Below are 288,358 nucleotides of genomic sequence, written 5' to 3'. Positions count from 1 at the left end.
TGCTCAACTTGGATAGAAATCTCACTGGTCATCTCTCTTCCACATTTCTCCAAGCACAGTGACATGCGATGTGAAAATTACCCCATGTTGTGGGAAAAAAATACTCTCTAGGCCCTTAAAAATAATAATCCATTGTGGTATTAATACTTGAAATTTCAGATAATTTTTCTGAAGAAAGTACAGAGTCTTAGACTCCCACTCTTAACTGTTGTTTACAGCATGAAAAATTGTAGGGCTCAACTCACCCAATGTACTAAATTCACCCAATGTATAAAAAAAGCTCAAAAGGCAAATTCTGGTAACACCCAGCAGTGGAACTGAAGCTGGTAAACAGCCATTTATGGTCAGGTAGTTAGTAACTAAAGTGTTTTTTGCAATTACTAATTATAGCTTTTAGTTGTTAGCCCACTGGTTGTTAACTGTGCTTAGGCAATATGCTATCTGACTCCCACTAGGTTCCTATAGATGACATCTCCCTGGAGCCTGGGTCACCATGATGACTGATGTTTGAGCTGTTTTTCAGGAATTAGGACCCCTTGTCCACTTCAGGCCAGCTGAGACTACCAACCTATCAACTGGGCCTGCACAAATGCTCAAGTGACCTTCTTGACATCAAGAGGCTAAAAACTCCAGCCTCAGATGCCGCCATTTTGGGAACATACTTCCTATGAAGAGGCATGAAGCTTGACTACCCTTGCTCAGATCATCAATTACCTGACTTCTCCTCACCTCCAATCATCTATTCCCACACTTCAGACCACCTTGCCCCCTACCCCCTAGATATCCCTGAGCCCCCATTTTCCAGGAGGTAGATCTGAGATAGATTCTCACACCTCTTCGCTTGGCTGCCTTGTGATTAAATCCTTCCTCTCTGCAAACTCGTCATCTCCGTGATTGTCTTAATCGTGTGGCAGGCAAAACAAACCTGGTTCAGGAACAAAACTCTTACCAAATCCTATTCTTGACATTCTAATCCCTCTGGTTCCAAGAGACCACACACACTTTGAGTTATGTCACCAGGACTTGGTTAATGGTTTCGAGTGTTTTGATGTTATTCTACACAAAGCATATTGAGGTCAGTAATGATTACTCGGTGCTTTTACTTCTGTTGTGAGGGTATAATCCAGGAGAATGAAGGAGGTTTTGTCTTAAATTTACTTGCTTCATCAGAGAAAGTCTTATTGCCTTTTTTAACAAGTTTATTTCCTTCACTGATATATACAAATGTGTAAAAAAGGATTCAGAGTTCAAAAATAAAAATTACAGTGGTCTCAAAACCTACCCAAAGTGGGTGGACCCTTTCCAGACTAAGGGTTATGGGTCTGCTACATAAAATGCACAGCAACAGCAGAAGTGTCAGCTAACATCTTCTGGAGAGGGTGAGATGTCCTCCAAAACCCCAGTCTTCCCTGGAAGACACCCCTAATGACAGCATAATATTTTCAGGCAGGACTATATTTAAACACCATGTAAAGTAAATTCTCTTGCCACCTAGAACATATTTCTCCCTTCAAATACTATAAGCAATATTGAGGCCAACCTGAAAAACTTGTCACAATAATGGAATATAATTGCAGTATGGAAACACCTCTTATATGTTATAGGAAAATGCACCCAGAAAGGTCCAACCTGGAAAATCACGGATATTCCCCAAAACTGGCAGCCTTGCTCGTGAGACAGTGAGCTTCCTCTACCCCACAGCATCCAACCCAAAAGCAGGGGCCTCTGGGGTGGAGCGATGGGCAGGTGACTGCAAGTAAGCACAAGTTTCAAGCAAAGTGCTGCAGCTGAGGAGCACAAGCAGAACCCGAGAAAGTCAGAGCTGGGGCCGGATGTTTGAAACCAGTGAAACAGGGTAGGAAATCCTTCCCACCCTCATTTACCTCTGTGCTGTGTGCTGACCCTTCATCTGCAGGAACCCTGGTGGGAGGCAAGTGGAGATGAGGGCAAGTGCAAAAACACTGAACAGAAGACACTGCTTTTGCCTGTGTAGGGGAGGAAGAACTATTCCTCTGCCCTTCTAGATCCTTCTGGCTAGTCTAAGAATTCAATTGACATGACACAGAATAACAGGAGTAAAACAAAGTTTAATAATGTGTATTCACGGGAGAGACTCTGGAAAACTGAGTAAATCCCCCAAATGGCCGAAGCCATCTCCTTCAATACCATCTTCAGCTAAAGACAAAAGAGGGTATTGGGTGTAGTGGTTTGGGGCTTCCAAGGGGAGGAAGGCAATTCACATGGAGATGGAAAAGCAAATGTTTGGTAAACAGATGTTTGCATGCCTTGCAGAGACAATGGGACAGGAGAGGACTCTGCTCTCCAGGCCCTGCCCAATCTCCTCACCACACTTAGCCCGTATTTGTAGAGATCTCTGGTGATGGCTGTTCCTGTTTCAGGCATTTACCTAAAGTCTTCTAGGCAGTTAAGGGGGAGGTAAAAGAAAAGCTTCCTGAGTCTTCTATTTCTTAAAAATAGTCAACCTAAAATAATCAACATCCCAAAGAGGCATATTTTGGGGTGGCATACTCTTTCTTTGGGATTCAATGAATGGCTTCCTGAAGTACGTGATTTTGTGGTCCTTTACAGGGGCTTTGAAGTAATGAACTATTTTGATCATTTTGTCAGAAGATGCCTTTATTTCACCCTTATGATTTGAACTTTTATTGAAGTATATGTGCAGAAAAGTACACATAGAATACAGAGCATGAATTTCCACACTGAACACATGCATCTAACCAGCACCTCCACATCCCCCTTGGCCCCTTTCTAGACTCTAACTCCTCTCCCAAGGGTAATCACTATCCCGAATGGTTAGTTTGGCCTGTTTTTAAACTGGATCTGAGGGGAATTATACATGTGTCCTCTTTTGGGTATGGTCTCTTTCCTCAATGTTATGTTTATTAGATTCATCTATATTGTGCATGTGGTCGTAATTGTAGTTGTGAAGTTTCATCCATTTATTCATCCCTTTTACTGTTGGTGGATAGCTGGGTCATTGCAAGTTTTGGCTACTACTAACAGTGTTGCCATGAACATTTTTGTGTAAGTATTTTGGTGACACATATATGCATTTCTGATGGGAGTGGGATTGCTATCTCTTTGAAAAAGCATATGTTACATTTCATTAAATATTGCCAAATAGTTTTCTGAACCGGTTGTACTAATTTATACTCCTCTGGGAAGGAGGACACAGGGTAGAGAAAGATGAGGAAGGCAACTGCTATTTTCTTCATTAGAAATCTTACTATATTTTATCCGTTGGTTTAGGCATGGTAGCATATCCCAGGGGGAAAAAGGTGATCTAAACAATAAACTAAAGAAGTTTATTTCTTTCTCATGTAAAAGAAGTCCACAGGCAGGCTGGTGTGCTGGCCCCACGAAATCATCAGACGCTCCTTCTCTATTTCTATTGCACCATCCTAGTTAGTGGCTTTCATGTCATGGTCAACTGATAGTCCAGGATGGCTCTGGGAGTGCCCGACATTAGTTCCAAAGTGTAGGAAGAAGGGAAGAAGGACAAACAAGTCCTGTTATTTGCTGAGGCAGTCTTTAGACCATTTTTATTGGGGAATTCATTTTTTTATTGATTTATAAGATACACATGCACATACACACATATAGTATTAACCCTGTCTGTCATACATGTGAGAAATATATTTTCTAACTAATCATTTGCCTTTTAACTTTTGTTAGTTCAGAAATTAGAAGTGTTTACAGTAAAATCTGATAGTATTTCATTTAGAGTTTTTGCCTTTTGTGTCATTCTTAGGCCTTTCCACTCAAGATTGTAAAATATTCATCTAAATTTTTTCCAACTGGCTTTATAAGATCATATATATTGTTATTTTAAAATTCAAATCCATTTGGAATCAATTTGTTTTTATGTGTGAGAAAGTATGCAAATATTTTCCTAATAGTTAACAATTTCGACTAATGTCACCAATCAACAAATTTATTCATTCCCCACCTTCAGCATGTGAAAAAGTCATATACATGTTTTATCTGCATGTATTTTTTAAATTTTATTGAGGTCATATTGGCTTATAGCATTGTGTAAATTTTAAGTATGTATTATTATGTTTCAGTTGCTCTATAGATTGCACCATGTTCACCACCAATAGTCTAATTTTTACCTGTCACCATACATATGTGCCCCTTTATCCCTTTCGCCCTCCCCCTGCCCCCTATTCTTCTGGTAACCACTAATCATTTCTCCTTATCTATGTGTTTATCTTCCATATGAGTGAAATCATACAGTATTTGTCTTTCTCTGACTTATTTCACTTAGCATATTACTCTCAAAATCCTTCCATGTTGTTGAAAATGGCACAATTCTGTCTTTTCTATGGCTGACTAGTATTCCAGTGTGTGTTACGTATATATATATATAACACATCTTCTTTATCCATTCATCTATTGATAGGCGCTTGGATTGCTTCCACATCTTAGCTATTGTGAATAATGCTGCAATGAACATAGGGGTGCATAAATCTCTTTGAATTGTTGATTTCATGTTCTTTGGATAAATACCCAATAGTGGGATAGCTGGATCATATGGTATGTCTCTCTCTTTTTTTTTTTTTGAGGAAGATTGGCCCAGAGCTAACATCTGTCACCAATCTTCCTCTTTTTCTTTTTCTTTTCCCCAAAGCCCCAGCACATAGTTGTATGTTGTAGTTGTAGGTTCTTCTAGTTCCTCTATGTGGGACATCGCCTCAGCATGGCTTGATGAGCAGTGAGTAGATCCACACCCAGGAGCTGAACTGGTGAACCCCGGGCCACCAAAGCGGAGCATGCGAACTTAACCGCTATGCTACTGGGCTGGCCCCACATATGGTATTTCTAATTTTTAATTTTTTGAGAAATCTCCATACTGTTTTCCATAGTGGCTGCACCAGTTTGCATTCCCACCAGCAGTGTATGAGAGTTCCCTTTTCCCCACATCCTCTCCAAAACTTGTTATTTCTTGTCTTGTTAATTATAGCCATTCAGACAGGCACAAGGTGATATCTCATTGTAGTTTTGATTTGCATTTCCCTAATGATTAGTGATGTTGAACATCTTCTCATGTGCCTGTTGGCCATGTGTATATCTTGTTTAGAAAAATGTCTGTTCATATCCTCTGCCCATTTTATGATTGGGTTGTTCAATTTTTTGTTGTTGAGATGTATGAGTTCTATATATATTTTGGAAATTAACTCCTTGTTGGATATATGATTTGCAGGTATTTTCTCCCAGTTAGTGGGTTGTGTTTTCATTTTGTTGGTTTCCTTGCTGTGCAGAAGCTCTTTAGTCTAATGTATCTGATGTGTTTCCTAGAGATACTCACACTGTCCATTCTCGCATCTTTATAACAAGTATCAGTGTCTCTCAGGAGGTTCCTCCTCAGTTTCCTGCTTTAAAAAACCTCCAGGCCTTCCTCACAGTTATCACGTTGTTGTTATTTTTACAGAAAAACTTTAGAAAATTTTTCACAGTGGCCGGAGCTTAAGCGCCCGCACTTAATCTCTGGTTAAGTGTGCGCGCTCTGCTTTGGCGGCCTGGGGCTCACAGGTTCGGATCCCGGGTGCACACGACGCACTGCTTATCAAGCCATGCTGTGGCGGCGTCCCATATAAAGTAGAGGAAGATGTGCACGGATGTTAGCCCAGGACCAGTCTTCTTCAGCAAAAAAGAGGAGGATTGGCATTGGATGTTAGCTCAGAGCTGGTCTTCCTCAAAAAAAATAAAAAGGAGAGAGTGACTTCAGCATCATGGCGGAGTGAGCTTTCCCGTGAATTCTTCCCCCACAAGATACAACAAAAGTAACAGCCACAGAACAACAACGGAATCCCAGACAGCGAAAAGCTAGAGCGGAGGGATCCACACTGCCGCACATCTGAGAGTGGAACGTGCTGGGCCCCCGGAGGAAGTGGGGAGAGGTAAGGAGAACTCCGCTCCCTCCCCATCAGATCAGCGATCCGGTCCGCGCGGGTCCCAGAGAGGGGGGAGGGGCGGCCCTCGGCGGGAAACTGTAGCTCTTCCGACTCTCTCAGCCAGTGGGAAACTCCCGCACAGAGGGCTCAGAGGAGCCACAGGGCTACCATCAACATCTGAGCAACCCAGAGAGCGGATAAAGAGGGGCAAACGAGAAGCCTCCCATGTCAGGGACCCAGAGGGCAAAAGAGAGAGCTCCCCCCTCCCCGCAACCCGGAGTCTGCAGCTCGACCAGATCTAGCGGTCCGAGGCAGACCTGAATAAACTGGACTGGACCCGTGGATCGCAGTGGGGAAAAAAACAAAACAAAACAAAACAAAACTGCAGATCGCAGCAGAAAAACTGGGGCAGAGCGCAGGGGGCTTAGACTACACAGCCCTTTACCACCAGACAGTGGCGGCAGGTGGAAATTGCAACCAGAGACTTCCAGGATGAGGAAAATCAAAACCAACACAGGAACCACAATGCAAAAATATATGAAATCACCAGACCAGAAACAAAATGACAAGCACCCAGAAATCAACCCCGAAGACACAGAAATCCATAAACTAAATGACAGAGATTTCAAAATAGCTATCATAAAAACACTCAACGAAATACGAGACAACACAGACAAACAATTAAATGAGATTAGGAGTTTCTTCACAAAAGAGATTGAAATCATAAAGAAAAACCTATCAGTGCTGATGGAGATGAAGAACACAATGGAGGAGATAAAGGAGAATCTGGAATCTTTAAAGAACAGAGCTGACAATATGGAGGAAAGAATTAGTACTTTAGAGGATAGGAATACAGATATACTCCAGATGGAAGAAGAGAGAGAACTAAGACTAAAAAGAAATGAAGAAAGACTCCGAGAAACATCGGACTCTATTAGAAAATGTAACATAAGAATTATAGGTATTCCTGAGGGAGAGGAGAGGGAAAGAGGAACAGAGAGCCTATTCAAGGAAATAATAGCTGAAAATTTCCCAAATCTGGGGAAGGAGCAGGAAATACCAGTAAGCAAAGCCAACAGGACGCCTATATATATTAACAGACAAAGGCCTTCACCACGACACCTAGTGGTAAGGCTAGCCAGGGTCAACGACAAAGAAACAATATTAAGGGCAGCTAGACAAAAACAAAAAATAACGTACAAAGGAACTCCCATCAGGCTCTCAGCGGATTTCTCAACAGAAACTTTTCAGGCTAGAAGACACTGGAATGATATATTCAAAATATTAAAAGACAAAAACTTTCAGCCAAGAATACTCTATCCAGCAAAAATATCCTTCAAATATGATGGAGAAATAGTAACTCTCCCAGATAAACAAAAGCTAAGGGAGTTCATGGCCACGAGACCGCCACTACAAGAAATACTCAAGAAGGCCCTCAGGCCTGAAAACAAGAAGAGAAAGGGAACACAAAGCTTGGAGTAAGGAGAAAAGTAGGTAGACAAAATCAGAGAAATAGTAGATCTTTACCGGAATAGGTTAGCAACCACTTAAATACTAAACTCAAAGATCAAAGGAAGAAATTCACCAAAAATAAATTTAACCTCATCACTGTAAACACACAGCCACAACACAAGATAGAATAAGGTATAACAAGAGCAACTTAGAAGGGGAAGAGGAAAGTGACTGAATTGACTTAGTATAAGGAAATAGGAGGCTATCAGATAATGGACTATCTCATACAGAAGATTTTTCGCCCAAACCTCAAGGTAACCACTAAACAAATAATCAAATTAAAACCACATATGATAAACAAAGAGAAAACTAGAAGAATCATAAGACAGAACAACCAAACTGAATTGGCAGTCCAAAACAAATGGGACAAGAAACAAAGGAAATGCAAAAGAACCAGAAAATAAGTGACAAAACAGCAACATTCAACCCTCATATTTCAATAATCACCCTAAATGTAAATGGATTGAACTCTCCAATCAAAAGATACAGAGTGGCAGGATGGATTAAAAAGCAAGACCCAACAATATGCTGCCTTCAGGAAACACATCTTAGCACTAAAGACAAGCACAGGCTCAGAGTGAAAAGATGGAAGACAATACTCCAAGCTAATGGCAAACAAAAGAAAGCAGGTGTTGCCATACTCATATCAGACAAAGTAGACTTCAAGATAAAACAGGTTAAGAAAGACAAAGAAGGGAAATATATAATGATAAAAGGGACACTCCATCAAGAAGACATATCACTTATAAATATATATGCACCCAACATAGGAGCACCAATGTACATAAAACAACTATTAACAAACCTAAAAGGAGAAATCAACAACAACACAATAATAGTAGGGGATCTTAACACCCCACTTACAGCAATGGATAGATCATCCAGACAAAAAGTTAATAAAGAAATATTAGACTTAAATGAAAAACTGGACGAGATGGACCTAGTAGACATATACAGAGCACTCCACCCAAAACCAGCTGACTACACATTCTTCTCAAGCGCGCATGGAACATTCTCTAGGATAGACCATATGTTGGGAAACAAAGCAAGCCTCAATAAATTTAAGAAGATTGAAATCATAACAAGCATCTTTTCAGACCATAAGGCTATGAAACTGGAAATGAACCAGGAAAAAAAAACTGGGAAAGTGACAAAAATGTGGAGATTAAACAACATGCTACTGAACAACCAATGGATCATTGATGAAATTAAAGGAGAAATCAAAAACTATCTGGAAACAAACGAAAATGATAACATGCCATATCAAACCATATGGGACGCAGCAAAAGCGGTCCTGAGAGGGAAACTCATAGCGATACAAGCCCACCTTAACAAACAAGAAAAAGCCCTAATAGGCAACCTTAAATTACACCTAACAGAACTAGAAAAAGAAGAACAAACAAAGCCCAAAGCCAGCAGAAGGAGAGAAATAATAAAAATCAGAGCAGAAATAAATGATATTGAGACCAAAAAAACAGTAGAAAGGATTAATGAAACAAAGAGTTGGTTCTTCGAGAAGATAAACAAAATAGACAAACCCTTAGCCAGGCTAACTAAGAAAAAAAGAGAAAAGGCTCAAGTAAATAAAATTAGAAATGAAAGAGGAGAAATTACAACGGATACCATGGAAATACAGAGGATTATAAGAGAATACTATGAGAAATTATATGCCAACAAATTGGACAATCTAGAAGAAATGGATAAATTCTTAGACTTATACAACCTCCCAAAATTGAACCAAGAAGAAATGGAGAATCTGAATAGACCAATCACAAGTAAAGAGATTGAAACAGTAATCAAAAACTTCCCAAAAAATAAAAGTCCAGGACCAGATGGCTTCTCCAGTGAATTTTACCAAACATTCAAAGAAGATTTAATACCCATCCTCCTCAAACTATTCCAAAAAATAGAGGAAGATGGAACACTTCCTGAATCATTCTATGAGGCCAACATCACCCTGATACCAAAACCAGACAAAGACAATACAAAGAAAGAAAATTACAGGCCAATATCGCTGATGAACATTGATGCAAAAATCCTCAACAAAATATTGGCAAACCGAATACAACAATATATTAAAAAGATCATACACCATGATCAAGTGGGATTTATACCAGAGACGCAGGGATGGTTCAACATCCGCAAATCAATCAACGTGATACATCACATCAACAAAACAAAGAATAAAAACCACATGATTGTCTCAATAGATGCAGAGAAGGCATTTGACAAGATACAACATCCATTTATGATAAAAACTCTCAATAAAATGGGAATAGAAGGAAAGTACCTCAACATAATAAAGGCCATATATGACAAACCCACAGCTAACATCATACTCAACGGGGAAAGACTGAAAGCCATTCCTCTGAGAACAGGAACGAGGCAGGGCTGCCCACTCTCACCACTCCTGTTCAACATAGTACTGGAGGTTTTGGCCAGAGCAATTAGGCAAGAAAAAGGAATAAAAGGAATCCAAATAGGTAACGAAGAAGTGAAACTCTCACTATTTGCAGACGACATGATTGTATATATAGAAAACCCTAAAGAATCTGTTGGAAAACTGTTAGAAACAATCAACAACTACAGCAAAGTTGCAGGGTACAAAATCAATCTACAAAAATCAGTTGCATTTCTATATGCTAATAATGAACTAACAGAAAGAGAGCTCAAAAAGATAATACCATTTACAATTGCATCAAAAAGAATAAAATACCTAGGAATAAATCTTACCAAGGAGGTGAAGGACCTATACAATGAGAACTACAAGACATTATTGAGGGAAATCTACGATGACATAAAGAAATGGAAAGATATCCCATGCACGTGGATTGGAAGAATAAACATAGTTAAAATGTCTATATTACCTAAAGCAATCTACAGATTCAATGCAATCCCAATCAGAATCCCAATGACATTCTTCACAGAAATAGAAAAAAGAATACTAAAATTTATATGGGGCAACAAAAGACCCCGAATAGCTAAAGAAATCCTAAAGAAAAAGAACAAAGCAGGAGGCATCACAATTCCTGACTTCAAAACATACTACAAAGCAATAGTAATCAAAACAGCATGGTACTGGTACAAAAACAGACACACAGATCAATGGAACAGAATTGAAAGCCCAGAAATAAAAGCACACATATACGGACAGCTAATTTTTGACAAAGGTGCTAAGGACATGCAATGGAGAAAGGAAAGTCTCTTCAATAAATGGTGTTGGGAAAACTGGACAGCCACATGCAAAAGAATGAAAGTGGACCATGTGCTATCGCCATTCACAAAAATTAACTCAAAATGGATCAAAGACCTGAAGGTGAGACCTGAAACTATAAAACTCATAGAAGAAAATATAGGCAACACACTATTTGACATTGGGTTTAAAGGAATCTTTTCGGATGACATGCCTACCCAGACTAGGGAAACTAAAGAAAAAATAAACAAGTGGGACTTTATCAGACTAAAGAGCTTTTATAAGACAAATGAAACCAGAATCAAGATGAACAAACAACCAACCAGCTGGGAGAGAATATTTGCAAAACATACATCTGACAAGGGGTTGATCTCCATAATATATAAAGAACTCACACAATTGAACAACAAAAAAACAAACAACCCGATCAAAAAATGGGCAGAGGAAATGAACAGACACTTCTCCAAGGAAGATATACAGATGGCCAATAGGCACATGAAAAGATGCTCAACATCACTAATCATCAGGGAAATGCAAATCAAAACAACACTAAGATAGCACCTCACGCCCGTTAGAATGGCTATAATCACCAAGACAAAAAACAACAAATGTTGGAGAGGATGTGGAGAAACAGGAACCCTCATACACAGCTGGTGGGAATGCAAATTGGTGCAGCCTCTATGGAAAACGGTATGGAGATTCCTCAAAGAATTAAAAATAGAGATGCCCTATGATCCAGCCATCCCACTACTGGGAATCTATCCAACGCACCTGAAATCAACAATCCAAAGAGGCTTATGCACCCCTATGTTCATTGCAGCATTATTCACCATAGCCAAGAAGTGGAAGCAACCTAAGTGTCCCTCGACTGACGATTGGATTAAGAAAATGTGGTATATATATACAATGGAATACTACTCAGCCATAAAAAAAGACAAAATCGTCCCATTTGCAACAACATGGATGGGCCTGGAGCGTATTGTGTTAAGTGAAATAAGCCAGAAAGAGAAAGACAAACACTGTATGATCTCACTCATATGTGGAATATAAACCAACACATGGACAGAGAAAACTGGACTGTGGTTACCCGGGAAGTGGGGGTGGGGGGTGGGCACAAGGGGTGAAGGGAGTCATATATGGGGTGTTGGACAAACAAAAATGTACAACCCAAAATTTCACAATGTTAGAAACCATTAAAATATCAATAAAAAAAATAAAAATAAAAAGGAAAAGAAAAGAAAATTTTTGACAAGTAAAATAACGTTTATAACAGTGGCTTATGGGAATGGAGTCTTGTGGTTCGTGGAATGCTCTTCTCCTATCATGGAGCTGGGTAAACTGTAAGCAACTGGAAAAGGTATTTTCCCCAAATACAAATGATGACATCAGTTCTGAAACCAGAACACTGGGCCTCGAAGCATTACTGAGGTAAAGGAGCTGAACCTTAGATTCACACGTGCAGCCGGGATTTGGAGAGGGGCTGGAGAGGTCTCAGGTAGGTAGCCCCACTGGGCTTCGGCAGAATCTAATGCAAATTGTCTCTGGGAGAAAATGTCCTCCAATTTATTCACCCAACATGCCCACAGATTAAAATTAAACAAATAGTGGTTCACAAACAAAGATCACCAAACCCACAAGGAAACAAGCCATTTTGAGGGAGAAAGTCACCCAAATGATAAGTAACAGATTTAGGCCCAAAAGACATCAGACATTAGAATGATCAGATACAGACTATAAAATGACTATTTAAATAAATTAATTAGGAAATTACAAAAATAGGGGCCAGTCCACTGGCATAGCGGTTAAGAGCGCGCACTCTGCTTCAGTGGCCCAGGGTTCCCAGGTTCAGATCCTGGGCATGCACAGATGCACCACTTGTCAAGCCATGCTGTGGCAGCATCCCTATAAAGTAGAGGAAGATGGGCACAGATGTTAGCCCAGGGCCAATCTCCCTCAGCAAAAAGAGGAGGATTGGCATCGGATATTAGCTCAGGGCTAATCTTCCTCACTAAACCAAACCAAACAAAACAAAAAAAATGGAAGTCACAAAAATAAATATGCAACAAGAGGCTACAAAAATGACCAGGCAGATTTTTTAGTTTACTTTTATTTATCTTAAATACGCATATAGAAAATTCACTATTGTTGACGCAAAGTGCTATGAGGATTGACAAATGCACAGTCATGTAACTGTCACCACAATCAAGATACAAATGCTTCCCTCATCCCCCTAAAGTTCTCCCCAAATCCTCTCTTGCCATGTGGTTGAAGTCACATTCTTTCCTCACCTCCAACCCCTGGCTATCACTGATTTCCCTCACTATAATTAAAGCTGTTTCCAGGTTGTCATATGGATGGAATCAGGCAGTAAGCAGCATTTTGAGTATGGCTTCTTTCACTTAGCATAACGCATAAGATTCAGCCATGCCGTTGCGTATGTCAATGGGCTGTTCCTTCTTTTTTTTTTTTTTATTTTTTTGTGAGGAAGATCAGCCCTGAGCTCACATCTGTGCCAATCCTCCTCTTTTTGCTGAGGAAGACCGGCTCTGAGCTAACATCTATTGCCAATCCTCTTCCTTTTTTTTTTTTTTTCCCCAAAGCCCCAGTAGATAGTTGTATGTCATTGTTGCACATCCTTCTAGTTGCTGTATGTGGGACGTGGCCTCAGCATGGCCGGAAAAGCGGTGCATTGGTGCACGCCCGGGATCTGAACCCGGGCTGCCAGTAGCAGAGTGCGCGCCCTTAACCGTTAAGCCACGGGGTCGGCCCTGGGCTGTTCCTTCTTATTGCTGAGCAGTATTCCATTGTATGTGGTACCATACATTTATCTATGCTATTGGTTACAGTATGTTTATCCATTCACCAGCTAGACATTTGGATTGTATCCAGTTTTTGGTGAATATGTAAAAACGGCTATAAACATTTCAGTACAGATTTTTATATGAAAATAAGTTTTTCTTTCTTTTGGGCAACAATTGGCAATATGGTAAATGTATATTTAACTTTAGAAGGAACTGCCAAATTGCTTTCCAGACTGTATTACCTTGCATTCCCACCAGCAACGTATGAGTTCCGGTGGCTCCACATCCTCACCAGCATTTAACATTCAGTTGTTCTGTTGTTTGTTGTGAGGCTTTCTAATAGATGTGTAGTGATACCTCATTGTAGTATTAATTTCCCTAATAATTAATGATGTTGATCATATTTTCATGTGCTTATTTAACATCCACATATTTTCTTTGATGTTTTCAAGTATTTTGTCCATTTAAAAAATTGAGTTGTTCTATCCTTGAGTTTTGAGTTCTTCATATATTCTGGATATAAGATCCTTCTTCGATACGTGATTTGCAAATATTTTCTCCCACTCTTGACTACTTTTTAATTGTCTTAAAAAATACTTTAATTGAGCTGACTTTAAATTCATTAGCTCTGTCTTCTGCCATATCTCCTCTGCTGTCAATCCCATTCAGTGAGTTCATAATCTCATTATATGTTGTTTTAGAATATCCACTGATTTTTTTATACATTCAATTTGTTGCAATGCTACATCTTTTCATTCATTATGTCTACCCCTTCCTCTAGCTCCTTCTACTTATTAATGACAGTTATGTCAAGGTCTGCCCATTCCAGTCTCTGAACCATTTGTGGGTCTGTTTCTACAGACTGTTTTTTTCTTTTGATTATCAGTGACATTTTCCTGATTTTTGGCACATCTAGCCATTTTTGTGTTAAATATTGTGTAAGTAAGAAATGTAGAAGCTCCCCAGATAATACTCTCTTAGATCAAAGAGGATTACCCCATTCTTATTTCAGGAAAATAATATAGGGACTGTGCACTTCAATCAGAGATTGAGTCGTGTTGGGGCTGAGTTGCAGGTTTATCACTAAAGCATAACTTACATACAGTAAAACGTGTATTTTAATTGTGTGGTTTAATGAGTTGTGATAAATATACACCTGTCTCCAACAACCCAAGAGATAAACTATGTCCAAATCCCTCAAAATGTTCCCACTTGAATTTCATCAAAAATTTTTTTGCATATGCTGAGATGATTTTTCTTCCTTATTTTGTTAATGTTGTGAATTACATCAATTGCTTCTCAAATATTCATTAAAATTTGCATTCTGGGGTTAAATCCCACTTGGTTATGATGTATTATCATTTTTATATGTTAATATTTGCTAATTATGATATGTCAATTCTTTGTGTAGGATTTTTGCGTCTATATTCATGAATCGACCTATAATTTTATTTTCTTGTAACATCTTTGTCAGGTTTTAGTATCAGGGCTGTGCTGGCCTTACAAAATGAGCTGGGAAGTGTTTTTCACTCCTCTATTTTCTTAGTTTGCATAGGATTGGTATTGTTTGAATAAATTCTTTCATAGAATTCTCATCAGTGAATTTTCCTTTGTGGTGAGGTGAATTTAATATATGTAATAGATATAGAGCCATATATTTTATCTTGTGTGAGATTCATCTAAGTGTGCATTTCATCTAAGTTGTAAAATATATTAGCATAAATCTGTTTGTAACATTCTCCTATTTTCCTTTGTTTTTATTGATGTTCTAATAGTTTATAACATTGTGAAATTTTTGGTTGTACATTTTTGTTTGTCCATCACCATATACATATCTTCCTCCACCCCTTGTACCCACCCTCTACCCCCATTGTCCCTGGTAACCACAATACAGTTTTCTCTGTCCATATGTTGATTTATATTCCACATATAAGTGAGATCATATGGTGTTTGTCTTTCTCTTTCTGGCTTATTTCACTTAACATAATACCCTCCAGGTGCATCCATGTTGTTGCAAATGGGACGATTTTGTCTTTTTTTATGGCTGAGTAGTATTCCATTGTATATATATACCACATCTTCTTGATCCAATCATCAGTCGAGGGACACTTGGGTTGCTTCCACTTCTTGGCTATAGTGAATAATGCTGCAATGAACATAGGGGTGCATAAGCCTCTTTGGATTGTTGATTTCAGGTTCGTTGGATAGATTCCCAGCAGTGAGATAGCTGGATCATAGGGTATTTCTATTTTTAATTTTTTGAGGAATCTCCATACCGTTTTGCATAGAGGCTGCACCAGTTTGCATTCCCACCAGCTGTGTATGAGGGTTCCTGTTTCTCCACATCCTCTCCAACATTTGTTGTTTTTTGTCTTGGTGATTATAGCCATTCTAACGGGTGTGAGGTGATAGCTTAGTGTTGTTTTGATTTGCATTTCCCTGATGATTAGTGATGTTGAACATCTTTTCATGTGCCTATTGGCCATCTGTATATCTTCTTTGGAGAAGTGTCTGTTCATTTCCTCTGCCCATTTTTTGACTGGGTTGTTTTTTTGTTGTTCAGTTGTGTGAGTTCTTTATATATTATGGCGATTAACCCCTTGTCAGATACATGTTTTGCAAATATTCTCTCCCAGTTGGTGGGTTGTCTGTTCATCTTGATTCTGGTTTCATTTGTCTTGCAGAAGATCTTTAATCTGATAAAGTCCCACTTGCTTATTTTTTCTTTAGTTTCCCTAGTCTGAGTGGGCGTGGCATCCAAAAAGTTTCCTTTATGACCAATGTCAAATAGTGTGTTGCCTATATTTTCTTCTATGAGTTTTATAGTTTCAGGTCTCACCTTCAGGTCTTTGATCCATTTTGAGTTAATTTTTGTGAACGGCGATAGCAGATGGTCCACTTTCATTCTTTTGCATGTGGCTGTCCAGTTTTCCCAACACCATTTATTGAAGAGACTTTCCTTTCTCCATTGCATGTTCTTAGCTCCTTTGTCAAAAATTAGCTGTCTGTATATGTGTAGTTTTATTTCTGGGCTTTCAATTCTGTCCCATTGATCTGTGTGTCTGTTTTTGTACCAGTACCATGCTGTTTTGATTACTGTTGCTTTGTAGTATGTTTTGAAGTCAGGGATTGTGATGCCTCCAGCTTTGTTCTTTTTTCTTAGGATTGCTTTAGCTATTCGGGGTCTTTTGTTGCCCCATATGACTTTTATATTCTTTTTTCTATTTCCGTGAAGAATGTCACTGAGGGGTTGGCCTGGTGGTGCAAGTGGTTAAGTGCGCACACTCCACTGCGGTAGCCCAGTGTTCACCAGTTCGGATCCCAGGTGCACACCCACACACTGCTTGTCGAGCCATGCTGTGACAGCGTCCCATATAAAGTAGAAGAAGATGGGCATGGATGTTAGCTCAGGGCCAATCTTCCTCAGCAAAAAAAAAAAAAAAAAGAGGATGATTGGCATCAGATGTTAGCTCAGGGCTGATCTTCCTTACAAAAAAAAAAAAAAAGAATGTCACTGAGATTCTGATTGGAATTGCATTGAATCTGTAGATTGTTTTAGGTAATATGGACATTTTAACTATGTTTATTCTTCCAATCCATGTGCATGGGATGTCTATCCATTTCTTTATGTCATCATCGATTTCTTTCAATAATGTCTTGCAGTTTTCCTTGTATAGGTCTTTCACCTCTTTGGTAAGATTTATTCCTAGATATTTTATTCTTTTTGATGCAATTGTAAATGGTATTATCTTTTTGAGTTCTCTTTCTGTTAGTTCGTTATTAGCATACAGAGATGCAACTGATTTTTGTAGATTGATTTTGTACCCTGTGACTTTGCTGTAGTTGTTGATTATTTCTAACAGTTTTCCAATGGATTCTTTAGGGTTTTCTATATAAAAAATCATGTCGTCTGCAAAAAGTGAGAGTTTCAGTTCTTCGTTGTCTATTTGGATTCCTTTTATTCCTTTTTCTTGCCTAATTGCTCTGGCTAAAACCTCCAGTACTATGTTGAATAAGACTGGTGAGAGTGGGCAGACTTGTCTCGTTCCTGTTCTCAGAGGAATGGCTTTCAGCCTTTCCCTGTTGAGTATGATGTTGGCTGTGGGTTTGTCATAAATAGCCTTTATTATGTTGAGGTACTTTCCTTCTATACCCATTTTGTTAATAGTTTTTATCATAAATGGATGTTGTATCTTGTCAAATGCCTTCTCTGCATCTATTGAGATGACCATGTGGTTTTTATTCTTTGTTTTGTTGATGTGGTGTATCACGTTGATTGACTTGTGGATGTTGAACCATCCCTGTGTCCCTGGTATAAATCCCACTTGATCATGGTGTATGATCCTTTTAATGTATTGCTATATTCGGTTTGCCAATATTTTGTTGAGGATTTTTGCATCTATATTCATCAGCGATATTGGCCTGTAATTTTCCTTCTTTGTGTTGTCTTTGTCTGGCTTTGGTATTAGGGTGATTTTGGCCTCGTAGAATGAGTTAGGAAGTGTTCTATCTTCCTCTATTTTTTGGAATAGTTTGAGAAGGGTGGGTATTAAATCTTCTTTGAATGTTTGGTAAAATTCACCAGAGAAGCCATCTGATCCTGGACTTTTATTTTTTGGGAAGTTTTTGATTACTGTTTCAATCTCTTTACTTGTGATTGGTCTATTCACATTCTCTATTTCTGCTTGGTTCAGTTTTGGGAGGTTGTATGTGTCCAAGAATTTATCCATTTCTTCTGGATTGTCCAGTTCATTGGCATATAATTTCTCATAGTATTCTCTTATAATCCTTTGTATTTCCATGGTATCCATTGTAATTTCTCCTCTTTCATTTCTAATTTTATTTTTTTGAGCCTTTTGTCTTTTTTCTTAGTAAGTCTGGCTAAGGGTTTGTCAATTTTGTTTATCTTCTCAAAGAACCAACTCTTTGTTTCATTGATCCTTTCTACTGTTTTTTGGTCTCAATTCCATTTATTTCTGCTCTGATTTTTATTATTTCTCTCCTTCTGCTGACTTTGGGCTTTGTTTCTTCTTTTTCTAATTCCGTTAGGTGTAATTTAAGCTTTCTTATTTGGGCTTTTTCTTTGTTAAGGTGGGCTTGTATTGCTATGAGTTTCCCTCTCAGGACCGCTTTTGCTTCATCCCATATGATTTGGCATGGCATATTTTCATTTTTGTTTGTTTCCAGATATTTTTTGATTTCTCCTTTAATTTCATCAATGATCCATTGGTTTAGTAGCATGTTGTTTAATCTCCACATCTTTGTCACTTTCCCAGTTTTTTTCTCATAACTGATTTCCAGTTTCATAGCATTATAGTCTGAAAAGATGCTTGTTATGATTTCAATCTTCTTATATTTATCGAGGCTTGCTTTGTTTCCCAGCATATGGTCTATCCTTGAGAATGTTCCATGTGTGCTTGAGAAGAATGTGTAGTCAGCTGTTTTTGGATGGAGTGCTCTGTATATGTCTACTAGGTCCATCTCATCCAGTTTTTCATTTAAGTCCTGTTTCTTTATTGACTTTTTGTCTGGATGATCTATCCATTGGTGTAAGTGGGGTATTAAGATCCCCTACTATTATTGTGTTGTTGTTAATGTCTCCTTTTAGGTTTGTTAATAGTTGCTTTATGTACTTTGGTGCTCCTATGTTGGGTGCATACATATTTATAATTGATATGTCTTCTTGGTGGAGTGTCCCTTTTATCATTATATATTGCCCTTCTTTGTCTCTCTTAACCTGTTTTATCTTGAAGTCTACTTTATCTGACATGAGTATGGCAACACCTGCTTTCTTTTGTTCGCTATTAGCTTGGAGTATTGTCTTCCATCCTTTCACTCTGAGCCTGTGCTTGTCTTTAGAGCTGAGATGTTTCCCAAAGGCAGCAGATTGTTCCTGCCACTCTGTATGTTTTGATTGGAGAGTTCAATCCATTACATTTAGAGTAATCATTGATATATGAGGGCTTAATGTTGCTGTTTTGTCACTTATTTTCCAGTTCTTTTGCATTTCCTTTGTTTCTTGTCCCATTTGTTTTGGACTGCCAATTCAGTTTGGTTTTCTGTCTTATGACTCTTTTTTTTTTTTTTAAAGATTTTATTTATTTATTTTATTTCCCCCCAAAGCCCCAGTAGATAGTTGTATGTCATAGCTGCACATCCTTCTAGTTGCTGTATGTGGGATGTGGCCTCAGCATGGCTGGAGAAGCGGTGCATCGGTGCGCGCCCGGGATCTGAACCCAGGTCGCCAGCAGTGGAGCACGCTCACTTAACCGCTAAGCCACGGGGCCAGCCCTATCTTATGACTCTTCTAGTTTTCTGTTTGTTTATCATATATGATTTTGTTTTGATTATTTGTTTAGTGGTTACCTCGAGGTTTGTATAAGAAATCTTGTGTATGAGATAGTCTATTATCTGTTGGCCTCTTATTTCCTTATACCAAGTCAATTCAATCTCTTTCCTCTTCCCCTTCTAAGTCATTCTTGTTACAACTTATTCTATCTCATGTTGTGGGTATGCGTTTACAGTGATGAGGTTATATTTATTTTTGGTGATTTCCTTCCTTTGATCTTTGATTTTGGTATTTAAGTGATTGCTAACCTATTCCAGTAAAGATCTACTATTTTTCTGATTTTGTCTCCGTATTTTTCTCCTTGCTCCAAGCTTTGTATTCCCTTTCTCTTCTTTTTTTCAGGCCTGAGGGCCTTCTTGAGTATTTCTTGTAGTGGGGGGGTCTCATGGCCATGAACTCCCTTAGCTTTTGTTTATCTGGGAAAGTTACTATTTCTCCATCATATTTGAAGGATATTTTTTCTGGACAGAGTATTCTTGGCTGAAAGTTTTTGTCTTTCAGTATTTTGAATATATCATTCCGGTCTCTGCTAGCCTGTAAAGTTTCTGTTGAGAAATCTGCTGAGAGCCTGATGGGAGTTCCTTTGTACATTATTTTTTGTTTTTGTCTAGCTGCCCTTAATATTGTTTCTTTGTCATTGACTTTAGCCAGTCTTACTACTATAGGCTGTGGAGTGGGCCTTTGCGTGTTGACGTATTTAGGTGACGTATTGGCTTCACTTACTGGTATTTCCTGCTCCTTCCACAGATTTGGGAAGTTCTCAGCTATTATTTCCTTGAATAGGCTCTCTGTTCCTCTTTCCCTGTCTACTCCCTCAGGAATACCTATAATTCTTACGTTACATTTCCTAATAGAGTCAGATATTTCTCGGAGACTTTCTCCATTTCTTTTTAGTCTTAGTTCTCTCTCCTCCTCCATCTGGAGCATATCTGTATTCCTGTCCTCTATAACACTAATTCTTTCCTCCATATTGTCAGCTCTGTTCTTTAAAGATTCCAGATTCCCGTTTATCTCCTCCATTATGTTCTTCATCTCCATCAGCACTGATTGGTTTTTCTTTATCATTTCAATCTCTTTTGTGAAGATACTCCTAATCTCATTTAATTGTTTGTATTATCTTGTATTTTGTTTAGTTTTTTTATGATAGCTATTTTGAAATTTCTGTCATTTAGGTTATGGATTTCTGTGCCTTCAGGGTTGGTTTCTGGGTGCTTGTCATTTTCCTTCTGGTCTGGTGATTTCATGTACCTTTGCATTGTGGTTCCTGTATTTACTTTGTTTTTCCTCATCCTGGAAATATCTGGTTGCAGTTTCCACCTGCCACCACCACGTGGGGGTTAAGGGCTGTGTAATTTGAGCCCCCTGTGCTCTGCCCCAGCTTCTCCCTGCTATGGGCCTGGCCGCTCTGTCTTGTCTGGTCAGCTGAGCTGCAGTGTCGGGCATGCCGGGGGGGGGGGGGCTCTCTCTTTTGCCCGCTGGGTCCCTGGAGTGGGGGGCTTCTTGCTCGCCCCTCGTTATCCGCTCTCCTGGGGTGCTCAGATGTTGATGGCACCCCTGCAGCAGTTCTGAGTCCTCTGTGTGGGAGTTTCCCACTGGCTGAGAGAGCCTGAAGAGCTACGGTTTTCCCACAGAGGGCCGCTCCTCCTCACTCTCTGGGAGCTGCACAGACCCGGATCACTATCTGACGGGGAGGGAGAGGATTTCTCTTTACCTCTCCCCACTTCCTCCAGGGGCCCCAGCATGTCCACTCTCAGATGTGCAGTAGTGTGGATCTTTCTGATCTTCCTTTTTGCTGTGTAGCAGTCCGTTGTTTGTCTGTGACTGTTCCTTTTGTTGTCTCTTACCGGGGGAAGAGTTTACGGGAAAGCTCACTCTGCCACGATGCTGACGTCACCCTCTCCTATTTTCCTTTTAATATCTATAGCATCTGTAATGATAACTCCTCTTTCATTCCTGCCAGGAATAATTTGACTTTTCTGTTCTCTTGATTGGTCTAGCTGGGGTTTATCCGTTTTATATTTTCAAAGAACCAATTATATTTTTGTTAACTTTCTCTATTTTTTGTTTTCTATGTTACTGATTTCCACTTTTATCTTCATTATTTCCTACTTTCTACTTTGGATTTAATTTGCTCTTTTTCAAGCTCTGTAAGGCAGAAGCTTAAATCACTGATATCAGACTTTCCTTCTAGCATTTAAAGCTATAAATTTCCCCTTTACGCACAGCTTCAGCTACATCTCTTGAAGTTTGGTGTGTTGTCTTCCTTATCATTTAGTTCAAATTATTTCTTTAATTCCCCTTTGATTTCTTATTTTATGTGTCACTTAGAAGTGTATTGCCAGGGCTGGCCCTGTGGCCTAGTGGTTAAGCTCGGCGTGCTCCACTTTGGTGGCCCGTGTTCGGTTCCTGGGTGTGGACCTACACCCTGCACCATTCATTGGCAGCCATGCTGTGGCAGCAACCCACATATAAAACAGAGGAAGACTGGCACAGATGTTAGCTCAGGGTAAATCTTCCCCAGCAAAAAAAAAAAAAGTATTGCCTAGTTTTCAAATATTTGGGCATTTCCTAGAGGGCTTACCATTATTTTTATTTTAATTCTATTGTTACTAGAGAGCATATCCTATGATTTTTATCTATGGAGACCTGATTTATGGCTTCACATATGGTGTACATTAGTGAATGTTCCATGTCACTTGAAAAAAATGTGCATTCTGCAGATTTTATATGTAGAGGTCTATAAACATCAATTAGCTCAGCTTCATTCATAAAATTTCCCAAATACTTTATATCCTTCTGGATTTTTTGTGTGCACTTGTTCTATTAGTAAGAGAAGGGAGCAAAAAATGTCCAATTATGATTGTGCATTTTTCTATTTTTCCCTTTAGCTCTATCCACTTTTAAACAGCATTATTGAGGTGTAATTCACCCATTATAAGAGTTCCATTCAATGACTTGGCAGTAAATTGGTAGTTATGCACCATCACCACAACCCAGCTTAATCACTCCCACAAATTCCCCCACTCCCATTTGCAGTCAGTCCCTCCTTCCACCCCCAGCCTAAGACAATCACAGATCTGCATCTTTTATTTGCCTTTTCTGGACATTTTCATATAAATAGAATATCTAGTCTTTTGTGTCTGGTTCCTTTCTTGCCACAACTATGTTTTAGCACCTTTTTATTGCTGAAAAGTATTTTATTGTATGGATATGCCACATTTCCTTTATCCATTGACAAGCTGTTTTGAGTTGTTCCCAGGAGTTGGCTGTTATGAATAATTCTGCTAGGAACTCACATACTCTGCAAGGTTGGGATGCTGTCTTATAGGATGCACTATATGCTCTGAGCCTGCAACCAACAGATGCTGTTTCTCCCATAGCTGTAATGCACAGGGTCTGATCTTGAAAATAAAAACTACTCTAAGTAAAACAGAGGGAACCTAACATGTGAAGTGGGTTACACAAGTGATAGGAGAGATGAGAAGCCAAAGAGGGTGGTGAGGCATCCCAGATGACAGCAGAAGCAGCGTTCATCACCATGACGAGGCTGCAGGGATAAGAGGAGGAGGTAGTGTTACTGGAGCCCAGAGTCCAGGGTCACCCAGTGGCGCGGCAACCATGGTAGGCCTATATAGGAAGAGCTGGGGCCACAGCCGGGACACAGCCATTGCTGGAGACATTATCTGGGGCACGGATGGGAAGAAATACTCTGGTTTTCACTAATCTCACACCCTCCAATCTCCCACTAATACCTTCCACTAACAAAACTCATCTAGAAGCACCTGACACAGGAGGCTGGAATACATCCTGTGGGCCACACTGCCCCTGCCAGAGAGCAGAGCAGGCAGGGGTAGCAGAAGGAACGGATCTGAGGACCAAGCAGGCCTAGGATCAGCACAGTCCCTCCATTCTGTCATTCAGCATCCTTTCTTCTCACCCTTCTATGATACACATATGTGACACTTCTGCCTATTATGAATCAACTAATCACAGAATGACACCCTCTCCCCCAATAAGAGCAAGACAAAGTTCTATAAGTCACTGTGCACATCTCAAGCCTAGGATCTCTAGGCACAATGTGACTTTTCTTGATCTCATGATCTATGATCTAAATTATAAAACAAAACCTCACCAATGCTCCATATCAAAAGAAAAATAGGAAAAATTTGTTGAAACATAACAGAAATACACATAGCAGTTATGCTCATCTCTGTACTTGCCATAAAACTCTGGTTGATTTTTTTTTCCATAACTTTCTTCTGCCACCTGTTCCATGTTATGCTTGCCATTAGCCAGCTATTAGGGGGTCAAGGTTCTCTACCTGGTGGGGAAACCCAAATCTTCATTACTGAAGAATCTGAATTTCTGGTAGTTCTATTTGTATTGAAGTGCTTTAGTCTCTCACTAAAATTTACTCTCAAACATGGAAACAGCAGAAGGCTCAGCATGTCTGGTGGTTCCATATATAGTCCACCTGGCCCAGCTGGGCAGCAGCAATCCCTTGATTCCACGGATTAAAAACTCCAGCAGTAATAGTAACCTCCTCCTCTGACTACTGATTCACTGGCACAAGAAGCTCAAAACAGTTCTAACTTCCAGTGTCAAGGAACTATTGCTGTGCTATTTGGTAGAAGCCTTCTTTCCTTGAGAATTAAGACCTCTCACCCAGAGGGACCCAAGCTTGCAGGCATGGAGAGCAGAAACTGTGAAGGAATTATTACTCACTTTTCCATTCACCACCCTCTTTGGCTTCTCACCTCTCCCATCACCTGTGTAACCAAGTTCCCATGTTAAATTCCCTCTGTTTTACTTAGAGTAGTTGTTGTTTTCAAGGTTGGACCCTGACTGGTAAACCAGCCAACAGTGTTCTCATATGATACTTCAGAATAATAGAGACCTCCTCATATGGGCTGCATAGGAAATTGGGGGTCAAAGGCATCCCCCACAGAGATACTTTGCTAACCCTGATCCTAACTTTAATTTTGAACACAACCCCCTATGCACTTAATGTCTGCTCTTGGATTCACAATCTAAAGACCACTGTCCATGAGTCTCCCTTTCTCTAATGAAAACAGTCAGTTTTCTGTAATTCTGAACATTACAATCATTCAAGAAAGCATATTGATATTGTCAAGCAAGACCAAGAGAGGCATTACTAACAACTCTAAACAGAGGTAGGTATAACTTGCATAACAGTTTCAATAAAGACAAGTCTCTTGTGTTGGCAACACATTTAAGAAATAGTGCAAATCTCTAAATTTCACCAACAATCAAAAATGCTTTTGGCATTTTCAAGACACAAGTCTTAAAAATTTTAACTTAATTAAAGGTTGGTACATTTAAAAGCAAGATAATATCTTTCACATTGCAAAGTTTCTTATACATTAAATAATTAAGCTTATTTTTTACAAATAAAATAACTCAATTTCTAAAGTCTCATCTTTATGAGATCTCTGAATCAAACTGTCAAAAATCCTAATTCTCCTAGCAAAGTCTCTGTATGTAACCTTACAGAATTACACAGCCGTTTAAAAATAAAGTGGGTTTTTTCTTCTAATTATCTGCAAAGGACTTTAGGAAAATATTAAAAGCTTGGCCCAGAAAACAGATAACAATGTCTTATCATATTAACGTAAAATACAGATAGTTTCTTGGCTGTATTATATTTAATATATGTATAACTAAACTTGTACAGAAATCCTACTGAAAAAACAGGAAGATAAATTTTGGGGGCCTTTTATTTTTACTGACTCCATTTTTCATATATTTAGAATGATGAGCAATACGATTCAGAGCTTCTCTTTTGCTCACTCAGTCATGTTAACTTGCATTCTTGCCTTTACATATTTAACATAAACAACAATTCTGCATATAAACTGGTGACTCAGAGGAAGGAAGCTAGAGACTTTATTTAAAAATCCAAGCTCCTATTACTGAAGACAGAGCACGATAGGAGTTCTGCAACTCATTTACTTGTGCCAAAAAAGTACCTGGTAATACGATTTAAACTGTTTTTTAAATAATAAGTCAATCATTTGATCTAGTTTACATTCTATTGTTGTGGGACAAGGTAAATGATATTCTGTGTAGAAATCAACAAATGCCATTCTATGTACATGACATATATCATGTTCATGGTTATATTCATTTCACATATGCTATGAAAATACATAAATTTCATCTTATGTAGCCATATTCAGGAATATAAGCCCTATATACCTCTGAAAGAATATCCTTCTTACTCTGCTGTTGTGATTACTGAACATATACATATACAGATAAATATCTTTAAAGCTTCACATGCTTATCATTTAGAATATATAATCTTTTCTTTAAAAATACAGTATCACAGTGGGAAACTGAATTTCTTTTGAACATTATTTCGATGGAAATATTTTTCCATGTTCTTTTAAGTCATGATTTTTCTCCTCAATATGAATAACCTGATTTACAACGAGACGACTACCTGCTCTACTGTCTCTGCCACATTCACTGCATACACAGGCTTACTCTCCCAGCTGGCACTCTGATGTTTAAGAAAGTATAACTTCCTTCCAAAGACTCTCCTATACTCACAGCATTCATAGCATTTCTATAAATGAGTTTTATGATACAGAAAGTGTGATTATTTTCTTAAACGTTTCTCACATTCACCGTATTTCTAGGGTTTCTGTTCTATGTGAGTCCTCTGATGTATCATGAGGTGTGACTTCTGGGAGAAAGCTTTCCCACATGCACTGCATCCATACGGCTTCTCTCCTGTGTGAGTTCTCTGATGTATAATGAGCTGTGACTTCCAAATGAATGCTTTTCCACATTCATTACATCCATAGGGTTTTTCTCCTGAATGAGTTTTCTGATGTCTAATGAGGAGTGCCTTTCCGCTGAAGGCTTTCCCACATTCACTGCATCCATATGGTTTCTCTCCTGAATGAATTCTCTGATGCTTATTGAGACTTGACTTCTCTCTGAAGGCTTTCCCACATTCACTGCATTTATTGGGTTTTTCATCTATATGGGTTCTCTTATGAGTAATAAGTTGTGACTTCCCACTAAAGGCTTTCCCACATTCACCACATCCATAGGGTTTCTCTCCTGTATGACTTCGCTGATGAATAATGAGCTGTGATGTCTGAGAGAAGACTTTGTTACAGTTGCTGCATTCATAGGGTTTCTCTCCTGTATGAGTTCTCTTATGTGTAACGAGATGTGACTTTCGAGAGAAGGCCTTCCCACATTCACATCCATAAAGTTTTTCTCCTGTGTGAATTGTCTGATGTGTAACAAGATGTGACTTCTGGGAAAAGGCTTTGTCACATTCACTGCATTTAAAGGGTTTCTCTCCTGTATGTGTTCTCTGATGTACAATGAGCCGAGACTTCTTGCTGATGACTTTTCCACATTCATTACCTTCATAGCATTTTAATCCAACACAAGTTTTTTCATGTTTGGTATAGAGAAATGATTTCTCACATCCATTTAATTTACCAGGTTTCCTCCTTCCATAATTTCCACTCTGAGTAAATAAATCTAATGAATATTTCAAATGTTTTCCATTTGACACAGACTTATTGGGTTTTTGCTTTAAAGGTGCAAAGTTCATGCCTGATTGAACTATTTTTCCACTTGCATTACTTTCATGGGCTTGTTCCAAACTTTTAAGCCTGTCTTGGATTTCTTGGTGCCAAGCTTTGTAATCATCCATTTTCCAGTATTCTAGAGAGGAGAACAATAAACATATTTTGTGAATCCTTCAATAAGTGTGAACCAGATGAACTAGAACTTATGAACTAGAACTGTAGAAATAATCATGCACAACTATAAGCTTTTGTTTGGGAATTAAAATTAAGCAAAGTGCTCTCATGGGAATGGAGGTAGAAAACCAATAATACATAAGGAAAAGAAAAAAAAGCTTTGACTAAATAGGCTGTTAGAGGCCAAGATATAATAATATGTTCTAGGCAAAGGTAAGGTTTCATTTGAACACAATTAACTCTAAGACAAGGCAACAAAAAGTTGCACTAGATGGCAGGGAATGACGACATCAAAGCTACTCCTTTGTTTACAGGGATAGAAGGAGTAAACTATCATAAAAGAAATCAAGGAAAGAATAGAAAAATGACTGAGGGCATCCAATAGTAATCTAAGGCAGTTAACAATGGAAGGGAAAGGAAATAGGAGGGAATTAGAAAAGTGAGAGGAAAAAAATCACAATGAATCTGTGTACATGAAAAAATAAAAAGAACCTATTGGCAAGATAAGGTTTGGGGTGTTGGGAGGGCACATGAATGTACAAGGTCCTACATGAAAAAGACAAGGTTAAACTCCTCAGTACAGATAAGAGGAGCATATCTCACTCTAAAATCAAAGCAAAGAAGGAGAGATTATCCTAATATGGATAACTGATATATATGATATGATATTTGGGTATCCAAGAAGCTCACTTCGATGGTCCTGAGTCACTTCCAAAGGTTTAGGACTTCAAGATTCTCTAAACAACATTGCAAAGGTACCCACCCTTCACTAACTTCATTGTCCATTGCAAACTGGCATTTAAATTCCATCATCTCACATATGACAGGTTGTCACTCACTCACTTGAAAAGTTCTGACCTGGGATATCTTCATCTATTATCCATGGCTGCTCTTGCTCCAATTTGAAGATCACATCTGGTTTGATAACTTGAAACCCTGTACATGGAAAATCAGAGGACTTGAGCCCAATTTCTTGGGCTTCAAGCTTCTAAAGAATAAATGAATGTTTCGGAGGCTGCTTCAGGGGCTGCATGACTAGGGCTTTCATTTGGGATGTGAGTATACAAACACTCTGAAGACAAAAAAGAATTTTTGAATTCTTAAACTAAAGCCCTAAATCATAAAATGCTTCAAAGGTCCCAGTTTTTAGCAAATGAATAGGAAAAGACAATTGACTGGGCAGAGGCTGAGTCCACATAGGAACATGTCCTTACCCAGTGACACGAGGCTGCTAAAGTTCTCCAACATCACACTTCTGTACAAAGTCTTTTGAGCAGAGTCCAGTAGCTGCCACTCCTCCCCGGTGAAGTCCACAGCCACGTCCTCAAACGACACGGATCCCTGAGAGAGCATGTTCATATTACATCTGGAAAATATTTATTGGAGAATAAAGATATAAAGAAACACTGTAGTAGGAACCACTGGTTGTCTTCAAAATAGCCGTTTTCTCCTCCTTTCTTGCTAACTCCACTTACATTAGGAGTGAAAGTGTGCGCAGTTCCCACTAACCAATCATAATGGTTCTCAGCCAGTCTTGACAGGCCTATTTCCCTCTGTCCTTCTCTCTCATACATCTAGAGTGAGCCACATGATTCTGTTCTGGCAGTGGGATGGAAGAAGAAGTGCGCAAGGGCAATTTGGGGGAAGCTTTTGCTCTTCTGATACAAGAGACAGATACTGATAGTGCCTTCTGTCCCCCCTTTCTGCTGTAACAGAGATGGCATACTTGGAGCTGCAGTCGCCATCTTGATCCAGGAGGCAATACGTGTAGTACAGAAAACCAACTTGTGAAGTACAGCAGAAAGAAACACTAGAAGTATCCTTGATCTTTTATGACACAGTGAAGCGCTGTGCCAGCCCAGGACTGTTTACCTCCAGGTGTCTCATAGGAGAAAATTAAATGGCCTTATTACTAAAGCTACTATTATTTAGGTTTTCTATTACATGTAAATGACAGCATTCTTAATTGATATATTTCTTTTGACCATTCTTATCAGGATTCATTATACAGGCTCTGTATCATATACCCAGTCTTGCATCACAGTTTATTTGAGAAACAAAAATCTTTTAAAAATCCTACTATATTTTAAGTGCTTTAAATAAGATAAAATGATCTATAATGTGTGTATTGATCAACAAATGTGTTAGGTACTGCTGTAGGTGCTGTCAGTATAAAGATGAATAAAACATATCCTGCCCTCAGAGAGCTTTCCATTTTGGACAGCAAGTCAAATGTATACAAAGGCTATGATAGAAGAATATAGGTGGTATAATTAAAACTACAGTGAGTTATCATTTACACCCACTAGATTGCCAAAAATTAAAAACGACAATATCAAGAGTTGGTAAGAATGTGGATGAACGGAAACAAGCACACTGCTGGTGAAAGTGTGGACTGATACAGCCTCTGTAAAACAATTTGGCGTTATCTTATAAAGGGAAACATTCACAGTTGCTATGACCCAGCAGTTCCATTCTCTAAGTTTATACCTTAGAGCAGGGTCTGCAAACTATAGCCCGTGGCCAAGTCCAGCCCAGCACTTATTTTTTAAAATAAAGTTTATTGAAAGATGGCCTACACCCATCTGTTTATGTACTATCTAGGACCGTTCTCACACTGCAGCAGCAGAGCTGAGGAGGTGCCATAGGGAACTTACGGCCTAAAAAGCCTAAAGCATTCCATCAGGCTTACAGAAAGTTTGCTGGGCCTGCCTTAGGGACTTTCTCACACATGTGTACTAGGTGAAAAATATAAGCCTTTTCAGAGCATCAATGTTTAAAACAGCTCAAAAATCTATTGACAAGAAAATAAATAGTGATGGAGTCAAACAACGAATTAGACAGTAGTCAAAATGCATGAATAATAGCTCCAGATAAGAATATAGATGAACAGCTGGTGGGAATGCAAATTGGTGCAGCCTCTTTGGAAAACGGTATGGAGATTCCTCAAAGAATTAAAAATAGAGATGCCCTATGATCCAGCCATCCCACTACTGGGAATCTATCCAACGCACCTGAAATCAACAATCCAAAGAGGCTTATGCACCCCTATGTTCATTGCAGCATTATTCACCATAGCCAAGAAGTGGAAGCAACCTAAGTGTCCCTCGACTGACGACTGGATTAAGAAAATGTGGTATATATATACAATGGAATACTACTCAGCCATAAAAAAAGACAAAATCGTCCCATTTGCAACAACATGGATGGGCCTGGTGCGTATTATGTTAAGTGAAATAAGCCAGAAAGAGAAAGACAAACACTGTATGATCTCACTCATATGTGGAATATAAACCAACACATGGACAGAGAAAACTGGACTGTGGTTACCCGGGAAGTGGGGGTGGGGGGTGGGCACAAGGGGTGAAGGGAGTCATATATGGGGTGTTGGACAAACAAAAATGTACAACCCAAAATTTCACAATGTTAGAAACCATTAAAATATCAATAAAAATCAAAAAAAAAAAAAGAATATAGATGAAACTTAATGGCATACTTGTAAAAGCATTTCTGACTCTGAGAATTTATAATCATGGATCTTCCTTGACACACATTTGTGGTTCCAATGTATCCTACCTGCAAGATCCAGGAACTTCTAAGCTAAGAAATTAACAACCAAGTGGTCCCTGACCAGTAATTCCTCTGTTGGGTTACTTAGTAGAAGCAAAACAAATTATTTATGAAGGGACACACTCTCAACCCAGGCCGCCCAAGACTGTGACAGACAAACATGAAATCTTACTCCAAAATTTAAACACGAGCACAAGCAAGAGTCAGCAGAAATAATAAAAGGTAGAATTTAACTCCTAAAAACATGAAAAAACGGAATATTGGACATAAACTATAAAAACGGATGTTAAAACCCCCAAAGTTACAATAAAAGGAGTCAAAACATGAGAAAAACATGACAATATTTAAAAGGCCAGCAGATTTAGAAAACAGCAGCAACAACAACAAAAGAGAAATGGCAGAAATGAGAACATATTGACTAAAACTAAAAAAGTCCCTGGAGGGGGTTGAAGGGCCACACAGATAGATGAGTGAGACAGACCAGAACATACGAGAACGTGGCACAGAGGCTGAAAACATGAACTAGAAGGTACTGGGCACAGAGACAAAATGAAACAGTGCAATATTCATCTAAAAAGGAGTTCCCCAAGGAAGGAATAGAGAGAATGAGAAAGAGGAAATAGTCCAAGATAAAACAGCTGAGAAGTTATGAAAGACGTGAATTTCAGGAATCATAATATTTCTCCAAAAGGATAAATAGTGATAATTACAATAATAATGATGATGATGAAAAATTTGGATACATCATTGTGAAACTGCAGAATACCAAAGGCAAAGAAAGATATCCTTCAGGAAGTTAAAGAGAAAGATATATTACCTATATAGTAATGACAATTAAACTGACAGATTTCTTTTTTTTTACCTTTTTTCTAGTTTTTTTCCTTTATTGTGAAATTTTTGTTGTACATTATTGTTTAAACTGACAGATTTCTTAACAGCAATAATAGAAAACATAAGACAGTGAAATCGTTTCCTTAAAGCACTGAGAGAAAATGACTCTCAACCTAGAATTTCATACCTAACCAAAGTATCATTTAAGAATGAGGACAGAATAGGACCTCCACTTTCCATTAAGATGTAGGAAGATGCAAAAGGCCCTTGCTCCTGCGAACCTGTGTAATGATTATACTTTTCTATAGGGCCAGCAAAGACTTACGGATACAAGGAAGTTTTGATGAAGTCAATTTCAGAGAGAAGGAAGCCTTCACAGGTTAGCAGAGAACTACAGTGGATTCTATACATAGGGGCAGGTGCTTGTTCTGGATATGGGCAGTCAGAGAGGCAGGTGCCATAAGCCAGAGGAACGTAACAGGAACAAGAAGAAATTAACCAAGTTTTAGACAAGGGTGAGGACTGATGGGAAGAACTGGAGTCTGGAAGAGTCCCTAACACAGAAATAAACTGCTCAGCCCAACAATTTTTCACTCCATTTCACTGGAATTTTGCCAAGAAAGTGCATAAGGAAAAAGAGTGGTGTTTCAGGGGTCCCCAAGACCACCCACACATTCAGTAATTCACTAGAAGGACTCACAAACTTGGCATAGTTGTAGTTATGTCTAAGATATATTATAGCAACCCAGAGAGGATACATAGCGAGATCAGAAAGGGAAAAAGATGCAGATGCAGGCAGGGTCTGGAGGAATCCATGCACGGTATTCCTAAGCTCGCTCCCTCCTATGAGGGGTCACACAGAGCACACTCTACCCCAGCAACGAAAATGCAGCAAATTCGTGTGATGTTTCTGCCCAGGAAAGACATTAGAGATGCGGCACCCAAGACTTTTAATGGAAGGAGTAAAATCAGCACCCTCTGCCTCACAACTACCAAAAGGAAAGTGGGTGTTCTATAAATCAAACTGTCTATACAGTCTGGGCACAGGGACACACCTTTACCAATCAGGGAACTTTTCATAGCAGTGGAGGGAACTCTCCACAAGCCGAGTTTCCAGATACCTACCTTGCAAGTAGGCCTTTCTAAAGATAGCAGCCTCAGGCCCATCATGTTAACTCCTTTTTGGCACAGGTGGAAAGCAGAGAAAAACTGCACAGTCCTGCACACTTTTACAATGCTTGGATTCCAGGAGTCTTCCAGCGTTGAATATCTAGGTGAACCAAAATTAACTGAACTGCAGTCCAACCCCCTCTCAGCTCAAATACTGAAAAGATCAAAAGGCAGTGTTAAGTGGAGGAAGCTAGGGTTGGGCTAATTCTAGGTGAATCTAATCTAATTTAAACTGTGAACTAACTGTAATTCAACTCAACTCTAGAAAAAAACTGAATGATAAACCTCCATCCTAATTTCTATTTTTTTTCAAATAACTTTATTTATTTATTTTTCCCCCCAAAGCTCCAGTAGATAGTTTTATGTCATAGCTGTACATCCTTCTAGTTGCTGTATGTGGGACGCGGCCTCAGTGTGGCCGGAGAAGCGGTGCGTCGGTGTGCACCTGGGATCCGAACCCGGGCCGCCAGCAGCGGAGCGCGCGCACTTAACCGCTAAGCCACAGGGCCGGCCCTCCATCCTAATTTCTAAAGGAAAGAGTTTGTATGCTCTGGAAAACGAGCAAAACTAAAATTTGTACTTTAGTTTCTACTGTTTTTTATTTGCAATGTCTAGATTGCAAAAAAACATAGATATATACAAAGAAGTAAAAAAATGTGACTAATAATTAAGGCCACAAAAAGTAAAACTAGCCAACAGAAGCAGAACCACAGATGGCCAAGCTACTTGAATTAACAGAGGAGGATTCTAAAATAACAATTATAAACATATTAAAGAATTTAGAGAGGGGCCAGTCCCGTGGCATAGTGGTTAAGTGTGTGTACTCCACTGCTGGTGGCCCGAGTTTGGATGCCGGGCATGCAACGATGCACCACTTGTCGGGCCATGTTGTGGTGGCGTCCCATATAAAAAAAGTGGAGGAAAATGGGCACGGATGTTAGCCCAGGGCCAGTCTTCCTCAGCAAAAAGAGGAGGATTGGCATGGATGTTAGCTCAGGGCTGGTCTTCCTCACAAAAAAAAAAAAAGAATTTAGAGAAAACATAGACATTATGGGTGAAGGGATGGAATATTTCAGGAGAGAAAAAGAAATTAATTTTTTTTAAAAAGAACCAAATGGAGGGCCGGCCCCGTGGCATAGTGGTTAAGTGTGCGCGCTCTGCTGCTGGCGGTCTGGGTTCGGATCCCGGGCGCGCGCCAACGCACCGCTTCTCGGCCATGCTGAGGCTGCGTCCCACATACAGCAACTAGAAGGTTGTGCAACTATGACATACAACTATCTACTGGGGCTTTGGGGGAAAAATAAATAAATAACGTTATAAAAAAAAAAAAGAACCAAATGGAAACTCTAGACCGAAAAATATAATAGCTGATATAAAATACTTATGGAATGGACTTCACAGATTTGACATTATAAAGGAAAGGATTCATGAACTTGAAAATTGGTTAACAAAAACTATACAAACTAAAGCACAAAAAATTGGAAAAAAATTTACAGAGTATCAATGACCTGTAGGATAATATCAAAAAGTCTTACACACTGGTAATTGGAAGGTCAAAAGAGAAGAAAGAAAATAGAGCAGAAAAAAATATTTGAGCAAATAACAGCTGAAAACATTCCAAATTTGATGAAAAACACCATCCCACAGACCCAGGAAGTTCAGGATACCCCAAGCAGGATACACATAAAGAAAACCACACCAAGGCCCATCAGAGTCAAACTGCTGAAAACCAACGATAAAGAGAAAATCTTAAAATCAGCCAAAGAATAACAGACACATTACATTCCCGGCATCAACAGTAAGAGCGAGAACTGACCTCTCACCATTTCACAATGCAAGCCAGCATACAACCGTCTGAGATGCCTAAGGCGCTCAAATGAACAAACAAACAATCCTAGAATTCTATTCCAGGAAAAATAGCCTTCAAAGGGCAGCTGCATGGAGATGTATCAGCATGTATCCACCAACACTGAAAGACTCACCAAGAAGGGTGAGACCCCCACACCTGTGCACCAACATTGAAAGACTCACCAAGGAGGGTGAGCCCCCCAAGTCATGGTGAGAAGGAGTGGGGAAGCCCAGGAGTGCTTCACCTATGTGCCTGAGGACTCAGGTGTCGAAAGCAGGAGGGAAAGCTGCATGGAGGTTCACGGGCATATGCCCTCCAGCACCCAAGAACGTGGAGCACCACACAACCAATCCCAAAGAAGAAAGGAAAGAGAAACAGGGAACAAATAGGACAAATGGAAGACAAATGGCAAGACGGTAGGCTTGAACCCAAATGTATCTTACTTTTAACATTTAACATTATTTAAAATGTTAATGGATTAAATAAACACTCCAAATAAAAGACAGATTATCAGAATGGAAAAAAGTTAGACCTGGGCCGGCCCGGTGGCTTAGCGGTTAAGTGCTCGCGCTCCGCTGCTGGCGGCCGGGATTCGGATCCCGGACACGCACCAACGCACCGCTTCTCCGGCCATGCTGAGGCCGCGTCCCACATACAGCAACTAGAAGGATGTGCAACTATGACATACAACTATCTACTGGGGTGAAAGGGAAGAAAAAAAAGGAGGAGGATTGGCAATAGACATTAGCTCAGAGCCGGTCTTCCTCAGCAAAAAGAGGAGGATTAGCATGGATGTTAGCTCAGGGCTGATTTCCCTCACCAAAAAAAAAAAAAAAAAAAAAAAAAAAAGTAAGACCTAACTATAGGATACTTACAAGAGACATACTTAATTATAAAGGTACAAATACGTTAAAAGTAAAATGAAGGAAAAGACAGTATCACACAGACATTAACCATAAGGAAACCAGTGTAACTATATTAGTGTTAAACAAAGTAGGCTTCAAGACAAGGGGTACTGCTAGAGATAAAGGAGGACATGCCATAATTACAAAAGGGCCAATTCATCAAGAAAACATAATAATCCTAAATATGCATACATTTAATAATAGAGTTCAAAATATATGAAGCAAAAATTGACAAAAATAAATGGGTACAGAGTTTCAGTTTTACAAGGTGAAAAAAGTTATGGAGGTAGATGGTGGTGACGGTTGCACAACATTATCAATATATTTAATATCACTGAATTGTACACTTAAAAATACTTAAGATGGTAAATTTTATGTTATGTGTTTTTTATCACAATAAAAATGGAAAAAAGATTATCACTAATAATTTAAAAAATGTAAATTAAAACAACAAAGAGATGTCATTTTTCATCTACCAGATTGGCAAGGATAAAATGTTAAGACTCAGTGCTGGTGAGGCTATGGGGAAGAGTCAGCAAAACACTGTCGATAGGATGCAATTTAGAGCAATTTGGTAATCTCTATCAATATGTATACTTGTGTGGCCTTTGACCCAGAAATTCCATTTCTAAGAATTTATTGTACATAAACTCTTGCACAAATCCTCAACAAAAAGGTTGACAGAAATAAAAGGAGAAATAGACAAACCTATATTTAGAACTGGAGGTTTTCACACGCCTCTCTCAATAACTGAGCAAGTAGACAAAAATCAGTAAGGATATAGAAGAAGTGAACATACTATCAACTAACTTAACCTAATTGACATTAATTGAACATTCCACCCAGCAACATATTCTTTTTGATGCACATGGATTATTCCCTGAGATGCACCATATGCTGGACCATAAAACAAGTCCCAAAGGACTGATGTCATAAGCAGATGTTCTCTGATCATGACAGAATAAAATTAGAACTTAATAACAAAAAGATATCTAGGAAAGTCCTCACCTCAACTATCTGGAAATTAAGCAACACACTTCTACATAATACAGGGGTCAAAGAAGAAATCACAATGAAAATATTTTGGACTTAACTATAATGAAAGCAAGATAGACCAAAAAACCCACAGTACTGGGGCAGAGTGGTGAAGAGGAAAACCAACAGCTTAAGACAGATCTCGGGCAGTCCATTTTAGACATGCCCCAGTCATGTACACATGGCTCCTTTCTTACAAGATATGCACGGGCACACAGTCAGTTCACGGGTTAAACATGATCTGTACCATGCTGACTACTAATCTAACTATAAGAGATGACTCCAGTTAGATCAATCAATTTGACATGTGAAGTAGCTAAACTTGTGAATGACTTTTGAGAATGATTAGATATGTAATGTGATCCAGACTTGCAATTAGTGGTGTGCTGATAAATCAATTTTCTGGCAAAACAGAGCCCTAATATGTAGCATTTGCTAATATCTGTGTTGTAAATATTCCCACCATGGCTGATTTCAAACTATGCAAGTTTAACAACTGGTTTGCAAAATTCCTCAGTATTTAACTATCGGCTCTAGCAAATTGGTATGAGCTGGCTCCAATACGCTACTGATAATTATTTTAAAAAACGGTTTTAAGCCAAACACAAGACCTGCTTTTTACATCCTACCTCAGTTATCACCCCTAGAAAAATCAGTATTTTGATTTTGAAACAAATAATGCAAACAACACAAAAGTCCCAGGTCTCTTTTCTTCAACCATTACATTGATCCATTAAAAGGATCAACTAGAGTTATTATTAAAACTTGAATGGAAAAAAAAGCTCAATACATTGGCCAAATAGCAGAATGGATCTAGTAGAAGAGGACATTTGCAGTCTGAATTACCAAACTTAGAAACTGCAAGAATGAAAATGAAAAGAAAAAGAAGTCAAATATATTAAAGAAAAGCTTTTAAACTTGGAGGATAAATCCAGAAGACAATATCCATCAAGTAAGTATTCCAGAACTAGAGAAAATGAATAATAAAGGGGAGGAAATAGTCAGTGAAATAAAAGAAGAAAGTTCCCCAAAGTTGAAGGCAGACAAGAGCCTTCCCACTGAAAGCAATAAAGGCTGTGAATAAAAATTTTATATGCAGACACATCAATGTGAAATTACAGAGCATCAAGGATACAGAGAGACATACAAATCAACCCCACAATGGATACCATTTCACCCGAACTAGGACGGCTACGACCAAGCAGACAACAACAAGCGCTGGTAAGGAATCGGAACCCTTATATGCCGCTGGTGGGATTGTAAATTGAGCAGCCACTTTAGAAAAACAGTTTATCAGTTTTTCAAAATGTTATATATGGTTACCACATGAACCAGCAATTCCATTCTTAGGTATATACCCAAGAGGATAGAAAACATATACACAAACATTCATAGCAGCATTATCCAGAATAGCCAAAATGTGGAAATAACCCAAATGTCTAGCAACTGATGAACTGATAAACAAAATGTGGTATAGTCATAAAGCGTAGTATTATTCCACAATAAAAAAGAATAACGTATTGACATATACCCCAACTTGAAAACAAGCTACATGAAAGAAACCAGTCACAAAAGACCACGTATTCTATGATTCCATTTATGTGAAACAGGTAGAATGGGCAAATCCATAGGAACGTAAAGCATATTTGTGGTTGCCTCGAGCTTGAGGGCAGGGAGTGAGGAGGGAGAAATAGGGAGTACCTGCTAATGAACACAGGCTTTCTTTTAAGGAGGATGAAAATATTCTAAAATTAGATTGTGGCTGCACAATTAGATGGTTGCAGAACCCTCTAAATCTACTAAAAAACAATAAATTGTTCACTTTACATGGGTGAATTGTATGGAAACACAACTGAAGAATAAATAAATACACTACTCACCCGGGACTTGGTCATTTTCTGCTGCTCTTGGGAAATGGCCACAACTCTAGGCTCTGCTCTATCCTGTGAATCTTCTGGACTCTGTCTGGAGGCTCAGGTTAGGGCCTCCGGTCAGGACTTTTCACCAGGGTGAATCCTTGGTCCTGGGACCTCCTCCTCTTCATCTCAAATCAGCCAGTTACTTCATGGAAACTGGAGTCTGTCAAGTCAGTGGCAAATTCTCCTTAGCTGAGGAATACTCTTTGACATCTAAATCTCCCTCTTGCTGAAAACTCATCTTCATTTAAAGCCCAGACTGGGTTTTCTATAGACTCTAAACAGAGCTAACAAGTACCCAAAATACTGGAGTATGCAAAAAGAACCCCACAGCATGAACCCCAGCATTTAACGCACGCACCCTGCAAAAACACCAAATACCCCTGTTAATTCCGCGATCATCTGTGAGATGCACTTAATAGCTCCTCTGTAAATATCTCCTCAAGACTCCTTGCTATAAAACAACTACGTGCTGGGGACTAAATGTGTTTCAGGCAAAGAACATGAGATACGGAATAAAACAAATAAGGTTCAATCTGAGCTTATCTTCTTGCTGGCCAAGTGATTTTAAGCAAGGAGCCTGGTGGTTTTTGTTTTGTTTTGTTTTTAAATGGTGATGGAAACACAGACCACGTAGGATGCTTATAAGGACTGAAGGAGATACGGAAATGAAAGTGACTACTAAAGACTCTTAAAATAAGTGGAAAATGGAATGAATAAGAGAAGGGTTTCTGGAGCCTGAATGTGTATATGGAAATCTTGCCTTTGCCACTGGAGTCCCCATCACCTCTTTAACCTGAAGGGACCCACACCCCCTTCTTTCTGTGCTTGGATCAGAGCAGGGCCCTCTAGCCTGGCCTGGCATTATGTGGGAGCAAGAGAAAAGGGGCAAAATCCAAACCCAGAACTGCATGTGCGGGAAGGGAGCGGATGAGTGCGGTGTAATGGTCTGAGAAAGGCCTGCCACTGAATTCCAGAACTCTCATCTCACACAAGCTTCCACAGCACAGCACTCCGGAAGGTCTGAAGACTCTCCACCTGATTTTCTTGGTGACAAGGGTGGGTGACTGGAAAACTGGGTATTACTCCACCATCCTCTCTGAAAGAGAGACAGAGCATGTGTGTGAGACACAGAGCAAACAGGAAACAAGGATATCACTTCACCATTAAATAAAGGCGAAGAGAAGAGGAAAGTGAATCCACCAGTTCATTAAATGAATAATTCAGCAGTTTTTCCTCAAAATACAACAGTTCACTTTAACCTCATGATGTTCTTGAGAGTTCTAAATTAGTTAATACATGTAAAAAGCTTGGAACTGTGACTGGCTTATAAACATTTAGTAAATGCTAGTTAGTGCTCTTATTATTATATGATATGATTACAGAGAAATGAGAAAATACATGTACATTAAATAAAGAAACAATTGTTATCCATAATCCCACTACTTCAAAGGCACCTCTCTCGCAGAGTGGTAGAAACTATGCTGACATTATTACAAAAGTGTGATCTTACAGTCTTTTTAAATTTTTTAACTGGCTTCTGTGCTATATAGTGAACATATTTTCAGACCAATAAATATATCCATAGACCTGTTATTATATCATATCATAGGCCACCCAATCAGTTCTCAGTCACTAACCCCCAAATGACCCCTAACTCCTCACCCCATACCCCCACCACCCATTACCTCTATGGGTCCCCCAATCATCACCTCCCACAGGGTCTCCCTAAACATGACCGCAGAGGTCTTCAAAGATTCATGCCCAGGTCCCCGCAGTCACTTTCTCCATAGTCCACTCACTGGCCCCCAGACCAACCAACACCTGGTATCCAGGCGTGCCTAGTCTCCAATCACTGACCCTGAGGCCACTCAGTCATTATTCTCAAAGACCTCCCAATCAATTCTACAGCTCCCTAATCAACCACTTTCGAAGATGCTTTCATCTCTCACTCCACCAGTCACACCCCCAACAAGCCCTGCAATTCCCAATCACTCAGACCCAGTGGGCCCATCACTAACTCTCACACAATCCCACCATTCATACCAACTACTCCCGTCACTGACTCAAAATTATGAACCCCCACAGGCTTCCTAATGACTCATCCTATTGTCCCCATAAACTGTCTCCTCAATTATCCATATCTACTATGTCCCCAGTCAGTCATTCTCATAGCCCCCAATTACGGCCACACGCCTACCAATCTCTGACCTCCATCCACAGGCTACCAGATCCTTCACCCCATCGTTCCCCAATCACTTACTCTTCCAATGACTGATACCCAGGCCTCCTCAATCACTCAGCCAGATAAAGCTCCCCAATAAATTATCCCTAATAGTCCTCAATTCCTCACCCATCAGGCATCCTAATCACTGGTCTCAATTCCCCAGTCACCACATAACCTGATGTTGTACACTCACTTCCTCCATGAGCCTATAATGACTGACACACACAGCACTGCCCCACCCCCTACCCCCATAGGCCTCCCAAGCCACTCATCTCTAAGGTACAGAATAAAATTTCTCCCTCCAACAATGAAATCCACAGTCTCTCCATTCACAGAACCCTCACAAGCCCCAGCAATCCCCACACCATAAAAAACCCCAGTCATTCACCCCACAAACATTAAACTTCACGGTCCTTCCAAACAGCAAATTCCAGTTGCCCTCCACTGACCCCAGGAGGCACCCAATTTCTGCTCTCCACAGATTCCCCAACCACTGCCAGCCTGAAGGCATCGAAGTCCAGGGCTCTGAGCTCCAAATCACCAACACCTTTAGACCAACTCAGGCCCACTGGCCCCATCATTCACTCCTCGCAGGTACCTTTACAGCACTAATGCTGTGCGACCCCCATCACCGATCCCGGGAGCTGTCCCATCACTGTCTGCCGACACCTGATTACAGACCCACAGACCCGGAACGCCGGCCCTAACAGGTCCACACGCACGCATCCCCCAGCACCTGCAGGCACTGAGACCCACTCCGCACTACCCAGTTCCCCCGTCATTCGTCCCCACAGGCCCCCAATTAAACCCCACTCCACACTGCCCAGTCTCCCCAGTCATTCATCCACACAGGCCCCCCACTACGCACCTCACCAACACCGCATCCTGACCCCACAGACCCCGTTCGCACTCGGCCCGATCCAGCCGTCACGCTCCAATCCGTAACATTCGCGGTCCGACACTCGGTGACCCGGCACAGGCCGAATCACCCAGTCCCCGGGGTCCTCAGCCAAGATCACACTCTGACTCTCACTGACCACCGCGCTCTGCCCACCGCCCCGGACCCCACTGACCCCAACGCCGCCCCACTGGCCGCCCGCCGGCCTTCCTGGGACCCGGCTCGGGCGCGCCGGGGACACCGCGGGACACCGGCGGACACGGAGGCCGCCCCCGCGCCGAAGCACACACCCTCACCCCGCAGCCCACAGCGCCGAGACTGACGCGGTCAAGCCGCGGAAGTGTCCGCGCAGAACTACATCTCCCAGAGTCCCGCTCGCTCGGGAACTACACCTCCCAGAGTCTCGCTCTCTCTGGAACTGCATCTCCCAGAGGGCTCTTCGGCGCGCCTCGCCGTAAACTCCGGGAGTCTCTTCGCGTGGCGGGCCGGCCGCGGGGAGGGTGTCTGCCCGTGTGTGCCCGCGGAAGTCCTGCGGCAGAGCTGACCTGCAGCCCAGAAAGTGACGGCAGTGAGCGGTACCCAGGGTAAACACAACCTCTTAAATGTGATTATTGATGCAAGAAATTTAGATCCCAGCGTGCGAAATGGAGTCCCCCACTACCTTAAAAAAAAAGAATGGACATGAATTAGGCATTAAATTGAGCAAATTGAGAGAAAAGAAAATTTTCCTCTGGGAAGTAGGAGGAATAAATTCAACACATAAAAGCAGAAGTTAATAAATCAAAAATGAAAATGACTAAAGCTGATCCATAAATTTAGTTCTTTGAAAATTTATATAGATAAAGCATTACAAATCCAAGTCAAGTAAAGGGTGGAGAGCGCGCAGATACGCAAAACTGAGAATGAGAAAATGGAGGTGACTACATAAAAATAAGATTGGAAACACAACACTTTGCCTGATTCAATAATAATAAGTTTGAAATTAGCATGAAATGAATTCTTTTCAAGGAATATTTAGATAACCATAGTTAAGTTAAAAGATAGAAAGCCTGGGGATGGCCTGGAGGCATAGTGGTTAGGTTGCCGCTTCGGTGGCCCCGGGTTCCCTGGTTCCAATGGTAGGTGCCGACCTACTCACCACTCATCAAGCCATGTTGAGGTGGTGTCCCAGATAGAAGAGCTACAACTCTACAACTATCTTCTGGGGCTTTGGGGAGAAAAAAGAAAAAGAGGAAGATTGGCAACAGGTGTTAGTGCAGGACCAATCTTCCTAAAAAAAAAAAAAAATAGAAAACCTTACAAAACAATAACCGTTGATCAAATGGAAAACTTTTTCAGACATATCCTTCCAAAAGCACCAGGTTCACACATTTTAACTGCTGAATTTTTTTTAATCTTTAAAGAGTAGGTAATTCTACCAATAAACTGTTGCAGTGAATGTAGAAAGGAGGAGTCTCCTGCCTCATATTGAAAAGCCAGGATAACCTGGATCTATCTGACAAAGGTAGCATTAAAAAACCCCCAAAGCCAAAAAAACCACTATGGGAGATCAAGATTTGGCTGCCCTGAAATATCTCTCTTTACCTTGATTATTTTCTCTGACAGACATTTGACCTCCCCCACTAATTGCCTAAAGAATTTGACATAGAAGATCTGTTCTAGGAAGGAGTTCTATCTGATGGCTGTAATATAATGTAAAATAGATGTTACAATAGGAAAGGCACCAACAAGCCCATCTTATCAAAAATTCTGTCTCTGGCCACATTCTCTGGATGGCCCTGCAAGGAGTTGCCAGACAAACATTTACATTTATAAGGGAAATCTCCATTTGTAAAGGTATCTCCCTCTCTGTATTAGGAAGAGGGGGGACAACCTCATTTCTAGAAACTTATCAATGTGGAAGGTGAGGCCTTAAATCTGCATAATAACCTTACTCTTGTTTACAGTGCTTTAGTGGTAATCTCCTGTAACTGACTCCCCCCACCCCCAACATCCTCCTTTGTCTTTAGCTGAACGTGGTATTTAAGACGAGAATTGCTGCTATTGTGTTGAGAAACGCAGTGTCCCTGGTTTCTCCCATGTATACATGTTATTAAACTTGGTATTATTTTCTCCTGCTAACCTGTCTTGTTAATTATTTGGCCAGCCATAAGAACCTTAAGGGAAAGGGCAGAGGGGGATTCTCCCTCTTCCCCCACACCACCTATAGAGATTTATGGAGAAATAAGAGAAAATATTAACAAATTGAATTGGAATAGCCATTTAAAATACACCATGGCTAAATGGGGTCCTCTCTAGAGATTCAAGAATTCTTCAAAATTAAGAAAACTATTAATAAATTTACCATGTTTCTGTATCAAGGGGGAAAACCATATGATCATCTCCATAGATGGTTAAATAGGCATTTGATAAATTTTAATGTCCATCTAGATTTTTAAACTCTTTAAATTAGAATGCTTATATATTAGCTTAACATGATAAAAATAAATAAATGGAACATTCTCATTCAATCACGAGCATGCCTATTACAATCAGGAACCAGACACTATTGCTACTATTTGTTTTTCTATTTAATTTGTAAACATTTTTAAATCCACAGAAGTACTGAGAATAATGTACAGACACTCCAGTATCTGTCACCTCCAAATTATTAAACATTATATTTGTTCATATTTGCTTTTTAAATATTTTAATAAAAGAAATAAAACCTTATGTTATCAGCTATTTATTAGCCCAGACATCTGTCCCACTTATCAGTTCCCTTCCCTTTAGCCATCCCTCCCCCTCCCAAGGAGAGATGGCGCTAATTAATCTTCAGTGTCCTTCCATTCAATGTATCTATAGCTTTACTACTTACAGGCTATATGTAATGATGTTGTCTTAGTCCGTTCTGGCTGCTATAACAAAATACCATAGATTGGGTGGATATAAACAACAGAAATTTATTTCTAACAGTTCTGGAGGTTGGAAGTCGAAGAATAAGGCACCAGCAGATTCCGTGTCTGGTGAGGTCCCTATTCCAAGTTCACAGATGCTGTCTTCCTGTGTCCTCACAGGGCAGAAGGGGAAGGGAGCTCTCGGAGGCCTCTTTTATAAGGGCGGGAATCCCATTCATGAGGGCTCCATCCTCAAGACCTGATCACCTCCCAAAGGCTCCCCTCCAAATCCCATCACACTGGTGATTAGGTTTCAGTATATGAATTTTGAGAGGGCACAACATTCAGTCTATAGCAGATGTTTTCTGTTTTAATTTACATGAATGAGAGGTAAGATGTGGCATTATTTCGATTACTGTTTAAAACTCAACATTAGGTTTTGAGAATCGTCTATATGGATGAATATAGACACAGTTCATGCATTTTAAGCACAATGTAGTGTTCCACTTTATGAATACACCATAATGTATGCTCTGATTGCTGGATATTTAGTGCTTTTTGTTTGTTTTTAGTTTTTGTTTTGGTTTCTTTTTACCATGTCCCAGCCCAGTCAGCCTAGGGACTTGTCCCTCACCAGGGACAAATCTGTAATTCAACAAAGTTCATTTATTGACTCATTGCAATGAGAGAGGCTAAACACCTGACAAAGTGTGAGTCCTCTCTCCACACAAAGGAAGAGATTAGGGCTGGCCCCGTGGCTTAGCGGTTAAGTGCGCACGCTCTGCTGCTGGCGGCCCGGGTTCGGATCCCGGGGGCACACTGAGGCACTGCTTCTCCGGCCATGCTGAGGCTGCGTCCCACATACAGCAACTAGAAGGATGTGCAACTATGACATACAACTATCTACTGGGGCTTTGGGGGAAAAATAAATAATAAAATTATTAAAAAAAAAAAGGAAGAGATTAATACTTACAGGATTTAGGCAAAGGTGAATTAAGTGAAGCAGTGTTTTGCTAACACAACAAGGCTGTGTGTAAGGGCACAACGTCAGGTCTGGAATGTCGGGTTTCCGAGGAAACGACAAAGTTAAGGTGCCATGGAAGGCTGTGTCCAGACCACCCCTTATCTGAAGCTCTGCCCCTGGGCTGGAAATGAGGTTGCTTCTCTGGGTCAAAGTGATTTAGGTCCTCCGGCAAGAGTGGGGTGTTTCATTCTTGCTGATCCACTTTCAACAGCAGAGCTTATGATCTTAGAGAGAACGTCTTCTCAGTGAGGGAGCAAGCAGCAGCCACTCCAAGAGGGCTCCGTGGGAACATTTCTGGCTTGTCCTCGGGAGAAAGTTTCTTGTTAACTTCGCAGCTGGCTTAATTTATGTCTGTCCTTCCAGCCCAATGAAGGGCAGAGTTTTACTTTCTCCATCCAAAGTAATTTTCATTTTTGCAACTTATTCAAACACTGCTTCAAGGAACATTCTTATACATACTTCCTTGTATTCATGTGGGAGTGTTTCTTTGGGGGCTTGAGTAAACTCCTGGGTTGTAAACTCCTCTGCCAAGTGATTATACCAAGTTACACTATGACCAGCAATGGAGGAGAGCTCCTGTTAGTCCACTTTTCACACATTCTGTGAAGAGCTTTTGCCTATCTTTCTATTGGGTTATTTGACTTTTGCTCATAGATTTACAGGAAGTCTTATTTAATATATTCTACATACTAATTCTGTGTAATTATTGTAAGTTCCTTCTGATTGGTTGCTAGTCTTTCCATATTGTTTGTGGTGGTTTTTTGTTGTACAGAAGATTTAAGTTTTGATACAGTTAAATTTATCAATCACTTTTTACTGTGAATTGTACTTTTTCTGACTTGCTTGGGAAATTCTACTCAAGAGTGTTCGATAGAAGCAGTGCTACCGGGCTGATCTGAACCCTTCCTGCCTGGAAAGGCTGTATCTTAGAACGACATGTACTGTAAGCTTTTAGTACAAACACTTTGTCAGGTTAAGGAAGTTTCCTTCTACTCCTAGTTTGAAAAGAATTTTCTTTCCTTTTCATTTTTTAATATTGAATATTAAAATTTTTAGAATGCTATTTTCTGCATCTATTGAGAAGATCATATAATTAATGTCTATTTTTAGATTTGTTGATTTGGTGAATTACATTAAAAGATTTTCTAATGTTCAATTATCTATGTATTTCTGGGATAAACCCAAATGATCAAATGTGAGTATATAAAAATATGTCTATTGTGGACATATATAAATGCATATTTATAGATACATGTATATTGCTTAACTCTTGTTGCCATTTTATTGAGGATTTTTGACTCTATAGCCATGAGTAAGACCAACTTGTAATATTCTTTTTTTTATGGCTCTTGTTTAGTTTATTTTTTTAATTAATAGATCATTTTTTTTAGAGCAGTGTTTACAGAAAAATTGATTTGAAATTTCAGAGAGTTCCTTTATCCTCCCTCCCCTGATCCCCCATTCCCGCCCCCCCCCCCCGTTTCCCCTATATTTACATCTTATATTACCGTGGTGCATTGTTACAACTGATGCACTAATTTGTTGTTAGTGCCATCAGGTCGACTCCGACTCCTAGCGCCCCTGTGGACAGCAAAGCGGAACTCTGCCTGGTCTTTTGCACCATCCTCTCACCTTCCAGCAGATACAGACAGTGCTCCGCTGCTATTCACAGGGGCTGCACGGCCAATGCACTAATATTGATACATTATCATTAACTACAGTCCATAGCTTACCTTGGGGCTCACTTTTTGTATTCTCCATTCCATGAGTTTCAGCAAAGATGCCTCCACAATTACAGTGTCACACTGATTAGTTTCACTGCCCTAAAAATCCCCTACGCTCCACCCTCCTGCTCCCTCCCAGCTCCTAGCAGCCAGTCATCTTTTTACTGTCCCCATCACTTTGTCTTTTCTAGAGTGTCACATGGCTGGAATCATATGGTATGTAGCTTTTTCAGATTGGCTCTTTTCACTTAGCAATATGCCTTCAAGGTTCCTCCACGTCTTTTTATAGCTTGGTAGCTCATTTTTTTACGTCCGAATAATATTCCTTTATATGGTTGTACCACAGTTTGTTAATACATTTACCAATTAAAGGACAACTTGGTTGCTTCCAAGTTTCAGTAATCATGAATAAAGCTGCTATAAATATTCATTTGTAGGTTTTCAGGGTGACATATTTATTTGGATGAATACCAAGGAGCATGATTGGTGGATTACATGGTAAGAGCAGGTTTAGTTTTATTAAAAAACTGCCAGGGCCAGACCCGGTGGCCTAGTGGTTAAGTTCAGCATGCTCCACCTCGGCAGCCCAAGTTCAGTTCCCGGTGCAGACCTACCCCGCTCTGTTAGTGGCCATGCTGTGCTGGCAGCCCACATACTAAACAACAGAGGAAGATTAGCATGGATGTTAGCTCAGGGCAAATCTTCCTCAGGAAAAAAAAAAAACCTGCCAAAGTGTCTTCTGAAGTGGCTGAACCATTTTGCACTCCCACCAGCAACAAGTGAGAGTTCCTGTTGCTCCACATCCTCGCCAGCATTTGGTGTTGTCAGTGTTTTGGATTTTAGTCATTCTAATAGGTGTGTGGTGGTATCTCATTGTTGTTTTAATTTGCATTTCCTTAGTAACATATGATGTTGAGCACTTTTCATGTGCTTTTTTGCCATCTCTATATCATCTGCTCAGATCTCTTGCCCGTTTTTAAATTGGGTTATTAGGGTTCCCCAGAGAAACAGAACCAATAGGATATATCTATATCTCTCTCTATATATATATATTTTTGTTTGTTATTGAGTCATTTGACAAAATTGAAATACGGACAATACATGAAAATAATGGGATTGTATCACTATTAAAAGTTGATAACTATATTGGGGTTATGTAAAAAATATCCTTTTCTTAGGAAATACACTTAGGAACATTTCTTAGAAAAAACACTTAGGAAATCAAGTGTTTGGGGTAAAGGTCCATTTATGCAATTCTCAATTAACATCACACATACATACATACACACATGGGGGAGAGAGGCAGCAAGAAGGAGAGAACATGCAAATAATAAAGCAAATTGGGGCAAATTGTTTACAAGAGGTGAATCTGGGTAAAGGATATTCAGGTGTTCTATGTTCTATTCTTAGTCTTGCAACTTTTCTATAAGTTTGAAATTATTTCCAAATAAAATGGGTTTTTTCCTAAAAAAGAAATAAAATTGGTCAAAACAAATGCATATCATTGAGAAATATCAGAACACTGGGGACAAAAACAAAATCTACTAGGTTTCCAAGGAGAAAAAGGTCACATACAAGGGCTTAGAAATCAGAAAGGCTTCACACTGAAAGCAAACAGATAATGGGACAGTGCATTCAGACTTCTCGGAAAATCTTACATAATCACGTCAACATTGAATATTGCCCTAACCCAAGTTACAATATGACTATTTTGGAAGCATGAGGAGATGGGAAAAGGGTGCACTTATGGAAGTAAAGAGCCCAATCATCAACTCCTCAAACAAGAAATCAATAGATAGTGCCTCAAATCATAGAAGCAAGATGGATGGGGCGAGGGGGAGAAAGCTGCATTTTCCCCAAAACAAACATGGTAAAAGAATTTCCTTTGTAAACTACACGCATGTATCTTAGCTTGGGCTGCTGTAACAAAATACCATAGACTGAGTGGTTTAAACAACAAAATTTATTTCTCACAGTTCTGGAGGCTGGGGGTCTGCGATCAGGGTGCCAGCAGGGCAGGTTCTGGTGACGACTCTCTTCCTGGCTTGCAGACGACCGCCTTCTCACTGTGTCCGAACATCGCTGAGAGAACTCAAGCTCTTCAGTGTTTCTTCTTAATAAGGGCCCAAATCCCATCATGGGGGCCCCGCCCTTGTGACCTCATCTAAACCTAATTACCTCCCAAAGGCCCCATCTCTGATACCATCACACTGGGGGTTAGGGCTTCAACATATGAATTTTGGGGGGACATAAACATTTATGTTTGATAAAAATAACTTAAAGCAGCAGTGATAATTCTTATCTTGTTTTATTTTTTTAAAGGAATTTTAAATAGATTAGGGGCCAGCCCCATGGCTTAGTGGTTAAGTGCGTGCGTTCTGCTACTGGCGGCCTGGGTTCGGATCCTGGGCGTGCACCGACCCACCACTTGTCTGGCCATGCTGAGGCGGCGTCCCACATACAGCAACTAGAAGGATGTGCAACTATGACATACAACTATCTACTGGGGCCTTGGGGAGAAAAAGGGAAAAAAATAAATAAATAGATTAGGTTTCATCATTAAGTATATTTGATGAATACCAAACACCAACAGCAGATTTAGGGAGCTCCTTTCTATTCTTAGGATATTTTTTTCTAAAGAAAGAATTGGAATTGAATTTTACCATTCTTATCTTTAAATCTGTTAATGTGAATGTGTTAATTAATAGTAATAGATTGTCCAAAGTTAACCCACTGTTTCAATCCTAGGGTAAACTTCCTTGTCACTGTTGTTTTAATATATTGGCAGATTTAGTTTGCCAAAGTTATTTTGGATTTCTTTATCAATGTTCAAAGTGAGTTTGATCTCTCTAAATATTTTGTGATAGAAGTATTCATTTGATCTAAATTTTCAGATGTTTAGTTGAGTTGTTATAGTTTCATCTAATAATTTTTCAAAACTCTGTCTTTTATTAGATATTGTTTATTGCTTATTTTTTCTCAATCAAGCTTTTTGAGAGCTTCATCATTTAATCAGCCTTTTCAAAGAATCTATTAATAATTTTGTTGATAATCTCTATTATATTTTTTCTATATCAGTAATTTCTTCTCTTTCCTTTCCATTTAGCTAATTTAATTAATGTGCTGTTCTGAAATATTTCAAAGTCTGTGTTTATTTCAATATTTCAATGCCCATTATGGTAGCTCCAGCCTTTCCTTCACAACTAGCTCTGTCTCCACTTCCTCTTCAGGAGCCAGAATAGCACCTTATGCACCTGTGGGAAGCACTGCCCACCTGCTCCCCACCTGATCCAGGCTGTTTGGCTCACTCCCTGGCCGTGGCCCCTCCTTCTGGGGTCAAGTGTAAATGAGTTCAGTTGTTCCAACTGTGCCTTTCTATTAAGCATCTTTGTTTTCTCATAATTATGTAACATCAAGGATAATTATTTCATTGTTAACAAAATGATTGTTTTTCAAATTGTAAAAAAACCCATGATCATGGTATGTATATCATGTAGAAAATAGGCACATATAAAAAAGAAATTGCCTTTAATCACACTCCTCTGAGACAAGCAGTTTAAATCATGATACGTTCACTGTAGTCGCAGTTGGCTAACCACCCTCCAAATGATACAAAAACCAGTAGTTACTTTTTAAGTCAGGTTTATTGAGATGTAATTTACACGAGGTAAAATTCACTCTTTTTATATCAAGTTGTGTACGTTTTGACAAACGTGTATTTGTGTACCCACCACCACAATAAAAAGCACTAGCTTTTAACATTATTTGAAACTTCTAATTATATTTACCAAAGCTTTGGAAAATGCACCCACATAATTGCCTATGGGGATGGACCAAATGACAGCAAACTACTCACTGTCCTAAAACAGGAGCATTAACGGGGAGCAAACAAGTAACAGAAGAGGTGATCCCAAAGGAAGGGGTGTGCTGGGACCAGGCTCACACTCCCAGAGGATAAAAGGAACAGAGAAAACTAGAAAGAACAATAGATGTTCAGGTGTGAGGGTCTGATTGCAGAGCCTCAATGGAGGAGACCACTAAGGGCTGAAGCAGGAAGGGAGAGATGCCCAGGGAATGGGCCTCGGGTGGGATTCGAAAGGCAGGACAGGTTCAGATGAGAAGAGACTAGGTTTCCAAGAAGGAGCACTGGAGACTGACTGAGCAAGAGAATACTGTCAACAGTAACTTGGAAAAACTGCTGCCAACTGTGGCTGACGCTGGAGAGCCAGGCAGCAGCCTAGGACAGTGTAGCCATTCTGGCTGCTGTAACAAAACACCACAGACAGCGTGGCTTATGAACAGCAGAAATTTATTGCTCACAGTTCTGGAGGCTGGAAGTCCAAGCCCAGAGCGCCAGCACTGTCGTGTCCTGGTGAGAGCCCCTCTAGGCTGCAGATGGCTGCCTTCGCGTATCCTCATGTGGCGGAAGGGACAAGCTTGCTCTCTTGGGTGTTTTCAAAGGGCACTAATCCCAATCATGAGGGTGCTGTCCTCATGAACTAATCACCTCCAAAGGCCGACCTCCTAACACCTTCACCTTGGGGGTCAGGATTTCAACAGATGAATTTGGGGGGACACAAACATTCAGACCTCAGTAGGAATCAAGTTGGAAGAAGCTATTAAAAGTTGGGAGTAGGGGCCAGCCTGGTGGTGTAGCGGTTAAGTGTGTGCGCTCTGCTTCGGAGGCCCGGGGTTCGCAGGTTCGGATCCCGGGCGTGCACCGACGCACCGCTTGTCAAGCCATGCTGTGGTGGCATCTGATATAAAGTAGAGGAAGATGGGCACGGATGTTAGCCCAGGGCCAGTCTTCATCAGCAAAAGGAGGAGGACTGGGATGGATGTTAGCTCCGGGCAGATCTTCCTCACACACACAAAAAAACGTTGGGAGTGGAGTGCCAGCCCTGATGGCCTAGTGGTTAAGTTCGGCACACTCTGTTTCGGTGGCCCAGGTTCGGTTCCCAGGCACGGAACCACACCACTTGCCTGTCAGTGGCCATGCTGTGACGGCAGCTCACATACAAGATAGAGGAAGATTGGCAACAGATGTTAGCTCAGGGCAAATTTTCCTCAGCAAACAAAAAGTTGGGAGTGGAGACATGATTCTGAGGTGCAATTGAAAGATTCCTGTGGTGGAAGTGAACTAGATGGGGGGATATAGCGGAGTCCAGTCTTGCACTGGGACTCAAAGATCCACTTCCTGGCTCCCCACTGACATCTGTGTACCACCTTGGTTTCCCATCTACCCAACAGGATTCAACCAATGCTCCTAGAAGGCCCTTCCAGCTCTCCATTCAGGAGTGGGGACAATCAGCAGCAGCAGGAAGACTCACTGATAACACTTACTGAGCCCGCACTGTACACGCGGCATTCTGAGTACCTCACACTCATCTCTGCATTCAGTCCTCAGGATAAGCACATGCAGCAGGTGCTATACTGAGGGGCTGAGAAGAGTGCCTGAGGTTGTGTGCTTAGTGACCTAGCCAGGACCTGACCCAGGCAAAGCATGCCATCGGAACCAGCACACCCCACCCTCCCTCGACTGCAGGCTACGGCAGCTGTGCAGACGAGAATCATTAGAGGGGCAGGAAGCGGAATGGACGTGCAGTTGAACACGACGTACTGAAACAAGGCAGGATTTGGTTCCAGACTATACGTCAGGAAATGAGGGTTAGGAAGAGGACAGAGGTTTCTAGAATGGGAGACTGGAGGAATGTTGGTTCTAGTGACGAAATTAAGACAGAGGATTTGGGGCCGGCCTGCTGGCATTAGGTGCAAGTGGTTAAGTGCGCGTGCTCCACTTCAGTGGCCCGGGGTTTGCAGGTTCGGATCCTGGGCATGGACCAACTCACGGCTTGTCAAGCCATGCTGTGGTGGTGTCCCATATAAAGTAGAGGAAGATGGGAATGGATGTTAGCCCAGGGCCAGTCTTCCTCAGCAAAAAAAAGAGGAGGATTGGCATCGGATGTTAGCTCAGGGCTAATCTTCCTCATACACACACAAAAAAGACAGAAGGATTTGCAACTTACAAAGGGATGTTATGGTGAAACAGAGATCATTTATTTCAGAATTATAAGGTCTATGTATTCAAAAAATTAAAAATAGAATGACCATACGTTCCAGCAATTCCACTGGGTATACACCCAAAAGAATTAGAAGCAGGGTCTCAGAGACATTTGCACACCCATGTTCAAAGCAGCATTCTTCATAACAGCTAAAACGTGGAAGCAACCAAAGTGTCCATGGATGGAGGAATGGATAAACAAAACGTGGTCTCTCCATACAATGGCATATTATTCAGCCTTAAAAACGAAGAACATTCTGACATGTGCTGCAACATGGATGAACCTTGAGGACATTAGGCTAAGTGAAAAAAGCCAGCCCCCAAAAGACAAATAGTGTATGAGTTCACGTATATGAGGTACTTAGTGTAGTTAAACTCAGAGACAGAAAGTAGAATGGTGAGTGCCAGGGGCTGGGGGAAGGGAGATGATGGGGAGTTGGTGTTTAATGGAGACAGAGTTTCAGTTTCACAAGATGAAAAGTTGTGGAGATGGATGGTGGTGATGGTTGCACAGTATTACGAATGTATTTAATACCGCTGAATCGTTCACTTAAAAATGGTTAAGATGGTAAATTTTATGTTACATGTATGTTAGGACAATAAAAAAAATGGAAAAAAAAGAAGCCTATATACTATTTGTTTGTTTGTTTTTTAATTTTATCCTTCTAGTTGCTGTATGTGGGACACGGCCTCAGCATGGCCGGAGAAGCGGTGCGTCGGTGCGCGCCCAGGATCCGAACCCGGGCCACCAGCAGCGGAGCGCACGCACTTAACAGCTAAGCCACGGGGCCGGCCCTACTATTTGTTTTTTACTTTGGTCTCGTGAAGAACCTTGGAAATAGCTAAGGCAGGTGTCATACCTACTTTGGTCAAAACTCTCTTGATTGCAAGAGAGAGAATGCAACTAAAGCAGAAAAGAAAAGTAATTAGGAAACAAACAGAAAATCCAAGGGTGGAGATAACCTGAGGGACAAGTGATCTGCACCTCAAGTGACATCATCGGGACTTTTTCCACCTGTTCATTCTCTGCTTCCTTCCAAGTTGTGGATCCTCCATTTTAGCTGAAGATAAGGGTCTCCCTGCAAGCAGGAAGGATGAACAAGAGGAGCTCCACCTTCTAGTTTTCAAACCCAGGGGGAGGCCACTTCTCCCCAGCGTCCATTTACGCCATCTTGGTAAATACCCTTCTTGAGTGTCACGCCCCAAACCTGGGCACTCACTGGGGCCACAGAGAGGACACGGCTTTGACCAAGTTGGTCAGAGTCGCACTTGCTGTAAGGAGGGTGGGCCATGACCCCAGCCCCCAGGAGCAGGATAAATGGACTGGACGGACACCATAAGACCACCACAACCCCATTTTGATTTTACAGATTGGGAAATTGGAGCTCAAAACAGCTTAATTTGTCAAAAACCACAGAGTAGCAAAATGGCTGATAATGCGAATGAGGTACGCCTTTTGTGCTCCTGATCTTTTCAGACCCTCAGTCTTTCTGGCTTTAGTTGAGCTACTTGAAGAAATTGGCTGTTTTAAACAGGAATGAATACAGCATAATTAACAGTCGTATGATAAAGAGGCTTCATTTCTAGGGAGACCGAGGGGTTCAAGCCCACTCTGCCACCTGGTGGTAGTGTGACCCTGGGTTACCAAAAAGTAGCTTAGAGTGAGTGATGAGCTAAACACTAAATGAGTCGACAGTAAAAAAATATGTAAAGCACTAAACAGAGAGCTCAACCAGCACAAGTACCCCCAGAGGTGCCACTGCGTTAACAAACGCCCATTAGATTCCTCATTCCTTCCGTCAGAAAGCCTCTCGACAAGGCAGAAGCCTGCAAGGTATCACCCGTACTCAGGATTAATCAAAGCAGGGACCCGCTTGTACTGAAGCTGGTGGGTAGAAGGCAGGAAGCCCAGGACACGGGTGTCCCCTAGGCAGAGCCCTGGACATGGGGACGTGGAATCCAGGCCTGGCAGCACCAGCGACTGTGTGATCTTTGGCAGGACGCTGCCCATCTGTTTAGTGGGGATTTGGATTAGGTGAAATCTGATGGAGTTTCCAACGTTAACGTCTATGGTGCTGTGCTGCCCAGACCCTCCTCTTCAGACTGCACAGGGCAGATGTGGGTAAACCTCACACACTATGCCTCATCGCTGCTTTCCTTGCAAGTTATGCTCTTGGTACAGCTATGCTCTGAGATTCCTACTCTCGTGAGCCTCAGAGGATCAGGCGAGCCCCAGCCTGGTGTGTAAACAAGCAGGCCCTTTTCCCTCGAGAGGACCCCAGCCCCCAGCCGGGTGAGCGAAGGGCTGGACAGAGAGCTGACTCTTAGCAGCAACTGAACTGAGAGGAGCTCTTCTCTTCATGTTTATGATGTGTTGGAAACTGGTGAGAGTTCAGATTGAGTGTGGACACTGAGGTGGAATGGAAGCTCGAGTTCATTGCTCCAATGATCACACACACACAGGTTAACTCCTCAAACAGTTTACTCAGTCACCATGTGGGTACAGAGATTTTCTTTCAAACAGAGCAGAGAGGGAAGTGTCAGCAACCGGCTTGAGCTAACACAGCTGCCCTTGACCTCCACGTGCACCAGTCAGTGGAAACAGACTCGAGCCACTCCCGGAGGCCGCTGGGCACAGAGAGCAGCAGGCTGACCCTTCTCACTAGCCCTTTACCCCTCCTCCTCCGAGAACCACAGCCGGTCCCGGATCTGACGTCGCCACTTGGCACGTTCTGCTTATACAGACAGGTTATACACAGTGGGTGTGTAACTGGCGTAGGCCCGCAGAGCTGCCGGGGCCACCAAGGCTGGGGATGAACCCACACTGCTGTGGGGACGGCGGCAGCGGGAGCAGGCCAGGGCTTCAGGGCTCCGGGCACAGGACCACTCTCTCACAAGCACGGAAGCTAACCTGCTTCCCCACCTTGTGTGAGTGTGAGCTTTTCCATAAACAATCTAATAATGGGAATGCGTTCAAACAGAATCTCAAATTACAAATGTCACCTCTGTGTGCTTCTCTTCCTGTCGTCTGACCAGCGACTGCTTCCATAGCTACGTTCTCTTTGTTGGGCACCTTTAATGACTTAGGTTTTAGATAAGTGTGGCATCCCTTGGTTTATTTAATCTTAACATTCTGAAAGTAACAGTCTCAATGACAAGATGTCAAGACTACCTGGATACAATGGGTAATAGCTGTGATCCAAGTTGCAAAGACTCCACAAAGAAAATAAAGAATTATCAGAGAGCATCACCAAATCCACAGATTTAGCCTCAGAACAAATCGACTACTTATCAAGGGACATGAATTGATGTGGCGAGAGGGTGTGTGGTGCTGGGAGGACACTTTGCAGTGTAGAGGAAAGTGTAGACATAACCTAGCCACAGTGCCTTCTTTTGCGCTGGTTATGAGATGTTACATTGCCTGCTTCTGGGCTGCAGACAGACATCATGAGATAAACAAAATTTTCTAAGATAATGAGAGTGAGAAGGGCTTTATTTCACTCTGCCAAATAAAGGGGGTCACGGAGAGGGCTGATGGCGGAATCCATTTTACTCTGCTATAGATCACATAGTACTATTACAGAGAAACCACTGCAGGTAGCTGTCACGATGCTGTATTCCAATTACGATCAAATCTCAAAATACGTACTGCATTCACCAGCTAATTCCTTAAAGACAGGAGCAGAGTGATACACAAGTTTATTAACACAGATGGCACTGCGAATGGTGCCTCCTGGAGTTACACAAAACTGAAAACCTGCATGAAGAGCTCCTTCAAAATGCAGATTGAAGTGCAAGTCCAAGGGGAAGAGAAAATACCGCTGTGTAGCCTGATAGCAATTATTTCCCTTCAACTGAGGTTTGCCAGGAGAGAATGACTGGGCGAGAGAGGATAAAGAAAGGTGACATTCTTTAGAGAGATACTTGACAAACAGCAGGGGATGGCGCTGTCAACACTGGCCTCTCTGGTAGCCCATTTCAACCTAACTTATTCTGCTTCATGAGATTCTAAGTGAAGCAACTCTGGTTTAATCTCAGAAAAGCAGATTTTCTTTCTGGCCTGGTGTTTGGGATGGGAAGTGGTGTGGAGCCTTTGAAAAGATTCTCTGTAGTAATTTTGACTACTGAAATGGAAAACCTTGTTTATGGGTTACAGACTACATGAATTATACATAATAAAAACAGAATATGCAATGAGGATATTTTAATTGCAAAGCACAATTTTTTAAAATGAGAGTACTGGGAGGTATGGTACATCATTCCTTTCTTTCTTCACTCAGTAGTGGGTTATCTTCTTTCTTGTCTGTACATATTTAACATAAATAACAATGCTTTCTTGTAAGTTGTTTGGCTAACCCAGAGGTAGCGTAAGACTTCATAAAAATTTCAGTTTCTGTTACTGAAGACGGGTTTAGTAATAACTGCAAGACCACTTGCATATGGAGCAGATGGTAACAATCTCCAGAGCCATTTACATTCGCAGCAAAACAAAACAAAAAACACAAAGAACTTTGTTACTTGTCATAATTTCTACTGAACTGTTAAAACACAAAGAGAAGATATTGATATTTAGTGTAGGAAGTCTCGACAGATGTCAGTCTATGCCCTAAGGGCACATGTACCCGTAACTGATGCTCACAATTTTGTTAAACGCTCATCATTCAACACATGGTACAGAAAACAATTGGTAAACTCAAAATATTAACTCAAGGACATTTAATAAAGGGACTATTTACAGACGTGTTCAGAATTAAGGAAACCGACCAGGCTTGGTGAAGCACCCAGAGTAGTTACCATCCTCACGTCAGGGAGAGGGAACGTCGTTAACTGGAAGCTGAGGGTCAATGGCCATGACGAGGGTGGCCCAGCGGGAGCTGCCGTCAGCCAGGAGCACAGACGCTGCCAACAGCACGGCCCGGAAGGAGGAAGGGAGTGGTGATAAACACTCCCGCCTCTCTCCTCCCGCCCCCTCATCTCTTACCAGCACCTCCCACGTTCAAACCTAAGCAGAAACCCCCCGTGAAGCCGTCCTGGGGGCCACCCTTGAGGGAGCAGAGGAAGGAGGAACAGAGGTCTGGAGAAGCAGAGGATAATCAGCACATACACAGACCCACGACACGTACAATTCCAGTCGTGCAGCTGCTACGGGTACAAGCCACCTGGAGCCCTGAGGAGACAGGGCTCTGATTCGGACGACGCAGTCTTCCAGCTGTTTTTCAAGATTCATACTTAAGTGCTATGGTTGTCATACACTTTACTCTTAAATAGATCATAACCAAAATACGTTATCATACCTTGGCTTTAAGCAGTCGTTACCTTTATAGATTTTAAAATGAGAAAAGAAACCTTTTCTATTTACCCACACATTCACCATTTCCAGAACTCATTTCCTCCTGCAGATCCAGATTCCACGTAGTATTATTTTCCTGCTGCCCAAAAACTTCCTTTAATGTTTCCTGAAAGCAGGTCTACAGGTGATAAGTTCTCCTTGATTTTGTTTTTCTGAAAAAACTTTTTGCTTTCATTTTTGAACTATGTTTTTGATGGGTAACAGAACTCTTGGTTGCAGAGGTTTTGTGTTTTTCTTTCAGGAATTTAAAGATGTGGCTCCGTCGTCTTCTAGCCTGCACAGCTTCCACCCAGGAGCCTGAGCCATCCTTGCTCTATGACCGTGTTCTCTTTTCTTCTCGAGGTGCTTTATCACTGGTTTTCATCAACTGAACTATGATGTCCATTGGCATGATTTTCTTTACATTTCTTCTGTTTTAGGTTCTTTGAGCTTCTTGAATATGTGGAGTTATACTTTTCAGCATATGTGGAAAATTTTCAGCCATTATTTATTCAAATACTTGCTTCTGCCCTTTCTCTCTCCTCTCCTTCTGGAACTCCAGTTACACGTGGATGACACCACTGTAACAGATTTCCTCGTCTCTTCTTTTTCCCCAGTCTTTTTTGCTCTGTGTATATCACTTGGATAGTTTTTATTCTTACTCTTCAAGTTCACTGATTTTTTTTCCTATGTCTAACCTGTTCTTAATTCTATCTAGATTTTTTTTAAATGTTCAAATACTGTGGGGTTTTTTTTTGTGTGTGTGTGAGGAAGATTAGCCCTCAGCTAATATCCGTGTTCATCTTCCTCTACTTTATATGTGGGACGCCTGCCACAGCATGGCTTGACAAGCAGTATGTCGGTCTGCACCCAGGATCTGAACCTGCGAACCCCGGGCTGCCGAATCGGAGCGCACGAACTTAATTGCTATGCCATTGGCCGTCCCCTCAGATACTGTGTTTTTCATCCTGAGAGGTTCCATTTGGGCTTTTCAAAATATACCTTCCACTCAGACTTCATCAAATTCATGTTTTCCTCTACTTCATATTTATAATAGCTATCTGAACATCTTTGTCTACTAATTCTAACCACTTCAGTCTTTTCTAGATCTCTTTCTATTGATTGATTTTTCTCCTGGTTACAAGTCATATTTTCCTGCTTCTTTGCCTGCCAGATGTTTCTGGATGCCAGACACTGTGGGTCCAGCATGGCTTTTAATCCAGGGTTAATTACCCTCACTAGTAAGACCATACTCTTCTGGGAATTCTACCTGATGCCCCGTGTGCTAAGTTGTTTCCACTCTGGCTGGTGGGAACATGAACTGTTGTTCCCAGCCCTGCACTGAGTTCCAGGAATCGTTCAGCCTCCTGCTCCCCAGCGCTACTTTTCCTGGTCTCAGGAAGTTTCCTTCACACACATGCAAATCAGGACTCAGCTCAAGAGGACTCCCTGTAGATTCTGAAGCCCTCGGTCTGGGCAGCTCCTTCCTCTCCAGGACTTTCCCTGCACATTCTAGCTACTGTGGCCTCCCCAAATGCCAAATCAGCAATTCTCTTCAATTCAGCAAGACCCCGGTTGTTCCCTTCCCTGAAGTGCAGCCTGGAAATGGCTGGACAATCGTAGGGCTCAACTCACTCTATCCACCTTCTTCCAGGGATCAAAACCTGTGCTTGTTATCTGTCTAAAAACCATTATTTCATATATATTGTAGTTTCTAGCTGATTAAGGCAGGAGAGTTAATCTGGTCCTTTTTATACCACCACGGCAGAAAGCAGAAGTCTTCACATTTAAAACACATCTACCATTTAAAAACCTTTATAAAAATTTATATACAATGAACACAATTTCTTTATAAATGTATAGGATCATGCTTATGAAATTCTTGAAATTACTAGTACTCCTCAGTGAAATCTCTAATATACAGCATTCATGTTTTCTTTGTGTACATACTCTCTAGTACACTGTCATCCTTTCTCTATGAAATCTTTCATCACATTATGAGAACAGTTTTCCTCTGCTTAGGTCTTCTAAATATTTAATGAACTGTCACTTTTTACTAAAAGGTTCTGTGCTACTACAATATTGATAAGACTTCCATATTGATGAGTCATCCACGTGTCATAAGTTGCGTCTTCTGGGAGAAAGCTTTCCTATACGGTCTACTTTTTAAAAAGCTCTTTCCTTTCTGAATTCTGTCTAGGGAAACTTGCCTCCACAATGACAATTTTTTCAACAGTCACTGCACAGGGTTTCTCTCCTGTGTGTCAGGGCAGGAAGGCATGGCAGCTGACAGCAGGCTTCCCATACCTGCTGCACTTGCATGGCTTCTACACTGCGTGATTTCTCTGATGGATCGCAAGCTGTGACTTCCTGTTAAACGTGGTCCCACATTCAGGGCATCCATAGTATTTATCTCCTGTGTGGATTCTCTGATGCCTCATAAGGTGTGACTTTCTAGTGAAAGACTTCCCACATTCCCCACATTTATAGGGTCTCTCTCCCGTGTGAATCCTCTGATGTATAATGAGCTGTGCCTTCTCAAAGAAAGCTTTGGCACAATCACTGCATCCGTAGGTTTTCTCTCCTGTATGATTCCTCTGATGCTTAATGAGCTGCACTTTCTGAACAAAGGCTTTCCCACACTCACTGCATTCATAGGGCTTCTCCCCTGTATGAATTCTCTGATGCCTAAGAAGCTGTGGCTTCCAGGCAAAAGCTTTCCTACATTCACTACATTCAAAGGGTTTTTCTCCAGTATGGGTTCTCTGATGATGAATGAGGCTTGACTTCTCACTGAAGGTCTTCCCACATTCACTGCATTCATAGGGTTTCTCCCCTGTGTGTGTCCTCTGATGGGATATCAGGCTTGACTTCTGGGTGAAGGCTTTCCCACATTCACTGCATTCATAAGGTTTCTCTCCAGTGTGAGTTCTTTGATGTGTTAGGAGCTGTGACTTCCCAAAGAAGGTTTTCCCACATTCAACACATCCATAGGGTTTCTCTCCTAAATGGATTTTCTGATGTCTAATTAGCTCCGACTTCTTAAAGAAGGCTTCTTCACAATCACTGCATTGATAGTTCTTCTCTCCTGTATGAGTTATTTGATGTTTAATAAGTTGTGGTTTTCTGATGAAGGCTTCACCACACTCATTGCATTCATAGGGTTTCTCTCCTGTGTGAATCCTCTGATGCCTAATGAGGAGTGAGTTCCTGCTGAAGGCTTTTTTACACTCACTACACGCATAAGGTTTCTTCCCCGTGTGAGTCCTCTGATGAGTGACAAGCTGCGACTTCCAGAAGAAGGCTTTTCCACAATCACCACATTCATAGGGTTTCTCTCCTGTGTGCATTCTCTGATGTGTAATGAGCTTTAATTTCTGAGAGAAAGCTTTCCCGCAGTCACTGCAGCCATAGGGTTTCTCTATCGTGTGAGTTATCTGGTGTCTTTTAAGCTGTGACTTCCTGCTGAAGGCTTTCTCACATTCGCTGCATCCGTAGGGCTTCTCTCCTGTGTGAATTCTCTGATGTAAAATGAGCAGTGACTTCCTACTGAAAGCTTTTTGACACTCACCACACCCATATGGCTTTTCTCCTGAATGAGTCCTTTGGTGAATAGTGAGCAAGGACTTCTGGGAGAAGGCTTTCCCACATTCACTGCATCCATAGGGCTTCTCCCCCGTGTGAGTTCTCTGATGTATAATGAGCTGTGACTTCTTGTTAAAAACTTTGCCACATTCCATGCATAAACAGACTCCTGTTTGTGTTATCTGGTTTGTAATGAGCCACGACTCCTTACTGCTGGCTTTTCTACATTTGTTGTAATCACAGTATTTTATTCCACTGTGGGGTCTATCTGGTTTGATATAGACTAATAATTTCTTATTGAGCTCATCACGTTTCTTTCTTCCACAGTTATTTTTTGGAATAAGAAAATCAAAAGGATGTTTCAAACTTTTTTCACCTGTGCCACATTTATGGAGTCTCATTCCTAAATGAACAAAGTTAGTGCTTGAATGAAATATTTTCCCAAAAACATCATATTCATGGCCTCTCTCCATACTTTTAAGTTTGTCTTGATTATCTTGGTGCCACATTTTGAGATTATTATCTAGCCAGACTTCTTCTAAAAAGGAAAAAATGAACTATACTGTGTAAATCCCTCAATGATTATGCTTATTGAATAAAATTTCTGAAATGGAGCCTAGGATCTCAGTCAAAAAAATCTCCCAAATACAATGTCTACTTATTGGGCATTGAAAATTTTAACAGAAATGAAAACAGATTTTAAAATTACAAATGTAGATAAACATGAACTTTTAAATAAGGAAAGATGAAATATACTCAAGGAACAGTGATGGTCTTCTCCATAAAAGAGACTGGAGCAATTTCCAATCAAATACTGGGGTGACTGATTACTTATTAACAACAATCTAGTGGTTATCTACTACGTGTCCAGAGTCTGATCTAGCCTGATCTCTAGATCAGAGAAGAAGACACGCAGGTGCCCCACCATCAGAGGGCTTACAGTGCAGTGAAGACAGAGACTAACCAGCACACAAAGGAACAAGACCAGCACACTGCTGAGCGCTATCAAGGAAGAAGCACCAACTAGGATGCAGAGTAAATGCAGGATATCAACCTGCCATCTGAAAGATGAGAAACATTAGTTTTCGGTACTATCATTACATTTAAAAAACATCTCATTCAAGATCATCACCTGAAGCACTGAAATCAGTAACTTCCCCATCATTAGAGCTACTTTTTGGAATTACCTGAGGGTTCTCCAGAGCTCAGCATCAACTTGACATTTTAACTGAATTTAGAATCTATATGTAATGCTATCAATGGACATTATTCCAAACCACAAGAATTCTTTGTATAACGTTAGGACAGATTTTTTTCTTACCCTGTAAGTACATTTGTTTGTGATTTCCACAATATGACCATTTATGGATATTTTACAATGATCTTTTAAAGGTGTGTTCACTTTATGATGATACTCTTTACTAGCAATTGTGGGGTAATACTCCTGAGAAGTTCTCTGCAAGATGAAAGATTTGGCAAGATCTCAAATTTAAGGCAACTATTCCTTTTCTGCAGGATAATTTTTTTGGGGGAAAAAAAGCCTCATCTAATTCTCAGACATATCAGAATTTCAGAGGAAGAACTGCCAGAGCTGCTGATACAGAGGAAGATGAAAGGATTCAGTGTGTTGAACTACGTGAGTGGAGAGGACCGTTCTATTCATTGAGATGAAAATGACTGTGGAGAGAAGTGTGGAGATTAAATGCCAGAGTCATATGTAGACATAAAAGATTTGAGACTCACCCAAAGAGTTTACAAAAAATTGTTTCACGAAATGTGAGAGTAAATAAAATAAATATTTTAAATTAAAATCAATTCAAGAAATAAGATTAAGATATATATCCAAATTAATATCTTAAATGATATAAAACAATATTGAAGTAGTTTAACTGTATCAAAGTCTTTAAGAAAAAAAAAAATCATGATTTTGGAGAACAAGTGGACCATCCTTCACGGTGTATCTTAGGCAGGGGACAGGTGTATTGGAGAACAAGTGGACCACCCTTCACGGTCTATCTCAGGCAGGGGACAGATGCATTGGGAACAAGTGGACCGTCCTTCACGGTGTATCTCAAGCAGGGGACAGGTGCATTGGGAACAAGTGGACCATCCTTCACAGTGTATCTCAGGCAGGGGACAGGTGCTTTGGGAACAAGTGGACCATCCTTCACAGTGTATCTCAGGCAGGGGACAGGAGCATTGGGAACAAGTGGACTGTCCTTCATGGTGTATCTTAGGCAGGGGACAGGTGCATTGGGAACAAGTGGACCATCCTTCACGGTGTGTCTTAGGTAGGGCCAGGTGTATCCCCACCTCTCTGTTCCTGTTACACTCTAGTCTGTTCTGCCCTCATTTCACTCTCTTTTTCAAACTGATATTTCTACTTGCAGTCTTGCTCCCTCCCAATTCTAGTCTCCAGACAGGAGCCAGGAATCTAGAAAATGTTATCAGGCCTTTTTACCCCCTTGCTTAAAAACCCTTTGATAAATTCACACTTCACCGTGGCTTGCATGCCCTAGCCTGCCTTCTCGACTCCCTCTCTCAACACTCTTGCTCACTGCCCTCAGCCACACTGGATTCCCTACCCTTCCTTTCATCCCAAAGGCCTTTCTGCTGACGACCTTTGTGCCTGCTGTTCTTTCTATGTGACATGCTATTCCCAGCTTCCAGCATGCCTAGCTCATTTAAAGCTAAACATCATCTTAGGGCACACTAACAAATACCCTGTTCTTCATGGTACCTACCAAACAGGTAACCATCCGACTTCTGTCTCTCCCACTAGAATGGAAGCCCGAGGGCAGGGAACAGGCTTATATTTTTCACTGAGGAACCTCCACTACATGGCACCTAACCAGCCCTCAATCCCTGTAGGATAAATACTGTTCACTTATCACTTAACTTCTAAAGCAGTCCCTTTCTGTATCACTAACCTTGATAATTAACTTTGCAATTTAACACAAATGTTTCAAGTTCAAATACTGAATTATTGAATATTTTATAGTTTTATATTTTCTTCTACATTTGAAATTCTCTGGTCCTGCAAGGTTATTTCATGACTCTTATTCTCTCTCATTCCACATAATAGCAGTGGTTCTAAACTAATGGTTCTAAACTAAAACAGCTCTTCCAGACTACAGCTACCCAGAGCTCAAAATCCATGTGAATGGTGCCTAGACATCTATAATCTGAAATATTTCCCAAGGAAAGCTGACACACTTGCTTAAATGAAAAGCTTTGTACTAAAGAAATATTTGATAAATAAGAAAGATCCTGCATTACCTGGGCCCATACAACCAATTAATGAAATATTTAATAATTACACACCATAAATTTCATAAAGAACAAGCAAAATAAGTTACCTGCCATCTTTCTATGTGGGGAAGAACCTTAAGACCTAACCAGTTAAGGAATTCCCGATATTGTCTGATCAGGCCTGGGTTCCTACAGAACAATGCCAACTGGGGAGAGATCTCAGAAAAGGCTGAGTGAAGGAACATTCACTGGAGGTGGAAAAAGAGCTCAAACTGAAGAGAGGGACAGTGTCTACACAGGGAAAGCATACTATAACCAAAGGCTCATGTGCAGAGAAAAACCTACGACAGACCTGAAGAAGAAACTAGTTCAAGTGGAATTAACCACGACCTTGGGCACAGGAAAAAAGTGGGTAGATAAGATGTTGCCATACCATGAGGTTCTTCAATGTAAATGGAGTTAAAATATCACAGAGCAGGTGGCAGGGGTCTTACACCCGGCAGACTATCTGATGGGATAAATGAGAAGCCTGAGAGGCACCACAAGGATGCACTGGAGACTGAATGCAAAGTTCTCAGTCTGCACAGAGGCAGGGAAGAGACAGAACCTCTCACCTGTAAGGTATTTGATTTTTATTCTCTATCCATGGATTCACCTTCTATTCTCTGTAGGTTTAAAACAGAAATCTGACAAATTAGAGGGAGGAAAAAAATAAATTAAAGGAAACTCAAAAGTAATCAGTGTCACCTAAAATGAGCAAAATTTATGAATTCTTAAAGAGGAGGAAAGAAGCCTACCTCTCCAGGTTGGACTGGGGCAGGAGAAACAGAAAAGGAGACTGAGGAAGCTAAGAAGAACCACCTTATCCAAGAAAGCAAGGTCCTAAATGACTGGCCATCAACCTGTGCCATCGTAGAGGCAAGAGCGGGCGTATTTCACCATCAGCTCCACACAGAGGGGATGCACCCTGACACGGGGAACAGGACCCAGAGTACAGTAAAAATCACAACGAGCTCATGTCACCAGTCTTGAGGGGACTCTAAAGATTTAGGAACTTTAAACACAGTTTTATAAATAACATTTCAAAAGTGCCAACCCACCGTCAGAAACCTGAGATTTAACTTTCCCCGTGTGCCTCACTCCTGATCACTTCTCACCTGGAAAGTTCTGACTTAGGGTTTCTTCACCCATTATCCATGGCCCTTTTTGCTCCAGCTTCAAAACTGCATCAGGTTTGAAAATTTGATAACCTGTTAATTGAAAATACAGAGGACTTGGACCCAGTTGCTTAGGCTGAGGGACTCTTAAACATGAAGCATATTTTACTACAAAGGCTATAAAACAAAGCAAGTGAATAAAAGTCTTTCAATTGGGTATAGAAATCAAAGAATCTTTGACATCTGAAACTTAAATCTAAAATCGGTCAACATCTTAGAGGCCCTCAGTTACCGGCACACTCTGTTACATAAGAACGTCCTTACCCAAGAACACCAGGTTGCGGTAGTTCTCCCGCATCACGTCTCTGTACAGGTTCTTTTGAGCAGGGTCTAGTAGCTGCCACTCCTCCAACGTGAAGTCCACAGCCACGTCCTCAAACGATATCTAGAAAAGCACAACCCTGTTAAGTTTGAGCTGGTTCTCATTGTGGAATACACACTCTTCTCTGGAGTGGTAGGTGGCCTCGAAGTCGGCCCAATGCTCTCTAACTCCTGGTGTTCACGCTTTCGTGTAGTCCTCCCCTCTTAAATCAGGCTGGGCTTACTGACTCACTTCCCCTGAACAGAATGGGGCAGAGGTGAGGGGTGTCACTTTTTTTTTTTTTTTAATTTTATTTATTTATTTTTCCCCCAAAGCCCCAGTAGATAGTTGCATGTCATAGTTGCACATCCTTCTAGTTGCTGTATGTGGGACGCAGCCTCAGCATGGCCGGACAAGCGGTGCGACGGTGCACGCCCGGGATCCGAACCCGGGCCGCCAGCAGCGGAGCGTGCGCACTTAACCGCTAAGCCACGGGGCCAGCCCAAGGGGGGGGGGGAGTGTCACTTTTAAGAGTAGGTTATAAAAGGCTGGGACTTCCCTCTTGGGAACCCTTCACGCAAAAGGCAAAAGAACTAGCTGCTGTGCTGGGAGGCAGCCCTGTGGAGACGCCCATGAGGCAAGGCACTGAGGCCTGCCAACCCCCACGTGAGTGAGGGCGGAAAGGGACCACCTCCCCACTGCACCCTGAGGTGACCACGGCCTTCTCAACATCTTTTTTTTTTTTTGGTGAGGAAGATCAGCCCTGAGCTAACATCCATGCCAATCTTCCTCTTTTTGCTGAGGAAGATCGGCTCTGAGCTAGCATCTATTGCCAATCCTCCTCCTTTTTTCCCCTTTTTCTCCCCAAAGCCCCAGTAGATAGTTGTATGTCATAGTTGCACATCCTGCTAGTTGCTGTATGTGGGACGCGGCCTCAGCATGGCCGGAGAAGTAGTGCGTTGGTGCGCGCCCGGGATCTGAGCCCGGGCCGCCAGTAGCGGAGCGCGCGCACTTAACTGCTAAGCCATGGGGCCAGCCCCTCAACATCTTGATTACGGGGTCGTGTGAGACCCTGAATCAGAACCACATGGGCAAGCAGCTGGCAGATTCCTAACCCACAAAAACTGTGAGATAAACGTTTGTGTTTTCAGCCACTGAGGTTTGGGGTAATTTGTTATATAGCAATGGATAACTAATATAATATCCTAATCTTGCATTACACTTTGAGAGAGAAACAAAAACGTTATTAAAATATTTATCATTATGAATTCATTCATCTATCCACCCATCTATCCACTGAATAAGAAATTGGAATTAGAGAAGGAAGTGCCCCTGGTATTTGGGAACAATTCTTAGCTGAGCAGGGTAAGACCTTCGGCATGCCCGGCCTCTACCTGCTAAATGACAGCAATATTTCTCAGTCACTGTCAAAACCAAAACCACATCACCTCCCTCCGGGGTGGTTCTGCTCCCAAGTTGGGACAACTAGCTAGCTCTAGAACACAGATATTGAGCAATTAAGGTTCTCGGAACTGTAACAGATCCCAGAAATACAAAGATGAGTAGAAAAAAATCATGTTCTCAAATACTTTTCAGTCTTTCCAGGCCAGAGGCAATAAGGTGTTACAGAGGCCACAAAACAAGTGCGTACAGGGTCCAGGGGCAAAAGGCAAAGGAACCAGAGCCCCAAAAACGATTTGGAGAACAATATGCTGCAGGACGCACGCTGCCTGATTTCAAGACTTCCTACAAGGCACGGTATTCAAGACAAAGTGGCATTAGTGAAAAGATAAATACGTAGGTGAATGGAACAGAATAGAGAGCCTAGAAATAGACCCCTACAAATATGCTCAGGTGATTTTTGACAAAAGTACAAAAGCAATTCCTTGGAGAAAGGAGTCTTTTCAACAAATGATGCTGGAACAAGTGTATACCCATAAGCAAAAAATAAACCTCAACACATACCTCATACCTTGCTTAAAAATTAACCTGAAATGGATCACAGACCTAAATGTAAAACATAAAACTATAAAGCTTCTAGGAGAAAACCTGCATGAACCTGGGTTTGGCAATGAGTTTTCAGATAAAACCGAACACGTGATCAATTTAAGAAAAAAATTAATAAATTGGACTTTTTCAAAATTAAAATTTTTTTCAGGGTGAGGGAACATTAAGAGAAAGAAAAGACAAGGCACACACTATGAGAAAATATTTGCAAATCTGAGAAAGCACCTGTATCCAGAATATATAAAGAACTCTTAAAACTCAACAATAAGAAGATAAACCACACCATTAAAAAATGGGCAAAAGATCTTAATACACATTTCACCAAAGAAGATGTATAGATGGAAAATGAACGTGTGAAAAGATGTTCAGCAGTATTTGTCAACAGGGAAATGGAATTAAACTTATAATGATACACTATTACATACCTACAAGAATGGCTAAAATTAAAAAGAAAAACTGACAAAGAGGATGCAGAGCAACAGCAACTCTCATTCATTGATGGTGGGAATGCAAAACGGTACGTGACTTTGGAAGACAAATTTGGCAGCTTCTCATAAAGCGGAACATAGACCTACCTATGACCCAGCAATCCCACTCCTGGATATTTACCTAAGTAAACTGAGAACTTACGCTTACCTGAGAAATTATGCTCAAATCTATATGCAGATGAACACAACTGCTAAAAACTGGAAGCAGCCAAGGTGTCCTTCAAAAGTGAATGGATAAGCAAACGGGTGCGTCTCTACAATGGGATAGTACCCAGTGATAACCACTCAGCAACAAAAACAACAAACTGACACGAACAACATGGACGCACCTCGAAGATATGAGAGAGAGAAGCCAGGATCGAAAGGTCATATGCTTATAACTCCCTTGTATGACATTCTGGGAAAGGCAAAGCTGTAGTGACAGAGAATAGGTCAGCCGTCAGGGGTTAGGGACGAGGGAAGGCGAGACTCAGGGAGCTTGTTTGGAGATGGAACTGTTCCGAGTCCTGCCTGTGATGTTAATCACATGAATTTACACACGTCTTAAAACCCATACAAGGGGGGCTGGCCCCGTGGTGTAGCGGTTAAGTGCGTGCATTCCGCTGCTGGTGGCCCGGGTTCGGATCCCGGGCATCGCACCGATGCACCACTTGTCAGGCCATGCTGTGGTGGCGTCCCATATAAAATGCAGGAAGATAGGCACAGATGTTGGCCCAGGGCCAGTCTTCCTCAGCAAAAAAAGAGGAGGATTGGCATGGATGTTAGCTCAGGGCTGATCTTCCTCAAAAAAATAAAATAAAATAAAATCCATATGAGGAGTCCAGCTCCTAGTTAACAAGGATTTTTCAGACCCAACCACAGGTAATCACAAAGGCTGTACCTGGCAGGCCTCACGGGGGAAGCCGCCCTCCCCACAGACTTGGTGCATGGCCTGTGCACCGGAGGCTCCGAAGGACTATTATTCTGGCCCCAATTACTGAATGTGCCGTTGGTATTGACATATTGTCTATGAACACCCCTGTGAGCCTTTGCCCCCAAGCCCTGACGGGAACTGCCACAATCAGGGCCATTATAGAGGGGCATATAGAAGACTGTGCACCTACGTGCCTCATGGGCCACAGCTAATACCACAGACAAGCCTCAGACTGGCATAAAAAACGAGCCCCTCTGTAGGGATGAGGCACTTGGATAAAATTAGTTCTGCTCCTAATAAGCTTGTTGTTACCCATGTGAATGCTCACCAAAAAGGCCCCTCTGCTGACCAAGGAAACAAAGTCAGCCGAGCACGCCTGTCAGCTACACATGGAGACCAGAACTGCCTCCACCCAGAGCAAGCAGCTATGCAACTGGACACCTCTTGCGTCCACGAGAGGATGGTCCGTGGAGATCAGATACTGTCCTAGATTGGGCCTACGCACATGTGCTGCCACTGTCATCAGAAGATGCTGAAACAGCCTGGGAAAGCTGTCTGGCCTTCTAGACACTGGCCACGGCTAAAATTACTGCCCAGGGACAGGTTCCCCTGCCAAGAGGCCAGGACGTTCTTGACAGGTGGATTTCACTGGGCTTCTTGTCCTGTCCAGATGGTTTTGCTGCACCATGACTGCAGCTGACACTTTCTTGGGGTTTGGCATAGCCATCTCCGGGGTTCCACCAACTCGGGCCACAGAGTCCAGGCCTCCAAGACCACACTTGCTTCCTGTTCAGGTTTCCTGAATTCACTGCATCTGGTAACAGCCCCAGGTTTGCCATAGGGCTGAGAGAGTGTTTTAATGGGCAGTTAAGGACAGACTTAAGTGGCCGATGGGAGGGGTCAAGATAACCCAGCCTGGATTACACAGCTCAGAAGAGCAGCCTGAGGCCCCCTGCAGCAGTTCCCCAAAAGGCACTTCTCACTGGGGTCCCAGTGAGAAGACACACTGTCTTCAATTATATGTCCTCCTTTTACAGTCACTGAACCTCAGCTCCACGGGGGACACTATGAGAGCCTTCCATCCCCTAGGACTCCTTCCTGAAGACTCAATGAATGGGAGATTACATAAAGCCATTTTAAAATCTTTTGAAAATTCAGGAGTTTTTGCTAACCAATTCTTAAACATGATGTGTTTTTCTGGTTGTTATATAAAAATATCTGTCCCTCTTGCATACAATCTTTCCAGACAAAGGGTCTGGATGAAAACAGATGATTTTTTTTTAAAGTTTTGATTACTAAATGGGACAAACTGATAACAACAGAAAAAGAAAAGAAAACCCAGCACCTTGGGAGGATGGGGGAGGGGGAGACATTAATGATCTTTGTTCTTCAGACCTGCTCCTGAAGCTTTCCCCTCCTCCTGGAAAAAACCAAAAAGCAGAAGAAACAACCCCAGCTCTGCTGCCTTTCCAGGCTCCTGTGATCGCTCTGGATTTAGACTGACTGCTGAGCCAACAAAGCACCTTCCCCACAGGCCGACTCTGGGACAGCAGAGGGACTTCCCGACGGGCCACCAAGGGACAGCAGAGGGACTTCCCCACGGGCCAACTGCAGGACAGTAGAGGGGCCTCCTGACAGGCCCACCAAGGGACAGCAGAGGAACTTCCCAATAGGCCGACTCTGGGACAGCAGAGGAACCTTCCCGACGGGCCCACCGCAGGACAGCAGAGGGGCCTCCTGACGGGCCCACCGAGGGACAGCAGAGGGGCCTCCCGACGGGCCCACCGAGGGACAGCAGAGGATGGCCTCAGCTCCTACACTTTCCAGGCAGAAGATCCCAGATGTTGTCCCCATCTAAGAAAGTGTGGACTAATAAGCTGAGGTCGTGAACAAAAAATGGTTTGGAACTAACTGGCCAGGCAGTCCCTCTACAACCAAGGACGAAACTAAATTACTCAGACTGGATTAAAACACCGGGGCAACAGGGCCACAATGGAAAGCCATGCTGGGGCCCTGTTAACCCAATTGCCTGATTCAAGTCTGCCTGGGTGCCCTAACTCTGTCAGTTCTTTGTTTCTAGGAGGACCGCACATGCCCTCTGGGACTGCACTTCTGATGTGTGTACCCCAACAACCATCGTGACACTGTCTCACCCTGGAAGGCGTCGAGGCCAGTTTCCACTTACTGGCCAGAGCTGTGCTGTGCCTAATCGACGCCTTGTGCCAGGCCAAAAAGATTCATATAGAAACCTGAGAAGCCTCCTAATGGGCTGAGGAATCTTTTCCTGACTTGGAAACTGTCGAGACCACATTCAGTCCTGCAGGCAGGCCTGATCACCCCGCGTGGAGTGGTCTCATCAGGGCCCTGTCCGCTGCTGCCTCAGATTAATTACCTGGCTCCTGTCACAGCCCCTCAAGTCTGACCTGTTCGAGTCCATGATGGGGTAGCCTGCTCCTCGCAAAGGTCTTGAAAGATAAGGGGTGGAGTTGAGGAGTCTGGCTCCTGGTTAGCTGCCCTCCCCACACTGGACCTGGGACACCTGTGCCCCGCAGGCTCTGAAGAAGCTGCAGTCAAGGACTCGGGCCCCCTGGCCAGTCCTGATCTTGCGCACCCCAGGTCTCTTTATCTGAGGCCTTTGGCAGAGAGCTTTCTCAGATGCCTCTGCCAAGACCTCCTTACGGGGGGCAGAAGGGAACCCTGAAGACACTTTCCCCACTCTGACTCAGAACCCAGTACTCCTGGCCCTTCCCCCCATCCTGACCCCAGGGACCATACAACTGCCAGAGCCTCATTCCTCGTGTTCCCTGGGCAGTGAACAACCCCCACGTCCATGCTGATCTACCTGACCCTTGACCAGTATGCTCCTCCATGGGGAACCGCAACAGGGGTCGGCATTCTTGATGGTACCATTGCAGCAAACAATTCAGGCTCCACTGTGACTTTCACTTTGGCTGTTGCTTTAATCAGCTACTCTGACACCTGGCAGCTCAGCTCTCTCAGCTCAGCTGAGCTCGACATAGCACTTGACATCAAAAAAGGGGAAGTCAATGTTGCCGCATACCAGTTTAAACAATAAAATTTTTAAAAGAAAGGAAAGAACAGAGGGAGGGAAGGAGAGAAGAGAGGTTAGCTGGGTGGATAGGAATTGCTCTGAAAGGTGCAGTCCTTTTCTTCAGCCAAGATAGTAAGGAAATAGAGCTTAGGACTAGAAGTAATAGGAACAAAAGGCAGATACCCTCATGCCCAGCTTTTGCCAACAGAAGCAAAAACATTCCACCTAAAATGCACCAAAATTCCAACTGACAGGATGGTTATGGGGGCCATTTGAAGGTTTTGTAATGATCAATCCAGGCCCACTTGTCCCCATCCTAACTAACTGTGTGTTCTGAGTTCTCCCTTAGCTTACACCGAGGAATTTGGTAAGCAGCAGCTCGAGGAAATATGTTCATTTATTGCAGGGCTTATGTATTACAGTGTTGCTATTTAGGACTTTGTCCACTATATCATCTACATAAATAGCTATCAAAATGTTTTCTTGATATGCAGTTGTCAGGAAATGTTTGCTTTGCCTGAGCAACTGGTCTGCTTTCTGACAGAGGAACCCCTGTGACTATTCCTGTTTCCCTTTCTGATACGTGTTCTGGGGACACCTGGGGAAGCTCACAGCTCCTCTCCAACAGTGAAGGAGGACCTCATTTCTTATCTCTCTGGCTTCCACTTTAAGGCTCTTGCATGATTCTATAATACACTCGGTGCTTCTTTTGACATCCTTCCCAAGTTTCTATTTTCTCTGATTATGACTTAAATGTATTTAGACCTTTCCTGTTGGTTGCAGGCATTCTCTAAGCCTTGTCACATCCACGGAAGAAAACTGCTGGAGGGTAAACAAATAACTCACCTGTGAGGTGATCATTTTCTGCTGCTCTTGGGAAATCTGTTCTGTGACTTCCCTCTGTCCTGAGGCTCTGGACAAAGGCCTCTGGCCAACGCTCTTTAAACTGAGAAGGCACCCCCAGTCCTGAGGCCTCTTCTTCCTTATCTCCCACGAGTTATCTTGTTCCCGAGAGCCACAGCCTGGAGATGCAGTGGGAATTGTATTTTAGATGATGTAACTAATTTGGGAACTTAAATCTTGGTTCTCTTCTGGGAACTTAGACGAGTTGTTTGCTAGACTCAAATCAGGCCTAGCGGGTGAGAAGCAGGATGGAATGTCAGCTGCGGGCACGTCTCCGTTGAGCCTGACTCTATCTGGGCCAGCTCTGCTCCCACAGTGCACTCTGCAGCCCTGGTCCCCACCTGTAACTGCCAGACTGAAGCCACTCGCCTCACTGGTTCAACCACACACTCCCAGGGGAGCACCACCACACCACACTGCTCTGCAGACACATCACCAAAGACTGGAAATACAGTCCTGGCTCACTCACTCTGCAGCAACATTTCCTGGGGGCACTTAAATGAAATTACTTGCTATAGAGTAAAATGCAACTCATTTCTATGCAGGATGGTTAAGAGAAAAACGCTTTTAGATCAAGATGGTCAAGTAGCCTGGGGTGCTGGCTCTCTACTCCAAAACGAGCCCTGGAGCAAGAGGAAAGCACAGATCAGAGGAACTACAGAAACAGCACCAAGAAGAGGAGCAGACGCTGGGGGAGACTAAGGCTGTGGTGAAGCTGAGTGCTCGCAGGCGGGTTTGCCACGAGCAGGGCGGCCACAGCCTAGAGCTTACGGCAGGAGAAGAGAGGCCCAAGGAAACCTTTCATGTTGCTTCTTCCTCAGCTCAGGTTGGGAGGAATACTGCCCGCCCCTCCCCTCAGAATCAGCAGGAACAGCCCAGGCCACGGGTTCCCAAGGGGAAACCGAGGCAGATCTAAATCTCTGCTGAGTTAAGGAATCACGGACATGGCAAGGACTGCCTTTGGGCATTTACTCACCTCCCACCTCCCCTCTGCACCCCAAGGACACTGCTGCACAGCCTGCTTCCTTCTGAGGGCCTCTGATCCCTGACCGGAGGAGCTGCTTGGAGGGGTGGTGGGACAGGGGGCTGTCCCAGTGGGTCTGTCCGTAAGGGCCACACTGTTGGCCCTGGGGCCCCTTCCCTCCCCTTTGCTTCAAAGTCCTGGCCTCAGCCCTCCCCGGATGCAAATTACCAGAGTGTGCAGGATAGTATCCAACACCTTTAGGTGAATATGAGCTCAGAGGCCCGCAGGGCAAATGCAAATTAAAAATAAGAAAAAAACATTAATTCTCTCTCAGGCAAAAAGGGGAAAGAGACTCCCCTGACCCCTATTCAAAGAGCATTTACTTTAGAAAACCTATAACTGTAAATTATTTCTCTGCCCTTTGAGATGTATATAAATCTTTTCTAAAGCTAAATAAGCCTTGTCCAGTTTAACAACCCAAGAATGTCCTTCTTAAGGACCTGGGAGCGCTTTGAAATCACCAGAAGACGTGCCCCCTTCTCCCAGTCTGTGGGAGGGCAGAGCCCAACCAGCCAGCCTTGGGCACCTGGCTCCAAGTTGTAAAACCACCTCTGTCATAAAGATATGAGGAGTCTATTTTTCCTTTGGACAAAGGCAATCAGACACCACAGATGGCCACCCTGATCTCCAGGTCAATTCAGGATGAACCAAGTGTGACACGTGATCATTTGTCCTGAGACCACGTGTGTAATGGGTTGCGTCTGCCTGGCTATAGAGCAGGGTGAGATTTCTTCCTGTCTTTACGATCTCTTTAGCGGATCGCCTGCAATGCTCATCACATTCCGGCTTAATTTTATTCAATAATAAAACTATTTTTCTTTCTCTTCTGCTTTTGCAGAGAGGTTTTCTGGGTTGGCAGATTTTGATTTTAGTTATTTCCCCAACAAGCCATATAACCAGATAACTGAGTACAACCACTATTTTAAAAACTTCTTAAAGGATCACAAAATGCATAGCAGATACAGTCAGGCAGAATTACTAGACGAGATGGACCAAGATTTAAGATAAGCAAAAAATAAACAAAAAATACTACGTCCTGATGCATACAAATACACTTTAAATTTCTTCATAGCTCATGATCAGGTCACTTACATTCAGTTGGATATGGAATCAGAGCAAAGGACTTCACAGGCACGGGGTCACACCGGGGTGTTATTTCCTTCATAAGAATACACCTGAAAAGAAATGTCTAAAAAACACAGTACCCAGTAAACATGGGGACCGGAGGGACAAATTCCACCTTTCATAGCAACCCCGCCAATCGAGATTTGTCTGTTGCTTGTGGTCTCCCCCTGTGGTCCGGGCACGGTTGCTGAGCACCTCCTAAGTTCCTGGTGCTCCGGGCTGTCTCCACATGCTGATAGGCTATTAGGAAGACCAAAAATGGTGGACAGGTCAGTGGGCACCATTCCAGAACATAAAGTGAGCAAGGAGAGAATGTGATACCTGTGAAGACTTAGAGCAAGAGCTCTCTGTTTGGAGGCTCTGTTCTATCAAACAACGGGGGAGAGTGCGGTGCCTTCAATGTCCCGCTGGATACAGAGAAAGACAGATGGAAGTCTCCAGTCATCTCCCACAAATGAGGGAACACAGCTATACCTGGGTGTCAGCAAACTGCCAGGTTCTGCCCCAGGGCAGCTAATAAGAGTGCAGCCAGGACAGCAGCTCCTTGAAGGCAGTTACTACCCACCCCAGAGTTGGGTCCAGTCTGAAAACAGACCACACAAGCCTGCTCTCATTAGCACACGCTCAGCAGCCCTGCACTGCTCAGTCAGCAAAGCCCATGCCTTGTGCAGACGGCAAGCAGGAAGCAGGAAGGAAACACCTGAACACTGCTTAGCCTTGACCTGACCATGTGGTCAGCTCCTGCCATCAACTCCTGAGGGCCTTAACTGTCTCCCTCTCTGTCATAAAAAGAATCGAGAGAGAGCCAGCCTGGAAGGCCTAGTGGTTAAGGTTCGGCATGCTTCGCTTCGGCGGCCAGGGTTTGTTTCCCACTGGCGGCGGCTCACATAGAAGAACTAGAAGGACTTACAACTAGAATATACAACTATGCACTGGGGCTTTGGGGAGGAAAAAAAAAAAAGGAAAAAAGAGGAAGACTGGCAACAGATGTTAGCTCAGGGCGAATCCTTCCCTACCAAAAAACAAAAAAATGTGAAGTGAGAGAAGACTCAGGCCAGGGAGGGGAGACTGGTCACAATATCAACAAGGTAATGAGGATCTTGTGGGGCAGTCAAGAACCAAGTCTGGGGGCTGGCCCTGTGGCCTGGTGGTTAAGTTTGGCATGTTCTGCTTTGGCGGCCTGGGTTTGTGAGTTCAGATCCTGGGCGCAGACCTACACCACTCGTCAGCCATGCTGTGGTGGCAACCCACATACAAAATAGAGGAAGACTGGCACAGACATTAGCTCAGGACTAATCTTCCGCAAGCAAAAAAAAAAGAGAAAGATTGGCAGCAGATGTTACCTCAGGGTGAATCTTCCTTAGCAAAAAAAAAAAAAGAAACCCACAGTCTTGAAAGATAGGCTGGATTTTGAATTTTGACACAAAATAGTGGTAGAGGGCAAAGCAAGGGCATCCAGGGCAGGAATAATTCCTAGGAGTGGGAAGGGAGACAAGTGACACAGTTCTGCTACTTAGGGGTGCAGACATAAACGTCAGATTCCCCAAGTGAAAGTGGACTCTTTTTAGTCCAGTGTGAAGAGTTGCTGGGGAGGAAAAATTTCTCTTCTACCCTTCTAGGCTCTTCTGGCTGGTCTAAGAATTAAATTGACATGAGACAAGCTAACAAGAGAAAAACAAACAGAAATTTAATAATATGCATACCTCCCATATACATGGGAGAGGCCCAAGAAAACTGAGTCACTCCCAGAAACAGCCAAAACCACCACCTTAAATACCATCTTCAGCTAAAGACAAAGATGTTGAGGGTGCGAGGAGTCAGTTACAGGAGGTTTTCAGGCAAAGCACAGTAAACAAGGCTATGGTTGTTATGCAGACTTAAGACTCTGCCTTCGGGGCCGGCCCTGTGGCATAGCAGTTAAGTGCACACGCTCCGCTACTGGCTGGGTTCAGATCCCAGGTGCGCACTGATGCACTGCTTGTCAGGCCATGCTGTGGCGGTGTCCCATATAAAGTGGAGGAAGATGGGCACAGATGTTATCCCAAGGCCAGTCTTCCTCAGCAAAAAGAGGAGGACTGGCAACAGATGTTAGCTCAGGGCTGATCTTCCTCACACACACACAAAAAAAAAGACTCTGCCTTCTCTGTTGATAAGCGTCTCTAGAGACTGAGTCAGCCCCTCTTCCAGGTACTGAGAGGGAGACATCCTTACACGGGAAGAGTTCCCCTATAAATGTCAATATCTCTTACACAAGGGTAACTTCTATTCAGTTTTCAGAGCTCCTCCCATGTCTGCTGTTTCTTAAAATAACCAGCCTAAAATAATCCTTATGCCAAAGAAACATATTTTGGGGTGACAAATTCTGCTCCCCTGAGTGCAGGGCTTGAGGGCAGATCTCTCAAGAAAAAACGTCCTGGGAGAACAGAAAGCAACATCCCAAGGAAAAGCACCTCTTCCTGAGATGCCCGGGGAGCTCTTCCAGGCTCCTGGGCACAGGAAGGGGTCTCAGAGTCTAGGAAGCCCTGAGAGGACCCTGCTTGAAAAGAGACCCCAGAGTCATCGCTCTCCAACCCTGGGGTCCCTGAGATCAAGGCCCACTGGCCCTGGATGCTTCTGTTTAGTTTGGACCCCTTCCGGGTTGATGCAAAGGAGATCTTCTCCAGCTGTCTCCTCTGGAAAAGGGAATGTGCAAACCGTCGCAACATCCACAGCAGTCGCCCTGGCTTCCTCCTTCAGGATCCCAACACACTCCCGAACTCTGCTCTCACATTCACATCAAGTCTCACACACACACATGTATACATTCACACACTCACACCGTTGTGTACTGGTTTAATATGACTTCAAATCCACTTGTTTATGACTTCAGTTGTTTTTATCCACTCATTTATGACAAAGACAAAAAAAAAGTTGTTTTGATGTAAGAACGAAGTAAGTTGTATCAGGATGTCATCATCTCATCTGTTGTTGTTGATGAGAACTCAGCAGCCCAGCTGCTGAGGGGCCCCACTGGGGCTGGTCAGTAGGAACACATGGAGAAGCAACTATGACAAGGGGACATCCAGACTACAGACACTGAGAGTTACTGAGATTATTGGAGAGTTTCGGTCTGGGCCAGGCACTCGCTGCTGAGCTAAACAAACTCTCCGAAGACCTTGGGGCATTAGCTCCTGTGGTAGGGGCGACTCCCTCATTGGTAGCGGTGACAAACCTCACAGGGGCCCCATGAAGGAGAGCAGCCTGCCCACCAACACTGGCGCCATTGTTCCCTAACAACATGCTCTAGCAACGGGGACTTTTCACATCCGTTTTGTGCTGGCAGCTGGACATCAGCGCTCTGGTGGTCAAGCCAACGCTCCCAAGTGCCTCCTTGAACTAAATTTGGACTTTATTCCTTTCATCTCCCCTTGCCTGGAACAACAATGTGATTAACCTATCACTGGTTTGGATTATGTTGTTATTTCTTTATTGGCTTACTGAGAGACATTACCTCGTATGCTATCGGCTTGTGAAATTACTATAAATCCCACAGTGAACTTGTGTTAAATGAACTATGGCAAAGACAGTTTCAGTCTCTGAGCATAATTTTGCCCAAAAAAAACACACACATACATACACACATAAATACACATACACACATATACATTCACACACTCACAAATAAAACACACACACACTCACCATCTCATTTATTGGCTGGAAAGCAGCAATTTGCTGAAAGCCTCTTACCACAGGCCCTGTTCTGGGCACATGGGAGGAACCATCAAACACGAAAGACAGGGTCTCTGCCCTCTAGGAAATACCTTCTAGGATGGCAAACAGATAAACAAGTAAATAAAATAATTTCAGACTGTGAGAGTGCTCAGAAGAAATTTTCAATGTGACAGAGGAAGGCGTGGACGAAGGATACCCCTTCAGCACAGCGAGAGAAGGCCTCTTGGAGATGACTTTAACTGAGCCCTGATGAGGAGGAGCCCACTGTGGCACTGCGGGAAGACCATGCCCACCAAGGAGCATCAGACACAACTGGCTGGAGCTGGAGAGAGCGGCCGGTGGTGCAGGGAGAGAGGAGGGCAACGAGGTTTAGCAAGGGGGAGGACCTTACAGCCAACAGGCCACTGAGAACCTCTAAACAAAGAAACAGTCAAGCAAAAGGAGGTGTCACTGACCAATGAAGCACCTGCTGGGTGAGAGTGGCCCAAGAAACAAGAGAATGTGGTTATTTGACAGAAGTCACTGTGTGAGAGTCCTGCCTGAGCCAACGCATGACCAACACCCATCACACCCGCCCAGACCCACAAACACCACCCTCACAGGCCCCGCAGTCACCAACACTGGCCCCAAAGACGGCCTCAACACACAGAAACCCCCACAGACCTCGAATGACCAAACCCCACCCCAGGTACCAACCCTCAGGACCCACAAGGCCCCCAATCACCCACAATGACCACCTGAGAATCCTCCAGCCCCTAGATCAGTGAACACAACAGGCCCCTCACAAACTCCAGACAACACACCCACTGAGCCCCATATACCCCGCTATTACTTACCCCACGTGCCCATCACCCCCCAGGACCCTGATTATTGATTTCACAGGCCATCCCTCCAGCACCTTCATTCACACACGCTGTGGATCGCCAATGACTCCTTTAGCAAAGCCCCCAGTAACCAGCCCCAAGTGACAAACCATCCACAGGAGGGCATGAATCAACGACACCCGAAGTCTCTCCACAGCTTGGCCCCTGACCACTCACAGGACCCTTATTCCTGGCCACACCAGGCTGTCCCCCACTCAGCCCCAGGCACCAGCCAGGTATACCCACAGGCCCCTTCACTGATTACCGCCCCACAGCCCCTAATCACTGGTGCCCACAGGTTCCTAAACACTGAAGCCAAGAAACCCCATCACTGGCCCCACCAAACGCCCATTCACTAATCTCCACAGAGTCTACTCATTGACTAGAAACTGAGTCAGTGAAACCTCAAACACTGAGCCCCAAAGGACCTCCACAGACCTCCAATCACTCCCCCACTACAGCACCCATTCACTCACCTTAACAGGTGCCCTAATAACTGTTCTCTCAGAGCCCCTCAGGCTTGCTATCTCCCATCACCACCAGCCACCTAAATTAGCCCCCACCACTAAACCCCAAGGGATCCCCAATCCCTTATCACACAGGGCCCCCAATCATTGCCTTCACGATACCCCATTCTCTGCTCCACCCAATGCTCACCCACCACTCACTGACTGCCCCACAGGCACTCTAGCTCTGCATGAACACCAATACTCCCAACCCCTCCAATGACTCCAATGACTACCCCCACTGTCCACTCGCAACTCCCAACAGGCCACCCATCAACTTGTATCCAGACCCCCTGTCACTGACACAGAGCGCCCCAATCTCTGATGCAACAATTACAAGATCCCCAAACACAGGCCTAGACCACTCACCAGCATAGGCCACCCAACACTCTCCCCTCCACCGAAAAGCTACCATTGAACTGTCAAATAAAAAACAAATGCAGTCTTAGTAAGGAAATATTTTATTCCAAAAAATTATTACTGCAGGAGTATGCGTGCACTGCAAGGGGGAGAACACTGGCCCTAGGAGGTGCACGCATCTTTGCAAGGCAAAGAGTTTTCTGCTTTCTAATACACAAAAAAACCAGGTGTGGTGCAGCAGGATGAAGGGCGGGGGATCAGACAGCAGATGGGAGAACATTTCACCCAGGCCTGCCCGTTCTCAGGAGCGGCTAATGCCGTTCAAGCAGAGGGCAGACAGAAGCTCAGGAAGCTGGGAAAGGAGAGAAACAACCCAAGTCTAGTTAACAAGCAACTTTGTTCCCACTGCTCAGAGGGAGGGACATTTCAGCTAATCATTGAAGAGGCAAAGAACTAGAATTTGGAGGGTCAAGTCTGGCCTTGTCATAGGTCAACCAGCGTGCACGTGTGAATCTTATCTAATTACATGGGGAAGGGCATTCTCTGCAGTCAGCTGTTTCCCAGGAGCACAGGGCTCAGGTAAAACCCAATACTGTCACGACCAACAGGCCTTTCTGTCCATGAAATCCTCAGTCCGACAATTCTGAGCCCTCTAAACGCCCCCAAAGCGTTCACTCATTTTCACTGGCCCCAATCGCCAACCCAAAGGCATCCAAATCATTGATCACCAAAGTCCTAATCATTCCTACAAACTCTCGACCTGTATCCCCAATGACACACACTCCCCCCACCACTCTCCCATCACTCCAGAGGGCAGCCTCAGGGGCTCCCTCACTCCCAATTCCTGCTGCCTGGCCCCCACAACTGCCAATCCCACAAGTCTAGACTCCCCCAAAAGCCCCTTCCAACGATTCACCCCAGAGGCCCCCATCACCCAGTTAATTCCCTCCACTGGCTTCACAACCACTCGTCCTCTCCCTAGCCCCAAGTTACTGATTTTCACAGACACTCCAATATCTTGACCCTCTGGTGTCCCCAAATTAATCAGCTCCACGATGTCCCTCACAGTCCCCTCACCAACCACCACCACGGGGGGCCTAGCCCGACCCCCAAATCTCCCTCCCGACGCCTACACTCACTGCCCCCAACACTCATTCCTACAGACCCCCAGTTCCCTAAACGCTGCCCTCCCGATCTCGCTCGCTCCCTCCCTCCTCCACGCCGCCTCCGCGACCCCTCCCCCGAAGTCCCCCACCCCACGGCCCTCTTCCCCACAGCCCCCTCCCCCGCAGCCCCCCACCCTGACGAGCCCCTTCCCAGCGCCGCCCCCACGGCCCCACCCCCACCTGACCGCAAGCGGCGCATGCGCTGCGGGGCGTCCTCCCGGGCCTTCTTGGCACCCGGCTCCGGAGCCGGTTCGTGGGCGAGCCGGGGTCGCCGCGAGGCGGTCCAAGTCGGGGTCACCGCAGGACCCGGGCGGACACAAAGACTGCCCCCGCCGCTCAGCGTCGCCGTCCCGCCCTCGCCCCCGCCCCGCACACCCTTACCTCGCCGACCCCAGCGCCGAAACTGACGCCGTCCGGCTTCGCAAGAACTCGCAGAACTACATTTCCCAGAGTTCCGCTCGCTCGGGAACTACATCTCCCAGAGGGCTCTGCGGCGCACCTCCCAGTATCGACAGGTTTGTGGTTTCGGGTTATAAAGCCCCTCTGCGCCTGCCTGGGGTGCCTGGTTCACACGTCTGGGGTGGAGCCGGCGCTGCCGGCCCTAAATGTGTTTTTGAGTGAATGTAGATGTGTCACCTGGAGGAGACTTCTGTATCCTTTCCATTTTTGATTATAGATGAAAGTAATTTATGAAATGAAAATAAATGGTATAGCTAAGTTTTAGTGCATCCAATCCAACAGTACTAACCAAAAGAATGAAAATAAATGAAATGAGGAATTTAAGGAGAAATAAAATGATTATGAAAAGAGAAGAAATTAATGACTATAAAAGCAGAAATTAGGGAATTAAAATAGAAAAAAACAACTTGATAAATCCAGTTTTTTAAATAAAATATAAAATCATACTAGAAATTTTTATCAAAAAATGAGGAAAAACAGCAAAACCCATTGGTAATCAAAAATGAAATCGCCATAAAGAACAAATTAAAATATTTGTGAGAGATTATTTTGCTCAATTCTGTGTAATAATTCTATGTAACATGTTGTGGAGATTAATAAAAGAAGCCTTAACTAAACTGGGTCAGAAAGGCCTGCGGGGGGGGGGGGGGGAGCGCTCACCCCCAGTACACATCCTGGGTGACACGAAACAGCAAGAGAGGACACTTGAATCTCCCACAGGAAGTACAACTACTTTACTGCTGAAGGAAGATTTCTCTCCCCACCTGGCAACTGCCCAGCCAATGAGAAATGCCACAGCTCAGCCAATAAGAAGCCTTTGCTGCCTTGAACTGTTACTCTCCCAGTGGACTCTCATCTAGAACAGCCCCTCCTGCTCCCTTTTTTTCTGTATAAAGGCAGCTCCCCTCCTTTGTTGGTTGGGTTTGCCTGTGGTTTGCCATAGTAACTCCAGCGGGGGTCAGATTGGTGCCGTGAGGTCCCAGGTTCTTGGTCCACAGACGCAAAAGAATTTGAAAGTGGACACACAGCAGAAGTTTTAGCAGGGGAAGATTTATGAGCAAAATGAAAGTACACCCCCAAGGGGAGGGGCGGACAGGCTCGAGGGATCAACTGCACCAAAGTTGTGGTCAGTGGCTTTGGAAGGGCGGGTCTCTGGGGAGGAGTGAGGGTCCTGGGACGTGTGCCAATAGGGCATTGTCTCCACCTCCATGTCGGGAGGGGGAGACTTTTCCCTTACATAGGCATCTCCGGAACTACCATAGCGATGATCCCCATAGGGGTTGTCAAAACCACAATGCAAATGAGGGTATAATGAGGTGTGGGGCTACTTTTCTGTGGGCGCGGGGGTGGGGGGGGAAGGGGGGGCAGCGCATATCGAAAGAGCCACTGCCGGGTAATCAGGCCGTTGCACGTGGTGGAGTGACCTTGCTCCCAGCTCATATCTAGCTTCCTTCCTAGTATGCACATCCTTCCATTTCTTTGTGTCTTCTTTAATTTCTTTCAACAATGTTTTATAGTTTTCAGTGTACAGATCTTTCACCTCTTTGGTTAAGTTTATTCCTAGGTATTTTATTCTTTTTGTTGCAATTGTAAATGGGATGGTATTCTTAATTTCTCTTTCTTCTACTTCGTTGTTAGTGTACAGAAATGCAACTGATTTTTGTATGTTGATTTTGTATCCTGCAACTTTACCATATTCGTTTATTACTTCTAAAAGTTTTCTGGTGGATTCTTTAGGGTTTTCTATATATAAAATCATGTCATCTGCAAATAGTGACAGTTTCACTTCTTCCTTTCCAATTTGGATCCCTTTTATTTCTTTCTCTTGCCTGATTGATCTGGCTAGGACTTCCAATACTATGTTAAATAGGAGTGGTGACAGTGGGCATCCTTGTCTGGTTCCTGTTCTTAGAGGGATAGCTTTCAGTTTTTCACCATTGAAGATGATATTAGCTGTGGGTTTCTCATATATGGTCTTTCTTATGTTGAGGTACTTTCCTTCTATACCCATTTTATTCAGAGTTTTTATCATAAATGGATGCTGTAGCTTGTCAAATGCTTTCTCTGCATCTATTGAGATGATCATGTGATTTTTGTTCTTCACTTTATTAATGTGGTGTATTACGTTGATTGATTTGCGAATGTTAAACCATCCCTGCATACCTGGAATAAATCCCACTTGATCATGGTGTATAATCTTTTTAACGTATTGTTGTATGCGATTTGCTAGTATTTTGTTGAGGATTTTCACATCGATGTTTGTCAGTGATATTGGCCTGTAATTTTCTTTTTTTGTGTGTTGTCCTTGTCTGGTTTTGGTATCAGGGTAATGTCAGCTTCGTAGAATGAGTTAGGGAGCTCCCCCCCTCCTCAATTTTTTGGAAGAGTTTGAGAAGGATAGGTATTAAGTCTTCTTTGAATGTTTGGTAGAATTCACCAGGGAAGCCGTCTGGTCCTGGACTTTTATTTTTGGGGAGGTTTTTACACTGAAAACTATAAAACATTTCTGAAAGAAATTGAAGAAGACACAAAGAAATGGAAAGATATTCTGTGCTCTTGGATTGGAAGAATTAACATAGTTAAGATGTCCATACTTCCTAAAGCCATCTATAGATTCAATGCAATCCCTATCAAAGTTCCAACAACATTTTTCACAGAAATAGAACAAAGAATCCTAAAATTTATATGGAACAACAAAAGACCCTGAATAGCTAAAGGAATCCTGAGAAAAAAGAATAAACCTGGAGGTATCACACTCCCTGATTTCAAAATATACTACAAAGCTATAGTAACCAAAACAGCATGGTACTGGCACAAAAACAGACACACAGATCAATGGAATAGAATCGAAAGCCCAGAAATAAACCCACACATCTATGGACAGCTAATCTTTGACAAAAGAGCCAAGAACATACAATGAGGAAAAGAAAGTCTCTTCAACAAATGGTGTTGGGAAAACTGGATAGCCACATGCAAAAAAATGAAAGTAGACCCTTACCTTATACCATACACAAAAATTAACTCCAAATGGATTAAAGACTTGAATGTAAGACCTGAAACTATGAAACTTCTAGAAGAAAACATAGGCAGTACGCTCTTCGACATCAGTCTTAGCAACATCTTTTCAAACACCACATCTGACCGGGCAAGAGAAACAATAGAAAAAATAAATAAATGGGACTACATCAAACTAAAAAGCTTCTGCACAGCAAAGGAAACCATCAACAAAACGAAAAGACAACCTAACAATTGGGAGAAGATATTTGCAAACCATACATCTGATAAGGGCTTAATGTCCAAAATATATAAAGAACTCATGCATCTCAACAACAACAAAACTAACAACCCAATTAAAAAATGGGCAAAAGACCTGAACAGACATTTCTCCAAAGAAGATATACAGATGGCCAACAGACACATGAAAAGATGTTCAAAATCACTAACTATCAGGGAAATGCAAATCAAAACTACAATGAGATATCACCTCACGCCCGTCAGAATGGCTATAATTAACAAGACAGGAAACAACATGTGTTGGAGAGGATGTGGAGAGAAGGGAACTCTCATACACTGCTGGTGGGAGTGCAAACTGGTGCAGCCACTATGGAAAACAGTATGGAGATTCCTCAAAAAAGCAAGGATAGAACTACCATATGATCCAGCTATTCCACTGTTGGATATTTATCCAAAGAACTTGAAAACACCAATTTGCAAAGGTACATGCACCCCTGTGTTCATTGCAGCATTATTCACAATAGCCAAGACTTGGAAGCAACTTAAGGGCCCATCAAGGGACGAATGGATAAAGAAGATGTGGTATATATACACAATGGAATACTACTCAGCCATAAGAAACGATGAAATCCAGCCATTTGTGACAACGTGGATGGACATTGAGGGTATAATGCAAAGTGAAATAAGTCAGAGGGAGAAGGTCAAATACCGTATGATTTCCTTCATTAAGTAGTAGATAATGACAACAATAAACAAACACATAGGGACAGAGATTGGATTGGTGGTTACCAGAGGGGAAGGGGGGAGGGAGAAGGGTGAAAGGGATAATTTGGCACATGTGTGTGGTGATGGGTTGTAATTAGTATTTTGGTGGTGAACATGATGTAATCTATGCAGAAATAGAAGTACAATGATGTACACCTGAAATTTTTACAATGTTATAAACCAATGTTACTGCAATAAACAAAAAATTAAAAAAAAAAATAGTATGCACGTCCTGAATTGCAATTCTTTTGGCCATTCTGAAATAAACTCGTTTTAAGGAACCTAATGAAGTACATGATTTAAAGGAATAGTTAGGTAATTAACTTAAGAAAATAATATCCATTTAGACCTAGTTGTTAAAAATGTTAGCTCCATGCCCCTATGTTTTAATTGGTGAATCCTCCGCACTATTGCAGAACATAATTTTTACCAAGTAATTTACAGAAAAATCTAGACAGAAGAGAGCTTCTTAAAACAAAGGCAGCAAAATACTTATTCCATAATCAGAAAAAGGTAAAGTAAAAAAAAAAACTATAAAGCAATCTCAGTTATGATATTTATGCAAAAATCCTGAAAAAATAGCAAATGGAATCAAGCAATACATTTAAAAATACCTATCATAACCAAGTAGAATTTATTGTAGGACTTTATAAATGACTAATGTAATTCACCTTATTGATGCATTAGAAGGAAATACGCATCATTTCAATGGAGACTGAAAAATCATTAAACAAAATTCAACCTAGAATGTGTATTTTAAGAAAACTTATACAGCAGTGTTGAGATACTACCTTAATATGTAAAAGTAAATTTCATAAATGGATAACACAATGAAAAGTATTAAAACTGAGGATGAAGGAGTTAAAATTTCCCTGGATTAGGGTGAAACTGTGCCTTACACCCACAAGGTCATAGTGGGAAACAAAATAATCCAAGTTTCTGAGCTTGCCTTGCAGAACAGCAGGAGGACTGCTGATAAGAGAGGAGTTTCCCAAAAGCCCCCCTGCCTGGCTAAGCATCTTGCAGGACCATTGAGAAGCTAAAATGACTGATTGTAAACTTTAGACGTCACAGACTGAAAATCCACCACATGCAACACACAGAACAGACAGTCACGCCTGTTCAGAGGACTCTTAGAACTTCAGCCTCAAAGGCCACATGCTGCCTTCCCCTACCTAAAACTCCAAATAAAAACCCTTGCTTGTAGCTTTTTGTAGAGTTCAGGTTTACAGCGTTAGCTGCCCATTCTCCTTGCTCAGTGCTTTGCAATAAAATTCGTACTTTCTTCCAATACACTCCGTGTCAGAGACTGGCTTGCTGCACGACGGGTGAGTGAACTCACTTCAGGTTCGATATCAATATTACCGTTAGAAATTGTAAAACTATCACCAGTATTACTTGCTTAAATTAAAGATATTTTCTAATTACACAAAAGTATAGAGAATGATATCATAAACAGTCAAATGATCAAATATTCATATTCAGTAATATTTGATTCAGATCCTTCTTTAATCAAAAAATAAAGGATTGCATGGACCGGCCCCATGGCTTAGCGGTTAAGTGTGTGCGCTCCGCTGCTGGCGGCCCGAGTTCGGATCCCGGGCACGCACTGACGCACCACTTCTCTGGCCATGCTGAGGCCGCGTCCCACATACAGCAACTAGAAGGATGTGCAGCTATGACATACAACTATCTACTGGGGCTTTGGGGGAAAAAATAAATAAATAAAAATAAAAAAATAAAGCATTGCATATTCAGTTGTTGTTCTTTGAGCCTTTTCATCTCTTTCCTCTCCTCTACCACTCCCCTGGAGAAATGGCTATAATGAATGTGCTGTGTATCCTTCCATTCAATGTATTTATAGTTTTACTGCATACAGACTGTACTTACCATATGTGTCATATACATTTTTTATGTCTTAACTTACATGAATGCTATTGTTAACAACAGATGTAACATTAAATCTCCAGGTTGTTGATCCTGTTCTCAAGTAAAAAGCCTTGTAATTCTTAAAAAACTGGAAAACTGTACCAGCTGGAGGCCTCACAGTAAAGATTCCTAAGAAATTTTCAGAAGCAGATGACTGCATGAAGTGGACAGCTTCTACCCAAGACCAACGGAATAAGATGACCTGGGCTTCAGATTGTGACACTTAGCTCTTTATTTCATCCTCTTTACCAGTTAAGGTTTAGATTGCTTACAGACACTAGTTACATCTTATCTATGATACTCTATGGAGTCCCTATTCTTTTTTTTTCTCCCCCCCCAAAAGGCCCCAGTAGATAGTTGTATGTCATAGTTGTACATCTTTCTATTTGCCGTATGTGGGACTCGGCCTCAGCATGGCTGGAGAAGCGGTGCATCCGTGCACACCCGGGATCCGAACCCGGGCCGCCAGTAGCAGAGCTCACGCACTTAACCGCTAAGCCACGGGGCCGGCCGAGAGTCCCTATTCTTAATAACGTTCTTTGCAGCTCAGTCACTCTTTGGCATGAGTTCAACACCTGGTTACAATTTACTGATGATTTGACTTAAACTGACTGTTAAGTTTGTCCTCAACTTGTTCCCAATTGCCTTTGGTACTAATTTCTTGAGATAAATCAGTCAATTTCCTAAGTAAGTTGGATCAACTACTAAGTACATTTTTAAATGACAAAGAAGTGTGTTTTTTTTTTTTTTAAGTAGGCAATTTAGTTAATACTTCCATATCTGGTTCTTCACACTCTTCAGAATGGGGATGGGACCTGTTCTCTTGGTCTGATTTGGGTAAAGTTGGCTGTTGGCTTAGAAGTCTCTGATGTGTAATGAAGTCTTAATGGTATGTGAAGGCTTTATTACACTCATGAAGTTCATAGGATCTTTCTTCAATATCAATTCTCTGATGTTTAAGAAGGCTTGAGAAATAACTAAAATCTGCCCTTATTACTAATAGTTAGAAGCTTTATATCTAGTATATATGTATCTAGTATTTAATAAGAAATGAGTGACAATTAAAAGCCTTTCCACATTCATTGCATTCAGAGAGATTTTCCACATTATGAGTTATCTCATGTTGAGCAACGTTTGTGCCGTACATGAGCGAATTATCTTCATAGGGTTTGATTCCAGCATGAATTTTCTGATGTTGGTTTAGATCTGTGTTATAGCTAAATTATGTTTCACATTTAGATGTTCATAAGGTTTCTCTCCAGTGAGAATTCTCAGATATAGACCAAGGTTTGTGTATTGGCTGAAAGAAGGGATTTCTCACTGGGTGCTGAACATGTCTTCTGATTTCCCTTCTGCTTCATATACTGGCTTTTACATTCCTAATTCTCTCTGAAACTGGAACGCTTAAGACCATAGCTTAAAAGTTGTTCCATTATTTTGTCTTGGGATGAGTTATCTATGCAAATATCCCAGACTCCTAGTCTGAAGCATAAAAGAACAAAAAACTCCCACTTTGATTTCCTATTTTGTAAGAAAGGAGACTTCTATGCTGAAAGTCGGGTTATTAAACTTCAAATGATGCTAATGGGATGTGAATGGCACGGACAGCTCTCAACTATGGATTTGCAATCTAAAAATCAGACAATAATACTGAAAAATAACACTGAAAATTGGGAGATTTTTAGGAAAGTGAGAAAGGATATTAGAGAAAAAGGTAAATCAGTGATTCTCACATTCTGGCAAGCATCATATTCACCTAGCAAGTTTATTAAAAATACAAATGTCCAAGTCTCAGCCTCTGGGTAAAGAAAAATGTTTTAACAACCTAGTTAGGTGATCTCAATGAATCCTAAACTTTGAAAACCACTGGATAAAATAAAGGGAAATACAGATCTTCCTCAACTTATGATGGAGTTAAATCCCAATAAATCCATCATAAGTTGAAAATATAGTCAAAAATGCATTTAATACACCTAGCCTAGCCTAACTTCAACGGGCTCGGAACACTTACATTAGCCTACAGTTGGGCAAAATCATCTAACATATAGTCTATTTTATAATAAAGTGTTGAAAATCTCATGTAATTTACTGAATAATGTACTGAAAGTGAGAAACAGAGTGGTTGTGTGGGTACAGAACGATTGTAAGTGTATCAGTTGTTTACCCTCGTGATCACGCGGCTGACTGGGAGCTGTGGGTGGCTGCTGCTGCCCAGCGTCATGAGAGAGTATCGTACTACCTATCACTAGCCCAGGAAAAGATCAAAATTCAAAGTTCCGAGTACAGTTTTTACTGAAAGCATATCACTTTCGCACCACTGTAAAGACAAAAAATCCGTTAAGTGGAACCGTTGTAAGTAGGGGACCATCTGTAATAATATAGGAATACTGTGAAGTTGAGGAATTGTAGAAGTCAATTCGGAAGCATATTCTTCACTGTATATCTGCAATCATGTAGTTAAGTGGTGAACTCTCCCGCTAGTCTCTAGTCCCTCCAATTTCCAAAACATTCTGTATCTGTTTTAAGACTTATCTTAACATAAATTTATATCACTGGTGCTAACCAAAAACCTTCCAGGGCTTCCCAGACCTCTTCCCTGCAACCATACACACTTCATAATGACAAGAATAACAGTAAATGTAATAATAGTGTTAACTTGAAAAGCCTCAAAACGAGTTTATTCAGGAATAGCCAAAAGCATTGCAATTTGGGATACGCCATACTGTGGTAAACCATAGGCAAATCCAACCAACAAAAGAGGGAAGGTGCTTTATAGAGAAAAGGGAGGAGCAGGGAGGGACTGTTCTAAAGGAAAGTCCATGGGGGGGAAGTAACAGGGCAGGGCAGCAACAGCTTCTCATTGGCTGAGCTGTGGCATTTCTCCTTGGTTGGGTATTGCCCAGTGGGGAGAGAAATCTTCCTTCCTGAAGGAAGTAGAGTAGTTTTACTTCCTGTCCAAGAGGCAAGTGTCCTCTCTTCCTGTTTGCTGTAACTGGCGGTGTGTGATGGGGTGTGAGAGCTCTCCCTACAGGCCTTCTGGACTCCAGTTGAGTTAAGGCTTCTTTCGTTAATTTCCACAATAGATAACATTTACTCAGCATTTTAATTTAAACCCAGTTCCACAAAGATATTTAGTAGTATATCAAAAATTCAAATCTAGATGGTTTTAATACAAAATTGTGACTTGTAAAAGAAAAATACAATATAGGCCTATATAGACTTAGAGTCTATGTGAAATTTCAAGCTCAACTTTTTATAATGAAAAATAAAGAAAAATGTTTCTAGCTGAAAAAAAATTGAGGTCACTCTAACTCTATGTACCTGATTGAACTCTGAAAATCATTATTGGTATAAATACTACTTTTCATCAAGTCAAATACATTTCCTTATTAAATATAGGTACTGACTCTACCCAGGGTATGTTTTATAGTGGTTTTGTCTAGTTCTGTTTAAAAGCTGGCTTTACAACAATAGGCTGATTTTTCTGCAAGTCTTTAAACCTTTAAGACGCCCTTAGGCAGTCTTACCCACGTTTTACTGCCTTACGTGTTGCAGTGGGTGCTCTGGTGTACGACACAGAACCTCCTTTGGGACTGAGGCACTCATTTCTCCAGATGCCACTTGTGGTGCCTTCTAAGAGGCCATAAATGAGGCCCTCTCAAGAAATTGCCCTCAGCTGAGGGGAGCTGACTCACCCAAGTTTAGCCTTCTCCGTGGGGTCAAAAACGGGTCAAGATAGTCCCCACTCCTTTGCCTCAGTTTTGGACATCTCTGAAGGGCCAGCTTCAGCGATCCTTGTGGAATTTGCTGAGGCCTCCGTTGTAAATGCATCATTTCTCAGCTTTTCCCTCTGTCTAGTTCTGCTTCCTCATTCCCTTAGTGGTTGTTCCTGAGAGCACTCCCTAATAAACCATCTGCTCACAAATCTCCATTACAAAGTCTGTTTCCTCCAAAACTCAACCTACTGCATGTGTATACTTCTTGTCCCAGCTAGCTTATAAGTCTTTGTTAGAGAAATAAATACGTCTCATCCTTTGTTGAATCCCTTAGTATTAATGTCCTAGGCTTATATAGTAGATGTTCCACAAAAACACAGAAAGAGAATGGAAGATCAAGGAAGGTGAGACTGAGAAGATACTATTATGAAATAGACAATTTCAAAAACAGAGAAATAATTTTTCTAGGCATATTCCATGTAAATCAACCAACCAACCCAATATCTAATGAAAACCCACTATTTCCAAAGCTGGGAACAAAAATAAATAAGAGCACTTTCTTACTGGAAGCTTAGAATTTAAGTAGAAAAAAATAAATACAGGCAAACATAAAACAAAGAATGGTATGTGATATGAAGGCCACAGGGATAATTACATGATTCAAATTACAAGTCATACCACAGTCAGTAAATATAGTGAGATCCAAATTCACTGGAATACACAAGAATGAATTTTGGAGGCCCTGAGATATGACCTGATCATTGAAAAATGTGTTACAGTGCCTCCTCATGCTGTGACTTTCCCATTAAACAGGATTAATTCATGTACCAGGAGAGTCAGTAATTCTAAAATTAGGCCCGAGAAATTTTGATTTTGCCTTCCCTACGTCAATTCCCTTTCTTCTGATAATTTATCTCAATTTTATTTAAGAAACAACCCTTCTCCTATGCTTAGTCTATGTGGTTTTAGTGAAGCTTCAGACAATGAACTATTGGTTTTATGGAATGGACCAAGGCCTGGACAATCAGTCGTTGTGACCCTGGTTCAATGATGGGCATCTGACCCTGTGAAAGTCAGTCCCTACATATTTGCCAGAACTATTATGAAAGAAATGTGAATTTTCCTTTGCTACTTCACGAGGAAAGTGTGACTGAAAATGAGGCCAACTGGAATGAATAGAGAAAAGGAGAGAGTAGTCTAATGGTGATGGAAGCCCCGGGTCCAGTAATTCCTGAAGCCTACTGCATGACCTCTTCAGTTATAAAACGAAGTAAATTTCCTCTATTAGTTTAAGCTAGTTTGAGCTATATTTCTGGCATTTGCCTTCAAAAGAGTCTTAACACAAATTCACTGCATTAATTATGTATGGTGTTTCCAGCATCAATTTCCACGCCAATATTTAAGGAAAAAAAAAACTTAAGCAAATCACTGAAAAATACAGAAAAAAGAGGTAACCATATATATTTATTCATTGTTGCAACTCCACTTCCTTTAATGCATGCAGATGTCCCCAATACTGCCTCTAATTTTGTATGAACAGAATGGTTATCTCTGTATTATATTCTGTCACATCTTACACATTGAAATGTCCTCATTGGCCTCTACTTGTCTATATACTGTCATTAATCATTCTTACAGGTGTCTATTTCTTTCACACACTTTTCCAGAACCTCTTTCCATTCCCTCAAACCCAATACCATCCTAGATCCTCTTCCCTAAAAATAGTTCTGCATTGTTTTAGGCCCGTAGCAGCTTTACACCATAACAAAAGATTCATAAATATGAATAAGGAGACTTGAATTAGCAGGAGACTAACATCCCTGTCTACTATGGAAAGATCTGGGAAGACTGTAGGACTAGGGACTATGCATTTAAGTTTACTTAAATGACACAAGGTGGCAATCTAGATGCGAGGATAGCCTAAGAAAGATCTTAAGTGGTGAGTGAGTTTGCTTCCATCAGAGAACTGGGCATAGAATATGTGTTTAGGACTTGCTGAAAATACAATTTGCTTGGGAATTTTATGAGACTATACAGTGACTGAGTAGCTCTGGGTTCAAATAGAAAGGGAAGATTAAATTGGAGGTAAGCGGAATAAAGAAAAGAGCTCAGGATTTGGATTTCAAGTTATTCAGATTTTTTTCATCTATTGTATTTTCATTTTAATTCGGTTCAAAGCATTTTCTGATTTTCCTCGTGATTTCTTTTTTGAGCTAAAAAATGTATTTTTTAATTTCCAAAAATCTGGTGATTTCCTATGTTTTTTCTGGAACTGACTTCTAATTTAATTCCACTGTTGTCAGAAAACACACTTGGTATGATTTCAATCCTTTTAAATTTATTGTGACTTATTTTGTGGTCCAACATAGGACCTATCCTGGAGAATGTTCCATGTGCACATAAAAATTATGCATATTTAACAGTCTTTAGGTATAGTGTTCTATATATGTCAATTACTTCGAGTGGATTCATAGTATTATTTGAGTCTTTTCTGTTTTTGCTAATTTTGTCTAGTTGTTTGTTTTTATATTTAATATTTCCTTTCCTTTGCTTTCTTTTGGCTTACTTTGCTGTTCCTTTTTTTATTTTTTTGTGAGGAAGATTAGCCCTGAGCTAACATCCATGCCAATCCTCCTCTTTTTGCTGAGGAAGACTGGCCCTGGGCTAACATCTGCACCTATCTTCCTCCACTTTATATGGGATGCTGCCATAGCATGGCCTGACCAGCGGTGTGTGGGTGCGTGTCCAGGATGTGAACCTGGGCCGCCAGCAGCGGAGTGCGTGCACTTAACCGCTATGCCATGCGGCCAGCCCCACTTTGTTGTTCTTTTACTAGCTTTTTGGGAATTTAATCCACTTGTTTTGTTTTGTTTTTACTGTTATAATTACTCAAGATTATGAAATTTCCTGTCATCACTGCTTTAAGTTTCTCCCATAAATTCCTATATAGTGTCCTCTACAGTTTTGGGTGTATTTCCACGTTTCGTTCAATATTTATTGAATAGAAAGCTTTCTTTAAAAAAGACTTTCAGGCACATAGGCCTTCTTAAATTATGCTATTAATTTATAGTTTTATTGTAGTTATGCGAGAGGATTGTTTGATCTGTCTTGGACTGAGAGTAGTATGTTCATGCCTCCTATTATTGCTGTGCTTCTATTTATTTGTCTTTTCATTTACTGTAGGCTCTCCTTTATGAAGTTGGTAACTGTATTATTTGGTGCACTGATATTCAAAACCGTTTTATAACCCTGTGAATTGCAGCTTGTAGCCTCACAAAGTGTCCTTCGCTGCTATGCCTTTCGGTCTCAACCCTATCTTGTTTGATATCAAGACCTGAGCACCCCTGGCCTTCCAGTCTCTTCCCCCGACCACGCCGGGGGCGCTAGGGCTGTGGACCTTTCCCGTCGGGCTCCGACCCTCACTCCAGACCCGCCTCTTGCTGGAAGCCCGGCCAGTAAGCAGGGACCCTCCGCAGAGGTTTCTGGGAGATGTAGTTTTCTTTCGGCACCGCCCCGTCTGGCGCATCGACGCATGACGTACTTCCGCGTGCGCCGCAGCAGCAGCCGTACTCGGGCTCGACGTCGATGGACCGCAGAGGGCTGGCGGCGTCCCGGGTTTCTGCGGCCGCGGGCTCGGTGGAGGCGCGGAGTTAATGCGGCTCGGAGCGCCCTGTGCAGACCAGGATCCTGGGCAGCTGAGGCGCCAACGGTCTGTCCGCGGCGTGGACGGAGCCAGCCCGGCCTCGGTCCCTCCTGCTTCAGGGCCGTCAAACGGTACGAACTCACGGCTTCGGCTCCCTGCGAGGACTGAGCCTCCCGCGGACCCTCCCTCTTGGGGCGCGGGGTACCTCCGGGCGGGCGGGGCAGCGGGGAGACCCTCACGGCTCGGTTCTCTCCTCCGCAGCCCGCACGGAGCAGCGCGGGATGGCCGCCGGGTGCCGGACAGCGTCGTGCTGGGTGAGTGGGAGCGTCCCTCTCAGAGCGGACTCGGCGCTGGGGTGGCACCTTCGTCCCGTGACGGCGACATCCAGGGCCTGGACTCGCGTGCTCCCCGCCCCCTCCCCGCCTCTGGATCTCCAGAAACGCTCCTTGTCTTCCGGCGTCTCGCGTCCGGGGCCCTCTCCTTCGGCAGTTATACTTGATTGCCGCTGCGGACCTTGGACTCCGAGGGAAGTGAAGGCCCTTGCTAAGGAAATGAGTCTCTATCATTTTCGGATTTTTCACACACGAGCGCTGAGTTGTCTTCATATCCAGACCTTTAGGGCCTCGTTAGGGACATTACCCTCCCCTTTGTTCATTCGTTGTTACTGAGTGTCTTCTGTGTGCTGGGCCTGGGTACTGGTGCTGGCAGCGGCAAGATAAATTATGCTTCTTGTTTTAGAGGAGCTGTGGCCTGGCGGGGAGAGTGATCAAGTGAACACTGGGCACAGTAGCAGGTGGATGAGCAGAGAGAGGAGGTTGAGGGTATAAAGCAGGAGGGCGCAGTTTTGGAGGAGAGGAGGGTCAGTGGACCACCTGGACTGTGCAGGTGATTGATGGAGTGAGCGAGAGGGGGGACTTCACGGTGATTGCTGTCCTGACCTGTGGCACATGGTCGTGGTGTTTTCACTCTTGGGAACACTAGTAGAAGAGGGACTAGAGAAGGTGTACAGCTTTGTAGATGTTGAATACGCAGTGCTTGTAGCTGAGTCTGTGGCTCAGGTGGGAGTTCTCAACTGGAAATGTACAGATTAAAGGCATGTATATTAGTGGAAGGTCAGGATATGACCGAATACAGCCTGGAAAAGGACCAAATAGAGCATTTGGGGCAATGACAAGGAGAGAGGCTTGTGGTGAAGAAGGGCTGAAGTGCAGGAGAGGTGAGAGAAAGTTTGGAGAGTGGCATGTTCTCCTGCACCTTTGAGAAAAGAGAACGTAAAACTCATGATATGAAATGCCTAAGAAGTATTTTGTGAGATGAAAAGGTATCTCTTGGATTTTGGAATTTGAAGGTCTTAAGCAGTTTTTCCCAGGGAAGAGAGCATGTTGGGGGTGGTGCAGATGGTCACTTCCTGAGAGGTAAAGGGAATGTTGTAATGTGGATTGCACGAGCTGGGCAGCAGGATGTAAAGAACTGGTGATAGTATAGTCCTTTTTTAGGTGGTCAAGTGTGACAGGAAGAGTTTGGGGGCCAGGGAGAAGAGATTTCACTGAGGTGGCCTGAGGGATACAATTAACCTCAAAATCAATCAGCTTTTTATTTTTAAACAATAACTATGTAGAAAATGCAATGAGAGGAAGCATTATATTTACAACAGCATTAAAAAAAGATAAAATAAGTGAATATGAGTATACAGGACCTAAATAAAGAAGATTTTAAAACTACTGAATAATATTAATAGGTACCACTCACTAAAGTCTCACAACCCTGTGAGGAACCTGGGGAGCATGCCCATGGTCCCAAACTAGTAAGGGATACAAGAACACTGGGATGGCAGAGCTAGGATTCAAACCCAGGCAGAGTGTCTTCAGAGTTTGTGGTTCTTATTGCCTCTTAGGACCTAAAGACATCTTAACAGATGTGAACAGTATTTGCTTGTTTTTGAGTGCATGTATTAACTTAACAAACATTTATTGACTATTAAGCCAGGTAATTTTCTGGGACATGCAGGGGTGAACAAGATCAACAGGGTCCATGACCCCATGGAGCGTATGGGAGACAGTCAGATATATCTGAGGAGCATGATAAACAGGTACAAAATTTGTGAATGTTTTGCATGTGAAAGAGAGTGGCCAGGTGACTACTTTAATTGGCAGCTCTCTCTTGAGGCAACATTTAAGCAGGGTCTCAATGACAACTTGACAGTCATGGGAAGAGGGGGCAGGGGGAGAGGAAGCATTCCAGGCTGTGGAAGCAGCTGTGTCAGTGAACCAGCAGGTGCCTTGTCTTGTGGAAAGAAGGCGTAAAGAAGGCGTGTGGCTGGAGTAGGGAGGGGAGTGCAGCAGCCAGGACCAGGTTGTGTTTGCTCCTTAAGGGAGGTGAGGATGGTGCTGGAGAGCCCTTGGAGTTTGTTTTATATTTTATTTTGAAATAATTTCAAGACTATAGAGAAGTTTTAAGAATAGCGTAAAAAACTGTATTGTGTTAAAAAAACACCCTTCACCTAGATTCCCCAGTTGTTGTTACTATTTTGCCTCATTAGCTCTCTCATTCTGCCTCTTTACTTCTGTGTGTACGTGTGTGTGTCTATGTACACACACACTCCTTTTCCTCCCTCCTTTGTTGTTCCAGTCCCTGCCATCCCTCCACCTTTCAAAGCCAGCTCTTGCTTGCACCCCTCACCTTTTTTCCCCTAGGTCTTCTCTCCCTTCCTTCTTTCCTTCTCCTCTTTCTCCTTCTACTTCCCTCTCCTTCCTTCTTATTTTTGTTGTCACAAATACTGCAGGAGTATATTCATTGTATGAAAGGTTACTTCACCCCTCCCATTCTACTTCCCAGAAAAAACTGCCACCCACTTTTTTTAGGTAACCTTCCTGTCATTTTTCTCTGCATTTTACATGTTAGATCATGCACACCAGTGTCTGTTTGTGTTTTAGTGTGAAAATAGTTTTATAGCTTTTCCTCTTAAGTATAATTTTTAATCTCATCCTTTTAGCAAAGGTGATTGTAAGTGGCTCCTCCAAAGCCCCTTTGGCTGCTGTTTCCTTCCTCTTCTATCCAGATGTGGTCAGTAGCTTGGGGGGGAGCTCCATCCAGACGTTTTCTACAGGAAACAAGATTTTATGTTTTTTCTCTCCAGTGGATTGTGCTGTGTGCTGTTTCCCCTTAAATTTATTTAGATATCTTTGTGGAAATACTGTGCATATAGGTTGGGTGCATTCCTTTTAATAGCTCCATTTTATGTCCTCCAGTGTGGGTGGGCCACACTTTATTGAGCTGTTTCTCCACTGATGGGGATTTGTCTTTGTGGACTAACCTTTCCATGTCCTGGCTGTGAGCAGCCCCACAGCTGGTAACCACCAGGGCTCCCTACCTCTCCTGCTCTCAGATATGCCTCTCAGCTTTTGATCTGCTGAAATTTTCTGTTCTTTTGATACACAAATATGTTTAAATTTTTAAAAATAACTGATTACAATGATTCATGGATTTTATAGGTGATGGGGTGGAATTTCAGGTGTGCTTAAGTCAACCTTTAAAAAGTTTTGTTTTTATCTGAATGGCATCATACTGTGTCTAGTTGTTCTGTAGTTTGCAAAAATGTCTACGGAGTGAATGCACCATATTCCCATTTAGCTATTCCCTTATTCATGGAAATTTAGGTTGTTTAATTTGTCACTATGACAGACTTTGAAATAGTGAATAGCTCTACACATGTGAATTAATTTTTGATGACATATTTGATACTTTTCTACGTTCTCTTAGAACACAATTTAGTCTCTTATCTTCCATCCCAATCCCCTTTCTTGCTTCAGAGGTAATCAATTTGGTGTATATTTTTCTAGATTTTTCTCCATACATTTATCTATGATGTTTATATCCTTAAAAAGTGTGTGTATTTTGGTTTATTTGTCTGGGTTCTTACATAAATGTGTTTCATACTACATTACGTATTACTTCTGTGTTTTCTCATGCAAAAAATATATTTGTAGATGTATCTGTGATTATTTTATATAGTTAACCATTTGTGGCTTATTTTGACTGTTTTTCTTTTTAATTGAGTTCTAACTTAAATATGGTAAAATGCATAAATCTTAATTGGAATATTTACCTACACTGAAAACAATCCTATCCAAATCAAAACAAAGAGTTGTAGCACCCCAGGAAGTTCCATTGTGCCCCCCATCGCGACAGCCCCACCCCCAGAGGTCACTGCTTTATTTATTTATTTATTTTACTTATGTTACATCCAACACCATAGATTTTGCCTGTTTTTTAACTCGATATATTTGGAGCTGTACACTAAGGTGTCTGGCTTCTTTCAGTCAACATCGTTTGTGAGCTTCATCCAAGTTGTATGATGTTCTATTGTATGAATATCTCATAACTTCCCTGTTGTGTTCATCTGTTAACGTGGACGTGGACATCGGCAACGTTTGGGTTGCTTCCGGTTATGGACTATTTTGAATAACACTGCTGTGAACATTTTCGCACATGTCTTTTGATGGATGTCAGCTCTCGTTTATTTGTTAGGCATGTACCAGGATTTCTCAACCTCAGCACTATGGACATTTTGGGCTGAATAATTCTTCTTTGTGGAGGACTGTCCTGTGCGTTGTAGGATGTTGAGCAGCGTCCCTGGCCTCTACCCGTTTATGTACCAGTAGCACTACCCCCATGTGACAACCATAAATGTCTCCAGACATCCCCTGGGGGCAGAATCTCCCATCCGCTCCATTGAGGACCACAGGGTATGTACTTAGGAGTGGTATTGTTGGGCTGTTGGGCATACACGTATTTAAGTTCAGTATACACTACCAAACAGTTTCCCAAAGCAGTGAACCACTTTGTATTCCCACCACCACCGTGAGCGGTCCACTTGCTCTGCGTCTGTGCCAACAAGGGGACTTGTTTTGTCTCTTTTGTGCTTGAATGTTTTCCCACAGAGTGGATGTGCTACACTTAAGTGTTCTCCGATGCTCCTTTGAAGTGTTATCAGTTCTTTATTTCTAAATGTCTCCTTGGCTTTTTAAAAATAAATTTCCAGTTTTCTTTTCATCTATTTTATATAACTTTTCTTCTGTATTGTTAGATATTTATAATAGTGATACATTGTGATGGTTATTTTAATGCCTGTTGGCTGTGACATCATCTGGATCGTCTGTGGGTGTGTGTCCACTGTGTGCTCTTTCCTTTGATTTATCGGTCGTGTTTTCTTGTCTTTTCATGTGTCTCAAAATTTTCTATTTTATGCCTACATTGGTATAAAAGGAACAACCACAGAGACTGAAGTTCAGTGGTACCCCCTACCAGAGAGTGTTTCCCCTTCCCTCTGTCGTGCAGACAGGGGTGACTGATCACCTAATCGAGGCAGGCCTTGAGCTGCTCTGGGGCTGGGTTGCTGCTTTAGTGAGACTTGGTTCACCTAGGGTTGGGGGTGTTTATTGCGGGCTCCTCTCTAATAGTACTTCCTGTCCTGAGTGCTTCTAGCCTGGGACAGTCAGTCCGCCCTTCCAGCCCATCTCCTGCGCTGACCAGCACTCAGCAAATGCCCCAGGAAAGCCTGCTGTCCACGGGGGCAGTCAGAGCCTCCGCCGGCTCCTCCTTCCCCTCTGCCTCGGCTGAGCTGTCCTGCCTCTTCTCAGGCTGCACCAACGCCCCCAGCAAAGTGAACGGCCAGCACGGTTAGCTCCCCTGGGGAGAGCTCGTCCCTCTCTGGAATTTGGTCCATTTAGTCCTCATTGCTTCCCTGGGTCTCTGATTTTTTAAAAAAGATATGAGTATTGTAATTTACCTTTAATTTTCTAGTTGTAGCAGTGGTAGTCCAAGCATATGATTTTATTTTTTGTTAATAAGAGTTAGAAAATACTTCTCATTAGAAGAAATAAGATGAACAGTCTTCTTAGCATTTTGATTGAGAATTCATTGAATTTATAAATTAATTTGTTGAAAATTAGTATCTTAACCATGTTGAGTCTACGCATCATGAATGTAGTGTAACTCTTCAATTACTCAGGTCTTTTGTTTTCTTTTTAATTCTTCTGCACTGATGTATTTTATCATGTGTGTATTTTTTGTTTGGTTTTTCTGTATTTTTAAGCTTTATTCCTGAGTACTTTCTGGATTTGTTGTAGTCTTTCTTATTACATTTTCTAGTTGATTACTGCTAATGTATCAAAAGCTATTCCATATTGTTGTTTTTCTAAACTGCCACCCTGTTGTTTCTTATTGGCTCTCAAGTCAGCGACTCTCTTCTGTCTTTTAGTCACACAATCAGATGTGTGTAAATAATGGCAGTAGTTTTTCTTCTCGCTCAGTGTTTCTCATTGGCATCTGTTTTGTTCCTGCTGTGGCTGGTCCTCTGGGACAGCATTGACCAGTGGTGTCGATATGAGCATCCGTGTCTCTTCCTAACTTTAAAGGAAATACTTTTAATGTTTCACACAAAGTATGATACTTTCTACAGGTTTAGGGAAGAAACCTTTCTTGTGTCAAGGAAATTCCTTTTACCTTTAGCAAACTGAATTCTGATTTTTAAGAGTGTTGAATTTTATCACATTACTTTGTTTCATCTATTGAGATGATTGTTTGGCTGCTCTCCATTAATGTACTAAGGTGACTTATTTGATTGATAGGGTTTTTTTTTAATTTTGGACTGTCCTTTAATTTTTTGGATAAATTTTCTTGTCGTAGTTTGCTATCTATGTATGTACAGGATTTGTTTTACTTTACTAATGTTTCTATCTGGGTACTTTGATCAGAGTTAATAATAAATGAGATTAGACTACAGTTCGTGCTCTCCTTGCCTGGTTTTGTCTGCGGGGTTGTGCAAGTTTGTTGATGCATGGTGTGAGCATCCCATCGTTTCCTGGATCTGTATCTGATTAGATACGATGGGATTTTCTGTTCCTTGGATGTTGATAGAACTCACTCTTAAATATACCGTGTGGGACCATTGGGTTTCTGGAGAGGGTATATCTTTGAATACTAGTTCAATATATTTTATGATCATTGACTGATCAGTCTGGCTTTCCTAATTCTTTCTGGGCCATCATTACTTTCATTTTCTTAGAAAATATTCCATTTCTTCTAAGTTTTCAAGTTTATTGGAACAAATTCGTAAATACAGTCAGTTCTGCTGTCATGTTTGTTTTAAAAACGTGAATTTGTTTCAGCGTGATTGATATCACGGGAACAATGTGAGCTTTTTGTCTGATTTCAGACAACCCTCTTTCTACTGCTTTATAATAAGGTGCAGCCCTTCTGACACCCCAATATCAGGTCTTTTGTTTCGAGGTAAAGTGCATATTCGTGGTAGTATTTATGTATTTCTTAACTATCAAATGTGTCAACTCTGCTGTTTTTCTTAGGTTCCTGCTTTGCTCTGTGTGTGGCTGGCAGAGGGGTTACGCTGCAACCCCTTCTTCCCATAAGCCCCATGGTTTTCCCTGTGCGACTCTGCATAGCGGTGATTTTTTGCAACATGCGTGTTGCATGGCAGCAGAACTGCCTTGTGTAATAATCTCTTACAAATTTTTAAATCTCTTCTCTTAGAGTTATGGACCCTGTCTTGGTCATAACAGTTTTCTTTTTTTACGTTCTCTTGTTGATCATACTTGGCCAATTAAAATTTTTAAAAATAGTTTCTTTGTATTTTATTTTTATTCTTATCAAGCTTAAAAAATAGTAAAAGGTGGGGCCGGCCTGGTGGCATAGTGGTTAAGTTTATGTGCTCTGCTTTGGGGCCTGGGGTTTGTGGGTTTGGATCCCAGGCGCAGACCCACACACTGCTCCTCAAAGCCATGCTGTGGCAGCGTCCCACATACAAAATAGAGGAAGGTTGGCAGCAGATGTTAGCTCAGGGCCAATCTTCCTCACCAAAAAAGAAATAATAATAATAATAAAAGACTTGAAATAGAATGAGCCTCCTGGTTTACCCCCACTCTCTGCTCTGTACCTTTCTTCCTCCATCCTGTCCCCAGAATTAGCTGCTTTGGTCTACGTTCACACTTGTGGTGTCTGCCTCACACTTTTATACAGTGGCGTTGTGCACTGTCCTTCATGTTTCTCCTCCCTCCATTGTTTTTTTTTTTTTCTGCTGAGGAAGATTCACCCTGAGCTAACATCTGTTGCCAATCTTCCTCTTTTTGTAGGTGAGCCGCCAACATGGCCACTGACAGACAAGTGGTGTAGGTCCGCACCTGGGAACTGAACCCGGGCCGCCGAAGTGGAGCGCATCGAACTTAACCACTAGGCCCCCGGGGCTGGCCCTTCTCCCTTCATTGTAAAGTAGCTGGCTTGATGAATGGCCCGGGCTTGATTAGGATACAGACACGTCACAGCTTCATTTTTCTCCATCACAACCTCAGATATGCCCTGTCAGCTCTCCCTCCCTGGCCCTGGTGGTCCTCTGAGCGAGAGCCCATGATGTTCTGGTCACAATCTGATTTGGCTGTCATTACTTTCAGGCTTTGGAAAATCCAGTCCACACTCTAATTGCAGCCCGCTTCTTCCCCAACTCAGCTGTAGGGGGGAGTTAGGGAGGCTCATCTCTTTATTCCCACTTCCTTTTCTTGTTGCCCTCCTGTGGGGGCTCCTGGGTGATGATGGGAAGACAAGGGTGATTAGAGGACAGAGCTCCTGTTGTCTGGCGGTCAGTACTCAGCACCTGGGGGTCGCTAGGAGCCTGTGACAAGGCTCAACCCTCTATTTCCATGATGTGAGTACCTCTGTCTTACTTACCTCTGCAGGATCCCCAGAACTGCACTCACTGTCTCTTCCCTCCAGGGTCCCCCTCCCTGCAGATAGTGCTGTTGGGTAGGAGCCTGTCCAGGGCATCAAGTCCAGGAGTCTCCTGGGCGTCACTTCTCACCTGCCTTTGCAGCACTCCAGCAGTCTCCATCTTCAGAATTTCCCAGAGGCAATCAGATATCATATTCCTTGTGTACTGCAATTTCCTGAAATCCCTAAACACAGGTCACTTCCTCCTGACTGGGGGCTGGGTGGACATCCAGGCTGCACAGACATTGTCTCCTTCCCTTTCTTCCCACAGGTGCTCTCCTTAATGGGGACACTTCTCCTCAATGACCCACTTCTGGGCACTGCTCTCTAGCTGCTGCTTCACCATCTCAGCCCCTCGTTCCCTCTGTTTCTCATCCCTCAGGCTTCCCCACCTCGTTAAAGGGTAGCGTCGTCAGTTTGCCTGGCCGGGATCCGTGCCGTCGTCCTCAAGATCCTTCTCTCTCTACGTGCCGCGTCGTCTCTCTCAGGACGTCTTCTGGCTCTGTCTTCGTGTGATGCCCAGAGCACAGCCACTGCTCGTCACCCCATTGCTCTTGCTCCAGCCCCAGCTACCCTCCTCTTCCCCTGGAACCAGGACCACCCTGCTCCGCAGCGTGCAGAATGGTCTCAGATGTGAGTCAGAGCCTGACCCTCTTGTTCAGGGCCTTCCAGTGGCTTTGCCTCACTTGGAGTAAAACCCCGAGTCCTTGCTGTATCCTTTGAGCCCTGCAGGCCTGGGCCTTTGTTGTTTGCACGTCGCCTGGAAGGATCTTCCTGCAGAAATCTTGGAGCTCATTCTCACATCGGTTGGGTTTCTGCCCAAATGTCGCCTCACCAGAGGGCTCCCTGATCACCCTGTCTGGAACAGCGCCTGTGCCTGCCCCCTTGGACTCTGTCCCCTTTCCCTGCTGAGTCTTTTTTTTTTTTAATTTATTTTATTTTTTCCCCCCAAAGCCCCAGTAGATAGTTGTATGTCATAGCTGCACATCCTTCTAGTTGCTGTATGTGGGACGCGGCCTCAGCATGGCCAGAGAAGCGGTGCGTCAGTGCGCGCCCGGGATCTGAACCCGGGCCACCAGCAGCGGAGCGCACGCACTTAACCGCTAAGCCACGCGGCCGGCCTTCCCTGCTGGGTCTTGTTAGAGTGCCTTCACCACCTGCGTGTCAGGTAGCTGTGTGTTTGCTGGCGTCTCCCCGTGCAGGAACAGAAACCCACTGAATCTAGGGACCACGTCTCCAGCTGGGTCCCTAGCACCTTGAGCAATCCTGGCACATGGTTGGTGCCTAATCCTGGCACAAGCGTGTGCCTGGCACATGCTTGTTGAATGATCCCCTGTGATCTGTGGCTTGTTACTACTTTTTTGGTCTCATGAAAGGAATTGACTGTAGGCATACGGCAGCTCACAGAGATGTCAAGAACCACGCCTGCAGGCTGCACACCCAAAACTGCCACAGAACTGCCTGGTGAGGACCTGTGGCTGCCCCTGGGTGCAGACTGCCACCATCCCACACCCATCCATGGTGGCTCTCCGTCTGTGGCTCTGTGACTCCAGATTCAGAGTCTGTGCTGGGGTGTCCCCTGGTTGGCCTCAGTCATAGGCCCCTTATTTTCTTGAAGAAAGGCTAGGAATTCACCTATTTGGCACCTTTTTTTTTTTTATGGTGCCAGACTCTTACTTCCACTGAGACTGAAGGTGGGCTGAGCAGCCAGCAAGATGACAGACGCTTCTGGAGGGTCCGACCTTCCCATGTGTCTGGCACCTTTATTTAGAACCATTCTTTCCATCTCTGTGCAAGGTATACCCTGGGTATGTTTTTATCAAAGAGTCAAAACACCTTATTTCATTTGTGTGTGTTAATGTTTCTTTCCCTCTACAAGACTGAAAGCTTCTCAAGGGCAGAAGTGAGTTTTATTCATCTTGAAATGTTCGGGACCCAAAAGAATATCTGTCACAGAGAAGCGCAGTTATTTTACTTTATTTATTTTAATTTAATTTTTTTTAATTTTTATTTATTTATTTTTAATTGTCTCTCAAAGTGAATGCTGACTGGGCACGGAGGCAGTCTGTGGAGGAACATTTCTCCTCTCCCAGTAACTCGACATCTTTTCCACGTCACCTAATGTAATTGCATCAATTGAATGGGGTGTGTATTATTACAGGGATTATTGTCATTCAAGGATATATCTCTGGAGTTCACCTGGGAAGAATGGCAGTTACTGGATTCTATGCAGAAGTACCTATACAGGAATGTGATACTGGAAAACTACAGCAACCTGCTGTCTGTGGGTAAGTACAGCGTCTCTCTGTAGCTCAGACTGTGAATCATCAGTTGCCATCTGTTTTTGTTTTGTTGACCTGCCCTGGGGCCTCTGAAGTACTTAATGATTATGGACGTGAACTTCAGGGGTCAGATGTTCTTAGTCTGTATTTGGAGTCCCTATTAGGAGGCCCTCACCTCCTAATTGTAATCTTTCCCCAAGTGCAGAAGAGCAGCTTCACTTTGTAGCTCCTGATCACTAGCGGTTTGGCTGATCCTTTGTCATTTTCTGTTAACAGGGTATTGTGGTTCCAAACCTGATTTAATCTTCAAGTTGGAGCAAGGAGAAGAGCCGTGCATAATAAATGCCAGCATTTCCCCTCAGAGCTGTGCAGGTGGGTGAATGGGAAGCAGGAAAAGGGAGGGGTGGGAGTGACCTGGGGCTGGCACTCCGACAGTGTGGTGTGCAGAGAGACTTGTCCTTGAAGTCCTTCAATCCTGGGGCCCCTCAGGGACCCCGAGAGCTCCTCAGATGAGGAAACGGCCGTCGCTCTTCCCGCGTCTGAGCCTTCCTCCCTGGGCTCTGAGAGGTAGGCGTGCCCTTCCCTGCACTCTGCTCAGGTGTTGCTTTCTGAGTTAATTTCCTTCCTTCTAGCACCTTCATTCTCTGTCTGCCTTCCCATGGGCGTGGACCGCATCGGGCATCCGGGCCTCCAGAGAGTTTCTCCTTCCTCACACCTGGTCAGACTTGTGCCTCTGCTTCCCTTACGTTTACTTTCTCTTCTGCCTTCCTCAGGTAAATCCCTCAGGATTTACCCACAGTCTTTACTTCCTTCCCTCGTCTTGACCATCTTAGAAGATTTCATTGCTTTCTTCTCTCTTCTCATGCTGATCACATTGAAATTATAACTGTTAATTTTCCTGGGCACTTTTCTTAAAAGAATTCTGAACCCGGGCCTGGTCTCACCTGTATCATTAAATGATTTCATCACCTTACGTTTCCTGGCTTCTTTTAGTCTTCTCTTTCGATTTGTCCTAAGGGTTTTGTTTCCCAAATTCGGCTGTTCTCTCTTAAGTTGTAACTATTGAAAGCCTCTTCCATTCTGAAAATTTCTGCTTTTTTTCTCTCAGTGTTGTAAAATCAAATTTGACGTCCTCATCCCCTTTTTATTCTGCGCTCTAGTCCTGGGTTTTACGTGCTTGCTGGAGAGCCCCCAAGCTTTCCCACTCTTCAATCTCAGTTTCAGAAATGGGAAGGAACTCCTTCTAAGATGACTCTTCTTCCTCAGTTTTCCAATTTTTATTACTGCTGTTGCACTTCCAGTGCTCAGTGCTCTGTCCTGGCCTCAGGGGGGTCACCTTGGGTACCCCTGTCTCCTTTCTCCCTTGCTAATCTCACTACTGTTTCTGTTTCTGTTAGTATTATATTCTTTGAAAATATCTTTATAGCTCCTGTCTCCTCGATTGTCACCTGGACTACATCAGTATTCTCTCATACTTGGATAGCTCCAATTCTTAACCATATTTGAGAACTCTCATCTTCTTCTTAGCTGTTGTTGCTGGATTTATTTTCATAAGCATCCTTATCACTAGTCTGAGAAGATAAACAGGTATCTTAAATCCCTGATTCAACCAGAATAAACAATAAGGAATTTATAGTCTCAAATGACAAATTGTCTGCTATAGGGCACCAGTTCCACGGTGGCTTAATTCAGAAGCTTGGTGATGTCAGGGGTCGAGGTTCATCTGTCTCCCCTTTGTCCAACCTTGATGTTAACGCTTTTGTTTTCAACATTTCCGGGTAGGTGCTTCAGTGCCAGGCATCACATGCAGACACAACAGGAACCACTGTATGAGTCCTGTTTCTTTCCAAAATATCCTTTTCATCGGTGCCCAAAATCTTCCCCAGAATGCTTTCTTACAACTGAAATGCCAGTGCCTAAGCCAGTCACAGTGTGGGGAGTGGGGCAGGCTCCATTGGGGCTCTGCCCCTGTTGGCCAGACCACATGGACCATATCCTCACCCAGTCAGGGCTGCTGCACAGAAGGAGGGGAAATGCCTTTGGGTGTGCGGTGAACAGTGCATATTAGAGTCCCACCTCTGGATGTTCAACACAATATGCCCTTCTTTCCAGCTGTGCATCTTCAGAAATGCTGATGGTGACATGAAATGTCATCGTCCCTTCCCACAGGGGAGACAGTGTGAGTTCTCATCATGGGTCTGAATCGCGTTGCACATCTAGGCTCTCTTGGGGTGTGTGCAGTGACGTCAGACAGCTGTGATGTGGCCTCACCGTCTGCACTGACATGTAGTTAAAGACAGATTGTCTATTCCAGACGTGCACAGTGGCTGGGAAGAAAGCAGAACATCATAATAGAAGCTCCTCTTTCCGGAAGGTGAGGATGGGAGACAACAGTCATCATTGGTCCATTGCACACCTCATCTCTTTTAGGAAATGATATGGGGAGACTTTTTTGCCCTAGTGTTGGTGTAATTTCCTTGTTATCTGATTTCACAGTCCTGGCACTTGACTCTGAAAGAGTCTTCCTTCCTGTTGTCCTCCAGGGCCACAGAGGAGATCAGGTTTGGGGAGAATGCCCCTTCTGAGGCTCTTATATAGTTTCATTAGCCCACTTCTTGGTGCGAGTTTGGGGTGGGTAGGGTTGAAGAATCGTAGGCTGATACCAGACCAGGCTTAGGGTCCCTCAAAAATTCATAGGCTTCCAGTCAGTTTTCTTTTTTTCTGACTAACAACCACCAAAAGTTGTCTAGATGAAGTCTGTGAGCCTGAGGATTCCTTTGTTCTTGCCCCTGGTTTTAGTATGCTCACCTTTCACGCTAGACTGTGGTGGCCCCACTTTCAGGCTCAAACCTCACTGATTCGTCCCACCACTACTGGGAAGACAGTGTTTAACAAGTCCTGAGGAGGTAGGAAAGCTCCTGAAGATCCCACCGCAGTAATCCTGTGATGAGATGGTCGGGGCTGTGTACCTGATGAGTGCTGTCCTGACCTTGACCTGCTGCTGTTGTTTTCCTTTAACCTCTGTTCATCACTCTCATCATCATTTTACTGCTTGGGCCTCATAGATGGACTTTCCCCTTCCCTCTGCATCTCCTGTCCAACCTTAAATGTCATCTGCTCCAGGGCTATTGGCATCCCTTTCAATTGTCACGTGTTCCTTGGAAGAGCTCATCCATCACATCACTGAATACCTTCTCTATGCGGTTGACTCATACTGTTGACCGAGCGCTGAACTTAAGTCTAACTGCGTACTTGCTGTCTCCATTTGGGTATTTAACTGAGATCTCAAATGTAATAAGATCCAAAACAAAGTCCTTCATTTTTCCTCCAACCATGTTTCTCTCCCGGTGTTTTCCATCTCAAAGAGCAGCACCACCTGTTTCTCAAGTCTAAAATCTAGGAGTCATTAAATCCTCCCATCGGCTCCCACATCCAGTCCCTCAGGAACTTTTCTCAGTTCTCACTCTAGGTCTGCTCCACGTTTGCTCAGCTGCAGACATCTCATCCAAACCGCTGTCCTGTCACCCTGGACTAGGATGATGGCTTTATGATCATCTCTGCCCTTTTCCTGTTGATTTGTTAGATGACAGCCAGACTGATCTTTTAAAAGCACAAGATGAATCGAGATCTCCTCTAATTAAAATCCTTTGGGTGAGAAGAGAACTTTTTGCTGTGGCTTTGCCTCATTTGGCTCCTGCGTCCTCTCTGTTCACTCAGTGGTTTTGGCTGTCCTGGCCTTCTTTCTCTTTCTTAACCATGACAAGCAGGCTCTGCTCTTCCTTCTGTGTGGAACGCTGTTGCTTGTAACTTTCCTGTGGCCTGCTCAGTCTCATTTTTAATGTCTCATTGTATACCCTCCTTATTCTGTATCCTGTGAGTTCACTTTTTGAGTACAGTTTTGCAATAATGAAATTCAGATATAAAATAATTGACATTGGCTCCTCAGTACAAGCTAAATTTTTTAAATCTCTCTTTTAAAAACCATTTTTGATCACTGCTAATTCACTTCCCATTTCCATCATGGGACTTGGCTTCGTTTGAGTCAGTTCCCCTCGCCCCCATGCTTAGATATATGGCGCATGTACACATAGCCAATATTTCTTTTGAACCGGTGTCAGAGGCCTGTTACCAAAAGAAAAAGACTCATTATATTGCATTTCTAAAGCTCTTTAATTCCATATCAGGTTTGTGTTATGATTTTTAAAATACTGTGTTTTTTTTCCCTAGAGGGTTGGAAAGAATGGTACCAGAAAAATCAGGATGAGCTTGAAAGTGTTGAGAGAAGCTATGCTTGTAACGCATTTGGAAAACTTCATCTGAGCAAAACCCATGTTTCTTCAAGACAAAGACTCCATAAGTATAACACACATGGAATAAGTTTCACACAAAACTCAGGTTCAACCAGAAGCTATCTAAGAAAGAATCCTGATAAGGTTCATGGATATGAAGAATCATATTTTCTTAAGCATCAAAGGGCTCATAGTATAGAAAAAAACTGTGTATGTAATGAATGTGGGAAAGCTTTTCGTTGTAAATCACAGCTCATTGTACATCTCAGAATTCATACAGGAGAGAGACCTTATGAATGCACTAAATGTGAAAGAGCCTTCAGTGCCAAGTCAAACCTTAATGCTCATCAAAGAGTTCACACAGGAGAAAAACCCTACTCATGTAGTGAATGTGGGAAAGTCTTCTCTTTTAGGTCACAGCTCATTGTCCATCAGGAAATTCACACAGGAGGGAAACCTTATGGTTGCATTGAATGTGGGAAAGCCTACAGCTGGAAATCACAGCTTATTTTACACCAGAGAAGTCATACGGGAGTGAAACCCTATGAATGTAGTGAATGTGGAAAAGCCTTTAGTTTGAAGTCACCATTCGTTGTACACCAGAGAACTCACACAGGAGTAAAACCCCATAAATGCAATGAATGTGGCAAAGCCTTTAGGAGTAAGTCATACCTCCTCGTTCACATCAGAATGCATACAGGAGAGAAACCCTATCAGTGCAGTGATTGTGGGAAAGCCTTCAATATGAAGACACAACTTGTTGTACATCAAGGACTTCACACAGGAAATAATCCTTATCAATGCAGTGAATGTGGGAAAGCCTTCGGTAGGAAGGAACAGCTCACTGCACATCTGAGAGCTCATGCAGGAGAGAAACCCTATGGATGCAGTGAATGTGGGAAGGCTTTCAGCAGCAAATCATACCTCGTTATACATAGGAGAACACACACAGGAGAGAGACCCTATGAATGTAGTTTCTGTGAGAGAGCCTTTTGTGGGAAATCGCAGCTAATTATACATCAGAGAACTCACTCAACAGAGAAGCCCTATGAGTGCAATGAATGTGAGAAGGCCTATCCTAGGAAGGCATCCCTTCAGATACACCAGAAAACTCACTCAGGAGAGAAGCCTTTTAAATGCAATGAATGTGGGAAAGCCTTCACTCAGAAATCGTCTCTCAGTGAACATCAGAGAGTTCATACGGGAGAGAAACCATGGAAATGCTCTGAATGTGGGAAATCCTTCTGTTGGAATTCAGGGCTTCGTATACATCGAAAAACTCACAAGTGAGAGGGGAGGATGAAGTAGATGTTAGAAGCATTCTCACAGAAGTTGATCCTCAGGAGACTTCAGATGATGATATAGACAGGATATATAAGCGGAAGTCCGAAAAATACACTCATATCAAATAAGTCATATAGGAGAGAGACCCCTCATATTTGGAATGAATGAGCAAAAGCTTTCAGAAGTAAGTCATACAAGTATTTGTAGATGACAATAATTGAAGGAATGAGGAGCAATAACTGGCAGATGTAGTAGCATCATTAAGATTTAATTTGGAGAATTCACACTGAGAACACCTGATACATTTAATAAATCAGGAAAGCATTTTCCCATAGAAAATGCATTACGTGAAGAGTCACATTCCAGATTTGAAGGTGTGTTTTAGAATGAAGAAAATCTTGATTATAAATGGTAGACTTTTTCCAGGTGGAATATAAAATTGCTTTTTATTTTGATATGTAAATAAAGTAATGGTCAGGGAAACAACAAGGAACATATCCTGAAGGTTAAGGGATAATTAGTGTGACTTTCCTGAGTAACACTGAATAGCATTTTTTAAATTTTTGGTATTTTATTTTTTAATATAACTTGTTATACATGTATTTAATAGTTTGTGGAATAACAGCCCCCAATATTCTCCATATTAAATGCTAAATATCAATATCGTCTCTTTATTTCTTAGCAATATAAGGAAACTGTGGTTTTTAATGAATGAAAGGATGTGGTTCTCACTCCAATGAGTTATTCAGGAGTCTGCATAAGTGGGTCTGGCAGTGAGTGCAGGGCTGCTGCTTAAGAGAAATCGTAATAAACATTGATTGTATTTTAGCAGTTTAGTGTCTGTTTTCCATTGATTGACAGGAGCACCCTAGTTTTCTCTGAAGAAACACCTCCCCTCTGTTGTGTGCATCCTTGTGGTAGTGTCTTTCAAGGTGTCCTTTCCACTAGCCACAGGTGAGCATTATGCCTCTTGTTGGGTAATGGTAACCTCTTTTCCAGGATTTTGAGTCTCTAATTCACACATGAACCAGAGGGGAAATGTGGAAACTCGTTTATTCTTGTCCCAGAATTCTACTGAGACCTTCAGTTAGTTCCTTCTATATTGACTTCCCAGAATAACTTTGCCAGTCTTCCTCTTGTTTTGCTTGAGGAAGATTCGCCCTGAGCCGACATCTGTGCCAGTCTTCCTCGAGTTTGTATGTGGGTCCCTGCCACAGCATGGCCGCTGATGAGTGGTGTAGGTCCACGCCTGGGAAATGAACCCAGGCTGCCGAAGCGGAGCACACTGAGCTTAGCCACTAGGCCCCGGGACCGTGTTCCCCTCCACCCCCCTGGAAAACTCTGGATGCCATCCATTTTTGAGCCTGGTTTTCTGGCTGCCTATGTGCTTCCTCATATTTCAGTAAGAACTTCTTTTTCTGCTGGAGTTAAGGAGAATGAGTTTCTGTTTCTTGTAGCCAAAGGGCTTTAATTGAGAATTGTTGCTCTGCAATAGTGTGTAGATAACAAACTGTTAGAGAAAAGTGGAGTATGTGGTTTAGATTTTTTCCTGAGACAAGAAGAAAATTTTTCAGGTTCTTGTTTATATTCCAAGATGGGATCTTTTTAGCCCACAGTATGAAATAGTGTTATTGCTTGTGTACACCAAGAACCTTGTGGCCCCTGATGGTAAGATTCTGGGAACATTGAGGAACTATTACCATAGAAAAGTTTTAAATTTATGAGGAAGTTTGTGACAGGAAATTAGATGGCTACTGCTGGTCATATCAGCTCATAGCAATGACAGACTTGAAGCCCTGAAATCTCATCTCAAGGCGGAGTATTAAACTCAGCAGCTCTCTGTGACGTTGCTGAAATCATTGCTTACTCATGGCTGTAGGGTTGAGATGGTGGAAATCGAATATATATTTGGCTTGCTGAGTTAAAAAGTCATCCATTTCAAATGCTCACTGTCCCTTATATAAAACATGCATTGGTCTAGAAAATGTTGTCTCTTGGTCATTCGAGTAGGGATATCTGAGAGGAATCTGAGGACTCAGCCTGGCCAACTCCTGATAGACTTTGCACTGTATGCTCCTCACTCACGGATATAGACTAGGTGTTGGCAGACTGTAGCCCATGAGCCAGATATAGCTTGCTGCCTGTGTTTGTATGGACAGCAAGCTAAGACGCTTTTACATTTTTAAATGGTTGAAAAAAGATCAAAACTATTGGATGAAATGAGAAAATTATTTGAAATTCAAATTTCAGTGTCCATAAATCAAGTGTTATTGGAACACAGCCAGACAGTTTATGTATTGTCTGGCTGCTTTTGCACTGTAATGGCAGAGTTGAGTAGTTGTGGCAGACACCGTGTTGCCCACAAAACCTCCTACTTCTGATGTCGGGCCCCTTCCCTTCTCTGAAAAAGCAGGAGGAAGCTTATTCTACCAGTACCCCCTGCCTCATTGTCACCAGCTCTGTGTCCACGCTTCCTCTTTTTATAAGGGCACCAGTCACTGGCTCAGGTCTCATCCTAAGGATCTCATTTCAACTTGATTATCTCTATTAAGACTCTGTCTAATTAACTTCACATTCTCAGGTGCTGGGGTTAGAAATCCAACATATCTTTTTTGAAAGGACAGAATTCAACCCATAGCAGTCTGCCTTCTTGCCCCCACCTCCCGTGGCCAGTTTGTGTCTTTTTCATGTGCAAAATACATTCACCCCAGCCCAACATCCCCCAAAAGCTCAATCTATTCCAGCATGAACTCTGTCCAAAATCTGATCTAAATATCATCTAAATCAGGTATGGGTGAGACTTGGTATGGTTCTTCCTGGGGCAATATTCCGCTTCATTTGTGAACCTGTCAAGGTAAACAACAAATTATCTGCTTCCAAAATACAATGATCAAATGGGCATAGGATAGATATTCCCATTCCAAAAGGAAGAAGTCAGGAAAAAGTGTTGTGAGTCCCAAGCAAGTCCAAAACCTAGCAGGGCAAATTCCATGAGATTTTAAGGCTTGAGAATAATCCTCTTTGGCTAAATGCTCTGTCCTCTGAGCCTACTGGGGTGGTGGCCCTGCCCCCTCATCCCTGGATGGTGGTCCAGCCCTCTGGAATTGGAAAGATGGCTTCACCATCAGGGCCATCCTTCCCTTTTCTGTAAGGATAACCCATGTTCACAGCTAGGTAGCTCTATCAGCTGTTTCCTGCGTGTAGAATCCCAGAAGGCCAGCAACATTCCTTCATTTCCACCTTTCTCTGTCCCCTTCAGTCCAAGTTGGTGGTATTTCTGCTGAGATTGGTTGGATTCACAAGTCACACACCTCAGCTCTTTAGCTTTGTCCAGCCACACCCTAGGTGTTCTCTCCAGAGCATGCTTTTTCATTTTTGGCAATATGGGTAGGCTGAGAGTCTTCCAAATCTTGAAGAACTAGTTCCTTTAGGCTTAACATTCTTTCATTCTTCAATTTATCTCTGTCCTGTCTCATTTTACTATTAGCAGCAGGGAGAAGTCAGGCCATGCCTTCAACACTTGGCTTAGAAATCCCCTCAGCTAAATATCCCAGTTCATTATTTATAAGTCCTACTTTCCACAAAACATTAGAACATAATTCAGCCAAGTTCTTTGCCACTTTATCTTTTTTTGTGTGAGGAAGACTGGCTCTGAGCTGACATCCATTGCCAATCCTCCTCTTTTTACTGAGGAAGATTAGCTCTGAGCTAACATCTGTACCAATCTTCCTCTATTTTGTATATGGGATGTAGCCACAGCATGGCTTGACAAGCGGTGTGTAGGTCTGCGCCCAGGATCCGAACCTGCAAACCCCGAGCCGCTGAAGCAGAGAGCGTGAACTTAACCACTATGCCACTGGGCCAGCCCCTCTGTCACTTTATTACAAAGATCCCTTTTCCTCCAATTTCCAATAATATGTTCCTTGTGTTTATCTGACACCTCACTAGAAGTATCTCTTTGACATTCATAGTTCTACCAACAGTTTTCCTCATGGTAATCTGGGCTTTTTCTATAAAGCTTCTCAAAACTCTCCAATCCTCTACCAATTCCAAAGCCACTTCCACATTTTTAGGTATTTGCTACAGTACCAAAATCTTTATTCATTTGCTAGGGCTGCTGTAACAAAGTACCACAAAATGAATGGTTTAAACAACAGAAATTTATTGTTTCATAGTTCTGGAGGCTAGAAGTCTGAAATCAGGGTGCCAGCAGGGTTGATTCCTTCTGAGAGCTGTGAGGGAAGAATCTGTTCCGGGCCTCTCTCTTTGGCTTGTAGATATCCATCTTCTCCCTTTGTCTCTTCACATCATTTTCTCCCTAGGTGTGTCTGTTTTTGTGTCTAAAGTTCTCATTTTTATAAGGATACCAGTCATTGGCTTAGGGCCCACACTAATGACCTCATTTGAACATGATTAGCTTTGTAAAGATCCTATCTGTAAATAAGGTCACATTCTGAGGTGTGGGGATTAGGACTCCAGCATGTCTCTTTTGGGGGGATAGAATTCAACCCATAAAAATGAACAAGGAAATAGACAACTTGAACAACACTATAAGCCAAGTGGACCTAACAGACATATGAGGAGCAGTCCTCCCAACTATAGCGGAATGTACATTCTTCTCAAGTGCACACGGAATAGTATAGACGAGATGCCAGGTCATAGAACAAGCCTCAAAAATTTAATGATGGGGTCTTGTCAAAAGGACAGCACAACCAGCTTGAAGACACAGGCCAAATCTGGGACAGTTTGGGCATCCAAATAAATACTGATAACAACAGGTTATAACCCAAAGAATAAAATAAGAATCCATGTATCCATATTGAGATAAATATATAAATGTATAGACAAGTAAGAAAGAAGGGAAAACTCTGAAGTAGAATATCACTTAATAAATGCCACAGGAAATGACAGAAAAATCACCGTTTGATACCTAGCACTTGTTTTAGGCAAGAATCATCCATGAATGCTAAAATTAAGTGAGTGAAAGTATTATGAGAGACACTTTCATTAGTCTCAAAACATCTGCCCAAAAGATACTTATTACAATTGGAAAAATAATAACTTTACAAAAGAGAAATCTGGCATTTACCACCTTAATTAAGCAATCAAAATTAATATTGTCATTATTGATAGAAACAAATATTATAGAACTCTTGATATGATTCTCTGAGAAGGATATAACATCACTCCTGTGATACTCTTGCCAAAAATGCATAACCTGCATCTAACTCATGAGGAAACATCTAACGAGCGCAGTTGAAGGCCATTTGGCACGGAAGTGGCACTCTTTAAAATGTCAAGGTCATGAAAGACAAAGACTGAAAGAGTGTTCCAGTTTAAAGGTAACTAAAGATATACAACATTGGATACTGAACACAAATTTTGTTTCTTGGACATTATCAGGACAATTGATACAAAAGTTTTGTATATTAGACAGTAGTACTCCATTTATGTTAATTTCCTCAATTTGATCATTTTACTGCAGTTAGATAATAGAATGACCTTGTAGAGATACTCACTGAAGTGTTTAGGAGCCTAGAGGAATTATGGCTGTAACTTATGCTCCTAGCTTTCAAGAAAAATAAGTTCTTGTACACAGAGACAGCAGGCATGGTAACATGTTAACATTTGGGGGATATAGGTAAAAGGTATTAGGAATTCTTTACTATTCTGTAAATTCTGTATTGTTGTACTATTTTTTCAACTTTTCAGTAGTATGAAATTATTTCTAAATAAAATAGTAAAAAGGAAAAATGAATTTAGCAGGTCATTGGATGTCAGGTCAATATATCCAAGTCAATTCTATTTCTATACACCAGAAAAACTTTATAAATTGGTATTTAATAAAATAAATCCACTTTCAAAAGTATCAAAACGCAAAATATAAAAAAATAAATCTTGTGGTATTGGAACTGTTCAGTATTTTGACTGGGGTTGTTGATACATGGACCTACACAGGTGATAAAATTGAATAGAACTTAATACAAACACACAGATGAGTGTAAGTAATACTGGGGAAATCTTAATAAATATTGTGGATTGTACCAATGTCAATATTCTGGCTGTGATATTATACTATAGTTTTGCAAAATGTTAACATTGGGGTAAACTGGGCAAAGTATATAAGGGATTTCTTTGTATTATTTTTTACACTGCAGGTGAATTTGTAATTATTGCAATAAAAATTTCAATTAAAACAAAATAAATCTAACAGATGTAAAAGGAGAATGAATAAACTTACATACAGTCAATGGAATATTAGGCAGCTGTGAAATAAACTACAATTGAATGAACAACATGTCCAAGTCCTAGATATAGAACACGGAGTGACGTCATGCACAGAAGGCTGTATATAATATAATACCATTGTTAAAGGCCAAAATAAAATGGGATTACATATTAATTAGGCACACACATGTATGTGATAAAACGATGAAACAAAAAAGCAAGAGGATAGTCAGCAACATATCTGGAGAATGTCTGTGTCTGTGGAGGGAGCAGCGAGTTGCAAAGGAGGAGCAGCGAACAGGATGCAAGTGAGTTGTAGATTTCTCTGTCTGAGATGGGGTGGTAGATTCGTGAACATTCATGAGAAAGTACTTGTTACTAATATTAGATGAAAAGGGGACATAAATACAGATAATTAGATTTAATTATAGGGGAATATTAAGGATAACCGTGTACCACCAAATATGAAAATTTAGCTAAAATTTTTCAGTTTTATGGCAATTTATACATTACCAAAATTGAGCAAGCAGAAAAAGCAAGACTGAATAAATCAATAACAAGGAAATTTGATGGTAGTCGAGAACTTCCCTCAGTGAAATGTAGCAAGCCTAGATTATTGCACAGTAAAGTTTTACCGAACATTGAAGGACTTGATCATCATTGTGTTATACAAGCAGTATTACAAAAATTTTAAAAGGATAGATTACTCCCAAATTCATTTTGCAATGCCAGTATAACCTTCACAGCAAATCTGGAGACAGTAGGAAAAAAAAATTATAGGTCAATCTAATAGATTAAAATTCTCTGAATAAAATGGAATCCAGGTTTCTTTCCCCACACATTTGTACATGTCTGTTTTAGGCTGAACTATATGAAATTAGCAATAAGGGACCACTTTTGACCTGCGTGGCAAGTTTTATTTTCCAGAGACGACTGTAACAATATGTCCCATCTCACGTGCTCTTCTACAGGGTGGCTGTGCCGCTCCTCCCCGGCGGGTCCTGCTGGCTGCTGAGCCGGTTGTGGCCAGAGGAGTGCGGTGGAAGTGCTGTGCATGAGTCCCTGCACCGTGAAAGGTGGCGCAGCTTCTGTTTCCCGCGCTGGAATCTTGTTCTTGAACCTTTGGCTGCTGTGTGGGCAGTCCCTCAGGCTGAGGTGTAGGAGGAAACCTCCAAGTCCACGCAGAGAGACCACCCAGAGAGGCTCTGAGGCTACACGAGGAGAAAAAGAGCCCATCTGGCCCCCATATACTCCCATTCCTCACTTTCTGGCTCCAGCCACTGACGGAGAGCGATTGCATGCGAGATCCTGACCCAGAACTCCAGCCACACCTGTCCGAGTTCCTGGCCGACAGAAACCACGAGAGATGGCGACACCCTAGTTACATACGCTGTAGGGTTTTGGGGACATAGTATAGGCAGCAAGAGTGACTGGAAGAGAAATTTGGTATTGCAAGTGGAGCGCCACTGTAACAAAATCTTAAAACATGTGCCACTGGCTTTGGCACTGGGTGACGACCAGAATCTGGAAGACTCTTGAGGAAAATATTAGTGAAAGCCTGCAGAGCCCTTAGGGAAGGTATCAGCAAGCCTAAAGTTCGTCCAGGAGGTTGCTGATGAGGGCTGAAGGAACACGAGGATAGTGTTACTGGAACATGGAGAAAAGGAGACTTCGTTATGTAGTGGCAGAAAGTTGCTCAATACCGTCACCTAACGTAGATGGAAAATAGAAAACACACCTAATGACCTCAAATAGTATAGCCAAGACTTTTCTAGGCACAGTGTTTGGGTGCTACCTGGCTTCTTCTCACTGCTTATAATGAAATGAGAGAGGAGAAGAGGAACTAAAAAATGAACCATTCCATGGAGGAAATGTGAAATGGCCTAGGACAGTCTTTTCAGCTAGTAAAGGTTCTCAAAGTAATAAAGTTCCTCAGGGACTATAATATCCTGAGGTAAGAGTTCAGCAAGATCTAAGCGGGTGCGTCATGAACTCTTCAGACAAAAAAAAAAAAAAGAAAAGCTTTCTAAGCCTCTTAGGGGAACGCCTCTGTGGACCCTCTCTCTTAAACAACAGAGCTTCTAAGAGTCTTCAGGGTGTGGTCTCACAGAAAGCCCATAGAGAGCCCAAGGCAGAGAAAGTCTCATCTCTAAGAGAGTTTTTGGGGATGTGTCTTTTGCCTAACTGATACATAAAAAGCCCACAAAGTTTTTTTTTTCTGATTTCCTGTGTATCTCCCTAACAACACATATGTAAAACTACCAAAGCTCCTTCTCCACCAAAATACTCACAGAACAGAAATTTGGGAGCTTACCTCTTTAAGAATAGAGGTCAATCAACAAGCCCGCAATGAAGTGAGGAGTCAGTCAATGAGTTCTAAGAACTCAGTTGCAGATCTGGGGGAGAGTCATTTTAAAGAAAACTTCATGACAACCTCAATTCCCAAGAATATTTTCCATTACTTGAGGTTGGAGATATACTAACTAAGGAGTTAACATCAGTGTCATGAGTGTCTAATAAAGAAAAATTGGAAAGTGTTTGAGTAGAAAGAAAAATACAGGACAAAATTATCGTAGAAGTATGGTTAATTGTAGGATTCACAGCAAAAAGTGGAAAAACAAAAGCTAATTGAAAACTGAAAGACAGTGTAAATACTCACACACACACCACAAAGCTTTTAAAACAGCCGTATTAACTTGAACTGAAAAGGACAGACCCTGTACAAAATAGAGATCTTTGGACTCCCAACCTTATTTGGGCAGGAAGGGGGCTGAGAAGGAAAATCAGTTGCAAACATGGGTCACTCTTCATGAATAAGGAAGGAAAGACAACTCAGATAGGAGAAACAAGATCCAAAGGGTGCAGCCAAGAGCTCTGAACACCAAGAAAGCAGGAATGCACCCTAATCAATGAACCAGTAATATGTACTCAGCAGGATTTAGGAATTTCTATGGACCAGTGACTGCCTTGTGGGGATTCCTGTTGTCTCCAGTTTTGAATAGGAGTACCTATAGCAGATTTTCTGTGTCCACCCCACTATTACATTTTGGGTGTGTAAGATGAAAATAACTTCTCTTTTAGTTCACAGGTATTCAGATTGAGAGGAATAGCACCTAAAGAGCTGTACCCAAGGGAGCAGTCCTGAAGAGCCTCTTGCGCGGCAGTACCTGATTTAGATGACGGGATCCTGGACTTTAATCCGACGCCATGATGGGATGAGACATTAGGGGTCTTGGAGGAGATGAGTATAGTTTGCAGATGTGAATTGTTAAAGACAGAGGGGCAGACTGTGGTAAGTTGTGTTTTCCAAAGATGGCTACCATATATTTCCTATCCAGCATCCTCCTCAACAATGTGATGATGTGACTGTGCCATTCCTCCCATTGGGAAGGGAGGTCTATGCCCCTTGCTCCTTAAATATGGATGGGCTGGTGATTTGCTCGTAGCCAACAGAATGCAGCAGAAATGAAGCTGTGTGGCTTCCAAGGCTAGGTCATAAAAGGAGATACATCTTCTACCTTATTCATAAGAACACTCACTGATGGAGACTTAAGCTGCCAGGTGAGCAGTCCAACTGCCCTGAGGCTGTCATGCTGTGGTGAAGTCCAGACAGCTCACACAAAGAGACCATGTGAAGAGGCCTGAGACTACCGAATATTGAAAGATGCCTACACCATCCCATGTGTTCCAGCTCACCCCGCTGTTCTAAATCCAGCCATCGCCTGATTGCAGCCACATGAGAGACCCCGAGACATAACTGCCTAGCTGAGCTTGTCTTGAATTTTGGATCCGGGAAACTGTGAGATATAAATAGCCACTAAATGTTGAAGTGATCTATGTAGAAGAGTAACTGGACCAACCCACAAAAGGATAATTTCATATTGTTCAACCTTATAAGTAAATAATATGTCCAAGATAATTCAATGTTAGAGTTTATTAAAGTATTCATCACATTAATCAGTTAATGTAGAAATAGGTTAATATACAAAACGTAATTACCTATATAGCTTAAGAAAAATATTCAGTACATTTTAGCAATTCTTTGTGATAAAATCCTTAAAAAACTCAGAATGGAAGGTAACTTCCCTTTAAGGTAATGAAAGATAGCTACCAGGGCCGGCCCGATGGTGTAGTGGTTAAGTTTGCACCCTCCACTTCGGTGGCCCAGGGTCCGCGGGTTCAGAACCCTGGGCACGGACCAACGCACCGCTTGTTGAGCCATGCTGTGGCGGTGTCCCATATAAAGTAGAGGAGGATGGGCACGGATGTTAGCCCAGGGCCAATCTTCCTCAAAAAAAAAAAAAAAAGCTACTAACCCCCACAGCAAACATCATACTCACAGTAAGACTTGAGAAACATTATAATTAAAGTCAGGAACTGCTGAGCCGACCCCTCTGGTTCTCATACTATTAAGCATTGAACTGGCATCCTAATGAATGCAATAAGATAAGAAATGAAGATTAAGTGTTACATGGACTGGAAATAAAGAGGAATAATTGTGGTTATTAGAGGCAAGATCTGAAAAGTGATTTGAGCACTGTTGCTAGGGACAAATCAATACTTTTCCTGTACACCATCTGTCTTAGTCTGCTCTGGCTGCAGTAACAAAATGCCACAGACTGGGTGCCTTAAACAACAGACATTTATTTTCTCACAGTTCAGGAGTCTAGAAGTCCAAGATCAAAGAGCCGGCATGGTCAGTCTCCTCTCCTCCTGGCTTGTAGATGGCCACCGTGTTGCTACGTCCTCACGTGGCCTTTCCTCGTGTGCGCCTGGAGAGAGAAAGCGAGCTCCCTGGTGTCTCTTCTTATAAGGACACTAATGCTACCGGATCAGGGCCCCAACCTAATGACCTCTTTTAACCTTAATTTCCTTAGATACCCCATCTCCAAATATAGCCACATTGGGGGTTAGCATTTCAATGAATTTCAATATGAATTTTGGAGGGACACAAACATTTAGTCCATAGCACAATTAATAGCCAATGAGAAAATATACTAGGAAAAAAACCCTCACCTTCATAACATCAATAAGAATAATAAGCTACTTAGGAATACATCTTATACTGTACAATGTGGAATTTAAAATGAGAACTATTTAGAAATAAATCTTTTGAAAAACCTATATAAACAGAGTTTATGAATAAAATAAAATGCTATTAAAGTTCATAAAAGAACTGAAAAATTGAAAGATAGATTGTATTGATGGAGGAGTAGAGTCAATATAATAAAAATATTAATTTTTACAAAATATAAATTTAATATGATTCCAATCAAAACAATAAGAGAATTTTTTTCTTGAAATGTGACAGATTCTAACATTTACATGCAAGTTTACAGGTCTCAAACTATCCAAGACAATAATAAACAAGTACAACAATTAGAGGAGCTTTCCCTTCTAGATATAAGAGTTTTTTATTAAGGTAGAATAATAAAGCATTGCGGTATTCATGCAGTGATAGACTAATAGGTCAAGGGAACAGAAAAGATATTCCGGAAAGGGACCCTTGCACATCGAGGAACTTCAGATATAAAAGAAATCAGTTTACAAACATTGAAGAAAAATTGGGCAATTTGACACTTGATAGCTGAATTGTGTCACCCTCCAAATTCATATGTTGAAGTCCTAACCCTCACCACCTCAGGATGTGACTGTACTTGGAGATAGGGACTTGAAAGAGGTAATTAAGGTAAAATAAGGTCATATAGATTGCCCCAATCCAAAAAGACTGGTGTCCTTATAAAAAGAGGAGATTAGGACACAGATATGCACAGAGGGATGGCCATGTGAGGACACAGGGGAAGATGGCCTTCTACACGCCAAGGAGAGAGGCCTCAGAAGAAACCAACCCCGCCAACACCTTGAGCTCGTACTTCTAGTCTCCAGAATCGTGACAACATAAACTTCTATTGTTTACCGTCCCCAAGTCTGTGGTATTTTGTTACAGCAGCCCTAGCAAACTAATATACTTGAGATTAGGCAATTGGCTTCCCATACAGAAACAAAATGAAATTAGATCAATATCTCACACTACATGCATAAATACAACTCCAGATAGATTAAAACTTAAATGTCAAAGCAAATGCCTACACTATTAAAAGACAACACAAGGAAATGTTGTATGACATCAGGACGGAGAAAGATTTCCTAAGAAGACATGTAAGGAAACCATAAAGGAAAAGCTAGACAAATTTATAATGTCAAAACTAAAATCTTAGGGACCAACAATTTTATAAACAAAGTTCAAAGACAAAGAACAGACGGAAAAAAATAAAACATATATCCATATTGAGGATTAGTAAACAACATACATTCAACTCTATGAATCTAGGGGAAAAAGATAACCCAACAGAAAAATAGGCAAACAATAATTGACAATTTATGGAATAAAACCCCCAAATGGTGTAGAAATGTGTATACTTCTGCAGTGACCACTGAAACACATTATCTGCATGTTCTGCAGTTCAAATATTAGTTGAAGTTTTATTTATTTATTTTTTAATATTTTTTAAAATAATTTTATTTATTTATTTTTCCCCCAAAGCCCCAGTAGACAGTTGTATGTCATAGTTGCACATCCTTCTAGTTGCTGTATGTGGGACGCAGCCTCAGCATGGCGGGAGAAGCGGTGTGTCAATGCGCACCCAAGATCTGAACCCCGGGCGCCAGCAGCCGAGCGCTCAAACGTCACCGCTAAGCCACGGGGCGGCCCTAGTTGAAGTTTTAAAATCTTGATCTTGAGTATCCATATCTTGTTCCTAATTCCTCCTAATGTTCCCCCATTAAGTAGCATACTGGCTTTATGGTTCAAGTCTATACTTGTATCATGTTAAAGGAGCAAACAAATTTTTCTAATTTATTATTTTTTAAAGTCTAGAATGTATTTTTAAGTATAAATTTTTTTCATCTTATTGAGGTGATTATATTTTTCCCTTTGACTTATTGATATGGTAATATTAATGGATATCCTGATCATCCTTATATTTCTAGAATAGAATCCACTTGGTTATAGTACGTTTCTGTAAGGTATTCCCAGTGTTAGCGCCTCCTAAAATAGTTGCGATAAGTGCAGCCCAAGATTAACATGTTAGCCTAAGAGAAGCCATACTGAAACCATAAATAACCGTGCTTCACCAGACCCCCACCCTTAGTTCCAGAAATGCTTTAGTTTGCAGTAGACACGGCAAGCACCTGCTTCTGAGGAATATGCATGTTCTGCTATTTGGTAGCCCTGGCTTAAACGGAAACCTCCCTGTTAACGATAAGGCAGTAACTTTGTTCTTCCATTTTTCTCAGGAATGTAAGGAACATCGGGAGAAAGCCCTCTGCGGATATCCATCACCGGTGACAGAAGAAACACACGAGTTAGCGTCTCAAGGTCTGCTACACCAGATGGTCAATGTTCCAAGAGCCCCCCTTTTTTCAGCCCATTTGCCCTATATAACTGCTTCAAGATTTTGTAGTTTTAAGATGGTTTTTGTTTGGACATTAGTCCATCAGTCTTCCACTTGCTAGCCCGCTGAAATATAGACACTTTCTCTCTCAACACCTTACCTCTTCAAAGTTTAGCTTTTTCCTGCAGCCAGCAGACACCCCTTGGCGGTAACACCAGCTTCTCTCTGTTAAAATTTCTCAGCATTTTTGCACGTGTAGTCATAAACAAGTTTTGTCTGAGCTTTCTTTTCAAATCATATATTTGTCGATTTTGGTGTCTTTATGCTGACTATTTGATAAATATAAGATTTCCTTCTTCCAATTCCTCTGGAACTATTTAAATATAAGAATTCTCTGACCACTAGATGTTTGAAAGAATTCACCAGAAACTCAATGACTGATGCTTTTTGGCAAATAATCTCCTTAAATTGTCTTCATTTTTATCCATGCTTAGGTTTTCTCCTTTCTTGGGTCAAATTTGACACATCTATTCCTGGAGAATCATTTGTGTCACAAAGAATTTCGAATTTATTAGCATAGAGAGGATTCTCATTCAATTTCCTATGTGTCTGTGGTTACTTCTCTTTTATCATCCTACCCTACTCTCTCTTTGTAAAATAGAGATAGTGACTTCTTTTTAATTTTCCCCCACAGTACTTGAATTATGGATCAGTTTTACGTTTTTCTGTTGATTAATTCCTATCTGCTTTCCATAAACGTATTAAAAAATTTTTTCTGGTTTCCTCAACTGAATTCTTAAGTCAGGTATCTTTTTTTTTTTTTTTTAACGTTCTGATAGATTTGTATTCCTACTCTTTTAAAACCCTGATCCTTCACGTTTCTCCCAAGTGCTTGTGCCCATAACTCGCTCTTGCGCAGGCGGCCATCCCCGCGTCTCTAGGCAACCAGCGTTCCTAGGACGCCGACGTGCCGCGGAGCCTTCTGGGAAATGTAGTTCGGCGGCTCCCTCCTCTCGCGCAGGCGCATGGCCTCTGGCGCGTTCGGGTTGCGCCCCTTTTCTTTGTCCTTCGCCGCCACGCGAGAGGCGAGTGCGCGCGTGCTCGTGCGCGCGGACCCCCGCGCCACTCCGGCCCCGGCGGGGACCCGCGGACGGCGGGGGCGAGGGTGGGCCGGGGGCGGGGCGGCGGCGAGTCTGGGGGCGGCGGGGCGGGTCACGTGGTCCCCGGCCCTGCGCGTCCGGCGGCGGAGGCCTGGGGGTCGGTGCCGGCGCTTCTGCGGGTTCAGGGAAGCTGTCGGGCCGGCGGTTGGGGGCGTGTGGGGGGGGTCCCCGGGGAGGAATTTAGGATCGTGTTTGAGCTGAGGCGTCAGCGCCTGCGCGGGCGGGGAGGTTCGGGGTATCCGACGTGGGGTGCGGTGCGGCGGGCAGCGCTGGCCTGGCCGGAGCGCGGGGAGCGGGGCCTCTGGTCCTGACGGGGCTCCGAGCGCCGGGGGCGGGGGGGCGGTGGCTGCGCGCGGGGTCCCCCCACGCCTCGCCGCTCTCGCGCCCGAGGCCCCGCCCCCGGCTCTCAGCTCTCCGGGTCCCCCTTGCAGGTGGGTCTGAAGGCACTGACCCCCGCGGGCGTCCCTGGATGTTTTCAGCCGGGAGCCCAGCGCGGGTCCGGTTCCGGGGCCGGGAGCCATGGCTGGACGGAAGGAGCTCCTGCGCGTGTCTGCGTAGACCCCGCTGGAGTGCGGGGCGAGGGGCCCGGGAGCGCTGCGCCTGTGATGCCCCCTCCCGCCTGGTTTCACCCGGCTCAGCTCTGCTTTATCAAGTTTTTTATAAAGGCTTCTCTACTGAAAAACCAAACCAGAACAACCTTTGACGAAAGCTGGTGTGGCAGGGACAACACTGGCCTGAGGTCCTCGTCTCTGATCTTGACCCACCTCGGCTGCTTTGGACAGTTCACGCACGATTTCAGGGTCTCCCGTTTCTTATCTGAAAATGAGGGAGTGGAAACGAATGACCTTTTTTATTTCTAGGTTTGTTACTTTTTGCATCATAAAACATACTTTATTTTAATTGTTGTTTATTGTTTACTTTGTTTCAGCCATGTGGTGCTAGACGGAAACTCTGCTTGTCTGTTGTTTTCTTGAGTTAAGGACTTTAACATTTTAAAAGATAGTGTCTGTATGTTTTTCTGTTATAAACTTAAAATACGTTTACTGTACTCAATTTGGAGCATCTTGATAAACAGATTCAAATAAAAATTATTCACGACCTCATTAACAGGAGATAGTCACTGCTAACGTTTTGGTACATTTCTTTTAGTCAATAGATGTATGTTTTTAGTACATCTTGTTTATATTTCCTTTTAAGAAAACAAAATTGGGAATATGCTGCATACGGTGCTTAAAGCCATTACAACGTATGAAGAATATCTTTCCTTAACTTGAAATATTTTGTCCCAAGTGGGGAGTTTTTTCAACTGGCCCCTGAGAACTTATCTTTCTCTTGTTTTCATCCCTACTCTGCCGTGGAGCCAGGGGACTGATCTCGCCTGTACTGGGAATATGAACAGCTGGAGGCCTTTGCCCACTCCTCCCTCCGCTATTGCTGAGGGGCTGTGGTCACAGGCTCTTGGGTGGACTGCAGGGGACCAGTGGCCCAGATCTGCCACTTTCTGGGTGTGTCCTCCATGTTGGGCGAGTTGCTGAACCTCTGTACCTTATTGCTGCTTCTGTAGCGGGTGCTGAATGCATTAAAAAAAGACAGTATGGTGTATAAAACATCTGGCACGTAGTAAGTGTAAAGAAATCCTTTATTATTCTCTACCTTTCCCCTGAAATTTCTTCAGAACTTGATGCTGAGAGGAACTACTGGATGATGGTGAAGGTGGCCCCTTCCTCCTGAAGGTGAATGTGAGAGCTGTCGAGGGGAGAGCTGCAGTGTGACACAGGAAACTGCCAAGGTAAGAAAACGCCCATGAAGTGAAGATGGGCCCGATTGTTTGTGAGAGGCTGAGGGGACCTGTGAGAGCCAGATAACAGAGAGTTCAGGGGTGCCCTCTCCCTCAAGGGCCAACTTGCAAAAACATTTGTTTAAATTAAAGTATAAAAAGGTCGAGTCTGCATTGTTCTGAGTAACAAACCTAAATATTGTGAGAATTTGTGTGTGTGTGTGTGAGGAAGGCTGGCTCTGAGCTAACATCCATTGCCAATCCTCCTCTTTTTGCTGAGGAAGATTGGCCCTGGGTAACGTCTATGCCCATCTTCCTCTATTTTGTATCTGGGACGCCGCCACAGCGTGGCTTGATAAGTGGTGTTAGGTCCAAACCTGGGAACTCCCGGCTGCCGAAGTGGAGCTCTTGAACTTGACCGCTACGCTACCAGGCTAGCCCCTGTGAGAAATATTTTAAAATCACCTTGTGAATTTGTCTGTCTGCTTAAGGAAATGGTTTGAATGATAAACGTAGTTTTATTTGTCACAATGCCAGAATTTTTATTACGTGAGATGAAATGAAGTGAAAGCATAATGCAGAGAAAATGACATATTTGTGGTAGTTATATTTTTCTCATTTGTAGTGTGTGTGTGTTATGATTGTTTTTTTTTTAACCACACAGAGGTTTTTAAATTTTTTAATGGTGAAGTTCATTGACTGTATTTAAAAAAAAATATGACTTTTGCCTTTGTATCATGTGTGGGGAAATTCTCTCCAAAAATACAAATATTTACCTGTGTTCTCTTCAGGCATTATCGTGGTTTCCCTTATTTTAAGTTCTAATCCATCTGAAGGTAGTTTGTTGTAATATACAAGATAGATAACTAGCTTTATTTTCTTTCAAATATTAATCACTTCTGTTTATTAAGTAATTTTACTCATGGCTTTGAAATGCTACGTGTATTGCACGCTAAATTCTTACGTATTTGGACCATTGTGCTTTATTCATCTGTATGTCTTTTTTGAAGCCAGTGTCAACTGCTTTTTTGATTAGTATAATTTTATAATATATGTTAATATTACGTAGACCTGTTTACACTCGTTATTTTGTATTTCCAAAAGTATTGAAGCTGTCTCTAAACCTTTTTTCTTCCGGATGAACTTTAGAATTGCTTGTTAAAAACTTTTCGAGGTTATAGTTCGAGTTGACTAGAGATACAAATCATTTGGGGCTAAATTATCTTTACTATATGAAGTCTTCCTATCCCAGAACAAGACCAAATTTTACATGTATGAAGTCTATTTTTATTTATTTATTATTTTTGAGGAAGATCGGCCCTGAGCTAACATCTGCCAATCCACCTCTTTTTGCTGAGGAAGACTGGCCCTAGCCTAACACCCATGCCCATCTTCCTCCACTTTATATGGGATGCCTGCCACAGCATGGCCTGACAAGCGGTGCGTTGGTGCGTGCCCGGGATCCGAACCTGCGAACCCTGGGCCACTGCAGTGGAGCACGTGCGCTTAACCGCTTGTACCACCAGGCCTGCCCCAGTGAAGTCTATTTTTAAAGTCACCGTTGGTATTTTTAGTTTTTTTCATATAGATCTTACATATTTCTTGTCAAGTGTATTCCTTTATATTTTATGTATTTCTTTCTATTATGAGTAGATTTTATTTTCTACCTTTTTATTGATTTATATAAGAAAGCTGTTGATAGTTGAGAACTATGTTGATTAATCCGGAAAGATGGTCTTTGCATAGTGGGGAAAAAAAACAAAAACAGTTTTTAAATGTGACCGTATCCGTATATTTTTGTTAAAAATATCCAGATAGTTTCCATCATCTCTTAAGAATGGTTATCTGTGGTGTGGTGATATCATAGGTAATAGTTCTTTCTTGTTTATTGTGTATATGTTTCTAAATTTTGCTGTCATATTTTTTTTTGTGAGGAAGATCAACCCTGAGCTAACATCTGCCAATCTTCCTGTTTTTGCCGAGGAAGAGTGGCCCTGAGCTAACATCCGTGCCCATCTTCCTCCCTTTATGTGGGAGGCCGCCACACATGGCCTGACAAGCGGTGCATTGGTGCGCGCCCGGGGTCTGAATCCCAGGCTGCCAGCAGCAGAGTGCGAGCACTTAACCGCTATGCCATGGGGCTGGCCCCTTTGCTGTCGTGTTTTACTTTTGTAATGATAATTATGGCTAGTATTTCTTTAGTGCTTCTGTGTGCCAGCTCCTGTTCTAAGATGCATATGTTTTCACAATTTAAGATATGAGGGAATTGTTTCTTGTGTGACTGGAAGAAACCGTTAATATGTCTTTTTGAGTTGGCTCTGAAGTTTGAATCACAGAAAAGCATGAAAGAGAAGAGCTTGGTTATTTTTTTAGACTCAAGGCCTGGCCTTTTTTTTCTTTTTGCTGAGAAAGATTTGCCCTGAGCTAACATCTGTTGCAAATCTTCCTCTTTTTTTTTTTTTGCTCCCCAAAACCCCAGTACATAGTTGTATCTTCTAGTTGTAGGTCCTTCTAGTTCTTCTACGTGAGCCGCTGCCACAGCGTGGCAACTGACAGACGAGGGGTGTGGTTCCACACCCGGGGAAACTGAACTCAGGCCTCCAAAGCAAAGTGTGCTGAACGTTGACCACTAGGCCATCAGGGCTGGCTCAAGAGCTTAGTTTTTTTTTTGATGAGGAAGATTCACGCTGAGCTAACATCCGTTGCCAGTCTTCCTTTTTTTTTTTGCTTATGGGAGATTAGCCCTGAGCTAACATCTGTGCCAGTCTTCCTCTCTTTTGTACCTGGGATGCCTCCACGGCATGGCTGATGGGTGGAGTAGGTCCGTGCCTGGGATCCGAACCCGCAAACCTGGGCTGCCAGAGTGGAGCGCGCAGAACTTTAACCAGTTGGCCACGGGGCTGGCCCCAAGAGCTTGGTTTTTTAAGTGTTGCTTCTTAGTATGATATAGGCGTGAGCAGGCTGTTCTTCATTTATGTGTTTGTGGAAATAAGGTGACTGAAGGTGTGCATGGAAATAAGCTAATTCCAGGATATATGGGAGGTGTGTGTGTGTGCATAGATACACACAAATGATATGATTTTGGTAGTAAACGCCTTGAACATAGCAAGAAAGAGAAATAACATTCCAATTCTGCTACTTAATAGCTGTGCCATCATGGGCACATTTTCAGTCACTTTAAGTCTCAGTTTTTCTGTAAAATAGAGATTATGTTAAATGCCTTATTGGGTCATCTGTGAGGATTACATTATAAAGCACGTAGTGTTTTGTATTATGTATAGAAAGCACTCAGACTTTAGCTATTGTCATTACAAGGAACTAGTCACTTTCCTTTTAATCTCACTTATTCCTCAGTTGGACCCAGAGGTCCACTTTATCCTCACCATTTTAGCAGGTAAAAAAAATGAAAGATTAGAAGGCAAGAAAGGAACGTTATTTGAGATATGGAGTGTCATTATCTAATGATTAAAGAATAATCCTCCAGAAATATATACGCTCTATGCATCTCACAACATAGCCTTAAATATACAATCCAAGCGTCAACAGGATTACAAGGAAAAACTGACCAATCTGTAATCATCTTGGGAGATTTTTAACACACTTTTCTCAGAAATTGCTAGAACTGGCAGACATAAGTTAGGAAGGTTATAGAAGATTTTAATAGGAAACGAAGGCTCAGAAAGATGAGGTTTGTTTTTGTCCAAAGTCACATAGCCAGTAAAAGGAAAAGGTTGATTGAAACTCAGATCTGTTTTAATACAAATCACATAAGCTTTCCAAAATTCCATCTGCCTAAAATAGAATTGTGATGTACTTGACAGCATCTGTTAAAGAGATTTATACTTCAGTGCCCACAGTGAACGTGGAATGATCTCAGAATTGCTTTATTTCTGATATTTCTTTATCTGTTTGCAGAGACATAGATTTCTGCTGCTGTTTTACACTATATCCTATTTCTTTCCCTGCTAGCCCTGTTGTGGTTATATAGAAAAAACACTCTGGCCTTAGAGGGTCAAGAATGCCTAGTTCCAGGCTGGCCCCGTGGCCTGGCGATTAAGTGCACGCGCTCTGCTGCTGGCGGCCTGGGTTCGGATCCCAGGCGCGCACCGACGAGCCGCTTCTCCGGCCATGCTGAGGCCACGTCCCACATACAGCAACTGGAAGGATGTGCAGCTATGACATACAACTATCTACTGGGGCTTTGGGGGAAAAAAATAAAAAAAAAAAAAAAAAAAAAAAAAAAAGAATGCCTAGTTCCTAGCAAGAGAGGAAAGGGTTTTAGGTGCAGTGTGAATATACCAATTAAAGTGTATTTGTCCCTAAGTCCACAGTTCCTGGTTCCCTACGAGTAAGCCTACACACGTGAGATGAGAAAGGAATTCCTCGAAGCAGGAATTCATTCTCAGTGTAAAGACCTAGCCAGGACCTCACACCAGAGCTTTGGACTGAAGCAGAAGAGCCTCAGGATAGAACAGATCGGACTTGCTGATCATCTCGTGTAGGCAACAGAAAATGACCATGTTACAGGTGAGTTGATTATTTATTCCTCATTATTTTTCCAGGGGATTAGAAGAGGTGTGTAAGTCTTCCAGGGAAAAAGAAAAGTATAAATAGTTAAGAAATTGGGAAAATAGCCTCAGGATAGAAGATCCGGATTGGGATAAAATTGGAGCAGTGATATGTTAACTATAAGACCTTGAGAGTTCTTAAGGTTTGAATTTTTATAAGCCATAGTGTCCTACATAATTATTGAATTTGAGCTGCAAACTGGTACTCCAATTTTTGGCGGTTGTAATAAAGAAATATGAACATTTATATGAGTTGCATTATCCAAAGGAAAGAGCAAACTGATTCTTCATGAAAGTAAATATTTCTTGGTCATTCCTTGATGAGGTCTTTGAATAAATGATGTAGTGAGTAATGTCCTCAGGAGAAATGTTGTAATAAATACCTGGGTCTTATGGCTGTTTTTCACCATTTTCCACAGAGTGACCAAGGGGAAAATGCCAGAGCAGAGCATAGTGACCATAAGTATTTATTTACTTACCTCTTTAATTGTGAAGCAGAATTCACATGCAGGAAAGTACATAAAATGTAAAAGTACAGCTTAATGAATTATTATCAACTGAATACCCATGAAACTTCTATTCAGGTCAAGAACCAGAACCTTTCAGCCTGAACTCAGCCCTTCCTGTGCCTGCCGCCCCGCCCCCCTCCCTCCCCCCCATACCAGGACCCCGACTGGTGCCCATTTCCTCACTGTTCTGCCTGGTTTTACTCCTAAGTCTTCTTCCTTAGACACTGCACTTTGGTTTGTCTGCTGTGGTGGATACTCATTTGTATTTTGCTTCTTTCACTTGACGTTTTGTTTGTGAGATTCATCGCAATTACAACTCTCTCTCCAATTAAGGTAGCTTCTTCGTATCACCAAATCCAATCAGTGTTCAAATATCCAGTTGTCTCATAACATCCATAAATTGTTTGCAGTTTGTTTGAATCAGAATCTAAGTAAAGTTCATACAGTGTATTGGTTGATCTGTCTCTGAAGTCTCTTTTAATCTATTGGCTCTTCTCAGTTTTTTATAGCCAAATTATTTGTTGAAAAAGCCAAGTCATTTATTCTGTAGTTTCCCACTGTCTGGATTTTGCTAATTGCTTCCCTACAGTGTTGTTAATGTATTCTGTCACCGTGATTCCTATAAATTGGTAGATATAGAGCTGTGCTGTTCAATACAGAAGGCACCAGCCACATATGACAGTTTAAATGTAAATTAAATCCCTCAGTCACACTAGCCACATTTCCAGTGCTCAGGAGTCACAAATCGGACAGCTGTGAATTGGATAGCAGAGATAAAGAACATTTCCATCATTTAGAGGCTTGATCAGATTCAAGTTTGACTTCTTGGCAAGAATGCTTCAGAGGCTGTGGTATGTCCTTTCTGGAGGCACATAATGTCTGCTGTTCTCTTTTTGTCAAGCTAGCAGCCTTCTGTGATCATTGCCTAGATGGGTTATTTCAGTAGGGGTATAAAATGATGACATCCTACTTCTATTATTTCTTCTTTATTTATTAACTAGAATACTACTTTCTAGCATGACAAGATATATCAAGGCTCAGTTGATACATTTTTTGCCCCAGCCCTGCAATTAGCCATTTCTACAGTAAATAGTATCTTAAAATTTATTTATTAATTTTTAAAATTTTTTGTTGCCAAAACATGGAAATATACTAGATTTCTGCATATTAACTTTGTATCCAGGAACTTTTTAAGCCCACTTATTAATTCCAATAATTTTTCTTTAGATTTGATTAGATTTTCCATGTTCACAGACATATCAGCAGTACTTTTTTTTTTTAGGAAGAAGAAATTCCACTGAATTTGTAGTTTGCTAAGAGTTTTATAACAAATATTGATTATTTTTCCATTTTTAGTGTGAATTTTTTTAATCTGCTTATTCTTTTTCACACTCTTATATTCTTTCCTTATAAAATCTAGGCCTTCATTTTGAAAATTTTAAACGTGCTTTTTAAAAACTCGGTTAGATTTTTCTATTTATAGTTCTTACAATGTATGTTCTTCATTTGCAGATATGTTTCATCTGCATCTATTGAGGTGATTATATATTTTTTCTTAATCTGTTAAGGTAGTGAATATCACTGATTTTATAAAGAAAAGTTAAACCAACCTTGAATTTCTGGGATAAACTCCAATTTAGTCTTGATATATTTTTTTTTCCTATATTGCTCAATGAAGTGTGGTAACATTGTTTAAGATTGTCACATTAACATTCAGGTGTAAGTTGGTCTTTTCCTTTCTTGGGATATCCTTATTGGGTTTTGTTATCAAGGTTATTCTAGTATCAAAACGTTTAGAGTTATGTTCTTGCTTCTGTACACTAAAGTTTAGTAGAATTGGTATTATTTCTACATTAAATATTTACAGAATTAACTGGTAAAGCCATTTTTTTGTGAGAAGATTTTAACTCAGGGAACCGATATTTTCCACATGACCGATGTGCAGTGTTATAAAATCATTAATGGGTAAATGATCCGTTCAAAGAGCAGGATAAAACAGTAGATTTTAGTGTAACAGAATATGAAAAGTTCATTGATAAAGTTGAAGATTCTACAATACAACTCATCTTTAAGAGACCACCAGTTGGTTAGTTTTGGTGTGGTATCAAAGACGACTATCCATAATTAACCAGTTCTAATTGTTTGTAGAGTCTTTTGGGTTTTCTTCATTTGCCCTCATATCATGTATGAAAGTTTTGCATCTTCCTTTCAATATTTATACCTTTTCCTTGCATTTATTGTGCGGGGCAGGACCTCCATAAAGTGTGGACTGGAAGTGCGTGAGGGGGCATCCTTGCCTTACCTGCCCTGTCTGCTGTATAGCGCATTATAGCAGTTCAGTTCTGACACCAACTGTCTGATGTTAGCACAGACTCCAGCAAGACTGCCATCACTTCAGTTGCTAGCTGTAAGTTTGGGGGTCCCCAGGCCACCTGCACTTCTGACCATCTGGCTACAAATTTGAGGGGGTTCCACTGGAACAACTCATAGAACTCAGGACAGTACTATACTTAGAATTACAGTTTTATTATAAAGGACACAGGGCTGGCCCCGTGGCTTAGCGGTTAAGTGCACGCGCTCCGCTGCTGGTGGCCCGGGTTCGGATCCCGGGTGCGCACTGACGCACCGCTTCTCTGGCCATGCTGAGGCCACGTCCCACATACAGCAACTAGAAGGACGTGCAACTATGACATACAACTATCTACTGGGGCTTTGGGGAATAAAAAAGGAGGAGGATTGGCAATAGATGTTAGCTCAGAGCCAGTCTTCCTCAGCAAAAAGAGGAGGATTAGCATGGATGTTAGCTCAGGGCTGATCTTCCACAAACAAATAAATAAATAAAGGACACAAATTAGGACCAGCCAAATGAAGACACACATAGGGTGAGGTCTGGGAGAGTCCCAGTATGGAGTTTCTGTGCCCTCTCCCTAAGGAATCAGGACACATCACCCTCCTGGAACATGTTTGTGTTCACCAACCGGGAAGCTGACCTGAGGCTGCAGTGTCCAGAGTTTTTATTGGGTATTCATTGAGTAGGTCTGATTGATTGAATCACTGCCCATGTGGTTGAACACAGTCTCTAGCCCTCCTCCCCTCCCTGGAGGTTGGGCTGATATCTGGCTCAAAGCCCTAACCCTCTAATCAACCCTTTCCAGCATGGCCCGTCCCTGTCTGCAGACTATCTGGGAGCCACCATGAGTCACCTTGATAGCATAAACTCAGGAGGGGCCCACCATGGGTATCAGACACTCCTGTCACTGCAGAGATTCCACGGCTGTAGAAGCTCCATCCCAGGAACCTGGGACAAAGACCACACAAATTCTTTATTATACAACAGGTAGCCATTAGCTACGTGTGCTATTTAAATTTAAATTAGTTAAATACAATTTAAAAGTCAGTTCCTAGTCATCTTGAAAGTATTCAGTAGACACGTGTGGCTTGTGGCTATTGGACTGGACTGTGCAGACATAGAACATTTCACTCATCACAAAAAAATTCTGTTGAGGGCCAGCCCGGTGGCATAGTGGTTAAGCGTGTGCGCTCCGCTGCGGCGGCCCAGGGTTCGCAGGTTCAGATCCCAGGCACGCACTGACACACTGCTTGTCAAGCCATGCTGTGGCGGCGTCCCATATAAAATCGAGGAAGATAGGCACGGATGTTAGCCCAGGGCTAATCTTCCTCACAAAATAAAATAAAATAAAATTCTATTCAACAGTGCCTTTCTAGTCCTCAGGGAGCAAGTGTTCAGTGTTTTACCATTAAGTATGATGCTGGCTGTAGATATTTTGTAGATCTTGATTATCAGATTAATTTCCCTTCTATGCCTAGTTTGTTGATCATATTTACAATTAACAGATTTTCATCCCACTTCTGCATCTGTTGGATGATAATGGTTTTCCTCCTTCATTCTGTTAATATGATTTATTGATTTCTGAGTGTTCAACCTATCTTGCACTACTGCAGGAAACCTCATCTGGTCAGGCGATGTTATGCTTTTTATGCATGCTTGATTCAATTTGCTAATATTTGGTTAGGAATTTTGATTCTGTGAGAGTTAATTGTCTGTGATGTTCTTTTCTTGTTGTGGTCTTGTCTGGTTTGTGGTTAGAGAGGTCTGTTGGCCTTATAAAATGCGTTGAGAAGTTTGCTCTCGAAAGAATTTATGTGAGATCATTTTATTTATTCCCTAAATGTTGGGAAAAATTCACCTCTGAAGCCATCTGGACCTTGAGTTTTTTGAAGGAAGGTTTTAAATTGTGGGAGTCAGTTTCTTTTTTTTTTTTTAAAGATAAGCATTTTATTTTATTTTATTTTATTATTTTTTATTTTTTATAATTTTATTTATTTATTTTTTTCTCCCCAAAGCCCCGGTAGATAGTTGTATGTCATAGCTGCACATCCTTCTAGTTGCTGTATGTGGGACGTGGCCTCAGCATGGCTGGAGAAGCGGTGCGTCAGTACGCGCCCGGGATCCGAACCCGGGCCGCTGGCAGCGGAGCGCGCGCACTTAACCGCTAAGCCACGGGGCCAGCCCAAGGGGGTCAGTTTCTTTAACAGTTTCAGGACTAATTCAGATTTTCTCTTTATTCTTGTGTCACTTTTGAAGACATTGTTTTTCAAGGAATATATCTGTTTCTTCTAAGTTGTCAAATATGTTGGCATAAAGTTATTATTATAGTGTCCTTTTTAATAGCTTTATTGAACTATGACTTCAGTAAGATCCACCCGTTTTAAGTGTATAATTCAGTGATTTTTTTTCTCATGAGGAAGATTGGCCCTGAGCTATCTGTTGCCAGTCTTCCTCTATTTTTTGTATGTGGGATGCTGCCACAGCACAACTTGATGAGCAGTGTCTAGGTCTGCGCCTGGGATCCGAACCGGTGATCCCCGGGCCACTGAAGAGGAGCACGAGAACTTAACCACTATGCTGCTGGGCCGGTCCTGTGTTATTTTTTGTTTTTTGGTAACATCATGTTGTGTAACCATGATCACAATCCAGTTTTAGAAAGTTTCCGTCACCCCAAGAGACATTTGCAGTCGATTCCTGTTCCCATCCTCAGCCTGAGGCAACCATTAATTTGCTTACTCTCTGTATAGATTTTCCTTTTGGATATTTTGTGTAAATGGATTTGTGTATTGTGTAATCTTGTGTGTCCAGCTTCTTTCAATTAGCAGATGTTTTTGAAGTCCATCCATGTTTTAACAGATGTCAGAAATTCATTCTTTTTATTGTTGGATAGTATTCTGTGTATGGATACAGTTTTTGTTTATCCATTCCCCACTTGATGGACATGTGAATTATTTACACTTTTTGGTGGTTACAAGTAGTGCTGATATGAGCAATCATGTACAGAGCTTTGTATGAACATGTTTTCATTTCTCTTGGGCACATACCTAAGAGTATAATTGCTGGGTTATATGGTAAAATTATATTAACTTTTTAAGAAATTCCCACAGTTCCATAGTGTCTGAACCATTTTGTTTTCCTACCAGTATGAAGTTCCAGTTTCTCCACGTCCTTTCCAGCACTTGTTATTGTCTGTTTGATGATAGTCATTCTAGTGAATGTGAAGTGGTACCTCATTGTGGTTTTAGTTTGCATTTCCTTAATAACTAATGATGTTGGTCATCGTTTCATGTGCTTATTAGCTGTTTCTATATCTTCTTTGATAAAATTATTCAGATATTCTGCCTTTTATTTATTTATTTTTTCCTGTGGAAGATTCACCCTGAGCTAACATCTGTGCCAATCTTCCTCTATTTTGCATGTGGGTCGCCGCCACATCATGGCTGCTAAACCGAGCCCGGGCCACCAAAGCGTACCAAACTCAACCACTAGGTCACAGGGCCGGTCCTGCTGCCTGTTTTTGAATTGTTGTTTGTCTCTTTATTATTGAGTTTTAAGAGTCGTTCTTGTAAGTTCTGGGTCACGTTCTTTATCAGAAATATGATTTGCAAATAATTTTTTCCAGTCCATGGCTTGTCATTTCATTTTTCAATGAAATGAAAACGACATTTCATGTCATTGTCATTTGAAGTGCAAAAGTTTTAAGTTTTATTTGCACTTCAATAGGAACGTAGAAATCTTACCACCATTCAGATCCCGTTATCCTCTTTCCTTTACGTTATAGCAGTCTGATATATTACACCTACATGTATTGAAAGCTCCTTCAGAAAGTGTTAGATTTTTGCTTTCAACCATCAAACATACTTTAAAGAACTTGAGGAGAAGAGTGTGTCATAGTTTCTAGATATTTGCCATTTCTCCTCTTTCTTCGTTCTTGGTTTTCTAACTTATCCTCTGGAATTGTTTCCATCTGAAGATCTTCCACTGGTAACTCACAGCAGGTCTGCTGCCCTTGAATTCTCCTAGTTTCACGTCCTGAGAAAATGTGTTTTCACAGTTATTCCTGGCTACGGAATTCTGGGTTAACAGCTCTTTCCTTTCCACAGGTGTAAACCGTTCCGCCTCCTCTGGCTCTCTGCTTCTCGGTGGAAGTTTGCAGTTGTTTGAATCGCCGTCCCCATAAGTGGTGTCGCTTTTTCTCTGTCTTTATTTTGTAGCAGTTGGAACCTGATGTGTGTGGTCAAGGATTTCTTTTATCCGTTGGGGGCCACTGAGCTTCTTGAATCTGCAGACTTGATATCTTCTGCCATCGTTTCTTGAAACTTCTTTCTTCACCGTGCTCTCTTTTCTCCCACGACATAGAATTGGTATTGTCTGCCGTGTCCTGAGCTCTGTCCATTTTTAAGTCTTTTTCGCTTGGTTGCTCAAAATGGGTACTTTCTGTTGACTGTCGTCAGGTTCACTGGCTCCTCTCAGAGGGTAGGGTGTGCTGTTTAGGGTCCGGTTTCTTATTTTACGATGGTATTCTGGATTTTTTAAAGAGTGTGTTTATGTTTTCTTGTCTCAGGAGACTTTCGGACAGAAGTTCATCTTGATCTGAAATCCAGAAACCTTTCTAAAACCTAAGTTTGGTTATATCACTCCCATCCTGTAAAATCTTTCATGGCTAACTGTTGGCAACATGACAGTGTCCAGCCGTGTTAACCACCATCTGCCCATCCTCCCTTTGTGGCCTGTGACCTAATCACTGCCCCACCCTATGATCTAATCTCCACCCCCAGCCTGCGACTTAATCACTGCCCCACCCTGTGATCAAATCACCACCCCCACACCCTGTGACCTAATCACCACCCCACCCTATGATCTAATCACCCCACACCCTGTGACCTAATCACCGCCCCACCCTATAATCTAATCTCCACCCCCACACCCTTTGATTTAATCACACCCCCACCATGTGATCCGATCTCCACCCCCACACCCTGTGATCTAACCACTGCCCCACACAGTTGGGTTGATCTCATTCAGCTGTTTGCACCTCCTCACCCCCAGCAGTTTTTGGGTCTGATAGTGGAGCTGCCGTCTCCCAGAATGCCTTTGCACCCTCTTTTGTGTGGAAAATGCGACTGATTTCCTAGAATTCATCTCAAGTGTTACCTCTTGCAGAGAGCCCAGCTTGACCTCAAACAGGACGATGCCCTCCCTGCTTATACCCACATGTGCCCTCATTTCTTTTTTTTTTTAATTTTTTTTTTGTGAGGAAGATCAGCCCTGAGCTAACATCCAATGCCAATCCCCCTGTTTTTGCTGAGGAAGATTGGCCCTGAGCTAATATCTGTGCCCATCTTCCTCTACTTTATATGGGATGCCATCACAGCGTGGCTTGACAAGTGGTACGTCAGTGCACACCCGGGATCCGGACCTGCGAACCCCAGGCCACCGCAGTGGAGCACGAGCACTTAACCGCTGCACCACCCGGTTGGCGCCTGTGCCCTCATTTCTGTCTTAGCTGTTGTAACCACCTCCTTTATTTATAGGTGTACTTGTTTGCAGCCCTCTACAAGACTGAGCAGGTTTTGGGGATATTGTTTTATTATCTTCTTTTGCTGCTGTCTCTTCTGGTGCCAGATTTGAGGTTCAGTGAATATTTTGTTGGTGACTCAGAAGTCAGTGTTTTCCAGTTCTCACGTATTGTGTAAATGGAAAGATGGAAGAACGCATCATGGTATTTCATCCCACAGACTAGCAAGAGCAGGGGCTTGGGACTCTCCGTGCCTTGTTATGATGCGTGATGTGCTCCCGCTCCAGCACCCACTTCCCTCATCCTGCAGTGGTAGTGCTTCAGGTTTACTAGGCTTGTGCTCTCACAGGAGTCGTTCTCGTTTGAAGATTTGTCGGTGGACTTCACCCAGAAGGAGTGGCAGCTCCTGGGCGCCCCGCAGAAGGACTTGTACAAGGATGTCATGTTGGAGAACTACAGCAGCCTTGTGTCGCTGGGTAAGGAAAGCTTCCCAGGGGACCTCAGACTGGGCTCAGTACATTGCCTTTTCTTTTTTAGTTGCTGAGAGTGTTGAGGCTTCTGAAATTTTTAGTGATTTTGGACCTAAATTTAGGAGATCAAAGTTCCTTGGACTTTGACACCAGGGAAAGTGTTTGGATCTCACCTTCCAATAATGAGGTCTTAATTTCATTGTGTAGCCTCTGAAACTAATAGTAATGGGGGAGGGGTTGGGTCGAGGGTGGTGCATGTAACTTACTCCGTTCTACATCCTGTTCATATGTTGACTCATGTAACCGTCAGAGCAGTCCTGTGCGGCCGGTGTGATTGCTCTCCTTTTTTTATAATGAGGAAATTGAGGCAAAGAGAGGTTAAGTAACTCCCAGGGAGTTAGTAAATGAAAGAGCCTGGATTTGAACCCAGGCAGGCTGGCACCAGAGCCTCTGAAGTGTTTATGGTTTGGGACTTGAATTATAGTCAGAGATTTTTAGACCCTGTTAGCTCCCAGAGAGACCATTACTTTTCTTTGAGAATTATTTGCTCTGTTGATATACAAACGGGTAGCTTCACTGGGTCAACTCTGATGCCCAACCTTGCTCATTCTTCGGAGGCCCTAAAGCCCAAGCGGTCAGGGCCAAGGCCTGTGTGGTTTCCCTTGAACAGGGTATGAAGTTAGAAAACCCGAGGTCATCCTCAAGTTGGAGCGAGGGGAAGAGCCGTGGACAGGCGATGGAGAAATCGCAAGTTCAGACCCTCTGGGTGAGTGTATGAGAACCAGGCCGGTGGGAGGGGGTGGCAGTGTCTCAGCTGGTCAGTGGGTTGGCATCTTTGGAACGTGCTTTAGGGAGCTCTTTGCCAAATCTCTCAGGCTTTGGTGGTGACTCACAACTGACACGAGCTCCTCAAGTAATCACATTCAGATGTGGCCTCTGCTTGGAGCCTAAAGCAGAATGTTTCGGCTTGTCTGGGCCGTGTCGTTCTTCCCCGTCTCTTGCGTCTGGGACTTTGACTCCTTATTGGGTGTTCTGTCCCTGACGTGTTTCATCTCCTTCTGTCCTCCCTTCCCCTGTAGTCAAAGACACTGCTGCTTGTACATTCAAGTATTCTTCTTTTTCCCCTCGTTTTGAGTGTCTCTGATGCCCAGAGAAGTTCCCTGTGAAGCCCCATGTTCAGTCTCTTTATCAGAGAACGGAGGCATCATCCTTCCAGTTTGTCCTTTTCATCTCTTTTTAGATTAGGTTCTGCTGTGCTTTTTCTATAGATGGCACATGGAGTACATTGAATGATCTCTTTCTGCCATTCTTTCTTACTGAGTTTTTTGCCCTTTGGAAAATATCTTTTTAGAGCCTTCCCTCCTCAACTCCCACTTAAAACTAAGCCCATGACGTCTTGTTCCTCAGTTCTCCAAATTGCTGGACGGATCTAGATTCTGATCTTCTTTTATGTGTTATCCCATATTTGATTCCCAAAGCACCGAGCACTGCTTTGAGGAGTTAAACCTCCTCCTCCTTGTTATCTGCCTGTGACATTGGCTGACCTCAGGTTCCCTCAGAAGCAGACCCTGAGATACGTATCTGAGTGCAAGAATTTTTTGAGGGTGTGATCCCACGGTGTAGGGGGAGAAAGGGAAGTGAGATGTGGTGGGAGGAGTAGTGCAGTGAAGGGCGTTACTGCTGCTGTGGGCGGTGGGCACTCAGTGCTGCTGGAGCGCTGAGGGACCAGGAAGCTGGTGTCATCCTCCCAGCTCCTGTCTCCCGGTGGTTGAGCATCTCTGAGTAGTTGAGAGAGTGTCATCTCTCTCTGGGGAACATCAAGTCTCCAGAATGTTCAGCGTTCTGCACACAGACCCAGCATGCACTTGCGGCCTTGGAAAGGTCTCAGGTGGAGAGATTCGGGCACCTGGGGTGGGCCCCACATCCGCCCAGCTGCTGGTGTTCCCTGATTGTAGCTGAGGGCTGTGGGTGAGGCAGCAGGAGCACCTGCTTCAGCTGTGGCCTCTTCCACAGTACACGCCCGTGTGCCCTGTTCACCTATTTCCCCTTTTCCTTCCAAATTCACAGTCAGTTCCATTTAAACATTTCTCAGTGTTTTCAGACATGTACTATTTATTCTTCTCTGCATCTGAACTTTTGATCATGCTATGTTTTTGTTTTTTTTTAATCTAGAAACCTTAATTCTTTCTGCCCAAACTCTGTATTCACTGCATCAGTATTCATAAAATGTTCCTTGACTGCTCCAGCCTAAATTTTTCTCACCTTTTTCTGAAGTCCCATCCCAGACCTGATCATGGTGTGTCATGTTTTTTAGTTGGTTGGCCCCTGAGCCATGTTTGCATGCATAGACCCAGGGCTTATGATTTAATATCTTCAGTGATGGGACACATAATATTCATTCAATAAATGTCTCTCCACAAGCCCGTTAGTTTAGTTCAGGTGTTTTTAGCCAGTTATGCATCAGATTACCTGGGGATTTTTTTTTTCCCAGTGATGAGCATCATGGATCCATTACCGGAAACTGATTCAGTAGAGTGGTGTATATGTAGCTTTTAATTTGGTATTCTAGTACTGAAACTCGTAATTTGAAAAACCTATTGTGATTTTTATGTGCACCTCATTAGTTGAGACCCACTACTCTAATGACTACTAAAAATGATTAACAAGTAAGAGACCTATAAAATAAGAACTTAGAAGCCTAGAACTTAGTTAAGAAGATGTGACATTTGCATCCAGTTTTTTTTATTCAGTATTTAAACATTGAGTGTTTATGTTTCATTGCAATGCAGTGCAAAGTTAGTTATCAAAATTAATTACACAGTCAAGGACTGTGTGTCAGGGTCCCCAAGACCACCCCATGTTCGGAGAGTCACTAGAAGGACTCAGAATGTAGTTGTACTTAATGTTCAGATTTATTACAGTGGCCTAACCAGAATACACAGCTTCATCCCAAGGGAGGAGTCACAGAAGACTCTGGAAGAATCCAGAGCAGACTTCCTGGGCTCTCTCCCTCTGCGAGGGCTACGGAGAGCTCACTTTTCCTTCAGCAGCAAAAATGCAGTGACGTGTGTGATGTGTCTGCCCGGCGAAGCTGATTAGAGACTCGCATCAGCCTCTCAGACTCCAGAAGGGAAGCAGGTGCTCGGCATAGACCATGTTGTCTGTACACGCTCTAGGCACAGGGGCCACTTTATCAGTTAGGGAGTGGTGAGAACTGTCCCGAAACCCAAGTTTTCAAATGCCAGCCAAGGGCCAGCCTGGCAGGCCTGTCTCTGCATAGCTGTCTCAAGCCAGAGGCTAGCTCTTCTCCACAGACCGCTGTAGCAGTTCATAGAACATTGAATACAAACAGATTCTCCTATTTCTCAGGTATTGTGCTGGGTGCTATTGGTACAATAGTGAGCATTAGAGACATGTTCCCTGCCCATGTAGTGCTTACTTTCTAGTGGGAGGATAAGAGTGAACAAGTTAGCACATAATCAAGATAAAATCCAGACTCTGAAAGTATGATTGTAGAAATAAATTAAGTGATGATGTCATAGAGAGTGTATTAATCTGTTCAGGCTGCCATAACAAAGTACTACAGACTGGGTGGTTTGAGCAGCAGAGAGTTATTCTCACAGATCTGGAGGTTGAAGTCCAAGATCAAGGTGCCAGCATGATCGGGTTCTGATGAGGTCTGTCTTCCTGGCTTGTAGACCCACCTGTAGCCTTGTAGCTCTGTCCTCACATGTCCTTTCCTCATTCATGCATGTGGGCGGAGCGGGTGTAGGGAGTTCTCTCTGGTGTCTCTTGTAAGGACACTAATCCTGTTGGATCAGGGCCTCACCCATATGACCTCATTTTTCCTTAATTACTTCATTTGAGACCCCATCTCCATATACAGCCACACTGGGCGTTAGGGCTTCAGCATATGAATTTTGGGGGGACACAAACATTCAGTCCACAACAGGGTAACGTGGAGAAGCCAATTATAGATGTGAAGTGAGCAAGCTACCTGAAGAACTGGGGAGAAGTGTCCCCACAAGGAATGACAGATATGAATGTATTAAGTCGGGAAGGGACTTAGTGACTTTGAGAAACAGAAAGGAAGGCTATGTGTCGAGGTCAGTGTGCCAGGGAGATAGAGGTTGGAGAGGGTGCAGGAGCTGGATTGATGATACATCAATCTGTAAGCAATAGAAAGGAATCTAGATTGATTTAAATTAATTTAAATAAAGGTAAAGTTATCTGATTTACATTTTTAAGAGTCAGTCTGACCACAGAATGGAAAATATCCTTGGAAGCAGGGAAACCAATTAGAAGGATGTTTCATTGAGATAATAAGCTGGAGTAAACTACAGCAGAGAAAATGATGGAGAGAGTTGGAATATTTGGAATATACCACAAATAGCCAAATACGAAGAGTCTCATTCTTCTCATGGGAAAAAATTAAACAAAAATTTGGAGGAAGGTAGGTATTTCCAAATGTGTACTTAGTTGAATAATGTAACTTTTAAAGTAACATTTTATTAAAGTAACATAAAACTGTAAGTTTAATTTACACATATTCCATTTTCTACACTCACATTTATTCAAATGTAACATACATCTCAGAATTAATGTATCTGGTAGACTCTTGATTTTAGTCCCAGACCTCTTTTTCCCTCCGTCTTCCCAACTCAGTAATTAACACCACAATCCACTGAATTGCTCAAACCCAAAACCTAGGCATCCTTCCTGATTCCTTGCTTTCCCTTATCCCCCACATATCAGCTCCATCAGCAAACCTTGTTGATTCTACCTCCAAAATATATATGGCCAACAGTGAGTTGTGGGTTTCCTGCAAATTTATTGCCCTCAATTGACATTTAAGTAAGTCCTTAAAAAATTTTTAACATTACTGATTGTCTTTCATACCTGTGGGTATGACCTCAGAAAAAATTTCAAGTATAGATTCTTAGTGAAAAATAAGCCTTTGGAAGATCACTTAACCCTGGCATAAGTGGTTATGTTGTGAGGATAATGGAAATGGAGCTATGTAATAAATGACAATCCCACTCTCAGCATACTTTTTTTTTTTTCTTATAATTTTTATTTATTTATTGATTTTCCCCCCAAAGCCCTAGTAGATAGTTGTGTGTCATAGCTGTGCATCCTTCTAGTTGCTGCATGTGGGACGCGGCCTCAGCATGGCCGGAGAAGTGGTGCGTTGGTGCGCGCCTGGGATCCGACCCCGGGCCGCCAGCAGCAGAGCGCACGGACTTAACCGCTAAGTCACGGGGCCGGCCCTCAGCATACTTTTAAGAATGGGAACATGTGTCTTGGGACAATTTCAGTGAAAGAACACATGGACTTTAGAGTTTTCTCTGGACAGTTTAGATGAAAGATGATGTGTTTTGAATGTGTTATGTGAAGTGGTTTTCCTGGTAGTAATGTTGAAAGTATATATTGTAAGTTTAAATAAAACTTTTCAGAAAATTTGAGAATAGGAAAAAGCACACAAAATATTTCTCATTCTTCAAGCTGGAAATGGTTTTAGCCAGTTAACTCTATAAAACTTGTTAATTTTCTTCACAGTACTTTCCACAGTGAACAGTCATGTTGTTTCTTAATATTATCTATTAATTATCTTTTCCTTTGCGATGTAAGTTTCACAATGGCAGGGGCTTGTTCTCTTATGTCTCCAGCACCTCACATGCCCCCTGGAACGTGGTGTGTCAGTCGGTGTTGAGTAAATAATTCCTCAGGACATTGGATCAATACCTCCTTTCTTTGTTCCTCATTGCTCTTCATGTATTTTTCACATTCTCTCCTCATTTTGTAAACTTCTGTTTGACAACAACCAAAGGTAAGTTAATCTACTGTGTGTTTCCTGTTCCTGTTTACAGCATTTCCTTTGTTTTTTGATACCTACAGGATAGACACTATATTTGGGACTTATTTGAGACTAAGAAATGAAGCCTTAAAAAGCATTCATCCTCAAATAGCATTTCTCATATTTTATTGAGTGACCACAATTATGGAAAGATTCACAGGGTTTTTTTCTTTATAGAACAAGTCTTAGAAGCAAGTGGTCACGTGACATGGCACCAGGATACCCAAGAGAAGCTTAGAAACAGGAAACAACATGATGAATGTGATGCATTTGGAAAAAATTTCAATCTGAGCATGAACTTTGCTCCTTTAAGGAAATCAAACAATGAAGGTGATGTAGATGGATTAATTTTAAAACATCATTTAGATTTACTTATTCCAAAAGCAGATTATGGAAAAATGGAACCAGATGACCTAAATGTTTTTGATAAATTGTTTCTCCATACCAGACCCGAGGAAACTGACACTTGGTTAAAATGCTATGAATGTGATAAATATGATAAAGGCAGCTGTAAGAAGTCACAGATTATCATATATCACAGAACTCGTTTAGGGGAGAAACTCTATGAATGCGGTGAATGTAGGAAGCGCTTCACTAAGAAATCAAGTCTTATTAAACATCAGAGCAGACATGTAAGAGAGATAGCCTATGGCTGTGGTAAATGTGGCAAAACCTTTCCCCAGAAGTCACAGTTTATTACACATCACAGAACTCATACAGGAGAGAAACCTTATGATTGTGGCCAGTGTGGGAAGGCCTTCTCCCAAAAGTCACAGCTCACATCCCACCAGAGGACACACACAGGAGAAAAACCATATGAATGTGGTGAGTGTGGGAAGGCCTTCTCCCGGAAGTCACATCTCATATCACATTGGAGGACACACACAGGGGAAAAACCCTATGGGTGCAGTGAATGTGGGAGGGCCTTCAGTGAGAAGTCAAATCTCATTAATCATCAGAGAATTCATACAGGAGAGAAACCTTTTGAATGCAGAGAATGTGGGAAAGCCTTCAGCAGGAAGTCACAGCTTGTTACCCATCACAGGACGCACACAGGAACAAAACCTTATGGGTGTAGTGATTGTAGAAAAGCCTTCTTTGAGAAATCAGAGCTCATCAGACATCAGACTATTCACACTGGAGAGAAGCCCTATGAATGCAGTGAGTGTCGGAAAGCCTTCAGAGAGAGGTCAAGTCTTATTAACCATCAGAGAACCCATACAGGAGAGAAGCCTCATGGATGCATTCAGTGTGGGAAAGCCTTCTCCCAGAAGTCACACCTCATATCACATCAGATGACACACACGGGAGAGAGACCCTTCATATGCATTAAATGTGGGAAGGCCTTCAGCAGGAAATCCCAGCTTGTTAGACATCAGAGAACTCACACAGGAGAAAAACCCTATGAATGCAGTGAATGTGGGAAAGCTTTCAGTGAAAAACTAAGCCTCACTAATCATCACAGAATTCATACAGGAGAAAAGCCCTATGTGTGCAGTGAATGTGGGAAAGCCTTTTGTCAGAAGTCACATCTCATATCCCATGAGAGGACACACACAGGAGAGAAACCCTATGAATGCACTGAATGTGGGAAAGCCTTTGGTGAGAAGTCAAGTCTTGCAACTCATCAGAGAACTCACACGGGAGAGAAACCCTACGAATGCAGGGATTGTGAAAAAGCCTTCTCCCAGAAGTCACAGCTCAATACTCACCAGAGAATTCACACCGGAGAGAAACCCTATGAATGCAGTCTTTGTAGGAAAGCTTTCTTTGAGAAATCAGAGCTAATTAGACATCAGAGAACTCACACAGGAGAAAAACCTTATGAATGCCCTGAATGTAGAAAAGCTTTCAGGGAAAAGTCAAGTCTCATCAATCATCAGAGGATACATACGGGAGAGAAACCCTTCGAATGCAGCGAATGTGGCAAAGCCTTCTCTCGGAAATCACACCTCATCCCACATCAGAGGACACACACAGGAGAGAGGCCCTATGGATGCAGCGAATGTAGGAAGGCCTTCTCCCAGAAGTCACAGCTTGTTAATCATCAGAGGATTCATACAGGGGAGAAACCTTATCAGTGCACTGAATGTGGGAAAGCCTTCTCCCAAAAGTCACAGCTAATTAATCATCAGAGAACTCACACAGTAAAGAAATCCTAGGAATGGAGTGAATATTAGTCTCTGACAGAGATCTTACCTCATTGTACTTGAGAAAATGCAGTTGTGATAAATCAGATAACAGTCACATCACTGTATATGTCTGAGTACTCTTAGGGTAGGAGTGATAATGAGGTTCTGAGCTTACCGCAGATGCTTCTAATACGTTTATATCAGAATTCATAGAGTAGAATGAGCTTATGAAACGCAGCGGATTTCAAAATCCTGTCAAACCTCATATGGTAGAAAATTAACAGCAAAGAGGAATTGTGAATTGTACCTCAGATAGCTTTCCAGAGGTCAAATCTCATTAGCTGTTGGAAACATTCCCACTGGAGATAAATCTTAGTCCAGTGAGTGAAGGAAAACCCCATGAATGCAGCAAGTGACATAATATTTTCATCAAGAAATGACAGCTCATTGTCCATAAGAAAATGCCCTCAGGAATGAAATTCTGTGAAAATACTGGATTATGGGACAATCTTCAGCAGGTAATCCAACCATATTGTATTTTGGAGAATTCATATTGTGGGGTAAACCTAATTTAAAGTCATTGGAAATATGTGTTCCTAGAAATAATGCTATAAAGGGAAGCCATACACTTTTTATAAACATGGGTACCCAAAATACCCAATTTAAATGGTTGACAGGTGTTCACTCTGAAGTATGAAGTTTTAAAGATATATGAATAAATTGAATTATTGGAACATCTAAATAAGAAATTTCTCAGTGGTATTTATGGCTTATTTTCCTGTGTCACATATGTGTACTTTGGAATGGCATATGGTAGTGTAATTGGGAGCATGAAATGCACACAACCTTGTAGTGCCTCTGATGTCTGTGGAGACACATGCAACTGGTTTTTCCATTTTAATGATATTATAAAAATGGTAACTAATATCACGTCTTATTGCTGAATAAGTAGCTTAAGTAATGAATGAGAGTAAAATGAGATACCACATCTCTTTTTCCCTTGTGGTTTGTTGGCATATCAAAGGGGTCTGTTATTACTGACCTTTCTCTTCAGTAACAAAAGCCAACATTATATAAAGTCTCCTGCACCCTCAGAGTCTGAGAAACAGTTTATATAAGTATTCAAAGGCAAGAAGCACAGACCAGCACTGGTGACTCATGATGAACTGAGTGAGCAGGAGGAGGGTGAGCACTGTGTCACTCAGCACTCAGACGAGATGGCAGTGGTGCTGAGCACAGTCTGTTTCTCAGTGAGTTACAGGCCTGTGAGCATCACGTTCATAAAGTGCTGTGTAACAAGTGCAGCTTGTACTTTAGTTTACTCTGATGAGTGTCATGGATGCTGTGTGCTGCTCTTATGTTTTTGATGTTTCATAAAGTATCTTGTAAAAAATTAGATGGAGAAACCAATTATTTGAGTCACTCCAGAAAATGTAAAATATAGAGAATTTTGTGGTGAGAACTATATTTTTGATGTATTCAGGGAGGCCTGTTTGGCGTTCCTGCACGTGTCTGTGACTACTGGACAGGCATCAGGAAGCAGGATTTTCGTTACTGCATCATTTGCAATACTTGTTGTCCTTCCTTCAGCAGTTGTATCACCTGCGCGGAGGCTCCGCACCGTGAGCTGTGTAAGTGTGGTTCCCTTGAAAATGCGTGAACCATCTTGTAGTTTAGTTAGGGTTTTGTAGCGATCTCTCTCTAATGTTACTTGACAAAGTCAACAGTATTTTTTGTACGATGGAGAAATTCAGAAAAGTCCAACATTGACCTTGTTTCCAAACTGGGAAAAATCAAGGCTTCTCTTGTGCACAAGTTGTTCTCTCTGTATGGTGTGTCGCACCTTTGATTCCAGCAGTATTTTTTTCCTTTAATTACCCATGTTACATCATGGTTGAAAAATTAGGACTTTAAATAAATGAGAGTAATTTTCTAAACCATGGTACCAGAATTTTAACAGCCAGATAATCCTGGCCTTCCACATATTAATTTTAAAATCATCTAATTTCCCAAATTTGTATTCATACTCAAATTTATGGACTTTCTACTTTTCTCCCTAATGCCTAAAGCTCATTTTACCAGATGTAGGAAACACACCTTTGTAAACGAACAAATAGTTACAGGGTGACATTTTATTTTATTTATTTATTTATTTATTTATTTTGTGAGGAAGGTCAGCCCTGAGCTAACATCCATGCTAATCCTCCTCTTTCCTGAAGACCGGCTCTGAGCTAACATCTATTGCCAATCCTCCTCCTTTTTTTTCCCCCCAAAGCTCCAGTAGATAGTTGTATGTCATAGTTGCAAATTCTAGTTGCTGTATGTGGGATGCGGTCTCAGCATGGCCGGAGAAGTGGTGCGTCGGTGCGCGCCCAGGATCCGAACCCGGGCCCCCAGTAGCAGAGAGCACGCACTTAACCGCTAAGCCACGGGTCCGGCCCCCAGGGTGGTATTTTACTTTGTGTTTTTTCCTGTTTTTTTTTCTTCCCGTCTCTCATGATTCTCTTCCCTTGTCCCAGAGATTGAGTCATTAGGTCTTGGATTGAGCTCAGGAGTCTGTTGTCTAAACATTTCCTAATTTTGTTTACTGCAATTCTAGATTATTACATTAACTATTAAGCAGTTAAACCTAGTACTTCCTTCACTAGATAATGAAACTTTGGCATTCACCTATTGATTGACTGCCCAAGAGCAAGATTTTTCTCCTAAGGGTCAGATGTTAGTCATAGGGAGGGCTGATACTGGCAACTGAGGTCTAGTTTATCAGAATACCCGATGAGGAGCCCCCGGCGTGTGTAGGACTCACTGGGAGCTCTGTGGTTCTGAAGTGTCACAAGAAGGCTCTGATTCTGATGTTAGATATTTTTAGTGTCCGTTTTTTAAATGACCTTGGTAAACTCCCCATAATGTGTCCCCACATTTCCCCTCATTGATTTCTACCACAAACCCCACATGAAGAAGAAAGCCAGTTTTAAAGTTAGCTGGATTGCATACAGTTTCATGGAGCCCAGTAGGTTAGGTTGAGATAGAACACTCAGGGAAACAGACGTCCCTTTCCTTTCCTCTCACCACCCAGGGCCTTCCACTGGCCTGGAGGCAGTTCTACAGGGGATGGTTTCTGTTGCGTTCTTTCACTAAGGAGTGGATCTTCTGGAGGTCCAGTCTGAATTTTGAGACTTGTCCCAGGCCTTCTGTTCAGCTTCTCTTGGTTGGCTTCAGCATCTCCTGACACAGTTATGTCTGTGTGGATCCGTATGTTCCAGATATTTTGGTTTCAAGAACATCACTTGTAGACTGCTGAGATGAAATGAAGCCAAAGAACACCAGATTTGTCTACAATGTCTGTATTAAATAGCAGAATATAGGTCAGTAGGCATTGGAATCCACACTTGAGACCTCAGCCGTTTGGTCATTTATTCCAGCAATATGTACCCAGGTTGTCAATTTCAGTGGGCTCATTAGTCTACAGATATGGTACCAGCAAGCTTTCAGATGTTCAGCACCTAGTCCTGGCCTGAGTGCTGACAGACGGACTCAGCCATGACCCTGCAGCTCTGTGCATGCTTTCTGCAGCTTGCCTTCATTCTTTCTTAGCCCATTTTTCACACCTACACATAGTAGTTATTTTAAGATGCAATTCTGATTACAAACCATGTTGAAATAATGTGTGGCTAATTGTGGACTTAAGAATAAAGTGTAATATCATGGTATTGAGGACTTGTATACAAATCCATGCCTATCCTTCATTTCTGAATACTTAAACTTTCCTCCCACACAGTTTTTTTTGGCCTTCTAGAAATACTTGGCAGTTCTTTGAGATTTCTACAGTCGCTCATCTTATGCTTTTTGCAAATCTGTGGAAATGCCCTTGTTCCTTGTTAATGCCTACCCAACCTATATGAAGCTGTACATGTGCTTGTCACTGATAATATAATCATTTCCATTAGAAGGCTTCTGGGAAGCTGGGCCTGTCTTGTTTGTCTGTTTAACTTCAGCAGTTGAAGCTGAAATGTATCATGTGGGTGCCATCAGTGGCTGTGTTTTCTACCACATGGAGAAGCCGAGTCTGCAGGAGAAGCCGAGTCTGCAGTGGGAGAGAAGAAGGAAGCCATCATGGAAGCAGAGTTAAAGACCAGTCCTGACTGCGTCCCAGGTTCTGGCTTCTCTTGTCTTTTTTTTTTTTTTTTTTTTTGTGAGGAAGATCAGCCCTGAGCTAACATCCATGCCAATCCTCCTCTTTTTGCTGAGGAAGACTGGCCCTGGGCTGACATCCGTGCCCATCTTCCCCCACTTTACATGGGATGGTGCCACAGCATGGCTTTCCAAGCGGTGCATCCGTGCATGCCCGGGATCCGAACCTGTGAACCCCAGGCCACCGCAGCGGAGCGTGCGCACTTAACCGCTTGTGACACGGGGCCGGCCCCTGGCTTCTCTTGTCTTGATGTCTAGGTTCATCTCTGCCCTTTTCATGCCCTGATTGTTGGGTTCTTCTGTGAGATGTCCCACATATCCTAATAAATTCCCATGTTTGCTTTAGCTGGTTCAAGTTGTGTTTGTTACTTAAAACCCACATATTTCTAACTAACAGAGCAAGTTGGGCTGTGTCATAAGTTGGGTTCTCTGGAAGAAGATGCTGAGATGAAGTTTGGGGTGCAAGACGTTTACTGAGGATCAATGGCTGTGAAGTGATGGGAGAATAATTAGGAAAGGATTGATCAGAGGAAGAAGTCAAACTGCACTGTAGGTTGTTGAAACCCTAGCCAAGCCAGTGAGGAGCTCTGAAGCAGGGGTTGCTCAGAAGAGCGTCTTGTATCAGGCCAAGATGGTCTGGCCTTTATGATGGCTGAGTTGCTCAGTCACCAGAGGCAGGTGGCCTTGGGAAGGGCGTAATCTCAGGTGAAGCAGCTCTTTTCAGTTGAGGCCAGCTCTGAAAACGCTGGCGCTGGAGGCAGTCTGCTGAGCACTCTCCCTGCAAAGTCATTCTTGGAAGAGGGGTCTGGGTGACACATCTCTGAGACTACACAGTCCATCCCTTCCACTGTTTAGATCCATTTTCCCAATATTAGGTCTCGGAGGAGAGACTGAGAAAAGGAAGATTGGTGGGACAAACTACAGCCCCTACTGTTGGAGTTGTTTTCCCTCATCTGTTATCCATCCCAGGTTCTCACACAGTTACCACCTCTGCTGGCATCAGTGGCTCTCTTGGTAGCAGGACCCAGAGCCTCATTCCTGAGGTCAGCCCTGGTCACTGTGCGCTTCTCAGACTCGAGTTGATGTGTGTCCATTTATCACAGTTGGGCAAGGATGTCCCAGGAAGCACCTCAGTGGATCACCTGAACCCACTCCTATCCAAGCCATTTCCCCCCCCACCACTGCCCTCTTGTGTCACAGCTGCCTTGCCTCCTCATGACGTGTCAGATGCCCCTGCAAAGATTGACTCCTCCTGACCTGCTGGTCCCTGGACATAAGGAGCACAGTTCCCATGTCGTACCTATAGCTTGTAATTAAGTAGAAAGTTTGTTCTGTCCCTTGGTGAAAAGTGTGCCCCCTCTGGGGAGCAAGACCTTTAACCCCACAGAGCCCCAAGTTGTGGGTACAGGAAGCACACAGTCCCCTGGAGGGTCATTGGTAATGGTGGTGGGTGAGGCCATCCCTGTTTCCAGGCAGTGGTACCATGTATTGTTCCACTATGGGGACACAGCACCATAGAGAGATCTTCCATCCAGTCCACGTGCTGCATGTGAAAGATGGCGCCATGTCCTGACAGAATATTGCTTCTGAGCTGGGGCTTCATCTGTGCCTTCACCAGGCCATTGCAATGCTCTGTTGCAACAGCAGCTACTGGAAGGTGAGGTATGTGAAACGTCCAGGGGGTCCTTTTGTACTGGGCATATTCTTGCACCCCCTTTGCTGCAAAGACCCCCTGTGGTCTGATGCAGTGTATGTGGGCTCCCATATCAGTCGAGCAGACATTTTTTAAGCCTTTGGGTAGTGGTGCTGGCTGAGGCCCTATGAGCAGGGAAGAAAACTCATACGTGGAATATGTATTTTTTTCCTGTGAGAACAAACACTAGCCTTTTCAAGGCCAAAGTAGTCGACTTGACACCAAGTACCAGTTGGTCTCCTCAAGGAATGGTTCCTTGTGGGGGGCTCAGCCTTGGTCTCTCATTTTGGACATTCAGTGGTCGCAGTAGCCAGATCAGCCCTGGTGAGAGAGATTCTGTGCCGTTGGACTAGACTGACATTCTTGGTGAATAGAGTCACCCCTGTGTTGGATCCCTGGTCGTTGGTTAAGGGCCACCATAGTGGGGGAAGCAAGATGGAAACTTACTCCCCAGGTAAGATATTAAATAAAAAACACTACTACATTCAGGGGAGGGGGATGGGAAGAGGGTGGCAGAGATTAGTGCTGTTCTTACAGACCTAAAAGATGCAGTGGTGATGTTCTATCATATCCCTGTTTAATTCCATAGTCAAGACCTTGTGGAAGCCCGACAAGTTCTAGAGAATGACTCCAGACTAGACACAAGCTCAACCAATAGTACTCCCACTTGCAGACATGGCATTGTTTCTAAAGCAGATTTGTATGCCCTTGGGTACATACTATGCAGCCTTTGATTAGACAAATGCATTCTTTTTACCCCACTCAGGAAAAAAGATAAAAAAAATGTTTGCATTAACATGGAGCAGACAACGTTATACATCCACAGTTTACCCCAGGGCCACTGTAACATAGTCTGAAGAGATACAGACTATCTTGACCTTCCAGAGAACATTACAGTGACCCGTCACAGCAGTGAAACCATGCTGGTCAAGCAGGGTGAGCAAGCGGTGGCCAGCGGGTTGGAGATCCTGACACGCCACATGCCTCCCAGGGGATGGGCAACAAACCCTGTGGGTTTAGCAACTTACCACAAAAGATACGATTCACATTTTTGCATTATATATCTTGCTTTATATATTATCTAGGAAGTTTTGGTAGGCTGTTTTTCTAGTAATTTATATATTGACGTCAAATTATAGATGTTTTCTTATTAATTTTGGAATCTCTTCTGTATCTGTAGTTTATGTTGAATTTTTCATTGTAATATTTATCGGTACATTCTGTTTTATTCTTGTTCCATCTTAGCAGAAGTTTGTCTATTAGCTTTTACAATGAACAAGATTATGACTTTGCTGATCTATTAGTATCATCGTTTCTGTTTAGTTGATTAGCTGAAAGCTGGACTTGACAGAGGCCAATACTAAGATAAGCTGTCAGAAATTCCTTATTACAGTATAGGAACTTGAGGAAATATGATTACCGATATAGATTTGTCATGAGTAATCCACTCACCAGGTCCCTCCATTTTGACCTCCAAGAGGGGCCAGAAGACACTTCTCTTACCAGGGCGTTGAGAAATTCCTGGGTGAGGGGAGCGCCAGCATCCCGTAGAAATGTGCTGTGGCCGTGTGTTGTAGGCCAAGGGTGAAGATGGTGCTGCTGTCACTGAAGTGAGACCCCTGGTATCAAAGGAGATTCTAGGAGTCTGGGATGGAACAGTCCTAGTAGCAGAATTTAGTTTTGAGAGCAAGGCGGGCGTGGTTACTGCAATAGGCTCAGGGTCATAATTGTAATCAGAGTTGCTGGACCTGCCGAAACCTCTGGAAGTGGCTAACTGATCGTGGGATCTTAAGGGCCAAAATAGATGGACAGCTTAGGAAGGTCTTATCTTTATAATAAAAAATACAGGAACTGGATCTCGTTGAGGATAGACCCTGTAATTGGGTCACAAGTACGTACTATAAAACTTAGGAACCATCCACAGGCCATTTTACCATTCTGTCAGGCTGACTGCTTCTGGGTAAGCAAATAAATGTTAATACTAGTGGTCTTAACCATGATCATAATCCCACTGTTACACTTTCTTTGCCTTAAAATGGGTCATTGGACCTGAAGCCAGCTGACACGCACGAGGTGTCACACCGTCCGCCATTGGCTTCCCCTGCCTCTTTTGGGGGTGAGTGAGACATGGACAGCCACACACTGTGTGTCCACTGCCAGGTTCGGAGTTCACCCACGTGGCCTTTCCTCAGACTTCCTTGTCCCTGAGGTTCCAGTTTTGTTCCTGTCAGGATCCTAACAACCAGCCAAGTCAGTTACCTCTGCCAAGAAATTAGTGTACGTCTGTATTTCCAGCTGTCCCAGCTGCTATATGAAGTAAATTTCCAAGGGTACCTCTCCTAGCTGTGACCACTGGGAAGGTTTCCCTGAAAACTGTCCTTTAGGGTCTTCACAAAATTCTTTAAAATGTATCAGTGGTCCTTTCCAGATGGTGCTGATGCACCTGTGAACGAGGCCTGAGTTATCTCCTCCACTGCCCATTGGTCATAGGGAAGCCCCCAGGAGGCCTGTCAGTTGACATAGGAGTCTGGACTCCTATTTATGCACTTTACCTAGGCTTTCTGGACTTCCTAATGCCTGATCCCAAATAAAGCATTTCCACAATACAGTGAATGGCAGCAGCAGTCAATGAACCTGAGAATACATCTCGTGAAGGCTAGCACCAGTCACATACTCACATGCTCCAGTGTGCCACCTCTGTTGGGGCCCTGCAGCATGCCAGAGTTTGTTTTTCAAATGGAAAGTAGTTCTCTGCCACAGAAGCCATGGCCTTGCTACAGAACCCTAGAGGCCTTTGTAACTGCTAGGGATTGAAAGGGACTCCACACAGCGTCTTTATCTGCCTCAGAGACATAAGAACAAATAAGAACAGGTATTTCACAGAAGATAAATAAGAACTAGTCAATAAATAAAGTTGCTTATTCTCACAGAAAGTAGGTTAAAACAAGATAGTTTAACTCACCATATGACAAAAATTAAATTTTCTTTTTTTTTCCCTGAGGAAGATTCGCCCTGAGCTAACGAGTTGCCAATCTTCCCGCATTTTGCAGGTGGATCGCTGCCACAGCACAGCTGCTGACGAGTGGTCTACACTATAACCCGGAACCAAACCCAGGCCACCAGAGCAGAGCGTGCCGAACTTAACCACCAGGCCGCCAGGCCGGCCTCCCAAATTAAATTCTTATAATTCTGGTCATTCATTCAGTCAATAAATTCGTTGAGCCCCTACTCTGTGTCAAGCAATATGCTAGTCATGGGCATAACGATAAGCACCACAGACAGTTGCTAGACTCATAGAGCTTCTGGTCTAGTGAGGTAGACAAGGAGTAACAAAATAATCACACAAATACACATACATAATTACAAACATAATTGCAAATTATGTAAATGCTAAGGAGAATGAGTATAGGACTCAATGAGGGTGAACAGTCAAAGGGACCTTACTCTGAGATCACAATGGGATCAGAGAACACTTCTCTGAGCTGAATGTGAAGGGACCAACGGCCTTTTCAGGTAGAGCAAATTAACACGCTCAAAGGTCCTGAGATGCATGGCTTTGGGGAAAGAAGGTTAGCAGTCAGAGAGGGAAATTAATGTAAGACTATGACAGACGGGGTAAGACGCAGTGTTGTGGACTATGTGAAGGACTTTTGCCTTTACTTCAGAGCAATCAAAAGCCATCAAATTATGTTAAGCAGAGGAATATGTTTGTAAGTGCTTTTATAAACATTAGGCTGATTTCTGTGTGAACAAAAGATTTGGGGAAACGGCTGTGGTGAAGTTATAGCAAGATTCCAGGCGAGAAAACATAGTTTGGACAAGATTAGTAGCTAAGATTAAACACAGACACATGTCGATCTCAACATGTCCCAAAACAAATTCATTTCTTCTCTCCTAAATTTTTTTTCCCCTGTGTTCATCATCTTAGTGAAATAAATGATTACCCAAAGATCTGGGCCAGTTGTCTGTGGTATACGTCGAAGTTGAAGTCATGGGAGTGGATAACATAGCGGTAGAAGAGGTTTTAAAGAATGAACTTCTAGAAATATTTCACCCAAGCAAGAAACCTAGCTCTTCTCTCTCATCCACCATATCCGTTTCATTACCGGCTCCCTTAGATTCTTCCTTTAAATTGTGTCTTGAATCAGTCCCCCCAGCCCCCATGCAGTAGCTCAGATGCCAGTCTTCAGAGGACAGAACTACTGTGTTGCCCGAACTGGCCTTCCTGGCTCAAGTCCTCCTTCCCTTCACTTTACCCGACACCAGGCACTAGAAGGCAAACATGACCACGTTATACCCTCCTTGAAACTCTGCACAGTCTTCTCACTACACGCAAATCCCCTCACAACGCCTCGCTTGCCTTTTCAGTCTCATCTCTTTTTGCACCACCTCTTCCCTGTCCTCTTTTCACCAGGCCAAGGAATGTTCTTCTTCTCCTGTCCCATAACGGACCGTTTTTCTTTCCTGCCTCTAAGCCTTTTTTCATAAACTGTTCCCTCCACCTGGAGTAATGCCCCCCGATCCAGTGGGCCGACCCTTTCCTGACCGCCATACTTCAAGGATTCCCGCCCTGCCTCCCACCCCACTCCGCCTCTGCGCTCTCCAAGGGCAGGAGCGTCCTGCTTGCTCCCTAAACCTCCTCCACGTGCCCAGGACAGTGTCCCGCACAGGAGCGCTCAGGTCACTCGGCCGGCGCAGCCGTTCTAGCTCCCCTTTCCCCAGTGCTTCCGGGGGCGTCAGAGCCACGGCGTGCGCGGGCGCTGCGGCCTCGGGGCTGCGTTCCCTGATCTCGCCTGACGGCTCGAGCGTCTCCGGGAATCGCATCTGGTCACCACAGCTGTCGGAGGCTGGAAGTCTCTGACGGAAGTGCTGGGGCCGCAGTCGGTTCTGGGAATTGTAGTTGTCTGAGGGTCGCGCTCTGGGTCTCAGGCTGAGGCTGCGCGGCGGCCGGTGAGTTGTAGTTGCCTTAGGTCAACGGCCTTTGTATCGAGGCACCATGAGCTCCGCCGCGGGGCATACTGGGAGTTGTAGTGTGTGTGTGAGACGCACACTGCATCCCACGTGCGCGGAGCGGTGGGTCCCGGGAAATGTAGTGTCTGAGGCCCACAGTCGGTCTCCGGCGCTGTGGGCGTGGACGCGGGGCGTTTTGGGAATTGTAGTGTGTTTGGGGGGCACTTCTTTCCCCGCCGAGGCGCGGTGGGTCCTGGGAAGTGTAGTGTCTGAGGCCCGCGGCCTGGAATGCAGTTTGCGCGACGCTGGCGGCAGGGCCTCAGACCCCGAATCCTTAGAGCCGAGAGCCCGGCCTGCGTTGGACCCGAGGTAGGTCAGGGGCTCGCCCTGCGCGCGCCGGCTGCCCGCCGAGTGGCCCGGCGCGACGGGCGTCCGGGGCTCGGGAGCGCGCGGAGAAGCGCGCCGTCCTGGCCGCTGCGGGCCGGGGTGCGCGGCGCGGGCGCCGGGCCGCGTGCCGAGGGCGGCGGCCGTGGAGTGACGGCGCCCGGCTCAGGGCTCCTCTCTCCCTGCAGCTCGGCCCTCCTCCCGTCGCCGTCGGGCCGCCGAGCGCCATGTCTCAGGTAAGGGCCTCCCCTCGCCCACGCCGCGGTGTCCCGGACTCGGGGACGCGGCTCTCTGTCCTGGAGCCCCGCCCCCGCCCCTCCGGCCGCGTCTCAGAGGGCCGGGCTGCCCCGCGGGCGCTCGCGGGCCGGGAGCGGGCGCGCGGTGGGTCGCCGCCTCTGCCCTCCCCGTGGTGGAGCGGGGAGCGTCTGCCCTTCATCCGCTGCTCGTCGTGTGTCGTGGAGCGTCTGCTGCGGCGCCTGTGGCCCTGGCGCAGTGCTGCCCCTGGACCAGCAGCATCAGCGTCGCCTGAGCCCCCGCCGGTCCTGAACCGGACACTGGGCGCGCGGCTCGGCAGTGCCTGCAGGTGACGCTCGTGCATGACCCGTCCGGGGGCTTGGGGATGCCGCAGTGAGCAGGACACCACCTCCGATCTCGTTTTTCAGGCATGACGTTACGTTTCTTTAGCAGAGAACGCTGGGTATTTTCGTTTTGTTGTGGCTGAAAGCCTGGCCGGCAGCTGTGCTTCGCAGAGAGAAGGCGGCCAGCCGTTCCAAATTAGTCCCTTTGTGTTTAGTCACTTCCCTGTCCTGCTTTTTGTCACACTTGTCTTCAAATCCAGAGGCTCTCCGAGTTTTGCTGGAGAGTCTGTTCCTCCTCTGCTGCAGATCCCACTGTTGACTCTAGGAAACAGCTTTCGTTATTAGTCAGGAAGTTTTTATTAAAAACCTTAAACTGTAAAATATAACTCTGCCATACATCTGGGGCTGTTGCTAGTTTGGGATCTTTTAAAATTCGTGTTCATGCCTAGTGGTTATGAGGTTCACTCAAGTGGTGCAAAACCAGACTGCAAAGCAGGGGCTTATTGTTCCCCCAGCCCCGAGGGAAAAAACTTTAGGTTCCATCCTGGGAAGTATTACGTTCCCTCTTTGAGAGATCCTTGTACTTGACTGCTTATCCTCCTTGTTCTGTCATATTGCTAAAAATCCGTCTGAGTTTCACAGCTGTTCCTTTCGGCTTGGGGCCACTGTGATAAACTTGAGTGTGTGCCCTATTTCAAGGGTGCTGCTGTTATCTGGTATAGCCACTTGTTACCATAAAAAATTCTTGCCAAGTAGTATCCAGATAGGCTGGTATTAAGGAAAATATACATTGTCTATTAACACAAATGAATTGTCTTTGCTATTCATAAAGTGTTGTAAGATCTTAAGAATTTTTACAGCCAAAGCCAGAAATCCCTGTTCTTTACATGTATGATGCTTTATCTTCCACAAAATTGTAAATTATCTCAGGACAAATCCCATATATGGTTTCTCCTTTTCTTAATTATACAACAAAACAAAACAGTGAGGCTCTTAGTTATACTCTTAATAATTATTCAGAATTCTGAAAACTCCCATTGCTACTTATGGAGACTTGTCCACTCTCCATAGTGGGACTCACTGCACTCCTTGGTCAGAGCCTTTGGGAGCATGGTGCTGGTTGTGCCGATCTCTGTATGTCCTTTCAGGGGTCCGTGACATTCAGGGATGTGGCCATAGACTTCTCCCAGGAGGAGTGGGAGTGGCTTCAGCCTGCTCAAAGAGATCTGTACAGATACGTAATGTTGGAGAACTATGGCCACCTGGTTTCGCTGGGTAAGTATTCCTCCTCGTCTCCACTCAGTCAGAATTTGACATTTAGGATGGTTGTTGTGAATCTTGATTATCTGGCTGAATATTCCCAAAGGAGGTATGTTTTTGTTTTTGTTTTTGTTTTTTTAGTTTTTAAGATGGAGATTATAACTTCACGTGATGTTTAGACATCTTTCATACTTACATCTGGTATTTCTTTTAATAGTCCCTCTTTTCTGAGGATTTAAGGACTGATTTTGAATTTATTTCATTTTCTGCAAGCAGGTCTTAACATTTCTAAGCCAGATGTGGTTTCCTTATTGGAACAAGGCAAAGACCCTTGGCTGGGGAAAGGAGATGTGAGAAGAGATCTGTTTTCAGGTGAGTGAGTTAGAAAATTGGTGGGGAAAATTTTTTAAATAACAACTCAACTAGTCAATGAGAAAGCAATACTTTTTTATATGTTGGTTGGAAAGTTCTCCCTTAAAGATACTAGAAAAGGGGTCAGCTCGGTGGCGAAGAGGTTAAGTTCTCGCGCACTGTTTCGGTGGCCCGGGGTTCGCAGGTTCGGATCCCAGGCGCGGACCTATGCACTGCTCATCAAGCCATGCTGTGGCAGCATCCCATATACAAAATAGAGGAAGATGGGTACAGATGTTAGCTCAGGGCTGATCTTCCTCACCGAAAAGAAAAGATACTAGAGATACAGAGACTACGAAGTCTTGTCCACAAGATTGCATAAGGGACTACTTCACACCCACTTACCAGTCTGCCTTCAAATCACATGTTACCCTTTCCCCACTTTCTCACAGATAGACGTGTCCTCTCTTTTCATTGGTAGTTCTGTCTGGGCTCTGAATTTCATTTTTTTTTTATTTCTCTTTTCTTTCTTGAACTTGACATATGTCTCTATTGCCTAAATTAAAAGGTATATATTTTTTTATAGTGCTGTTCTGTTTAACCATCTTGGAGAGATTAATCCATTACTCTGGTTAACTGATGGCTTTATTCATCCCTCATATATTCACTTAAGAATATTTACTGAAATTTTAACCTCATCAAGACTTTCTCTTAGGTGCTACAGAGAGTAGAAGGCATACAAAAATGTAATAACTGTCAAGTAAGCTATGGCCTAGAGAGATAAAATGGGTCTGTAAGTGACTTTGTTAGAGTTGGCAGTTCAGCAATGAGAAAAAAGGGATTTCCAGTTGGTGTTTTAGGCCTGGATAATTTGGATAGGGATAGTAGTAATAGAAACACAAAAGATGGAACCAGGGTTGGTTTTGTAGAAAAGGTGCTGAATTAGTTTGAGATATGCGTGGTGTGAGTAGAGGACGGTATTTCCCAGTGAAGCTGTGAAACAGACTGTTGGAACATGTCTCAGGAAGAAGTTCAGATTAAAGATGTAGACGTGGGAATCTTATGTTAAAAAGCAAAAATTGAAGCCATGAGATTGAGAAGGGCTCTGAAAGCCTTTTTCTCCTTAGGTTGACAACAGAATTGCTGGTGAAGCTCTTTAAAAATAAATATGGCCATCTCCCACCCTTGAAGATTCTGACATAGAAGATCTGTGGAGCCTAAGTTATATGTATTTATGAAAAGTTCCCTACGTTCTATAGTTGATTCTGAAGCACACTTCTGATGGAGGTATACTGACCTTTAGAGAGTGGTCCTGTTGAGATAACAGGAGGAACGCTTAGAGAGAAGCAGCGGCTTGGAAGGACTGATGAAGGAACAGGAGAAGGTGCCATGAAAACTGAGCTCTGGCTTTAAGGAGAGTGGTGGTAGTGAATCGCACATGCTACAGAGACCTTCAGGAGGACATAGAAGAGGATGTGGAAAGACAGTACTGATGTGGGCTCAAGTCATGAGGTAGGACAAGTGCAGGGAGACTTCTTCATTTGATGTTTGAGTTGAAGAAAAATGTCCTTTTCTAAATGTTTTTCAAATAATAAAACTATGTACAGGGAAAGTAAGGTAAAGGGCCAACATGGACAATTTGCCTCTATTTCTACTACTTTAATACAGCTTTTGCAATTTTTGTGTGTTCCTTCCAGTACTGTTTTTGAAAGGGGAAATATCACAAATAATGCATAAAACATAAATGTGCAGCTTAAAAAATTATTAAAAGACACCCGTATAACCACCACTCAGGTCAGTAAACAGAACACTGCCAGGTCCCTACAAGCTTTCTGTGTGCTCATCCCAGTCATCCCTCTGCCTGACCCAAAGGTCATCTTCTCTTTACTTTAATGGTAGTAACCTCCTTGGTTTTCTTTAGAGCTTTGTCTACTGTTTTTGTATCTCTAATCGCTACAGTTTGGGTTTGTATGTTTGTGACCTTTATATAGAGGGGCTGATAATGTATATATTACATTGTGATTTGCTTCTCAAGATTATTTTAAGATTTATGCATTTTGGATACTGCTTAAGTAGTTTGTTTCATTGTACAAGTACACCCCAATTGATCCATTCTGCTATTGAGGGCTTCTTGGGTGGTTTGCACTTTAGAGCTGTTGTAATGTTGGTGTTGTCCCTGTATCCTGGTACATATTGGCACAGGTTTCTAGGCCTGGAATTGCTGGGTCCGAGGATAATGCACCTCTTCCACATCATTCCATCATCTTCGGCATCAAATAATGCCAGAATGTTTTCCAAAGTGCTTTTACTGACTGACACTCCCGCAAACACAGTGAATGGGTTGCTCTTGCTCCTCATACTTACCAACGCCAGTGCTGTTAGGCATCATATATTCACCTGTCAGAAGAGTGTGCAGTGGTAGCTTATTGTGGTTTAAACTTGCTTTCTCTGATTACTGATGAAATTGAGCACTTTTCACATGTTTATTGGCCATTTAGATACCCTCATCTGTGAAGCGCCTCTTGAAGGTTTTACTCATTTATCTATTGGATTCTCTGTCTTCTCTTATTTGTAGGAATTACACATTTTGGATACAAATCCTTTGTTAATTATATTCACTGCAGATATTTTCTCTCATATGTGGCTTACTTTCCCCCCTAATAACGTCTTTTGATGAACTGAAATTCTTAATTTAAGTGTAGTCAGATTTATCAATCTTTCCCTTTATGGTTAGTATTTTTTTGACCTGTTTAAGAAATCTTTCCCTACCATGAGGTCACAATGAAGACATTTTCCTAGATTTTCTTTTTAAAAAGCCTGGTCATCTTGCCATTCACACTTAGACCCATGGTCCAAGTTGAATTTATTTTTGTGTGTCATGTGAGCTAGTGGTCAATTTTGATCTCTTCTGTGTGGAGATCCAGTTACCATGGTGCCATTTATTGACATGTCTGTCCTCTCCCTCCCTGTTTTAAGTTTGTTGTAAGTTAAATGTCAGTTGTTGTGTATGTTTCTAGGTTCTCTATTCTTTTTTTTTTTTTTTAAAGCTTCAGTGCATGGTTGTGTATCCTAGTTGTTGGTTTAGTTCTCTAGGTGAGCCGCCACCACCGTATGACAACTGACAGACAGGTGCTGTGGATCCATGACCAGGAAATGAACCTGGGCCACAGCGGTGAGAGCGCCGAATCTTAACCACTAGACCACCAGGGCTGGCGCTCTCTCTTCTTTTTTGTCTTTTTTTCCATCTTTGCATAAATCTGTACAGTCTTAGCTATGGATTTAATAATGGATAATATTTTACTGTATTTGCCTTACCCCACCTCTTTTTTTGCTGAATAATTTAAAGTACATTACAGATATCTTGACATTTCACTGCAGAGTACTTCACTATCATCTATAGGGACATTTTCAACAGAATTGAAATATCATTTTCACACCAAAGTAAGTTTTGCCTAATATTTTTTTAATGCACTGTCCATATACAAATGCTTCATAATATAGCTGGATTGTCTTTGCGGGATGATGAAATTTTCCTGTTTCTCTGTATGTCCTATATAACTTTGGATTGTAACCTGTTCATTTTGATATTTTAGGACTTTGGGTCTTGTCTAAATCCTATTGAGAGGTTAACTTTATTTAAGCAGGCTGTTGATATGGATAAGTTGAGCCACAAGTTCTAACCTGTCTTCTATGTATGTGGTTCTTTTTTTTTTTTTTTTTTTTAATTTTATTTATTTATTTTTTTCCCCCAAAGTCCCAGTGGATAGTTGTATGTCATAGCTGCACATCCTTCTAGTTGCTGTATGTGGGATGCGGCCTCAGCATGGCTGGAGAAGTGGTGCGTCGGTGCACGCCCGGGATCCGAACCCGGGCCGCCAGCAGCGGAGCGCGAGCACTTAACCGCTAAGCCACAGGGCCGGCCCCTATGTATGTGGTTCTGATAACAGTCCAGTTTTCAGAGCCTTTTTAGGTCTATTGTATTTGTCCCACATATGCACCTCCAAGTTCCAGAAAGGCCAGTGGAACTTGGGAACTTGGGCAGTGGGTTCCCCTTTGATTCAGTTCTCACAGCTTTTATTTTGTTATTTAGGGTCAGATCCATGCATGCTCAACTCAGGGATGAACTCAAGATTTCATACACAACTTTATGGGATCACCTTCTTGAGCTCCTTTCTTCACCATCTCCCCTACCTTTTTTGGCTCCCAGCGTCCGTTTTTTCAAGTCTTCTGGATAGAAAGCCAGACCTCTAGTTTCTCCTCTGCTATGCACTTCCTGCAAATGTGTCTCCCTCTGCAGCCAAGCAACTAGAGGATAGAAAGAGAAAAAAGGGTATTACCTCTGTGCTCTTGGGACCATAGATTTTTCTGCTGAGAGAAAAATGTTACCCTGCCTTAGAGTTTTAATTGCCTATACGGCCACCACCGCTGCAGGATGCCTTGGTGTTGGGCATGAGAGAATGGGAAATGAACAAACAAAAAATAAGATTTCTCTGACCAGTATAGACCCCCTTCCCCATTCCTCACACCAGAAATAGAGGCTTCTCTTGGAGCTCTTTCTCCTCATGCCTGCTGCACAGTTCTTGCTTTTAGGCTGCCTTTGGCCTTAAATCTGGAGAGACGGGAGGGGGGAAAAAAACCCAAGAAATTCCCCACCAGTTCAGCGTTAGTTCGAGTTCTTGTTGCCTTCTCCAATCAGCTTGCTACCATTTCCTTTTTAGAGTCCTCAGGTAGCTGCTCTGTGCATTCTGTCCGCGGTTTTTACTTGCATTCAGTGGGACAGACAGGTTGGAGTGTACTTACTCCATCTTTATAGGACTGGAACTACTCATTTTATAAGTGAAAAAAAAGCACGAAGTTACAGCATGTAGAAGGATCATACTGATAAAATGAAAATACAAGGTTCAGTATAGATTGAGCAAAAGTATAAAGTGTAAGGAAGAAAATAGTGGGAAGTCAGGATGGTTCGGGAAAGCACTGGTCAGATCATGCAAGTGCTTTACAAGTCACATTAACGAATTTAGAGTTCATCCCTAGGCTAACAGGGAATCCTTACAAGATTTTAGGCAGATGAGCGTTTTAATAAAGTCATTCTAGCTACAGTATGGAAAACAGATTAGTTGGAAGCAAGACTGGGAAACAGAGCTACCACTTAAGAGTTATTGCTGTAACCTAGTCCGGATGTAGTCATTCTCTGAACTGTGGAGGTGTCCAGGGAATGGAAGCAGGTACACTGACTGGTAACAAACTAAGGAAGTGGACTCGAAAAGACCTGGTGATTGACTAGATAAAAGACATGAAGAAGAGTGAGGAATTGTGATTGACACCACTCTTTTTGCTGGTATTATTATTTCCTTAAAAAAAAAAAAAAAAGATGAACATGTTTGAAGGGAAGAGAATTGCCCTACATCAATTTATGACTTACTGAGTTTTGGGTCTTTGTGGGGTACTTGAGTATATAAATTCAGTAGGCAGCTGAATATCATATTCTGGAGCTTAAGAGAGAGATCACCGTGCTTCTCACATTTTAGTCATTGGGAGACTTTTTTTAAGACACATTCCCAGGCCCCACTCCAGAAATTGTAAGTCATTAGGTTTGTGGTGGAATTCAAGAACCTGCATTTTTAACAAGCTCCCAGATGATGCTGATGCTGAGTTAAGTACACATTTAAGAGTTATCTGCACAGCTTCTTAAAATTTTGAATTTTCTTTGTAAAATCCTTGTATACCTATTGTTGCATTTATTCTCAAGCAACCTTCCCTAGTTTCTTTTCTAACAAGTTATATTGCTTTTCCGTAGGAATGCTTGTGAATTTGTATAGTTATATCTTTCAATCTATACTGTAGTGATAAAAACACCCTAAACTTTTCTAGATTGATTCTTCCCTGCAAATACTGTAATGATTTTTTTTTTGGTGAGGAAGATTGGCCCTGAGCTAACATCTATGCCCATCTTCCTCTATTTTGTATGTGGGGTGCCACCACAGCATGGCTGGGTGAGCAGTGCATAGGTCCGCGCCTGGGATCCGAACCTGCGAACCTCGGGCTGCCAAAGTGGAGCTCGTGAACTTAACCACTATGACACTGGGCTGGCCCCCATGATTTTTTTTTTAATTAATAAACTTTATTTTTTAAAGCAGTTTTAGGTTCACAGCAAAATTGAATGGAAAGTACAGAGTTCCCATATACCCCCTGAAGCCCCAACAATCTCTCCCACTGTCGACATCCCACACCACAGTAGTACATTTGTTAGAATCAGTGAACCTACAATGATACATCCTTATTACTCTAAGTCCATAGTTTCCATTAGGGTTCACTCTTGGGGGTGTACATCCTATTGGTTTTGACAAAGTACAAGGACACATGTCCACCATTGTAGTATCATATGGAGTAATTTTATTGCCCTAAAAAATCCTCTGTGCTCTGCCTGTTTATCCCTCCCTCCCTCCAACCCCTGGCAACCATGGATCTTTTTAGCATCTCCATAGCTTTGCTTTTTCCAGAATGGTATATAGTTGGAATTATACAGAATTGAGCTTTTTAGATTGGCTTCTTTCACTTATTATTATGCATTTAAGATTCCTCTGTATTTTTTCATGGCTTTGATAGCTCATTTCTTTTTCACACTGAATAGTATTTCATTGTTTGGATGTACCACAGTTTACTTTTCTGTTCTCCTACTAAAGGATATCTTGGTTGCTTCCAAGTTTTGGCAATTATGATTAAAGCTGCTATAACAATCTTTGTGCAGGTTTTTGTGTGAATGTAAGTTTTGAATTCATTTGGGTAAATACCAGAGAGTGTGATTGTTGAATCATATGGTAAGAGTATGTTTAGTTTTGAAAGAAACTCCCAAACTGTTTTCCAAAGTGGCTGCACCATTTATATTTCCACCAGCAATGAGTGCGAGTTACTGTTGCTCCACATCCTCGCCAGCATTTGATGTTGTTAGTGGGTTGGATTTTGGCCATTCTAATTGGTGTGTAATGGTATTTCATTTTAATTTACAATTATCTAGTGACATATGATGTTGAATATCTTTTCATAGTCTTACTTGCCACTTGTATATCTCCTTTGGTGAGGTGTCTGGGTCTTTTGCCCATTTTTTAATTGGGTGTTCATTTTTTTTTACTTTTGAGTTTCAAAAGTTCTTTGTATATTTTGGATAAAAGGGCTTATCAGATGTGTCTTTTGCAAATATTTTCTCCCATTCTGTGGCCTGTCTTCTTATTCTCTTGACAGTGACTTTTGCAGAACAGAAGTTTTGAATTTTAATGAAGTCTAGTTTATCAATTACTTATTTCATGGATTTTGCCTTTGGTGTTGTATCTAAAACGTCATTGCCATACCTAAGGTCATCTAGGTTTTCTCTTATATCTTCTAGGAATTTTATAGTTTTGTGTTTTACATTTAGGTCTGTGATCCATTTTGAGTTAGTTTTTGTGAAGAGTGTAAGGTTGGTGTTTAGATTCATTTTTATGCATGTGGATGTCCAGTTGTCCCAGTACCATTTGTTGAAAAGACTATCTTTGCTCCCTTGTGATGTCTTTGCTCCTTTGTCCTAGATCAGTTAACTATAATTATGCAGGTGTATTTCTGAACTCTCTGTTCCATTGATCTACTGTCTAGTCTTTCACTAATACCACACTGTCTTGATTACTGTAGCTTTATACGAACTCCTTTTTCTTTTTTTTTTTTTTTTGTGAGGAAGATCAGCCCTGAGCTAATCCTCCTCTTTTTGCTGAGGAAGACTAGCCCTGAGCTAACATCCAGCCGATCTTCCTCCACTTTATGTGGGACGCCGCCACAGCATGGCCTGACAAGCAGTGTGTCGGTGCACGTCCGGGATCCAGCCCCCTATATGACCTCTTGAAGTCAGGTAGTGTGAGTCCCCTGACTGTTCTTCTCCTTCAATGTTGTGTTAAATATTCTCGGTCTTTTGCTTCTTCATATAAACTTTCGAATCAGTTTGTTGAGATGTATAAAGTAACTTGTTGGGATTTTGATTGGGATTTTGTTGAATCTGTAGATCAAGTTGGGAAGAATTGATGTCTTGACAATATTGTGTTTTCCTATCCATGAACATGGAATATCTCTCCATTTAGTTCTTCCTTGATATCTTTCATCAGAGTTTTGTAGTTTTCCTCATATAGGTCTTGTACATGTTTTAGGTTTATACGTAAGTATTTTATTTTTTTGGGTGCTAATGTAAATGGTAATATGTTTTTAATTTCAACCCCCATTTGTTCATTGCTGGTATATAGGAAAGTGATTGACTTTTGTACATTAACTGTGCATTCTGCATTCTTGCTATAATCACTTATTAGTTCCAGGGGTTTTGTAAATTTTTTTGGATTCTCTGCATAGACAATATGTCAGCTGCAAACAAAGTTTTATTTCGTCCTTGCCAATCTATATCTTTTATTTCCTTGTCTTACTGCATTAGCTAAGAATTTCTGTAGGACAGTGAAAAGCAGTGGTGAGAAGGGACATCCTTCCCTTGTTCCCAGTCTTAGTGGGAAAGCTTCATATTTCTCACCATTAAGTATGATGCTAGCTCTAGGTTTTTTGTAGATGTTCTTTACAAGTTGAGGAAGTTTCACTCTATTCTTAGTTTGTTGAGAGCTTTATTCATGAATGGGTGTTGGATCTTGCAAGGCACATCTACTGGTAACAAGTTTCCTCAGTTTTTGCTTGAGAAAATCTTTATTTCTCCTTTGCTTTTGAAGGATAATTTCTCAGGGTATGGAATTCTAGATTGGTGGTTTTTTTCTCTCAACATTTTAAGTTTTTCACTTCACTCTCTGCTTGCTTTTTGCTGTGGTTTTGGAGAAGTCAGATTAAATTCTTATCTTTGCTCCTATATATGTAAAGTGTTTTCTTCCTCTGGCTTCTTCCAAGATTTTTTCTTTACCTTTGGTTTTCTTAAGTTTGAATATGATATATCTAGGTGTAGTTTTTTTTTTGACATCTGTCTTGCTTGGTGTTCTCTGAGCTTCCTAGATCTGTGGTTTGGTATCTGACATTAATTTGGGGAAATTTTCAGTCCTTATTTCTTCAAATACTGCCTCTGTTTCTTTCTCTCTTCTCCTTCTGGTATTCCCATTACATGTATGTTACATCTTTTGTAGTTACCTCACAGTTTTTGGATATTTGTTCTGCTTTTTTTTAGTATTTTTTTCTTTGCTTTCTAGTTTTGAAAGTTTTCATTGAGATATCATCCTCTAGCTCAGAGATTCTTTCCTTAGATGAGTCCCAGACTACTAATGAACCCATCAAAGGCAATCTTCATTTCTGTTACAGGGTTTTTGATCTCTAGCATTTTTTTTTAATTAAAACATTATTTTTTAGAGCAATTTTAGGTTCATAGCAAAATTGAAAGGTACAGAGATTTCCCATATACCCCCACACATGCATAGCCTCTCCCATTATCAACGTCCTTACCAGAGTGATATATTCGTTACAACTGATGAAACTACATTGACATCATAATCACTCAAAGTCCATAGTTTACACTAGGATTTGTTTTGTTTTGTTTTTTTAATTTTTTAGTTATTGCAGTAACATTGGTTTATAACATTGTATAAATTTCAGGTGTACATCATTATACTTCTATTTCTGCATAGATTTCATCATGTTCACCACCCAAATACCAATCACAACCCATCACCACCCACATGTGCCCAGTTATCCCTTTCGCCCTCCCCCCTCCCCCCTTCCCCTCTGGTAACCACCAATCCAATCTCTGTCTCTATGTGTTTGTTTGTTGTTGTTATTATCTACTACTTAATGAAGGAAATCATACGGTATTTGACCTTCTCCCTCTGACTTATTTCGCTTTGCATAATACCCGAAATGTCCATCCATGTTGTCAGAAATGGCTGGATTTCATCATTTCTTATGGCTGAGTAGTAGTCCACTGTGTATATATACCACATCTTCTTTATCCATTCGTCCCTTGATGGGCCCTTAGGTTGCTTCCAAGTCTTGGCTATTGTGAATAACGCTGCAATGAACACAGGGCTGCATGTATCTTTATGCATTGGTGTTTTCAAGTTCTTTGGATAAATACCCAGCAGTGGAATAGCTGGATCATATGGTAGTTCTATCCTTGATTTTTTGAGGAATCTCCATACTGTTTTCCATAGTGGCTGCACCAGTTTGCACTCCCACCAGCAGTGTATGAGAGTTCCCTTCTCTCCACATCCTCTCCAACATATGTTGTTTCCCGTCTTGTTAATTATAGCCATTCTGACGGGTGTGAGGTGATATCTCATTGTAGTTTTGATTTGCATTTCCCTGATAGTTAATGATTTTGAACATCTTTTCATGTGTCTGTTGGCCATCTGTATATCTTCTTTGGAGAAATGTCTGTTCAGGTCTTTTGCCCATTTTTTAATTGGGTTGTTAGTTTTTTTGTTGTTGAGATGCATGAGTTCTTTATATGTTTTAGAGATTAAGCCCTTATCAGATGTATGGTTTGCAAATATCTTCTCCCAATTGTTAGGTTGTCTTTTCGTTTTGTTGATGGTTTTCTTTGCTATGCAGAAGCTTTTTAGTTTGATGTAGTCCCATTTGTTTATTGTTTCTGTTGTTTCTCTTGCCCAGTCAGACATGGTGCTTGAAAATATGTTGCTAAGACCGATGTCGAAGAGTGTACTGCCTATGTTTTCTTCTAGAAGTTTCATAGTTTCAGGTCTTACATTCAAGTCTTTAATCCATTTGGAGTTAATTTTTGTGTGTGGTGTAAGGTCTACTTTCATTTTTTTGCATGTGGCTATCCAGTTTCCCCAACACCATTTGTTGAAGAGACTTTTTTTTCTCCATTGTATGTTCTTGACTCCTTTGTCAAAGATTAGCTGTCCATAGATGTGTGGGTTTATTTCTGGGCTTTCAGTTCTATTCCATTGATCTGTGTGTCTGTTTTTGTGCCAGTACAATGCTGTTTTGGTTACTATAGCTTTGTAGTATATTTTGAAATCAGGGAGTGTGATACCTCCAGCTTTGTTCTTTTTTCTCAGGATTCCTTTAGCTATTCGGGGTCTTTTGTTGTTCCATATAAATTTTAGGATTCTTTGTTCTATTTCTGTGAAAAATGTTGTTGGAATTTTGATAGGGATTGTATTGAATCTATAGATGGCTTTAGGAAGTATGGACATCCTAACTATGTTAATTCTTCCAATTCAAGAGCACGGAATATCTTTCCATTTCTTTGTGTCGTCTTCAATTTCTTTCAGCAATGTTTTATAGTTTTCTGTGTGCAGCTCTTCCACCTCTTTGGTTAAGTTTATTCCTAGGTATTTTATTCTTTTTGTTGCAATTGTAAATGGGATGGTATTCTTAATTTCTCTTTCTGTTACTTCATTGTTAGTGTAAAGAAATGCAACTGATTTTTGTATGTTGATTTTGTATCCTGCAACTTTACCATATTCATTTATTACTTCTAAAAGTTTTTTGGTGGATTCTTTAGGGTTTTCTATATATAAAATCATGTCATCTGCAAATAGTGACAGTTTCACTTCTTCCTTTCCAATTTGGATCCCTTTTATTTCTTTCTCTTGCCTGATTGCTCTGGCTAGGACTTCCAGTACTATGTTAAATAGGAGTGGTGACAGTGGGCATCCTTGTCTGGTTCCTGTTCTTAGAGGGATAGCTTTCAGTGTTTCACCGTTGAGGATGATATTAGCTGTGGGTTTCTCATATATGGTCTTTATTATGTTGAGGTACTTTCCTTCTATACCCATTTTATTCAGAGTTTTTATCATAAATGGATGCTGTATCTTGTCAAATGCTTTTTCTGCATCTATTGAGATGATCATGTGATTTTTATTCTTCATTTTATTAATGTGGTGTATCACGTTGTTGATTTGCGAATGTTAAACCATCCCTGCATACCTGGAATAAATCCCACTTGATCATTGTGTATAATCTTTTTAACGTATTGTTGTATGCGATCTGCTAGTATTTTGTTGAGGATTTTTGCATCGACGTTCATCAGTGATATTGGCCTGTAGTTTTCTTTTTTTTTGTGTTGTCCTTGTCTGGTTTTGGTATCAGGGTAACGTCGGCTTCGTAGAATGAGTTAGGGAGCTTCCCCCCCTCCTCAATTTTTTGAAAGAGTTTGAGAAGGATAGGTATTAAGTCTTCTTTGAATGTTTGGTAGAATTCACCAGGGAAGCCATCTGGTCCTGGACTTTTATTTTTGGGGAGGTTTGTGATTAATGTTTCGATTTCCTTACTGGTGATTGGTCTGTTCAAATTCTCTACTTCTTCTTGATCCAGTTTTGGAAGGTTGTATGATTCTAAGAATTTATCCATTTCTTCCAGATTGTCGAATTGGTTGGCATATAGCTTTTTATAGTATTCTCTTACAATCTTTCGTATTTCTGAGGTGTCTGTTGTAATTTCTCCTCTTTCATTTCTGATTTTACTTATTTGTGCCTTCTCTCTTTTTTTCTTGGTGAGTCTAGCTAAAGGTTTGTCAATTTTGTTGATCTTTTCAAAGAACCAGCTCTTGGTTTTATTAATTTTTTCAATTGCTTTTTTGGTCTCTATTTCATTTATTTCTGCTCTGATTTTTATGATTTCCTTTCTTCTACTGATTTTGGGCTTGGTTTGTTCTTCTTTTTCCAGGTCCTTTAGGTGCATTGTTAGATTGTTTATTTGAGATTTTTCTTGTTTATTGAGATAGGCCTGTATTGCTATAAACTTCCTTCTTAGAACTACTTTTGCTGTATCCCGTAAATTCTGGCATGTCGTATTTTCATTTTCATTTGTCTCCAGGTATTTTTTGATTTCTTCTTTGATTTCTTCCTTGACCCAGTCATTGTTCAGTAGCATTTTGTTTAATCTCCACGTATTTGTGGCTTTTCTGATTTTCTTCTTATAGTTGATTTCTAGTTTCATACCGTTGTGGTCAGAAAAGATACTTGGCATTATTTCAGTCTTGTTAAATTTATGGAGACTTGTTTTGTGGCCTAATATGTGATCAATCCTGGAGAATGTTCCATGTGCATTTGAAAAGAACATGTATTCTTTGGTTTTTGGATGGAATGCTCTGTATATATCTACTTGGTCGATCTGTTCTAGTGTGGCATTTAAGGCCAATGTTTCCTTATTGATCTTCTGTTTGGATGATCTATCCGTTGGTCTAAGTGAAGTGTTAAAGTCCCCTACTATTATTGTGTTACTGTCTATTTCTGTTTTTATGTGTGTTAATAATTGCTTTATATATTTCGGTGCACCTACATTGGGTATGTAGATATTTACAAGTGTTACATCCTCTTGTTGGATTGTTCCCTTGATCATTATGTAATGCCCTTCTTTGTCTCTTTTTACAGTTTTTGTCTTAAAGTATATTTTGTCTGATATGAGTACTGGTACCCCAGCTTTTTTTTCATTGCCATTTGCATGGAGTATCTTTTTCCATCCCTTCACTTTCAGTTTGTGAGTGTCTCTAGGTGTGAAGTTTGTCTCTTGTGTGCAGCAGATATATGGGTCTTGTTTTTTTATCCATTCAGCCACCCTCTGCCTTTTAATTGGAGCATTTAGTCCATTGACGTTTAAAGTAGCTATTGATAAGTATGTACTTACTGCCATTTTTGAACTTTTGTTTTTTCTCAGTGTTTTAGTAGTCCTTCTCTGTTCCTTTCTTCTTCTATACAGAATTGATGGTCTCTTTAGTTTGACCTCTGTCTGAAAGCTCTACTCTTTAACTCCCCTCCTCCCTCCTTTTATGTTTTTGATATCATATCTTACCTCTTTTTTGTGCATTTGTATGCATTACCCTCTTATCATGGAAATAGATAATTTTTCCTATTTGTGGTCTTCTCTTTTTCCCTTAAATAAGTCCCTTTAACATTTCTTGTAGCACTGGTTTCTTGTTGACGAACTCCTTTAATTTTTGCTTGTCTGGGAAATTTTTGATCTCTCCTTCCATTTTGAATGATAATCTCGCTGGGTAGAGTATTCTTGGCTGTAAGTTTTTTCCTTTTAGCACTTTAAATATATTGTGCCACTCTCTTCTAGCCTGTAACGTTTCTGCTGAGAAGTCAGCTGATAGCCTTATTGGGTTTCCTTTGTATGTAACTTGACTTTCTCTTGCGGCTTTTAGGATTCTCTCTTTATCTTTAATTCTGGACATTTTGATTATCATGTGTCTTGGTGTGGGCCTCTTTGGGTTTATCTTGTTTGGGGCTCTCTGTGCTTCCTGTACCTGGATGTCTGTTTCCTTCCTTAGGTTAGGTAAGTTTTCCTCTATTATTTCTTGAAATAGATCTCTGCCCCTTTGTCTCGCTCTTCTCCTTCCGGGACATCTATAACACGGATGTTAGTGCGCTTGATGTTGTCCCAGACGTCCCTTAGACTGTCCTCACTCTTTTTAATTCTTTTCTCTTTTACCTGTTCAGCTTGGGTAATTTTTTCTAGTCTTTCATCCAGCTCGCAGATCTGTTCTTCTGTATCCTCTACTCTGCTTTTGAGTCCCTCTAGTGAATTTTTCATTTCCAGTATTGTATTCTTCATTTCTGATTGGTTCTTTTTTATATCTTCCATTTCTTTGTTGACGTTCTCACTGAGTTCCTCTATTCTTCTCACCACATCAGTGAGCATCCTTAACGCTCTTTGTTTGAACTCTCTGTCAGGTAGGTTGCTCATTTCTGTTTCACTTAGTTCCTTTTCTGGGGTTTTGTCCTGTTCCCTTACTTGGAATGTATTCCTTTGCCGCCTCATTTTGCCTCCTTCCCTGTGCTTGTGTCTACGTATTAGGTAGGTCTGCTACGTCTCCTGCTCTTGGGTAGGTGATCTTATGTAAGTGATGGCTTAGGAGGCCTGCCGTGTGCTTCCCTCAGTTCTCAATGTTCCAGGGGTGACCCCTATGTGGGCTACGTGTGTCCTTCTGTTGTGGCCTGTTTGCTCTCCCTGTAGGCGCCCAGGGAGGCCGAGTTATGCTCCTGGCCAGCTGTTGTAATGCTCAGCTGCTTGTAGTTGTTGTGGGCCCTTCAGTCTCTCTATCAGGTGTGGGGAGCCCCAGCACAGTTGGCTGCAAGTTCTAATAACACATTTGTGTTGCAGTATTTCTTTTAAGTGAGTAGGCCCCCAGTGTGGCAGGTTGTTAGGCTCAGGGCCTTACAATTGCTATAAGCCTCCAGCCTTTAGGTCTCTTGTCAGCTCTCTGAGGATTGCAGCTGGGTGGGGCTGGCCTCAGGCACGGGAGCACCCAATTGTTTCAGGCTTTGGAAGGTGGGGCAAACCCCCTATGTGGGTCTTTGAGAAGCACAAGTCTTCTGCAGCTGACAAGCCCCGCCGCCCACAGGTCCACACACAGTCAACACAGTCCTGCCCCGTGTGCGTGCCCCAGCCTCCCGAAGCGGACCCAGTCTCTTCACGACGGGAGCACCACACTTTCCACCCGCTCCTTGAGCACTTCCTGCCCTGCTGAAGTCGGCTCAGTTGCCAGGCTGCAGAGAATCCAGTCACCAATCTATGCAGGCCCACAAGTTGCCTGAGGGCTTGTTGTTGGGTCGGGCCAGTCTCTAGGGTGGGCTGCCTGCCCTGGCTGAGCTGGATTAAATCGGTGCTCTAGCAGGTGGGGCAGACCCTGGGCTACAGGCCCCAGGGAGAACTCCAATGGCATCTGTGTCAGCACGCCCACACCAGGCCACAACAATGGCCGCCACCAATGTCCCAGTCCCTGGAGAGGTCTCACCTCTCACCGAGATGCACTCAGGGCCTATCAGGTGAGTCTCTTTTCACCACAGCACTGTGCACCTTTCTTTCTGGTGATTTTAGGCTGCTTTCTGAAACGGGTGAGTTTGCGCATGGGCCCTTTAAGAGCCAGTTTTAATTTCTTTGTGAACCAGCTTTTCTGGAGGTACTCCGCAATGTTTTAGTAGCAGGCAAAGTCAGATGTTATGCCACTTGTCTCGATTGTGCTGGGTCCACACAATGCCCACAGCGGGGGCACTCCCCAGCTCAGGGCCCCGCGCCTCCAGGGAGGGCTGCGTACCGTTGGGCTGCTCCTGGGCTGCTGTGAAGCTGGCAGCTTGTCAAGGTGTCGTTTTTCCTCTCCAGAAGGGAGTTTCTGCCTCTTCTACCTCAGTTAGGATTGTCCATTATTGCAGGAGTTCCTCTTATCCAGTTTGCAGTTCTGTCTCGGGTAATTTTTCCACGAGTAGTTGTAAATTGGCTGTGTCCGCAGGAGGAGGTGAGTTCAGAGTCTGCCTACGCCGCCATCTTGACTTTGCCTCCTCACTAGGGTTTCCTTTTGACTCTTTCTTAGAATTTCCATCTCTCTGCTTACATTAGTCATCTATTCTTGCATGTTGTCTACTTTTTCCATTAAAGCCCTTAGCATATTAATCATAGCTTTTTAAAATTCCTGATCTGAATTCCAACATTGCTGCCATATCTAACTCTGGTTCTGATGCTTGTTCCGTCTCTTCAGATTGTTTCTTTTTCTTTTAGTATGCTTTGTAGTTTTATTTGAAATGTGGATATGATGTACAGTAAAAGGAACTGTGGTAAATAGGCCTTTCGTGATGTGGTAAGCTCTGGGGGGAGGGGAAGCGATCTACAGTTGTATGATTAAGTCTCAGTTTTTTGGTGAGCCTGTGCCCCTGAACTGTGAACTTCACCAGTGCTTCTCAATTTTTTTCCCCACTTATGTGCGACAGGATGACTAGAAGGAGCTGGAGTTGAGTATTTCTCTTCTCCCAGGTGTGTTAGGCTCTGGTAAAATAGTTTCTCCTGAGAGCACTTTGTTAATGAGAATAGAATGCTCTGGCATATTTCAGGATGGTTCCTTTTCTCCTCCCCTGCCAGAAGCATGAGGGGATTTTCCTTTGATATTCACTGTGAAGACCTGGTAGAACTACTGAAGGTAAAACTCACACAAGTGCGGGGGTGGGGGTCCCACTATGACTGGGTCCCCTTGGAGTTTTTAACTCACAGACTTACCAATACTGAGCTATTCATCAATAACAGTTCCCATTTTCCTGTCCCAGCACTGATTCCTGCAGAGGCTTCTGCTCGATAAGTTGTGATTCTCTGTGTCCTCTTGTCTGTTTCTCCAGTTTTGGGGCAGCAGTTTGCCCTTTGTCCCCACTTCTCTGACAGATCTAAGAAGAGTGGTTGATGTTTCTGTTCAGCTTTTTACTTGTTGTTAGTACAGAGTGGAGTGGTGACTTCTAAGCTTCTTATGTGCAGGACCAGAAACCAGAAGTCTCTCTGCAGTGATTTTTACAAGCTTGTTTTCCAAAATTCCTTTTCTTGTATTTATACCATAGTAAGTACTTTCTCAATGATCTTAAGTAATAGTGGTGATAGAGGATATTTGTGTTTTTTCCATAAGAAAAGAGCAAATACATCTAAAAATTTTGCTTTGAGTATATTGCTGATTTATCATAGGAATCCTTTGTTACTAAGAAGGAATTCTTGTATCTCTCTAGGCTTTTAATAAGTATAAGTGCTAAATTTTATCAAATCCATTTGGCATCTACCAAAAAGTCTGGGCATAGTAGGTGATGGGAAGAGGTGAGGTGACTGAGTGAGGGAAGAGGGGTAAGGGATATATAATTAGCATTCTACTTATATGTTGAACCTGGTTTTCTTGGTTGTGCTTTTTAATCTCATTGGTCTGGGAAATCATATGGCAAATAATATACTAAATCTAGGCAGCTAACTCCAACAGCTTTTTCTAATCTCATTAAATGTCCAGGTTCACCTGGTCTATGTCCTGCTGTATTTCAGTTCCCAACTAGTTTCCTCAGTGAGGCCTTTCTAGATGAAGCCTTTCTTTGTCTCTTGCAGTGGATTTTTATATCTTGTCTCTGAGCCTTTATACAATTTTTACTCTAAATATAATGAACTTACTCTCATTTCTTATATCATTAATTGTTTTCTCCTGTGTCCTCTTTATCTCCATGTTTATATTCTCAGCTCCTGAAGAGAATTATTGAGTTTATATCCCCAGGGCTCTTACTGAGGTACTGAGTAGATATGGAATTGGTTTATAGAAGTCAAGAAAGTAATTGAAGGTTTTCCCTTCATTGAGATCATCATTTTCTTAACAGCTATTTCACTGCCTTCCCTGTCCTAATCTTTCATTTTTATGTGCCTACCATATAGGTATAGATCTTGATTCATTGCTTAGATATGTATTAAAGAAATATGAGTTCTATTTACTTTTCCTTAGAAGGTTAAAGTCAGTCATAATAAAAGATAGCATTCCCCCACAAACAAAATAAATGTCAAAGTGTGTTTTAGAGAAAAATGAATTTTTCAATGTTATTTGGAAATAATTTTAAACTTCCAGAAAAGCTGCAGGAATAGTACAAAGAATACCCATATGCCCTTTACTCACATCCACCCATTGCTAACATTTTGCCCCATTTGCTTTATCATTTGGTACATAGTTTTTTTCCTGAAACATTTGAGAGTAAATCCTATACATCATGGCCTTTTATCTCTACTTCTTTCCTAAGACTAAAGAGATAAGAATATGTTTTTTGAAAAGAATCTTCATATTATCATAAAATTCTGTCCCCCAAAACAGGAAAAAGTCCCTTCCTAAAATTTAGCCTAGAGAAAATGAAGGCCTATGTTTATCAAAAGCATTTGATGGAAAGACACTGTTATACCAAAGTTGAGCTTCAGATATCAGTTTGGAAAATAGAGTTAGAGTGAGGATCTTAGAAGATAGTTTTCAGAGAAACTTTTATTTATGTAGAATAAGTTACTGTAAGGTGTTTCAAAGGCACTAAGTAAAGAGAGTCTGATATCTTTATGGGACCTGAGGGACACTTGTAGTTTATTAGCAACATTATGAAATTGTCATTTTCAGGTCATTCTGGCAGTAAATAAAGTTTAAATGGAGGTGAGGAAGACTAGCCACCTGTCCTTCTCAAATACTTATCTTCCTGATAGTTCTGTTTTCCTCTCACCTTAAGTTACTTATATTTAGTCTTTCTCCCTATTCACCTACATCTCTCCTCTGTTTGATATGTCTTCTAAATTTCTGGGCACACTGCTCAGGTTTCAGAGTCATATATGACAATTATGAAAGCCATGGAATGCTAAGATTTTTTTTCCATTCAGTTCTCTCATTTAAAAAAGCAGGAGTTGGGGGCTGGCCCAGTGGCATAGTGGTTAAGTTTGCGCGCTCCGCTTCAGTGGCCCAGGCTTCACAGGTTCGGATCCGGGGTGTGGACCTATGTACTGCTTATCAAGCCATGCTGTGGCAGGCGTCCCACATATACAGTAGAGGAAGATGGGCACAGATGTTAGCCCAGGGCCACTCTTCCTCAGCAAAAGGAGTAGGATTGGCAACAGATGTTAGCTCAGCGCTAATCTTGCTCACAAAAAAAAAAAAAGGAGTAGTGGCTTATACTTTACTCAATACAGAAAAAAAAACTTTTGCCTTGTTGTTTCAGTTTCAGAGTCAAATAGTGAGATTGAAGCATTTTCTCCCAAAAAATTCATATATGAAGGTGACTCATCCCAGTATTTGATAATGGAAAGAAGTCTAAGCCAAGGCCCTGAGTCTTCCAGTTTTAAAGGAGGCTGGAAATATGAGGATGCTACTGAAATGCTGCGAGGAAATCAAGGATGTATTAGGCAAGCGACAGTCTCTCATCAAGAAGCCCTGTCTCAACATATGAGTATCAATACTGTGGAGAGGCCCTATGGATGCCACGAATGTGGAAAAACTTTCAGTCGGCGCTTTTCCCTTGTGTTACATCAGAGAACTCACACTGGAGAGAAACCCTATGTATGTAAGGAATGTGGCAAAACCTTTAGCCAGATCTCAAACCTTGTGAAACATCAGATGATACATACTGGAAAGAAACCCCATGAGTGTAAGGACTGTAATAAAACATTTAGTTACCTTTCATTTCTCATTGAACACCAAAGAACACATACTGGGGAGAAACCATATGAATGTACCGAATGTGGAAAGGCCTTTAGTCGTGCCTCAAACCTCACTCGACATCAGAGAATTCACATAGGAAAGAAGCAATATATGTGTAGGAAATGTGGGAAGGCCTTCAGCAGTGGCTCAGAACTCATTCGCCATCAGATTACACATACTGGAGAGAAACCTTATGAATGCATTGAATGTGGGAAGGCATTTCGCCGTTCTTCACACCTTACTCGACATCAGAGCATCCATACTGCCAAAACCCCCTATGAATGTAACGAATGTAGGAAAGCCTTCCGTTGTCACTCATTCCTTATTAAACATCAGAGAATTCATGCTGGAGAAAAGCTCTATGAATGTGATGAATGTGGTAAAGTTTTCACATGGCATGCGTCCCTTATGCAACATATGAAAATTCATACTGGAGAAAAACCCTATGCATGTACTGAATGCGACAAAACCTTTAGTCGGAGCTTTTCCCTCATTCTACATCAGATAACTCATACTGGGGAGAAACCCTATGTATGTAAGGTATGTAATAAATCCTTCAGCTGGAGCTCAAACCTTGCTAAACATCAGAGAACACATACTGTAGAGAATCCCTATGAATATGAAAATTCATTTAATTACCACTCATTCCTTACTGAACACCAGGGAATTCACACTGTATAGAAAACCTAAGAACGTATGGAATTAAATAAAAAAAGCAGTTAATGCCTTACTTTGACTTCAGAGAATTCTTAGAAAGAAGCCTTATGTGAATATGTTGAATGTGAAGAAATGTGGTCCATGCTTTATTCAACATCCTGGAGAAAAACCCCAGGAATGTGTGGGAAAGCCATTAACAAACAGCTGCTTGTTCTTTCTGTAATATCAGAAGATGACATCAATCAGTATTGAGAAGACTCTTCATCCAGCAGGATTCCCTTATTCTACATTTGTAAATTCCTGCCAGGGAAGGACCCATGTCCAATAAATGTGAGAAGGCTTTTCATTGGATATTGGCCCTCATTCTGCATCTGTCAGCTCAAGCAGGACAGAACACATGAGTAAGGGTGCACTTTTTCATGGACGTCAGAAAATTCATAATGAAGCAAAGGCATAAAAAACCAGTGATTTGAGAACAGCTTTGTATACCATGTAATATTTATTAAACTTTAAAATACTCTTCTAAAGAGAAAAGGCAACCCTGTAAATGAACTGAATATAGGGTGACTTTGCAATATTTCAAACCTACAGAATTAAATGGGAAAAAACGACCATTGTAATGAGTGTGGCAAAATCTTAAAGAGTTCTGAGAAGTCATACTAGAGGGAGTCAGTTTGGGAAAGAGTTTTTTAGGGGGGTAATTTTTTTTGTGTGTGAGGAAGATCAGCCCTGAGCTAACATCCATGCTAATCCTCCTCTTTTTGCTGAGGAAGACTGGCCCTGGGCTAACATCTGTGCCCATCTTCCTCCACTTTATATGGGACGCTGCCACAGCATGGCCTGACAAGCAGTGCATCGGTGCATATCCAGGATCCAACCCTGGGCTGCCAGCAGCAGAGCATGCGCGCTTAACTGCTACGCCACGGGATCAGCCCTGGAATTTTTTTTTTTAAAGCAAATTCAGAAAAGAACACTACGAATAAATCTTTTGATTTATAGTAAATTAATCTGGTACTTGCTGAGGTTTTTCCCACAGCATATATGATTGTGAAAAGACAACTACCACAGTATTGACTTCAATAATGAAGAGTAGTGTGCTTTTGTAGCAACACTATACAAACATAATTATAAAAACATTTTTAGGTACTTTTGGTTTTAACTTTGAGATAGAGTTTGGATTTAGGGTTATACTAACTCATTTTTATCCTTGAATCTGACTAGACATGCCTTAGCCTGAAATAAATGTAAATAAGGCACACCACAGGAAGATGCAAAGGTAGTCTTCCTCCTTTGTTCCATTTACAGTGAGAACATTTCTTTTGTAAGCACACATTTGTCAAAATAAATCAGATTATGTTTTCACTTTCCATGTACACCTTGCCTGCTTTTTAATGTCCCAATTAAAGGTTTATCTTATCTTGGAAGCATCTGACTGCCTCCTTTTAAGAACTTCCCTTGCATTTAGTATATGTAGTATGTAATTTAGCACTTGAATAAGTGCCTCATTTAAGTATATTTTTTCATATATATATAAATTTTCTTTCACAAAATGAGAGGCTGGCATTTTCCCCACTCAATGTGACATAACAACACATAGCTAGTGCCTAATAATTACTTTTCTAGAATTACTCAAGGCCTCAAACTCTACCAGAACCACTGTGTTACACAAATCTTCCCTTACAGTGTGGCCAGCATTATTACTTTCCCTAGCACCACATGTGGGTCTTTGGAGAACAAGAGTGTTTTTGTCATTTCAGAGGTTTGTAAGGTTCAGGGATGTGGCCATAGACCTCAGGAGGAATGGGGCTGACTGGACCCTGCCCAAAATAATTTATATGGAAATGTAATGATGCAGAACTGTGGGAACCTGGTCTGAGAAGGTTACTGAATTTAGGTATCTGCTTTCTCCATAGGAAATATCAGGGTGGGCTCTAAGTTGCCTGGCTGAATTCCTACTCCATGTTCTTGAAGAAATGATTTAAAATCGGCAGAAGTAGGAAGTGGCTTGCATTCTTCCTCCTGCTATTGTTCTTCTTGTAATAGCTTCTCTTCCCTTTACTAAGAGATTGGGTCTGGATCTAGGAAAAAACATAATAAATATTTTGAAGTATTTTGTCACACTTGTAAGCAGGACTTTCTATTTCTAAACCAAGTGTGACTTCCTTTGTGGAGCAAGGGAAAGAGTCAAGAATGATGGAGGAAAAAAGTGAGAAGAGGCCTCTGATCAGGTAAGGGAGGGGCAATCAGACAGGGGGTCCCTTTGCAGGTAGTCCAGCTCACCAGATATATTACCTGAATCATGTTGTCAGAAATAAGAACATTCCCCTAAAATTCCCTTCATGTAACATCATTCTGAACTACATAACTCATCTAAAAGTCCTCTCATTAATTTGTGGTAAGATGTTTCAGAAAATAAAAACGATGCTATTATTTTTAATTAAAATACAGATAATGTATTAAATATATTAAATTAAAATACAGATAACTCCTAGATTATATAGTAAAATGTCAAAATACTGCTGCCACTGAAAAAGGAAAGTGAATAGTTTGTGGATATTTTTATTTATACAGTATGCTTTATTTGTCACAGCAAGAAGGTGCTGGCAAGGTTCATAGTTGCTTTCTTTCACTCAATTTTAGCACACAAATCTGTGTTACATCTTTCCATAGTTAACATAATCATTTTTTATAAGCTGTGGTGCTTTCCAGAGGTAGCAGAAACTTAAAAAATGTTCGCTGTTTTTCAAGATGAAATTCAGTTACAATAGCCAGATATACTAAGATCTAAAAGCAAACAGTAGGAGAAAAGTATATGATATTGCACTTTAAACATTATTGCAGTTTTAATTTGTATTGTACTGTTGAGACAGAGAATCAATGGTGATATGCAGTGTGACCATCTCAACATAGGTGAAGGGGTAAACTTCCAGTTTGAACATTTTGATCTACGTAGTATAAGAAGTTTGTATTTCAGACACAATTTTTCTAGGTTTGCATATTCAAGATGTATAAAATTTATGTGAAACACTCAGGGATGCAACCATTATTTATAACTCTGAGACAGTTAACAGTACTTTTATCACTGTTGTCATGATTATTCAATTATCCATACATTATAAAAGCATCATACTCCCAGTGAACATGTCTGTCCTTTATAGAAGAGCACATTAGCTAATCTTCCACATAACACATGGAATCTTTTCTGGAATATGACTCCCTATATAATTCTGTGTGAAACTTTTTCTGAATTAATTTGAGCTTACCTTCAGAGTAATTCTCTCATATACAATCAAACTAAGTGTTCAGCTGACTAGCACCCTCTGGCGCACTCCCAGATGCACTGTCATGCAGCCGTGCATGTCAAATATGGTTGCAACTCGTTTTACTGTTACCCCTTCAGCTGAATGCAATGTTGTTACTATGTGGTGAGTTTACCCGCTATTTATATCTTCAGAAAGTCTGCTTTTAGAAAGCATGCAGTATTGTAGCAGCAACCAGATAAATTACGAAAATCATATATATGTTTTACTTTTTGGGGAAGAAGATGGGCCCTAAGATAGCATCTGTTGCTAATCTTCCTCTTTGCTTGAGGAAGATTAGCTCTGAGCTAACATCTGTGCCCATCTTCCTCTATTTTGTGTGTGGGACGCCGCCACAGCATGGCCTGATGAGCAGCGTATAGGTCCGTGCCCAGGATGCGAACCTGCGAACCACCGGCTGCCAAAGTGGAGCACGTGAACTTAACCACTATGCCACCAGACCAGGCCCCTAAAATCGTATTTTTAAAGGCATCATAGAGCTGTGGAAGCAATGAGGACTAGATGAACCAAAATTCCAAAGAGGGGACCCTTCCGAGGTGACCTGATAATCACAGCCTATTTTTTACCCCCTGTAAGCATTTACTGATTTTGGATGTGGGCTGAATTTTGGGCTTGGCCCAGGCAAAGGGCCTTTGCTGGGGGAAAGAGAAGTCACAAAAGTTATAGTGGTCACTTGAGGTTGGGGTGGCAGATTGGAAACTTGAAAAGCTTCAAATGCACAGCTGGTTCTCCCCCATGGGATATTTGCTGAGTTTTAAAACTGCAGGAGATTGGGGAGCTTGACTTAAAGGTTCTAAAAGGCAGAGTGAAATATCTGCAGTGTCTGGGGTGCTTAGGAATGAAAAACCCACCAGGGATGGGTAACTGCATAAAAGACATGGCCAGTCTCTTCCTCAAGCCATTTGTCAAAATTTGAAGCTGCACGGGGCAGCAGGTAGGGAGACTAGGACCTATCAAGCCCTCAGATTTAAAAGCTTATGAGAGTCATATCCAAAATACAAAGGCTAAATAGAGGTAAACTGAGTCTTACCAAAAATTCAAACTAGCTCTGACCCAGCTACATCTGTGACTGTACTGAGGCGATTAGCCCCTCAAACTAACAGAGGAAAAGAGACACTCTTTCTGGTAGAAGGTAACATCACCTGGGGCTCCTATGGTTCTTTTAAATATAATGTCTGGCATACAATAAAGAAAATTACTAAGCGTGTGAAGAACAGGATTATATAATCAATAACAAGAGAAAAAAGAGAAGCAGACATGCCAGTGACCTAGATATTGGAGTTGGTAGGGATTTTTATGTAAGTATAGTTAATATGTTAAAGAAAAAAGGATGGAAGAAAAAGACAAAAAACTGAAGAATTTCAACTAGTAAGTGGAATCTATAAGAAATCAAGCACTGAACTCCTCAAATATCTCTTCTATGTCATTCTCTCTTCTTTTAGACTCTAATTACACATATGTTAGAACTTTTGAGTATGTCCTAAATGTCTATGTCTCTATACTTTTATCTTTTTTTCCTCTCTCCTCACACCCCCATCTTCTCTGTTTCAGTACATTTTTTTATTTGCTTGCCTTACAGTTCACTAATCTTTTGTTCTGCTGTGTTCAGTTTGCTAAGTACATCTATTAAATGCTTAATTTCAGACACTGTGTTTTCAATTTCAATTTGAGGAGTTAATCAAGAACCTTAGAAAATGATGAACGATATCGACCTTCAGATTCAAGCTCAGCAGATTCCCAGCAGGCTAAATAGAAAGATCACCACAACTATGCACACCATCCTAAAAGCTAAAACCTTGTTACTAGAAGCCTGAGAGGGGGGAAACACATTACCTTCACAGGAACAACAATAAGACTGAAAGCTTCCTTCTCAAATGAAATGATGGAAGTCAGGACATAGTGAAACAACACCTTTAAAGTGCTGAAAGGAAAGAATAAAACACCTCTGCCAATCTAGATTTCTATACCAAGCTAAAAATCCTTCAGAATTAATGTTGAAATAAAGATGTTTTAGATAAACAAAAATGGAGGGAACATGTGGTAGCATGCCTATGCTAAAAGAAATATTAAGATGAGTTCTTTAGGCAGTATGAAATGATCCTACATGGAAACTTGGCAAAGCAGAAGGAATGAAGAACACTGGAGGCAAATATGTTCGTAAATATTAAGTACTGGGAATCTATGGCCCATGGGCCAAAACAGGGCCTGTGAGCTAAGAATGGTTTTCACATGTTTAAATGGCTATTTAAAAAAGAGAAGAAGAGAGGCTGGCTTGGTGGCGTAGAGGTTAAGTTTGTGTGCTCCACTTTGGCAGCCTGGGGCTCGTGGGTTGGGATCCCAGGTGCAGACCTACACACCACTCATCAGGCCATGCTGTGGTGGCATCCCACATACAAAACAGGAAGATTGTTTATTTTTCTTGCCTAAGATGTTAGCTCAGCAACAATTCTTCCTCACCAAAAAAATAAAAAAATATATAAAAAAGAATATGCAACAGAGACTACATATGGCCTGCAAAGCCTAAAATGTTTATTGTCTGAAACTATAGAGAGGGAGTTTGCAAACCTCGATATAAATGAATATTGACAACACAATAATAATTGTATCTGGTGGAGTTTAAAATATACATGAAATTTAAAACAGCATAACAATAACACAAAGCAGTTGGGGATAAATGGAGTCAGGAAGAGTGTAGGATCCCAGCAGCACCGGGGAAGTGGTGCAAGCACTAATTTGGCTCTCTCTTGATCTACGCTGGCTAAAGAAGTGTATTCTATTTGGGGAAATCCATTAAGCTGTACACATTTCTCTATGTATTGCCAAGCTTCGATAAAAAAATTTTTACAAGTCTCTCAAGATTATTATACTAAGCTTTGGCATTAAAACAGGAAGTTACTATCAATGCAGAAGGATAGGAGGATAGAGCAACAGGTACATTTGATATTAGTGAAGTAAATATTAGTTGTTACAAGAATGACCAAAATTGCATATTTTCTTGGAAAGCAAAAACCAAATAATTTAGAGGACTTAAAATAAGATACCACAAATAGCTGGGTCAGGTTTTGTTACTGAGAAATGCCACCAAAGAATTTTCTATCATACATCAAACAATGCAACTAAGGACAGGAAAACTGTTAAATCCCTCTGAAGAGATGGAGTAAATCTCAGAGCAGAGAGGCAGCAAAACTTGCAGACTGGGGGTGAGTGACTTGGAAGAGAGAGTCCAAATCCTCAGCAACACTTTCAAAAAGACTTTAAAGGGTAGGAGAGAGAAAAGGTAGTAAAGAAAAGCACAAACAAATTATTCATCTGATATTTTAAAAATTCCTTTAAGAAATGAATTTTAAGACATGAATTCTTTTAAGAAATTCTGTGTCACTAACACTCAATATCATGGAGGACAATATATTATGTGGACAAATGGAAATTGATCAGAAAATATTTTAGAAATATCAGACTCAATGTGAAGTTTTGCTGATAGGTGAAAAATACACTTTTATACGTTTGATATGCATTTCTTAAATTACAGGTGAGTTGAAGTCATGACATATATTAGTCTGTGAATTTCCTGTTTATGTTAAACAAATGTCTTACTTTATTTATTGTCTTAAAAGAACTCTGTATGCTAAGGAAATGACACCATTTTCTATCATTCAAATTTCATAACTACTAAAATAGCCTCCTAGTATCCCAAGATTTTCTTTTATACAATAGCAAATGCGATCTTTTTAAAAGAAATAATTTCAATCTCTTATGAAAGATCCCTAAAGAGCTGCTCATAGCTCTTCAAATAAAATATAAACTCATCTATAGTTAGTAAGGTCTTTTATGATCTGGCTGGCCTACTTCCCAACCTGGTTTCCTATACTCTTTTCCTTACCCTCTTGCCTAACAATGTTCCAGCTACTGCCTATAGTCTTTTTTTTTTTTTTTCAAATATGAAGGTCTAAATGAGGACTTTTTGCTCTTGCTGTTCTACTTAAAAAGCTCTTCTTCTCTCCCTCCACTTCCCCTCTCCTCCAAGCCCCCATGGATGACTCCTTACTTTCCTTCAGATTTCAGCTTAAACGTCACGCTCTCATGGAGGCCTTTCCTGACTGCCTTATCTAACATAGGGCCCCCTATTCTTATAGCACCTTGTTTTCCTCATATTTTCAAGGTTGCCTAGAGGTAAATTTAGATGAAGTCTAAAAAGAGCCCATGCCCTTTAGTAACACTTTAAAAAAGTTTGCCTTTAAAAAGTTGGAGATAGAAAAGATGATTTTAAAAATGTAAAAAAAAAAATTGTGATATTTAAAAAAATGGATAGAATTTATATATCCAACAGCCTAAGCAAATGTATTTACTTTACAACTTTGAAGACATTCAAATCATGCTTTTGGAAATTATTTATTAAGAAGTTCATGATGGAAATGCTTACTTTTAAAAAATAGATAACTTAGCTCTTTTTACTATGTAAACTAGAAAATTTAACAAAGAGAAAAAAATTATGACTCAGAAATAACCACTAATAACATTTTGGTGTCTATCCTTCCAGGATATTTTCAGTGCACACATATACCTACATAGTTATAATATACATATTTACTATATATATATATATTTTTTGTGAGGAAGATCGGCCCTGAGCTAACATCTGCCAATCCTCCTCTTTTTGCTGAGGAAGACTGGCTCTGGGCTAACATCCATGCCCATCTTCCTCCACTTTATATGGGACACTGCCCCAGCATGGCCTGACAAGCGGTGCGTCAGTGCGCGCCCAGGATCCAAACTGGTGAAGCCTGGGCTGCCGCAGCAGAGAGCACACACTTAACCGCTTGCGCCACCAGGCCGGCCCCATATTTATAATATGTTTTTTAATAAAAACATGTTCACACTCTGATATTGTGTAATTGTATTTAAAAATCACAATATATTACATACATCCCATGTCAATAAATATATAATTACATTTTAATGACTGCACTATATTCCACTTTATGGACATACATAAATTTTAAAACCAATTAGCTGTTATTGAAAATTTAGGAATTTTCCAATTTTTCATTAGCATGAAACTGAGAAGAGTATGTTACTTATACGTCCTTGAATGCAGAGTTCTTTTACAAAAGCTCAGAAAAAATTGTTAGGTTAACGGTTATGATTATTCTCACTTTGCACACATATTGCTTACATGTCCCCCCGAAAGGCTGTATTAGTTTATGCTTCCATCACTAGCCTAAAGGAGAACACTGCACCCTCACCAATACTGGATCATTTCACTCCTTTTAATATAACATACAATGTAGCAGCAAATGAACACTGACAATACAAAATAAACTATATGAGCTTGTGATGGGGGTGGGGTGAGGGAAGAGAGGAGAGGGACAGAATGTGAATAAACATTCAACTGCAGTTGTCTTAGTCTCAGTTTCTGCAGGCCGGTCCACACTGGAATATCTTGCAATGCTGAGTGTGACTCTAGTGCTTAGAAAAAATTTTGATTCCATGCAATTTTTGCCTTATACAATCACTTAAAACCCAGCCCTTATTTTAAGTTAAGCATCCAATGAAATACTAAGTAAAAAAGAAAAGGCACAACATTTATTGAAAAACCTTAAACATTTAAATGAATACCTACTATGGGTCAAGTACTTGGAGTAAAACACTGAACAACTTAGACAAAGTTCCCACCTTACCAAAGCATACAGTTTAGAAGACAAGATACATAATTAAACAGGACATACTGTGCAAGTGTGAAAAGTTGTTAAAGCAGATATAGAATACAATAGCTAAAGGATGAATAGGCCAGGCTAAGGTCCAGAGAGTGAAGAGATGGAGTAGCAAGGGATGTGGCCTGAAAAGACAGGTAAAAGTTTGAGCATGAAAGGTCCTGTAAAAAGATTTTATCTCAACGGAGGAAAAAAGCCAGTGGAGGATTTAAAAGTGAAATGTAATATAATCAGATTAGTTCTCTGGATTGACCACCCTGGAAGCACTGTGGAGAACAGATGAAAGGAAAGCAAGATATATAAACAACATTGTTCACTGTGTTATTGCTTCTTGTTATAAAACATCTGGAGAGGAAAATGGACAAAATATGTTAAGGAATATCCATATAATCAAATACTAAGCAGTTATTAAGAATGAAATAGAACTACGTGTACTGACATAGAAAGATACATTTAAAAAAAGATATGGAATGAAAGGTATGACTCAATTTTTATAAAAAGAAAACAGTACATTTGTACGTCCATAGAACAAAGTCTGACATAAGGCGCACTGAAACCACAATGTTAGATTTGTAAGGCAGTAGACTTTGGGGAGAAGGAAGAAAGGTTTTCCCTTCTCTTGTGTAGGGCACAGGTTATTTACATTTTTTTCTCACATGCATTAGTTTTATAATTAAAAGCCACCAACAAGAAAAAGACTAAATAATAAAAAATGATAAAGGATACCATGGCAGGTACATAGAAAATATATTGGAACAAAGACTCAAGTCAAGGAAACTAGTCATGAGGCTGTTGCAATACAATCCAGGTGAGAGATGCTCGGTGAGACTGGGCCTGAGTCCACAGCTGCTGGGGTGCCAAGACTTTGGTGGGCCCAAATTAGTACATAAATCCCAATCCCCAACCAAGCAGGGCATGACCCCCCTTTCTGAGGACCACTTAAGATGATCCCCTCATGCAAGGACCACATGCATTTGGGATCACTTTCTAGCTGCTACCTGCTACTGTTATACCCTTGAGAGCTGCTAACACCTAATAACCAAAAGGAATACTTGGGTCCACAGCATGATTGCAGGCTCTCCTTTCCAAGCTATATGTGAATCGTATTAGACCTAAGTGTTCATCATCTTCGTAGAACCTGCTGGATTTAATCTATCCTCCCTCTAAATTTTGTTTTCACTGGTCACAGCCCAAAGTCTCAGCCAACCCCCAGCTCTCATCTTATTTTCTCTCTCAATACTGTCATCATGACAATCTTCCGTATTCCTCATGCACCAGCCACAAACCCCAAATTCCTACTCTTCTGGAAAGTGCTTCCATGGTGCCCTCTGAGATTCCCCAGTGACAAACTCTTTATGTCCTCAACAACTTCCCTAAACATTCCCTTAATTTCCTTGCATTAACTTAAACTTGGGTACCCCCTGGAAAAAACCTACCTGACAACAATGATCAAAGAAGGGCTATTTATTCCCCTGCACTCCACATAGGTGGAAACTTTCCATAGGTTGGAAAGTAGGATCAGTGTTCTCCGTGCTCTCCAATATTGCTTCTAACGATTGCAGTCTCTTATAAAAAACCTCCTTTGAGGCTCATACCAGTTAGTCATACCACTTTCTCTCTTCTTTGCTGCTATCTTCTATTCAACTGGACTCACCTTCTTGGACTTTGCTATTTGCTTTGCTGTCTTCTCCACTAAAGGCCCTACTGATAACTTGGGAGGACTCTCACATGCATAGAGATCTTCACTAAAACCTCTGACCCATCTTTCATCCATCTTACTCTCAGCAGATAATCTTACCACAAAATTTACAATCTCATATGTATATTTTATCAGCCAGGAACAGGGGGAACCGCTACTCTGGTAGCGGTTGGCTTGGATAAGGAGTTTTGTAACTGGACATGTTGCTACTCTAAGCAGAACTGGGGTTCTATTAGTAAAGGAGAAGGAGGAAATGTGTATTAGGTTAGCAACTAGCAGTATCAGACACTGGGCCAGAAAATAGCTCTTGAGAAACCAAACAAACAGCATTGTATAACTCAGATACTCTAAGGACAGCTCAATTAACTTAGATATAAATAATCAGGTAATTAAAACCAATCCACCCATTCTTCCTTTCCTTTTGAGAGAATGGTGGAAGTATCCCTTTTCTTTTTTTATTTTTTTTGTGAGGAAGATCTGCCCTGAGCTAACATCCATGCCAATCCTCCTCTTTTTGCTGAGGAAGACCAGCCCTGAGCTAACATCTATTGCCAATCCTCCTTTTTTTCCCCCTTTTTCTCCCCAAAGCCCCAGTAGATAGTTGTATGTCACAGCTGCACATCCTTCTAGCTGCTCTATGTGGAACGCTGCCTCAGCACGGCTGGACAAGCGGTGCGTCAGTGTGTGCCCAGGATCTGACCCGGGCCACCAGTAGCAGAGCACACGCACTTAACCACTAAGCCACAGGGCTGGCCCTGCACAAGTATCCCTTCTTATAGCAAACATCAATCCTTTTCGTGCTCCAGGTACCTCCATCCCCTCCTCAGTCAGGAACTTTATGGTATTGATTATACCTCTTATTATGCCTGCATATTTCATCTCTCCATACTGGATACACCACATTAGGATTTAAACATGTCCTAGTTCCTCACTATTTTAAAAATATTTTTCCTTGACCAAATCTCTCTCCAGCTACTACCCTATCTTTCTCCCACTATTCAAACTTATCTATATTCAGTCTTTACTTCCTCGTCCTTTATTGATTACTAAACTCATCCCAACTTACTACCCATCCTCAACATATCATTATCTCCAACTGAGGTCAACAATAATCTTCACATTGCTATATGATATGTTCACTTTTCAAGACTTCCATCTAATTTGATCTCATATAGCATTTAAAACAACTGACTTTACCTTCCTTCTTAAAACACCAGTTTGTCTTGGTTCGGTAAAACACCAGTCTTCCCGGTTTTCCTCTTATCCAAGAAGGCTCCTTGTTTTCTCCTACCTCTAAAGACAGGAGGTCTTTGTGGTCAGTAGTGGACATTCTCTTTTCACACCATCCATTTTCCCTATGCAATCTCAGTCAGCTCCACAAAGCCTATCTACTGATGTAGCTGAAATGCATATCTCCATCCTAGATACCTCCTCAGGTCCAGAACCACATGCCGGCCTGTTCACCCAGATGTCGCACAACTCTATCAAGTTAACACGGCTAAAACTGCAGCTACTGCCTTCTTCTTGCACCACAGGCTCCTCCTTCCATATTTTGCTTCTTAGAAAATTACAGCTGGTCAGTATCTGTAAGACTGAGTAGCAAAATCTCAAGGGCTTCATTCAGCATTTAAAATTGGCAACTTCCCCTCTATCTGAAAACTCTATGGGTTTCTAATACTGAAAGGTTGGGATTTCCTTCTTGCTTCTCTGATCACCTGTTTTCCGTGATCTCAGTTCCATCACCATCTATAGGCTAAGCAAAAAAGTTGTCAACATTCCTCCCTTTTCTATGTTCCTATCCAAATTTGTACATCCAACATAAAATATTTAACTCTTCATACCTCTGTGGTCTTCTCCTTTTTCTTAAACAAAGTTACTGTATTGACTGTATTCATGTACTGCTTTTAAAAAAGTCAATAAGCTTATTTTCCTCACATAAAAAGATGTCCAGATATAAGCAGTGGAGTGCTGGTACAGCTATTTAAAGATGTCTTTGGGGAACCAGGATCTTTTTCTTCTATACTGTCCTAAGGCCATGGTTCTCATTCTCATGGTCACAAGATGGCTCCTTCAGTTCTAGGAATGAAAAATTCAAAGAGAGAAGAACAGGGAAGGCAGAAAGGCAGACTGCAGAAGGCACAGAGAAAAAACCAGCTGGGTCAGTTCCCAGTGATAGTATTTTTGATTAGTCAAGAATGAGGTATATGGCTACACCTGGCTACAAGGAGGCTGAGGAGAGTTCTGTAACCAGACGTATTGGTACTGTGAGCTAAAACAGTCATGAGTAGGGAAGGATGAGCTGGATGTTCAATTGGCGACTAGCAATATCTGCCACACCAGGCCTGAAAGCAACTCTCAAGAAAATACCAATAAAGTACTGTTGTATAGTCCAGATACTCTGAATGTAATGCTGTTAACTTAGAAATCAACAATAAGAAGGTAACTGAAAATCTTACCTCACATATTAAAAATACACAATTCTAGGGGGCCAGCCCAGTGGTGTAGTGGTTAAGTTCATATGCTCCGCTTTGGTGGCCCGGTGTTCATAGGTTCGAATCCTGGGAGCAGACTGAGGCACCACTCATCAAGCCATGCTGTGGCAGCATCCCACATACAAAATAAAGGAAGACTGGCGCAGATGTTAGGTCAGGGCCAATCTTCTTCAGCAAAAAGAGGATTGGTGATGTTAGCTCAGGGCCAATCTTCCTCACAAAAAAACCAAAAAATTCTAAATAGCTATGGATCAAAAAAGTCATAATTAGATAACATTTAGAATTAAACAAAATAAATTAACACAGACCAGTGTGTTACATAACTAAAAGGGTCTTTAGAGGACTATTTATAGCCTTAAATGCTTATGTTAAAGAACAAAGACTGGTATGATGACCTTGGAGTCCACCTTAAGACAATGAAAAAGGCAATTCCACATTCACAACACTTACAGGGTTTCTTCCTTACATTCATAGGGTTTCTCTCCAGTGAGTTCACACATGCATTCTAAGGGATGAGCGAGCACTAAAGACTTTCCCACAGTCATTGCACTCATAAAGATTCTCTCATGTGTATTTTCTTGTGAGCTTTAAGTTGAGAACTTGTGTTGAAGGCTTTTCCACAGTCACTGCATTCATGGAGTTTCTTCCCAGTGTGTATTCTCTTGTGCACTATAAGGTAAGAACTTGTGCCAAAGGATTTCCCACAATGATTACACTCATAAGGTTTCTCTCCAGTGTGAGTTCTTACATGAGACTTAAGAGATGTTTTTTGACTAAAAGCTTTTCCACATTGATTACATTCATAGGGTTTCTCACCAGTGTGAGTTCTTACATGTCTCCTTAGGCTTGAAGAATCATGGACGACTTTCCCACATTCTTTACATTCATATTGTTTCTCACACATGTGACTTCTCTTGTGCAAAATAAGATTAGAAATCCTTTTGAAGGCTTTTCCACACTGATTACCTTCACAATGTTTCTCTCCACTAGGAGTTTGCACATGCATTCTAAGGGATGAGCGAGCACTAAAACCTTTCCCATAGTCATTGCATTTATAAAGATTCTCTCCAGTGTGTATTTTCTTGTGAACTTTAAGGTGAGAGCTTGTGTAGAAGGCTTTTCCACAGTCACTGCATTCATGGAGTTTCTCCCCAGTGTGTATTCTCTTGTGCACTATAAGGTAAGAACTTGTGCCAAAGGATTTTCCACAATGATTACACTCATAAGGTTTCTCTCCAGTGTGAGTTCTTACATGAGCCTTAAGAGATGTTTTTTGATTAAAAGCTTTCCCACATTGATTACATTCATAGGGTTTCTCACCAGTGTGTGTTCTTACATGCCTCCTTAGGGTTGAGGAATCATGGAAGACTTTCCCACATTCTTTACATTCATATTGTTTCTCACCCTTGTGATTTCCCTTGTGCAAAATAAGATTAGAAATCCTTCTGAAGGCTTTTCCACACTGATTACATTCATGTTTCTCTCTAGTAGGAGTTTGCTCCTGTTGCTTACGGGATGAAGGACAACAAAAGGTTTTGTTTTTATTACATTCATAGGAATCCTCCACCATGTGAAAATCGTTACACATAGGAAGCATGCTACGTTTGAAGTGTACACCACGTTTGGAACATGTGTACTCTTTTTGTGCTGTTTGAGTTCTTTCAAGATGCCACAGAGCTCTATTATAGTCATGACTTTCACAGAGCTTCTCACTTACAGAGTTTTTCTCATAATTGTTTAATACTGAATTATGTTTCAAACACTGAATATCTAAGTAACATTTACGGCAATGGTGACCGGTGGAAACTCTCTTTGAAAAAACAAGTTTTGATCGAAGTTTAGAGTTTTCCTCTAATTCATGATAGTCACAGAATCTCTCCTGAGATGTTGTTTTCTTCTGGGTAAATGTCACTTGCCTCAACTGTCCCTTTGGGATATTGTGCTGTTTTCTGATCTTATGGCATTCCCAGTCTTCTCTTAATGTAGAGGACCAATCATCCATTGTGAATCTTAGCATTTTCACTCCAGTGGACAATTTTCCCCCAAAAATATTCTGCTTAGGAGTTGATTCTTTGGCTTTAAGTTGAATCTCCCAGTCTGGATAGGTCCCTTGGGGAATTCTTCCTTTCATAGTTCTTATCTCTTCTTGACCCAACAGGGAGTTCACAGTAGGCTTGCATAGTTGATATTCCACTGAGGTGAGATTTATATAGTTTTCCAGCATCACGTCTCTGTACATACTTCTCTGAGCAGAGTCCAGCATCATCCACTCCTCCTGGGTGAACTCCACAGCCACATCTTTAAAGGTCACTGGTCCCTGTAACCAGGTTGCTGGAAATCCAGTCACCATCCTTTCCTCCTCAGTATTTCTCACGTAGAAACAGGCAGAATCCTGTGCAGGCAGAGACCATATGGGGGATAGGTCAATGGCTGCCATCTTGAGAGTCTGAAAGTGACATCTGCCCGCACAATAGGGTAGAGAGATCAGGATATTTCTTTTCTTGTTTCTCTGATCCAATCACTGGGTGTCCTCCCTGTAGCCAAAAAGGCAGGTTCAGGTAAAAGAAGAAAGGTGGAAACTGGGCCCCACTGGAGGCACAGTAAAAAAAATTGTAGACATGGCCCCCCCCCGCCCCTTACCTCCCAGCAATGTCTGACCAGCTTAAAATCTTTACTGGGATTTGTACTGACATGCAATATAGTCGCTCTTGGCTCCCATCTTGGTTATTTATATTGGCTTCTCCTGCAGACTGCTTCTCAACCCTGGGTGGAAGGAGCATGCATTATTGAAAAAAGAAAAGTTAAAGCTAATGAAAACCAGTCAAAAAAGGCATAGTTGTTTAATTAAATTTCATGAATATTTTTCTACTTTTGTAGTTAATTTTTTGGAACGGAAAAACAATTTTCCTGCTAAAGACAAATGTTTTTGGAAAACTTATTTGTCCTATATATAACTTGATGTTTACCTGAATAACTTCACATAAGGACTGATAATTTGGCTGCTACCCTACTTAGGAATTTCACTGGAGTTGTTAAAAATAGATATGTGACTTTGAAACAAATGTTCATTTGATTACCTCCAATTTAATCTCTCTCCCCAAAGTCCATATTTCCTTATGATAACTTATTCTATCTAAAACTTGAATGGGATCAACAAAGAAGCATGAACTATTTTCCAGGCTTTGGGAGTGAGGCCTTAACCATATTAACAATATTAGATGTTAATTATTTTATGGCTGAATCATTTTTAGAATGGCTTTAATATAAATAAAAAAACAACACATAGTGTGAATACAAAAGACGAATGCTTGCAGACTTTAAAAATCATGACAAATCATGCAATTTATTATGCTAATATTTTTACATGTCTCACTTTTTGAAGATTAGATGATAACCTTCAACTGCGAGCATTCTACCTCAGTATTATACTTCAATAGAGTTCAGTTTTTTTTTTTTTTGAGGAAGATTGGCCCTGAGCTAACATCTGTTGCCAATCTTCCTCCTTTTTTCTCCCCGAAGCCCCAGTAGATAGTTGTATGTCATAGGTGTATATTCTTCTAGCTGCTCTATGTGGGACGCTGCCTCAGCATGGCTTGATGAGTGGTGCATAGATCCACGCCCAGGATCCAAACTGGCAAACCCCAGGCCGATGAAGCGGAGCCCGCAAACCAACCGCTATTCCACTGGGCCGGCCCCTAGAGTTCAGTTTTGATGGACAAAATCATACAAGTGGCATTTTTATTTAGACAAAGATCTTTGACAGGTATATTCTATATCCCTAAACCAGAAGTCTGCCACTTTAGTATAAATCATATATAAATAAATTTCTGTCTGATTTGTTCATTGCTGTATTCTGAGTACCCAGAACATTCCCCAGCACATGGCAAACACTCAACAAATATTTACTGAATAAACTGAATGAATCTATGGCAATTAATTACGGTTTTGTGGAGGAGGTATTTTTTCACATCCCTATACCCTTCTTTCAGAAGGAAAACAAATACAGAAAGTTAGGTAGGCTGGCCCAGTGGCAGGGTGGTTAAGTTCGTGTGCCCTGCTTCAGCAGCCCAGGGTTTGCAGGTTCGGATCCCAGGCGCGGCCCTATGCACCGCTTATCAAGCTCATGCTGTGGCAGGCATCCTACATAAAATAGAGGAAGATGGGCACAGATGTTAGCCCAGGGCCAATCTTCCTCAGCAAAAAGAGGAGGATTGGCAAAAGATGTTGGCTCATGGCTAATCTTCCTCACCAAAAAAAAACAAACAAAAACAAAAAACCCACAAATACAGAAAGTTAGGCTTCCTCTTCAAAAAAGGAATTAGTTTACCTTCTGGTTAGAGTTGTTAAGCTATGAACTGTATTCTAACTTCATTCCTTAATTCCCCATAGTTTTTCTTTCTAGTTACAGAACTAATTACAAAAATTAAACAACTTTACCAAAGAACAGGAAAAAATATCTGAGTAAATGGAGAGATTCACCAGGTTCACAGATGGGAAGACTCAATATGATAAAGATTTCAAATTTTCTCAAATTAGAATTGCATTGGGATTTTCATTAATTTATATATTCAACAGAGATTCCTGAAACATGACAATTTGATTTTAAAAGTTTTATAGAAAAAGGAAGGTATATGAATAACAAGGCAATTATTAAAATAATGCTTTGCCCTACTATATTTCAAAATGCATTATAAATCTCTAGTAACTTAAGCAGAATGACAGTGGGGCAATAACAGAAAATAAAACAGAGTAACTTCAGAAACAGATTCATGTGTCGCTAGACATTTAGCACATGATAAATGCAGCACTTTAAATCAGTGGGAAAAGGATGAACTAGTCATTAAATGGTGTCAGGACAAACTGCTATCTGTCTGGGAAAAGCATAAACCCTATTTCACATGTTCACATTCCCAGATGGATCAAAGACATAAATATGGGGGCCGGCCTAGGGTTAAGTCTGTACGCTCTGCTTTGGCGGCCCAGGGTTTGCAGGTTCGGATCCCGGGTGTGGACCTACCGCTGCTCATCAAGCCATGTTGTGGTGGCATCCCATATACAAAATAGAGGAAGACGGGCACAGACATTAGCTCAGGGCTAATCTTCCTCAACAAAAAGAGGAAGATTGGCAATGGATGTGAGCTCAGGGCCAATCTTCCTCACCAAAAAAATAAAAAAAGAAAAAGAAAAAAAAACAAGAAGAAAAAAAAGATGTATTAGAGATAATAGTGGTTTCTATCCCAAGCTGAAAGAAAGATCTAATTCCTTGGTGTTCAAATGTACATACCACATGCCATGTTGAATACCTTTTTAAGATCCACCAGACACACTGACCATAAACTATGGAATATCAGAGATAATGAGTAAAATTTTAAACTTACTGGAGAAAAAAGGCAAATTACCTACAAAGGAATACCAATTCTATTGACTACAGACTTCTCAGCTGCAAAGGCAGAGACCAGAAGACCACACAATATTTTCAAAGTATTAAAGGAAAACAATATCAACCTAGAATTCAACAGTGTGCTAAAGAGTGAGAGTAATATAAAAGACATTGACACATTTCAAAGCAACAATAGCATCCTCAACGATGCTCATAAGAGAATTGCAAATTGAAAGAACATTGAGGGCCGGCCCCGTGGCTTAGCGGTTGGGTGCGCGCGCTCCGCTGCTGGCGGCCCGGGTTCGGATCCCGGGTGCGCACAGGCGCACCGCTTCTCCGGCCATGCTGGGGCCGCGTCCCACATGCAGCAGCTGGAAGGATGTGCAGCTATGACGTACAACTATCTACTGGGGCTTTGGGGGAAAAAAAAAATAAATAAAATCTTTAAAAAAAAAAAAAAAAAAGAAAGAACATTGAGATATAATTTCTCCAAGGCACACTTTAAATTAAAAGAGATCTAGGGGCTGGCCCCGTGGCTTAGTGGTTAAGCGCGCGCGCTCTGCTACTGGCGGCCCGGGTTCGGATCCCAGGCGCGCACCGACGCACTGCTTCTCCAGCCATGCTGAGGCCGTGTCCCACATACAGCAACTAGAAGGATGCGCAACTATGACATACAATTATCTACTGGGGCTTTGGGGGAAGAAAAAGGAGGAGGATTGGCAATAGGTGTTAGCTCAGAGCCGGTCTTCCTCAGCAAAAAGAGGAGGATTAGCACGGATGTTAGCTCAGGGCTGATCTTCCTCACAAAAAAAAGAGATCTAAAATTGCATGAATCTTATTTGGACCATGAGTCAAAGAAATTGTTAAAAAAAAAAATTTATGAAATAGAGAAATTTGAACACTGCCTAGATATTTGATATCAAGGAATTATTGCTAATTTTGTAGGTGTGATAATAATGTCCTGGTTATGATTTTCTAAGGAGTCCTTATCATTCAGAAACAAATTCTGAAATATTTACAAATAATATATCATGCCCAAGATCGCCTTCAAAATATGGTGATGAGTACAAGGCTGCTTCTACTATTCTGCTTTTCTGTTTTGACATTTCATAATATAAATTTAGGGATCATCAGAGAAGTATTTCATTTGCAAAACGTAAGTAGGATGTTATGGGCTTTTTTTAAAAAAATAAAATCACAAAATAAGAGGCCTTAGGAAATTTAACATCAATATACCAAAAAATGAAAATAGGTAAAAAGGCTTAAAGATAAAGTTGAGGAACTCTCCAGAAAGCAGACTCCACCTGCCCCCACACCAAAAGCAACGAGAGAGAAAAGGTAAGAAAACTATATGATCCATTTCAAAGGTTCAACACCAGATCATTCAGAGTTCCAGAAAGAACAGAGAAAATGAGGAAGCGAGAATCAAATACAGGGAAAATTCCTAAACATAACAGAATATCTAAGGATTGATCTATCAAAATGGGTAATTTCTTTAAAAGATTGGAACATTTCACCATAAAAGTTTTGAATACCAAAGATAAACTGATAAACCCAAAAGTTCCAAGAGATAACAGTTTACATACAAAAGAACAGTAACAGGCATGGAACAGGACCTCAACAGTAACACTGCTCCATTTTCTATCTAGCTTTGCCAGCTTTCAAAATTCTGAGGGAAAATAATTACCTATCCAGGACTTATATACTGGGCCAAAGTACCATGCAAATATGAAGACAAAATGATTTCTAGTCATACACAACCTTAATATATGTAACTCATATGGACCCTTTTTTCAGGAAAGTAATAAGATTATAATCCACTAAAAAGGGAAAAAAAGTTTCCAGGAAACAGGAGATCCAACACAGAGATGAGATGAGGGAAGAGATGAGGTTTAAGGAAGTCCCAGTATGCCAGTGTGCTGCATGCCTAGAGAACGTCTACACTGCAGGAAGATGGAAGGCTCCTGGGGACATGTGTTCAGAAAAAGAGAAAAATGGTAAGATTACAGACAGGTTTGACCTTGAGGAAAATGGAAGAGAGGCATTTTACATAGGTTTAAGGAACACAAAGCAAATGAATGAAAAAGGCATTAAAAACAGGAAAAGTAAAATTTGTTCAAGAAACCTACTTCGGCTCAGCAGTAAAGACTATTTACGTAGTCATCACCATGAAAACAGTGAGCATGCATTTAACCAAAATTTGTGAGAAAACTACATTACAATACTTGCAATGTAATTACATTTTGATTTAAGGACATAGGAAGGAAAGCAAGGTGTAACAGTCAAAATTCTCATTTAACACAACAAAAAATTGAAAAAGGTCTCAAATTGATGAATTAAAAAAAGACTGTAGCTCCGCGCCCCGTGCTGCGTGCTGCGGCGGCACCCAGCCCTCCCCCACCCGGCGGCAGCGGCGGGAGGAGCGCCGTGCCCGGGTCCCACGCCGAGGCCGGCCCGGAGGCGCCCGCCAGAACATCCAGTCATGGATAAAAATGAGCTCGTGCAGAAGGCCAAACTGGCCGAGCAGGCTGAGCGATATGATGACGTGGCAGGCTGCATGAAGTCTGTAACTGAGCAAGGAGCTGAATTATCCAATGAGAAGAAGAATCTTCTCTCAGTTGCTTGTAAAAATGTTGTAGGAGCCCGTAGGTCATCTTGGAGGGTCGTCTCAAGTATTGAGCAAAAGACAGAAGGTGCTGAGAAAAAACAGCAGATGGCTCGAGAATACAGAGAGAAAATTGAGACTGAGCTAAGAGATATCTGCAAAGATGTACTGTCTCTTTTGGAAAAGTTCTTGATCCCCAATGCTTCACAAGCAGAAAGCAAAGTCTTCTATTTGAAAATGAAGGGAGACTACTACTGTTACTTGGCTGAGGTTGCTGCTGGTGATGACAAGAAAGGGATTGTGGATCAGTCACAACAAGCATACCAAGAAGCTTTTGAAATCAGCAAAAAGGAAATGCAGCAAACACATCCTATCAGATTGGGTCTGGCCCTTAACTTCTCTGTGTTCTATTATGAGATTCTGAACTCCGGGAGAAAGCCTGCTCTCTTGCAGAGACAGCTTTTGATGAAGCCATTGCTGAACATTAAGTGAAGAGTCATACAAAGACAGCATGCTAATAATGCAATTACTGAGAGACAACTTGACATTGTGGACATCGGATACCCAAGGAGATGAAGGAGGGGAAGAGGGGAGAAGGAAGGAAAATTAACCGGCCTTCCAACTGTTGTCTGCCTCATTCTGAAATTTACACAGTAGACCATTTGTCATCCATGCTGTCCCACAAATAGTGTTTTGTTTATGATTTATGACAGGTTTATGTTACTTCTATTTGAATTTCTATATTTCCCACGTGGTTTTTATGTTTAATATTGGGGAGTAGAGCCAGTTAACATTTAGGGAGTTATCTGTATCATCTTGAGGTGGCCAGTATGGGGATGTGGAATTTTTATACAAGTTATAAATGTTTGGCATAGTACTTTTGGTACATTGTGGCTTCACAAGGGCCAGTGTTAAAACTGCTTCCATGTCTAAGCAAAGAAAACTGCCTACATATTGGTTTGTCGTGGTGGGGAATAAAAGGGATAATTAATTGGTTCCAGTCACAGGTGTAGTCATTGTGGGTACTTTAAGGTTTGGAGCACTTACAAGGCTGTAGTAGAAATGGATATCCCACAGATATTACATGTTGAACCATGTGTGTCTGTGGAATACTCAGTCTCAGTGTGCACACTTTTGACTACAGCTGCAGAAGTGTTCCTTTAGTTGTGACCCAATTTACTCTGGATAAGGGCAGAAACGGTTCACATTCCCTTATTTGTAAAGCTACCTGCTGTTTGCTTTCATTAGTTTTGCTACACTCATTTTATTTGTATTTAAATGTTTTAGGCAACCTAAGAACAAATGTACAAGATGCAGTAAAAATGAATTGCTTGATATCCATTACTTCATGTATATCGAGCACAACAGTAAAACAAAAAACCCATGTATTTAACTTTTTTTAGTTTTTTTTGCTTTTGTGATTTTTTTTTTTTTGATACTTGCCTAACATGCATGTGCTGTAAAAATAGTGAACAGGGAAATTAACTTCAGATGATGGCTAGTTTTGTTTAATGTCTTATGAAATTTTCATGAACAATCCAAGCATAATTGCTAAGAACATGTGTATTAAGCTCATATAAGTGGAATAAAAGTTTTATGAATGGACTTTTCAACTACTTTCTCTACAGCTTTTCAAGTAAATTAGTCTTTTGGTTCTGAAACTTCTCTAAAGGAAATTGTACATTTTGGGAAATTTATTCCTAATCCCTCTTGGCAGCTAATGGGCTTTTACCAAGTTTAAATACAAAGTTTATCATAACAAAATACTACTAATATAACTACTGTTCCCAACCACGTCCCATACTCCCCCCACCCCTGAAAAAAAGAGTTCTAGGTTTTTTTTCAGAGGCAAGGAGGATTGATTGGAGAAAAGTGATGTGTTCCATTTGAAATTCTGGTATACGGCATTTTCTCACTTAGGCAGCCACAACGTTCTTGGCCCATCATGACATTGGGTAGCATTAACTATAAGTTTTGTGCTTCCAAATCACTTTTGTTTTTTAAGAATTTCTTGATACTCTAACAGCCTGTCTTCAGTTTTGACCCTTTATTCTTTCTCTTCGTCAGGTGCACAGGATTACCTTTTTTAGCCTTCTGTCTTGTCACCAACCATTCCTACTTGGTGGCCATGTACTTGGAAAAAGGGCCGCATGATCTTTCTGGCTCCACTCAATGTCTAAGGATACCCTGCTTCCTTTGCTGGCATCCCACAAACTATTCCCCTCCTCCTATTTACTGCAGCAAATCTCTCCTTAGTTGATGAGATAGTGTTTATCTCCCTGTAAACCCTACCTATCCTGAATGGTCTGTCATTGTCTGCCTTTGATATCCTTCCTTTTCCTCTCTTCTTTAAATAATGATGGGGCTAAGTTATACCCAAAGCTCACCCTACAGACTGTTTCCTCAGTACCTTGCAGAAAACACCAAACAAAAAGACCATTTTAACAGAGGTGTATTTTTTTTTTCTTTTAGAATGTAAGCTCCTCAAGAGCAGGGACCATGTTTTCTGTATGTTCTATTGTGCCTAGTACACTGTAAATGCTCAATAAATATTGATGATGGGAGGCAAAAAAAAAAAAAAAAGACCGAAGACAGTTCAAAGCCAGAACAGCTTAAAAATTTGGAAGTGGTTGCCACTGAGAAGAACAGGGGCCTCCGGTTTTTATTATGACTCTTTTAACATATTAGACTTTTAAAAACATATACACACATTTCTTGGAAAGTAAATGTAACTACAGGAACAACAACAATTTGCCACCCCAAAATATGCCACTTTGCCTTGATTATTATTATTATTTTTTTTGGTGAGGGAGATCAGCCCTGAGCTAACATCCGTGCTAATCCTCCTCTTTTTGTTGAGGAAGACCAGCTCTGAGCTAACATCTATTGCCAATCCTCCTCCTTTTTTTTTTTTTTTTCTTCCCCAAAACCCCAGTAGATAGTTGTATGTCATAGTTGCACATCCTTCTAGTTGCTGTCCGTGGGACGCCGCCTCAGCATGGCGAGAGAAGCGGTGCGTTGGTGCGCGCCCGGGATCCGAACTCGGGCCGCCAGCAGTGGAGCGCGTGCACTAACTGCTAAGCCATGGGGCCGGCCCAGCTTGATTATTTTTAACAACAAAAGACTCTGAAAGAAAACTTGGACCTTCCCCCTAACTGCCTAAAAGAATTTAAGGTAGAAGGCCAGTCTGAGAAAAGAGCTATCACCATAGATATTTCTAGGTGTGGCACACATGAAGGCATCTAGCAAGGGCCATTTAATCAAAAGATTTCTTTTGGATCCTATTGTCTACAGATGGCCCAACAAACACTTGTTTATCAAACATTTGCTTTTCCATCTCCATGTCAATTGCCTTCCTCTCCTTTGAGGAGCCAAACCACCACCCCCAAAACCCTCCTTTGTCTCTACCTGAAGACGGTATTTAAGGTGGTGGCTACTGCCATGTTGGCAAGTTACTCAGTTTTCCTGGGTTTCTCCCATGTACACGTTATTAAACTTTGTTTTATTTTCTCCTGTTATTTTGTGTCATGTCAATTTAATTCTTAGACCAGCCAGAAGGACCTAGGGTAGAGAAATTATCTTCCTCCTCTACAGCTAATAAATAAATGAAAAGCAATAGGATATTGGAGTATATGAGAAAGCCATTTGGTTTAAAACTAATTCACCTGACCTTGTTTTTACAAAAGGGCCTGATGTGGCCTGTTGAGCATGCATTATACATCTGCTTTAACCATTTATGATGTCCCAAAGACAGAATGATGCCCTTAAAGATAAGGATGTATCTTTCTCCATATCACCATTCCTTAAGGATAAGCATCTGTTCCTAAATACTAAGGATTAATCACCAACCTGCTGTGCTCACCTTGTGACCACTCACCCGCTGTGCCAGCAAAGCAATCTCATGACTATTGTAAAAGGGACATTCCTATCATATGTGATGTATGCTCTTTGTTACGGATGATATATAACCACTCTGTACACCCCACTTCTTTGGTGTCCTTCCTTCTTTGGGGAAGGAAGGCCCCAGGCTATAGTCCTCAAACCTTACAATAAACTCACCCCGATCTTGATTTATAGATTGATTACGGATTATTTGCAGCGACAGGGCTATTTTGAGCTGATTGTTATTAAAGAACAGAAGACAGAGGAAAAGCTCTGAAAACCTAGTAGAAGTTACCCTTTTGTAAGGGAAATTTACATTTATAAGAGAAATCTCCATTTGTAAGAGTGCCAGGAAGGGGAGGATGACTCCAAATCTCTAGAGACTCTTATCAATGGAGAAAGCAATAACTTAAATCTGCATAACAACTTTACCCTTGTTTCCTGTCCTTTCCCCAGTAACTTCCCATAACCAACCCCATTTTAACAACAGGATGTTAAAGGTATTTTTCAAGGGTGGTGAGCCATTCAGGAGCATGCACAGAAGAGAAAATTTTGATCTGCCAATTGAAACTCATCCTGCTAGTGCTTCTGCATACCAGCCTGCCCTCCCTGATCCCTTTAACCTTACCCCATACCTTGGATGGGGAGACAGATTTGAGAGCCTGGACTGCTGTCTCCTTGCCAATCGACTGCACAATAAAGTCTTTCTTCTTTCAAAGACCAGTGTGCCATGGTGTCAGCTTCTGTGCACAGTGAGTGGTGAGCCCTTGCTCGGTAACATCAACTACAGAAAAAATAAATGAACTGAGCAATCAAATCAAGAAGCAGAAAAACAGCAACAAAGTTAAAGAAAATTTAAAAATAGAGAGCAAAAGTTACTCTAACAGAAAACCAAAATTGACAAAGACATAAGACAAAACCAAAAGACAGATCACAAAAACAACCCAAATCTGCTTCTTTGAAAAGATTACTGTAGATGTATATCTAGCAGAGCTAACCAAGAAAAAGAAAAGATGGCCCAGATAAATATTAGGCTCAAAAAAGAAAAAAGGAGCTAAAATTACTCATTTTAAAATTTTAAATTATTAATTTTAAAATATCACTACAAAGCAGTGATTTTAAAAATCACCAAAAAAATCACTATAAAAGAATAGCATGGGGACCGGCCTGGCGGCATAGTGGTTAAGTTCATGCACTCCCTTTCAGCGGCCTGGGGTTCACAGGTTTGGATCTCAGGTACAGACCTACGCCCAGCTCATCAAGCCACTCTGTAGCAGCCATGCTGTGGTCCCATATACAAAGTGCAGGAAGACTGGCACGGATGTTAGCTCAGGGACCACCTTCCTCACCAAGAAGAGAAAAGAAAATTCAGATGAGATGAACAATTTTTTAGAAAAACATGTGTCCAAAATTGACTCAATAAAACCTATATCAGCAGGCTACTACAAAACCTAAATCAATCAACTACCATTAAAAAAATTGAATCAGAAGTCAAATATCAGGCCAGCCCCGTGGCATAGCGGCTAAGTGCGTGTGCTCAGCTGCTGGCAGCCTGGGTTCGGATCCCGGGCGCGCACCGACACACCGCTTGACAGGCCATGCTGTGGCGGCGTCCCACATAAAGTGGAGGAAGATCGGCATGGATGTTAGTTCAGGGCCAGTCTTCCTCAGCAAAAAGAGGAAGATTGGCATGGATGTTAGCTCAGGGCTGATCTTCCTCACACACACACAAAAAAAGTCAAATATCTGCCCCTAAAGATTTTAAATCCAAAACATTCAAGCGAAAAACTACTTTACAGAATATAGAAAAAGAGCTATACTTCCCATTATTCATGAGACTTGTACAATCTTTTTAGTACAGTACCAAAGATTGTACTGCAAGTAGAGTACTAAGGAAGAAGGTTAAAGTGCAACCTTAATTCTGAACACTGAAAAAAATCCTAAGGAAAATGCTAATAAATTTAATACAGCAATGCATTAAAGTAATAATATAATATCACATTCAAGCAGGGTCTAACCAGGAGTGCAAAAATGGTTGAAAAGCAGAAAAACTGTTGTTGTTACTATAATGGAATAGTGTAAGGTACACACTTGCACCCATCACTATTTTGAAGCAGATCTAAGAATGAGATATTATTCATAAATATTTCAAGATTTATCTCTGATAAGAACTCTTCAAAAATCAACCAGAATATCATCACACCTACAGAATTAGCAATAATTGTTTAACATCAAATATATGGGCAGTCTTCAACCTTTTCTACGTCATAATTTTTTTTTTTTTTTTTTTTTTGGTGAGGAAGATTGTTCCTCAGCTGACATCTGTGCCCATCTTCCTCATTTTGTACGTGGGACGCTGCCACAGCATGGCTTGATGGGCGGTGGGTAGGTCCGCGCCCGGGATCCAAACCTCGGCCGCTGAAGCACAGCGCGCGAACCCAACCACTACGCCGCCAGGCCGGCCCGTCATAAATGTTTTCCTTTTTAAATCTGACTCATGGTCCAAGGAAGGTTCACACGATTTTAAGTCTCTCAAGGTTCGCCTTAGAGAAATGATATCTCACTACTGTGGTGCAACCTACAGCTAAAGCAGTTGAGACACTCAGGAACAGCTCCCGGAGAACGTGACAGGTACACCCACGGCACCCTGCTCCTCTCGCTCACAGCGTGAAGCCGCCCTCCCCAGCGCGCCCCCCGCTCCAGCCTCCGCCCCGGGGCCGCCAGCCGCACTCCCGCGCGGGGACGCCCCTCGGCCCCGGCACGCCCGCCTGGTTCCCGCCTCCGGGAAGGGCCGCGCTGGGAGGTCTGTCCCGGGACCGCCTCCCACCACGCTCCCGCACGGCTTCGCTGCTTAGCCGCCGCCATCTCCCGCCTGCTTTCAAGGCTGGGCCCTCCCCGCACACAGGAGGACGCAGATGCGCACCGCCCCTCTCGCTCGCCACGTCCCCTCAGCCTCTTCGCGCTCACCTGTCCTCGGTACCTGCCTCTCGGCGTCGACACCACCGGACCCCGCGAGAGGGGAGAAGAGAGCGCACGCTGGCGGGCGGCGCGCGCAAGGCCCCGAGGCCGCGAGGAGGTAGGCAGGGCTCGGAGCCCACGGCCGGCAGCCACACGGAGTCGAGGGGCCGGGACTACATTTCCCAGGAGCACTCGCGCCGCCTGGCCCCGCCCCGCGGAGGGATTCTGGACTTAGCGTCCCCGCCGCAATTCTCGGCGGAGGAGCTCGAGCGGTGCGTGAGGCTCCTGTGGAACGTGCGCGCGTGCGCCTGTGTCGATCCGGGGCGGGTGTGTGAAGGGAGGGGGCGGGCGGCCGCGTGTGTGCGGATTCCGGGACCCGTGCGTGGGGGGGCGGGCATGCAAAGGGCGCGCGCGAACGGGGGGTCCGGTGCCCGTGCGTGAGGGGGCGGGAACGCAGAGGGCGCGCGAGCGGGTGGGTCCGGGGCGCGTGCGTGAGAGGGCGGGACGCGGAGGACGCGCGAGCGTGGGGGTTCGCGGCGTGTACGTGAGGGGGAGGTGGCGGGGAGGCCTGGGGAGGTGGGCGCCGACCGCAGGCCCGCGGAGCCGGTCTGCCCCGCCCCCTGTGTGCGAGGCCTGGCTCTTCATTGATTTGCCGTTGCTGCTGCCGTGGTGACGGGACTGCGTCCTTGTCGAACCTTCCAGGTGCTTATCGCAGGTACAGACGAACGTGCTGGGTTGTGTGCTCGCTTCGTGGTCAGACACGCGTGGACGCTGTGAGTAGCGTTGCGGTTTGTTGACCTCGTCGTGCTGGGTGGACGGGGGCTTCATCGGCAGTCATCTGTGGGTTCTGCCCCTCGCGTGAACGGCTGTTTCCCGGCGTGGTGCTCCTCGAGTTCAGCTCGGGCGTCAGCAGCAGACGGCCCCGTAGGGGGAGAATAATGCCGGTGCCCCTAGGGTGTGAACGTGCGGTGCGGTGGTCATGGTGGTTCTGAGCCAGGTTATTCCCAGGGACGCAAAATGCGGTTTCTTCTCTTGTGATGAGAGAAGGAGAGGAGGCGCCAGTCACGTGAGGGTTGCCATGACCGCCGCAAGGCTGGGCTGGGGACGGAAGTAAAGGACGACGTTTTAACGCTGGCTGTCGCCGGATGGCGGGAGAACGACGCGGTGGTCTCCCCGCGGTGACGACGTGCGGAGAGCGCGGCGCAGGGGACACCGGGGCTGGAGGGCGGCCAGGGAACCCGGCTCCGCCTTGGTGCTTTCTGCCTCTGTCACCCCGGCCGCCCCGAGCCCAGGGGGCTCGCCTGTCGCCTCCGTCGTGTGCAGACCTTCACAGTAACACCTCTCTGGGCTTGAAAACCTCGCCTTTGCCTCGTAAAGCTGCACGTTTCGCTTCGCACCTGCTTGCTCCCCCCCTCCTGGGACTAGATGTTTAAAATTTTGCCTATGGCTTTTAGTCGGCTGAGATGATCGTGCGCTTGTTTATTAGACTAGGAAATTTCCTCACAGGGAACGTCTTCCGTCCCTAGGAGAAACGCAACGTGATTATGATGCTGTGTTTTCAGAATATGTACTGCGGGATCCTGTTCGTGGATACTGCAGGAGTTGTGTGCTGTAACCATTGATGAAGGAGGTCTACTTTTAGTAAGTTTGGTGGCCGAAAGGGCTGCATAGATTTCGATTTCTCCTAGTCTGAAAATACTCATTTTTTTAAAAAACTTTTCACTTCGTGTTGAAGTTATTTTGGCAGTTTTTTTTCTCAAAATTGCGTCTTACCAATATTTTCGGTGTTTAAGATTAAACAGGTTTGTGTGTGGTCTTTTAAGAAAAACTTCTGTATCTCTAGCTCCTAGCTTCCTGATCTTCTGTTTTGTTTTTCTTTTTTAGTCAAATAGATTAACTGGAGGTGTGTATGTGTTTAACCTAGTTTTATTTTTCGGAGACAGCTCATAAATTTAGTTATTACATTTTTATTTTCTCTTGACAGTAGAGTTAAACTAATCAAAATGGTGTATATCATCTAACATCTAGTAAGAATGTCAACTATAAGGTTGACATAAAAATTACGTAGATTCCATCCAAAGTATATGGAGAAGGTGAAGAATTTCAATTCTGTGTATACCATAATAGTGGAATAGACTGTTAAAAGAAAAAAAAAGACGAAGAAGGAAGACAAGATGTCATCTAGAATGCTAGTTAACAAATGTTAGTCAGGTTAGAAATATTGACTACAGTTGACTGTCCGCCTGGGAAATAAATAACTCCTCCCTACCCCTTTTTAAACCACCTCAACACTACACTAACTTTTTTTTATGAGCTGACTAATCTACTCCTCTTTTGTTTCATTAAAGTTGTCCCTCTGTCTTGCAAAGCCCCCTGGATGGTGAATGGCACACATTCTTGCCTCTTCTTGAAAATTGTTCATTTGTTCTTTGTTCCTTCTCTCAGCACATACTTCTTGAGCTCTTAGCATGCGCCAGTCATAGGGCAGGGGTTTGAGATACATAGAAATTAAGTGAGAAAGTCTGTTGATCAGTGTTTTATGTAAACATTGTCTCAAAATTCTGCCTAGGACAATACAGTATTTGCATCGATACAAGGCAGATCTTCTGGAAGAGAGATTACAAAATTATCCTTGTTAATTAATTATCTATATCCCCAATATGTACAGGAGATTCAATTAACATTGAGTTTTTAGTAAAATGACTGGAAAGGAAACGTGTAAGTTAACAGATTGTTTTACTGTCCTCAATAGCAAGTTAGCACATAGCTTTTTAAAAGAAAGTCTGTTCATAATAGGAAGAAAATACCTGATGTTAATTTTGACTGGAAATATGCCTGAACTATATGAGAAAACTTTAAAACCTTACTAGGATGAATAGGAATGTTAACAGGTCTGTTTATAGATTAAATTCAACTGTCAAGAGAATATAACTGGGATTTTTTCAAAGAACCCAAAGTACTTTGTTCTTTGCTTTATATCTTCATCTTGAAAATGTTATGGAAGTGGCTCATTCCTTTTCTTCATAATTTGATGAGAAATGTTTCTGTTAAAGGAGAAATACTCCTAGAAATATTGGGTTTCCTTGGTTTTCATCACATAATTCATGCACTGAAAACTTAGTAGCATGTAATTTAAAAAAAATTTTAGGTTTTTTAAATTTTTGTTTTAAGATAAGTTTCATATTGTAATATCTCTGTTTTGCTTACAGTACGCTTTCGCCTGCAGTACTCCTAGCACGTCTCATATCAGCCAGGGTTCTTAAATCTGCTATGAAGCAAGGTCAGGACTGGCCGTGGCACAGGCCGTGCATGTATCCCTGACTCAGAAACAACGCAATTCCTCTCTGCCTCATCCTTTTCTGTCCAACATTTTATTACAAAAATTTTTGAACATACAGCTAAATTAAAAGAATGTTACAGTGAATACTTGTAAACCCCCGTCCTAGACTCTACCATTAACATTTTATTATACTTATTTTGACATATATTTATCTGCCCCTTTATTCATCAGTCCATCTTTTTTTTTTGATGCATTTCAAGGTATGTTGCAGATATCAGTATACTTTTTCTAAATACGTCAGAATGCACGTGGATTATTAACTTGAATTCAGTACTTGTTTAGCTTTTCTGTTGATGTAAAATTTACATTAAATGAAATGCACAAAATGAAAATATACATTTGCTGAGTTTTCCCAGATGCATGATCTTTGCCTTTTGTATCTTTAAATATGTCTTTTCCATCTCTGCTGGCCTCAGAGTTCTAACTGTGGCTGCTGGGTCCTTTTGCTGATCATTCCTTGCCCTTTGCAGATGCCGAATACTGATGAACTTATTCAGAATCTGAAGAGATCATGTTCTCTTTTATTAAGAAGTATATATTCTGGGTCGGCCCCATGGCTTAGCGGTTAAGTGCGCACGCTGCACGCGCTCCGCTGCTGGCGGCCCGGGTTCGGATCCCGGGCGCGCACAGAGGCACCGCTTCTCCGGCCATGCGGAGGCTGCGTCCCACATACAGCAACTAGAAGGACGTGCAGCTATGATATACAACTATCTACTGGGGCTTTGGTGGGGGTGGTGGGGAAGGAGGAGGATTGGCAATAGATGTTAGCTCAGGGCTGATCTTCCTCACAAAAAAAAAAAAAAAAGAAGTATATATTCCATATGCCTGAGTGAAACGCCGTCCCTCACAAGGTCTTGCCTGTCTCTGGGTGCTGGCCCTCAAGTACTGGGTTTTCAAACTGAGCCCTGAGGGCAGATATCTTGGGAAACAGACAAGTTATCATTGTGAGTGCTCTTTAAGTATTTGACAACTGCCAGTGTGAACGAATATGAAGTACAAAGCACTATGCGAGCCTCTTTCTGAGATTTAGAATGAGATTATCCTATTTCTCAAGTGTTTCATTATCTCCTGAGAGAGGTGGACAAATAAGTACTGGTAGCGTAAGGCAGAGTGTTGAAGTGCTAGAAGCATGGGTGAAGTGCTCCAGGATTACTGGCCAGGGAACCACTGATTCTCTCTGGGACAACAGGAAGGCTTCTTGGAAAAGGTGACTTTTAAATAGGGTTTAGAGAACATGGGGCAAGTACAGTAGGAATTAAGGTTGAAAAGTTGTCAGAGCCCAGAATGTAGATGGTCATGAAGCCTGTATACTGAGTGACTTGATCAGAGCTGTGCTGTAGGACCTCTTGTGCCTCTGATAGTCACTTTCGTAGCCTTCTTGTTGATTCCTGAAGCTTCTTTCAGCCCATCTCTGACTTGGTGGTAGGCAGAATGGTGGCTGCCCAACGATATCTGTGTCCTAAACCCCCAAACCTGTGGATATATTACCTGCCTACCATTTCTGGGGGCAATCAGATATTTCAATAAGTTACCAGATACACATAGGATCTTGTTATGCCACTGGCCAAAACTGACTTCTCTAAAGTAATAACCGTCATTGCCAGGGTAGGGATACTGAGATAAGTTTTATTTGTTAAGGAAATAGCTGGTAAGTTGGTAACTATCTTGATGTTATACATCTGGATCTTCTGTTGTTTTAATAAATCGTTGCTGAACACTTACTGTGTGCCTGGCTCTGTACCAGGCCCAGGGGGTAAAAACGTGAATAAGGTATTTATCCCTGCCCTCAAAGCAGCCAGTTGGAGAAACTGAAAATGCACACCTACTGTATAGGATGATTGCTGCTATGATAACAGCATGCCCATGGAGTCGTGGAGCACAGAAGATGGCACCCAGCACAACCTGGTCTTCTCAAAGCTGAGTCCAGAGCTGGTTAGGCAGCTAATGGAGGGTAGGGAACTGTGTGAACAAAGGCAGAGCCTGAGACAATGATGTGTAGGGGGAAGAAGCCCAGTGCATATGGCAGGCAGCAGCCAGAAAGGAGGCCAGAGGCACGCATGGCCAGACCTAGGTCACAGAGGGCCAAAAATGCCATTCTCAGAAACATAGACTCTTTCCTCCATGTTGTCAGCCAGGAAATGATACTACGTTTGCATCTTAAAAATGCCTTCTCTGCGTTTGGGGTAGTTGTGTGATAGACTAGAGAAAGATATTATAGCAGCAAAGAAACCAGGTAGGAGGCTAACACTGTAATCCAGAAGATGGGACAGAAATTAGGGCTGGTGAGGGTAGGAATGGAGAGCAGGTGTATTTCGGGGAGATTGATATGTCCTGGAAATCGATTGGATGTGGATGTGAAGACGAGTGGGGGTTAAAGATGACTCCCAGGTTTCTAGGTGACTGAATGGATGATAATGTATCGGGAGGAGTGGGTAGTAGAGGATTGGTGGGATTGGTTTTGAACATAGTGAGTGGGCCAGAGAAGGGGCATTTAGGAGAATATATTTAGATGTACGAGTTATCCAGCTGTATCATCTGCCTTCCACATTTCTGTTCTATCTATATCTACCCATGCTGCTTGGCTATATTCTCAAACAGGACAACTTCTTGAGTGGGGGGAAATGGTCTCCTGTCTCATCTTCTGCTGTGAGATATAGGTGAAGTAGGCAGATAGCTAGAGGAGTCTAAGGGAGATCGTATATTCAACAGTCCTAGGACATGATTCCTATAAAGCTCACTAAGATACAGTAAGATTTAATAAAGCTAGCTGAGAATTAAATAGATTAAATAATGGCTTAGATCAGTGGTTCTCCACATTGGCTGCACATTAGAATCACCTGGGGAGCTGTTTAAAAAAGTCTGGCCCCTCCCCTTTTTAATTTAATTTAATTTAATTTAATTGTCTCTGACAATTAAATCAGAATCCTCTACTGGGAAAGGGTGGCATGGGACCCAGGTCTCAGTAATTTATAAATATACCTGGCAATTCCAGTGTGCAGTCAGGGTTGAAAACCACTGGTTTAGATAAAGATTTGAGTAAGTTACCTAGAAGTGGAGGTTAAGGGGAATTAGGATGAAGTGAGACTAATTGCAAGCTATTTGTATTTTAAATTATAAAACGGGAGAGTCATTAGAATGGACCTTAGATATCCATGTCCATGTAAACTGGTGGCTGTACTATAGTTTTGTTTTTTTTTTAATAAGCTCCTATTGAAAATATATTATTGACCAGAAATTCTCAGCCTCCTTAGGCAACCTGTTGTGTGTCCAGATGTCATTTGATTAGCAGTGTCTTATTACACTGACTTGTAATTAACTTCTTTGTGACGCCACCATTTCTCCTAATTCTGCTCTCTGGAGCAACTCAGAATAAATATTGTCCCTGTTCTATAGGACTTGTAAATGTGTGAAGACCGTTCTCTTGCTTCACTCAAGTAATTTCTTGTGCAGGCTAAACATCCCTGGTTATTTCTGCCTTTACACATCTGACATTGAAAATTAAGCTCTGTGAGGGAAGGGCCTATCTGAACAGCCACTGCTGTATTCTCAGCCCTTAGAATAATACTTGGCATACTGTAAGCACTCAGTTAATGTCTGGTGCAAGAAGGAATGAATAAAGGAACCATGTGCATTCATTCCACTTTTTTTTGTGAGGAAGATCAGCCCTGAGCTAACATCCACGTCAATCCTCCTCCTTGTTGCTGAGGAAGACTGGCCTAACATCCATGCCCATCTTCCTCCACTTTATATGGGACACCGCCACAGCATGACCTGACACGTAGTGCGTCGGTGCACACCCGGGATCTGAACCCCGGGCCGCCAGCAGCGGAGCGCGCACACTTAACCGCTACGCCACGGGGCCAGCCCCCATTCCACCTTTTTATCCTGCTAACTAGGGCATCCTGACTCCTTAAAATGAATCTTGTACTCTTCTAATAATATCCATACAAAGTACATATAGCATCCACTTCTGTATCTTAATTCTCACATCTAGGATGTTCACTGCCTTTGTCAGCTACAATTTGTAACTAATCCTTACTCATGTTGCTGGGGAAAGGGTTAAAAAGCGTTAAGGATGGAGACCTGTGCCTGGTATCAGAGACCTCACTGCATGTGGACATGACCTCTTGGTCCACTAGTAGTGGATCTCTCTGGCTGTGCTTTTGTTTAGTCTGTGTTGCTTCTTGTATTAGGGACTGTGAGAGTAAAGAGGAAGAAACACTAAACCTTCCTGGAGAAATTAGGGAGTGACACTGAAAGGCATGATGTTTGATCTTGCAGGATGGATAGGGTTTTGCTAAGAGGCAAGAAAGGGAAGAGCATTCCTTGCATAGGAATAGCACATGTAAAGATGTTGAGGCAATTCAAGTGGTTTAGCCTGGTTCTAGGGAAATGCGTGGTAGTTTGATGGAACATTTAGGACTAGTGAGATAGAAAAGGGGTCAATAACAAAGGATCCTAAATCCATGCTAAGGACTTGGTCCATTTTCTTGTAAGTGCTGGAAGACCAACAGAATTGTAATCAAGGAGTGAAACTTTTGTGTTTTATAGAAATTACACTGATGTAGACACTCATTGGAGTGGGAGAGACCAAAGGCAGAGAAGCCAAGAAGGAGGTCCTAGGTGAAGAATTGTGAGGGCCTGAACCAAGGCCATGGCAGTAGGAATCTGGAGGAAGAGATGGATGGGAGAAACATTTACAGGTTGTGGTAAATGATTGGATGTTAAGAGGACAAAGTCTAGAAAGACGCTTGCATTACTGGGTCCCTAGATGTCATTTTTTTTTTAATAACAAGTAAATAATCCTTACCATGTGTCAGGCACTGTTCTATGAGCTTTACAAATATTGACTCATTTAACTCTCATCATGACCCTGTGAGGTAGGCACTGTTTTATCCCTATTGTACAGATGAAAAGATGAGACACTGAGAGGTTAAGAAACCACCTAGTAGGTAACAGAGCAGGGATTTGAACCCAGGCAGTCTGGCGGCAGAATCCATGCTGTTAACCACAGTTGGAAATATGCACTTGAGTTTAGGGAAAGAGGTGGAGATAGAAGACGGAGTGGTCTATTTTTTTTCCCCCCCAAAGCCCCAGTAGGTAGTTGTATGTCCTTCTAGTTTCTGTATGTGGGACACGGCCTCAGCATGGCCTGAGAAGCAGTGAGTTGGTACGCGCCCGGGATCCGAACCCGGGCCACCAGCAGCAGGGCTCACGCACTTAACCGCTAAGCCACAGGGCCAGCTCCAGAGTGATCTATTAATTCCAGCCCAAACGCTTAGCCTTGTTGTGTGCCATGCAATGGGATAGTCAGACAGTGGGAATAAAGCAAGTAGATATGCTCTGTGTCCTGGAAGTACCCAGGGAGTTGTTGAAAATGGGGACTGAGAAAGACTGAGGATACAACAAAGGGAAACCTACATTTAAGCTAATCATAATTTTTTAAATCATTAGAGAAGACTAAGAAGTACCAAGATATACAGAGGAGCACCAGGTGAGGAAGGAAGCAAAGTAAAGAAAGAGCTTTGAGAAGAATTGAGAGGCCGACAGTGCCCTCTGTAACAGATGTGGTTGGTGAGAGCCGTTTTAGTGTTGTGATGGGCAGAAGCCACAGTGCTTTTATTTAGGTAAACGTGCCTAAAGTTGAAGTGGAAATCCTTAAGATCCCTAGAAGACAAAGAGGGCAAACAATATGAAAGAAAACAAAATGCAAAAGAACTATAAATGTAAATATGGAAAATATTCAGACCCAGTATTCAAAAAATGGAAATTAAAAATACTGTCTAAATTTAAAACAAATTAAAATTGCAATGTTTATAGACTTCTGCTTCTGGCCAAAGTGGAGTAACAGGGAGTAGATTTCCCCTCTTGCCCAGACAATAGCATCAACAACAAAAAGACAGACAAAATATGTGAACCAATCATTTCAAGACACTGGATGTCAGATGACAAAGGACAGTCACCGCTGAGATGGAAAACCAGCGAGGTGAGCCCTCTGACTGCCTCTGATTGTTGCCTAGAGAGGGTTTCCAGGTTAGGAAACAGGAGAGGAAGGGGGGGGACTGAGGTGGAGCCCAGCAGACTGCTTGAGTCAAGGATATGGAGCTGAGACTCTGGGGAGAGCCAAGCAGCTGGAGTTCATTAGGACAGAACACCAAGAGGAGAGATCTGCAGAGAGTCTCCCTCGAGTAATCGGCATAGATCAGCACGTGTATGAGGGAACCACCAGAGGCTAGGGAAAGAATCCTCGAAAGGGTTAGAGGGAGTTGTACCTGACATTCACATGGGGAATATTGCTTGTTACTACTAGCCAGACTGGAAAATGCTTCTAATTCCGAGATCATTGAGAGTGGAGCTAAATCTATAAAGCACTGAAAGGAAAAATAACTGTCTACTTAGAATTCCATATTCAGCAAAAATGTATTTCAACAACAAAGGCAATACAACCTGCAGAATAGGGGGGAAATATTTGGAAATCATACATCTGAAAAGGGTTTACTATCCAGAATATATAAAGAACTGCGACTCAACAACAAAAAGACAAATGACCCAATTTAAAAATGGGCAAAGGACTTGAACAGACATTTCTCCAAAGAAGGTACACAAATGGCCAGTAAGCACATGAAAATAATGCAAATTAAAACCACAATGAGATATCACTTCACAGCTACTAGGATGTCTATAATAATTCTGAAAATGGAATTACCAGTGTTGGCAAGCATGAGGGGAAACTGGAACCCTTGTATATTGTTGGTGTGAATGTAAAATGATGCAGCTGCTGTGGAAAACACTTTGATGGGTCCTCAAAAAGCTAAACATAGAGCCAGCCGTGATGGTCTAGTGGTTAAGATTTGGTACTCTCACAGCTTCAGCAGTCTGGGTTCATTTTCCAGTCACAGGACCATACCCACCTGTCTGTCAGTTGCCATGCTATGGTGGCAGCTCACATAGAAGAACTAGAAGGACTTACAACTAGGATATACAACCATGCACTGGGACTTTGGGGGAGAGAAGGAAAAAAAAGGAGGAAAATTGGCAACAGATGTTAACTCAGGGTGACTCCTTCCCTGCCAAAAAAAAAAAAAAATGCTAAACGTAAAATTGCCATATGACCCAGCAATTTCCCTCCTATGTGTATACCCAAAGAAATTGAAAGCAGGGACTCGAGCAGATACTTGTACGCCAGTGTTCACTGCAGCATTATTCATAGGAGCCAATAGATGGAAACAACCCAGTGTTCATCAGCAGATGAATGGATAAACAAACTGTGGTCTTCCTATACCATGGAATATTATTCAACCATTAAAAGTAATGAAGTTTTGATACATGCTACAACGTGGGTGAACCTTGAAAACGTTATCCTAAGTGAAATAAGCTAGACATAAAAGAACAAATATTGTATGATTCCACTTATATGAAATATCTAGAACAGTCAAATCTGTGGATACAGAAATTAAATTAGAAGTTATCAGGGATTGAGGGGAGGAAGGAATAGGGAGTTATTGCTTAATTTTCAGAGTTTCTGTTTGGGGTGATGAAAAAGTTTTGGAATTAGTATTGATGGTTGCACAACATTGTGAATGTAATTAATGCCACTGAATTGTACACTTAGCAAGGGTTAAAATGGCAAATTTTGTTATACATATTTTTACCACAGTTTTAAAGATTAATAATGTAATATACTGTTTTGAGAGGTTTGGTGGATTCGATTGGAGACGTAAAAAGAAACTTTCCACTCCAAACAAATGGACTGAATGTACACTTTATTATATAGAGGAGAGTAAAGGTGATAGTCCACACACAGATCCAATCCAAATAGGTCAGATAATGAGAGGGAAATGACACAAATCGATCAGAAAGGGAAACACCAGATCAACCGAGATAGAAGCAGATTCAAATAGGTCATATAATAAGAGGGAAAAACATCAGATCGATTGGAAAGGGAAACACTAGATCGACTGAAGGGAAATGACACAAATCAATTGAAAAGAGAAACACCAGGTTGACCGAAAAGAGAACACATCAGATCAGTTACTCACAACGTCCACCCCCTGCACTGCGGAGAGTCCCTTCAATTGACATGGCTAGGCAGGTGTCTGATCGTCAGAGGTCCTGGGCAAGATGTCCCCCCCACAGGTGAGACTCTCGCCAGGCCTCAGTTTCCAGCAGTTTATATAGCACCAGCAATCTCTAGAGTAAGCAGTTGCAGAGTTTGCAGAGCAAGCATTTAGTGTTTCCATGCACAAATGGTTATCAGTTGTATATGTGCACTGAGCCCCCTGGCTATCATCCCAGCCCGGCAGTTGTGTACGTGCATTGTGCTCCCTGGTTATTGTCCCAGCCTGGCACAGATGGCCAGTCTGTCCTGAGCTATGACGCCCGAAGGGCCTTGTAACGTTATAATTTGCAACTGTCTCTGTGGGAGAAGGGCCAATTCCCACCACACAGAAAGCAGCTTTATGTTTCTTTGTGTGCCGGTGGCTGTAGATCCATGGAACGGCCAAACATGGCTGTACTCATGTCAAGACATATACCAAAAACCATTGAATTGTACACTTTGTACACTTTGGGTGAATTGTATGGTGAGTTATATCTCAATAAACCTTAAAAAAAAAGACAAAATAAAGACATTGTCTGACATACAAAAGCTGAAAGAATTTATTACCCGCAGACCCACAGTACAAGACCCACATTACACATTGAAATCAAACAGAAGTCTGGATCTACCGAAAGCATTGGCAATGGCACTACATAGATAAATATATAGTATTTGTCCTTAATATTTAAATATCTTTAAAAGATAATTGCCCATGTGTTAGTTTTCTATTACTGAGTAACAAGTTATCACAAACTTAGCAGCTTCCAACATCACCAGTTGTTGGCTCACAGTTCTGTGGGTAGAAGTCTGACACAGTGTGGCTGGGTTTTCTGCTCAGATATCCAACAGCTGATATCAAGGTGTTGGCTGGCCTGTGTTCTAATCTGGAGGCTCTGGGGAAAAGTCCAATTCCAAGCTCACTCTAATTGTTGGCAGAATTCAGTTCTTGTGGCTGTAGGACTGAGGTCCCTATCTCCTTGCTGGCTGTCAGCTGGGTGCTGCTCTTACCTCTCACCAGCTGCCCGTGTTCCTTGCCCCATGGCACCTTCCACCTTCAGGCCAGCAGTGGCACATCATATTTTTCTTGTGCTTCAAGTCTCTTGACTTCTTTCTGTGATCAGCTGGAGAAAACACTTGTTTTCTTACTTGTAAATTGAGGATGTTACGTCAGGTCAGGTTTTGTGGTTTTGTTTTCCTCAGAAAAGAGGATTTGTAGTAGTAGAACCATTCGATTCCAAATGAAATTTAGCATGAAACTCTAGAGATTAAGGGGAAAATGCAATCTACATAGCTCTTTTCTTCCTACTGCTGGGAATTTCAGGCAGTATAGATGTATTTCTGGAATATCAGAGATATTCCAGAGATTTATGTGGTGGATGTTTGCGTTATACCCAGCTGGTATGAGGGGCTCTAGGCTGATGATTCACGAAGCCTCCAAGTCGCAGCAAACTTTCCTCATGTTTTTTCTTTTCCCCAGCTTCACCTGCTCGGGATCTGCCATTATTCAAGAAAGTGTCATCAAGAACAAAGAGGGCATGGAAGCCGCGTTGCTAACTGCCCAGTCCCACGTAAGTGGGGCTGCTTGCTTTCTTCTTTGTTTTCCAACAGAGAATCCCTTTTTGCTTAAGTTATGAAGTTCCTTTGTTTAGGAACTTCAGAAATTGTATCTCGGACACTCTCCTCCAGGAGAGTAGCATTAACTTGTTTCTTTATTTGTAGTTTTAGTTTTATTTCCTTTCATACAAAAGAAACACAAGTTTAACAGTAGTGTGGGTGGGAGTCAAATGAGGCGATGTCAAGGACGCTGATGAAACACTCTTCCATCCACACTGAGGAACTGAGCCCACAGCAGGCTTCCACCCCCAAGGATGCGAGAATTGGGGGTGTTGGTGCCCCTTGAGGGTTTCTCTGGTCCCTGGTTGTCTTGGTTGTGTTAATTCCTCCATGAGGAGAAGCTCAGGGACAAGTTATGTCATTATCGAGGGGTGACTGCAACCAAGGCAGGAAGATCTCAGAAGAGCATGGATCCTCTGGGACCAGAATGACCTGGGAGCGTCTGAGTGGGAGACTGGGCTCCTCATGCCTTGTTCAGCGTCTTCCCCTAGAGGATCCCTCGTATGTTACCTCTGCATTTATTGAAAACCCCACCAGAAAATGTTGTAGTTTTTGCTTTCAGTTGTCCTACATATCTTGAAGGATTTAATAGCAGAAAATGAGTCCATTATATTTACCCAGATATTTACTGTTTTTGTTGCTCACCCTTCACTCCTGAGATTTAAAGTTTCTCTCTGGTATCATTTCCCTTCTGCCTGAAGAACTACCTTAGCATGTCTTTTAGAGCAGGTCTGCTAGTAACAAATTCTGTTAGTTTTACTTCATTTGAGAATGTAATTTGCATCATTCCTGAAAGATATTTTCACTGGATATAGAAATTCTGGCTTTTTCTTTCAGTTCTTTTTTTTTCCTGAAAAAAATATTATTCCACTGTCTTATGACGTTCATGGTTTTTGATGAGACATCCTCAGTCATTCAAGTAGGTTTTTTTCTGTATGTAATTAACAGTTCTTTTTGATGTGGCTAATAAAGGCTTTGTTTCCGTATCGTTTCTTTGTCAAATTATTTTGCTACTATTAAAATAAAATCTCTTCTCCATTTTTATATGCCTACCAATGTTTAGAAAAATGTTTTGGATAATTATTTTAGGCCATAAAACATGGCTGGGTTGGCATCCTAAGCATTAAGCTGTTCTTGAACTCAAGGCTGTTTTCCCCTCTTTTCCTGCCTTGAATTAGTTTCTTTGTTTCATATAATTTAAGTGTAGATTTGCTTTTGGTGTCTGATTTTCCTTGCTATAGCTGTTGATAACAAACTTGATTTAAATAAAAGTGCTTTTGACAGTTTCTAACCTAAAGCATAACATGGAACTGGTTTTTAGACAGTAGGTACCTAATAGCCATTCCTTTTAGGAATTGACCAGAATCCAAAATAAGTGCCACACATTCCTAGAATATATTCTGGTCCATCCTCTTTCCCTACTCCAGTGCTATCCACCTAATCTCTCTTTCTGTCAGTGTTCAGAAAAGGGAGGGCAGGGATATACATCTGGCTTAATACAAGTTTTTTTCACGTTGTAGACACTGGTGACCTTCAAGGATATTCTTGTGAACTTCACCAGGGAGGAGTGGAAACTGCTGGACTCTGCGCAGCAGGTCATGTACAAAGATGTGATGCTGGAGAACTATAAAAACCTGGTTTCCTTGGGTAAGACTAACCTCTGTGTTTGGAGATATACTCCCTGTGATCATTTTGGTTCTTCATTGATCAAAAAGTATGGAAACCCTGAAGCATATATCAGAGTGTGACCTTGGGGTCAGGGACCTAATTTCTTTAGGGCGTAGAACAGGGTTTTTGTACTCCTTCTGCTTTAGTGAAAAAAATTGTTTTTATTTGTTGAATTTTTAAAAATGCGTATTTTGCTGCCTCTGTAGCCTCACTTGGTCTACCCTGCACAGTGCCCCCAGGACTATGAAGGGTTGAATCTGGGGTGCTTTTTTTGTGTCCAGCCCAGAGCTCCCCAAGCTTTGCCCAATTCTTTATCTCTTGCTGTGAACAGGGCATCAGCTTCCCAAGCCAGATGTGATCCTCCGGTTGGAGAAAGGGGAAGAGCCGTGGCTGTTGGAGAGAGGGATTCAGCAGGAGACCCATCCAGGTGAGGACCAGATAAGAGGTGTTACAGGCGGTGTCCAGCTAACTGTGACAGGCTAGAATCCCTGGAGAAGGTGGCCACTAGTTCTCCTCATTTCCGAGGAGAAGACTGAGTTTATTTACCTTCTGTTTCGCCATGGCGAGTCTTCTTTCTTCAGTCTTGTCACACTTCGGTTTGTATTCAGAGACAAGAATGTTGTACTGCTTCATTAAAATTATCTTTCTGTTGATGTGCTTGGTTTCGGCCCTGTCCGTATTGCTTTCCGTATTATTACCACTAACTCTAGCATCCCCATTCTCTCATTTTTCATAGAATCATTTCTTTCATCTTTGCCTGTCTTTTCGCTTTCATATGGCCCCTTCCCACAGCCTCAGTTCTGCCTCTTTGGTAAGCTCTGCAGTGGGACTCTATCCTGCCCCTCTTCTGAGTGTGTTTTCTGCCAGTTAGAAAACTGCTGCAGAGGGCTCACCAGCTCCTATTGGCTTAACCCTCTTTCCTTTCCAGAATTGCTGCTCAAAAACACCTGTTTTCTAACCATACGCTAGCTCTTTATTTAATGTTTTTTCAATTTATACCTCTTTCATTTTAATCTTAATATCTCTAAAATGTCCTAATGTCATTCTTTTCCCAAATTCCCTGTGTATAGAAAATGAGCCTTCTTGGTTAAGAAGTAGAAAGTAGTCTTCTATCTTTCTTCTCCTTTAGTCTCTGTAAGTGATCTTTTCCCTGACCTTTGTTTCTAAGCTCAGTACTCTGATGTCTTTCTTCTCAGCCATCTTGAGGGTTGCTGTCTGAATCATATTGCAAATAGCCTACTTCGCATGGTGCAGAACAGCCAGGGCACTTGCCAATGACTAACCCCATGTAGGTTCATCCAGACACATAGCTTCTCAAGTCCAGTGCAGTCTAGTCACCGTGTTGTAAGGACCTACAGTCGTTTCCATCTGGTACCTAATGTCCACACGTATCAGGCGTTTCCCTCCATCTCAGGCTTTGAGTATGATGTAAATAAAATCTGTCAGAGTCTTAGTTGTCCTGTAATTTTCACCTCAAGACCTTTCTCTGTGAAACCTTTTATGACTTTCAATTCACTGTTAAGAACTTGATCAGTCAGCTGCTTTGGGCCCTGGGAGGGAAGATTATTCTCTGTTTTCTTTTTTTTTTTTTTTAATTTTATTTATTTATTTTTTTCCCCCCAAAGCCCCAGTAGATAGTTGTATGTCATTGCTGCACATCCTTCTAGTTGCTGTATGTGGGACGCGGCCTCAGCGTGGCCGGAGAAGTGGTGCGTCGGTGTGTGCCCAGGATCCGAACCCGGGCCGCCAGCAGCAGAGTGTGCGCACTTAACCGCTAAGCCACGGGGCTGGCCCTATTCTCTGTTTTCTTTCATTTTTCTATTACTTCCTTTATTTTTTCCATTCATGTGTTCGTTCATTTCACAAGCTTTCCTGGATGTTTGTTGACAGGTATCCAAAAATAACTGAATAGATCTAGCAGTTTTGATTTTTTATTAAGAATTTGTTGTTGGGCCGGCCCCGTGGCTTATCGGTTAAGTGATCGCACTCCAATGCTGGCGGCCTGGGTTCGGATCCCGGGTGCGCACCGATGCACCGCTTACCCGGCCATGCTGAGGCCACGTCCCACATACAGCAACTAGAAGGATGTGCAACTATCACATACAGCTATCTACTGGGGCTTTGGGGGAAAAATAAATAAATAAAATTATAAAAAAAAAAAAAAAGAATTTGTTGTCAAAAGAAATACTGAAACAGCATGTGCTTAAACACATGGAATTTAAGGGAAGCTACAAGGCTATGTGAACTTCATTATCAAAATGAAAAGTATAATGAGTGATGGCTTTAAAAATTCATGGATGCTACAGATTTTGAAGATGACTCACTTGAGTGGTTATGTTACATAATACCTGGAAGATTTTTATGATTTTGATAAAGGAAAGCACCCCATTCATATGTTCAAATAATCAGAGTTTTTCTCCATCAGTACTCAGCCCCCACTTCTCATCACACAGGTTCATTGTAGAAGTTTCTAGTTGGCATTTGTAGCTTGAAAAACTTCTCCATGGGATTCTGATGCCTTGGGCATAGGGGAGGGGAGGAAAAGGATGGTGTATTTCCTATCAAAAATCAGGAAGGTGGTAGTGTATATTTACAATGGCATAAATTCAACCTTAAAAAGGAAGGAATTTCTGTAGTATGCTACAACATGGATAAGCTTTGAGAATATTATGCTTAGTGAAATAAAGCCGGTCACCAAAGGACAAATAGTGTACGATTCCAATTATATGAGGTACTTAAAGTAGTCAGAATCATAAAGACAGAAAGTAGAATTGTGGTTGCCAGGGGCTAGGTTGAAGGGAGAATGGGGGATTACTCTTTGCTAGGTATAGGGTTTCAGTTTTACAAGATGAAAAAAGTTCTGGAGATGGATGGTGGTGATTGCTGCATAACAATATGAATGTACTTAATACCACTGAACTGAACACTTAAAAATGGTTAAGATGGTAAATTTTATGTTATGTATATTTTACCACAATAAAAAAAAAAGAAAAATAAATCAGAGTGGGGAAGAAACTAGTAACTAACAAAGTTGTGAATGAAAATTAGGACTGATGGGTGTTGGGTTGTACAAAGAACGCAGTTAGGAGCCTGGCACAAGGATTATTTACCACATGTATTACTTTCCTGGGCTGCCAAAACAAATTTCCACAAACTTGGTGGCCTCGAACAACAGAAATTTATTGTCTCACAGTTCTAGAGGCCAGAAGTCTGAAATCAAGGTGTTGGCAGGGCCATGCTCCCTCTGAAGCCTCTAGGAGAGGATCATTCCTTGCCTCTTCCAGCTTTGGTAGCCCCAGCTGTTCCTTGGCTTGTAAATGCATCACTCCAATCAGCCTCCATCTTCGCGTGGCGTTTTCCCTGTGTGTCTGTCTCTGTATCTCCTCTTCTCTTCTTGTAAGGACACCAGTCATATTGGATTGGGGCTCACCCTGCTCCAGTACTACTTCATCTAATTATATCTGCAATGATCCCATTTCCAAATAAGGTCACATTCTGAGATATTGGGGGTTAGGACTTGAACATATCTTCTTTGGGAGGTACAATCCAACCCATGGACCAGGTAAGAGTAGACTGTCACCCTGCTTATGTAGGAAGAGGTGGTAGTGTGTAAATCATGGCGTTTTTTCTTGGTTAGGAACTAAACATTTTACCTGAAAGGCATTGAAAAACAAACATAGGCTCTTAGTAGGGGGAGTAATTTGCAGTAGTACCTGTGGGTACAAGCAGAAGGGTGAAAAGTCCAGGAGAATATGAGTTAGTGTGTAGGTTCTCAGTTAGTGTCCTGTGGTGCTAGTCCTCTCAGTTGTTAAGTCTTGATGTCTCAGAACAAAGTACTCAAAATAGGAGACAGGAATAGTGATTACTATAAATGGTATCACTTTGACTATACATGTGTCAGAGACTGTGATGAGCTCACACCCTGTATAATACTTATGATAATCTTACACGAGCAAATACTGTCATCCTTGGATTACAGATAAGCAAAATGATTTTTGAAAAGTTTAGCAACTTGTTAGAGTAAACTGCTAGTAGTGGTAAAGCTTAAATTAGAACCTGTGTCTGGGTAGCTTCCGTGCTCTTGCCCTTCCAGCCCATCACACAGCCTTTCTGAGAGGTGTGTTGTGTCAGTCGTCTGGGCGTTACTCTGTAGTGCTTTGGTGATGTAGATAAAAGGCATTGCCTGACCTATGGCTGCATTCGTGGTTTAGGAATATTAGATTGGCAGTAGTATGAAGAATACTTGTCTGGGGAAGGGCCTGGCAACAAGTAGACATGTTAGGTTCTTACGTCAGTAGTAGTGGGATTAGATAATGGGAGTGCAGTCCTTTCTGTGGGCTTCCCTTATTGCCACTGCACCCTGCATATCCTGATCCCATGCATCATGCCCAGGCCTGTGGCTTTACTCTCTTTGCTCCTTTTACGGCTTTTATGTACTAGGTACCTGATGACGCATTTCCTGTTTACTGCTCTGTTCCTCCCTTTCTCATTCTCTGTCAAGGTTACAGAACCATATTGGAAAGCAACTCTGCATGGTTTACATACTTTGTCTCCACGTACATCCCACCATTCTGACCTTAATACTTTTTTTAGTTATGCAAAGCTTTTTCATTTCTTTCAGATTTGGAGACTGCAGTTGAAATTAAATCATCAGTTTCCAGTAAGAGCATTTCCAAAGATAAACAATCCTATGACATTAGAATGGAAGGAATGGCAAAGAATGATCTCTGGTATTTGTCGTTAGAAGAAGTCTGGAAATGTGAAGACCAGTTGGACAAGTATCAAGAAAACCAGGAGAGACATTTGAGGCAAGTGGCATTCACCCAAAAGAAAGTACTTACTCAAGAGAGAGTCTGTGAAAATGGTAAATATGGGGGAAACTGTCTTCTTCCTGCTCAGCTAGTACTGAGAGAGTATTTCCAGAAACATGACTTATGTACTAAAAGGTTAAAACATGATTTAGTTTTTAGTGGTCATCAGGAAAGCTATTCAAGTAACAGTAATGAATGTGGTCAAACCTTCTGTCAAAACATTCACCTTATTCAATTTGCAAGAACTCAAACAGATAAATCCTACAAATCCCCTGATAATGATAACTCTCTTACTCATGGTACATCCCTTGGTATATCGAAGGGTATACATAGAGAGAAACCCTATGAATGTAAGGAATGTGGGAAATTCTTCAGCTGGCGCTCTAATCTTACCAGGCACCGGCTTATTCATACTGGAGAAAAACCCTATGAATGTAAAGAATGTGGAAAATCTTTCAGTCGGAGTTCTCACCTCATTGGACATCAAAAGACTCATACTGGTGAAGAACCCTATGAATGTAAAGAATGTGGAAAATCCTTCAGCTGGTTCTCTCACCTTGTTACCCATCAGAGAACTCATACAGGTGACAAACTGTACACCTGTAATCAGTGTGGGAAATCTTTTGTTCATAGCTCCAGGCTTATTAGGCATCAGAGAACTCATACTGGAGAGAAACCTTATGAATGTCCTGAATGTGGGAAATCTTTCAGACAGAACACACATCTCATTCTGCATCAGAGAACTCACATTAGAGTGAGGCCCTATGAATGTAATGAATGTGGGAAGTCTTACAGCCAAAGATCTCACCTTGTTGTGCATCATAGAACTCACACTGGACTAAAACCCTTCGAGTGTAAAGATTGCGGAAAATGCTTTAGTCGAAGCTCTCACCTTTATTCACATCAGAGAACCCATACTAGAGAGAAACCATATGAATGCCGTGATTGTGGAAAATCCTTCAGCCAGAGTTCTGCCCTCATTGTGCACCAGAGAATTCATACTGGAGAGAAACCATACGAATGTTGTCAGTGTGGGAAAGCCTTCATTCGGAAGAATGACCTTATTAAGCATCAGAGGATTCACGTTGGAGAAGAAACCTATAAATGTAATCAGTGTGGAATTATCTTCAGCCAGAACTCTCCATTTATAGTACATCAGATAGCTCACACTGGAGAGCAAATCTTAACATGTAATCAGTGTGGGACAGCACTTGTTAATAGCCCCAACCTTATTAGATACCAGACAAATCATTTTAGAGAAAATACTTATTAATATAGTGAATATGGAAAATTCTTCACAAAGAGCAGTAACTTTATTTTGCATTGGGGAACTCCTTTTGGAGAGAAGTTGTACAGGTGTAATCTATGTGGAAATGCTTTCAACCTTGTTACCACCATTTTGTGCACTAGAGAATTGGTCCTGGAGGGGGAAAAACCCACAGATATTATTTTAGTACACAAATATGTCAGATTTTCTTCTTTCCACAAATTCCTGCAAAAGTAATTGGCCTGGGAGCATTCTTGACCAAGCCTTATGTGCTAAAATCAAAGGAAACATTAAGCAGAGGAGTTGTTGAGACCGTGCAGCTTTATTACCTTCTTCAAAAATATAAATAAATGAAAATGCTACTTCAAAAAGATAAATAGATGAGAGTTGTTGCTGAGAAGAATAAAAAGTTGATATAGGTATTGTAACAAAAGATGGAAAATAATATTCCAGTGAATTATTAAGCCATTTGTTACTTGGTTGTCCCTCTTTTCTGAGACACTTAGTAGTGTTTAGTCTGCTTTATGTGTCTAATGTAAACTATATTTCGGTTAGCAGCAGGGAAGATGCTTATAATGTAAAGCAGAAAAAGAACAACACATTTACTAGTAGTACCCATTTTTAAATATATTTGCATGTGGGCAAGAATTGAAAAAATATCTATAGATAAATGAACAGAATTGATTTGTTAGATAATGGGATTTTGAGTTCGTTTTATAGTCTTTTCATTGTTACTGTAATAGTTATTTGAAAACATTTTTAAATATTAAAAAAAAGATATCTAGTTTCTCTATTTCACCATCAAGGAAGCTTGAGAACCACCTGCTAGCAAACTTCCCTTAATTCTAAGTCATTCGGCTCACAGTTAGAGTTGTGCTCTTTGAAACAGGGTGCTAAAGGCTCCTGGGATTTTAAAAACAGTGATTCTCTGGACATTGGGACTTAGAGGAATATTTGGTATTTGAACACACCAGGGAGGTTCTCTGTTTGAGTGGGAGCAGGTACCTGGGCAGTGCTTAGAGCAAGTATGCTCATGAAATAAATACAGCAGTGCCCAAAGCCACCCTCTTTGCAAGGTAGTCTTTTGTCTTATGAAGAAAACTTAGTTGTTAGGAGCATAAGCTTGAGTTCGCATACCCAGGTTGAAATCCCACCTCTGTCTGTAACTTACTTGTGAACTTGGGCATGCTACCTCGCTGCTCTGTGCCTGACTTATAATATCCTCCTCTGTAAGTTAGGGATAAGATCACTCACCTTGTCAGATTGTGGTATTAAATGAATAAACGTATAAACAGCTTAGAAAAGTGCCTGATGTATGTTAAGTACTTTATAATTATTAGCTGTGATTATTAATGTTACCGCTATTGCCTGCCCCAGTGTCATTTAATGTAAACCTGCTTGAGTGCTAGTAAGAAAAGATTGAGTTCCCACTTCCATTTTAGTCATATGTGTTTTTCCCTTTTACCTGCATCAGAACTTAGCAACCTGAGGAAACCACTCACCCAGAGTGGGTGTATGGATTCATTTCTGAGGATCAGTAAACGACTTTTAATATTGTATGCAAAATTATTTTGTTTATACAGTGGTTTTCTCTTCTAGGGAGAGGATCCTAATCTTCAGATTCACTGGTAAATCCATGACCCAAAAAAAACTTACAGAATCCATTTTAATTCTCTGTTTCATCCTATAAATGGATCTGTGTGTGGGGACTGACCGTTATGTGCCATTTTCTAGCAAACATATATATTAGGTGCTCACTGATTGATTACTGAATGATAAATAAATATTACTGAGATCAACAAGACAAAGCTCCTGGCGTCTCTCCCGGGAAAGTCTAGAAGTGATTGTTAGAATCGCGAGACTTGAGACTACAGGGAGCATGAGACCATGTCACTTGCACTCTTCACGTGCAGTTGAGATAAGGGGAGTTGGCACAGCCTTCACGTTCTGAGTGAAGTCAGACCCAGAACTAGATCCCAGTGACTGCTGCTCTCTGCAGTGCTTACCTGCCATTCATGTGTTTGACAGACTCCTGTCAGAAATAGTTTTCATCATAATCAGTGGTTCTTTTTGGCAGTAGAAGAGCAGCCCCTTAATTGAGCCTCTTAGAATTTCTGATAACTTATGGCTGAATTTTCCTCAACTGTGTAATGGAGATACTACTAGTGTCTACCTCGGAGGGTTGTTGTGTGGATTAAGTGAGACAATGTGTATAAAGTACTTAAAACAGTACCTGGCACATAGTAAGTACTATATGTGTTAGCTATTAATAATTATACTACTATTATTAGTACCCAAAGGAATGTGGGAAAAGATACATAGGTATGGATGATCACTGAAACATTACTTATAATAGTGCAAAATTTGCAATATAAAAAATGTATAATAGCAAAATGATTATAGCATATCAGTGTAATGGAATAGTATGCAAACATTAAGATTATGCAAAGTTTGATAACAAAAAATGTTGATGCTGTGAAGTGTTATTTAAAAAAGTGTGATAAATAATAGTCAATATAGAATAAGCTAAAATATGTAAAAATAAATGAATTGTAAAAAAATGAATCTTGCTCAAAACAAAGGAAATTTGTCAAAAGATTAACAGCAGTTAACCTACATATTGAGAGAATTGGTGTTTGCTTTTCTATTTTTTTGTACTTTTCTATTCTTTGCAAAGTCTCTTCAAAGAATATATATTACTGTTAGGATCAGGAAAACAATCTCTTGAGTGATGAAATATATTCTCTTCAGAAGTTCTTACCTACAAAAAGCTACTAGAATCTTAATAAGGGAATTTGGCAAGGTCACAGGATACTAGATCAATATACAAAAATTGATTTCTGTGTACTAGCAGGGAACAATTTGAAAGTGAAACCAGAAATATAATCCCACTTACAATGATGCAAAAATGTGAAATACTTAGATAAATTTAATGAAATGAGCAAGATTTGTACAGTGAAAAGTATGAAATATTGCTGAAAGAAATTCAAGAACACATAATAAAAAATACATAATGAATGGAGAAATTTACCATGGTCAAGGGTGGGAAAACCCAATATTGTTAAGATGACAGTTCTCCCCAGGTTAATCTTTAGGTTCAGAGGCATTTGTGTGGAAATTGACAAGCTAATCAGAAATGTATATGGAGATGCAAAGGATCTAGAATAACCAAAGCAATTTTTTAAAAAGAACAATGTTGGAGGGCTTACACAACCTAATTTCAAAGTTTACTGTAGAACTATACTAGTAAAATGTTGGCATGAGGATAGATATAGATCAGTAAAACAGGATAGAGTCCAGAAATTGACCTACACATGTTGTCAATTAAATTTTGACACAAGTGCCGAAATAATTCAATGTGGAAAAGAGTCATTTAAACAAATGATGGTGTAACAACTGGATATTTGTATGGGAAAAAAAAAACCCTCCCCTTACCTCACATTACATACAAAAAATAACTAAAAATGCATCACAAACCTAAATGCAAAAGCTGAAACGTTTATTTTATTTTTTTTGTGAGGAAGATCAGCCCTGAGCTAACATCCACGCTAATCCTCCTGTTTTTTTTGCTGAGGAAGACCGGCTCTGAGCTAACATCTATTGTCAATCCTCCTCCTTTTTTTCCCCAAAGCCCCAGCAGACAGCTGTATGTCATAGTTGCACATCCTTCTAGTTGCTGTATGTGGGACGCAGCCTCAGCATGGCTAGAGAAGCGGTGCGTCGGTGCACACCTGGGATCCGAACCCGGGCTGCCAGTAGCGGAGCACGCGCACTTAACCGCTAAGCCACGAGGCTGGTCCCTGAAACTTTTAAATATCTAGAAGGAAACAGAAAAAATGTTTATGGCCCTGGGCTAGGCAAAGATTTCTTATAGCATGAGTCATAAAAGAAAAATGATAAATTAGACTTCATAAAAATTAAAAATTTAAGTTCTTTGAAAACACTGTTAAACATAAAAAGGCAAGCCATAGGCTAGTATATATTCATAGTACATGTATCTGACAAAGATTTGTATCTGGAATACAGAGAACTCTTATAACTTGTAAGTTATAAGATGACAAACCAATAAAAAGAAAAATATGCAAAATGTTTTACCAGATGCTTCATAAAAGAATACATATGAATGCCAAGTAAACCTATGTCAAGATGCTCAACATCATTCGTCATTAGGGAAATACAAATCAAAACCACAAGGAGATAGCACTTCACATACAGTAGCGTGACTAAGATAAAAAAGTAACAATTGCTAGTGAGGATTGGAGAGATTAGAAGCCTCATACATTGCTGGTGGGATTATAAAATAGTACAGCCACTTTGGAAAACAGTTTACCATGTCTTCAAAATGGTAAACCTACAGTTATCATATGACCCATCAATTCCACTCCTAGGTAAATACCCAAGAGAATTGAAAACATGTCCATGCAAAAAAAACATGTCCATGAATGTTCAGCATTATTCATAGTAGGCTGAAATTGGAACAAATATAATAAACACAACAGATATCATGTATAATAATTCACAAAATGTGAATGGATAAATTGCAGTGCAGCCGTATAATGGAATACTACTCAGCAATAAAAAGTAATAAACTAATGATATACCCAACAGCATGGTTAAATCTCAAAAACATTCTAAGTGAAAGAAGTCAGACACAAAAGAGCACATACCATGTAACTCCCGTTTGTAAAATTTTAGAAAACATAATCGATAATGACAGCCGATAAATCCGTGGTTGCCTGTGTCTGAGGGTGGGAGAATGACTGCAAATAGGACCATAGGGAACCATCGGAATGATCTGTATCTTGTTTGTGGTGGTGGTTCCATGACTGTTCATTTGTTAAACTCATCAAACTATGCACTTGAAGTGGATCCAGTTTGTTGTATGTAAATTTCACCTCAATAAAGTTGATTTTTAAAAAATATTTGGGGGCCGGCCCCGTGGCTTAGCAGTTAAGCGCGCGCTCTGCTACTGGCGGCCCATGTTCGGATCCCGGGTGCGCACCGACGCACCGCTTGTCCAGCCATGCTGAGGCCGCGTCCCACACACCGCAACTAGAAGGCTGTAAAACTGACATACAACTATCTACTAGGGCTCTGGGGAAACAAAGGAGGAGGATTGGCAGTAGATGTTAGCTCAGAGCCGGTCTTTCTCAGCAAAAAGAGGAGGATTAGCATGGATGTTAGCTCAGGGCTGATCTTCCTCACCAAAAATAAAATAAAATAAAATAAAACCAGGTATTTCTGTGAAATGAGAAAATTTGTAGCTCCAAGTGAGTGCTAATAACAATAGTGGTAGTAGTTGCTGATTTTTGTAACTCATCTTCATTTATAGACAGCTTAATATGAAATAGCCAATCTGCTAAACCCTGTAATGCATTAGATTATTTCTATCTATAACCCTATGAGGAATATAATATTATCCCCCCTATAGTTAAGGGAACTAGAGTTTGGAAATTTTAAGTAATTTGCCCACATTCACATAGCTAGTAAATGCTGGAGCTTCATTTGAAAGATAACTAGCGAGTTTGTGGCAGATCTCAAATAGGATAATGTCTGGCATATAGTAGAGGGTCTTATAAAATTAGCTATTCTAATCTAAAAAATAAGTACAAACTACCATTGTTGTTATTCTGTCCAGAGACAAATTCACTCAGACCTCCCTCAAATAATGTCCTCCATCTCCCTCTTTATGTTGTCATTGTGGTGATGTCGTATCTTAAAATGAAGCAGCTGCTAAGTGGAAATTGGGATCTAAAGGGAAGAAAGTAAATTAATTATGTTAAAACAAGTCACGTGGCATGTGAGTTACATTCACCATCTCATTTAATTTTCACACTAATTCTGTTAATGAGCGTTACCTCCTTCCATTTTATGAGTTCAAAGTGACTTGTCCCAGGTTGCACAGTAAGAAGTGGAGGGGCCAGGGTTCAAACCCAGATCACTTTGGTTCCAGCATCTGCAGGTTTTCTGCTCCTTGCTGCCTACACATCTGGCTAAGGATCTTGGCGCTATCTTAAGAGTAATGGGAAACCACTGAGGATTTTTAAGAACGGCCCCGGCATCTCCATCACCAAATCTGTGGGCACATGGGGAATCAGAAAGTGTTCTCTTAGCATTCAATCACGAATTAAGCACACATTGATTAAATCTGTGGAATTGGCTTTCCTGTTACATGGCAAGAAGTGAAAAAAAAGTTGATTGTTAACTTTATTTAAGTAAGTTGCAAGCTGACCATGTGCCTAGTGTCTCAGCAGCTGTAGAGGAATTGGTTGAAGAGAATCAAAGTAATGGTTTGTATAAACAGCTGCTGGTTGAGGTTGGCAAGATAGTCCAAGGATGAGATGAATTTAGGAGATAGATGGCAAGGGAATAGAGATTCAACAGATTTGGGCTTCAAAGGGTTGGAAAAGCCAACTGCTTTTGGGTCCATACATTAGGAATTAAGTTTTAGATATTTTTGGTGACAAAGTTCTGTTATCACACAGCCCCATGGAAAAAGATTAGCGTTAGTGTGTATTACCTTACAGATGAATTCTGCCCTGACTGCCTGTTAGGGATTGAATTGTGTCTTCCAAAATTCATGTGTTGAAGTGAGAATTCCCCCAGTACCAGAATGTGACCTTATTTGGGAGAAAGGGTCTTTACAGAGGTAATCAAGTTAAAGTGAAGTCATTAGGGCGAGCTCTAATTCAATATCACTGGTGTCCTTATAAAAAAAAAAAGGGAGGGGAAATTTGGACACAGATACACATAGAGGAAAGGTGATGTGGAGACACAGAAGAAGGGTCTACGAGTCAAGGGGAGAGGCCTGTATGACATCTTGCCCTCACAGCCCTCAGAGGGAACCAGTCCTACAACACCTTGATTTTGGACCTCTGGCCGCCAGAACTGTGAGACAGTAAATTTCTGTTCAAGCCCACGCTCTGTGGTGCTTTGTTACATCAGCCTTAGGAAACTAGATACTGCTTTATTTAAAATCGCAGCCACCACACTGGCACTGCTAATTCCCTTTACTTGGTTCTTTCTATTTTTTCCATAGTACTTGTCACTTTTTAATCTACATCTGTCCGTCTACCTACCTACCTATCTACGTATCTATCTACCTACCTATGTATCTGTCTATCATCTATGTATATATGTATCTATGTATCTATCTATCTATCTTGTTTATTATCTGTCTTTCCCTGCTGAAATGAATGCTTCACGACGGATCTTAATTTTAATTACTGATGTATCCTCTGCACCTAATACAGTGGCTTACTCATAGGCATTCCATAAATATTTGTGTGAATTGATGAAGACATCAACATTCATCCACTGAATCTAGAAAGGGGGATGCCATAAACTTATGGCCAACCAATACCTAAACGTATATATTGTTCTTTTAGCAAAGAAGGAGAGAGGATAGTTATTGGATAATGAAGCAGCAGTGCTTGCCACCTGGATATACATCCTAACAGGTATCACAACTTATTATAATGGATTTACATGGAACTTGGCAATCAAAGCCTAAAATGGGCATGCAAGACCAAAGGAATAAAAATAACCAAGACCATTTTGAAGAACAACAAAAAGGTCTCTGACCTACTGCTTATCAAGGCTTACAGTTATAGTTGAATAACAAGACAGTGATGTACTGGCATAGTGTAGACCAGGAATTGGCAAACAGTGGACCATAGGCCAAATCTGGCTTGCTGTCGACTTTTGTAACTAGAGTTTTACTGGAACACAACCATGCTCATTCATTTATGTATTATCAATGATTGCTTTTGTGCTACAGTGGCCGAGTTCAGTAGCTGCGACAGACTATGGCCCATAGAACCTAAAATATTTACTAACTGATTGTTATGGGCTGAATTGTGTCCTCCAAAATTCCTGTGTTGAGTCCTAATCCCCAGTAACTCAGGATGTGACTGTTTAAGGTCTTTAAACATTTTAAGTTAAAATGAGGGTATTGGGATGGGCCCTAATCCAATATGGCTAGTGTCCTTATTATAAGAAGAGGAGATTAGGACACAGACACACACAGAGGGAAGACGATGTGAGGACACAGGGAGAATATGGCTATCTACAAGCCAAGGAGAGAGGGCTCAGAAGAAACCAATTCTGTTGATCTCGGACTTCCAGCCTCCAGAACTGTGAGAAAATTAATTTATGCTGCTTAAGCCACTCAGTCTGTGGTACTTTGTTATGGCAGTCCTCACAAACTAATACAATGGCCTTTTACAGAAAAGTTTGCAGACCCCCACTGTAGGCAAATAACAGTGGAACAAAATAAGGAGACCAGAAACAGACTCACATATATGTGGTAGACAAAATACTGGCTCCTGAAAGATGTCCACATCCTAATCCTGGAATTTATGAATATATTATCTTACATAGAAAAGGGGAACTTAGTTTGCTAATTAGCTGACCTTAAAGTAGAAAGATTATCCTGGATTATCCACGTGTGCCCATTATAATCACAGTAGTCCTTAAAAGTGGAAGAGGGAGGCAGAAGAGGAGGCCAGAGTGATGCGATGTGAGTAGGACTCAACCCTCTGTTGCTGGTTTTGAAGATGGAGGAAGGGGCCATGAGCCAAGAGATGCAGGTGACCTCTAGAATCTGGAAAAGTTAAGGAAAAGGATTCTCCCCCAAAGCCTCCAGAAAGGAATGCAGCCTTGCATCGAGCTTTTGACCCATGGAACTGTAAGATAATAAATTTGTGTTCTTTTAAGCCACTAAGTTTGTGATAATTTGTTACAGCAGCATAGAAAACTAACAATATGAGAACTTAGTATATAACAGAGATTGTTTAACAAATCAGTGGGAAAAAGATGCTAACTCTACATTTCAGTCTAAAACTTTTAGAGCCTTCCTTTCCACATTTAGTGTTTAATCTATCTAGGATTTATTTTATTTTTTTAAAAGATTTTATTTATTTATTTTTTCCCCCCAAAGCCCCAGTAGATAGTTGTATGTCATAGTTGCACGTCCTTCTAGTTGCTGTATGTGGGACGCGGCCTCAGCATGGCCGGAGAAGCCGTGCCTTGGTGCATGCCCAGGATCCGAACCCCGGGCCGCCAGCAGCAGAGCGTGCGCACCTAACCGCTAAGTCACGGGGCTGGCCCTATCTAGGATTTATTTTAAATATACTGTGAGACAACAATCTTTTTTCTATTATTGTATAGCTATCTCATTGTTCCTACACAATTTATTGAAAAGTTTGTCTTTTCCATAATATTTTCCCCCAATATTCTGTTATCAAAATTTTCAAACATCCAGAAAAGTGGAAATAACTTTACAATGAACACTGATAAGCCCAAATTTATGATGTTATTTGCAGTGTTGAATTTGCACTGATGGTGCAAAAGCAATAGTGGGTAAATATTGGCACTCAGCATGCATCAGAGAGATGACACCAAAGTATATTTATTAGTAGCTGTTGTATTCTTCATCCCTATATTCACAGTTAAAAAAAAAAATGGGACCAATTTCATTTCAGGATGTCCTTGATGGAGCAGTAGAAAATAATTTGATTAAATCTCAACTCTTGAGTACATATCTTTTTAATATCTGTACAACAAATCCTCTGTGCTGCATACTGAAGTTCCATGGTTGTCTCCAGAAAAAGCACTTGTGTGATTAGGTTGGGAGCTGAACTTTGCATGACAGAAGGACTGAGAGACAAGGCGGACCTGGGGATGTGGCAGACATTTTCTCAAAAATCAACCAAGTGAGCTTGTCACTTCAATGGAAACAAATGACAGTATATTTTTGCCAAAATAAAATTAAGGTTTTCAAATGGAAAATAGAATTTTGGAAAACTTGTATCTGGCACTGTGAACTTCACAGCTTCCCAATATTTAAGATCAATGATGATACTAATGAATACAGTTTTTCATATTGTATAATGAAATGTGTCCACATTTGGAAGATCATAAGTCAGTGAAACAATATTTTCCAAATGACCAATGCATGATGTAACAAAATCATGCATGATAAAACTATCCATTTAAAGTGCAAGATAGGGGCCAGCCCGGTGGCACAAGCGGTTAAGTGTGCACGCTCCGCTGCAGCAGCCCGGGGTTTGCCAGTTTGGATCCCAGGCGCGCACTGACGCACCGCTTGGCAAGCCATGCTGTGGCGGCGTCCCATATAAAGTGGAGGAAGATGAGCATGGATGTTAGCCTGGGGCCAGTCTTCCTCAGCAAAAAAGAAGAGGATTGGCAGATGTTAGCACAGGGCTGATCTTCCTCACAAAAAAATAAATAAATAAAAAAATAAAGTGTGGGATAGAACAGTGGATTTTAATGTAATAGAGTAGAAAAAGTTCACCTGTATAGTTTCAGATTGTACACTGCAACTAAACTATCCGTTGTTCAGCTTGTAGTATCTAAGAAGAATATGTTACCAATTTCACCTCACTCCAGTGGGACTCCGACCCACATTCAGAGGAGCTCCCTCCTCCTCCGAGGGGCCCATGGGTGGGCCTCATACCCACAATCCATCCCTTTTTCAGAGGGTTCTTCCCTGTTCAGTGTCGCAGATTTGAAATGAGACTGAAGCTGAGCATTCAACAGCACAAGCTTTTATTCAATGGCCAAAGAAAGGAGAAGTGGGAACTATGTTCACAAATCAACTTCTCAGCTCCTGGGGTGACTTGGCAGCTGTTATAAGGTGTCTAGGTAAGGAAGGGGAGGACTATTCATAGTTATTTGGGGAAATGGGCAGGCTTTTCTGGGGAGCAAGGGTGCCACATCTTTTCTTTCCTTATTTAGTTAGATCCTGCCATTGCCATGGCAGCTGTAAACTGTCATGGTGTCGGTGTGTGTGTTATGTAGCATGGTAATGTATTACAATGAGTGTATAATGAGCTGCGGGTTCTGTGTTGGCTCAAGTCAAACTGCCATGTTGCCTTCAACCGGTTTTAACTGGTTTCGACTATATGTCTCAGCCATCACCTCCTTCCTCTCATTGTGGTTTCCTGTAAGCTAAAGAAAAGGTGTCAGGCTTGTTTTGAGCAAGGTTGTGGTTAATGTCTTATGGGGCTAGGGGCTTGGGTAAAAAACATACACAATTATCTGATATGTATATTAAAATGCCCTGTCCTTTTCCAACTACATACCTGTAGTTGGAAAGCTACATACCTGAGGCTGGATTTTCTTTATATGCTTCCACAAAAACAACATATGCAACAGATTGAATGCAGAAGCAAATATGAGAATCCAGCTGTTTTCTTTTTTTGTGTGTGTGAGGAAGATCAGCCCTGAGCTAACATCTGTGCCAATCCTCCTCTTTTTGCTGAGGAAGACTGGCCCTGGGCTAACATCTATGCCCATCTTCCTTCACTTTATATGGGACGCCGCCACAGCATGGCCTGACAAGCAGTGCGTCGGTGCAGGCCCAGGATCTGAACCCCGGCCGCCAGGAGCGGAGCACGTGCACTTAACCACTACGGAATGGGGCCAGCCCCCCCAGCTGTTTTCTGTTAAGCCAGACATTTAAAAGATCCCCCCTCCCCCCCAAAAAAGTAAAACAATGCCACTCCTCACTATTTGTTTTGGAAAATGAATTTAATTTTCATGAAAATGTTACAGAACACAAACACAAGTTCATTTACCTGCCACACAGGAGGGCAATAACTGGAATGCCAGGCTTGTGGCAAGGAAAGGGGTTTACTACTGAAAGGCAGCCAGACGAGAAGATGGGAGCTAGAACTCAGATCCACCTCCTCCAAGGGAAAACAGTAGGGGTTTTTATCTAGGGTTTTAGGTAGGGGAGGGGGAGCAAGTGCTGGGGTTTTAGGTAGGGGAGGGGGAGCATGTGCTGGGGTTTTAGGTGGGGGGGAGCATGTGGCCTTGTTGGTTGGCACCTTCCCATCAGCCTGTGTTGGCCTTGAAGACTGAATTTCTTTTCCCTTGACTGTCTGGACTTTTATGGTTAATTTTCATCTTCAGCCTGCATTTGGTCTTGTGAGGCTGAATCTTGATGTCTGGACCTTGACTTCCTGGAATAGACAGCTCACTCATATACTAAGGAGGGACAGACAGACCTGGTTAGTTTTGAACCAGTTGATTATGCTGAGTATGCACAGCTGAAGTTGGCAAAGCTTATCTCAAAGTTTTTTTTCTCTCCTTCTAACCCAGGGGAGATTTTTTAACCTGAAGAGGTTTCAGTTTCAAAACTTTTAAGTTTCAAAATGTTATTCCTCAGTGTCAAAAATGGTATTTATGTTAACATGTTATTATGAATCTTTGAGTTATTAAGGTGTAAATTAGGACTTTTACCATTTTGGAAAAGCAGAGACCTTAGAACACTTTTATCTCAATTTATATCACTCCTGCCTTTGTGCTATTGCTGTCAATTATTTTAATTCCCTATATTATTTAAAGCCTGCAGTGTCCCCGCCCAAGTGCTGGAGAGCCTGAGCTTCTCTGCGGCAGCATGCCCCATCCCGCCGCCGACAACCCCCCCGCCCCCGGCTGCGGGCCACCGCGCGCGGGAGGAACTCCTGCAGCGCCTTCTGGGAGTTGTAGTTCATTCTGCCTTCGGGTCGCACTGACGCATTTCCTGTGCGTCCCTAACGGCAGCCGTTGGCTCCGCTCAGGCTGGTAGAGCTCTGTTGGGCGGTTGGCGTCCGTCACCCGCCGCGGTGACCCCAGCGGGAGCGGGCTGACCTCGTCTGCACCGAGAGCTGTCGCCGAAGCACCCAGGGCGGGCGCCGCCAAGTCAAGAGCGAGGAGAGCCGATGTGGCTGCAGATCCGGGAGATGGAGGCAGCCGGTCTCCCACGAGTCCCCGCGCTGCCCGTTCAGGGGCTGCGGGAGCCGGACGCGCCGAGTCCGTCCACTTTGAGGGCGGCGGGACGGTACAGACTGGTGTAGCCTCACTCCCTCCTGCCCGACCGGAGCAGTGTCCTGGCCGGGCCGCGTGTGTGTTGGGGGGCGGGGGTCGCGGGGCTGCGTGAGGGCGGGAGTCTCAGCTGCGCGGAGGCGGGCGCGGGTCGTCGGACCCTCCGGCTGTGGGCCGGAGAGTCCCTGCGTGGGGGCGGGCGCGGCGGGGACCGTGTCCCTCACGTTCTCTCTCCTCCGGCAGCCCCTGGCTCCTGCCGCCCTCCGCGGGGCGCACGGGATCGACCGTGGGGACGGCCGCCAGGGTCCGCACCGCCGCCGTCTGGGTGAGTGGGGTTTCCCTTGTTTCTGAAAAGCTGTCCCCGAACGCTAGCTTTCCATGTCTTCCGGAGTCGGAGCTTGCCGTGGGCTCCCTCTCCCCACCCCTCTGCCAAGCCGCTGGGCCGCCTTTAGAGAATGTTAGACCGTCCAGAAATGCTTCCTGTCATCAGACTTTTAATTTACTCCTTCCTTCAGTCACTTTTCTGTCAATCTTGTACCCCGAACTCTTGAGTTCAACGAGTGGTCTTTCAACTTTTTCAGCGTGTATTTACTCATTGTGTTTTATGTCTGAGATCTTGGGGCCTCATTTGGGAAATTATTCACTTATTCAGCTGTTTTGTTTATTGTCTTTTGTTTGCTGAACGCTGGGGCAGATGCTGAGTGCAAAGACAGGTGTTCATGGTCCCTGCCTTGGAAGAGCCGTGGTCTGGTGGGGGTGGTGGACAAGAAGACGTATAGGGACAATGACGAGTTGAGAGGTTCTCTGAGAGCAGGCTGTGGATGTGCATGGGGGACACACGGCAGAGGGTCGGTTGGAAGTAGGGACACCCCAAGAAATGCTTCAGAGATTAATAAGAGATTCTTAAACTGAGGTTTGAAAGGTGAATGAGGTGAACAAGGGACTGAAAGTCAGCCTAGGAAAAGGAAGCAGTGTGCAAACTTGAGAGGCTTGAAATGACCTAGTATGTTGGTCATAGGACCATAGGTCATAGGTCATAGGCCTAGGATTGCTGAAATGTAGAGTTTGGAGTTTTGTAGATGTGGTGATGTGGAGTCTATGTTAAGAAAGGAGGCCAGAGGCATAGGTAGAGACCAGATAGGTCATAGAGAGCTTTGAGGATCACATTAAAAACTTGGATTTTTATGCTCTAGGGGAGAGAGACTTACTAAGTGTTTTCCCAAAGGATTTTTGGTTGGAACAGTCAGTAGCAGGCAAGAGAAGACAAACGTTTAAGTAAACTAGTGGTTTTGAGGAAAGAGATGTTAAAGAGGCAGAAGCAGCTGAATTTGGTAACTAGTTGGGTGCAGGTGGTGAGGGAGCTGGAAGAGCCAGGGGTGACTGCTGGGGTTCTGCTCTGTGGGCCTGGGTTGGGAGCGGTACCATTCCCTGAGTCAGGAAAGACCATCAGAGTTGTTCTGGGGGTGGGTGGAGATTTCAGTTTTATATGGATTGGACCCTCCAGGTGCTGGTGGGCGGGTGGGTAGGCATGTGTCTCAAGAGAAAGGTCTGGACGGGTTACACTGATTAGGTGTTGTTGGTTCGCAAACTGGTCCTGTTACATGGAGGGCAAGGAGAGACTGGAGAAAGAGACCACTCCAGATTGGTAGGTGGCAGGTTTGTTAACCAAGGGAGCTTAAGAGGCTTGTCTTGGGCAGCCAAAAGACAAGTAGATCTCCGCACACACCTGCCAAATCTTAAAAGTTTACATAGAGGTCCTAACTGGGTTCAGTCACGTCTGCCATCCACATGGTCTCAACAACACCTTACTCTTTCAAAGCTATGTCCTTGGAACAGCTCCCACTGTGGGAATGGTAGGCAGAGTGCACATTCCAAGGACAGGGGAGGGTAAGGAGCCTCTGACTGCCCGGGTCGCCTGGCAGTCACATCCTCTCGATGACCTCCTCCGACAGGTATGGCCAAATTAGCTCAAGGAGAGTGTGTATTGTGAGAAGAGGACTGAGGGCAATGCTCAGGGAATGACAAAGGAAGGCAGTAGAGGAGGAGCTGGAGACTGAGATGGAGCCCAATAGAGGTGAGAGAAGAGGAGAAACTTGTGTTTCAGAGTTAAAAGAAAAGAAACCTGAAAAGTGCTTGCCATGTGAGACACCCCAGGGAGGTCAAGTAATATTAGGTCATAAAAGTTTACGTTGGATTCAGTGGTGATGGTAGTGGTGGGTGTTGCTGGTGGTATTTCTAGAGCAGAGTGTGAGTGTGTATGTGTGTTGGGCAGGGGAGGAAGGTGGAGGAGGGGGTAGTGGGAACAGCAGGTGGCTGCAGAAGTGCAAATGAGGCAGTAGGACAGTGATACAGACTTAATCAAGATGCTCTGTTGTGATGGGAAGATAGTGGTCGCTTGAGGAGAATTCAGTAAGGTACCTTGGTACAAAGTCAGTCTAAAAAGCAGTAAGTTTCCTATTGTAAATATTATCTATTTAGAAAATATAATGAAAAATTATCCTATTTACAATGGCAATAAAAAAGGTAAAATAACTACAAACCTAAGAAATGCAGAGAACTTACATAAAAAAAGTTTTACAACTTCGATAATACTGGTGGTTAACATTTATATAGTGTTGACTATGTCCCAGCTATGGGTCTAAGTGCTTTGCAGATACAAACTTGAATCCTCACGGCAGCCTCTTGAGGAAGGTGCTAATGTTAGCTCCGTTTTAAAGATGAGGGAAGTATGAAAAAAATTTGTCATAGATGACACAGCATGTAAGTGTACATCTAAGAACTGCTTTGTATGTTATATCCTTTCAGCCCATCCGTGAGTGGGGTCATCTACATTTAGGAAAAAGCCCAATTTCTATCATTCCCTGGTGACTGGGCCACATCCATCCACTCTGCCCACCGTGCGGCAAGGTACCCAACAGGTGATCTGTGAAGATAACACAGCATGTGAGTAGGAGAAGACAGAATTCAAACCCAGGCAGTCAGGCTCCTGGCTCTGAGTTCTTAACACGACAATATACACTCTCCAAGATAAAGAACATCCTGATACGTGCAAACCGTATACTTGGATTTTTGAAACATTTGTTCATTTTTTCATTCTCCAGATATTTACTGAGCACACTGTGTGCCAGTCCCCCTTCAAGGTCCCAGGCATGTGGTAGTGAGCAAGACTGACAGAATCCATACCCTTGGGGAGTTTGCATTCTAGTGGAGGGAGACAGATGACAAACGATGAAAAAACTGACTCACGAGTAAAAAGAAAATGTCAGAGTTGTGTTATACATGGCATGAAAATTGGTTAACGTGAAAGATTGGGTGCTTGTGCTGGGCCCCGAAAGTAGTTACTGTTTACCCACAAAGGATCGCTTGTCAGCTCCTTGAACCCAGGTGAAAGTGACGAAAGCAGGACCAGTTAGGTACCTTGCCGTGCCCTGGGCATAGTGGGGTGTGTGGCCTGGTCTCTGGGGAATGATAGAAACTGGTTTTTTCCCTAAATGTAGATGACCCCACTCAGGGATGGGCTGAAAGGATCTAATATACAAAGCAGTTTTTAAATGTACAACAGAGGAGCCCCTTTCCCATGAAATATACTCGACCCATATTCTGGGTGTCCCCCCCTAGGGATTAAGGGTGATACCAGCAACTAGAAGGCTATATGGTGAGCGTGTAAAGGGAGGCAAGCGTCGGAAGTGGTGTTTCACGGAGGCCTGTGAGCCCCTCCGTCTCCCTTTCTTTCCTCTGAGGATGCTGAGCACTTATTGAGATGTTTTGTTTTTTCACTTGCTTTTGTTGTTTTACTACTTTCTACCGTTGATACTTCCCCTCTTAAATGTGTTGTTACAAATTCAGTTACAGTGAATCTCCATTCCTAGGGGCTTGGAAAGATTTTCCCTCTCCTCTCATGTAGGGGTTGACTTATTTATGTCAGCAAACCTTATTTCCCTTTGTCTCCAGTCCAGGGGCAGGGCCTCTGCCCCCATGGACCACTGTCAAACACTATCACCATCACCACATGCTAATAGCGTAGTCTGTAGTAGAGTGATCTGAGGTTCAAGTCTGACGTGAGGTGGGGCGTTAGGGAGGGAACGGAATCATGCTAGAAAGGGGCTTTTCTGAGAAAGGTTGTCCAGTGCTCCTGTGCATATGACACTGTATATCTTCAGTGTTCCTCAGACTGACCCTCTTGAGGAATTACAGGTTAAAATGCTAATTCCCTGGTAAAATTTGGCAGTGTTCATTCATTGGTTACTTGTTCAAAACTCACAGCCCTTATTAAACACTTGTTTATATATTCCACGTACTGGGTAGGCACTGAGGATACACAGGCCTCAGAGAGCTCGCATCTTCCAGGAAGTTCAGAGAAGAGGCAGAGGAGGGGCGTGCAGATGGCCGTGGGATTAGAGCTGGGGCGTAGGGAAGCCCAGGACACTGGCAGGCACACTCTCAGAGCATCTGTAGATTAGCCGTGTGAAGGGGAGGGAGAGGACGCAGGCAGAGGGAGCAGCTTGTGGATGCAGGTGCTGCTGGCCATGGGGAGGAGGGGCGTGGCAGGGACGGTCCTGGAGCAGCAGATAAGGCCTGACTGCTCTGGTCCTGTGGAGTCTGGGCGCTGCCCTCAGCTGTAGGAGCTTGGAGAGGAGAGGTGATGTAACGGAGTGGCCAGTTTGAATCTCAGCCCACCCCTCTTTGGCTGACTTTGAGCAGGCTACTCATCCTCTCCAAACAAGCTTAAAATTATATTTTTCTGATGAGTTGAGCCTTTAATGATTATGGAATCACCTTTGTTTCCAGAAATTCTTTTTAGCCTTTAAAGCCTGTTTTATGTTGATATAGCTATGTGAACTTCCTTTTGGTTAATTACTTGTTATATATTTTTCTTTAGGTTTTGACGCTTTTGTATCTTTATAGTTTAGATGTGTCTTTTTTAAACTGCATACTTGTTTTTTTAATTGTCTGTCATTCTTGGTGTTTTAAGTGGAACACTTTGTGATTAATGTAATTATTGATGCATTTGGGTTTAAATCTACCATCTTACTGTATACTTTCTATTTGCTGTACCTGATCTGTTGTTGTTGTTGTTGTTGTTGTTGTTTTGGTGAGGAAGATTAGCCCTGAGCTAACATCTGTTGCCAATCCTGTTTTTGCTGAGGAAGATTGGCCCTGGGCTAACATCTGTGCCCGTCTTCCTCTACTTTTTTTATTATGTGGGACGCCGGTTACAGCAGGGCTTGGTTAGCGGTGCATGGGTCCGTGCCCGGGATTTGAACCTGCAAACCCTGGGCCGCTGAAGTGGAGCACGTGAACTTAACCACTACGCCACCGGGCTGGCCCTTGATCTGTTTTTTTTTTTCTTCTCCTCTCTTAACTTCTTTTTGACTGATAATTTTTTATTCTTTTTCTCTCTCTACAGGAGTTTTGGAGTTATACACACTATTTATTGCTTTGAATTTTTTTTCAATTAAACTTTTTATTTTGACATAATTTTAGATCTTAGAAAAGTTACAGGAATAACATAAAAAATTCTTGTATACTCTTCACCCAGATTCCCCAAATGTTAATAGCTTACTACATTTGCTTTATCATTTTCTGTCTCGCTCTCCATTCCCTGCTTCCTCCTGTTTTTCTCTCTCTGCACACACACACATGTGCACGCATGTGCAAATACACACTTTTTTTCTTGACTGTTTGAAACGAATTTGCAGACGTGATGTTACTTTACCCCTAAATACTGCAGCTAATCTTAAAAACCAGAACAGTCTTTTACATAACCACTGAATCAGGAAATTAACGTTGATACAATACTGTTATTTAATCTACAGGTCTTATTTAGATTTTGCCAATTGCTCCTTTATAGGAATTTAGGAAATATCTTTTACAGGAAAAGAATAACTTGAATCATGCATTGCATTGGGTTGTCCTGGCTGTTACAGTTCCTGAGTCTTATTTAGTCTTTTATGACATGATGTTTTTGGAGAGTACAAGCCATTTTGTGGAATGTTCCTCGGTTGGGGTTGTGTGATGTTCGTTTTGATGAGTTTCAGAAGTGACGATGTCATTTGTCTCATTGCTGCTGATGTAAACTTGATTCACTTGGTGAAGGTGATGTCTGCACTCTCCACTGTAAAGTTACTCCCTCTTCCCTTTGTAAATAAGTATCTGTGGGGAGATACCTTGAGACTAAATAAACAAACACTTTCTTACTCTTCTTATTCCTCAAACTTTCACCCACATTTAGCATCTATGGATGATTCTCGTCTGAATTAGTTTTTATTATGCTGGTTGACAAGTGAATTTTGTCTAATTCCATTATTCCTTCTGCATACATTAGACAGCTGTCTGCTATAAGAAAGAGCTGTGCCTTCTCCCTCATTTTTCACTTGCTTTCTTGTTTCTTCTCAGACTCCACTGAAGTTTATGATAGACCTTCTCAGTTTGTCTTTATGTCATCTACTCTCTTCTGTGTTTTCCATTTTTTTCTCTTCCTGCTACTTTCGAGATAATTTTTTCTATTTTGTCTTTAGGTTTACAAATTCTTTCTAACCTGTTATTAAACATATTTTGGTTAATGTGTCTTTTTTTTCACTTCTATAAATTTTTTTTAGTTCTTTTTCATATATGCTTGCTAAGTCATTTGTGCAATTCCTTGCCAAATCATTAAAGCTTGCGTTTTTCTCCTTGAATGTAATAAGATGTTTGCCTTACAGTCAGTGTCCATTAATTCCAGCGTCTGTTGTCTGGGGTTTTCTTTCTGTTTGTTCTTTCGTTAGTTCTCGTTCATGTTATCTTGTTTTCTGAGAGCTTCCTTATCTTGTGTGCTGGTTACTGTACTTGGAAAATTCTTCAAAAGAGGGGCCGGCCCCATGGCTTAGCGGTTGTTTGCGTGCTCTGCTACTGGTGGCCCAGGTACGGATCCCGGGTGCGCACCGATGCACCGCTTCTCCAGCCATGTTGAGGCCGCGTCCCACATACAGCAACTAGAAGGATGTGCAGCTATGACATACAACTATCTACTGGGGCTTTGGGGGGAAAAAAAGGAGGAGGGTTGGCAATAGATGTTAGCTCAGAGATGGTCTTCCTCAGCAAAAAGAGGAGGATTAGCATGGATGTTAGCTCAGGGCTGATCTTCCTCACACAAAATAAATAAATAAATACATAAAAAAAAAGAAACACAAAATTCACCTGAGTAAATTAAAAACAAAAAAGAAAAGATGTGCATATAGTTTTGAATTTTTTCCATCTGTTTTTGAGAACTGTCAGTCCAGGACAAATTTATTCTCATTTTAGGGGTTGGATACAAGCCCCAGGCTGCAGCACTGCATGAGGCTGGCCGACATTGGCTTCACTCGGATTCTGAATTTGAGGTGTACTGGGGTCCTAGCTTTTTAGAGTAAGAGCTTTATGTTAGATGTAGCATTTTGGGCTGGCATTGGGTTTTGATTTTGTTTTTTGTTTTTTCCATGCTACAAGGTAATTAGAATAAAAGTTCGTATTTTCTAAAATGAGCATTAACTGCAGGGCAAAAGTAGCTTACATGCTTTCTTACTTCTCTGAGGTTCCAGTCTTTCTTAGGTTTTGACTTGATTATTTTGTTACTACATTGTCAACTCTTTGTTACTTTTTAGAACATTTTTCAAATTCTATAACCAGCATCTTTAGTTGTTTTACCAGAAGGCTTGGTTTGAACACCCGAGCCAGCTATTCCTGGACATGCTTCAGTGTTCAAAGGCATGTTCAGACCTCAGCTCTGTCAGTTATAGAGCAAGTTTCTTAATTTGTCCAAATCTTGACTTCCCACTTCCTAGGGAAGTTGTGAGGATTAAAGGAAAGCATTCTTATCAAGCACTTGGTTCATTGCCTTGCACCAGAATATACTCAATGAGTGTTGTGTTCAGTAATTTTAAATTTCTGGTCTAGACTGTATTTGTTCATTATCTCATGAAGTCCTCCCAACTACCTTATCATATATGTGCTACATTCCTAAATTTTTTTATAAAAAAAAAAATTTCAAATACAAAAGTGAAGGGATATAAAATGTAGTTTCATCTATCCATTACCCACTTTCAAAAATTATCAAAATTTTGCCACATGTTTGATCTATTCCCCTCTCCCTGTTTTAACTGAAGTATTTTAAAGCAAATTCAGTCCTCATGTCATTTCAGCCCTACATACCTCCTTATGCGTTAAAGCACATTTTCGTATATAACTACAATGCCAGTATCTCACCTAACAAAATAGTTCCTTGTTATCATGTAGTACCTTGTTATGAGAGGTTCGGGGATTCGATCGGAGACGTAAAAGACACTTTCCACTCCAAACAAATGGACTGAAGGTATATTTTATTATATAGAGGATAGTAAAGGTGACAGTCTGCAAACAGATCCAAATAGGTCAAATATTAAGAGGGAAAAAACATCAGCCCGACTGGAAAGGGAAAACACCCACATCGGCTGAAGAGAAATGACACAAATCAACCGGAAAGAGAAACACCAGGTTGACCGAAAAGAGAACACATCAAATCAATTACTTCATATCAAATCAATTACTTCACATCAAATCAGTTACTCACAACATCCACGCCCCACTGCCGGGAGAGCCCTGTCAATCGACGCGGCTGGGCAAGGATCACACGTCCTGGGCAAGGTGTCCCTTCCACAGGTGGAACTCTCATTGGGTCTCAGTTTCCAGCAGTTTTTATACCATCAGTAATTTTCAGAGTAAGCAATTACAGAGTTTGCAGAGCAAGCATTTAGTGTTTCCATGCACAAAATGGTTATCAGTGGCGTACGTGCACTGAGCCCCCTGGCTAACGTCCCAGCCCAGTAGTTGTGTACGTGCATTGTTCTCTTTGGTTATCGTCCCAGCCCGGCACAGATGGCCAGTCCATCCCGTGCTACGACGCTCCAAGAGCCTTGAAATGTTACAACCTGCAACTCCCTCCGTGAGAGAAGGGCCAGTTCCCACCACGCAGAAAGCAGCTTTGTATTTCTTTTTGTGCTGGTGGCTGTAGGTCAATGGAGCGGCCAAACATGGCTGCACTCATGTCAAGACATACCTATTGCATATTCAAATTTGCATTTCCCTTTTTAACATTGGCAAGTTCAAATCGAAATCAAACAAGGTGCACACTTCTTATTGTTACATACTTTAAGTCTCTTTTAATCCAGAGTACCCCATCTTTCTGGGTTTTTTTCCCCATTGATTTTTTTAAAGATCCTGAGCCATTTGTCCTATAGAATATCCCACATTTTGGATTTATCTCTGTTTCCTTGTGGTAGCATTTAACTTGTTTCCTGTCACCAGTATTTCCAGTAGACTGAAATTTAGCTTTAAAGGCTTTTGCATTCATTTATTTACGTTTCTGGCAAGAATACTTCATAGTGCTTTGTTTTGTCACCTCAGGAGCACGTCTGTCTGGTTGACTCACTCTATGTGATGTCAAGATTGGTTGGGGAGTTCAGTGGTGATGGTGTGGTGGTAGTGGTGTCAAGTTTCCCATCACCTGTCTCTAACGGTTTTGTCTGTTAGTGATCTTCCCCTCAGCCATTTACAAAGCATCTTCCCCAGCATTTACAAAGTGGTGCTTTTCTAGTTCTATCATTCTTTCCGTATTTATAGTTGGAATTTTTCTGTAAAGAATTTACAGAATTCTTCTCTAAAAAAGAACATTTCTTCTCTAAGTAGAACTGTTTGGTTACCCAAAAATACAATTTGTATGGGAATGGCAGGATACATGCTTAGTTCTTTACCTTTAGTTGCCACTTTTCACTGAGGAGTTGATGCCCTAGTTATATCCATTGGTGACAGCAAAGGTTTTTGTGTTCGTTTTTTTTTGCTGAGGAAGATTAGCCCTGAGCTAACATCTGTTGCCAATCTTCCTCGTGTTTTTTGCTTGAAGAAGATTTTCCCTGAGCTAACATCTGTGCCAGTCTTCCTCTACATGTGGGTCACTGCCACGTGTGGCTGATGAGTGGTATAGGTCCGTGCCTGGGATCTGAACCCAGGAACCTGGGCCACCGAAGCAGAACACACCAAGCCAGCCACCATGCCATGGGGCTAGCCCCGGATTTTTTTTTTTCTTTTTGTTAATTTAAGTATGATTAAGAAACTCATAAATCTTAATATAGTCAGCCAGTTTGAATCAATTACAGTTCTTATTCTTTTAGAGGGTTACATTGTCCCAGCTTTGGCTACAGGGACCCTCTTCAGCTTGGCTCTGAGCCCTTTTGAAATGACGTTAGTCTTAGCTGGCCTCCTGGCTTTTGGGCCCCACAAGACATTCTAGGCTCATTTGAATATTTCCCGTCCCTGATGTGTAATCAACCTTTCCTCCTGGGAACCTGATACCTTTGAGTGCTTGGAGACCACAGTTGATACTGGAATGTCATTGCTTCTAGGCTGTTTCAGTAGGTAGACCTAGGAATCTTTGCAAAGGAAAAAAATTATGGTTCATATTGATATTTCCAATTCAAATTACAGAGTTTTCACTTTAAAAAAAAATTACTCTTTTTTTGATGGAAGTAATCCAAGTGTACACCAAAACATGAATGGATAAATAAAATGGTGTGTGTGTGTGTGTGTGTGTGTGTGTGTGTGTGTGTGTGTGTGTGTATGTACACAGTGGAATATGATTCAGCCTTAAAAAGCAAGGAAATTCTGACTCATGCTACGACATGGATGAACCTTGAGGACATTATAAATGTGTTAAGTGAAATAAGCCAGTCACAAAAGGACAAACACTATATGATTCTACTTATGAGGTTCCCAGAGGAGTCAGAATCATAGACAGAAGGTAGATAGGTGGTTGTCAGGGACTGGGAGTAGGAGGAGAATGGGAAATTATTGTTCTGAAGAGTTTCAGTTTTGCAAGATGAGAAGAGTCCCGGAGGTGAATGGTGGCAGTGGTTAGGCAACATGTGAATGTACTTAATTCCACTGAACTGTATACTTAAAAATGGTTAAGATGATAAGTTTTATGTTATGTATATTTTACCACAATTAAGAGTTTTAAAAAAAGACGAACTTTGACTTTTACCTCACACAATATAAAAAAATTAACTCATTATGAAACACAAACTTAAATGTAAGAGCTAAAGCTATAAAATTTCTAGAAGAAAACACATGGGAGAATATTCTTCACCTTGGCTCAGGCAAAAGTTTTAAATATAACTCCCTTTGTAGATTGTGCTGTTGGAGTTATAAATTGGACTACACCAAAATACAAACTTATGCACTTCAAAGTTACCATTTAGAAAATTAAAAGACAAGTCACAGACTGGCAGATAATATTTGCAAATCATATATCTGTTACAGGAATATATCCAGAATATATAAAGAACACTTACAACTCAGTAAGAAGACAAACAACCCAGTTAAAAAAATGGGCAAAGGATTTGAACAGATACTTCACCAAAGAAGATATATAGATGGCAGATAAGCATAAGAAAAGATACTTGACATCATTAGTTATTAGGGAAATACAAGTTTATATCATAATGAGGTACCACTTTATACCCACTAGAATGGCTGTAACCCAAAAGGCAGACAGTAAGTGTGGACAAAGATGTAGAGAAATTGGTACCTTTATAGACTGCTGGTGGGAATATAAAATGGTATAGCCACTTTGAAAAGATTTTGGCAATTTCTTTAAAAAGTTAAATATAAACTTAGCATACGATGCAGCAGTTTTACTTCTAGAAATTTATCCAAGATAAAGGAAAACACGTTCACACAAACACTTGTATGTGAATGTTCATATGAGGATTATTCATAGTAGCCCAAAACTGTAAATAATGTAAATGTCAGTTAACTGGTGAACGTATAAACAAAATAGAATACTATTCAGCAATAAAAGGAACAGACTGTTGGTACATGCTGTAATGAAACTAAACTTCAAAAGCATTACGCTAAGTGAAAGAAGCCAGACACAGTATCTAGTATGATTCTGTTTATATGAAATGTCCAGAAAAGGCAGGTCTATAGAGAAAAAAGCAGAGAATGGTTGAGGGTGAGAGTGGCCCTTGGCTTCAGAGGAGCACAAGGGATCTTTTTGAGTCAATGGAAATGTTGTAAACCTGGATGAGATGATTGTTGGAAAACTATCAATTTACTAAAAATCATTGAAGTTAAAAAAATTAACTCTCTTTTTGAAGAAGCTTTATTGAAGTATAATTTATATACCATAGAATTCACCCTTTTAAAGCATGCCATTTAGTTATTTTAGTATTCAGAGTTGTACAATATCACCACTGTCTAATTCCAGAACATTATCATCACTCCAAAAAGAAACCCTGTCCCCATTTGCAGTCACTCTCCCTTCTCTCCTTCCCCTATCCCCTGGAAGCCATTAACCTACTTTGTGTTTTAATATATTTACCTATTGTGGACATTTCATATAAATAGAGTCATACCATAGGTGGCCTTTTCTATCTGGCTTCTTTCATTTAGCATAATGTTTTCAAGGTTGCTTTGTGTTGCTCTCAGGTTATCAGTAATGATGCTACCGACCAGGAATGTTGGGGGCACTCACCTTGGCCCTACTACTATTGAGCCCCCACAGACATTTCCCTGACTGGAGCCAGTGTTGTGGCTGGCCCGGCCCTTGTGGTTCTTGCTGTGATTGCAAGACGCACCTCTGCAGCAGCCATCAGAGAACTTTAAAAAAACGAGGTTTATTACTCACAGGTCATGGAGAATACATGGCACACCCAGGGCCACACAGGAAGGTCATGGGTAGAGAGAGAGAGAGAGCACACACGTGCATGCACGGACCTGGGGTTCTGTCTTTAGTGGGGTCGAGGGTGGGATGCCTTGGGTTTCTCAGGTTCACTTTTTTTTTTTTGTGAGGAAGATCAGCCCTGTGCTAACATCTGCCAATCCTCCTCTTTTTTTGCTGAGGAACACTGGCCCTGGGCTAACATCCGTGCCAATCTTCTTCCACTTTACATGGGACGCCACCACAGCATGGCTTGCCAAGCGGTGCATCGGTGCGCGGCTGGGATCCAAACTGGTGAACCCCGGGCCACCGCGATGGAACGCGCGCACCCAACCCCTTGTTCCACTGGGCCAGCCCCCCTCAGGTTCACTTTTATTGGTGAATTTAAAATATATGGGCACTATGGAAAACAGTATAGTGATCCCTCCAAAAATTAAGGATAGAACTACCATACGATCCAGCTGTTCCACTGCTGGGTATTTATCCAAAGAACATGAAAACACCATTGCGTAAAGATACACGCACCCCTGTGTTCATTGCAGCGTTATTCACAATAGCTGAGACTTGGAAGCAACATAAGTGCCCATCAAGGGACGAATGGATAAAGAAGATGTGGTATATATACACAATGGAATACTACTCGGCCATAAGAAATGATGAAATCCAGCCATTTGTGACAACATGGATGGACATTGAGGGTATTATGCAAAGTGAAATAAGTCAGAGGGAGAAGGTCAAATACCATATGAGCTCACTCATTAAGTAGTAGATAAAAGCAACAACAAACAAACCATAGAGACAAGAGATTGGATTGGTGGTTACTGGGGGGGGGTGCAAGGAGGGCAAAAGGGATAATTAGGCACGTGTGTGGTGATGGGTTGTAATTAGTATTTGGGTGGTGAACATGAGAACATGATGTAATCCATGCAGAAATAGAAGTATAATGATGTACACCTGAAATTTATACAATGTTATAAACCAATGTTACCGCAGTAAACAAAAAAATTTTTTTTTAAATAAAATAAAATACATGGGCGGTAATTAAGGCAGAGGAAGGGAAAAGCAGGTCACTCAAGGGAGCAGTTATCTGCGTCATCCAGGGCTTTCTACAAGGGGAGCTTCATGGGTGGGCAGCCTGGCTCTTTATCTAGTTGTGTAGCTGGCATGTCTGTCCGGGATGGATGTCTTTGAAATGGATGCCTTGTCAGTCAAAAGCTTAATGTCAGGCACTTTTACTACAAAGTTCATCTGTGTAGTAGCATTTATCAGTACTTGATTCCTTTTTATGGCTGAATAACGTGGCTTTGTATAGATATACCACATTTTGTTTATCCGTTCATCCATTGATAGACATTTAGGTTGTTTCCATTTTTTGGCTATTGTGAATAATGCTGTTATGAACATTTGTGTACAGGTGTTTGTATGTACATATGCTTTTAATTCTCTTTGGCAAATTCCTAGGAATGGAATTGCTGGGTAATAACAGTAGTTCTGTGTTTAACATATTGAGGAACTGCCAGACGGGTTCCAAAGTGGTTGCTCCATTTTACATTCCCAACAGCAATGTACGAGGGTTAAAAAACCTCACTCTTGCATCTTCTTGTCATGTGCTAGGTATCTTGGTTCTTAACATTAATGTAACTGTCATATCCTACAGTGTACATAAAATAACAATTTATTACTACTAACAGGGATACTAAATGAAGTTCAGTATGTCTTTGTAGCTCATTTTATCCAAGGAGTACACAGTCAAATACCGGATGTTAAGGTCACTTAGAAAAATTATTGTCTCTTGTAGTTTTGTTTCCAATTTGATAAACGAATGTATTTGTTAACATTTATTTTCAGCTTTAGGGATTGTCCTCCCTCCTTTTTTTGATCATGTAAAATATTTACATGATTCAAAAATAGAAACTGGATAGCAGTGCATTCAGACAAGCCTTGCTTCCATCTCTTCTGCCCTATTCTTTCCCTCCCCCAGAGGTAACCGTTTTTACAGTTTCTAGTTCATCTTCTCAGTGATTCTTTTGGAAATATAAGCGCACACGCTCATACCTGACCTGACTCAGCGCTAAGCCTTGTCAGGAAGTCTGGTGTTTCCTAGAGTTCAACATGCCTCGTCTTCTCATGTGTTTCTCTCACATTTACATCTTGTGCTTTGTTGTTAAAATAATTTCTGAAAGAAGCTTCCTCTGGACCTTCCATCTTACTGTCTAATAGCCTCTCTCTCCTCCCCCTCTCGTTCTCTGAATCTCCTCTCTCTCTCACCCCTCTCACTGCTTGAATCTTTTTTCTCTCTTTCTGTGCTGATCAGTTGGGTCTCTGTTTCTAGCAGCTTTCCCTCACAGTGAAGATCTCTGCTTCTGGAAGTGGCTGTTGGCCAGGCATTTCTCAGATGCTCATGTTCTGAGGTGGCCACAGCACGTTAGGTCACTTAGTGACTTTGGGAATATATTTTTTATATTCCTGCACCTCTGAGCCTTAGAGGCATTGCTCAGATTCCAGTCGGGGGAGGTGCTCTCCTGTCGAGGGTGCACATTTATTGGTGACTTTGGAGATGTGCAGCGTGTGGCCCCTCAGAATCTTCCCTCACTTGGCGCACTTCCTCTGAGGGGAACTGCCCTCTGTAGTTGGGTCACATCTGTCTGTATCCTGGGGTTCATGAGTAGACCCTGCCACCTAGATTTTGTTTGTTTGTTTTGGATGTCTATGGGCTTGTTCTTTTACTCTTCTGGTAGGTCTCTTTTGGTTTCATTGGGAGTTTTGGGGAGATGAAAAAACTACACTGCTACCCTGATCTCATCTTACTCCCAATGTTTTAACAACAACAAAACATAAGACCCAGTGAGAGAGATTAAGTGAATTGTTCATGGACGTCTAAATAGTGAGAGAAGAAACTCTAACTGAAATGGAGACTGTTTTATTCAAAATCTGTAACTCGTGTACACCCTCCCAAACAGAGTTGTTTATTCCTTAGTATCGGGCATTGTCTTCTTGTTTAAGTGGATGCTGGGGATGGGGGACTGTCGTCAGTGTGCTGGGTTCCCCATTTGTGTCGTCTCGCTTCTGCCCTGCAGCGGCATTGACCACAGTCTGCAGAACACACGGCCTGGCCTCATGTGAATGTGTTTACTAGCAAAAGAGACCAAGGTTGGGGCCCAGAGGAAATATGCCACTAAAGCGAGTTTTTTCTTGAGTCTACAGGTCCCACCTCTCCAGGAGCAAGACAGTTCGTGCAGTAGGATCAGAAAACTCCAAGGTCAGGAATCCATCCTGGGTCAGGGGACCGCTGACCAGAGGCCTCCCCCAGGAGGACCCTGGCAGAGGCACAAGAGTCACAGGACAGAGCAGGTTCTAGAGTGGCTGTTCATTTCCCAGGAGCAGCCGAAAACCACCAAGTCCCGGGTGAGTTGCTTGTTTATTTATTCCCACTTATTTTCTTTGTTACTTTTTTTTTTTGATGGGGAGAGCGATGGGGGATCCTTAGGCCTCACCTCAATCCTGTTATATCAGGCTCTTCATTTTAACAGGAGTCAGTGATTCATGCACATTAAAGTTTAAAACAAACTTGGTGCCAAATCCATATTCAGATTTTGCCTGGAGTGTTTCTTTTACCTCCAATATTTTGTTATGAAAAATGTCAAACACAGGGCAACATTGAAAGTATTTTACAGTGAACATCTGTATACCCATCGCCTAGAACTTGCCATTAACGTTTTACTACACTTTCTTTATCCATCTTTCCATCCCTGTGTGCATTCATTAACCCATCTTATTTTTGATGCGTTTCTTGATAATAATCAGACATCAGCATGCCTCCCTCCAAATACTTCAGTATGCATAGCATTAGCTATTGTTCAGTATTTGTTTACTTTTTTTTTTGGCTTTTCATTTGGTTAATGCTGTCTTTTGATGAACAGATATTTCTAATTTTGACTTATTCTGGTTTGTAAATTTTTATCTTTTATTAAGTGCTTTTTGTGTCCAATTTAAGAACTTTTTTCTTACCCAAAGCTCGTGAAGATGTTTTTCTTTGTTATTATTTTACCTTTCACATTTAGATTTATAATACATCTAGAATTAATTTTTATGTTTGGTGTGAGGAGGAGTCAAGATTTTTCTGTTTTTTAGAGGAAGATTCACCCTGAGCTAACATCTGTGCCAATCTTCCCCTATTTTGTGTGTGGGTTGCTGCCACAGCATGGTTGCCGATGGGTGGTGTAGGTCCGCTCCTGGGAACTGAACGCAGTGGTGCTGAAGTGGAGCACAGTGACCTTAACCACTAGGCCATGGGTCCAGGCCCAGGAGTCAAGATTTATTTTTTTCATAGAGTTATCTGATTTCCCCAGTCCTACTGAAGTGATTGACCTCTACCTATGGCTCTGCAGTGCCACCTTTGTCATATATTGGGGGTCCATATATATGGTTTGGTTCATAATTCTTTATTCTGTTCCGTTGGTCTACTTTTCTATCCTTATTCCAATACCACACTGTATGTATAATAAGTCTTGGGGGCCGGCCTGGTGGCGCAGGCGGTTAAGTGCGCACGCTCCGCTGAGGTGGCCCAGGGGGCGCACAGTTCGGATCCCGGGTGCGCACTGCCAAGCAATGCTGTGGCAGCATCCCATATAAAGTGGAAGAAGATGGGCACAGATGTTAGCCCAGGGCCAGTCTTCCTCAGCAAAAAAAAAGAGGAGGATTGGCAGATGTTAGCACAGGGCTGATCTTCCTCACCAAGAAAAAAAAAAGTCTTGATATCCAGATGCTTCCGGTTTTTGGTGATTATGAATGCTATCAACATTCATGTGTGGGCTCTTGTGTGGAAATGCATTTTCAGATCAGGTGGGTAAATAGCTAGGAGCATTATTGCTGGCTTTTATGGTAAGACTATGTTTAGCTTTGTAAAAAACTGTCTTCCAGGGCTGGCCCCGTGGCTTAGTGGTTAAGTGCACACGCTCCGCTACTGGTGGCCCGGGTTCGGATCCCGGGCATGCACTGACACACCGCTTCTCCAGCCATGTTGAGGCCGCGTCCCACATACAGCAACTAGAAGGATGTGCAGCTGTGACATACAACTATCTACTGGGGCTTTGGGGGGGAAAACGGAGGAGGATTGGCAATAGATGTTAGCTCAGAGCCAGTCTTCCTCAGCAGAAAGAGGGGGATTAGCATGAATGTTAGCTCAGGGCTGATCTTCCTCACACACACACACAAAAAAACTGTCTTCCAAAGTGGCTGTGCAGTTTTGCATTCCCACCAGCAGTGAATGGCAGTCCCTGTTGCTCCTCATCCTGGCCAGATCTTGGTGGTGTTAGGTTTTTAAAAATTTTGCCATCCTCATAGATGTGAGGTGGTATTTCATTGTGGTTTTAAGTTGCATTTCCCTATTGGCTGTTATTATTGAGTATCTTTTCATATGTGATTTATTCTCTGTGTATCTGTGGTGAAGCAGCTGTTCAGATATTTTCCCCGTTTTTTAATTGGGTTGTTCTCTTGTCATTGATTTTTAAGAGTCCTTTACATATTCTAGATTCTAATCCTTCAACAGAAAAATGATTTGTAAATGTTTTCTCCCAGTCTCTGGCTTGTCTTTTCATTTTCATAACACCAACTTTCACAGAGCAAAATATTTTAATTTTGATAAAGTTCATTTTCTCACTTTTAATTTCCTAAAATGGATTGTGCTTTTGGTATCATATCTGAAATCTCATTGCCCAGACCAAAGTACACAATTTTCTCTTATTTTTCTCTAGAACTTTTATAGTTTTAGCTTTCACATTTAAGTCTATGATCCATTTTTAGTTAATTTTTATATAGGGTATAGGGTATGTGTTTAAGTTCATTTATTTATTTTTTATTTTTATTTTTTTTTGTGAGGAAGATCAGCCCTGAGCTAACATCTGATGCCAGTCCTCCTCTTTTTTGCTGAGGAAGGCTGGCCCTGAGCTAACATCCGTACCCATCTTCCTCCATTTTATATGGGATGCCACCACAGCACGGCCTGACAAGCGGTGCATTGGTGTGCACCCGGGATCCGAACCTGCGAACTCTGGGCCGCCAAAGCGGAGCGTGTGCACTTAACCTCTTGCGCCACTGGGCGGCCCCTAAGTTCATTTTTTGTGCGTATGGATATGCAAGTGTTCCAGCACCATTTGTTGAAAAGATTATCCTTTCTCCATTGAATTACCTTTGTGTCTTTGTTAAAAAAAAAAAAAAAAAATCAGTAGACAATGTTTGTGTGAGTCTATATTTCTAGGCTCTCTTTTCTGTTCCATTGATCTTTATGTCTAATCTTTTACCAGTGTCACACTATCTTGGTTTTATAGTAAGTATTAAAATGGGCTAGTGGGAGTGCTCCACCTTTGTTCTTCAGAATTGTTTTGGCTATTCTAGTTTCTTTGCCCTTCCATATTAATTATAGAGAGTTTGTGGATAGCTACAGAAAAGCTTGCTATGATTTTGATTGGAATTACAGTGAATCTATGAATCAAATTGGGGAGAATTTACATCTTAAAAACACTGAGTTTTCCAATTCATGAACACAGTCTATCTTTCCATTTCTTTAGATCTTTGATTTTTTAAACCACTGTTTGAGGTTTAAAACATGCAGATCCTGCACGTATTTTCTTTTATCATCTTAACCATTTTTAAGTGAACAATTCAATGACATTAAATAAATTCATAATGTTGTGCAACCATCACCACCATCCATCTCCACAACTCTTTTCATCTTGTAAAACTGAAACTCTATATACCCACCCGTGAGTCACGTACTAGCCATCTCAGTTATCAGGTCAACTGTTGTGGTATCACAGTGCTTATGTTCAAATAACCCTTATTTTACTTATAATGGCCTCAAAGTACAAGAGTAGTGATGCTGGCAATTCAGATATGCCAAAGAGAAGCCATAAAGTGCTAATTGTTCTATTTTATTATTAGTTGTTGTTAATCTCTTACTGTGTCTAATTTGTAAATTGAGTTTTATCGTAGGTAGGTATGTATGTATAGGAAAAAAACATAGTATATGTAGGGTTAAGTACTGTCCACAATTTCAGGCATCAATTGGGGGTCTTGGAATGTATCCCCCACAGATAAGGGAGGACTACTGTAATGTCTCCTCTTTCATTTCTTTTTTTTTAGTTTTTTGTTTATTGCAGTAACAATGGTTTATAACATTGTATAAATTTCAGGTGTACATCATTATACTTCTATTTCTGCATAGATTACATCATGTTCACCACCCAAATAATAATTACAACCCATCACCACACACATGTGCCGAATTATCCCTTTCACCCTCCTCCCTCCCCTCTTCCCCTCTGGTAACCACCAATCCAATCTCTGTCTCTATGTGTTTGTTTATTTTTGTTATTATCTACTACTTAATGAAGGAAATCATATGGTATTTGACCTTCTCCCTCTGACTTATTTCACTTTGCGTAATACTCTCAATGTCCATCCATGTTGTCGCAAATGGCTGGATTTCATCGTTTCTTATGGCTGAGTAGTATTCCATTGTGTTATATACCACATTTTCTTTATCCATTTGTCCCTTGATGGGCATTTAGGTTGCTTCCAAGTCTTGGCTATTTTGAATAATGCTGCAATGAACACAGGGGTGGATGTATCTTTATACATTGGTGTTTTCAAGTTCTTTGGATAAATACCCAGCAGTGGAATAGCTGGATCATATGGTAGTTCTATCCTTGATTTTTTGAGGAATCTCAACTCTCTGTTGGGTAGGTTGCTCATTTCTGTTTCACTTAGTTCCTTTTCTGGAGTTTTGTCCTGTTCCCTTACTTGAAATGTATTCCTTTGCCTCCTCATTTTCCCTCTTTCCCTGTGCTTGTGTCTACGTATTAGGTAGGTCAGCTACGTCTCCTGCTCTTGGATAGGTGACCTTATACAAGTGATGCCTTAGGAGGCCTGCAGTGTGCTTCCCTCAGTTCTCAATGTTCCAGGGGTGACCCCTATGTGCGCTACATGTGTCCTTCTGTTCTGGCCTGTTTGCTCTCCCTGTAGGTACCAGGGAGGCCAAGTTATGCTCCTGGTCAGCTGTTGTAATGCTCAGCTGTTTGTAGTTATTGTGGGCCCTTCAGTCTCTTTATCAGGTGTGGGGAGCCCCAGCACAGTTGGTTGCAAGTTCTAATACCACATTTGTGTTGCAGTATTTCTTTTAAGTGAGTAGGCCCCCAGCGTGGCAGGTTGTTAGGCTCAGGGCCTTACAATTGCTATAAGCCTCCAGCCTTTAGGTCTCTTGTCAGCTCTCTGAGGATTGCAGCTGGGTGGGGCTGGCCTCAGGCACAGGAGCACCCAATTGTTTCAGGCTTTGGAAGGTGGGGCAAACCCCCTATGTGGGTCTTTGAGAAGCACAAGTCTTCTGCAGCTGACAAGCCCCGCCGCCCACAGGTCCACACACACAGTCAACACAGTCCTGCCCCGAGTGCGCGCCCCGACCTCCTGAAGTGGAGCCAGTCTCTCCAGGGCTGGAGCCCCACACTCTCCACCCACTCCTTGTGCACGCCCTGCCCCACTGAAGTTGGCTCAGTTGTCAGGCTGCAGAGAATCCAGTGACCAATCTATGTAGGCCCACAAGTTGCCTGAGGGCTTGTTGTTGGGTCGGGCCAGTCTCTAGGGTGGGCTGTCTGCCCTGGCTGAGCTGGATTAAATCGGTTCTCTAGCGGGTGGGGCAGACCCTGGGCTACAGGCCCCAGGGAGAACTCCAATGGCATCTGTGTCAGCACACCCACACCAGGCTACAACAATGGCCGCCGCCAATGTCCTAGTCCCTGGAGAGGTCTCATCTGTCACCAAGATGCACTCAGGGCCTATCAGGTGAGTCTCTTTTCACCAAGGCACTATGCATCTTTCTTTCTGGTGATTTTACGATGCTTTCTGAAACGGTTGAGTTTGTGCATGGGCCCTTTAAGAGCCAGTTTTAATTTCTTTGTGAACCAGGTTTTCTGGGGGCACTCTGCAATGCTTTAGTAGCAGGCAAAGTAAGATATTATGCCACTGGTCTCGATTGTGCTGGGTCCACAAAATGCCCACAGCGGGGGCGCTCCCTGGCTCAGGGCCCTGCGCCTCCAGGGAGGGCTGCCTACCTTTGGGCTGCTCCCGGTGGCTGTGAAGCTGGCGGCTTGTGAAGGCAGCATTTTTCCTCTCCAGAAGGGAGTTTCTGTCTCTTCCACCTCAATTAGGATTGCCCTTTGTTGCAGGAGTTCCTCTTATCCAGTTTTCAGCTCTGTCTCAGGGTTAATTTTTCCACGAGTAGTTGTAAATTGGCTGTGTCTGCGGGAGGAGGTGAGTTCAGAGTCTGCCTACGCCGCCATCTTGACTTCTCACTCCTCTTTCGTTTCTGATTTTAGTAATTTGAGTCTTCTCTCTTTTTTTCTTAGGCCATACCTGAAGGTTTGTCGATTTTGTTGATATTTTCAAAGAACCAACCTTTGGTTTTACTGATTTTTCTCTGTTGTTTTTCTAGTTTATATTTTGTTTATCTCTATTTTAATCTTTATTATTTCCTTCTTTCTGCTAGCTATGAGTGTATTTTGTTCTGTTCCTAATTTCTTAAGTTGTAAATTTAGATTGTTAATTTGAGATGTTTCTTGTTTTGTTTTCTTTTTTTTTGTGAGGAAGATCAGCCCTGAGCTAACATCCATACCAGTCCTCCTCTTTTTGCTGAGAAAGACTGTCCCTGGGCTAACATCTGTGCCCATCTTACTCCACTTTATATGGGATGCCACCACAGCATGGCCTGACAAGCGGTGTGTTGGTACACGCCCGGGATCCGAACCCGGGTCTCCAGCAGTGGAGCACGTGCACTTAACTGCTACACCACAGGGCCGGCCCCTGTTTCTTGTTTTTTAATGTAGGTGTTTATAGCTATAAAATTTTCCCTGAATACTGCTTTTGCTGCCTCCCATAAATTTTGGTATATTGTGTTTTGTTTCCATTCGTGTCTAAATATTACTAATTTCCCTTTAGATTTCTTCTTTGATCCATTGTTTGTTTAAGAGAATGTTGTTTAATTTTCACAAATTTGTGAATTTTCCATTTTTTTTCCTTCTGTCATTGATTTCCAAAATTCATCCTGTGTGGTTGGAGAAGATATTTTGTATGATATTTCTCTTTTGAAATCTCTTGAGACTTAATTTGTGGCCTAACATATGGTCTATCCTGGAAAATGTCCAGTGTGCACTTGAGAAGAATGTGTATGCTGTTGTCGTTGGGTAGAATGTTCTGTATATGTCTTTTAGATCTAATTGGTTTGTTTAAGTCCTCTGTTTCCTTAGTTATCTTCTGTTTGGTTGTTTGTCTATTATGGTGGGTGGGATATTGAAGTTTCCAACTGATATTTTAAAACTGTCTATTTCTCCCTTTAATTTTGTCAGTTTTTGCTTCATATATTTTGATGATCTGTTATTAGGTATATAACTTATAATTGTTATATCTTTTTGCTGTATTAAATCTTTAATAATACATAGTGTCCTTCTTGGTCTCTTATAACCTTTTTTGATTTGAAGTCTATTGTGTCTGATATTAGTATAGCCACCCCTGCTCTCTTTTGGTTACTATTTGCCTGAAATATCTTTATCCATCTTTTCTCTTTCAGTCTGTTTGTGTCACTGGGTCTTGTAAGCAGCGTATAGTTAGGTCATGTTTTTTAATCCATTCTGCCAATCTCTGTCTTTTGATTGGACAGTTAAATCCATTTATGCTTAAAGTAATTATTGATAAGGAGGGACTTAGTTCTCTCATTTTGCTATTTGTTTTCTATATATGTTACAGCTTTTTTTGTCTGTCATTTCGTGTATTAAGTCTTCTTTTGTGTTGATTTTTTGTAATGAAATATCTAAATTCTTTTCTCATTTTCTTTTGTGTAGATTTGTTAGCTATTTTCTTTGTGGTTACCATGGGGATTACATTTAACTTTTTAAAATTGTAGGATTCTAATTTGAATTTATATCAGCTTAACTTCAATCACATACAAAGACTCTACTCCTTTACAGCTCTCTCCCCACCACTTTTGGTTGTTGATGTCACAAAATTACATCTTTATACATTTTGTGCCCAAAAACATAAACTAATAATTTCTTTTTTTTTGATGAGGAAGATTAGCCGTGAGCTAACAGCTGTGCCAGTCTTCCTCTCTTTTGTATGTGGGATGCTGCCTCAGCATGGCTGACAAGTGATGTAGGTCTGCACCTGGGATCTGAACCCACAAACCCGGGCCACTGAAGCAGGCTTGCTGAACTTAACTACTGCGCCACAAGGCCAACCCTACTAATAATTATTTTAAATGCATTAGTCTCTTATAATTATGTAGAAAACACAATGTAGCGTTACAAGCCAAAGTTAAAATTATACTATCTTTTATAATTGCCCATGTATTTACCTTTCTTGAGATCTTTATTTCTTCATTTGGCTTTGAGTTATTGTCTAGTGTCTTTTGTTTTACATGCAGAATTCCCTTGTGCATTTCTTGCAAGGCAGGTCTAGTGGTAACAAACTCCTTGTTGTTTCTGTGGGAATGTCTTAATTTCTCCCTCACTTTTGAAGGAAAATTTTGCCAGATATAGGATTCTTGGTTGACAATTTTTTTCTTTTAGTTCTTTGAATAGATGAGTCCCTTGCCTTCTGGCCTCCAAAGCTTCTGATTACAAATCTGCTTATGATCTTATTGAGGATCGCTTATATGTGATACATCGTTTCTGTCTTGATGCTTTCAAGATTCTCTGTCTTTGTCTTTAGAAAATTTCATTATATCTCGGTATGGGTCTTGCTGAGTTCATCTTGTTTGGAGTTCGTTGAGCTTGGATGTTTAGATTCATGTCTTTTATCAAATTTGGTGTGGTCAGTTTTTTTATTATTTTAGCTATTCCAATAGGTATGTAATAGTCTCTCATTGTTTTAATTTGCTATTCCCTAGTGATATATGATGTTGAGAATCTTTTCACAGGCTTATTGACATCTGTATATCTTCATGTTCAGATCTTTTGACCCATTAAATGGCCACGACTTACAGCTATTGCCTTTTTTATTCTACCAAGTTTGTTTTTTTGTGTGTGCGTGCATGAGGAAGACTGGCCATGAGCTAACATCCATGCCCATCTTCCTCTATTTTGTATATGGGACGCCTGCCACAGCATGGCTTGATAAGCAGTGTGTAGGTCTGCACCCAGCATCCAAAACTGCGAACCCCAGGGTGCCGAAGCAGAGCATGCGAACTTAACCACTACACCACCAGGCTGGCCCCTCCACCAAGTTTTAACGTGTCTTCTGTTGCAGTGGTCACTTCTGTGGTCTCCTTTCCTGGACTCAGCCTGAAACTTTCAAGCAGCGTTGCTCGGTTTCTCCTCCGTGCCCATGTTGTGCACTCTGTGTTCTTTCATCTTAGCCTCTTTGGCTCCCTATTGCTTTTGCATGTATTTAACTTTGTTTTCCTCTGCAATGCTGAACGCTTCTTGCAGGCAGGAGAGTATTTCATCCATTTTTGTATCACCTGCACCTAGCTGAATACCTGGTACCTGGTATTTTCATGTGTTGAGTGAAAGACTGATTGATTTAATACACATTGATGGGATATTTTCAGTAAATTTTTGCTTTTCTCACAAAGTCGAATGTGAATAATGGATAGCCTAGGCAGCCTGTTGTTTCCCACAAACTTAGTAAAATAATTTGAGATTGAATGGGAATATGCTATTTCAGGGACCATTGTCATTCATGGATGTGTTTGTGGACTTTACCTGGGAAGAGTGGCAGCTGCTGGACCCAGCTCAGAAGCACCTGTACAGGAGTGTGATGTTGGAGAACTATAGCAACCTGGTGTCCCTGGGTAAGTGCTGCCTTCCTGAAAGGAGTGTGCTTAATCTCCAGGCTTCCTCTTCTTGGTTGCTGAAATCTGGGGGGGCTTTTGTAAAATACTTAGTGATTTTTGACTTATATTTAGAGGTCAAGGTTTCTTAGTCTCCCTTTGGCATCAGAAAATGCTAGTTGAACGGTCTTTACTTTGCCAAAGTGTGAAAGGGCAGCTTTGTCGTGCCACCTCTAAACTGAATCTTTCCCATTCTTTAGAATCCCTGAATCCAGGCAGTTTTGGTCCAGGTTGTCTGTGATTTCCATTCACAGGGTATCAGCACACCAAACCTGCTGTCGTCCTCAGGTTGGAACAAGGTGAAGAGCTGTGGATGATGCAGGCCCAAATCCCAGGTCAGGGCCACCCAGGTGAGGGGCAGGACATTGAGATCTTGTCCTCCTTATGCAGAATTGGTGTGCGTTCTGATGTCATATGCACCTCATATTTGTACTTTTTGTCTCATCGTAACCATTCTCTCTCAGTTAATCTCCTTCTCTCTGGCATTCTCAGTTCCCTCCTTACTTTCCCATGGTAATAGACTCGTCTCATTATGCGTTTCAGCACGCATTTCCTCTTTACCTCACATGGTGTAACTTTCACACCCCTTCTACTTCCTATTTTTAAAAATATTTTTAAGTCCCTTACACTTATATTCAACAACCACAGTCCCAGCTTCTTTCCTTCTCCTTGAAACCCATTAGTAGCTTCTACCCTTCCGTGTTTCTCCATGCTAAGCACTTTAATGTCATCACTGTCCTTTCTACGTGCATTCCTGCATCACCTGATAATACCAGTTGTCCTGCCCGAAACCTTCCCCTTGCCCTTACTCAAGTGACACCCCATTGACCCCACTCACTCTGCGTGACAAAGTGATTATTCTCCTCATGCTTTATCGGCGTCTCTGGCTCTTCTCTCTGAGTCCAAAGGGGTCTTTTTTATATTCTACATTTTCCTTGTATATTATAACTTTTAAAAGACTTCCATTCTGAAGATTTGAGCTCATTTTTTCTCTATTGGTAATTGACAGCCTCATCCCTCTTTTGTTTGCCCTTTGGGTACTGAGTTTAATTGGTCCACACGGCATCTTCACTGCACGCGCCACTCCCTTGTCTCGTTTTCAGAATTGGAATTGTCTCTCCCACTGCTCCATGGCCACATCACACACCTTCTTCTCACCCTTCTGATTGTTCGTTCTGCTGTGTTTCTAGTTCTTTTTCCTGGCACTGGGGAGTCAGCCTAAGTCTCCTTTATATGCAGTTCTCTTCACTAATGTTGCTATAGTCTGTTAGTATTTTGGTCCTTTAAAAAGAAGTCTTTTAAGGCCCCCATCTTCTCAGTTCCCACCCAAAACAAAGCCAATATTATCTCATGTCTCGATTGTTCTACTTGTCAGCCAAATTTATTCATTTTACTCTTTTTGTATTAGTTCATCTTGATATTACTGTCAGATATGTTTCCCTAAGCACCTTTTATTCTGGCACGAGCATGGCAGGATAAATCAACAGTTAGTCTTTGTATCATTAAGATTCTTTCATCTGTAATTTTTGATTAGTCCTAAATCTACCTATTTAAGCAGAAGTGATTTATTGCACACATCAGAAAAAGTCCTGAAGTAGGGCAACTGTAGGGTTCACTAAGTGATTGACTTAGTACATCACCAAAGGCCCATCTCTATCTACCCTACCCTTCTAAGTGTGTCAGCATTTTCCTCAGGTTGCCTTCCCTCATGGTCATCAGATGGCGATACAGTTCCAGCCCACACCTGCAGATATATCATTGGCCAGTGGAATAAGAAAGACTTTCTTCCCACATGACTCTTTTTATCAGGCAGTAAAACCTATTTCAGGAAGCCCCAGCAGACTTGCGGTGTTCAGCCGGCTAGATTTTATCACATACCCGTATCTGAAGAACATTATGGCAAGGGAAATGAAACCATAATTGTTGGCTCAAATAACTCGTGCTTCATCTTCTGGGGCTTGGGGTTGGGGCAGGGGTGAAGATGGGTCTCCATTTCCCTGTCTGAAGCTCATGGCCTTAAGGATGGGGGTGGGAAAAAAATCAGGATTTTTCCAGCTGGGAAAAGGGCAGAAGAACTGTTGGGTAGGTAGCACTGTCCACCTTCACCTGCCTCTTTGGCTAGGCAGCATCCAGTCACAGCCTTCTTCAAAAAGATCCCACCACTCTGTTTTCATTCTTGTACTGCGTTAATGCCAGTCTAAGATCTTTGTTCCCACTCAGACCTGGTGGTAGTTCTTTATGGCCTGGTAACCTATAATTAAAGGTAAGTTATCCACTTACAACCAACCAGACAAATACAGAGTAGTAGAGGGAAGTGCAGGGTAGGTACAACAGGAATCCCCATTTGGGGAAAGCACCACGTAGAAGTCACTGGTTTGCAGCACCCTGAGACCCTGGTTGGGCAGGCTGTACCAGGACCTCCTGCTGTGGCAGTGGCCTAGTGAGCCCTTGTTCTGCTCTCAGTATAATTTCATTTTCCATTGTCTTCTGTGGCTAAACCCTAGATAGTCATTGGGGAGAATGCTTTTCTGTAGCTTCAGAATCTCAGTTCTGTTGGTGCAAATTGAGTTCCCAGGGATTGCCTTCGGACCATAGCCAGTAATCATGTTTCATGTAGTCTTTAATCATCTTTAAGTAAGTTTTAAACTTCAACAGTTTCTGTCTTCTACTCACTGGCTTTGGTATTCTTTACTGATTGCTTGAATTCTTTGAACTTTCCTTTGAGATAACAACCATGATCTTATTTCCCGCTGTTATTGTTGCAAAAAGAATACTCAACAGAAAATGCACTAGATTTCCTGGGAAATCAAATGAAGGAAGTCTGAGAGGTAGGAACCAACTGAAAATGAGGATGGTATGGTAGCAGCAACAGAAGGATTGGAAGGGTGAAGTACAGGAATTTATGGTTAGGACAGATTTAGTGTCCACGAACTCTGAAAGTCTACTGGGACAATACTGACAGCCAAACACATGAGCAAATCTGATTCTAGGCCAAAGATTAATTACTCACTGGCCTGTTTTCTTCTTGATGAACACATTTCTGATTTTAGGACTATGTAATAGCCAGTAACACTCCCTTCCATGCCATTGTGATAGTCAGAAGTGCCCATATCAATTTCTCAGTGCATCCAGGGGGAGGTACTGCCCCAGTTGGGAATTGACATTTGCGAAAATAAAATTTGGAAGTTGTGTACAAAATGAATAAGAGGGATCAGATTTAAATGAAGTAGGGAAACCTAGAATGAGGTATTAAGATCCTCTGATCTGCTGTCTCCAAACTTGACTTGCTGCTGTGTTCTCTTAGTACCCGTTTCTGTTCACTGCCTTGGTCAGCATATTACTTTGGGACATCTACATCAGCTCTACACATTCCCTCTTGAATTCAACCTCTAGATATTTGTCATTGTGCCTGAGGACTTAGTCCTGGGTCTTGTTCTCTTTCTACTTTGTATCTTTGGCTTTAGGGGTTTTATTATGTTTAAACAGTATTCTGTCCACCCTGCCCCCTCTTTGTTTTCCATTCCCCTCAGAGAAAACTACTTTCATCTCTTTTAGCTCTTTGTTATGGCATTTACCTCCCTGTTTCTAAATAAGCAGCTTCTTCTACTGCACCTTGATTCCCCACCCCCCAATGATAATTACCCAGTATAGAAGGGTGAGAGTTTAGTTCTCTTTTACCCTCCTCCCCCCATACTCCCCAAGATATACATACTGTCTCTTCCCATACACCCATCATCTTAATAAATTTCTTTCATACTTTTGGTTAGATCAGTCTTCAGTGTTTACATCTTTATGACTGTAATTTCCATTCCCAGGTAAATTATGCAAGTATACAATGGTTAATTTTTGTTCATAAATCATTTTTTTCTCTTGTTATTTGCCCTCCCAGTTTTCTCTGTTCATGTCATTAATATATTTATCGTTAATTTAACCCCAGACTCTTCTTCACATGTCTAAATATTCTTTTGGTACATTCAGCCAAATGAGTAATTTTTTCAATTTCATCTTCCTTGCCTTTGACTTGCTCCAGTGTAACCTAGTTTTTCTCAAGACCTGGCTATACAATTTTTATCCTGGAATCTCCTTTCAGATTTTATTTATTTTATTTTTTAAAATTAAGAGAATTTTTTCACTTCTTTTCTTTTCTTTCTTTTATTTTTTTTTTGAGGAAGATTGGCCCTAAGCTAACATCTGTTGCCAATCTTCCTCTTTTTTTCCTTTTTTCTCCCCAAAGCCCCAGTACATAGCTGTATATCCTAGTTGTAGGTCCTTCTAGTACTTCTATGTGGGATTTCTAGCATGGCTTGGTGAGTGGTGAGTAGGTCCGTGCCTACGATCCGAACTGGTGAACCCTGGGCTGCCGAAGTGGAACGTGTGAACTTAGCTGCTATGCCACCGGGCCAGCCCCCAGATTTTACTTTTTATACTTATTCTGTGTCATCTTTTTCCTTTGTTCTTTTGGAGCACCTCTTCCATTAGCTTCCTGTGAAAGGGTGCATGGGATACACATTTTGAAACCTTGCCTCTGTTTATACTTTACTGTTTATACTTTACTCCTGAATGCTGTTTTCTGTGCCATTCTAAATTTTGATCCATTATATGAAACTTTGTTTTTTTCATGTCTCTGGAAGCTTTTACTAGGTGCTTCTTGTCCTTAGTGTTCTAAAGCATCATGATGATGTTTCTTGTAAGTTTATTTTTATCTATCTGTCTGGGTATTCACTGGAACTTTATCCCCAAGAGGACTGTAAACTAATTTGCAACGTTTTCTGCTGTTTCTCCTGAGCTTGGCACAGTGTTTGGCACATAGTAGGTATTCAACAATTATTTGTTGAATGAGTTCAATGCCGAGATCCCTTCCAATCTCTTTATATGTTGCTCATTTTTCCTTGTACCTATTTTGCTTTCTTTACCCATTAAACAAAAATTCTAAACTCAAAACCATGTATATTCATTTTCAGTGTCCTATGCCTATCTTCATTTTTTTAGTTTTGCTTTGTTTTCCCTAGTGCCCAGGAGTGTGGGTACATTTACTCTTGAGATTTATTTTATTCAGATCTTATATCTAAAAATAAACAGCCTCATAACATGGCATTTTTAAGGCAATTTTATGCCATACCAGGATCATTTTATTATTTATAACATACGATTATTTTCATTTCTAGACAAAGTCTGGGAAATTGATCATCATATGGAAGAGCATGAAGAAAATGAAGGCAAGCTGGGAAGGATGTCAGAAGGCTATGAATGCACTGCATTTGGAAAACTATGTCTTGTTAGTTCAAATTATGTTTCTTCAAGACAAAAGCTTCATAAATGTGGTACACGTGGAAAGAGTGTGAAATACAATATAGATTTCGATACTAATTATGCTGAAAAGAATCCTAATGAGTTTCATCCACATAGGGAATCATTCCTTCATGCTAAACATGAGCAAACTGTTATTGGAATAAAATACTGTGAAAGTAATGAATCTGGGAAAATTGTCAATAAGAAGTCACAACTCATATGCCAACAAATGTATATGGCAGGAAAACCCTTTGAATGCAGTTACTGTGGGAAGGCCTTCAGCAGCAAGTCATACCTTGTGATGCATCTGCAAACTCATGCAGAAGAGAAACCCTACAAATGTCATGGATGTGGGAAAGACTTCAGCAGCAAATCCTACCTCATTGTACATCAGAGAATTCATACAGGAGAGAAACTACATGAATGCAGTGAATGTGGGAAAACTTTCAGTTTCAATTCACAACTTGTTATACATCAGAGAATTCACACAGGGGAGAATCCCTATGAATGTTGTGAATGTGGAAAAGTCTTCAGTAGGAAAGACCAGCTTGTTTCACACCAGAGAACTCATTCAGGACAGAAACCGTATGGGTGTAATGAATGTGGGAAAGCTTTTGGTTTGAAATCACAGCTCATTATACATCAAAGAATTCATACAGGAGAGAAACCCTATGAATGCAGTGAATGTCAGAAAGCCTTTAATACAAAGTCAAACCTTATGGTACATCAGAGAACCCATACAGGGGAGAAACCATATGGCTGTAGTGAATGTGGTAAATCCTTTACTTTCAAGTCACAGCTCATTGTACATCAGGGGCTTCACACAGGAATAAAGCCTTATGGGTGCATTCAATGTGGGAAAGCCTTCAGTCTGAAGTCACAGCTTATTGTACATCAGAGAAGTCACACAGGAATGAAACCTTATGTATGCAATGAATGTGGCAAAGCCTTCAGGAGCAAGTCATACCTCATGATCCATATGAGGACTCATACAGGAGAGAAACTCCATGAATGCAACGAATGTGGGAAAGCCTTCAGTTTTAATTCACAACTCATTATACATCAGAGGATTCACACAGGAGAGAGCCCATATGAATGCCATGAATGTGGGAAAGCCTTCAGTCGGAAATATCAGCTCATTTCACACCAGAGAACTCATGCAGGGGAGAAACCCTATGGATGCCTTGACTGTGGAAAAACTTTTGGTTTGAAGTCACAGCTTATTATACATCATAGAACTCATACAGGAGAGAAACCCTTTGAATGCAGTGAATGTAGCAAAGCTTTCAATACAAAGTCAAACCTTATGGTACATCAGAGAACCCATACAGGGGAAAAACCTTATGGGTGTAGTGAATGTGGGAAAGCCTTTACCTTCAAGTCACAGCTCATTGTACATCAAGGAGCACACACTGGTGTAAAACCCTATGGATGTAATCAGTGTGGAAAAGCTTTTAGTTTGAAGTCACAGCTCATTGTACATCAGAGAAGCCACACAGGGGTGAAACCCTATGCATGCAGTGAATGTGGGAAAGCTTTCAGGAGTAAGTCGTACCTCATTATACATATGAGAACTCATACAGGAGAGCAGCCACATGAATGCAATGAATGTGGGAAATCCTTCAGTTTCAATTCACAACTCATTGTACATCAGAGAATTCACACAGGAGAAAATCCCTATGACTGCAGTGAATGTGGGAAAGCCTTTAATAGGAAAGATCAGCTCATTTCACATGAGAGAACTCATGCAGGCGAAAAACCTTATGGCTGCAGTGAATGTGGGAAAGCCTTTAGTAGCAAGTCATACCTCATTATACACATGAGAACTCATTCAGGAGAGAAACCATATGAATGCAACAAATGTGGGAAAACCTTCATTTGGAAGTCACTACTCATTGTACATGAGCGAACTCATGCAGGGGAAAACCCTTATAAATGTAGTCAATGTGAGAAGTCCTTCAGTGGAAAATTAAGGCTCATTGTACATCAGAGAATGCACACAAGAGAGAAACCCTATGAATGCAGTGAATGTGAAAAAGCCTTCATTAGGAAATCTCAGCTCATTGTACATCAGAGAACTCATTCAGGGGAGAAACCCTATGGGTGTAATGAATGTGGAAAAAGCTTCTCTCAGAAATCAATTCTCAGTGCACATCAGAGGACTCACACAGGAGAGAAACCCTGTAAATGCACTGAATGTGGAAAAGCCTTTTGTTGGAAGTCTCAGCTCATTATGCACCAGAGAACTCATGCAGATGAGAAACATATTGATGAATTAAATGTAAGAAACTTTCTCTCCGAAGTCCGTTCACAGGAAATACCAGCTAATTCACATAGAAGAGAAGCTCTATAAACGCAATCATCTCTTACACCAGAAACCTCATACTTAAAGGAGCCAGCCTTGCGTGTGTGCAGCGTGTGGAAGAGCACCTACAGGAAGCCATGCTTTACATGTTGAAATAGTGTTAGCGCACACAGGAGCCCTGTGAATTCATGAGCCCTATGAGAGTTGTCAGCAGCATGTCGTACCTTTACTAAGTCTACACAGGTGAGGAACCATACGAATGAAGTGAATGTTAGAGAGTCATTTTCTTAAATATGATAAAAGTCACAAAGGAAATTGCATAAAGCTGATGAATATAGAACATGTTCCTTTGAATTTCATAGTTGATTAAACAGGATTCTAATGACAGAAAATATAAAACCAGTGAATGGCAGAATCATCAGAATTACAAACACTTGACGTATCAGAAGTTCATACCTTGGAGAAAGTATGCTATAAGGGAAATTCTTCATCTAGAAGTGACAAAGTTCGAGAAAAAAAATTAATATATGAATGAAGATCTTCAAATGTGTCAAATGGGGTAAAGCCTCAGTAGGAAGGTTCCCTTTGTTATAATTTTGATCAGTTTGGAAAAATAATGTCCTTTACAAATTGTTTTAAGGGAAATTATGTTCCAGATTTTCCAAACGTTTAGGAAAATATTGGAGAAAATATTCAACTATAAATGATAGGTGTGTTCCTAATAGAATATAAAGGGTTTTTTAGTGTGTAAGTGTAATAGTCATGCGTCGCTTAATGACAGGGATATGTTCTGAGAAATGCGTTAGGCGACGTCGTGTGAACATGAGACAGAGTAATCACACACACCTAGGTGGTACAGCCTACTGTACACCTAGGCTTTATGGTACTAATCTTCTGGGCCCACTGTCATATGTGGTTTATCATTGACCGAAACATTATGTGGTGCATGATGGTAATCAGGATAACAATAAATACATCATGAGACCTTCAGGGATGTTTAGATGATACCTTCCTCTCTGTACTGATGAGTTTTGTATAGTTTGGCATTTTACTTGTGAATGCCACACGTGATAGATAAATTAGATAGATACAATACCGTTTCCCAGGGATTTCTACTCTGCATAGCAACATTCCTCTTAACGAATACAACTTATTACTAGAATAATATGACGTTAAAAACAAATTTCACTACTACAAACCTTTTCTATTATTTTGTACCCTTTGTAAGTAGGCCTGGCAGGTACCTCTTTAGCTATATACATCAATACAGTGCACATTTCATCTGACCTCACTGGTCAGAACATCCTGAGTTCCTTTAAGAGAAATAATCTTTCACCATGTATGCAGTCAAGTAGACTGAGATACTACAGACTTTAATTTCTTTTTTTTTTTGTGAGGAAGATTAGCTCTGAGCTAACATCTGTTGCCAATCCTCCCCTTTTTGCTGAGGAAGACTGGCCCTAGCCTAACATCCGTTCCCATCTTCCTCCCCTTTTTTCATGATACGGGATGCTGCCACAGCATGGCTTGACAAGCGGTGCATCAGTCCATGCCTGGGATCTGAACCAGCTAACCCTGGACTGCTGAAGCAGAGTGCAAACTTAACTGCTACGCCACCAGGCTGGCCTCCAGACTTTAAATTTTCAGCGGACTCTTTAAGTACTGAAAAGCAAAGTGAGCCTTTGTTCTCTGCTAGCATCTTGCTGCAATTATTAATTAGTTCCTTCTATTTCGATTATCCAGAATAGCCTTAGTTATTGTCATTTTTAAATTCTAGTTCACCTGTCTTTTAATTTGAGTTGTATGTTATCCGTTTAATACATTTAGGTGACACTGCTGAACTGTGTATGTGCAGCTGTAGTCAGGGTGGTGAAAAATTATTCTGCCAATTGCTTACTTACAATGTCAATTTTCTTCACAACCTCACCAATTTCCTTGCCTGAATGAGCATTAATCTGAAAGGACTTGAGACTCTGGCAATTAGATTGGGCTATCTTGGAGGTATATGAGGATTTGAAACTGCAAATATTTCTGAAACACCCTCCACTTTGTACTCTTTACTTCAGGAGGGAATCCCGTTTCTTACCCAAAGAAACTTTTTTCCTTGAAGGAGATATTTAATGATTTCTGAGTGCTTAATGCTTATTATGTTCAGCTCATTATACAGGATCCACTCTCAAGATATCTGGGGTGAAGAATGATGATTCACAGAAGGGAAGAGAAGGCTTGCATAAAGAAAGAATTTCAGATATTTGCTAAAATGTATCCCTTAAATCTGGAAAATATGAGTATTTCGCTATTGATGTTCCAAGGAAGATACACACGTAATAAAGAATAAACACATGAGAGAAAGTCTATATTCAGTTTACTACTGCCCAGGGTCAATTAGGTTTTAAAGGTTGCTGTACTGTGTGATGCAAATCCACATGCAGCCTTGCCCAGTAGAAATGCTGACGTCATGTTGATGTAATGTTGAGGATAGAAATCAAATACTGCGGGAAAGGACAATGGTGGATTAGGTCTTAATCTTAAATGAAATGGAAAATTTACCTGATAAATGAAACTTAACAAATGAATAGATCTACAGCCAGTAAACTAAATAGAAAATTTAAAAACAATCTCTGGGTTGAACATCTACCTAGTCCCTCTAGCCCTGCCCCAGCCCTCTAAAAGAAAGAGGTCCAGAGACTTTTCAGTAATAGTTGATAATTTTCAGGAACGTCCAAGAAAAGATAATTCCTATATTTTACAAGACTTCCCAGAAAATATACATTTTGGGGGAAAATGACTTGCAAATCATATTTAGGAACATAGATTAAAAAGTCCTAAATGGAATTACAGCAAAATGCATCTAATGTAGAGTCCTTTTTTTAAAGTCATGACATTATTAAGTGTAGTAGTGGTGAACCCAGTATCCCTTCATTACCAACAGAATCACTGTATTTTAATGGCTATGTGCCCAGCTAAAAAGCTACATTTCTCCATTTTCTTTGTAGCTAAGTGTGATCATGCTACTAAGTTCTGAGTAATGAAATGGAAATAGAAGTTGCTGAGACAGTCTAATGGGAAGGTTCTTCGAAAAGAGAACAAAGAACTAGGAAAGCCCCCTCGTGTCCTTTAATCTTACCTCTTTTTAATATGCAGCACATGTGATGGTTGGAGATTCAGCAGCCATCTTAGAACTTGAGTTCATCCTGAGAGGAAGCCATCTGCTGGGGTGTAGTGGAGACATAAGAGTGACTCGATGGAGCTACTGTATCAGCCATGGACCACCGGCACCTGGGTGTCTCTACATAAGAGAAGTGAACTGTCTTGTTAAAGACACCGTTTCTTTTTTGGGTGGAAGGAGAGTTGGTTCTGTAATATGCAGCTGAATCTGATCCTAATTGAAACACATTAGGATGTTTGGAAGATTTAATATTAGAAAATCTTCTAAAGAAATTAATCAGACTACTAGAGAAAAGAAAAACCCTGTGATTATATCATTATATGTAGATAAGTTATTTGATGGAATTTAATACCATAGATGAATTAAAAATATTAAATCAAGAATAGAAATTAACTTCTTTACGTTTGCAAGAAGTATGTTTCAAAAACTGACGTGTCATACTTAATGGTACAACAGTAGAGATATATATGTTTAAATTGAGAAAACTACAAGAATGCTCATTACTTTTATTGAACAACGTAATGGCAGTTCTAGCCAGTGTATGAAAAAAAATTTTTAAGGAATTGAGGGTGAGTGCAAAAAAAAAAAAAATTCCATTGTATGGAGATGTGATTGTCTATTTAGGAAAATCTAAATAAACTACAGGCAAATATTTAGAATTATGAATAGAGTAGGAAGTGTACTAGATATATCCAGTTTTTAACAATCAGTTGTGTTATTCTGCTTCTGGTTAAACAAACTGCTGGATAAGCTACAAAATCATAGAAAACAGAAGATAAACCCAAATGAACAAAACACTGGAAAGTAAGGAATACTTTATATATAAGAAAAGAAAGTTGCTGCTCTCGTCCTCGGTGAAACTGCAGACAGAGAAGAGGTCCCACAGAGAGGAAGGGGAACCAAGGTGAGCTAAACAGCAGTTGTCTGTGGATAGAGCCCCCAGCACAGGAGTTTCCAGCCTGCTCTCCCATAGGTCATCATGGGACCCTTAGAGACAGTATGACAAGTGTGATGCTGGCAGAGAAAGCTTAAAAAACAAAGATCCTGCTGGTTTGTCCAGGTCCTCTCCTATGTGGGAGGCAGGTACTATCTGAAGGCAGGAAGGTGGACAGGGCAACAGCTGCGATTCTGAGGGCGGAATCGATCCTGCCCTCAGAATATCTGAAGGCAGTTGTAAACTAACTAAACCAAAAGCTGCAACAAAAGGCAGAGCAGCTGGAATACAGGTCAGATTGATTCAGACAGACCCTATCTCCCAATCTAACATCTGAGGTTAGTAAATGTATATTGAGAGTAAAGAAAATTATCAGGAATAAAGAGGAATATTATACAATGATAAAAGCATCATTTCACCAAAAAGACAATCATGAATGTGCATGCACTTAACAACGAAGCTTCAAAATCATACAAAGACTGAGAGCTGGAAGGAGAAATATACTGCACTGTTTTAATTGACACTTCTTATTTCTTGGTAACGCAACTTGGAGAGCAAAATTCAGCAAGGTATGCCATCATCAACAAACTGGATCTAGTAGATATTTCTGGAACATCCAACAGTCAAATACACATTCTTTTCAATTGCACATGAAGCATTCACCAATATAGGTCATGTCCTGGGTCATAAATTTTTAAAAAATAATTGAAATCATAGAAAATGTCTTCAGACTATAATGCACTTTAACAGGAAACCAACAGCAAAAGAACAGGAAATCTCCGAACACTTGGAAATTAAGCAACACAATTCCAAATAATCCATGGTTCAGAAAAATTTCAAGAAAAAAAATGGAAAATATTTTTTAGCTGAACAAAAAATACAATATATCAAAATTTTTGAAATGCAGAAAAAGCAAATTAGAGGGAAATTTGTAGCATTAAATGCTCACTGTAGAAAAGAATAAAGGTCTCACATCAATAATCTAAACTTCTACCTTAAGAAACTAGAAAAATAAGCCCAAAGTAAATAGGAATGAAATAATAAGGATAAGATCAGAAACTAATGAAAGAAATCAAAAAACAGTAGAAGGGAATATTACAAACAATTTGGATTATAATGCATTTCTATTCATGGTACCCCCCCCAAAAGATGAAATACTTAAATATAAATCAAATAAAATATATGCCAAGAACAATAAAACAATCAAGAAGGGAATAATAATGACGTAAGTAACTGGAGGATATGCCATGTTAATTGACTAGAAGGTTCAATATTGTTAAAGTGTTGATGTTCTCCAAATTGATTTATAGATTCAATGTTTTCTGATCAAAATCCCAGAAAGATTTTCTGTAACAATTGACAAGCTAATTCTGAAAATTTGGAATTTCATGGAATAGCAAAGTAAATAGAATACTCACAATTTTGAAAGGGAAAAACAAAGTTGCAAGACATATTCTATTTGATTTTAAGACCCATCATTAAGCTACAGCAGCTAAGACAGTGTTGGATTGGTGAAAAGGTAGACATATAGATAGGTGAAACAGAATAGAGTCCTGAATAAAACTACACACTAGTCAACTGATTTTTGTCAAAGTTGCAAAAATAATTAACTGGAGAGAAGCTATTCTTTTCAAAAATATGGTGCTGGAACACTTGTAGACCTGTATGAAAAAAAAAATGAGCCTTGATCTGTACTTACACCACACACAAAATTTAACTTTCTGAGGAATATACTAGAGGTGGAGCTTCATCCAGCTAAAGGGCTGATGGTGAGCATGTAATATTTAATTTCAGATCTAAGACTAAAATGAGAGTTGAGCAAGAGTGGAAGGATACTATATAAATATATTTTCTGATAAAGTAGGAAGAATGTGAGTAAGCATGAGAGAGGAGAGAGGGTTGGAGGAAGTAAGATAATGTCATTGATTTTAGGAGGAAATCAGATACCACTTAAACTGATAGGCTAATAATAAAAGATTGAGAAAAATGGAATTCAGGGCACTATAAAAAGATATAAATAACTACTAGAACAAAAATAAGAAACTTCCTAAATTACAAAAGAACTTATTTGAAAGAACAAAGAACCACATAGAACAAAAAAGTTAATATAAGTGTAATACATTGCACTGAAATAGCAGAGGGAGGAGGAGGAAAACCTCTTTATGACAGTAAAATTCCAACTGATAGATGTAGAAGAAATGATGAAATAAGAAAATCACCATTGGGCAACCACCACACTAAGGATTCTTTCAGGTAGGAATTATCAATGGATGCTAAAACTTGTCAGCAAAAATGTTAATGAGGACCAAATATTACAGTCTCAAAGTATCTTCCTCCCAGATATTTCTTAGTTACAAAAACATTAACTTCTGAGTGAGAAACTAGAAAATGTTTTTACACTAGTGATAGTAAAATACAATACTAAAAGGGTTTTGAAGGAAAATGTATAGCTTGAAGTTAATAGAGAAAAAAGTTGAAAATCAGTTATCTAGCCTTCTATTTCAGGAAGCTATAAAAGAAAAGCAAATTAAACCCAGAGAAAGTAGAAGGAAGGCAATAATGAAGAGAAGAAATTGATTAAATAGAAAACAAATGTATAAGAGAGAAAATAATACCACTAAAAGTCGGTCCTTTGGTAAGATTAATAAAATTCATTTCTGATTAAGAAAAAGCAAGCAAGGCGCCGGCCCAGTGGTGCAAGCGGTTAAGTGCGCACATTCCGCTGCAGCAGCCCGGGGTTCGCTGGTTCGAATCCCGGGTGCGCACAGACGCAGCACTTGGCGAGCCATGCTGTGGCGGTCGGTGTCCCATATAAAGTGGAGGAAGATGGGCATGGATGTTAGTCCACGGCTAGTCTTCCTCAACAAAAAGAGGAGGATTGGCAGGTGTTAGCTCAGGGCCGATCTTCCTCACAAAAAAAAGAAAAAGCAAGAAAGAGAAAAAACACATTGCCAGTATCCAGAATGAAAATGTGGATATCACAACAGATTTTATATGAAAACAAACTGAATGAATACATAAATTAATATAAAAGATAAATGAAACTAAAAGAAGGTTATGTAATAGGCAAAAACATTTGACAGTTTAGATGATATGGACAAACTCCTTGAAAAATAGTTTAAAACTGACACAAGAAGAAACTGAAAAATGAATTAGTCCTAAATCTATTGAAGAAATTGAATCCAAAATTAAAAACCTTTCCGAAAAGAAAGCTTGAAGCCTAGATGACTTCACTAGTGAATTCTTCCTGAAATTTAAAGAAGAAATAATTCCGATCCTAGAAAAATTTCCAGAGAGGGCCAGCCCCGTGGCTTAGCGGTTAAGTGCATGCGCTCAGCTACTGGTGGCCTGGGTTCGGATCCTGGGCGCGCACCAACACACCACTTCTCCGGCCATGCTGAGGCCACGTCCCACATACAGAAACTAGAAGGATGTGCAGCTATGACATACAACTATCTACTGGGGCTTTGGGGGAAAAATAAATAAAAAAAATTATTAAAAAATAAATTAAAAATTTCCAGAGAATCGAAAAAGAGAAAACTTCTCAATGCTTTTTATGAGATTAGTGTAACTTTGGTGCCAAAATCCGGCAAACACATTGGAAGAAATGAAAATATAGACATTTTTTTTTCATGAACAGAGATGCAAAAATCCTAAACAAAAACATTA

The 288,358-nt window shown here is 41.7% G+C and overlaps 8 protein-coding genes and 1 pseudogene across 50 annotated transcripts; 6 read left to right on the top strand and 3 right to left on the bottom strand.

Moving 5' to 3' along the window:
* Nucleotides 1-25,664: 25,664 nt before the first annotated feature.
* On the bottom strand, nt 25,665-42,178 carry LOC131398060 (zinc finger protein 84-like). 7 transcript variants are annotated; one of them, XM_058531157.1, is made up of 7 exons: nt 41,899-42,096; nt 39,795-39,902; nt 38,768-38,966; nt 33,054-33,252; nt 28,742-28,893; nt 28,371-28,463; nt 25,665-27,489 (listed from the first exon to the last, which is right to left on the bottom strand). In XM_058531157.1, the coding sequence occupies exons 5-7, from the start codon at nt 28,884-28,886 to the stop codon at nt 26,435-26,437; spliced, it is 1,293 nt and encodes a 430-aa protein (XP_058387140.1). In that variant the 5' UTR covers nt 28,887-28,893; nt 33,054-33,252; nt 38,768-38,966; nt 39,795-39,902; nt 41,899-42,096; the 3' UTR covers nt 25,665-26,434. The 7 variants fall into 7 exon arrangements, with proteins under 7 accessions (XP_058387140.1, XP_058387143.1, XP_058387142.1 ...); XM_058531160.1 differs by having other exon boundaries at nt 33,054-33,198; XM_058531159.1 differs by lacking the exons at nt 33,054-33,252; nt 41,899-42,096 and adding an exon at nt 42,104-42,178.
* An 18,376-nt stretch (nt 42,179-60,554) lies between these two features.
* On the bottom strand, nt 60,555-83,835 carry LOC131398052 (zinc finger protein 605). 4 transcript variants are annotated; one of them, XM_058531113.1, is made up of 6 exons: nt 83,800-83,835; nt 76,777-76,873; nt 74,604-74,779; nt 67,261-67,381; nt 66,937-67,029; nt 60,555-63,065 (listed from the first exon to the last, which is right to left on the bottom strand). In XM_058531113.1, the coding sequence occupies exons 2-6, from the start codon at nt 76,847-76,849 to the stop codon at nt 61,270-61,272; spliced, it is 2,259 nt and encodes a 752-aa protein (XP_058387096.1). In that variant the 5' UTR covers nt 76,850-76,873; nt 83,800-83,835; the 3' UTR covers nt 60,555-61,269. The 4 variants fall into 4 exon arrangements, with proteins under 4 accessions (XP_058387096.1, XP_058387095.1, XP_058387097.1 ...); XM_058531112.1 differs by lacking the exon at nt 83,800-83,835 and adding an exon at nt 83,599-83,730; XM_058531114.1 differs by lacking the exon at nt 83,800-83,835 and adding an exon at nt 83,604-83,730.
* Nucleotides 83,836-97,099: 13,264 nt separating this feature from the next.
* Nucleotides 97,100-116,571, top strand: ZNF26 (zinc finger protein 26). Of its 5 annotated transcripts, XM_058531146.1 has the most exons (6): nt 97,100-97,295; nt 97,426-97,478; nt 108,101-108,227; nt 108,498-108,593; nt 110,536-110,595; nt 112,449-112,509. In XM_058531146.1, exons 1-5 carry the CDS (start codon nt 97,175-97,177, stop codon nt 110,571-110,573), a joined length of 435 nt encoding a protein of 144 aa, XP_058387129.1. In that variant the 5' UTR covers nt 97,100-97,174; the 3' UTR covers nt 110,574-110,595; nt 112,449-112,509. The 5 variants fall into 5 exon arrangements, with proteins under 5 accessions (XP_058387129.1, XP_058387130.1, XP_058387126.1 ...); XM_058531143.1 differs by lacking the exon at nt 110,536-110,595 and having other exon boundaries at nt 97,101-97,295; nt 108,119-108,227; nt 112,449-116,571; XM_058531142.1 differs by lacking the exon at nt 110,536-110,595 and having other exon boundaries at nt 97,101-97,295; nt 112,449-116,571.
* An 18,203-nt stretch (nt 116,572-134,774) lies between these two features.
* On the top strand, nt 134,775-153,153 carry ZNF84 (zinc finger protein 84). 3 transcript variants are annotated; one of them, XM_058531117.1, is made up of 5 exons: nt 134,775-134,880; nt 137,681-137,837; nt 143,648-143,774; nt 144,439-144,534; nt 149,803-153,153. In XM_058531117.1, exons 2-5 carry the CDS (start codon nt 137,790-137,792, stop codon nt 151,785-151,787), a joined length of 2,256 nt encoding a protein of 751 aa, XP_058387100.1. In that variant the 5' UTR covers nt 134,775-134,880; nt 137,681-137,789; the 3' UTR covers nt 151,788-153,153. The 3 variants fall into 3 exon arrangements, with proteins under 3 accessions (XP_058387100.1, XP_058387102.1, XP_058387101.1); XM_058531119.1 differs by lacking the exon at nt 137,681-137,837 and having other exon boundaries at nt 143,667-143,774; XM_058531118.1 differs by lacking the exon at nt 137,681-137,837.
* A 9,416-nt stretch (nt 153,154-162,569) lies between these two features.
* ZNF140 (zinc finger protein 140) lies at nt 162,570-187,151 on the top strand. 3 transcript variants are annotated; one of them, XM_058531150.1, is made up of 5 exons: nt 162,570-162,960; nt 163,164-163,211; nt 164,702-164,828; nt 165,090-165,185; nt 166,292-167,156. In XM_058531150.1, exons 1-5 carry the CDS (start codon nt 162,880-162,882, stop codon nt 166,294-166,296), a joined length of 357 nt encoding a protein of 118 aa, XP_058387133.1. In that variant the 5' UTR covers nt 162,570-162,879; the 3' UTR covers nt 166,297-167,156. The 3 variants fall into 3 exon arrangements, with proteins under 3 accessions (XP_058387133.1, XP_058387131.1, XP_058387132.1); XM_058531148.1 differs by lacking the exon at nt 166,292-167,156 and adding an exon at nt 184,592-187,151 and having other exon boundaries at nt 162,572-162,960; XM_058531149.1 differs by lacking the exons at nt 162,570-162,960; nt 163,164-163,211; nt 166,292-167,156 and adding an exon at nt 184,592-187,151 and having other exon boundaries at nt 163,356-164,828.
* ZNF10 (zinc finger protein 10) lies at nt 165,133-238,125 on the top strand. 12 transcript variants are annotated; one of them, XM_058531134.1, is made up of 8 exons: nt 214,486-214,547; nt 215,337-215,415; nt 222,569-222,688; nt 222,991-223,100; nt 226,690-226,780; nt 228,347-228,473; nt 228,826-228,921; nt 233,116-238,125. In XM_058531134.1, the coding sequence occupies exons 5-8, from the start codon at nt 226,748-226,750 to the stop codon at nt 234,576-234,578; spliced, it is 1,719 nt and encodes a 572-aa protein (XP_058387117.1). In that variant the 5' UTR covers nt 214,486-214,547; nt 215,337-215,415; nt 222,569-222,688; nt 222,991-223,100; nt 226,690-226,747; the 3' UTR covers nt 234,579-238,125. The 12 variants fall into 12 exon arrangements, with proteins under 12 accessions (XP_058387124.1, XP_058387119.1, XP_058387122.1 ...); XM_058531138.1 differs by lacking the exon at nt 222,991-223,100; XM_058531131.1 differs by lacking the exons at nt 222,569-222,688; nt 222,991-223,100 and having other exon boundaries at nt 214,378-214,489.
* On the bottom strand, nt 187,242-214,119 carry ZNF891 (zinc finger protein 891). 7 transcript variants are annotated; one of them, XR_009216820.1, is made up of 5 exons: nt 213,784-214,118; nt 211,452-211,600; nt 201,641-201,712; nt 198,914-201,483; nt 187,242-187,805 (listed from the first exon to the last, which is right to left on the bottom strand). XR_009216820.1 is itself a non-coding variant. In XM_058531123.1 (4 exons), exon 4 carries the CDS (start codon nt 201,384-201,386, stop codon nt 199,500-199,502), a length of 1,887 nt encoding a protein of 628 aa, XP_058387106.1. In that variant the 5' UTR covers nt 201,387-201,483; nt 201,641-201,712; nt 211,452-211,600; nt 213,784-214,118; the 3' UTR covers nt 197,024-199,499. The 7 variants fall into 7 exon arrangements, 5 of the variants coding, with proteins under 5 accessions (XP_058387106.1, XP_058387111.1, XP_058387107.1 ...); XR_009216819.1 differs by lacking the exon at nt 187,242-187,805 and adding an exon at nt 197,024-197,748; XM_058531123.1 differs by lacking the exon at nt 187,242-187,805 and having other exon boundaries at nt 197,024-201,483.
* On the top strand, nt 206,775-208,547 carry LOC131398062 (14-3-3 protein zeta/delta-like; annotated as a pseudogene).
* ZNF268 (zinc finger protein 268) lies at nt 233,306-285,036 on the top strand. 9 transcript variants are annotated; one of them, XR_009216818.1, is made up of 7 exons: nt 247,231-247,422; nt 247,650-247,731; nt 263,320-263,520; nt 272,827-272,953; nt 273,247-273,342; nt 278,158-280,829; nt 283,731-285,036. XR_009216818.1 is itself a non-coding variant. In XM_058531109.1 (7 exons), exons 1-7 carry the CDS (start codon nt 247,304-247,306, stop codon nt 283,737-283,739), a joined length of 744 nt encoding a protein of 247 aa, XP_058387092.1. In that variant the 5' UTR covers nt 247,231-247,303; the 3' UTR covers nt 283,740-285,036. The 9 variants fall into 9 exon arrangements, 8 of the variants coding, with proteins under 8 accessions (XP_058387087.1, XP_058387088.1, XP_058387092.1 ...); XM_058531109.1 differs by having other exon boundaries at nt 278,158-278,267; XM_058531103.1 differs by having other exon boundaries at nt 278,158-285,036.
* The last annotated feature ends 3,322 nt before the right edge of the window (nt 285,037-288,358 follow it).

The sequence above is a fragment of the Diceros bicornis genome, chromosome 35 (genome assembly GCF_020826845.1).
Source record: "Diceros bicornis minor isolate mBicDic1 chromosome 35, mDicBic1.mat.cur, whole genome shotgun sequence".
Classification (NCBI taxonomy): Eukaryota; Metazoa; Chordata; class Mammalia; order Perissodactyla; family Rhinocerotidae; genus Diceros; species Diceros bicornis.
This window is presented reverse-complemented; position numbering and strand designations above follow the sequence as displayed.

What these genes read in the sequence shown, in the direction of transcription:
- LOC131398060 (XM_058531159.1), bottom strand. Translation starts at nt 28,886, where the DNA reads ATGAACATGCTCTCTCAGGGATCCGTGTCGTTTGAGGACGTGGCTGTG. An exon ending in TAGCAGCCTCGTGTCACTGG is followed by an intron (nt 28,464 to 28,741) that starts GTAAGGACATGT and finishes TTCCATGTACAG; the next exon opens with GGTTTCAAGTTATCAAACCA. An exon ending in CCCAGGTCAGAACTTTTCAA is followed by an intron (nt 27,490 to 28,370) that starts GTGAGTGAGTGA and finishes TCTCCTCTCTAG; the next exon opens with AATACTGGAAAATGGATGAT.
- LOC131398052 (XM_058531113.1), bottom strand. Translation starts at nt 76,849, where the DNA reads ATGAAGGAAATAACACCCCGGTGTGACCCCGTGCCTGTGAAGTCCTTT. An exon ending in CCGCAACCTGGTGTTCTTGG is followed by an intron (nt 67,030 to 67,260) that starts GTAAGGACGTTC and finishes TTCAATTAACAG; the next exon opens with GTTATCAAATTTTCAAACCT. An exon ending in CCTAAGTCAGAACTTTCCAG is followed by an intron (nt 63,066 to 66,936) that starts GTGAGAAGTGAT and finishes TTTCCTTTTTAG; the next exon opens with AAGAAGTCTGGCTAGATAAT.
- ZNF26 (XM_058531142.1), top strand. Translation starts at nt 97,175, where the DNA reads ATGCGGCTCGGAGCGCCCTGTGCAGACCAGGATCCTGGGCAGCTGAGG. An exon ending in CAGCAACCTGCTGTCTGTGG is followed by an intron (nt 108,228 to 108,497) that starts GTAAGTACAGCG and finishes TTCTGTTAACAG; the next exon opens with GGTATTGTGGTTCCAAACCT. An exon ending in TTCCCCTCAGAGCTGTGCAG is followed by an intron (nt 108,594 to 112,448) that starts GTGGGTGAATGG and finishes TTTTTTCCCTAG; the next exon opens with AGGGTTGGAAAGAATGGTAC.
- ZNF84 (XM_058531117.1), top strand. Translation starts at nt 137,790, where the DNA reads ATGTTAGCACAGACTCCAGCAAGACTGCCATCACTTCAGTTGCTAGCT. An exon ending in CAGCAGCCTTGTGTCGCTGG is followed by an intron (nt 143,775 to 144,438) that starts GTAAGGAAAGCT and finishes TCCCTTGAACAG; the next exon opens with GGTATGAAGTTAGAAAACCC. An exon ending in CGCAAGTTCAGACCCTCTGG is followed by an intron (nt 144,535 to 149,802) that starts GTGAGTGTATGA and finishes TTTTCTTTATAG; the next exon opens with AACAAGTCTTAGAAGCAAGT.
- ZNF140 (XM_058531148.1), top strand. Translation starts at nt 162,880, where the DNA reads ATGCAGTTTGCGCGACGCTGGCGGCAGGGCCTCAGACCCCGAATCCTT. An exon ending in CGGCCTGCGTTGGACCCGAG is followed by an intron (nt 162,961 to 163,163) that starts GTAGGTCAGGGG and finishes CTCTCCCTGCAG; the next exon opens with CTCGGCCCTCCTCCCGTCGC. An exon ending in TGGCCACCTGGTTTCGCTGG is followed by an intron (nt 164,829 to 165,089) that starts GTAAGTATTCCT and finishes TTCTGCAAGCAG; the next exon opens with GTCTTAACATTTCTAAGCCA.
- ZNF891 (XM_058531123.1), bottom strand. Translation starts at nt 201,386, where the DNA reads ATGGCAGCCATTGACCTATCCCCCATATGGTCTCTGCCTGCACAGGAT.
- ZNF10 (XM_058531131.1), top strand. Translation starts at nt 215,396, where the DNA reads ATGAAGGAGGTCTACTTTTA. An exon ending in ATGAAGGAGGTCTACTTTTA is followed by an intron (nt 215,416 to 226,689) that starts GTAAGTTTGGTG and finishes TCTTTTCCCCAG; the next exon opens with CTTCACCTGCTCGGGATCTG. An exon ending in TCAGCAGGAGACCCATCCAG is followed by an intron (nt 228,922 to 233,115) that starts GTGAGGACCAGA and finishes CATTTCTTTCAG; the next exon opens with ATTTGGAGACTGCAGTTGAA.
- ZNF268 (XM_058531103.1), top strand. Translation starts at nt 247,304, where the DNA reads ATGTGGCTGCAGATCCGGGAGATGGAGGCAGCCGGTCTCCCACGAGTC. An exon ending in ACTTTGAGGGCGGCGGGACG is followed by an intron (nt 247,423 to 247,649) that starts GTACAGACTGGT and finishes CTCCTCCGGCAG; the next exon opens with CCCCTGGCTCCTGCCGCCCT. An exon ending in TAGCAACCTGGTGTCCCTGG is followed by an intron (nt 272,954 to 273,246) that starts GTAAGTGCTGCC and finishes TTCCATTCACAG; the next exon opens with GGTATCAGCACACCAAACCT.